The sequence below is a fragment of the Xenopus laevis genome, chromosome 4L (genome assembly GCF_017654675.1).
Source record: "Xenopus laevis strain J_2021 chromosome 4L, Xenopus_laevis_v10.1, whole genome shotgun sequence".
In the NCBI taxonomy this organism is placed as follows: domain Eukaryota; kingdom Metazoa; phylum Chordata; class Amphibia; order Anura; family Pipidae; genus Xenopus; species Xenopus laevis.
In genome coordinates this window covers 3,643,798-3,904,453 of record NC_054377.1, presented here as the reverse complement: position 1 = coordinate 3,904,453, position 260,656 = coordinate 3,643,798, and the positions used below count along the sequence as shown (strand labels likewise).

The 260,656-nt window shown below is 43.0% G+C and overlaps 6 protein-coding genes, 2 long non-coding RNA genes and 2 other non-coding genes across 16 annotated transcripts; 7 read left to right on the top strand and 3 right to left on the bottom strand.

The window, feature by feature from the left end:
* Positions 1 to 27,337: 27,337 nt before the first annotated feature.
* LOC121402831 lies at positions 27,338 to 27,906 on the bottom strand. The gene is made up of 2 exons (XR_005966799.1): positions 27,601 to 27,906; positions 27,338 to 27,534 (listed from the first exon to the last, which is right to left on the bottom strand). It is a non-coding gene; the product is annotated as an uncharacterized LOC121402831 (long non-coding RNA).
* A 52,681-nt stretch (positions 27,907 to 80,587) lies between these two features.
* Positions 80,588 to 98,830, top strand: nat1 (eIF4G-related protein NAT1). The gene is given in 22 exon segments (NM_001095550.1): positions 80,588 to 80,725; positions 83,545 to 83,664; positions 84,230 to 84,292; positions 86,365 to 86,523; positions 86,688 to 86,790; positions 87,711 to 87,842; positions 87,986 to 88,052; positions 88,138 to 88,289; positions 89,427 to 89,537; positions 90,398 to 90,481; positions 90,567 to 90,665; positions 90,756 to 90,897; positions 91,073 to 91,233; positions 92,029 to 92,133; positions 92,417 to 92,527; positions 93,207 to 93,311; positions 93,658 to 93,873; positions 94,906 to 95,164; positions 95,248 to 95,452; positions 96,137 to 96,345; positions 96,732 to 96,853; positions 97,972 to 98,830. Coding segments are annotated over 21 exon segments (2,712 nt in total). The 5' UTR covers positions 80,588 to 80,725; positions 83,545 to 83,623; the 3' UTR covers positions 98,038 to 98,830.
* Positions 89,185 to 89,350, top strand: LOC121403564. Its single transcript, XR_005967415.1, has one exon. It is a non-coding gene; the product is annotated as a small nucleolar RNA SNORD97 (small nucleolar RNA).
* LOC121403563 lies at positions 92,168 to 92,342 on the top strand. The gene has a single exon (XR_005967414.1). It is a non-coding gene; the product is annotated as a small nucleolar RNA SNORD97 (small nucleolar RNA).
* A 4,595-nt stretch (positions 98,831 to 103,425) lies between the features above and the next one.
* ctr9.L (CTR9 homolog, Paf1/RNA polymerase II complex component L homeolog) lies at positions 103,426 to 126,225 on the bottom strand. Its single transcript, XM_018257275.2, has 25 exons — positions 126,087 to 126,225; positions 123,933 to 124,031; positions 123,595 to 123,834; positions 123,378 to 123,495; positions 122,560 to 122,649; positions 121,421 to 121,569; positions 120,904 to 121,011; positions 120,718 to 120,825; positions 120,051 to 120,287; positions 119,330 to 119,419; positions 119,121 to 119,249; positions 118,859 to 119,042; positions 118,683 to 118,771; positions 118,415 to 118,600; positions 117,617 to 117,704; positions 117,019 to 117,167; positions 114,046 to 114,162; positions 113,688 to 113,833; positions 113,513 to 113,584; positions 113,280 to 113,415; positions 113,002 to 113,154; positions 111,837 to 112,003; positions 111,622 to 111,706; positions 104,608 to 104,720; positions 103,426 to 104,490 (listed from the first exon to the last, which is right to left on the bottom strand). The coding sequence occupies exons 1-25, from the start codon at positions 126,129 to 126,131 to the stop codon at positions 104,094 to 104,096; spliced, it is 3,495 nt and encodes a 1,164-aa protein (XP_018112764.1). The 5' UTR covers positions 126,132 to 126,225; the 3' UTR covers positions 103,426 to 104,093.
* A 27-nt stretch (positions 126,226 to 126,252) lies between these two features.
* irag1.L (inositol 1,4,5-triphosphate receptor associated 1 L homeolog) lies at positions 126,253 to 177,639 on the top strand. Of its 3 annotated transcripts, XM_018257276.2 has the most exons (21): positions 126,253 to 126,389; positions 138,803 to 138,971; positions 154,227 to 154,379; positions 160,192 to 160,298; positions 160,846 to 160,922; positions 161,771 to 161,944; positions 162,899 to 162,973; positions 164,768 to 164,820; positions 166,629 to 167,183; positions 169,608 to 169,686; positions 171,153 to 171,279; positions 171,559 to 171,589; positions 172,754 to 172,894; positions 173,224 to 173,355; positions 173,456 to 173,597; positions 173,679 to 173,728; positions 174,029 to 174,136; positions 174,630 to 174,694; positions 175,746 to 175,865; positions 176,495 to 176,620; positions 176,959 to 177,639. In XM_018257276.2, the coding sequence occupies exons 3-21, from the start codon at positions 154,317 to 154,319 to the stop codon at positions 177,197 to 177,199; spliced, it is 2,466 nt and encodes an 821-aa protein (XP_018112765.1). In that variant the 5' UTR covers positions 126,253 to 126,389; positions 138,803 to 138,971; positions 154,227 to 154,316; the 3' UTR covers positions 177,200 to 177,639. The 3 variants fall into 3 exon arrangements, with proteins under 3 accessions (XP_018112765.1, XP_041445654.1, XP_018112766.1); XM_041589720.1 differs by lacking the exon at positions 162,899 to 162,973; XM_018257277.2 differs by lacking the exon at positions 138,803 to 138,971 and having other exon boundaries at positions 126,276 to 126,389.
* Positions 177,640 to 184,712: 7,073 nt separating this feature from the next.
* Positions 184,713 to 191,123, top strand: lyve1.L (lymphatic vessel endothelial hyaluronan receptor 1 L homeolog). Its single transcript, XM_018257274.2, has 6 exons — positions 184,713 to 185,137; positions 186,412 to 186,583; positions 186,814 to 186,956; positions 188,057 to 188,395; positions 189,067 to 189,145; positions 190,100 to 191,123. The coding sequence occupies exons 1-6, from the start codon at positions 185,053 to 185,055 to the stop codon at positions 190,275 to 190,277; spliced, it is 996 nt and encodes a 331-aa protein (XP_018112763.1). The 5' UTR covers positions 184,713 to 185,052; the 3' UTR covers positions 190,278 to 191,123.
* A 3,395-nt stretch (positions 191,124 to 194,518) lies between these two features.
* On the top strand, positions 194,519 to 195,198 carry LOC121402830. Its single transcript, XR_005966798.1, has 2 exons — positions 194,519 to 194,680; positions 194,948 to 195,198. It is a non-coding gene; the product is annotated as an uncharacterized LOC121402830 (long non-coding RNA).
* A 4,260-nt stretch (positions 195,199 to 199,458) lies between these two features.
* Positions 199,459 to 209,213, top strand: rnf141.L (ring finger protein 141 L homeolog). Of its 2 annotated transcripts, XM_041589394.1 has the most exons (6): positions 199,459 to 199,567; positions 200,878 to 201,080; positions 202,471 to 202,579; positions 204,471 to 204,673; positions 205,893 to 206,000; positions 209,044 to 209,213. In XM_041589394.1, the coding sequence occupies exons 2-6, from the start codon at positions 200,893 to 200,895 to the stop codon at positions 209,198 to 209,200; spliced, it is 765 nt and encodes a 254-aa protein (XP_041445328.1). In that variant the 5' UTR covers positions 199,459 to 199,567; positions 200,878 to 200,892; the 3' UTR covers positions 209,201 to 209,213.
* A 4,841-nt stretch (positions 209,214 to 214,054) lies between these two features.
* Positions 214,055 to 238,580, bottom strand: ampd3.L (adenosine monophosphate deaminase 3 L homeolog). 4 transcript variants are annotated; one of them, XM_041589718.1, is made up of 15 exons: positions 237,954 to 238,580; positions 231,156 to 231,381; positions 228,481 to 228,685; positions 227,497 to 227,665; positions 227,078 to 227,297; positions 225,697 to 225,826; positions 225,336 to 225,530; positions 225,119 to 225,250; positions 224,332 to 224,495; positions 221,902 to 222,028; positions 221,203 to 221,366; positions 220,871 to 220,991; positions 220,539 to 220,712; positions 216,779 to 216,889; positions 214,055 to 215,605 (listed from the first exon to the last, which is right to left on the bottom strand). In XM_041589718.1, exons 2-15 carry the CDS (start codon positions 231,374 to 231,376, stop codon positions 215,429 to 215,431), a joined length of 2,310 nt encoding a protein of 769 aa, XP_041445652.1. In that variant the 5' UTR covers positions 231,377 to 231,381; positions 237,954 to 238,580; the 3' UTR covers positions 214,055 to 215,428. The 4 variants fall into 4 exon arrangements, with proteins under 4 accessions (XP_041445652.1, XP_041445653.1, XP_041445649.1 ...); XM_041589719.1 differs by having other exon boundaries at positions 231,156 to 231,378; XM_041589715.1 differs by lacking the exon at positions 237,954 to 238,580 and adding an exon at positions 236,870 to 237,026.
* Positions 238,581 to 260,656: the final 22,076 nt, after the last annotated feature.

The window sequence follows — 260,656 nt, the reverse complement described above, 5'->3', positions numbered from 1 at the left end:
GCATTTTCTCTTTTTTCATCCAAAATGGAGCGCTGATCCTTAAACTCACTAAAAGTTTTGAGAACGCTGTTTTGCAAGAACATGTATAATGTATAAGTTCAATAGAGTTTTCGGCAGTAAAGCGCCGACTGCACAGCCCATAAAATCCCTCGGCTTGAACCATAAATCTGCCGGTGTCCTTGCCGTTTGCCTAAAGACTGACTGCACCCGGCGCTTGCGACTCACAAAACAACAGTCATGTTTTCTTCTACCGACAAGAAGTCCTGGGAAATGGAAGATTTATTCAGCCCCCAGAGAAATAAATAGCTGTTAGATATTAAATGAATTGACGGAAGGAATATTGAGCCCAAGAAAAAAAAAAAAAAAAAGCAGAACGGCACCAAATCAAATTAAAGTGACATTTATAGAGAGCGAGTGGAGAAAGTCTCATGTCAGCCAATGGGAAGGTTACGGTCAGCCCAGGCCCAAATTTTATAGGAAATTTACTGACACAATAAACTGCAGAATGGCTCTAATTATAGTGAGTGTGTGATAATGTTATATGGGAGCAATGGGGAACAGTGACCTTCACTGAGACACAGAATCAGCAAATATCTGAATATCCTCTCTCTGCCATAAAGCAGGACAGGACTGCTGCTTACAATTGGGATGAGATAGGATCTGTGCAGCCACTGGGACAGAATGTTCTGTTATACAGATAGCTAGAATCTCAGCTGCCATAAAGCAGGACAGGACTGCTGCTTACAATGGGGATCAGATAGGATCTGTGCAGCCACTGGGACAGAATGTTCTGTTATACAGATAGCTAGAATCTCAGCTGCCATAAAGCAGGACAGGACTGCTGCTTACAATGGGGATCAGATAAGATCTGTGCAGCCACTGGGACAGAATGTTCTGTTATACAGAGAGCTAGAATCTCAGCTGCCATAAAGCAGGACAGGACTGCTGCTTACAATGGGGATCAGATAGGATCTGTGCAGCCACTGGGACAGAATGTTCTGTTATACAGATAGCTAGAATCTCAGCTGCCATAAAGCAGGACAGGACTGCTGCTTACAATGGGGATCAGATAGGATCTGTGCAGCCACTGGGACAGAATGTTCTGTTATACAGATAGCTAGAATCTCAGCTGCCATAAAGCAGGACAGGACTGCTGCTTACAATGGGGATCAGATAGGATCTGTGCAGCCACTGGGACAGAATGTTCTGTTATACAGATAGCTAGAATCTCAGCTGCCATAAAGCAGGACAGGACTGCTGCTTACAATGGGGATCAGATAGGATCTGTGCAGCCACTGGGACAGAAAGTAATTTATGGTGAACTGAACTCTGAAATAACAAATCTTGTTTGTCAGAGATGTTATTTTCCCTCACTGGATGGGAAATAACAGGTACAAAGCCGACACATTTCCCCATCACCAGCAGTTGATACAAAATAACAGCAGAGATCAGAGAGGAAAGTGAGACTGAAGTACAAGATGAAATGTGCAGTCACTTTCCCCGGAATCTTATCCCGTTCCATGGAACACTCAGCGCGTAGTCACAACCCCTCCAACATAAGTTATTCTGCATCACGGAACCCATTGCACCCAGGTCTCCTTGTGCTGAGAAGGCTTGGCTGGCAGCTGATACACAAATCTATTCATTGTACGGAAATCTGTCCGTTTCTAGCAGTTATTGGGATTCTCTATCTGTTTGATACCAGAGATATCGGCCAATCATCAGATTTGTTTAATTAGGGGGTTGCAAGGACTTTGTCTCCTCCACGAGTCTCATTGGGCCTCTGAATCAGGTCTGAGCCCCTTAAGGCACCCTATAAATTTTATTATGGGTTCAAAAATGTCAGATGGAATAGTTTCTATTTATATTGCAATAAGAGTTCCCTTTAATCCCTGCACATAAAACAGATGGCTTTTAGAAGTCACCAAGGAGTTGCATGACCATATAAAGGCGCAAGGTTACAGGTCATGGGACCTGTATAAAAGACTGTACAGTATAATATCCTTATATTCTACACCAAGGGGACGGGATACAATATTATTTTTACAAGGACACTGGGATTGAGCAGACCTAACCCTTATTTGTATGTAAAACACAAGAAGGTACTTTTATGACTACAAATCACCATGGTTTTTACCCACAATTAGGGATGCACCGAATCCACTATTTGAGATTTGGCCGAATCCCCAAATCCTTTGTGAAAGATTCGGCCGAATACTGAACCGAATCCTAATTTGCATATGCAAATGAGGGCCGGGAAAGGAAAAAGTGTGAACATTTTTTTCCCTTCCTTGTTTTGTGAGAAATAGTAACGTGATTTCCCTCCCTGCCCCTAATTTACATATGCAAATTAGGATTCGGATTCAGTTCGGCCTGCTATACAGATAGCTAGAATCTCAGCTGCCATAAAGCAGGACAGGACTGCTGCTTACAATGGGGATCAGATAGGATCTGTGCAGTCACTGGGACAGAATGTTCTGTTATACAGATAGCTAGAATCTCAGCTGCCATAAAGCAGGACAGGACTGCTGCTTACAATGGGGATCAGATAGGATCTGTGCAGCCACTGGGACAGAATGTTCTGTTATACAGATAGCTAGAATCTCAGCTGCCATAAAGCAGGACAGGACTGCTGCTTACAATGGGGATCAGATAGGATCTGTGCAGCCACTGGGACAGAATGTTCTGTTATACAGATAGCTAGAATCTCAGCTGCCATAAAGCAGGACAGGACTGCTGCTTACAATGGGGATCAGATAGGATCTGTGCAGCCCCTGGGACAGAATGTTCTGTTATACAGATAGAATCTCAGCTGCCATAAAGCAGTACAGGACTGCTGCCTATAATGGGGATCAGATAGGATCTGTGCAGCCACTGGGACAGAATGTTCTGTTATACAGATAGCTAGAATCTCAGCTGCCATAAAGCAGGACAGGACTGCTGCTTACAATGGGGATCAGATAGGATCTGTGCAGCCACTGGGATAGAATGCTCTGTTATACAGATAGCTAGAATCTCAGCTGCCATAAAGCAGGGCAGGACTGCTGCTTACAATGGGGATCAGATAGGATCTGTGCAGCCACTGGGACAGAATGTTCTGTTATACAGATAGCTAGAATCTCAGCTGCCATAAAGCAGGACAGGACTGCTGCTTACAATGGGGATCAGATAGGATCTGTGCAGCCACTGGGACAGAATGCTCTGTTATACAGATAGCTAGAATCTCAGCTGCCATAAAGCAGGACAGGACTGCTGCTTACAATGGGGATCAGATAGGATCTGTGCAGCCACTGGGACAGAATGCTCTGTTATCACCATGGTTTTTACCCACAATTAGGGATGCACCGAATCCCTGAATCCTTTGTGAAAGATTCGGCCAAATACCAAACCGAATCCTAATTTACATATGCAAATAAGGGTCGGGAAAGGAAAAAGTGTGAACAATTTTTCACTTCCTTGTTTTGTAATAAAACAGTGATTTCCCTCCCTGTCCCTAATTTACATATGCAAATTAGGATTCAGATTCCGTTCGGCCTGTTATACAGATAGCTAGAATCTCAAGGATTCGGCCAAATCCGAATCCTGCTGAAAAAGGCTGAATCCCGAACCAAACCCACAATGCAGCATGTCTCTAGAATTCCAGTGTTGTGGCTGCATGGGATGTCACACCCACTGTGACTGCAGGCAATGCATCAAAATGAACGCAATTGTGTGCGCGATCTCTTCTCTGGTTCCGACTCTTGAAACGATGTTCCATAGCAGACGTCACTTCTTTAGCAGGATTGCAACACCAGGCAATAAAAAATGCTCTTTGTGTATTTGGCAATTTTTTCATTACATAAATAGATGATCACTTACAGGATTTTACAAAAATGTATATTTCTTTGGTGTTACTTGCCCTTTAAAGCTTGCGAGCATTCGGAATTCAGAGCTGAATGGGAAATGAAGAGAAAAGCTGAAACCCAAACAGCCTATTTACGGGCTCCAATAGTTTCCAGATATTTTTTCATTTTATCACTTCTCTATGGAAGCAATTGCCCCCCGGACAGACGGCTGCTGAGGAGAGATCCGTATATTTCCCCGAATTGATCCCCGGGGGCTCCCGTTGTCAGTAGGATACACTTATAGGTATTTATCCGTCCTTTGGTGCCTAATTCCGTGCCAGCAATGGGTGGAAAATATAACTCCGCTCTTGCTTCCTCCGGTATAAATAAATCCCACTGTAAACGCAGACACGGGAAATCGATTAAAGGGAAAGTAAACCTTAAAGGGTTGGTTAACCTTCACAAATCTGTTGTCTTTAAATAGTGTACCTTCAGTATTGATTTTGAACTTCAGTTGCAATTTCCTTCAAGCTATTTGATAAAATTTGCAATGAATTTCAGCAACCAGATTTATTGATGACACTAGGAAACATGATAAGGGGAAATACACATTAAACTGGCTTCTTCCTTCCCACTTCCTTAATGTGGGCTGCTCTCCTTCCCTTGTTCAGTGGAGGGGGTGGGGCTTATCTATGTTTGCACATTGAAATTGTAAGATAATGCTTCCTCTACTGGCTAAACACCGGAACTGCAGAATTCAAGCAGTAGTTCCCCTTTAAAATATTGTTTGGTGAATTCTTTGCATTTTAAGCTGGGCGCGTGTAATACGAGAGTTTGTCGTTGCTGAAGGCGCAGAATGGAGATGAAAGCAGCGAGACGTCTCCTCGAACCTCCTTTTGATCGTTGTTGTCGGGATAATGAGGAATCAGTAAGGGGATGGGGAGAAGATAACAGCAGATAATTGCAGTCGCACAAGTGCCACTCAGAGACGACATTGGGTACAAGGTGGGGGTGGTGGATAAAAAGCTGGAACTGATAAAGGATCATGTAGTGAAGGAAGGTCCTATCTGAGCTGATGAAAGTGCTGCTTGAAACCCAATGTGCAGCTGTTTGGGTTCTTAGAATTAAAAGTTTGACCCCACTCTGAGACAGCAAGTACCCCTGCATCCATCAGACTGAGAAATGAGGCTTTATTTATAAAAGTTATTCAATTTACTAGTCACAATTAAAGTCCCTGATATAATGGCCTCCTCCTTATCTGTAAGCCTGAACAAGAGTATTCCCTTGTACTTAGCACAATTCAGCAGGAGCAGTCCCCTAAATTTGCTCATAGTCTGTACAGAGAGATCCCATAAAACTATGGCAGCATAGGTATTCTCTGTACTAAGCACAATTCAGCAGGAACAGTCCCTAAGTTTGCTCATAGTCTGTACAGAGAGATCCCATAAAACTATGGCAGCATAGGTATTCCCTGTACTAAGCACAATTCAGCAGGAACAGTCCCCTAAGTTTGCTCATAGTCTGTACAGAGAGATCCCATAAAACTATGGCAGCATAGGTATTCCCTGTACTAAGCACAATTCAGCAGGAACAGTCCCTAAATTTGCTCATAGTCTGTACAGAGAGATCCCATAAAACTATGGCAGCATAGGTATTCCCTGTACTAAGCACAATTCAGCAGGAACAGTCCCCTAAGTTTGCTCATAGGGGTAAATTTATTAAAGAGTGAAGTTCTGCCACTAGAGTGAAATTCCGCAGCTCTCCATTCATTTCTATGGGGTTTTGAAAGGCGTATTTATCAATGGGTGAAAGTGAAATTTCACCATTTGATAAATACGCCTTTAAAAACCCCATAAAAATGAATGGGAAGTGGCGGAATTTCACTCTAGTGGCGGAACTTCACTATTAACTTCACTCTTTGATAAATATACCCCATAGTCTGTACAGAGAGATCCCATAAAACTATGGCAGCATAGGTATCCCCTGTACTAAGCACAATTCAGCAGGAACAGCCCCTAAGTTTGCTCATAGTCTGTACAGAGAGATCCCATAAAACTATGGCAGCATAGGTATCCCCTGTACTAAGCACAATTCAGCAGGAACAGTCCCCTAAGTTTGCTCATAGTCTGTACAGAGAGATCCCATAAAACTATGGCAGTATAGGTATTCCCTGTACTAAGCACAATTCAGCAGGAACAGTCCCCTAAGTTTGCTCATAGTCTGTACAGAGAGATCCCATAAAACTATGGCAGCATAGGTATTCCCTGTACTAAGCAAAAATTCAGCAGGAACAGTCCCTAAGTTTGCTCATAGTCTGTACAGAGAGATCCCATAAAACTATGGCAGCATAGGTATTCCCTGTACTAAGCACAATTCAGCAGGAACAGTCCCTAAGTTTGCTCATAGTCTGTACAGAGAGATCCCATAAAACTATGGCAGCATAGGTATTCCCTGTACTAAGCACAATTCAGCAGGAACAGTCCCTAAATTTGCTCATAGTCTGTACAGAGAGATCCCATAAAACTATGGCAGCATAGGTATTCCCTGTACTAAGCACAATTCAGCAGGAACAGTCCCTAAGTTTGCTCATAGTCTGTACAGAGAGATCCTATAAAACTATGGCAGCATAGGTATTCCCTGTACTAAGCACAATTCAGCAGGAACAGTCCCTAAATTTGCTCATAGTCTGTACAGAGAGATCCCATAAAACTATGGCAGCATAGGTATTCCCTGTACTAAGCACAATAAATAGTGAATAAAGTACCCCATCTTGTAAAATATAAGGATATTATAAGTTACCGAGGAGTTTCATGACCATATAAAAGTACGAGACCGAAGGAACTCCGAGGTGACTTCTAATATCCTCATATTTTGCAACTGGGGGTACTTTATTTATTATAATACACAAATTTCAGTGAGTCATGTGACAGAAATGACATCAGAACTCACCGTTTATAACTGATGACATCAGAACTCACCATTTATAAGGATATAATTTACAAGATATTCATAGCTGTTGTGTATAATATATATATATATACACACACAAACACATATACACATATATCTACAATGAAGGAAGACTTTGGCTTATAATGACTATTTAAAAGATTTATTTTTTGAATGTTACAAAAAATGTTCTTTCCAGTCTCTTGTAATTTCCTAAATGGGCAGGGAGAGGCTTTCAGTTTGGTTCTATGAGACCCGGAACAACGGACTCTCACTAACAAGAGTAACATTGTAGCAAATCTCTCTGTGCTTGTTGTAAGTCAGAATCAATGGATCAGTACAGCAGTCCCTTCCAGCTGTTTCTTTTCCCTACACAGCACCAGCCAAGAGAAATTGTGTACAATAAAAAAAAAAACGTGAAAAGGAAAAGAACTAAACATTTAATAACACGAAGGGAAATGTGTCCTATTCACAAAACGTACATTGGGCTCATATTGTGATGGTGCAAAAATATAAACCACCATGTTATTCATTAATCAGCTCCCATGAGGAATTACACTGTCCTTTTAAATCTGTCAGCTGGATTTCTCCCAGGCTGTAAAGAAGGAAAGACAAAGTAGATACTCGAATCTGCCATCGTATGTCCAGAAACATCATTTTGGCATAAAGCACTTGAATCAGGGTTCTCCTCCTCCCAAGTGATTGATGGTTCTGTATATTAAGGTGCCACAGACATCAGATGAGAGAGGCACAGTAAAATGTTTTCAGGCTTTAATGTACTAGGGAATGAGTATTTTGTGTTCCTGCCAGGAGATGTGTATAGAGGCAGAAAAGATAGGATTGAAAGTATATTGAACCCTGGAACAAACGCATTTACACACAGGGAGAATATAAATACTGCTCATTCTGTGCAGCCACTGGGACAGAATGTTCTGTTATACAGATAGCTAGAATCTCAGCTGCCATAAAGCAGGACAGGACTGCTGCTTACAATGGGGATCAGATAGGATCTGTGCAGCCACTGGGACAGAATGCTCTGTTATACAGATAGCTAGAATCTCAGCTGCCATAAAGCAGGACAGGACTGTTGCTTACAATGGGGATCAGATAGAATCTGTGCAGCCACTGGGACAGAATGTTCTGTTATACAGATAGCTAGAATCTCAGCTGCCATAAAGCAGGACAGGACTGTTGCTTACAATGGGGATCAGATAGAATCTGTGCAGCCACTGGGACAGAATGTTCTGTTATACAGATAGCTAGAATCTCAGCTGCCATAAAGCAGGACAGGACTGCTGCTTACAATGGGGATCAGATAGGATCTGTGCAGCCACTGGGACAGAATGCTCTGTTATACAGATAGCTAGAATCTCAGCTGCCATAAAGCAGGACAGGACTGTTGCTTACAATGGGGATCAGATAGAATCTGTGCAGCCACTGGGACAGAATGTTCTGTTATACAGATAGCTAGAATCTCAGCTGCCATAAAGCAGGACAGGACTGCTGCTTACAATGGGGATCAGATAGAATCTGTGCAGCCACTGGGACAGAATGTTCTGTTATACAGATAGCTAGAATCTCAGCTGCCATAAAGCAGGACAGGACTGCTGCTTACAATGGGGATCAGATAGGATCTGTGCAGCCACTGGGAAAGAATGCTCTGTTATACAGATAGCTAGAATCTCAGCTGCCATAAAGCAGGACAGGACTGCTGCTTACAATGGGGATCAGATAGGATCTGTGCAGCCACTGGGACAGAATGCTCTGTTATACAGATAGCTAGAATCTCAGCTGCCATAAAGCAGGACAGGACTGTTGCTTACAATGGGGATCAGATAGAATCTGTGCAGCCACTGGGACAGAATGTTCTGTTATACAGATAGCTAGAATCTCAGCTGCCATAAAGCAGGACAGGACTGTTGCTTACAATGGGGATCAGATGGGATCTGTGCAGCCACTGGGACAGAATGTTCTGTTATACAGATAGCTAGAATCTCAGCTGCCATAAAGCAGGACAGGGCTCTCTGCCTTCTCCTTGAAGCCCACCCAGTTTGCTTTTCATATTGAATTATTTTTTTTCAAGCTGTTAATTGATCTGCTTGTTACCATGACTTCAGAAATAAAATTGTCTTTAGACTCCTCGAGTGCTCTGCTTGGTCTCCAAGGCAAGATTATTTCAAATATCGAGTTGTTTTCTTCTGCAATGAGAACTTGAATAAATATCAAAGCCTGGGCAATTTCTGGCTTATTCCTAAATGAAAAATTACTATGGTGGCACTTTGATGGGAACTGCTGTACTACTGAGATATGTGAGAAATTAAATTCTCCCTATATTTACGGGAATATAGGTAAAAACACCATGTTCTCTGACATTTCTTTCTTTATTTGGTCTGAGTCCTGAATGCTGATAAAGAAATCAAAGTCCCCCTTATCATTTTATTGAGATTCTAGCTATCTGTATAACAGAACATTCTGTCCCAGTGGCTGCACAGATCCTATCTGATCCCCATTGTAAGCAGCAGTCCTGTCCTGCTTTATGGCAGCTGAGATTCTATCTGTATAACAGAACATTCTGTCCCAGTGGCTGCACAGATCTTATCTGATCCCCATTGTAAGCAGCAGTCCTGTCCTGCTTTATGGCAGCTGAGATTCTATCTGTATAACAGAACATTCTGTCTCAGTGGCTGCACAGATCCTATCTGATCCCCATTGTAAGCAGCAGTCCTGTCCTGCTTTATGGCAGCTGAGATTCTAGCTATCTGTATAACAGAACATTCTGTCCCAGTGGCTGCACAGATCCTATCTGATCCCCATTGTAAGCAGCAGTCCTGTCCTGCTTTATGGCAGCTGAGATTCTAGCTATCTGTATAACAGAACATTCTGTCCCAGTGGCTGCACAGATCCTATCTGATCCCCATTGTAAGCAACAGTCCTGTCCTGCTTTATGGCAGCTGAGATTCTAGCTATCTGTATAACAGAACATTCTGTCCCAGTGGCTGCACAGATCCTATCTGATCCCCATTGTAAGCAACAGTCCTGTCCTGCTTTATGGCAGCTGAGATTCTATCCTCAGTGGAAGCAGCAGTCCTGAACTAGAAGTTAGTGGACCCCAAAACATTGCTAAGGTGACCAATTATACAGAAATAGATTAAAATTGCTCTTTAATTAGGGTCTTAATGGGCCCCCATACAACCCCAGGGTCTGCTTTCTCTGTAATTACACCTGGGGTTCTGCTCTTTAATCACTTTAAACAGCTCATTCCTTTATATAAAGTGCCTTATTGCAGTGATGTGTAAGAATAGGAATATTGCCAGTTATTTAGGGGAATCTCATTTCCATATAAAACGAGTTGATGGTCCCCCCCTGTCAGGAGTCTGGAAGAGACTGGGATGAGACAGCCGGGCATCTCCCCGTGCACCAGAATTAGCCGTTTGATATCCGAGACTGACAAATGCACAGTGACAGCTCTGGGTTCTATGAAACAGATCACGGTCTCTTCTGGATATTAAACCAAATGTTATTACCCGTCGTACCCAGATCTCCCGGCGGCAATACAGGGGGGTCAGTGGGGCCATATAGACCGTTTCTATAGAGAATGCCTGAGCTCTGTCCAACTAACCTGCAAGTAATTGCTAATTAGAGCTTGTGATTTAATCGTGTTTAATAAGAGACAGGTGCTAAATATAATGAGTCAGAATTGATTGCGTTGGGACAGAGAAAAGAAAACTCCCTTTAGGGGTTAAAATGCAGCAGAAACTGAAGAACCGAAGGCTTTCCCTTCAGAATCGACTGAAATATTTCCCTCTGACTTTAACTCTAACATCGGAAATAATCATCTTAAATCGACCAGTTCCGTTTAACTATTTACTATGAGCGCAGACGTGAGTGACCCATGCATCCCCCCATGATCAGGAACTGACAAACTGAGCATGTGCAGAACAATCATTTGGAGAATATGCAAAATGAATGTGAATATGAGGATAGTCTGGGAATATTACTGTCTATTGGCAGCTTCATGAGTGTCTCAAGTCTTTCTTATTAGGGTAAGGGCACACGGGAAAATGAAGCACCGCTGCAGTTCGGGGGAGATTTTCGCCCCGAAGAAAAGGCGATTTGTCGCCGGGGCAACTGATCTCCCCGAATCTGCTCGTGTGTCCTTACCCTCAATCTTCCATTTATAATCCCACAGTCCCCCTGTTGCGTTACTATCCTTTACATTAGAGTATTAACTTGTGTAATGTATGTCCTAATGTTGTTTGATGCAGTTGTAACATAGACAGTGGTAATTAAATGTAAGCAGAAATACCATAAGTAAGAAATAATTCAGCAGGAACAGCCCCTAAGTTTGCTCATAGTCTGTACAAAGAGATCCCATAAAACTATGGCAGCATAGGTATTCCCTGTACTAAGCACAATTCAGCAGGAACAGCCCCTAAGTTTGCTCATAGTCTGTACAGAGAGATCCCATAAAACTATGGCAGCATAGGTATTCCCTGTACTAAGCACAATTCAGCAGGAACAGGCTCTAAGTTTGCTCATAGTCTGTACAGAGAGATCCCATAAAACTATGGCAGCATAGGTATTCCTCTGTACTAAGCACAATTCAGCAGGAACAGTCCCTAAGTTTGCTCATAGTCTGTACAGAGAGATCCCATAAAACTATGGCAGCATAGGTATTCCCTGTACTAAGCACAATTCAGCAGGAACAGTCCCCTAAGTTTGCTCATAGTCTGTACAGAGAGATCCCATAAAACTATGGCAGCATAGGTATTCCTTTACAAAGCACAATTCAGCAGGAACAGTCCCTAAGTTTGCTCATAGTCTGTACAGAGAGATCCCATAAAACTATGGCAGCATAGGCAGGGCCGCCATCAGGGGGGGACAGGGGGGACAAGCGTACCGGGCCCGGGCATGAAGGGGGGCCCGGCAGCGCTGCATTTTTTTGAAGATCCGGGCCCCCCTTACGAGCGCCCGAGCCGTACGTCTTGCCTCTTCAGTGCCGAATGCGGAAGTGCCGAAAAGCCGAAGCGACGAAAAGACCCGAAGTCACGGAAAAAGCCGAAGTCCCGAAGTCACGAAGCGCCGAAAAGACCCGAAGTCACGAAAACAGCCGAAGCCGAAGTCCTGAAGCGGTGAAAAGACCCGAAGTCACGAAAGGAGGCGAAGTTGAAGTACTGAAGCCATGAGTTCAATTCTACTGAACACCAGTTTGTGTTTTTTTTTTTTTTAATCCCCTGGCCACCAATGTATTATTTTAATATTCTATAGGCCCCTGCCACCAATCTTTTTTTTAAAACTTTTGTTTTTGGGGCCCCAATTTTTTTTTTAACTCGTAAGGGGCCCCTTGCCACCATTGTTTTTTTTTGGGTTTTTTTTTTAAAAAAAAAATTAATTTTCTTTTTGGTGGCCCCAAATTTTTTTAACTTGTAAGGGGGCCCCTGCCACCAGTTTTTTTTTTTTTTCAAAAAAAAAATTTTTTTTGTAAATTTTTTTTGGGGCCCCAATTTGTTTTTAACTTGTAAGGGGGCCCCTGCCACCATTTTTTTTTTTTTCAAAAAAAATTTTTTTTCTCCAAATTTTTTTTTTGGGGCCCCAATTTGTTTTTAACTTATAAGGGGGCCCCTGCCGCCAATGTTTTTTTTTTTTTTCAAAAAAAAATTAATTTTTTTTCAAATTTTTTTTTGGGGCCCCAATTTGTTTTTAACTTATAAGGGGGCCCCTGCCACCAATGTTTGTTTATTTTTTAGTTTTTTTTACATTTTTTTTTGTTGGGGCCCCAAGTTTTTTTTAACAGGGGGCCCCTGCCACCAATGTTTTTAAAAAAAAAAAAAAATTAAATTTTTTTTTTTTTGGGGCCCCAATTTTTTTTATAAGGGGGCCCTGACCATCAATAGCTTTTTACAACTTGTGTGGGGGGGGGGTTACTTTTTTAGCGCTGATGTCTGTGTGGTCTTTTAACTGCGATGTGGGCGGGATATGGGGCGGAGCTTGGTCGTCAGTGTGGGCGGGGCCCAGGGGGCCCCAAAAATTTTGTTGTACGGGGCCCCGTGATTTCTAATGGCGGCCCTGAGCATAGGTATTCCCTTGTACTAAGGACAATTCAGCAGGAACAGCCCCTAAGTTTGCTCATAGTCTTTACAGAGAGATCCCATAAAACTATGGCAGCATAGGTATTCCCTTGTACTAAGGACAATTCAGCAGGAACAGCCCCTAAGTTTGCTCATAGTCTGTACAGAGAGATCCCATAAAACTATGGCAGCATAGGTATTCCCTGTACTAAGCACAATTCAGCAGGAACAGTCACTAAGTTTGCTCATAGTCTGTACAGAGTGATACCATAAAACTATAGCAGCATAGGCAGGCCTGGACTGGGAGTCAAAATAGGCCCTGCCATTCCAAGTACACAGAGGCCCAAACAGTCCCCTACCAGCCCACTATATGGTAATTTTCTATGGAACCATATAGCAGCCCCTCTGGCATTTGCCAGAACCCACAGATTGCCAGTCCGGGCCTGAGCATAGGTATTCCCTGTACTAAGCACAATTCAGCAGGAACAGTCCCCTAAGTTTGCTCATAGTCTGTACAGAGAGATCCCATAAAACTATGGCAGCATAGGTATTCCCTGTACTAAGCACAATTCAGCAGGAACAGTCCCTAAGTTTGCTCATAGTCTGTACAGAGAGATCCCATAAAACTATGGCAGCATAGGTATTCCCTGTACTAAGCACAATTCAGCAGGAACAGTCCCTAAGTTTGCTCATAGTCTGTACAGAGAGATCCCATAAAACTATGACACATAGGTATTCCCTGTACTAAGCACAATTCAGCAGGAACAGTCCCCTAAGTTTGCTCATAGTCTGTACAGAGAGATCCCATAAAACTATGGCAGCATAGGTATTCCCTTGTACTAAGGACAATTCAGCAGGAACAGCCCCTAAGTTTGCTCATAGTCTGTACAGAGAGATCCCATAAAACTATGGCAGCATAGGTATTCCCTGTACTAAGCACAATTCAGCAGGAACAGTCCCTAAGTTTGCTCATAGTCTGTACAGAGTGATACCATAAAACTATAGCAGCATAGGTATTCCCTGTACTAAGCACAATTCAGCAGGAACAGTCCCCTAAGTTTGCTCATAGTCTGTACAGAGAGATCCCATAAAACTATGGCAGCATAGGTATTCCCTGTACTAAGCACAATTCAGCAGGAACAGTCCCTAAGTTTGCTCATAGTCTGTACAGAGAGATCCCATAAAACTATGGCAGCATAGGTATTCCCTGTACTAAGCACAATTCAGCAGGAACAGCCCCCTAAGTTTGCTTAAAGTCCATGTAGACTAGAGAGATACATGATTGGTTGCTGTGGGTTACTAGACCCGAGGATAACGTTATCCCTGTAACTACAATGGACAGCTGATGCCTTCAATCCAATGTCTAGTCACCCAGGGTTAAATTGAACCTTATTTTCCTTGTGTAATTGCTTTGCCTTTGTTTCAGCTCAGAGCTTGACGGCGGCGCAGGTTCTCATAGAGGTGAATTTAATTTAAAAGGTGATTTTGATGTCAGCGCCTGCAGTTCCTTGTCTTCTCTTTAGTTTCTGATTGATTCCAAGCAACGGGGCAGTGAGAGGAGCAGTTCCACACAGTCCCAGTGATTTCCTTGCCTTGTCTGTAAATAATGCTTCATTGTCTTCCAGTCTCTTATTCAAATCAGTGCATGGTTGCAAGGGTTAGGTGGACCCCAGCAACCGGATTACTGAAATTGCAAACTGGAGAGCTGCTGAATAAAAAGCGAAATAACTCAAATACTAAATAATGAAAAAACAATTGCAAAATCTACAGCATTCTAAAAGTTTATATAAAGGTGAGCAACTCCTTTAATTTTTAGTAGAGTCGGGTATTTGTTGGTTTCCGATGCAGAAAGTTTAGGTTCTTGGAAGAGTAAGACCCAGCTGTCATTCCAGGCAGGTGCTGTGGAAGTTGGTTTCCGTCTTCCAGAAGAAAGGGGAAAATTCCAATGTTCTTTGTATAATATATATATATTTATATATATATTTCTTTTTTTCTTTTTTTCAAAACAATTGATGGCAACAAACTCAACGTACAACTTCATTCCACTGAGCTGGATCTGGAAATCTTGCCTGTACATAAACAGCTCACATGCAAAACCGCGGCAGAACGTTTAATTCCGTTACACATTTCTAGTTGCTGTTTCTCATTTTAGCACGGTTATGATTTGGGTTTATTCCTGGCAGTTCCTGGGCGAACTTTATATCCCGGCCCCCCCGTCTGCGGAGTCGGTAAAGCATAAATAATAGGGGCAATTAACCTTGCCTGTAACTACTCTTGTTTATTCAGCCATTAACACTTACAAGGATGCGAAACGCGGAATAAACCAAAGGGAATCGTGTTTACAGCTGTTCGATAAATACCAGGAGGATTGGAACTTTATTTACTCATCTCCCCAGTCGTTACTTTTAATTTTCTCCATTATGGGAAGCTAAATCCTTGTCCGGAGCAGGAAAATGTACAAAGATGAATCTATAATGAAGGGGAACTATAACACCTCTATGTTTTGTCAATGACTTCTCTGACAACTGTTTCAATGACCTTCACAGCCTTGGCTTATACAGGACTTCGGCGGGAGAACTTGCACTTTGGTTCCTCACATTGTGGTGGGAATGACACGGATAAACAAGAACATAAAAATTCTCTTTGTTATGTTTTAAATATTGAATATTAAAATGTCATTATAAGGTATCGGTTTACCTTTAAAGGAGAACTAAAGCCTCTAGAGAGCCCTCCCCACCATAACCTTTCCAATTTGCCCCCCTAAATTTGCTCCTTTTACCTGTAAAGAACAATCAGAGAAGTGCAGTAGAGCTGAAGGGCACCATATTACTCCACCAAATCTTCAGATTTCAGACAAGGGACATGGGCAGCTGAAGCCAAGTCTGGATTGTCTTCAACTGCTCATGCTCAGTGTTGGCAATCTCATACAAGACAAGATTTGGTAGCACTAGATAGCTTCCTTGAATCCTGCTGAGATACTCTAAGAGGAAAACAGAGCAGATTTTGGTGGTAGGGAGGACTCTCCAGAAGTTTTTATCCAAGGCTTTAGTCCTTCTTTAAGAGGAATCTAAAGGCAAATTTAAAAATGTGTCCACAACTGTCAAAAGTCATGTGCATAACTCGAGGAACCGCATTCCAGTGGCACCGAAGACCCAGAAATTAGCCTAAAGCCCATCTGTCTTCATGCAGAGTCTTCCTTGTTCTTCAAGCTCTTCTTGGAGGAACCCCTGTGCATAGGTCCCATCTCTGGATGTTGGGGACCTTTCCTAACCAAAAACGTCCTTGTCTCTGCAATCTCTTACAAGAGAAGATTTGGTAGCACGAGATAGCTTCCTTCAATCCTGCTGGGATACTGTTCAACTGGCGGCTTGGGTGTGCCATTCTCTGCTTGCCCAGTGCTGCTTGTGTGTGCCATTCTCTGCACATGACTAAAATTTTTCACATATGAGTGATGAGGGATTTCCCTGCGGTGAGCACCAAACATTTGGTTTTTTGGTGTGCTACCAACGTTAATGTGGATATGAGCTTAAAAGTTCTTGCGGTAATATGGCTGTGGTTTCAGTGGGTGTGGTTTAAAAGGGGGAGTGGCCAACAATGACTTCCATTATCGGCCCTCCACCACATAGGCCAGTAAAATTCTGGCCCTCGGTACCACAGAAGTTGGACAGCAGGAAAAACAGAGCAGATTTTGGTGGAGTTCTGTGGATGAAGAGAGGACTCTACAGAAATACATATCTAAGGTTTTAGTTCTCTTGTAAGAGGAATCTAAAGGCACATTTAAAAATGTGTCCACAACTGTCGAAAGTCAAGTGCATAACTGGAGTAACAGCAGTCCAGCGGCACTGAATACCCACAAATTACCCTGAAGCTCATCTGTCTTCATGCAGAGTCTTTGAGCTCTACTGGGAGGAACCATTGTGCATTGGTTCCATCTCTGGATGTTGGGGACCTTTACTGACCAAAACGTCATTGGTTTTGCATGAGTTAGCAATCTCTTACAAGAGAAGATTTGGAGGCACAAGATAGAGTCCATCAATCCTGCTGAGATACTCTAAGAGGATAACAGAGCAGATTTTGGTGGAGTTCGGGCGGACTCTGTAGAAAGGACTCTACAGAACATATCTAAGTCTTTAGTTATCTAAAGACCTAGTTATCTGAAGACCTGCAAATTACATTGAAGCTCATCTGTCCTGCAGAGTCTTTCTTGGTCTTCAAGCTCTTCTAGGAGGAACCCTTGTGCATTGGGAGTCACATCTCTGGATGTTGGGGACCTTTAATGACCAAAATGTAATTGGCTCTGCATGAGTTGCTGATAATATAGATCTCACTGATATATTGTAGAGAGAGGGGCCCTTGATTAAGTATCAAGAGGCGAGGCATATCACTACTACGAGCATCACTCACCCAGTGTCATTTTACTCTTATTTTTTTAATAAAACTTTCAGGGTGAAACATTAAATAAGACAGTTAATACCATTGTTATCTGTTAATTGCAATGAATATTATTACATTTATATAGGTACCTGCCATCTCTCTCTCTGTGGTTCAAACGAATCAGGATAATGAGTTCCTTTGGCTGATCTCTCAACACGTTTGGGCAGCCTTTTTGTCAGCAGAATTCCTGGAATGATATTCATTATTACAGCTCTTTACAACTGCCTTTAAATATGAAAGCATGGAAGTTTTTCAAGGAGTCGTGCAGGAAAAATCACCGGATGCTTCTCTGCCTTCCCCACAAGGGCCATTTAATGGACATTATAGACACGTGCTCAATAGACTGTAGTAAACAACAGAGATTGAGTAGTATTTTTTTTTCTCAATTTTGGATAAATAACGAACCTAATGTGGCCATACACACTTAAGGCCTGGATTTGGGGGGTCTCCTAAAAGCCTCGTTAGGCCCGAAACAAGAGAATATGTCCATGTTTGATCAACTTGTGACGGTGGTTCTTCAGAGCAATTGTTATTTAATCACATTCTCCCTCCCAGTGAAACCCTGTGTATAATCAGGGCCTTATGATCTATAAGATTAAATTCAAGAAACAAGGATTTACGGTAATTAGGGCTCAAACCAATCTCTCCTCTGGGGATGGAAACGAGTAGGAGGTGAAAACAAAACCCCATTACAACCACCCTTCATAAAATACTGTACATACAGTATTTTATATACTATATATATATATATATATATATATATATATATATATATATATATATATATATATACTCTTGAATTCCTGTGATATTGTAATTAAATGACTCCTGTGGTTTGTCATAGGCATTACAGGATTTCCTGTGAGTCGGTTCTTTAGTTCAGCTTAAAAATAGATCAGCGCTGGATTAATATTTAAAGAAGAATTTATATGAACAGCGGCCGGGAGATTATGCAGAACTGCGTTGTTCAGGGAGATGTACTAGAAGGTGACAAGCTGGTAACCTGTGTATTCAGTCCTGTCACTAGAAATCTATCATAGACGGCTCCTTCTGTGCAGTAAAGTGTAACGCAGGTAAATAATAAACAAAATCCATTTATAATGCTAAACTTGAAACAAGGAAATACTTGGCTCAAAATAAGGGGAAAGTGTTGGAAGGGTTACTGTCTGCTCTCTCTCATTTCCCTACAGAAATAGGGATTGGTAGCACTAGATAGGTACCTAATATATAGAGACAAGAGGAAAGTGTTGGAAGGGTTACTGTCTGCTCTCTCTCATTTCCCTACAGAAATAGGGATTGGTAACACTAGATAGGTACCTAATATATAGAGACAAGAGGAAAGTGTTGGAAGGGTTACTGTCTGCTCTCTCTCATTTCCCTACAGAAATAGGGATTGGTAGCACTAGATAGGTACCTAATATATAGAGACAAGAGGAAAGTGTTGGAAGAGTTACTGTCTGCTCTCTCTCATTTCCCTACAGAAATAGGGATTGGTAGCACTAGATAGGTACCTAATATATAGAGACAAGAGGAGAGTGTTGGAAGGGTTACTACCTGCTCTCTCTCATTTCCCTACAGAAATAGGGATTGGTAACACTAGATAGGTACCTAATATATAGAGAGACAAGAGGAAAGTGTTGGAAGGGTTACTGTCTGCTCTCTCTCATTTCCCTACAGAAATAGGGATTGGTAACACTAGATAGGTACCTAATATATAGAGACAAGAGGAAAGTGTTGGAAGGGTTACTGTCTGCTCTCTCTCATTTCCCTACAGAAATAGGGATTGGTAACACTAGATAGGTACCTAATATATAGAGACAAGAGGAAAGTGTTGGAAGGGTTACTGTCTGCTCTCTCTCATTTCCCTACAGAAATAGGGATTGGTAACACTAGATAGGTACCTAATATATAGAGACAAGAGGAAAGTGTTGGAAGGGTTACTGTCTGCTCTCTCTCATTTCCCTACAGAAATAGGGATTGGTAGTACTAGATACTGATAAACATGTTACTTGCAGGCTGGAAATAAACTTAAAACATCTATACACAATAAGTCATTGTACTTAAATATATCCTACTGAACCCTCTTATAAAGGCAACACAATGTTTATATAACAAGATGCTGCCTGCTGCCTTTTCTCTTCCTAGTTTGACTCATGAAAGATTCCGGAACCCTTATGTGCCAGTCTTGCTGTCCAGCGAGTCCATTAGGAAGCCACGTGAGTGCCCTTTCGATGCAAATTGACAGAAATGACCAGAGGAGTAAGTGCCTTTGAATTTTTATAAACCTTTTAAGTATTTGCTAATGGAAATGGGAGAGGTAAGTGTTCCTTAAATGATCCCTTTCACTGTGCCGTCCTTAGGGCACAATATATAATTAGCTTGTGTTGCTTTAGCTCTCGATGGACACGTTTACTGGCAATGTAGAACTGCTGCCAGAAGTCTGAGTGAAGAAGATGAGATTTCTTTGCAAAAATAATATAGAATTCAAACCCCCTCCTCTACATTGTACAAACCTTTGTGTAAAATTTGCAAACATCAGGACATCAGCATCCTGCTTTTGCAGGGAAAGGTACATTCTATGAGCAATTTAGGGGCCTGTTCCTGCTGAATTGTGCTTAGTACAGGGAATACCTATGCTGCCATAGTTTTATGGGATCTCTCTGTACAGACTATGAGTAAACTTAGGGGACTGTTCCTGCTGAATTGTGCTTAGTACAGGGGATACCTATACTGCCATAGTTTTATGGGATCTCTCTGTACAGACTATGAGCAAACTTAGGGACTGTTCCTGCTGAATTGTGCTTAGTACAGGGAATACCTATGCTGCCATAGTTTTATGGGATCTCTCTGTACAGACTACAAGCAAACTTAGGGGCTGTTCCTGCTGAATTGTGCTTAGTACAGGGGATACCTATACTGCCATAGTTTTATGGGATCTCTCTGTACAGACTATGACCAAACTTAGGGACTGTTCCTGCTGAATTGTGCTTAGTACAGGGGATACCTATACTGCCATAGTTTTATGGGATCTCTCTGTACAGACTATGAGCAAACTTAGGGGACTGTTCCTGCTGAATTGTGCTTAGTACAGGGAATACCTATGCTGCCATAGTTTTATGGGATCTCTCTGTACAGACTATGAGCAAACTTAGGGACTGTTCCTGCTGAATTGTGCTTAGTACAGGGAATACCTATGCTGCCATAGTTTTATGGGATCTCTCTGTACAGACTATGAGCAAACTTAGGGATTTTTCCTGCTGAATTGTGCTTAGTACAGGGAATACCTATGCTGTCATAGTTTTATGGGATCTTTCTGTACAGACTATGAGCAAACTTAGGGACTGTTCCTGCTGAATTGTGCTTAGTACAGGGGATACCTATGCTGTCATAGTTTTATGGGATCTCTCTGTACAGACTATGAGCAAACTTAGGGGACTGTTCCTGCTGAATTGTGCTTAGTACAGGGAATACCTATGTTTTCTACAGTGATTTTACTGGAATGTCTGGGATTAATGTAATGCTCTGAATCTGTTTTCTACAGTGATCTTACTGGAATAGCACTGTCATTATGCCTAAAATCTGTGTAAAATCTGGTGCTGTTATGCACATTTGCCTTAGACCCCATCATTTGCTATTATTTTTGTTTTGGGCTACTTAAGAACAGGAGGGCAACCTCATTCTATCCATTGCCTGCAGCTGAGTTTTATTAAGATAAAATGAGAGCATAAAATGTATTTCATGGATAAAAATGTTAATTATCTGCATCACCTAATGATCATGCGGACAGCAACTAAGTGAGACACTCCTTTAGCTGCGGCTGACAGCCTGGGCCAGATAGTCATTTGGAAAAGAGCCTTGGCACTGCCAGCGTGAGCGAAATAGAGATTATGAGCTACAGCCTTAAAACAACAGATGTCAGGTGAAATCTCCAAGTGAATCTGTGAGAGGAACCCTAGAGATTTGGGGAATTGGCTTTCAACACACACACTCCAAATAACTGTACCTGATTGGCTTTCACTTACCATATCAGTTCTGTAAAGCCTACCTAGCAATCTGTCCAGACTCCCTATCAATCAGTCTGTGGCATCTGTGGGGTGGCAGTTAATGGCAGTGATCTCAAAATCATTGGAAAAATAGCGCACCCCTAAAATGCCAGCAATTTTGCAGACCAAGTAGGTGGGTTTTGGGGCGGATTCGAGTAACTTAAAGGGGTTATTCACCTTTAAATTAACTTTCAGGGGGTTATTTATCAAAGTCCGAATTTATCTCAATATTTTCTGCTACAAACTCCGGGTTTTTTTTACGCTTATTTATTATTAAATTTTCCCGAAACTTTGCTTTGCGGGAAAAAACATGATTTTCATGATTTTTTTTTCAGATTTATCACCCGAAAACTTCAGGGTATTGCACGAAACCCAGCGCGCATCAAAAAATCATTAGGACTTCTTCCATTAACTTATATGCAACCTCGACAGGTCTGAGATGACGAATTTTCTGATTCAGACTTCTCCATCCTCAGGGTTTAATAAATTCTGAAAAATTTGTGATTTTTTAAAAATCAGATTTTATAAAATAAAATTTTTTCGTGATTTTTGCATTCAGAGTTTAGTAAATAACCCCCTTAGTATGATGTAGAGCATGATATTCTGAGACAATTTGCAATAGTATTTGTGTTTTTTTGAGTTATTTAGCTTTTTTTTCAGCAGCTCTCCAGTTTGCAGTTTGACATCCGGTTGCTAGGGCCCAAATTACCCTAGCAACCATGCACTGATTTGAATATGAATAGGAGAGGCCGGAATAGAAAGATGAGTTATAAAAAGCAGCAATAACAATACATGTGTAGCCTTACAGAGCATTTGTTTTTTAGATGGGGTCAGTGACCCCTATTTGAAAGCTGGAAAGAATCAGAAGGCGGCAAATAATTCAAACACTATGAAAAATAAATAATGAAGACCAATTGAAAAGTTGGCCATTGTATAAGATACTAAAAGCTAACTTGAAGGTGAACCACCTCTTTGATTAGGCAGCTGCATGACCATCTGGGTTTAATACTGTTTGCTCTATTCTTATTTATTTACTTTGCTTTTCTTTGGGAGTGGATTGGGCCGGGCAGATGATTATCATTGGTCAGAGGGGTAGAAGATTTCTTTTAATTAAACATAAGCCAATCCGTGTTCATTATACAGCACAGACCTCCAATGTATCTCTAGAGGCCAGTTCAGTTCCATCTGCAGCCTCTCCTGTACTTTATGCCTATTATGTTAGCGAATGGCAAACAAACAGCTAATTATAGAAAAAGAGGAGATTAAAAATAGATCATGTCGATATAATGAGATGTTGGTTTGTTTCCAATGCCCTGAGCATCTGCTGTGATTTCACAATAATAATCCCTCTCTCAGCTAAAAAGGCCCTTTGTGTTAGATTTGGGGTGAGTGTTTATTTGTACCCTGGGTACCCCTGGAACTATAGCAGGGTGACACCCCAAAGTTTCTATATATCTGTAACCTTGTTATGAGCTAAGGGGGCCCAGTCTGAAGGTCAGTTAGGGGGAGATTTGGGGTGAGTGTTTATTTGTACCCTGGGTACCCCTGGAACTATAGCAGGATGACACCCCAATGTTTCTATATATCTGTAACCTTGTTATGAGCTAAGGGGGCCCAGTCTGAAGGTCAGTTAGGGGGAGATTTGGGGTGAGTGTTTATTTGTACCCTGGGTACCCCTGGAACTATAGCAGGGTGACTGTTACCCCAATGTTTCTATATACCTGTAACCTTGTTATGTGCTAAGGGGGCCCAGTCTGAAGGTCAGTTAGGGGGAGATTTGGGGTGAGTGCTTATTTGTACCCTGGGTACCCCTGGAACTATAGCAGGGTGACACCCCAATGTTTCTATATATCTGTAACCTTGTTATGAGCTAAGGGGGCCCAGTCTGAAGGCCAGTTAGGGGGAGATTTGGGGTGAGTGTTTATTTGTACCCTGGGTACCCCTGGAACTATAGCAGGGTGACTGTTACCCCAATGTTTCTATATATCTGTAACCTTGTTATGAGCTAAGGGGGCCCAGTCTGAAGGCCAGTTAGGGGGAGATTTGGGGTGAGGGTTTATTTGTACCCTGGGTACCCCTGGAACTATAGCAGGGTGACACCCCAATGTTTCTATATATCTGTAATCTTGTTATGAGCTAAGGGGCCCAGTCTGAAGGTCAGTTAGTGGGAGATTTGGGGTGAGTGTTTATTTGTACCCTGGGTACCCCTGGAACTATAGCAGGGTGACACCCCAATGTTTCTATATATCTGTAACCTTGTTATGAGCTAAGGGGGCCCAGTCTGAAGGTCAGTTAGGGGGAGATTTGGGGTGAGTGTTTATTTGTACCCTGGGTACCCCTGGAGCCCAGAATGAATGAAGAGCTTTGCTTGTATCTCTGGTTACTCTGATCTGATTAAAGCACTCTAATAAAAGGCACAGGGGCAGTAACCCATAGCAACCAATCTGCAGATAGCATTTACTGGTCACCTGTTTAACTGGTTGCTATGGGTTTCTGCTTCTGCCTTTCATCACATATGGGGATAGGGTTCAGCGATAGAATGTTCGGTTATTACAGAATATTCTCGCTGAACACTATTATTTTATTTATCCTGTTTCAATTTCCTCAATTCAACAAATTGCTGTGGATCTGGGTACGTTATATAATTCTATAATTTGTAGTATCTTCTGTATAAACACAGTTTCATGGCACAGCGATAGTGAAAACAAAAAGAATTTTTTTCCTTTGCACCAGAGAAATTCCGCTCCATTACTTAGGGAAAATAAGAAGGGAATTTGCATGGCGCTACAGGAGAATCGGCGGCGGCTGAGCGAGCATATGGCAGCTTTGCTGATCACTCAGCATTACTTTCTATCAGGCGCCGAGATGATTTGTTCTACATTTCCATAATGCCTTTTATATTGCCCGAAAGATGAATTCCCTCCGTGGAAGCTTTACCAGCCGTCAGCTGCAAGTGACCTTAGAGCATCTTTGAGCCCGTTTAATCCACGAATGACAGATTGTTCATTAATAATTAAAGTGGGAAATATTGTGGGCAACAATGGCAGGTTTATAGGGGAGGGGCAGGAAAAAAGACTTTACTTACACAGCTGCAGGATTTATTTCCCCTTTATACAGAATAAAGAACTTTTTTACATAATATATTCTGTCCAATCACTCTCAGCTCTTAACCTTCTTCATAGGGCCCCGAGCTCCTCTCTGCATCTGTATGTTAATTCATACATGCCTGACAGTTCTGCATGGTTCTCTGCCTTTAAATTAATGAATGTCTGAAAATATAAACACAGTCATTTATCTCCCTTCTATGGTTTTACCTCTCTTATACCCATCAGCCACATTGTATTCCTTCTGTTTTAGAAATGGCCCACTTGTACACAATGCAGCAGGAACAGCCCCTAAATTTGTTCATAGTCTGTACAGAGAGATCCCATAAAACTATGGCAGCATAGGTATTCCCTGTACTAAGCACAATTCAGCAGGAACAGTCCCTAAATTTGCTCATAGTCTGTACAGAGAGATCCCATAAAACTATGGCAGCATAGGTATTCCCTGTACTAAGCACAATTCAGCAGGAACAGTCCCCTAAGTTTGCTCATAGTCTGTACAGAGAGATCCCATAAAACTATGGCACATAGGTATTCCCTGTACTAAGCACAATTCAGCAGGAACAGTCCCCTAAGTTTGCTCATAGTCTGTACAGAGAGATCCCATAAAACTATAGCAGTATAGGTATTCCCTGTACTAAGCACAATTCAGCAGGAACAGTCCCCTAAGTTTGCTCATAGTCTGTACATAGAGATACAATAAAACTATGGCAGCATAGGTATTCCCTGTACTAAGCACAATTCAGCAGGAACAGTCCCTAAATTTGCTCATAATCTGTACAGAGAGATCCCATAAAACTATGGCAGCATAGGTATTCCTCTGTACTAAGCACAATTCAGCAGGAACAGTCCCTAAATTTGCTCATAGTCTGTACAGAGAGATACAATAAAACTATGGCAGCATAGGTATTCCCTGTACTAAGCACAATTCAGCAGGAACAGTCCCCTAAGTTTGCTCATAGTCTGTACAGAGAGATCCCATAAAACTATGGCAGCATAGGTATTCCTCTGTACTAAGCACAATTCAGCAGGAACAGTCCCTAAATTTGCTCATAGTCTGTACAGAGAGATCCCATAAAACTATGGCACATAGGTATTCCCTGTACTAAGCACAATTCAGTAGGAACAGCCTACCTCAGCTGAACTCCTGGGGCCTGAGTCTGCTTCACCAAACATCTATTTTTCAGAAAGGATCATTTTTTGTTTATGATTACATTTTTGGGCTAATAAGCCGGTGCCAGTCAGGACTCTGCTGCAGAGAGTTGCAATGCAGTGAACGTACAAATCAAACTCTGTGCCTCGGTGATGCTCCCAGGATGAATAAACACTTTCCGCATACGAATTTATGAACGCAATCAACCAGTAAAACTTTAACGGCAGGATTTACATAGAAAGGCTGTTATTTATAAATGTTCCATTATATTTCTGTAATACTGAATAATAAGCTGTTTGCCTCCCTAGCACCCCCAATAACAAGGAAACATATACATTAAATCCTTTTATTCCCCAATTGAATGATTTTTGCTAACTACATTGGATACAGAGGTCGTCTTTCTCCAGATTTATCTGTTACCAGCGACATTCTGCAGCCGTTCAGCCTCATGTAATGGCCTAATAAACGGAAACCCATCCCAGGGAATTATTACAGTGATAAACAAATGGTTCTTTTAACCCTGCACAATTTTCTGCACTCGCCCCTCATGCCATCACTTCTGTCATACACTGGCATTTATTTTAAATTGTCACCCTATAATTTATAACCCAGGAAAGTGTTTATTCTGTAATTAGCTCATGTTATACCCCATAATCACACAGCACCCAGCTCTTCCCTCACAGCCAGGGATTCTGGGTAATATCCCATTTTACCCCATAATCACACAGCACCCAGCTCTTCCCTCACAGCCAGGGATTCTGGGTAATATTCCATTTTACCTCATAATCACACAGCACCCAGCTCTTCCCTCACAGCCAGGGATTCTGGGTAATATCCCATTTTACCCCATAATCACACAGCACCAGCTCTTCCCTCACAGCCAGGGATTCTGGGTAATATCCCATTTTACCTCATAATCACACGGCACCAGCTCTTCCCTCACAGCCAGGGATTCTGGGTAATATCCCATTTTACCCCATAATCACACAGCACCCAGCTCTTCCCTCACAGCCAGGGATTCTGGGTAATATCCCATTTTACCCCATAATCACACAGCACCAGCTCTTCCCTCACAGCCAGGGATTCTGGGTAATATCCCATTTTACCCCATAATCACACAGCACCCAGCTCTTCCCTCACAGCCAGGGATTCTGGGTAATATCCCATTTTACCTCATAATCACACGGGACCCAGCTCTTCCCTCACAGCCAGGGATTCTGGGTAATATCCCATTTTACCCCATAATCACACAGCACCCAGCTCTTCCCTCACAGCCAGGGATTCTGGGTAATATCCCATTTTACCTCATAATCACACGGGACCCAGCTCTTCCCTCACAGCCAGGGATTCTGGGTAATATCCCATTTTACCTCATAATCACACAGCACCAGCTCTTCCCTCACAGCCAGGGATTCTGGGTAATATCCCATTTTACCTCATAATCACACGACACCAGCTCTTCCCTCACAGCCAGGGATTCTGGGTAATATCCCATTTTACCTCATAATCACACGACACCAGCTCTTCCCTCACAGCCAGGGATTCTGGGTAATATCCCATTTTACCCCATAATCACACGGCACCCAGCTCTTCCCTCACAGCCAGGGATTCTGGGTAATATCCCATTTTACCTCATAATCACACGGCACCCAGCACTTCCCTCACAGCCAGGGATTCTGGGTAATATCCCATTTTACCTCATAATCACACGGCACCAGCACTTCCCTCACAGCCAGGGATTCTGGGTAATATCCCATTTTACCCCATAATCACACGGCACCCAGCTCTTCCCTCACAGCCAGGGATTCTGGGTAATATCCCATTTTACCTCATAATCACACGGCACCCAGCTCTTCCCTCACAGCCAGGGATTCTGGGTAATATCCCATTTTACCTCATAATCACACGGCACCAGCTCTTCCCTCACAGCCAGGGATTCTGGGTAATATCCCATTTTACCTCATAATCACACAACACCCAGCACTTCCCTCACAGCCAGGGATTCTGGGTAATATCCCATTTTACCTCATAATCACACGGCACCAGCTCTTCCCTCACAGCCAGGGATTCTGGGTAATATCCCCAGTCCAATGCTGCACTATTTTGCCCTATTGTTGCCATGTTCTCCTAAGATATTTGCTAGACTTGTGTTTTATTCAGTCTCAAATTGGCTCTAAACTGTGTACATCTCCGGCTCCTGTACGTAATCGCCCCAGTGAGAAAGTGAGAAAGAATCTAATCATTCCGACATTCTATCATCAAAGCGCAGCCAAAGAACAGATCACAGTTTTGCTGCCTCGTTGCTAATCAAATAATTCCCATAGAATTCTGCCGTCGGTTTCTGGAATCTCATGCGAGAGCTGCGGTTGCACATCGGCTGGCAGGGTGCCCGAGCCATTCCCGCCTGTGTCTGGTGATGATCGGGTACAATGGCGCTTCCAAGTGCACAAAGCAATTACAGCTTGAATTAGTCTGACGATGCACTAAATATATGTTTCTGTCGACAGCCTCCAAAACTGTTCGAAAGCAAATAGAAAAGAGAATTATATTTGAGTAGGTTTCCATGGTGCGGATTGATCTGCATTTTCATTTTCCATTACTTAAAGGGACACTGTCCTTCTAAACTTTCCATTTTAAAAAGAGGATTTTTATTTTTTAATGCATTCATTTTTAGTATTTGGCAGTTGCCTGCCACTGAACTATTGAGGTGCTGTTTCCTCAGCCTTACTAAGCTTCCTTCTCTCCATCACATTAATCATGATAATGCCTCACACCTCTGCAGTGAAAACAATGCTCTCAAGATAGGATCTGTGACAAATAGTTCTAGTATAATATAGAACTAGTATAGTATAGCTAGAATCTCAGCTGCCATAAAGCAGGACAGGACTGCTGCTTACAATGGGGATCAGATAGGATCTGTGCAGCCACTGCGACACAATGTTCTGTTATACAGATAGCTAGAATCTCAGCTGCCATAAAGCAGGACAGGACTGTTGCTTACAATGGGGATCAGATAGGATCTGTGCAGCCACTGGGACAGAATGTTCTGTTATACAGATAGCTAGAATCTCAGCTGCCATAAAGCAGGACAGGACTGCTGCTTACAATGGGGATCAGATAGGATCTGTGCAGCCACTGCGACACAATGTTCTGTTATACAGATAGCTAGAATCTCAGCTGCCATAAAGCAGGACAGGACTGTTGCTTACAATGGGGATCAGATAGGATCTGTGCAGCCACTGGGACAGAATGTTCTGTTATACAGATAGCTAGAATCTCAGCTGCCATAAAGCAGGACAGGACTGTTGCTTACAATGGGGATCAGATAGGATCTGTGCAGCCACTGAGACAGAATGCTCTGTTATACAGATAGCTAGAATCTCAGCTGCCATAAAGCAGGACAGGACTGCTGCTTACAATGGGGATCAGATAGGATCTGTGCAGCCACTGGGACAGAATGTTCTGTTATACAGATAGCTAGAATCTCAGCTGCCATAAAGCAGGACAGGACTGCTGCTTACAATGGGGATCAGATAGGATCTGTGCAGCCACTGGGACAGAATGTTCTGTTATACAGATAGCTAGAATCTCAGCTGCCATAAAGCAGGACAGGACTGCTGCTTACAATGGGGATCAGATAGGATCTGTGCAGCCACTGGGACAGAATGCTCTGTTATACAGATAGCTAGAATCTCAGCTGCCATAAAGCAGGACAGGACTGCTGCTTACAATGGGGATCAGATAGGATCTGTGCAGCCACTGGGACAGAATGCTCTGTTATACAGATAGCTAGAATCTCTCCATTGTCCAACCTCTGTCCATACTGACATCCTCCCCTCCCTATAAGAAAGGACAGGACTGTTGCTTACAATGGAATATCATTTCCTCTGGCCTTATCCAGTTACCATGTATTGGGGCCCCTTAGCTAATTGCAGCTCTCATTATAGAGAAGATTATGTAAGGTGCTTTCAGCCTCTCTAGCGTATGGCTGCACAGTTACATGATGCAGAGTATGAGGGGAGATAAGGGAGAGATAGCAGGACAGCAGGACTCGTTGGCAGTGATTATACAGAGCCTTGGGGTGGCATTTCAGTGATGCTCTTGACTGAGACGCACCGGCCATGTTTAATGAGTAGTAAAATCATAATAAATCTATCTGGCCCTGCAGCTCTTCAGAGCCTCCAAGCAATATCCCAGCCACCGCGGAGCAGAACCCCGAGCCTCTGCTCCTCTGTTCTCCACATCAAAACACTGAGGGGTTGTTGTCCGTATAACCTGCAAGGATCAGACGATGGGTGGTGGGTGTAGGTGAGTGGGTGTAAGTGTGAGGGTGGGTCAGGGTGGTAAGAGGTGCATGAAATCCCACCAAGCCAACCAATAAGATCTGCTCAGACTGTAAGATCTGCACTCTTAGTTATCACATGGCATTGTGTAGTGCAGTGGTTCCCAACCAGTAGCTCGTGAGCAACATGTTGCTCTCCAACCCCTTGGATGTTGCTCCCAGTGGCCTCACAGCAGATGCTTATATTTTAATTCCAGGCTTGGAGGCAAGTTTTGGTTTCATAAAAACCAGGTGTACTGCCAAACAGAGTCTCAATGTAGGTTGACAAGCCACATAGGGGCTGCCAAATGACCAATCACAGCCCTTATTTGGCACCCCGAGAACATTATTCATGCTTGTGTTGCTCCCCAACTCCTTTTACTTCTGAATGTTGCTCACGGCTTCAAAAGGTTGGGGATCCCTGGTGTAGTGCAACACTCAATAGGCCAGCACAGAGGTTTGGAGCATGGTGATCTGAGAAGTAGAGGGAAGAGTCAGACAAGGTTCTGAACTGACAGGGTTAATGAGCCACCAATAGAGATAGTAAAGGGGGATCAGGTGAGTATTAGTGAGGGTCAGTTTGAGGTGGTGTCAGTTCCCTAAGCCGGTGCAGAGCTGGGGATGAGTAAGAGCTGGAGTAAGCTTAGAGTTGGGGTGACCAAAAGGCAGATGGGGAACAACCAGTAGACCTTTAGCTGGTAGATCTCAATACACTATCCACAAACAGCTTGTCTAAATCTCCCTCCTGTTTTATTCTTTTAATCCAGATATTTAGTATGTTAAGGTTACAAGGTCAAATGGGGTTTGGAGGAGGTAGGGAGGAGGAAAAAGTGTTAGTGGGGTCCCATTTCTGAGGATATAGTACTAGTCTTATTTGGCCTTTGCACGGGCAGAGTTAGGGCACAATGGGTGGAATTTATAAAGGATAAAGTTACATTTCTCTCCAGACTGGCAGCTATTTCTCATCATTATTTAACATTTTCTCTGGGGCATTAGGCAGTGAGACAGACTGAAACACAGCCCCCCATTCCCCAGTACTAATCCCTGAGATGTTGGGGTGGCACAACTAGCTGATCCCTGTCCTTACAGCAGAGGGAGACCCAGAGGTCTAATACACGGGGTGCAAGGCAGGGGATTACTGGCGGATACTGGAAATGAAGGGCAATTTCTCATTAATAACCAGGGGCTCCTTTGATCTCAGCAACGCATTTTGCCCATTTTCCTTATCAGGCGCTTTCATGCGCTCCCTAATTATGCGGCTTAGCGTTCTGAGTGCTCAGAATGAGCGGAAACATTAATATTCGCTTTTCCTTCTCGTGTCACTCATCTCTAACCGCAGGCGCAGATAATGGGGCTCATTTAATTAAGACTGAAACCAAGGTCCAGGAGACACTGATTACAAGTAACGCTACTATGCAGAGGTACAAGCCTTTTTATACTATGACTAGAGGTAAACAAGTTAGGGACCACCGTGTGGGGTTTATCTTGACTTTATGATCATAACTTTGTAACAAAACACATGCACTTGTATATACACGGAATTACTTATGAGATAGAGGACCAGCAGGGCCGGATTTACATAGTGGGCGCTCCTAGGCCCACTGCCGTTCCTCGCCCCTATTCTCTCCCCTTTATTGTTCAAATTTTCATTATCAATTGGGATTGGCGCATGGGAAATTTAAAAAATGATTGTATCTCATGCCGCCCGCCCTAAAATCCTGCCGCCCTAGGTGGCCTTTCCACAAATCCGGGCCTGAGGACCAGGGAATGTGCATTGATTAATTTACCAAATCAGTAGTACTTCCATTGTACTTAAACATATTTGAGTGCTCCCACAACCCCCCTTTTCTGTATATCTCATTTAATTAAGGGACACATCCCAAATATTTTAAAAAAATTCCCGTAACTCAACATTATTAAAAATCCACAATTTATTTTGTATATTAAAAAACATTTCAGCATACGGACCCCATGATCCTTCACCTTGCGAGTTTGGTACCCTCCAGTACTTACTCATAGGTACCGGAGGGTAGGAAACGCGTAAGGTGGAGGATCATGGGGTCAGTATGCTGAAATGTTTTTTAATATACATAATAAATTGTGGATTTTTAAAAATATTGAGTTACGGGTAATTGGTCCTTTTGGACTGACCGTTAAATTACCCAGAGTACTAGGATTGTTCATTTGATTAAGGGGGCCAGAGGGGGGCATTTATCATATTGGTACACTTCCACCCCTAAATGTCAGTGTGCCTGCCCCTAATGTCATTGACCTCCCCCCCCCATGTAATTTCCCCACCCCAGTCATCATCAACTCACACCCATTACCTGGGTTTAACCTCCAGCAAATATGGAAAGTTTATTAGGGATGCACCGAATTCTGTTCGGGATTTGGCCAGGATTTAGCCTTTTTCAGCAGGATTTGGATTCGGCTGAATCCTTGTGCCTGGCCGCAGGGCCTGAACTAGAGGTAGGCAAAAGATGGAACTGCCTAGGGCGCAACGAAAGTGGGGCGCTGGGCAGGTACCTGACATATTTCCTACCCCTATTCCATGTTCGCTGCTCCTGCCACTCCTCCGGCGCTCCTCCCCGCCTCCCTCCCCTCAAGCGCTTTACCCCGTCTCCCTCCCCTCCGTCGCTTTCCTCTGCCTCCCTGCCCTCCAGCGCTGTAACACCCTCCCCATCGGCGTTCTTCGCATGTGTGCCCACAATGTGTTCAGGATCATGCACGTCCGCGCGAGCGAGTAGGGGAGCACGGAGGAGAGTGCGGTGGCCGCCCGGGTCGCCTAGGGTGCCCGGTCGGCTTGGCCTGCCACTGCCTGGCCGAACCGAACTGAATCCTAATTTGCATATGCAAAATAGGGGTGGTAAGGGAAATCATGTAACTTATCGTCACAAATTTTTATACCAATTTTCCCTTTCCTGCCCCTAATTTGCATATCACTCAAACTACAAATAATAAAAAATTAAAACCAGTTTAAAATTGTCTCAGAATATCCCTCTCTACATCATACTAAAAGTCAACTCAAAGGTTACTTTAAACCCCTTTTAAATAAAGACCAATGGCAATGTTGAAAAGGGTAGGACATTCTATTTAATATTGATCATTTAGACTGCAAGCTCTTTTGGGGAGAGCCATCTTTGCCTGTCGTATCCGCGATTGGTCGCTAGGTATGTTCTATGTATAAACCCATTTATGGTACAGCGCTGCAGAATATGTTAGAGCTTTAAAAATACACTCTATTAATAATAAATTATTATTATAATAATAATTAATAAAAATAACTTAAAGGTCATTTGTAATGCCAGTCCTGTTCTTGGCTGGGCCAGATGGAAACACCTAGTCGCAAAGGCAAAAAGAATACGTGGAATTCTGGGAAAAAACATGGAGGCACGGTACCATAAAAACAGCAATGGTTATAGGGAGAGATTTATCAAACGTCAGAAACTTTTCTCACCCTCCTTCGCTTTAGGGGGTCGTTTACTTTAACCGGAGACAAGAACGCCAAGGGGCAGCCCTGTCCTTGTTGCCTTCCATAGGGCAATTATTTACTCCTGCCCCTTTAAAACGTACATTTTCCCTTTATTTCTGCCTCGCTGCTCTGTTTAACTGTATTACACTGGTCCCTTGGAATGTTAATTTATACCCAACTATATCCCTTAGCCTCTCTTAGTTGATCCAGGCCTCCAGCTGTGATATTCATGGAGTTTGTGAACAAGAAACAGGAAGCCTGCGGCGCTTACTGTTATAGAACTATAATTCCCAGCATCCCCTACTGGCCAGGGGCTGCCCTAAAGCCTCACACATCTCCCTCTTTCAGGCAAACAAAAAATAAATCACCTGCGGAGAGACAGGCCGCTCATTAGAGATGCTCAGTGAAATATTTAGTTGCTAAAATCAAAGTCCTGCGTCCCACCTGCACTTTGTCTTGTTCTCCGGCTGTCACAAGGAATTTATTATCCCATCCCTAAGGAAGGAATTACGGCTCCGGGGCACAGACAAAAGGTACTTAGGAATCCGGTTTGATTAACTCAGATTGGACTGGATGTGAAACACTTTCCGACACGAAGGAGAAACAAAAGAGCGGCTGCTAAATATTTCATTGTTGTTATTACCCCCTCGTGCAACTGCGACAATGACACTTTGTATCTGCGGATAGAATACAAATAATTCCACGTTTTATACATAGTGATAGAATATAGGACGTGTGCAACAGAAGCTCTGGATATATCAGGGGAAAGTGTTGGAAGGGTTACTGTCTGCTCTCTCTCATTTCCCTACAGAAATAGGGATTGGTAACACTAGATAGGTACCTAATATATAGAGACAAGAGGAAAGTGTTGGAAGGGTTACTGTCTGCTCTCTCTCATTTCCCTACAGAAATAGGGATTGGTAGCACTAGATAGGTACCTAATATATAGAGACAAGAGGAAAGTGTTGGAAGGGTTACTGTCTGCTCTCTCTCATTTCCCTACAGAAATAGGGATTGGTAACACTAGATAGGTACCTAATATATAGAGACAAGAGGAAAGTGTTGGAAGGGTTACTGTCTGCTCTCTCTCATTTCCCTACAGAAATAGGGATTGGTAACACTAGATAGGTACCTAATATATAGAGACAAGAGGAAAGTGTTGGAAGGGTTACTGTCTGCTCTCTCTCATTTCCCTACAGAAATAGGGATTGGTAACACTAGATAGGTACCTAATATATAGAGACAAGAGGAAAGTGTTGGAAGGGTTACTGTCTGCTCTCTCTCATTATACAAAAAATAAGGATTGGTAGCCCTTCATTAAGCTCATCTCCAGTTAATTGTCAGGTGTTGATAAATGGCACCAAGCAAATTAGAACTGCCGATTCCAACAGCCATTTCTCCTGCTGTCAGGTGGCATCTGTCTCTGCGCACCCTGTGCCGTTCCTTCACTTACTTGACTCCCAAGGGCAAAAGAGCCAGAAGGAAGGGGTTAATGATTGTATCTGTTTAGGAATGGGCAGTTTCTGCTTCTTTTCCCTAATTGTACTGAAGAAGGACCAGACCAACCTGTGACCAATCAGAACATCAATCCTCCATATGGAGGACCATTGACTTTGTAATTCTATACTTTGACACTAAACTTGGCCTCCGCTGTTTCAAAGCAGAAAACTGACTCCAACTAGAGAAAGTTGGATAAAATCTTTTAAGTCACTTCAGGTTCCTCCTTGTTGTTTATAAAAATTGCCTCCATAACATATGGTCTGGCAGGAACGTTCCTCCGAAAGTAAATCTGTTCATTAGCTCATTGGCAAACAGGAACGTCTGCTGTGATTATGCTGCGAAGGTTATGAGCTTTATCAACAGCCAAACTCAAAATAACTGCAACACAACTTGTGATGAGCGGCTCCATGTGACACTTGTTTGTTGGACTGACGGCTGTGCCCAGAACCGGAACTTAGCAAACCTGGCACAGAACATACATTATATCCTTCATATGACTTTACTACTGTAGTATCTGTGGTCTTATTAAAGGGACAATGTCATTATTATCCCACTGTTACTATAGGCACCATCTCTCCCTACTATACCTGTTATCCCACAGTCACACTCCCTTCCCAGAGACTATTATCCACTGTTACTATAGACACATCTCTCCCTACTATACCTGCTATCCCACAGTCACACTCCCTTCCCAGAGACTATTATCCACTGTTACTATAGACACCATCTCTCCCTACTATACCTGCTATCCCACAGTCACACTCCCTTCCCAGAGACTATTATCCACTGTTACTATAGACACCATCTCCCCCTACTATACCTACTATCCCACAGTCACACTCCCTTCCCAGAGACTATTATCCACTGTTACTATAGGCACCATCTCTCCCTACTATACCTGCTATCCCACAGTCACACTCCCTTCCCAGAGACTATTATCCACTGTTACTATAGACACCATCTCTCCCTACTATACCTGCTATCCCACAGTCACACTCCCTTCCCAGAGACTATTATCCACTGTTACTATAGACACCATCTCTCCCTACTATACCTGCTATCCCACAGTCACACTCCCTTCCCAGAGACTATTATCCACTGTTACTATAGGCACCATCTCTCCCTACTATACCTGCTATCCCACAGTCACTCTCCCTTCCCAGAGACTATTATCCACTGTTACTATAGACACCATCTCCCCCTACTATACCTACTATCCCACAGTCACACTCCCTTCCCAGAGACTATTATCCACTGTTACTATAGACACCATCTCTCCCTACTATACCTGCTATCCCACAGTCACACTCCCTTCCCAGAGACTATTATCCACTGTTACTATAGACACCATCTCTCCCTACTATACCTGCTATCTCACAGTCACACTCCCTTCCCAGAGACTATTATCCACTGTTACTATAGGTACCATCTCTCCCTACTATACCTGCTATCCCACAGTCACACTCCCTTCCCAGAGACTATTATCCACTGTTACTATAGACACCATCTCTCCCTACTATACCTGCTATCCCACAGTCACACTCCCTTCCCAGAGACTATTAGCCACTGTTACTATAGACACATCTCTCCCTACTATACCTACTATCCCACAGTCACACTCCCTTCCCAGAGACTATTATCCACTGTTACTATAGACACATCTCTCCCTACTATACCTGCTATCCCACAGTCACACTCCCTTCCCAGATACTATTATCCACTGTTACTATAGACACATCTCTCCCTACTATACCTGCTATCCCACAGTCACACTCCCTTCCCAGAGACTATTATCCACTGTTACTATAGGCACCATCTCTCCCTACTATACCTGCTATCCCACAGTCACACTCCCTTCCCAGAGACTATTATCCCACTGTTACTATAGACACCATCTCTCCCTACTATACCTGCTATCCCACAGTCACACTCCCTTCCCAGAGACTATTATCCACTGTTACTATAGACACCATCTCTCCCTACTATACCTGCTATCCCACAGTCACACTCCCTTCCCAGAGACTATTATCCACTGTTACTATAGACACCATCTCTCTCTACTATACCTGCTATCCCACAGTCACACTCCCTTCCCAGAGACTATTAGCCACTGTTACTATAGGCACCATCTCTCCCTACTATACCTGCTATCCCACAGTCACACTCCCTTCCCAGAGACTATTATCCACTGTTACTATAGACACATCTCTCCCTACTATACCTACTATCCCACAGTCACACTCCCTTCCCAGAGACTATTATCCACTGTTACTATAGGCACCATCTCTCCCTACTATACCTGCTATCCCACAGTCACACTCCCTTCCCAGAGACTATTATCCACTGTTACTATAGACACCATCTCTCCCTACTATACCTGCTATCCCACAGTCACACTCCCTTCCCAGAGACTATTATCCACTGTTACTATAGACACATCTCTCCCTACTATACCTGCTATCCCACAGTCACACTCCCTTCCCAGAGACTATTATCCCACTGTTACTATAGACACCATCTCTCCCTACTATACCTGCTATCCCACAGTCACACTCCCTTCCCAGAGACTATTATCCACTGTTACTATAGGCACCATCTCTCCCTACTATACCTGCTATCCCACAGTCACACTCCCTTCCCAGAGACTATTATTCCACTGCTTCTACTTAAAAGAGAACATTTTATAAAGAGGTTAATCCAGGAGAACCCTGTGATCCACCCCATCATTCAGTTATATTTGCAGAGTTCTGGGGGTGAGTGTAAGCTCTTGTCCCGAGGGGAAGCGATGACATCTGGACACAATTAATGGAGCCAGCGACAAAGACAAATGTGTTTGTGGTGCTTAAAAACATGTTGTGACTTTCTTGGCGGAAAACCATTAAAACTTGCAGCCGACACTTTCCTTGTTTAGCCGAATGTTTCTGACTCAGATCTGATTTTCCGACAGATGGAACGTTTGCCAAAAAAACGATATTATCAAGTTTCAGTGTCGGATTTAAGAAGATGTTCAGTAACTGCTGTGTGTGGGGGTGGAATAGTCGCAGCTTGTGACAGTCGAGTCTGCGTTTGGTTTCAGAACATTCTGTAATAAACCTCCCGGCGGCTGCAGGAAAATGTTTCCATAAAGGAATATTCATCACTGACTCCTGCTGAGATGGGCCGACGTGATAATGTGTTTGTCTTGTGTTTGGGCCACTTCCAATTAACAAATATTCATAGAAATTCACCTGCCTCAACTTATCTGGGGATAGAGATACGGACAGAGGTTTCCTCTTGTTCAACACACGGGTCACTGGTTCTGTTTCACTGCCCAGAACCCCCTACTGTAAATGATAAGGATATTAGAAGTCACTGAGGGGTTGTTCTGTGACCATATAAAGGCACAAGGCTGCAGGCTGAGTTATACAGGGAACTCTGAGTATCACTCATGTATTATAAGGGATAATGTACCCCCTACTGTAAATGATAAGGATATTAGAAGTCACTGAGGGGTTGTTCTGTGACCATATAAAGGCACAAGGCTGCAGGCTGAGTTATACAGGGAACTCTGAGTATCACTCATGTATTATAAGGGATAATGTACCCCCTACTGTAAATGATAAGGATATTAGAAGTCACTGAGGGGTTGTTCTGTGACCATATAAAGGCACAAGGCTGCAGGCTGAGTTATACAGGGAACTCGGAGTATCACTCATGTATTATAAGGGATAATGTACCCCCTACTGTAAATGATAAGGATATTAGAAGTCACTGAGGGGTTGTTCTGTGACCATATAAAGGCACAAGGCTGCAGGCTGAGTTATACAGGGAACTCTGAGTATCACTCATGTATTATAAGGGATAATGTACCCCCTACTGTAAATGATAAGGATATTAGAAGTCCCTGAGGGGTTGTTCTGTGACCATATAAAGGCACAAGGCTGCAGGCTGAGTTATACAGGGAACTCTGAGTATCACTCATGTATTATAAGGGATAATGTACCCCCTACTGTAAATGATAAGGATATTAGAAGTCACTGAGCGGTTGTTCTGTGACCATATAAAGGCACAAGGCTGCAGGCTGAGTTATACAGGGAACTCTGAGTATCACTCATGTATTATAAGGGATAATGTACCCCCTACTGTAAATGATAAGGATATTAGAAGTCACTGAGGGGTTGTTCTGTGACCATATAAAGGCACAAGGCTGCAGGCTGAGTTATACAGGGAACTCTGAGTATCACTCATGTATTATAAGGGATAATGTACCCCCTACTGTAAATGATAAGGATATTAGAAGTCACTGAGGGGTTGTTCTGTGACCATATAAAGGCACAAGGCTGCAGGCTGAGTTATAGAGGGAACTCTGAGTATCACTCATGTATTATAAGGGATAATGTACCCCCTACTGTAAATGATAAGGATAATATTTAATGACTCTTGTTCCATCTGCACTGGCATCAAAATCTCCCCACTTTAAAATCATGTCTCATTAACTTAAGATGCGTTTGATGGACCCTAATTAATTGTACCTGGCAGTGATGTCACAATGGAGTCGTTAGAAAAGTAAACTCCATGTGCCGCTCATACAGAGGATTTAAGTGCAGATTTTTGGCTCTGTTCAGAAGACAATATGGCCAATTCTGTTCAGACAGTTGGAACCCACAGTGCCATTACCCTGGAATTACATCCAGAAATCCGGTCTCCCTCTGAAACTGCTGCTAATTCTCTGACGTCCCCGTGGGGCCCTGCCTGTTCCAATGGCATCGCTTTAAGTAGAAAGTGTCAGCTCTTTCGGTTGAAAAGCCAAATGGTCGGAGGCATTGCAGCATATTGTCTGGGCCACATTTATACGGCACGGGCTGTTCCTGTAGATAAACGAGGCACAGTAATTCCCAGGCTCCAATGAGAGAAGCTCAGTTATCACATCCACTTATATTTCCTAATTATTTTGGTAAAGTTAGTGTTTTACTTCTCCTTTTTCATCCCATGTCTCATTAAAGGGTTTGTTCACCTTTAAATGAACTGTTAGTAAGATGTAGAGAGGGATATTCTGAGACAATTTGCTATGGGTCTTCATTTTTTATTATTTGTGTTTTTTTTACTTATTTAGCTTTTTATTCAGCAGCTCTCCAGTTTGTAATTTCAGCCATCTGGTTGCTAGGGTCCAAATTCCCTTAGCAACCATGCACCGATTTGCATAAGAGACTGGAATATGAATAGGAGAAGCCTGAATAGAAAGAAGAGGAATAAAAAGTAGCAATAACAATAAATGTGTAGCCTTACAGAGCATTTGTTTTTTAGATGGGGTCAGTGACCCCCATTTGAAAGCTGGAAAATGGCAAATAACGATAAAATATAAATAATGAAGACCAACTGCAAAGTTGCTAGGATCTGGACATTCTATATCATACTGAACTTTATCAATTTAATACAAGCTACTAAGCACCCTGCACCCTTGTGCATGAGAAACACTAATCATCGCCACGGCAACAGCAAAAAAATCACTAAATGCTTAAATAGGAAATGAAAGGGGAAGTGTTACTTGTTACATTTCTTCTTGTTTCTATGACAGCAACAGAACAGCGCCACCCCCTGTTGCCAATAGGTAGATGCAATTATATCAATATAGAGAGAGAGAAATGTACACATTGGGCTCAATGACAGCACCCAGCCCAGACACAGTGTTAGGTGCTATTAGGGTGCACTGGGGGGTGCCATCACTAAGTGGAAGTGACATCTTGTTGCAATTTGCAATTGGTCTTCATTATTTATTGGTGATTTCGCTTTTTATTCAGCAGCTCTTCGGTTTGCGATTTCAGCAATGTGGTTTCTAGGGTCCAAATTCCCCTAGCAACCATTTGGATGAGAGACTGGAATACGAATAGGAGAGGCCTGAATAGAAAGATAAGGAATAAAAAGCAGTAATAACAATTAATGTGTAGCCTTACAGAGCATTTGTTTTTTTTAGATGGGGTCGGTGACCTTCATTTGAAAGCTGGAAAGAATCAGAAGAAGATGGCAAATAATTTAAAAACTATAAAAAATAAAGACCAATTGCTTAGAATTAGCTATTGTATAACCACCCCTTTAAAGGAGAAGGAAAGGCTAAAAGTAAGTAAGCTTTATCAGAAAGGTCTATATAAATACACCAGTAACCCCTCAAAGTAATGCTGCTCTGAGTCCTCTGTCAAAAGAAACATCACATTTCTTTCCTTCTATTGTGTACTCATGGGCTTCTGTATCAGACTAACTGTTTTCAGCTTAAACCTCCAGGGCTAGGGCTTGAGCATGCTCAGTTTGCTCCTCTCTCCTCCCCTCCCTGCTGTAATCTGAGCCCAGAGCTATGAGTGAGCAGGGAGAGACTCAGGCAGGAAGTGATGTCACACCAAGCTAATATGGCAGCTGCTATCCTAAACAAACAGAGACGGTGTCTAGAGCTGTTTACTCAGGTATGGTAAAGCATTCTGCAGAATAAATATAGTTTTATAGCTTGCACTATTGTGGCTAATCTATTGGCAATAAACTGCTTCAGTAGCTTTCCTTCTCCTTTAAAGCTGCAACATTTTCAGTTGCGCCCCCTGCGTCCTTACAGGAACCCACAGATACAGAAACCCATAGACAACGGAGACCGACGAGACTTTCTCCCACAGTATTGATTGCGCTGGGGGTTAAGAAGCAATTTGAAGGGAAAATTGTATTAAAAGCAGCAGAAAATGTTTTGGTGCATTATGTACTTAGTCACATAATTGCCTGAGCAGCGGCGGTGGCTTTGGAGGTTTATTGAAACATGCGCTGAAGGTTCAGGGGCCCGACCTCCTCACTCGGCTGAAACGCCGGCACAAGAGCAGCCGTGCCCCCCGCACTCATTATTTAAATTACCCTCGCCGCCCAAACTGCACAATGTTCCCTTCAGATATTGATTGTGCACATTAACCTCGACAGGAGAATTGTCTGTTATTAATAAGAAGTGTTTCTGGGTGTAGTAACCCCCAGCTGTGTATAGTCTGGCTGATTCCTGCCTCAGCTCTCCAACAGGGGGCAGAATGGAGCTCTGAATGGGGGAACATGCAATTTAAAGAGGAATTTGGCTACATCTTATTCTCTGGGTTTCAGTACCAGCCCAAGGCAACCCCAGCCCTTTAGCAGTAAAGATCTGTGTCTCCAAAGATGCCCCAGTAGCTCCCCATCTTCTTTTCTGCTGATTCACTGATTCACATGCTCTGTGCTGCTGTCACTTACTGAGCTTAGGGAGCCACTCACAATATACAGTACACATAGAATAGAAATGTCACAATATAAGGCTGATTAGTAATTAATACACATAATTACTACATGGCAGCACAGAAACCAGTGCAATTAGCATCAGAATTGAATAATCAGCAAACCTGTAGCATCAGCTTATATTACAGCCAGGGAAGCTCATTTTCTGCTGGATAATTAGTGACGAGCCCTAAGCTTAGCTTCTCAACAGCCAATCAGAGCCCACTGAGCATGTGAGTGTCACAGACACTTTCCAAGATGGTGACCCCCTGTGACAAGTTTGAAGTCCTGGATCATTGCTGCTATTGACAAGCTCAAACTTTAGCCTCGTGCAATAAGTTCACTATAGAAAATATGGTATTTTTAGCCCATTCATTTTTAGGGTTAAGTTCTCCTTTAATAGAAAGGCATTTCGATACTCTGGGTTGGACTGGGCAGGACGGACCCTGGGAAAAAACCCAATGGGCCTAGTAGGTCCAGAATCTCTCCCTGCCCCAGTCCGACTACCAACCTCCCTCTCTTTGCCGGCGAAAAATCCACTGCGTCAAAAAAATTGCGGCGTGCGTCAGAATAGTCATGCGCATAAGAATTGGAATTTGTCAAAATTATTCGGCCGCCCATCGACTTTAATGCATTTGGACAAAATAGGCGGATATAAAAATTGTCGCAGGTGCCGAAATTGACGCGCGACAAAATAATTTTGACTTCAATGTGTTTCGCAAATTTTTTCGCAGTTTTGCAGGAATAATTTTCAGGGAGAATTTTTCGGTGAATCGTATCACTACCGGTCGCACCAAAAACCAGGTAGGTGCACACACGCGTTTAAGGGGAGGGGGATAAAGGTAGGTTGTGGCTGGGGGAGGGGGGACCCTGAGTCATATTCATTGATGGGGTTAAATGTAGGTTAATAGTAGAGGCCAATATCCTATGAAATATATATTGATTGATAGAAATGTAAGAGGGAAATTCACTGTATCAGGGACATGAAGCCTAATTAACAGCACCAGCACCAATTTCTGCTACAATTTCCCCCCCTCTCAGACCCATCCCGGCTCCCCCAAAACCCAAACGTTCCCTTCTCTGTAAATATCCAGATGATCTGGCGGCGGCCGGTTGCCGACATACTTCTCCCTAACGACGTCTGTGACAGGCGCCTTCATTATAAAAAGCCATTGGGGACGTCGCCAATCAGCTTGTCAATTAAATTCTATTGGCTGAACATTTCTTGCCTCTCCGAACAGCCGAACAACCTCAGCAACAAATTTTGGCTCCCCGAGGGGGACACGGAAAACTGCGTCCTATAAATTATTCACAATTCAAGGTTTTTTAAAGACCAGGGAGATTGGTTTCGTTTCTGTATTTCTGCACTTGGATTTCCATGAGTCGGCAATGAGTAGGTGGGGGACCTTGAGGCTTGAAGGTAAATCAGGGGGGCTTTATGCTATTTGTAAGGGGCAACAAGGAACCCTATATAGATGGTAAATGGAACAGAAGGTCCACTGAGGTCTGGTGCTCAACAAGGAGGTCCTGGTGGCACTAAGTTAAGTTGGGAAAGAGTTGAGTTCCAGGTCGGACTGGGCCAGCGGGACACCGGGGAAAAACCTGGTGGGCTCAGGCTCTTATGTGCCCGGCCGGCCCAGACCTGCTCCTGCACTCCCTCGTCTGCCGGAAAATTTACCAATGTGCACGCGGAGGGGATGTAACTATGTAACTATGCAGGAGGTTTCGGCAGCCCAGAATAGTTTACAGCTGGGGAACTGTGTGGTGGGCCCCTGAGGCTGCAGGCCCCCCAGTCCGACAGTGGTTGGGTTCCAGGTAGTAATGGAGGCAGGTCTAGACTGGGAGTCAAAACAGGCCCTGGCATTCCAAATACACAGAGGCCCAAACTGCCTCCAGCAGCCAACTAAATAGTGACTTTATATGGCATCTTACAGCAGCCCCTCTGGCATTTGCCAGAACCCACAGATTGCCAGTCCATGCCTAGACCCAAGGCAATACCATCCGGAGCCCTGACTAAACCCCCACCCAACCTGTACACTACATCGCTGCATGAAGATGCCGCATTCTGAGCAAAGTACCTGGGCTGGTCCATGAGTCAAAGGTTGGTCACCAGTGTTTTTGGCTTTACTTGCCCTTTAAATTAAAAAAAAAACCTTAAAACAGGAACAAAAAAATTTAAATGAACTATAACTATAAAAAAAGGAGGATCGATGGAGCTGAAGTCTATTATTTAGTCAGGGTCAGAGAATATATGGCGGCCGGGGGATGGAAGGAGGGTTGGCAGATCATTATTCCAGGAAATACGGCCAGCAGGATTTATTCTTCTTCCAAATCAATTCCCATGATAGGGCCGGTCCATATAAATAACGGGAAGCAGAATTAGGCCGCGTCAGCCTGTTTCCTAAATAGGGAGAGTGATTTTGCTCTTCTCTTTCCCATCCCGTGGGGAGCGGGGACCGGGGCAGAGAAATAGGTAAATCCTGCAGTGGAGGAACTATCAGGGGTGGAGAGGGTGCGATCACACCAGGGGCCACACACCCCTCAGGCCCCCGGTGGTTCGTGCGAATGTGAATATTCCGAAAACATCTCTCCCGGAAGTAGGATTACCACCTGTCAGGTTTTGTCCTGGACTGCCCATTTTTTTGAAGGGCTGCCCAGGTAGGGTTGCCACCTTGTAGTTCTGGCCCTATCAGTTGGTGACATAGAAGGTGGGGGCGGGGCAGGGATGTGACATTTCAGGGGTGGGGTTGTGACATTCAGGGGTGTGCATGTGACATTCAGGGTAATAACCTCCAGGTCGCAACCCTATGTCCAGGTCAAAACTGCCAGCCTGGTTTTCCAAATAAGGAAAGCCGGGCAGGATTAAAATGATTGACGTGGCGATCGGCCAATTGCTGATCACCACGTCATAGCTCCACCCCTGATGTCGTGACCCACCCATACTGGTGTCACAGACCTGCTACCATTATATCACAGACCCGCCCCCCAATATATCGGCCTTCCTATATATTTACCTTTTTTCCCTATTAAAGGGGAACTAAAGTCTAAAATAGACTAAGACTAGAAATGCTGTATTTTGTATACTAAACATAAACATGAAACTACTGCACCAGAAGCCTAATCAAACAAATGATTAATGCTTTCAAAGTTGGCCGCAGGGGGCTGTCATCTTGGAACTTTCTTAATAGGGATACACCAAATACACTATTTTGGATTTGGCCGAACCCCCCAATCCTTTGTGAAAGATTGGGCCGAATACCGAACTGAATCCGAATCATAATTTGCATATGCAAATTAGGGGTGGGAAGGGGAAAACATTTTTACTTTTTTCTTTTGTGGCAAAAAGTCACACGATTTCCCTCCCTGTCCCTAATTTGCATATGCAAATCAGGATTCGGATTTGGTTTGGCCGGGCAAAAGGATTCAGCCAAATCCTGCTGAAAAAGGCCGAATCCCAAACCAAATCCTGGATTCAGTGCATCCCTATTTGTTAAACATCTTTACAAGACCAAGACTACACACATGCTCAGTCTGGTCTGGGCTTCAGTTGGGAGGTTAAGCTTAGGGATCGCCATAGAAGCAGATACAGCAAGAATAATAATCAGAATATACAGACTGCACTGGTTCTGCAAATACGAATCTCGACACAGTTGCTCGCTGCTTTATAGGGAAACAAACAAAGCTGCTCGAGGTCAGGGAAGTAAGGCGGGGGCTCCCCCTGCTGTTTGAAAGTATGATTGTTTCCCTGCAGAGCAGTTAGGGACCATCTGAAGTGTCCTATCCACAGCAGCCAGAGCAAGTAAAACGAAGGGGGAATTTTACTGCATACAGTCAGGTTTCTTATAAAAACGGTACACATTTTTTAATTGAAGTATATTGGAAATAGTTTTTTTTTTCATTAAAGAAACTAAAAATGGATTTTATTTTTTGGCCTTTACATCCCCTTTAATAACATTCGGATCAACCATCATAACAGAACAAGATACAGTAGGGTCAAGGTAAGGGGCAGTTATTGGGATCCTGATTTCTGTCCGGAGTCTTTGTAAATGAACCCTAATATTAATGCCCCGGGGTGCACAGTGCCACTCAAACGCTCCATTTTTTTTCCGCATAAACAAGACAAGGAACGGAGCCTCGGAAATATTATGCAAAAATGTTCCGATTGCACGTGAAATATGCACATATTCTAAAACTCATAAAACCCTAAAATATCACCAGTTTCAAGTCGTAGGACGTATTTAGAATTGTAAATTGAGATTCTCCCAATGACAAGAAGAAGATGCTTTCTGTATCCTATTATATCAGCAGTAGATATATGCACGGCTCGCTCGCTTTCTATTGGCTCACAGAATTTAATATACATATATATATATACACACACACACACATATATATATATATATATATATATAATTATCAAAATAAATATGAAAAATGGGATTTATCGTCATCTCTGCGCAGAAGAGCAGCAATTGTCACCCCCCGTCCATTAATCTGTGTCCTCCCCACTAGAATATAAATCCCCTCCCTGTAATAATGTTGTTCCCTACCCGGGGCTTCACTCCCGCTAATGTTCTACAGCAAATAAGCCTCGTCCTAACGGATTGCACCAGAGCCGCCATTAATCTCCCCGGAATGTTTGGGCCAAAGCGACATTTTCAGAATGTTCCGGAGTAAATATCCAGCCGAGCAGATAACGTGCGATTTACTGATCTCTCTTCTCTTTTTGCAGATTTATATTCCGGCCATTTGTAGACAGGAGGCGGCGGGAATAAAAAAAGAAAAAAAAATTATTTGATTCAGAAATTTCTTATTTTCTTCCAATTCAATCACTGGTAAAATGGCAATTTATCTCTCAGTAATGGAAGGGGAAAACTTATTTAAAATATGAATTAGATTTGCTGGACTATTTCTGTATGAGCAGAGATATTCTGGGATCAACATTTACTGACTCTTTACACTCTGACTATACATAAAGAATATATCCAACCAGAGGCCTTCCTACTATCAACTCTCTCCTCATATCCCCACAGAGAAAGTAGCCCAGTATAGGGCGTAGAGGGACAAATGGGGGAGAGAATAATTATAGAAGGAAAGAGAAGAGGGAGGATGGGGGAGAGTAAAGCCAAACAGTTGGGGGAGAAAAGGAAAGGAGAGGGGATGAGAGACAGAAGGAGAGAAGGGAAAGGGGTTTAGGGAGTAGAGAGACAAATCGGGGAGAGGAGAAATATAGAAGGGGAGAGAAGAGGGAGGGTGGGGGAGAGTAAGGCCAAACAGTTGGGAGAGAAAATAAGAGGAGAGGGGATGAGAGACAGAAGGAGAGAAGGGAAAGGGGGTTAGGGAGTAGAGAGACAAATGGGGGAGAGGAAAAATATAGAAGGGGAGAGAAGAAGGAGGATGGGGGAGAGTAAGGCCAAACAGTTGGGGGAGAAAAGGAAAGGAGAGGGGATGAGAGACAGAAGGAGAGAAGGGAAAGGGGGTTAGGGAGTAGAGAGACAAATGGGGGAGAGGAGAAATATAGAAGGGGAGAGAAGAGGGAGGATGGGGGAGAGTAAGGCCAAACAGTTGGGAGAGAAAATGAGAGGAGAGGGGATGAGAGACAGAAGGAGAGAAGGGAAATGGGGTTAGGGAGTAGAGAGACAAATGGGGGAGAGGAGAAATATAGAAGGGGAGAGAAGAGGGAGGATGGGGGAGAGTAAGGCCAAACAGTTGGGGGAGAAAAGGAAAGGAGAGGGGATGAGAGACAGAAGGAGAGAAGGGAAAGGGGGTTAGGGAGCAGAGAGACAAATGGGGGAGAGGAGAAATATAGAAGGGGAGAGAAGAGGGAGGATGGGGGAGAGTAAGGCCAAACAGTTGGGGGGAGAAAAGGAAAGGAGAGGGGATGAGAGACAGAAGGAGAGAAGGGAAAGGGGGTTAGGGAGCAGAGAGACAAATGGGGGAGAGGAGAAATATAGAAGGGGAGAGAAGAGGGAGGATGGGGGAGAGTAAGGCCAAACAGTTGGGAGAGAAAATGAGAGGAGAGGGGATGAGAGACAGAAGGAGAGAAGGGAAAGGGGGTTAGGGAGTAGAGAGACAAATGGGGGAGAGGAGAAATATAGAAGGGGAGAAAAGAGGGAGGATGGGGGAGAGTAAGGCCAAACAGTTGGGGAGAAAAGGAAAGGAGAGGGGATGAGAGACAAAAGGAGAGAAGGGAAAGGGGGTTAGGGAGTAGAGAGACAAATGGGGGAGAGGAGAAATATAGAAGGGGAGAGAAGAGGGGGGGAGAGTAAGGCCAAACAGTTGGGGAGAAAAGGAGAGGAGAGGGGATGAGAGACAGAAGGAGAGAAGGGAAAGGGGGTTAGGGAGTAGAGAGACAAATGGGGGAGAGGAGAAATATAGAAGGGTTGAGAAGAGGGAGGATGGGGGAGAGTAAGGCCAAACAGTTGGGGGGCAACATAGAAATGGGGAAAAGGAGAAATATAAAAAGAAGGAGGGAGCAGAGAGGAGAGAAACACCAGAGCACCTTTTGGTATTGACCCCCCACTCCCAGGTTAATAAACCTCTGGGGGCAAGTGAAAGATTCATGTTTTGTTGCTGATTTTCTATCACAGAATTGCAAAACCCACTTTGTTTCCCTCTCAGCACATTTCGGGGGCCGGTGGAGTCAGCGCAATACGTCCCCCCGGCCCAATACATCAGCCCCTGTCAATGAGCGGAATGCTCTGGGCTCGACATGTACAGAAATAATCAAAGGTCGTATATTTAATATATAGCCCCAATGAGAATCAGCCTCCCTGACTCTGCGGGCATCACTCCGGCCTATTAATATCGGAGTGGGGGGGTGAATAATAAATAAACAGCGATGGCATTTCACATTTCACATTTCACATTTCACACTTCGCATTTTTATTGACTTAATTTCCAAAGCAGAAATGCAAATTCCAGCAATCTGTGCGCAATTTATGACCCTTAAGAAGACGATTGCAAACAGATTTATCCCCGGAGGAAAATTATGTCAGATTTCACTTTAAATGTGATGAGATTGATGCGCAAAGGGAAAGCGATTCCTCCCAATTACCCCTCCCTGACGCATAAACAAGTCATTAAAGAGACAGTATCACGGTGCAATTCCCCTTCACGGTGCAATTTCCCCACTGCAGGGCCATTTACTTGCAGTTTTGGACTCCTAAACTGTCAGCCATGTTGGACATGGCCTGAACTGCCTGTTACTAAGTGCCCATTACTCATTACTGACTATTGGATTAGAGATAAAGAAGTCATTATCTCTCTCTCTCTCTGTGTATGAGTTGCTTTACTTGCCCTTTGCTCCCCCATGTGATGCAGTGAGATTATTCCATTCTCTGAGAAGGGGGCGCCTGGGTGACTGGATTTGTACATTTGCAGGAGTTGCAGTAATAAGGGGTCAGCGTGAGGCCCAGACGCATTAGCCTCTCATTTGTAAGCCAGGAGCGGAACAGACACGGCGGTTGAGATGTAATTAAGATCTCGGGGAGATTTAATGGGGGGCTATGGAGCTGCTGATGCAAATGCAGATGAAGCACTAGCCGGCTTTTGCTTAGGGAGCCATAGAAAACGAGGAAATTCAAGCTTGAATTTGACAAATCTGCACTGCTGCTGGCAAAACAAGATAAATTAGGTTTCACTTGCCTAAAGTTCAGGCTTTTCCATCTTCCAGGTGAGGAAAGTGACATTTGGGATTGGGGGAAACTACCAATAGAAGGCAACATCATTCTGAGGGCCCCAAAAAGAATATCTACAACTTGTCAGTTACTTGTGGGGAGGCTGATGCCCTACTTATGTCCTGTCCAGGTAGATAATTCCTCACCATATTGTCTTCTTTTCTCCATTTTGTCCCACTGTCCCCATGTTGCCCTACTGTTCCCATCTTAGAATACTGTATTCACCATAAATCACCATACATCACCATCTTGCCCAACTGTCTTCTTGTCCTACTGTCTCCATGTTGCACTACTGTCTCCATGTTGCCCTACTGTCTCCATCTTGTCTTACTGTCTCCATCTTGACCTACTGTCTCCATCTTGTCCTAATGTTTCCATCTTGCCCTAATGTCTCCATCTTGTCCTACTGTCTCCATCTTGTCCTAATGTTTCCATCTTGTCCTACTGTTTCCATCTTGCCCTACTGTCTCCATCTTGTCCTACTGTCTCCATCTTGTCCTACTGTCTCCATCTTGTCATAAGGTCTCCATCTTGTCCTACTGTCTTCATCTTGCCCTACTGTCTCCATCTTGTCCTACTGTCTCCATCTTGTGCTACTGTCTCCATGTTGCCCTACTGTCTCCATCTTGTCCTACTGTCTCCATCTTGTCCTACTGTCTCCATCTTACTCTACTGACTCCATCTTGTCCTACTGTCTCCATCTTGTCATACGGTCTCCATCTTGTTCTACTGTCTTCCTCCTGTCATACTGTCTCCATCTTGCCCTACTGTCTCCATCTTGTCCTACTGTCTCCATCTTGTGCTACTGGCTCCCTCTTGCCCTACTGTCTCCATCTTGCCCTACTGTCTCCCTCTTGCCCTACTGTCTCCATCTTGCCCTACTGTCTCCATCTTGTCCTACTGTCTCTATCTTGCCCTACTGTCTCCATCTTGTGCTACTGTCTCCATCTTGTGCTACTGTCTCCCTCTTGCCCTACTGTCTCCATCTTGCCCTACTGTCTCCATCTTGTCCTACTGTCTCCATCATGTCTTACTGTCTCCATCTTGTCCTATTGTCTCCATCTTACTCTACTGACTCGATCATGTCTTACTGTCTCCATCTTGTCCTATTGTCTGCCTCATGTCCTGATCCCCATCATGTATTCATCCTGTTGCCCTCTTGCTCTACTTTACATACAATTCCCAATCTTGCTATCTACATCTGTCCTCCTATGAGGAACAGGGCAAATACCCAAATTCTCCTCCCCCTTTTCCATTTCTAACAGCCTCTTGACATAATAAAAATACTATGTTTCCTCTAGACAGTGGATTGCATGAGATACAATATTGCTGTATGAATCAATTCCTGGAAGAAGGAGACACCTACTGGCTACTTCTAGAATATGGGTAGGTACTTCATGCTCCGGTGGTTTAGCTCAACAACCAAAAAAACCTGAAATCATTTGAAATGTCCCATGCATGTGTCGGGGCAATGGCACACAAGGAGATTGCAAGCAATTGAGTGCAATTTCCAGCTTGAAGGTCTCTAGAAGGGCTTCTCAGTCTTCTCTTGCACCATTACCCCAACAGCTTCAGAACATTAATGTTACCCACCCGGCACAAATAACCCAAAATGCTTTCCCGCTGAGTCCTTGGCCGCGGTGCCATGGAACTTGACAAGGAATATGATGGATCAAGAACAAAGAAACATCAATCTTTCCCTTCTCTTCTGTCGGGTTTCTGCTGATGTAGTGCCGGTGTCGGAGAAACAAGAGGAATGGGACCGATGTTACTCCACCAGCATTTCAAACAAAAACGAGCCTTCAACCTCTTCCCCTCGACCCAACAAGGCAAAGCATAAAACACGGGTGAGAGGGAGTCCAACAAATCACTGGTTCCTGTATAAAGGGAGCAACGGGCTGAGGCACCAGAAGAGGCACTTAGAGTTTAAATTAATGGCAAATAATTCCCATTCCGCCATATTTATCATGATCACAACTGAGGGGAAAAACTAAACTCATTCATCAAGTTCAAACTTCTGGATCTCCAACTGAACTGAAATACTATGATACGTCTATAGACCTTACCTATGTGTTAGTGCACATCCTGGTCACCCCTACTCTCTCCCCGTGCTTCAACTCCCAAATGTCTGTAGCATATCCAGATCCGGAATTTCAGATGATAGACAGCACCAATCGCAGATGTCTTTTCTTAAAAAGAGGAGAAATGTAAGAAAGTTACTCATAACTTACAATGCAAAGTATCCACAGGCTGATAATGAAAGAAAAATAAGCAGCACCAACCATTTGATTGACACATGTTGTAAAACTCATTACTTTTATATATCAAGAAAATATAGCTTATTGTGTGCCCAGAACATTCCTTCTCTGTATATTTGTATTTATACATATGGGAGGAGGAGGTGCCATATTGATTCCCTTAGACAGTACAGTATGAGGGTATAGCTTATTGTGTGCCCAGAACATTCCTTCTCTGTATATTTGTATTTATACATATGGGAGGAGGAGGTGCCATATTGATTCCCTTAGACAGTACAGTATGAGGGTATAGCTTATTGTGTGCCCAGAACATTCCTTCTCTGTATATTTGTATTTATACACATGGGAAGAGGAGGTGCCATATTGATTCCCTTAGACAGTACAGTATGAGGGTATAGCTTATTGTGTGCCCAGAACATTCCTTCTCTGTATATTTGTATTTATACATATGGGAGGAGGAGGTGCCATATTGATTCCCTTAGACAGTACAGTATGAGGGTATAGCTTATTGTGTGCCCAGAACATTCCTTCTCTGTATATTTGTATTTATACATATGGGAGGAGGTGCCATATTGATTCCCTTAGACAGTACAGTATGAGGGTATAGCTTATTGTGTGCGCAGAACATTCCTTCTCTGTATATTTGTATTTATACATATGGGAGGAGGAGGTTCCATATTGATTCCCTTAGACAGTACAGTATAAGGGTATAGCTTATTGTGTGCGCAGAACATTCCTTCTCTGTATATTTGTATTTATACATATGGGAGGAGGAGGTGCCATATTGATTCCCTTAGACAGTACAGTATGAGGGTATAGCTTATTGTGTGCCCAGAACATTCCTTCTCTGTATATTTGTATTTATACACATGGGAAGAGGAGGTGCCATATTGATTCCCTTAGACAGTACAGTATGAGGGTATAGCTTATTGTGTGCCCAGAACATTCCTTCTCTGTATATTTGTATTTATACACATGGGAGGAGGGAGGTGCCATATTGATTCCCTTAGACAGTACAGTATGAGGTATAGCTTATTGTGTGCCCAGAACATTCCTTCTCTGTATATTTGTATTTATACATATGGGAGGAGCTGCCATATTATTTCCCTTAGACAGTACAGAAATATAAAAAGTTATTTTCACTCTTTTCCCAGTTCGTGGAACACACAGGTATCAGCTGTCAGTTGGCAGATCAGTATTGGTGACTCAGCGACAGCTCGTACAAACATGAAATAAAATTATATTTTTAATACTGTTTTTTCCCCTTACAGGTGGCGCTTTGTGTGATAAATCTGCTGATAGAATCTGTCATTTCCAATGTGTCCTGCAGTCTCCAAAGAGCTGACGCTTCAAACACATTGGCCGGCACTGCTGTCACCAGCCTGGACACATTCTATTTCTGCTGGTTCTGATCAAAGGGAGGAATGGAACAAAGATCCGCACATTAGTCGTTAGGATCCGATTCAGTGAAAAGAAAAATTAGTTTCTGGACAGAGAATTTGGCATTGCGGGGGGTGTTACTTACCACATTGCTATTTTAGGAATCCCTCACAAAAACAATTATTTTCTATTATATATTTATCCTTTCTGCTCCTTCATTAATTTCATTGCCTCAGCACTGTACTTTGGGAGTAGAAGAGACGGTTGTGATTGGATGTGCTCTATGTGTATTTAGAGTGAGGCTTCTCTGTGCCCCAAGTTTATGTGATGTTGCACCAGTTTGAGGGGAGGGGGTTGTATTCTTATCTATTCTGTATATTACTCCGGGGATCTCAGCGCTGGGAACATGGCAGGCGCCCGGCCACTCGAACACATTAATTGCCTATAGGAAACGTTATTGCTCTTCTGACAGATACGACTCTCCGTTGGCCTGTTTGCCGCTCGCTTGGTGGATTCTCACTTTAAACACCAATTACACTTCCCGCTGCCAAATCAAGTTTATTGCAACTAATTAGCGAGCGCGGAGACTTCGAAAGGTGAGTTATACCCACGCTGAGACCCCATAATACTATGGCAGCATAGGTATTCCCTGTACTAAGCACAATTCAGCAGGAACAGTCCCTAAGTTTGCTCATAGTCTGTACAGAGAGATCCCATAATACTATGGCAGCATAGGTATTCCCTGTACTAAGCACAATTCAGCAGGAACAGTCCCTAAGTTTGCTCATAGTCTGTACAGAGAGATCCCATAAAACTATAGCAGCATAGGTATTCCCTGTACTAAGCACAATTCAGCAGGAACAGTCCCCTAAGTTTGCTCATAGTCTGAACAGAAAGATCCCATAAAACTATGGCACATAGGTATTCCCTGTACTAAGCACAATTCAGCAGGAACAGCCCCCTAAGTTTGCTCATAGTCTGTACAGAGAGATCCCATAAAACTATGGCACATAGGTATTCCCCTGTACTAAGCACAATTCAGCAGGAACAGCCCCTAAGTTTGCTCATAGTCTGTACAGAGAGATCCCATAAAACTATGGCAGCATAGGTATTCCTATTCCTGAACCAGCAAGTGTATTTAGTTGTAATATTGGTGTGTAGGTGCATCTCAGGTCATTTTGTCTGGTCATGTGATTTCAGAAAGAGCCAGCACTTTAGGATGGAACTGCTTTCTGGCAGGCTGTTGTTTCTCCTACTCAATGTAACTGAATGTGTCTCAGTGGGACCTGGATTTTACCATTGAGTGTTGTTCTTAGATCTACCAGGCAGCTGTTATCTTGTGTTAGGGAGCTGCTATCTGGTTACCTTCCCATTGTTCTGTTGTTAGGCTGCTGGGGGGGGGGAAAGGGAGGGGGTGATATCACTCCAACTTGCAGTACAGCAGTAAAGAGTGTCTGAAGTTTATCAGAGCACAAGTCACATGACTGGGGGCAGCTGGGAAATTGACAATATGACTAGCCCCATGTCAGATTTCAAAAATAAAGATAAAAAAAATCTGTTTGCGCTTTTGAGAAATGGATTTCAATGCAGAATTCTGCGGGAGCAGCACTATTAACTGATGCGTTTTGAAAAAAACATTTTTCCCATGACAGTAAATTTTTAAGAGAAACTGATTGCCTAAAGCCGGTACCAATGTTACATAACAGCCTATAAAAGTCCCATTGGGTCATTGTATCTGCAGTACCATCATTGGCCCGGTCCTTATATTAATTCATTTTCAACAAAGAAAAAAATGTTAGAAAAAAAAGATTTTTTTAAAAAATCCTTATTGTAACAATGTGATATATGAGATGAGAAGTTTCCGTTTAGCCCCCCATCCTTCCCATTCAGCAGCAACTACTAAACTGCCGACTGGAACCGACTTTGCTCGGAGCAGCCGCACTAATGAGCCACCGGTGACTTGTTATAGAGACGAGTTGGCCCCTTCCGAGGGTAAGTGGATGGTGGAGCAGCCAATCTACCCCACTCTCAAACACCTTCCCTTTCTGCTCTCAGCGCATCTTGTACCTGCAACTGTCAGCTCTCTGGCGCCACAGCCACCAATAAGCCGTAAATCACCAGGAACAAGGAAAAAAAGAACCTGAGTTTCTCTGCGGATTAAAACCGAGTCACGAGGAGTGATAAATGCGAAATTTTTGTAAAATATAATCCTGAATCGGAGGAAAATGTCACCCAAACTGAGGAATATAAATCTTGTTTAGAAAACAAAGTTCCAATGAGGGCGGCGGCAGCACCGGATTAATGATTATCGGTGATTAATACACAGATATTGCAATATGGGAGAAAACAATGTTACCAACATACTTGATTCTGAGCTTTAATTGTACTGCGCTGTGGAATATGCTGTCGCTTTATAAGTACAGAATTATAGTAATGCAGTACTGCTATGAGAACCCAGGGGGCAATGTCAACTGATTGTCATGGATCAGACTGAAGATCTCACCAGCCCATTCCCTTCATATTTCCAACCTGGTCTTTCATAAAGCAGTCACCTCTTTAACTTCTTCTCTCTTCTTATGTCTCTCATCCCCTCTCCTTTTCTCCCCCAACTCTTTGACCTTACTCTCCCCCATCCTCCCTCTTCTCTCCCCTTCTATATTTCTCCTCTCCCCCATTTGTCTCTCTACTCCCTAACCCCCTTTCCCTTCTGTCTCTCATCCCCTCTCCTCTCCTTTCCTCCCCCAACTCTTTGGCCTTACTCTCCCCCATCCTCCCTCTTCTCTCCCCTTCTATATTTCTCCTCTCCCCCATTTGTCTCTCTACTCCCTAACCCCCTTTCCCTTCTCTCCTTCTGTCTCTCATCCCCTCTCCTTTCCTTTTCTCCCCCAACTCTTTGGCCTTACTCTCCCCCATCCTCCCTCTTCTCTCCCCTTCTATATTTCTCCTCTCCCCCATTTGTCTCTCTACTCCCTAACCCCCTTTCCTTTCTCTCCTTCTGTCTCTCATCCCCTCTCCTTTCCTTTTCTCCCCCAACTGTTTGGCCTTATTCTCCCCCATCCTCCCTCTTCTCTCTCCTTCTATATTTCTCCTCTCCCCCATTTGTCTCTCTACTCCCTAACCCCCTTTCTCTTCTCTCCTTCTGTCTCTCATCCCCTCTCCTTTCCTTTTCTCCCCCAACTGTTTGGCCTTACTCTCCCCCATCCTCCCTCTTCTCTCCCCTTCTATATTTCTCCTCTCCCCCATTTGTCTCTCTACTCCCTAACCCCCTTTCCCTTCTTTCCTTCTGTCTCTCATCCCCTCTCCTTTCCTTTTCTCCCCCAACTGTTTGGCCTTACTCTCCCCCATCCTCCCTCTTCTCTCCCCTTCTATATTTCTCCTCTCCCCCATTTGTCTCTCTACTCCCTAACCCCCTTTCCCTTCTTTCCTTCTGTCTCTCATCCCCTCTCCTTTCCTTTTCTCCCCCAACTGTTTGGCCTTACTCTCCCCCATCCTCCCTCTTCTCTCCCCTTCTATATTTCTCCTCTCCCCCATTTGTCTCTCTACTCCCTAACCCCCTTTCCCTTCTCTCCTTCTGTCTCTCATCCCCTCTCCTTTCCTTTTCTCCCCCAACTCTTTGGCCTTACTCTCCCCCATCCTCCCTCTTCTCTCCCCTTCTATATTTCTCCTCTCCCCCATTTGTCTCTCTACTCCCTAACCCCCTTTCCTTTCTCTCCTTCTGTCTCTCATCCCCTTTCCTTTTCTCCCCCAACTGTTTGGCCTTATTCTCCCCCATCCTCCCTCTTCTCTCCCCTTCTATATTTCTCCTCTCCCCCATTTGTCTCTCTACTCCCTAACCCCCTTTCCCTTCTTTCCTTCTGTCTCTCATCCCCTCTCCTTTCCTTTTCTCCCCCAACTGTTTGGCCTTACTCTCCCCCATCCTCCCTCTTCTCTCCCCTTCTATATTTCTCCTCTCCCCCATTTGTCTCTCTACTCCCTAACCCCCTTTCCCTTCTCTCCTTCTGTCTCTCATCCCCTCTCCTTTCCTTTTCTCCCCCCACTGTTTCACCTTACTCTCCCCCATCCTCCCTCTTCTCTCCCCTTCTATATTTCTCCTCTCCCCCATTTGTCTCTCTACTCCCTAACCCCCTTTCCCTTCTCTCCTTCTGTCTCTCATCCCCTCTCCTTTCCTTTTCTCCCCCAACTGTTTGGCCTTACTCTCCCCCATCCTCCCTCTTCTCTCCCCTTCTATATTCCTCATTTCTTCATTCTTTTCATTTTGCCATCATTTTGCCATAGTGGTGGTCCCTACTCACCAGTGTTTTGAGCATTTCCCTGGATACCAGATAACAGGCCCAATATCTGTATATTTCTATTGCCCTTCAAAACATGGAGCTTTCAATCTTCTACAAACCAAGGGACCAGACACATTGCATTTGCTGTCTCCCAGCTTGGAACTTGAATCAATAATTATGTTTAAATGAGGCTTTTTTGCCCAGTTCCCAATCATCTATCATCTCCTTGGAGAGGCCCCTCCCTCTCGCCGCCGTCCTGTGTTGTACAGAATCTGTTTCTCAATGTCCTTTGGAAACCAAGACTTAGGTGACAGCGCAGCAAATGATGCATCGTCGCATGATTTATCTATTTAAAGGGATGCGGCAGCGGCAATACAAAGGTTTTATGCAACTAATTAAAATCCTGAGGTTGGATAACGGCGTCATGTACAGAGACAGAGATGAATGGATCTACACATGAAAAGATACACATCCCACACACACAGCACAGACGATAAATAACTGATATTTAATCACTGCTCAGAACAAGACAAACATCCCAAAGTGCAGAAAAAGCTTTACAATCTGTTAGACTCTGTGTATGTGTTTTACTACAGAGCTAGCACTCTATTCCAGCACTTCTTTCTCTGCAATAGATGCCCAAACAAACCCCACAAATCATAGTTTCATATGAAGTTGCCCCTCCCTTTGCTGCTATAACTGCCCCTTCTCTTCTGGGAAGGTTCCCACTAGATGTTGGAACATTGTTGCTGGGAGTTGTTACTGGGAGTTGCTTCAATTCAGGCACAAGAGCATTAGTGAGGTTGGACACTGATGTTGGGGATCAGGCTCACAGTCGGGGTTCTAATTCATCCCACAGGGGTTCAGTTGGGTTGCCCCTCCCTTTGCTGCTATAACAGCCCTGGTGCTTCTGTGAAGGTTCCCATGAGATGTTGGAACATTGTTGCTGGGAGTTGTTGCTGGGAATTGTTGCTGGGAGTTGTTGCTGGGAGTTGCTTCAATTCAGGAACAAGAACATTATTGAGGTTGGACACTGATGTTGGGGATCAGGCTCACAGAAGGGGTTCCAATTCATCCCACAGGGGATCAGTTGGGTTGAGGTTAGTGATGGGCGAATTTGCGCCGTTTTGCTTCGCCGAAAAATTCGAGAAACTGTGAAAATTTCGTGAAACGGCGCCTCGTTTTTGACGCCGGCGCCCGTTTTTGACGCCGGCGTCCGGTATTTCGAAAAAAATTTTTGACGCCGGCGAATTTTGCGAATTTATTCACTGGAGGCGAAACGCGCAAATTCGCCGCAAATTCGCACCTGGCGAATAAATTCGCCCATCACTAGTTGAGGTCTATCTATCTATTTATATCATCTATCCATCAGTCTATCTATCGTCTATGTATGTATTTATCATCAGTAAGTGAAGGTTGAAAAAACACACAATCATCAAGTTCAACCTTAAGTCTATATATAACCTGCCTAACTGCCAGTTGATCCAGAGGAAGGCGAAAAAAACCCATCTGAAGCCTCTGCAATTTGCCTCAGAGGGGGATAAATCCTTCCTGACTCCAAGATGCAATGGGACCAGTCCCTGGATCAACTTGTACTATGAGCTCTCTCCCATATCCCTGTATTCCCTCACTTGCTAAACACCTGGTTCCAAACTGTATAATTATGGGAATTAATTTGCCGCTGTCACTCCGACCCTCACAGATTCTATTTCCAAAGCAAATGATTCGGTTCGTTCCGTGGGTGCGGAGCTTGTGTTGTGCCGGCGCTGCCAATAAGTGGAGGTGATTATATATTTATGAGGATAATGTCTGTCTCTGTTGCTGCTGCTGCGGAATCTGATTGGATCCAAACATTCCCTAAATCTCCCTTTCAGGCGTCGGTTTTACCGTATTCATCGCTCACAGCAGAAAGTGAAAGAGCGATAGTCTCGCCCGTGTCATTTGTTTCATCTCGTTTGTACATAAGACTTCCAGGAGACACGGGAAATCATCTGCCTGACTTTGCTGCTTTTCTCCTGCAGCGTTCTCTGAATATTCTACAGTTTTCCTTCGTTTCCTGCATGTTTAATATCCATTATTGTATGCAGTCAGGTCTGTGTATATATATATATATATAATACACAAAAGCCATGAATATCTTGTAAAGTATATCCTTATAAACGGTGAGTTCTGATGTCATCAGTTATAAACGGTGAGTTCTGATGTCATTTCTGTCACATGACTCTCTCAAACTTGTGTATTATAATAAATAAAGTACCCCCAATTGTAAAATATGAGGATATTAGAAGTTACCTTGGAGTTCCATGACCTGTATAAAAACACCTGGCCTTCAGCCTCGTACTTTTATATGGTCATGAAACTCCTCGGTAACTTATAATATCCTTATATTTTACAAGAGGGGGTACTTTATTCACTATATATTACACAAAAGCCATGAATATCCTGTAAATTATATCCTTATAAACAGTGAGCTCTGATCATCAGTTATAAACGGTGAGTTCTGATGTCATCAGTTATAAACGGTGAGTTCTGGTGTCATTTCTGTCACATGACTCACTGAAACTTGTGTATTATAATAAATAAAGTACCCCCAGTTGCAAAATATGAGGATATTAGAAGTTACCTCAGCCTCGTTCTCAGTGGCGTAACTAGATGTTACTGGGCCCCACAGCAAATTAATTTTAGGGCCCCAAACATATCCAGAGGTTGTCCTGTTTTACCAAAATGTATTGAAATTGTATATGAATTTGAGCCTCATGGGGCCCCCTAAACCTCCTGGGCCCCCTGCAGCCACAGGGTCTGCTTCCTCTATAGTTACGCCCCTGCTCGTTCTTTTATATGGTCATGAAACTCCTCGGTGACTTATAATATCCTTATATTTTACAAGAGGGGGTACTTTATTCAATATATTATATATAGATAGGCACCCATAGGCGGATTCCCAGGACGGAAGGTGGGAAGTGCCATATGGGATCCTATATGTAACCATGAACCAATAGTAGCTCTGTACATTGCCCTATATAGTGTATTTATCAAATAACTGACTTTATTTTCTGGTCTTTTTTTGTGCTTGAGTACTTTACTTCCTTTCTGGCCATAACAGCAGCCCAAGCTTGCTTTATGGCACAGATTCTAAATACACCCACTAGCTAAGTGCCATAATCAGTTGCACTTCATGAGGCTCAAAGACGTATACAAAATGTAAAAGTCTAACTGATGTAACAAGGAGAATGAGATAAGAATGTTCAGCTGGGGCAGGACAGACAAAACCACCCAGCTACTCAACTACATCAATACATGAAATCAGAACCTGGAAACGGGTTAAAAATAAACCAAACATGAATTAGAATAAAAGAAACCCTACTTAATAATTACAGAAAGAACGTGCAAGGCATTGTGGGTATTGAGTCTTTGGCAGGTGGAGAGCTGACAATTGATACAATGTTGCAATGGTGGGAGGGAATTGTCTGGTAATGAAAGAACGTGCAAGGCATTGTGGGAAGTGGAGTCTTGGCAGGTGGAGAGCTGATAAAATGTTGCAATAGGGAAATCAGAGGCGGGAACTGTAAGAGAGACAGAGACACTTCCGGTTACCATTCAATTCACTAATAAGTTCTGAAAGCAGTGAAAATTTTTAATTCATGTAAATTGGAAAGTTGCTCAGAATTATATTTTCTTTCACTGTACAAAAAACTGCATTTGGGTGTAGTTGCCCTTTAAGTGGGTTAAAAGAAACGGAAGGTTTAGAGCATTTTCTTTTGATAACATGAAATAATATCACTGCGAAAGTCTCAGAAACATTACAAAATCTATCCCTGTGGCTTAGAAATGGCCGGAACATTTGGCACCGGCACTTTAGATTGAGCATGGAGATGTCTCTGCTGAAACGTCAGCTCTTGACCAATTCAAGGTTTTATTCCCATGACAGGTTGGACTGCCGACGCACGCAGAACATGATGCTTGTACTCAGCCGCCATTAAATTGTTTAGGTGAAGTTGATCCCAGTGCTAATCGCAGCTCCAGTTCCGGTGGTGTCCCAGAGGGGCTCAACTTGAAGATTCAGTCCATCCATCAAGAATAATAATAATAATATGTCTCAGTGACATTTCACTGGCGCAGGGACACAAGGGGGTGGGGAGAAACTTCTCGTTTTCAAGAAATCACATGACGGGGGGAAAGAAGGGAATAAATATATACAAATTGTCACTGAACTGTGAAAAATAGTCAAATAAAGAAACATCTCTCTGGGACTGTCACAATCAAAGTCTCCTGGAGAAATAGCTACACACACACGGCTTTATGAATGCCATTTTCTGCTGTCGCTTGTGACATCATTAACCACATCAGCAGTGCAGACTTCACGTATGATGTATGTTGGCTGAGGAATTGGGACCTTGAAGACAATAGGGCAAGATGGAGGCAGTAGGACAAGATGGAGACAGTAGGACAAGATGGAGACATTAGGACAAGATGGAGACAGTAGGACAAGATGGAGACAGTAGGACAGGATGGAGACAGTAGGGCAATATGGAGACAGTAGGACAAGATGGAGGCAGTAGGGCAAGATGGAGACAGTAGGACAAGGTAGAGACAGTAGGGCAAGATGGAGACAGTAGGGCAAGATGGAGACAGTAGGACAAGATGGAGACAGTAGGACAGGATGGAGACAGTAGGGCAATATGGAGACAGTAGGACAAGATGGAGACAGTAGGACAAGATGGAGGCAGTAGGACAAGATGGAGGCAGTAGGACAAGATGGAGACAGTAGGGAAAGATGGAGACAGTAGGACAAGATGGAGACAGTAGGACAAGATAGAGACAGTAGGGAAAGATGGAGACAGTAGGACAATATGGAGACAGTAGGACAAGATGAAGACAGTAGGGCAAGATGTAGACAGTAGGGCAAGATGGAGACAGTAGGGCAAGATGGAGACAGTAGGGCAAGATGGAGACAGTAGGGCAAGATGGAGACAGTAGGGCAAGATGGAGACAGTAGGACAAAATGGAGACAGTAGGACAAAATGGAGACAGTAGGGCAAGATGGAGACAGTAGGAAAAGATGGAGACAGTAGGAGAAGATGGAGACTGTAGGACAAGATGGAGACAGTAGGACATAATGGAGACAGTAGGTCAAGATGAAGACAGTTGGACAAGATGGAGACGGTAGGATAAGATGGAGACGGTAGGGCAATATGGAGACAGTAGGGCAAGATGGAGACAGTAGGACAAGATGGAGACAGTAGGACAAGATGGTGACAGTAGGAAAAGATGAAGACAGTAGGACAAGATGGAGACAGTAGGGAAAGATGGAGACAGTAGGACAAGATGGAGACAGTAAGGAAAGCTCCCCCTGCTGTTTTCAAGACAGAACAGCAAATTGTCTCAGAATATCCCTCTCTACATCATACTAACAGTTCATTTAAAGGTGAACAACCCCTTTAAGTGATAGAAATGAGTGAAGAAGCATCAGGAGGCTCATCAGTATCATAAGATTCCAGCATTCTGTCCTGCCAACAGCAGGGGGAGCTCTTAGGATTTAATCTGAATAAATTCTGGAATTTGGTACTTCCCTAACAGACACCAACTAATTATCGAAGCACTGTGTATATTTAAGAAGCAACACAGTTGATAAATGCTGAGCAGACATGCCACAATGGGGGAGCAAATGAGCCCAACTTTATTTCATTTATATGTGCCCCACATACACCTTACACACTGTACTTTATCAAATATTTTCTAGAAAAAACTGACAGGTCCCCTGCTTATAGCAAATGAGCCCAATAATATTCTTCTTCTTCTCTTACAATGAACTGGACTACAGAGTGTAGCAAATGAAAAACTATGGGCAGATTTTGGACTAGATATATATAGAGCCATACAACCCAAAATGTAAATTTGGAACTAAAGAACCAACAGCTTCATATTATGTTACACCTTCACCAACAATGACATCTACTGGCAGAAAAGAGAATTATTTCTATTGTACCACTCATCTCAATCCCCCTACTGTACCCTGCATAGCAAATTGTATATCCACCACTCTGAGTATCACTCATGTATTATAAGGGATAATGTACCCCCTACTGTAAATGATAAGGATATTAGAAGTCACTGAGGGGTTGTTCTGTGACCATATAAAGGCACAAGGCTGCAGGCTGAGTTATACAGGGAACTCTGAGTATCACTCATGTATTATAAGGGATAATGTACCCCCTACTGTAAATGATAAGGATATTAGAAGTCACTGAGGGGTTGTTCTGTGACCATATAAAGGCACAAGGCTGCAGGCTGAGTTATACAGGGAACTCTGAGTATCACTCATGTATTATAAGGGATAATGTACCCCCTACTGTAAATGATAAGGATATTAGAAGTCACTGAGGGGTTGTTCTGTGACCATATAAAGACACAAGGCTGCAGGCTGAGTTATACAGGGAACTCTGAGTATCACTCATGTATTATAAGGGATAATGTACCCCCTACTGTAAATGATAAGGATATTAGAAGTCACTGAGGGGTTGTTCTGTGACCATATAAAGGCACAAGGCTGCAGGCTGAGTTATACAGGGAACTCTGAGTATCACTCATGTATTATAAGGGATAATGTACCCCCTACTGTAAATGATAAGGATATTAGAAGTCACTGAGGGGTTGTTCTGTGACCATATAAAGGCACAAGGCTGCAGGCTGAGTTATACAGGGAACTCTGAGTATCACTCATGTATTATAAGGGATAATGTACCCCCTACTGTAAATGATAAGGATATTAGAAGTCACTGAGGGGTTGTTCTGTGACCATATAAAGGCACAAGGCTGCAGGCTGAGTTATACAGGGAACTCTGAGTATCACTCATGTATTATAAGGGATAATGTACCCCCTACTGTAAATGATAAGGATATTAGAAGTCACTGAGGGGTTGTTCTGTGACCATATAAAGACACAAGGCTGCAGGCTGAGTTATACAGGGAACTCTGAGTATCACTCATGTATTATAAAAGATAATGTACCCCTACTTTAATTGTAATTATATTTATTTTATTACTGTGTTTGACTGTGATAAACAGATGATTCTCCTAAGGTTTGGGGGTGCAGGAGTATAGAGAGACAGTGGGGTTCCTGACTGATGTACAATATCAATATTTGTGTGAGATACAGATCATTATCTCAAGGTTTGGGGGTGCAGGAGTATAGAGGGACAGTGGGGTTCCTGACTGATGTACAATATCAATATATATGTGAGATACAGATCATTATCCCAAGGTTTGGGGGTGCAGGAGTATAGAGGGGACAGTGGGGTTCCTGACTGATGTACAATATCAATATATGTGTGAGATACAGATCATTATCCCAAGGTTTGGGGGTGCAGGAGTATAGAGGGACAGTGGGGTTCCTGACTGATGTACAATATCAATATATGTGTGAGATACAGATCATTATCCCAAGGTTTGGGGGTGCAGGAGTATAGAGGAACAGTGGGGTTCCTGACTGATGTACAATATCAATATATGTGTGAGATACAGATCATTATCCCAAGGTTTGGGGGTGCAGGAGTATAGAGAGGACAGTGGGGTTCCTGACTGATGTACAATATCAATATATGTGTGAGATACAGATCATTATCCCAAGGTTTGGGGGTGCAGGAGTATAGAGGGACAGTGGGGTTCCTGACTGATGTACAATATCAATATATGTGTGAGATACAGATCATATCCCAAGGTTTGGGGGTGCAGGAGTATAGAGGGGACAGTGGGGTTCCTGACTGATGTACAATATTGGAGACAGTGTGTAAGGAATGTCTAGGTGGGACATTACAATCAGATACAATGGGAAGGATAACAGAGACCAGGAACAATAGATGGAGACACCTAGAAATGTTCCAGACAACAAATATTTTTCCATTTCTCTATAATGTACTTAGGGATGTAGAGACAATAGTGTCACTGTACTCCCCAATACACCACAATGAACATCACATGGATTGTTTTGTCATGAGAGATATTGAGAATTGTGTGATTAATGGGCACGGTGTCCGTGTATGTAGGGGACATGGGCTTCAGTTCAGCAGTACAGATATTTTCATTTATTTCCCATAAAAGAGTAATTTCCTGCTTTTCACTCCAGATAAAAAAAAAATCACATCTCATATGTACAAACTCCCATAAGATTAGTTGGGTTATTCTAAAGCCCCGGTTAAAGTTTGATTTACATTATTCATATCTAAGAGGTCACCAGTGTCTCCGGCCAAAGTCACTTGTGCACAATTGTCTATTGGAGAAGGAAAGGGGAGAAAATGGTGGACGTCACTGGGCTCTGAAAAATAGTGGGACCTCTTAAAGCAGCGACTCTAGGCAGGGAGTATGGGGGATAAGTGGAAGAAGATGAAGAGAGAAAGGCAAGAAGGTGTTAGTGGGGTAACATGGAGAGTAGGTTGGATAGAGGAGAGCAAGAAGGAATCATTAGTGAAAGATGGTGTAAGACGGAAACACAAGGACTATATAGAGACAGTAGAGTTCGAGGCAGCAGTACAAGAAGGCATCAGCAGGGCAACAAAGTTATAACAGATTAACAGACAAAAGTAAGTCAAAATAATGACAGCAGGACAACATGGACACAGTATAGTAAGATTGAGACATAAGGCTTCAGATCACAAGATAGTAGGACAAGATCAGGGTAGCACTGGGCCCAAACCTGCTCCTGCTAGTCTGGCACCATAAAAAAGACTAATTGTGGGCCAGCGCACGGGGGCCTCGGAAGTTTCAAACCTGGTCGGGCCCCAATGGTCTAGTCCGACCTTGGACAAGATGGGCTGTGCAGAATAAGATGGTGACAGTGGGGCAAGACAGATATTACAGTAAGACAAAGAGATTAAGTGTCAGTAGAGTAACATGAGGGCAGTATAGCTGGATGGAGAGAGTAGAGCAAGATGGCTTCATTTGGGAAAGATGGTGTAAGATACCAAAACAAGGCAATATAAAGACAGTAGAGCAAGATAACGATAGCAAGATGGACATTGTAGAGTTTGATGGACCCAGTAGGACAATGTGTAGGCAGTTGGGTAAGAAGGTATCAGTAGGGAAACAGATTAAGGTGGCAACATTAGTAATGTAGTAGTAGTTATGATAGTAGGGCAACATGGAAACAGCTAAAGACAACAGAGCAAAATAATGGCAGGAAACATGGACACAGTAGCTTAAGATGGAGACAGTAGAGTAAGATGGAACAGTAGAGTAAGATGGAGACAGTTCAGTAAGGTGGAAACAGTAGAGTAAAATGCAGACAGTAGAGTAAGATGGCAGCAGTATGGTAAGATGGAGACAGCAGATAAAGATGCAGACAGTAGAGTAAGATGGAGACAGTAAGGCAAGATGAACACAGCAGAGTAAGATGGAGACAGTAGAGTAAAATGGACACAAAGTAGGATAAGATGCAGACAATAGAGTAAGATGGAGACAGTAGGGCAAGATGGAGACAGTAGGACAAGATGGAGACAGTAGAGTAAGATGGGGACAACAGAGTAAAATGGAGACAGTAGAGTAAGATGGAGATAGTAGAGTAAAATGGACACAAAGTAGGATAAGATGCAGACATTAGAGTAAGATGGAGACAGTAGGGCAAGATGGAGACAGTACAGCAAACTGGAGACAGTAGAGTAAGATGGAGACAATGCAGTAAGATGGAGACTGTAACAATTTATATTGTTATGGTGTTGTGGAACATTCAACACCACTTCCAGGAGACAGGGAGTTAGTAGGGTTGTGACTGGATTGGGCAGATCTGTGAGGGATTGTGTAGACCAGAAGGTGGTGCAGTTTGACACCACTAATCCCTCGTTGGCGCTCAACTGTAGCTTCATTATTGGTAAAAAAAAAAAAAGCAACTCATCTATAAACCAAAAACTTTCCTTCTGTTCAGCGGGAAGAAAATGTTCCCGGGTCCCCAATCCATTCCATGTTGAGAGGCCTTTCATCTTGCCTTTTGTACGTTTCAGCGACTTGATGTGAAAAGAGTAATTGAGTGACTTCAGCCCAGGTAAATTGTATATTTCATTGTTCCAAATGCGTCGGGTCCTTACTCACTCGCTCCTTTTCCTTTGTGCTCCCCTGAAATGAAATAAAGCCCCCGCACTGCTCAATAACTGTCATTTTCTCTACCTTTCCTGTATACGTTTGTCAGAGATTTCCATTACCGTCGACTTTTATTTATGCTTTGCTATTTGCTCTTTAATACTTACTCCTGTTAAAGGGTAAGTCGACCAGCGGAATGTTTATTCTTTGGCTCTGTCGCCATTCGTCTTCCATATCACAATGTTTTCATAGGGCTGATTATGGGGTAATGTGCTACATTTATACGGATACATACTACACGTTTAATTCTGCTGTTTCCCTTATTGCCATCGTTTGGGCTCTTGCTTTATTATTTACCATTGATAGCTCAGGAAAAGTGTATTACCTTGTGTGTAGAGGGGTACATAATGTTTATTTCCTATAAAGAGATAAAGAAATGTCTTTCTGGAAAGTAAATTTGCCTGTCAGGTATTATGGCTTCATTATTTATTATTATAAGGGATAATGTACCCCCTACTGTAAATGATAAGGATATTAGAAGTCACTGAGGGGTTGTTCTGTGACCATATAAAGGCACAAGGCTGCAGGCTGAGTTATACAGGGAACTCTGAGTATCACTCATGTATTATAAGGGATAATGTACCCCCTACTGTAAATGATAAGGATATTAGAAGTCACTGAGGGGTTGTTCTGTGACCATATAAAGGCACAAGGCTGCAGGCTGAGTTATACAGGGAACTCTGAGTATCACTCATGTATTATAAGGGATAATGTACCCCCTACTGTAAATGATAAGGATATTAGAAGTCACTTAGGGGTTGTTCTGTGACCATATAAAGGCACAAGGCTGCAGGTCAGGGAATTGCCTTCATAAAAAAGAACTATAATTTCTGTAAAAGGATTTTCCATGAATTTAATCCCATTTCACTTGAAGCGCATGCTGATTTGTTTCAGTGACAAAGGTGATGTGGTTTACGCATTTGTTGCTATCAGGAAATTCTAATTTACATCCCAAAAGCGAATTGTTTGTCTTGAAATTTGCATATCAGTCTCCGGCGCTGAACAATTTGTCTTGAAAATTCCTCCTCCCGAGCGCGTCTGACAGCGAGACAATATTGGGGAACGCAGTAATGACAGTCATCAATTAATCTGCATGAAATCACTTTCACCGGTGCATCGGGCTCATTGAGGGGCGGCATGAAATGGAAGACCTGCTGCGTTTCGCACTTACAAATAAAGTCAACGTATTAATTTGGCGAGTAAGCAGCCGCTTAATGGCCCTGAGCCTCCTATTCGCTTTCTCGCGTCTAATAAGGAAACATTACAGTTTAGGGAAATTAACATAATGGCCCTTTAATGTTATTTTTGGGAAATTTGGCATAAGCTTTCATTTTGCATTAAAAAATGGTAGAAAATCTTTCTTTGCACTGAATGTTGCTGCTATGCTATAGAATTGCTAATTCTAATCAACTTCTTAATTGGTCTTCATTATCTATTTTTGAATTATTTGCCTTCTATTCTGATTCTTTCCAGCTTTCCAATGGGGGGTCACTGACCCCATCTAAAAAACAAATACTCTGTAAGGCTACAAATGTATTATTATCGCTACTTTTTATTACTCATCCTTCTATTCAGTCCCTCCACTATTCATATTCCAGTCTCTTATTCAAATCAATGCATGGTTGCTACTGTAATTTGGACCCTAGCAACCAGACTGCTGAAATGCAAACTGGAGAGCTGCTGAATAAAAAGCTAATTAACTCAAAAACCACAAATAATAAAAAAGGAAAACCAATTGCAAATGGTCTCACAATATCCCTCTCTACATCAGACTAAACGGTAATTTAAAGGAGAACAACCCCTTAAAAAAATTTGCTCTACATTCAGACTGCAGACTAAACTGATTTCTATGCAGTCTTGGATCCCATTCATTCTCCTGCCCCCAGGTAGCTTTAGAATCAGAGGTGAGACTTTATTATCTCTTTTTTATTTTTTATTACTATTATAGTATTTTCTGCTTCTTCTGTACTGTGAGGACACCCAGTGGTTAAAGGAAAAAAATGCAAAGGTCCCTATAAAAGTGTCAGGACAGAAAAAGCCTCATAAAGAAAAATGGTAATTGGGACCGTAGCAACCAGATGGCTGAAATTACAAACTGGAGAGCTGCTGAATAAAAAGCTAAATAACCGAAAAAAACCACAAATAATAAAAAATTAAAACCATTTGCAAATTGTCTCAGAATATCACTCGCTACATCATACTGACAGTTCATTTAAAGGTGAACAACCCATTTAAGGACGACTGATAACTACCTGAGGCTAATCACAACCAGCTTGTAGCACCTCACTCTACTACAGTCCTGTAAATATATTGTGTGTTAAAGGGAATTATCCCTTATAATACATGAGTGATACTCAGAGTTCCCTGTATAACTCAGCCTGCAGCCTTGTGCCTTTATATGATCAGAGAACAACCCCTCAGTGACTTCTAATATCCTTATCATTTACAGTAGGGGGTACATTATCCCTTATAATACATGAGTGATACTCAGAGTTCCCTGTATAACCAGGGTCGGACTGGGGGGCCCGGGGCCCACCGGGACTCCAGTCCAGGGCCCCCCTACAGGCCCCCGTCCCCCTGCTGCAACGCGCCGTGCGGCGCCCTTCAGTGTGCATGCGCACACGGTGGCACCCTCTGTGTGTACGCGCGCACGGCGCTGCGTCTGCACGCATGCGCACACTGCGCATCGACGAAGATTTTTTTTTTTATTTCAAAAAACAAGATATCTGTTGAGGGGGCCTGGCCCGGCGGGGGCCCACGAGGGTCGGGGCCCACCGGGTTTTTTCCCGGTGTCCCGCCGGGCCAGTCCGACACTGTGTATAACTCAGCCTGCAGCCTTGTGCCTTTATATGGTCACAGAACAACCCCTCAGTGACTTCTAATATCCTTATCATTTACAGTAGGGGGTACACCATTATGCCTTATAATACATGAGTGATACTCAGAGTTCCCTGTATAACTCAGCCTGCAGCCTTGTGTCTTTATATGGTCACAGAACAACCCCTCAGTGACTTCTAATATCCTTATCATTTACAGTAGGGGGTACATTATCCCTTATAATACATGAGTGATACTCAGAGTTCCCTGTATAACTCAGCCTGCAGCCTTGTACCTTTATATGGTCACAGAACAACCCCTCAGTGACTTCTAATATCCTTATCATTTACAGCAGGGGGTACATTATCCCTTATAATACATGAGTGATACTCAGAGTTCCCTGTATAACTCAGCCTGCAGCCTTGTGTCTTTATATGGTCACAGAACAACCCCTCAGTGACTTCTAATATCCTTATCATTTACAGTAGGGGGTACATTATCTCTTATAATACATGAGTGATACTCAGAGTTCCCTGTATAACTCAGCCTGCAGCCTTGTGCCTTTATATGGTCACAGAACAACCCCTCAGTGACTTCTAATATCCTTATCATTTACAGTAGGGGGTACATTATCCCTTATAATACATGAGTGATACTCAGAGTTCCCTGTATAACTCAGCCTGCAGCCTTGTGTCTTTATATGGTCACAGAACAACCCCTCAGTGACTTCTAATATCCTTATCATTTACAGTAGGGGGTACATTATCCCTTATAATACATGAGTGATACTCAAAGTTCCCTGTATAACTCAGCCTGCAGCCTTGTGCCTTTATATGGTCAAAGAACAACCCCTCAGTGACTTCTAATATCCTTATCATTTACAGTAGGGGGTACATTATCCCTTATAATACATGAGTGATACTCAAAGTTCCCTGTATAACTCAGCCTGCAGCCTTGTGCCTTTATATGGTCACAGAACAACCCCTCAGTGACTTCTAATATCCTTATCATTTACAGTAGGGGGTACATTGTCCCTTATAATAATAAATAATGAAGCCATAATACCTGACAGGCAAATTTACTTTCCAGAAAGACATTTCTTTATCTCTTTATAGGAAATAAACATTATGTAACCCTCTACACACAAGGCTGAGAATAGAGTAATAGCAATAATGCTCATATCACATCTACCCCAATAAATTATTAATAATGCTAATAATGGACTATTTACTAACAAGTGCCGATGCACTCACTTTTGTTGTTCAGTATAATTCTGAATGAAAGAAACATATATATATATATAATATACAGTCAACAAGGCTGAATTGCCGCTGTATAATAAATCAGACGTTGTGACGAGTGCCTGGAAGTTTTATGGGAAATAAATCGAGATTATTAATACATTTTTCCGAAGTCGATCCCCAAGTGGAAAGGCAGTTACAATTCATAATGAATGTTCCTTTATTGTTATCTGCTTTACTGCTGCCACTTGGGGTCAGGCAGATACATGAACCCTTATGAAGCAGTGCAGCCTGGGAATTCTGCTTGACTCCTCCCTGCCTCGATCAGGTGTTGAAGGAAAACTAAAACCCATCAATGAATCTGGCTGAAAATGCTGTATTTAATATACAGAACTTACAGTATCAGCCCAGAGGTGCAACAGCCCTATAACAGTCATGATCAAAGCCTTTCAGAGTTGCCCCCAGCAGTTCCCCATCTTGGATCTTGTTCGGCATCTTCTGTGAGTCAGTGGCACTGCACATGCTCAGTGGGCTGCTGTTGGGAAGCTGAGCTTAGGGAGCGTGGGGAATCATCAAACCATTAGCAGAAAGTGAGGTTCATCTGATGCTACAGGGCTGAATAGAAATAAATTCTGATGCGGACTGCACTGGATTCTATGCTGCCATGTAATGTGATTCTGAATTGTGGACCTGTCCTGTGTCGCTTTGCCGAAAAGTTCACAAACTCCGAAAAGGTGAAAAATTTGCAAAACGTATTGAAGTCAACGGGCGTCAAAATAATCTTGACGTGCCACAAGCGCATTACATTTTTCAGCAGTTTTGCAAAACAATTTGCAGGTTGCGAAAGGTGTAAATTCGCCGCAAATCCTTGCCTGGCGATTCACCCATCACTAACCATCACCAACTGGCCCCTGGACTGCCAAATAGCAGGGTTCTGGTGGATCTGCTGTGCCTTTAAGCTTCCAGCTTTATACAGTGTATATGCCTATTGCACTGGCTGACGGCTTGCAGATCCCTCCCATTCACAGACTTGTTACTTTAAAGGGGTTGTTCATCTTTAAATTAACTGTTAGTATGATGTAGAGAGGGATATTCTGAGACAATTAGCAATAGGTTTTCATTTTTTATTATTTGTGGTTTTTGACTTATTTAGCTTTTTATTCAGCAGCTCTCCAGTTTGCAATTTCAGCAGTCTGGTTGCTAGGGTCCAAATTCCCCTAGCAACCATGCACTGATATGAATAAAAGACTGGAATATGAATAGGAGAGGCCTGATTAAAAAGATGAGGAATAAAAAGCGGCAATAACAATAAATATGTAACTTCTCAGAGCATATGTTTTTTAGATGGGGTCAGTGACCCCCGTTTGAAAGCTGGAACAAGTCAGAAGAAGAAGGCAAATCATTCAAAAAGTATAAAAAATAAATGAAGACCAATTGAAAAGTTGTTTAGACTTGGCCATTGTATAACAGACTAAAAGTTAACTTAAAGGTGAACCACCCCTATAAGTGCTCTTGCCATGTACCTTGTAAAATGTGTCCCCTTTTATTTCAGCCTGTGCTTGGGGGTCTCTGTGTTTACTGGAATCCAGGGGCAAACTATTTATTTCCCAGGGTGCGGAACATTCCGGCTGCTTTAGACACTCAGGCACGTGCTGACCCCAGGAATCTGCCACATTCTACGCAGTCTGAGCGACCCAGAATGAACAGCACAAGGGAGCGGCTGAAATTAAAGGGCAACTACAACTGAACTGAAACTTCTAGCAGTGTCGGTGAATAAGAGAAAGAACCAGTTTTCCTTAGAAACCCGATACTGAGTTAATGACAAGTGGTGATCTCTCCCCACAGTGACCTTTCATCAGATGCACAGCCAATCACAAAGCTGGATTTGCAGGAGGCCACAGAACATTCAGACCAACTGCAGGAAGGCAGGAGAGAAGAAGGAGGCACATGGGTGGGATGCCATTCAGCTATTTAGTATTATTTAGTGAATATTAACCTAGGAAGGTTACACTTCTCACTACCCCTCCTGTTATCCCTTGTATATAATGTGACTAGAGTTTGGGGGTGTAACTATAGTTTGGGGATCACATACATGGCCAATAAGTGCTCCATCATGCAGTGTGACTGCTGCCTATGAGCACATCATTAACCCTAGACATGCCTGTACGATCACTGCACAAATGGCTTATGAGCACTCCATTAACCCGTGACTTGCCATAAGATCACTGCACAAATGGGCAGTGAGCACTCCATTAACCCAAGATGTGACAGTACAATCACTGCAGAAATGATCTGAGAACTCCATTAACCCCAGACATGCCAGTACAATCACTGCAAAAATGGCCAATGAACACTCCATTAACCCAAACGTGCCCAGTACAATCACTGCAAAAATTACAAACGAGCACTATTAACCCCAGACATGCCAGGACAATCACTGCAATAATAACAAATGCGCACTATTAACCCCAGACATGCCAGGACAATCACTGCAATAATAACAAATGTGCACTATTAACCCCAGACATGCCAGGACAATCACTGCAATAACAAATGAGCACTCTATTAACCCCAGACATACCACTACAATCACTGCAAAAATGGCCAATGAGCACTCCATTAACCCTAGACATGCCAGTAAGATCACTGCAGAAATTACTTATGAGAACTCTATTAACCCAAGACTTGCCAGTAAGATCACTGCAGAAATGACCTATGAGAACTCTATTAACCCAAGACTTGCCAGTAAGATCACTGCAGAAATGACCTATGAGCACTCCATTAACTCTAGACTTGCCATAAGATAACAGCAAAAATAGGCAAAGAGCACTCCATTAACCTCAGATATGCCAGTAAGATCACTGCAGAAAGAGTTAACGAGCACTATATTAACCCCAGACATGCAAGAAACTTTAATGGCCAGTGACTTGCCTCAAGTTACAGAGTAACATTGGGCACAGAAGAAGCCTAAAGTAACTTCATTTGGCACAGTATTATAATAATATTCTGCCCCTGTGACTAGGCTGGTACCCCTTGATTTGATAATTCCACTTAAAACAGCCCCCGCCCCATATACAGGTAATATGTGGGTTCCTCGGTATGAACAGTGACGCCTGAAAAGTGTCTCTACGGTTCTGTCCCCTGCTCATTACCGGCTATTGTTCTGCATTAAATCTGTATTTAGAGAAAAAACATTGTGATTGTGTTTATTCCATGAGATTTTGTGAATTATTTCAGTAAATGAGTCAGTGCCGAGGTCCACAATTACCCCTTATTGTTACTGGAAACGGAATCCTGACGAAATGTTTTCTAATGAGAATTCTGGGGGATGAGCTGGTTCCTCTGTGTCTCTGGTTCTGATAATTATCTACACTTTGCTCTGTCTGACGACCATCTTGGGTATTTTCTCTGAGAGTCAAATGCATTTTTGTACCTGTATTAAATGTGTATTATACCCCTCTGTACAGACTATGAGCAAACTTAGGGACTGTTCCTGCTGAATTGTGCTTAGTACAGGGAATACCTATGCTGCCATAGTTTTATGGGATCTCTCTGTACAGACTATGAGCAAACTTAGGGACTGTTCCTGCTGAATTGTGCTTAGTACAGGGGAATACCTATGCTGCCATAGTTTTATGGGATCTCTCTGTACAGACTATGAGCAAACTTAGGGGACTGTTCCTGCTGAATTGTGCTTAGTACAGGGGAATACCTATGCTGCCATAGTTTTATGAGATCTCTCTGTACAGACTATGAGCAAACTTAGGGACTGTTCCTGCTGAATTGTGCTTAGTACAGAGAATACTAAGTTTTATGGTCTCTCTTTACAGACTATGAGCAAACTTAGAGGCTGTTCCTGCTGAATTGTGCTTAGTACAGGGAATACCTATGCTGCCATAGTTTTATGGGATCTCTCTGTACAGACTATGAGCAAACTTAGGAGCTGTTCCTGCTGAATTGTGCTTAGTACAGGGAATACTAAGTTTTATGGTCTCTCTTTACAGACTATGAGCAAACTTAGAGGCTGTTCCTGCTGAATTGTGCTTAGTACAGGGGAATACCTATGCTGCCATAGTTTTATGGGATCTCTCTGTACAGACTATGAGCAAACTTAGGGGACTGTTCCTGCTGAATTGTGCTTAGTACAGGGAATACCTATGCTGCCATAGTTTTATGGGATCTCTCTGTACAGACTATGAGCAAACTTAGGGACTGTTCCTGCTGAATTGTGCTTAGTACAGGGGAATACCTATGCTGCCATAGTTTTATGAGATCTCTCTGTACAGACTATGAGCAAACTTAGGGACTGTTCCTGCTGAATTGTGCTTAGTACAGAGAATACTAAGTTTTATGGTCTCTCTTTACAGACTATGAGCAAACTTAGAGGCTGTTCCTGCTGAATTGTGCTTAGTACAGGGGAATACCTATGCTGCCATAGTTTTATGGGATCTCTCTGTACAGACTATGAGCAAACTTAGGAGCTGTTCCTGCTGAATTGTGCTTAGTACAGGGAATACTAAGTTTTATGGTCTCTCTTTACAGACTATGAGCAAACTTAGAGGCTGTTCCTGCTGAATTGTGCTTAGTACAGGGGAATACCTATGCTGCCATAGTTTTATGGGATCTCTCTGTACAGACTATGAGCAAACTTAGGGGACTGTTCCTGCTGAATTGTGCTTAGTACAGAGGAATACCTATGCTGCCATAGTTTTATGGGATCTCTCTGTACAGACTATGAACAAACTTAGGGACTGTTCCTGCTGAATTGTGCTTAGTACAGGGGAACATCTATGGTGCTATGCAAGGCTGAAACTTTAATACTTCAGAAAAAAGTATTACTCCCAGTCCCCTCCTGCCATTAAAACTGCACATCACTCCCAGTTCATGGGTCTGAGGATTGTGGCTAATGAACACCACACAAAGCCAGGCAACCTAGAAAATGAGATAGAATATGAAATTGTTGAATTTGTTTTTTGACAATTTCTTTCTCTCTCTCCCTTCGTCCTTCTGTTTCTTTATTGTAAAGTCAGCGTTGGAAGGGTTACTGTCTGCTCTCCGGTTCTGACACTTGAAACAATGTTTCAATTACTTCCATTTCCCAACTCCCGTTTGCTACATTGTTTCAGACTATTCGCTGAATACATATTGGAAACTTAGATACAAATGACAAAGATTTAGGCCCCACGTGGTCACAGCTGTTACAGGTTATTAACCCCGCGTGGCCGGAGGAGTACAGAGCCGGGCGGTTGAGGCGGATATACCAGTGAATAAGTCGCTGCTGTTACACCACTAATTCCTGTGCGCTGGAGCTGGGGGTCAGGTGAGGACACAGACAAGGTGCAATGCTGCTCTCTGTACAGTCTGGGAGGAACATAATCATTGGAACAAATGGATCTTTCTTTTTAAATCAATTCTGCCTAAAGAGGAAAGGAAGGGTAATGTCCATATATATATATATATATAATACACAAAAGCCATGAATATCCTGTAAATTATATCCTTATAAACGGTGAGTAGTGATGTCATCAGTTATAAACGGTGAGTAGTGATGTCATTTCTGTCACATGACTCACTAAATTTTGTGTATTATAATAAATAAAGTACCCCCAGTTGTAAAATATGAGGATATTAGAAGTTACCTCGGAGTTCCATGACCTGTATAAAAACACTCGGCCTTCGGCCTCGTACTTTTATATTGTCATGAAACTCCTCGGTAACTTATAATATCCTTATATTTTACAAGAGGGGGTACTTTATTCACTATATATATATATACAGAGAGCAGTGACCCTATAACGAGGTGAAGTATCTGCTGTGTTTCAATAAGAGAAATCCTAAAGGATTGTTTTCATTCTAAGGGGGCCCAGTCTGAAGGTCAGTTAGGGGGAGATTTGGGGTGAGTGCTTATTTGTACCCTGGGTACCCCTGGAACTATAGCAGGGTGACACCCCAATGTTTCTATATATCTGTAACCTTGTTATGAGCTAAGGGGGCCCAGTCTGAAGGTCAGTTAGGGGGAGATTTGGGGTGAGTGCTTATTTGTACCCTGGGTACCCCTGGAACTATAGCAGGGTGACACCCCAATGTTTCTATATATCTGTAACCTTGTTATGAGCTAAGGGGGCCCAGTCTGAAGGCCAGTTAGGGGGAGATTTGGGGTGAGTGCTTATTTGTACCCTGGGTACCCCTGGAACTATAGCAGGGTGACACCCCAATGTTTCTATATATCTGTAACCTTGTTATGAGCTAAGGGGGTCCAGTCTGAAGGTCAGTTGGGGAGAGATTTGGGGTGAGTGCTTATTTGTACCCTGGGTACCCCTGGAACTATAGCAGGGTGACTGTTTCCCTAATGTTTCTAAATATCTGTAACCTTGTTATGAGCTAAGGGGCCCAGTCTGAAGGTCAGTTAGGGGGAGATTTGGGGTGAGTGTTTATTTGTGTCCTGGGTACCCCTGGAACTATAGCAGGGTGACCCCCAATGTTTCTATATATCTGTAACCTTGTTATGAGCTAAGGGGGCCCAGTCTGAAGGCCAGTTAGGGGGAGATTTGGGGTGACAGCTAATTTGCAAGGTACTGTTTACTATTTATATTTAGTAGTATTGCACACACAGAATTTAAAGGAGCAGAAAATAGAATATTGCTCTTGCACCAACAATACATTTTGGATAACACAGTAGATTACATAGTTAACTTGGGAGGAAAAACGTCTACCAATATAACCTTCGAAATGAGGGTCTGGATCTGTTTGGGAAACAACGGACATTTTTACCAGTTTCATGCAAGTGGAAGGAGTCTGTTTATGGAGAACATAAGGACAGACAGAAGGAAGGAGAACGTGATTAACACATTGGGCAATGCACACAGCGCTACTGTTTGTGTTTGTGCTACAGCCAGTGTGACATTTTTTACATTATTTCTAGAACACAGAGCAACATTCACGCCATGAACTGGGGTTTATTTGTCCCACACACAATGGTGTGAAACTGACACAACAGGAGACACAATCGTTCCATGTAAGACACAGACACACTATGAATAATATTATGAATAATAATATGAATAATAATATGAATAATAATATGAATAATAATATGAATAATAATGCAGAGATTCACAGAGGAGCACTTTATGGACATGGAATTGTACAGGAGGACTGACACACACACATGGCAGCTTCTAAGCACTGAGCTCAGGGACAGACACTTTCTTTATTGGAATTCTACAACAATTGCCCTGTAAACCCTCAGTGGGGCAGTATCCCAGGCTTCTTATACAATAACCCACTTCTCAGTGCTCTATAGTGGGGCTGTTATATTCTAACCCCTCAGCGGGGCAGTATATTTGGGATATTCCATTCTAACCCCTCAGGGGGTCATAATATTTAGGATATAACATTCTAACTCCTCAGGGGGCATTATATTTGGGATATACCATACTAACCTCGGGCAGTATATTTAGGATATACCATTCCAACCCCACAGGGGGCCTTATATTCAGGATATACCATTCTAACCCCTCAGGGGGCATTATATTTGGGACATACCATTCTAACCCCTCAGTGAGGCAGTATATTTGGGATATTCCATTCTAACCCCTCAATGAGGCATTATTTTTGGGATATTCCATTCTAACCCCTCAGCAGGGCAGTATATTTGGGATATACCATTTTAACCCCTCAGGTGGCACTATATTTAGGATATACCATACTAACCCCTCAGTGAAGCATTATATTTAGGATATGCCATTCTAACCCCTCAGGGGGGATTATATTTAGGATATACCATACTAACCCCTCAGTGAAGCATTATATTTAGGATATGCCATTCTAACCCCTCAGGGGGGATTATATTTAGGATATACCATTCTAACCCCTCAGGGGGCATTATATTTAGGATATACCATACTAACCCCTCAGCAAGGCATTATATTTAGGATATTCCATACTAACCCCTCAGTGAGGCATTATATTTAGGATATACCATACTAACCCCTCATTGGGTCATTATATTTGGGATATACCATTCTAACCCCTCAGCGGGGCAGTATATTGGGCTGTCACCCTTCAGCTCCTCGGAGAGTTAATGGAGCCCTGAGTGGGGCATTATCATTAGGGCGTTGTATTATAGCCTGAGGCAGCTCATCCAAGGCCCATCATTAAACAAAGGAGAAAAGGAATGGCGTCCACTTGCACTTCCCTTTGTTTTGTAGCAACTCACCCAAAACTGTGACTTATGACGCCTCGACGCCCTACCCCACAGCCGCCTATAGAGCTTTGGGAACACAAAGAAGGGATAAGCCGGTACACAGAACGTCAGTGAACCGTTTAGCATTTACCGGTCTCTGCATATCCGTTACGCAAACTCCGCTTCAGCAGCCTGATACACAGTCACTCACATATTCCCTCACGCCTAACTGCTTCTGCGAATAGCGTTGGTGCACTGCGGCTCTGCTACTCTCCAACTCAACTCACTCCCACAGCCCCGCCCTCTATCTGCTTGTATTGGCTTCCCAGCTGAAGCCTTACCGGTCAATCACACAAAGCCGAGCGCTGATTGGTCCTTTCCCTCCTGTTTACTCTGTTACAACGCCCACACTGGCGCTAGCAAGGTGCGGTGTCGCCGGGTATAAGGCTGTGGCTGGATGCATTCATTCCAGTTGTTGAGAGCGAGCTCGGAGGAGGAAGGAGTGCGGCTTTTTGTGTCTTCTTCAGCGGAGTTCCTCACACCAGGGTCCGGCCGCTCTCCGCCTCATTCCCTCCGCGGGTTTTTTATTTTTTCCCCTCTTCATTTCTCTCTGATCCGGGCACCCAAACACCGACAAAACTGACGGGCCTTTAGGGAAGGTGAGGATCTGCCGCAGCTCTCGCTGCTTAAAATGGCCGCCGCCTCTGGGCTGTGAGAAAATGGCGGCGGTTTGGGGAAAAGGGGGGTTGGGGGGCGCAATTGGAATAAAGGGACATTACTGGGGCCTCTGACTTTATCTCTGGACTTGGGGTGTTGGGTAATTAGGAGTGGGGGGCTCGGGGGTAACTGGAGGAGAGAGGGGGGATCAAATTAATGTTTATTAATTGTACAAGTCCCTGATATTGGCCTGAGCTCTTATTATTCACTCACTGGAACTGTCCCATTAATTCCCTTGTACCCCAGTGTCTCCCCCAGACTCTTCCTTTGTCTCTGGGACACCCCATAATGTCTCCCCTCATTCAGCCTCATCTACTCCTCTTACTCCTTTATTATCCCATTATTATTCCTTTATTATCCCATTATTATTCCTTTATTATCCCATTATTATTCCTTTTATTATCCCATTATTATTCCTTTATTATCCCATTATTATTCCTTTATTATCCCATTATTATTCCTTTATTATCCCATTATTATTCCTTTATTATCCCATTATTATTCCTTTATTATCCCATTATTATTCCTTTATTATCCCATTATTATTCCTTTATTATCCCATTATTATTCCTTTATTATCCCATTATTATTCCTTTATTATCCCATTATTATTCCTTGTCTCCCAGCCCTTCATATTTCCCCTCCACCCATAATGTCTCTTCATTCCATCAAATCTCCTATCCCATAATATCCTTTCTTATCCTCCTCTCCTGTCCCTAAATTTCCTTTGTTGTTCCATTATTATTCCTGCCCCTTGTCTCCCATCCCTTAATATTTCCCCAAAATGTCTCCCCTGTCCACTGACCCCCCATCCAACCACATCTGCTCCTTCTCTGTCCCGTCATTTGCTTTGTTATCCTCCCTCATTGTCTCCCATCCATCAATATCTCCTGTACCCCATCATTCTATGTGGGACGCCCCATCCAACCAAATCTACTCCTGTCCTATAATATCCTTTGTCCTACTTATCATTGACCCCCATAATTCACCTCCTCATTCTGTAAAGGATCCCCCCCCCATCACACAAATCTACGCCTTCCCCATCATGTAATATTCTCTGTTAACCCCTACTAGCCCATAGTATTTCCAGTCTATCCCATTATATACAGTAGTGGCTCCTCCTCCTACTCGCGTGTATATTGGGCCCCTTATCTGCAGCCAATAGTCGTGGCTACTGCCCAGTCCGATCATTCAGTTTTTTCCCATGATTCTCCCCTGACCCATATTCACCTGTTTATAAAGTAACAGCAGCCTATTCCCATAGTGTTCTAGTACAATCCAAGGATTACTGTGTTTATCAGTCATTCGTACAGACGAGTACGGGGGAAAGAGGGCCCTGCTCATAATCCTCCTATTGCGCAATCCTCGGCCCATAATGTAGATCTGTCCCTCCCGCTCTCACCCGTAATTGATTGTATAGCGATTAATACCAGGAAGCGGCTGATCTACAGATATTCAGTATTGTGTTTGTGCAGTTCTAGGGCTCCTTAATGTGATACAGCACCAGTTACTGAGCTGCTTCTGGTATATGACGCAGAACTAATATCCCAGCCTATAACCTGCTCTGCCTTTACTCACTGCACATTCAATTCAGCTTTTAACCATTAATTCGCCACTGATCCATGAAACCTGCTCTGTTCATAATGACCGGGTTCCCATGGGCTAATGAGCAGCCCCAGATCAATTCATCTGAAAGTCCTCTCTCTATCCCCCCCCAACTCTGTCCCTGCCAATTTGCACCCACTCTCCTAAAATTTACTTTGTAGCCCCCCCTGCCTTTAACTTATTTGTACCTTTATCCTGTAAATCCCTTTTCAGGCTTGTGGTTCTGTCCTTTGCCCTGGTATAGTTACAAGAACACTGCCGTCCTGATTTATAGGCTCTGTCCGTTTCTATTCAGTCTGTAGCAAGTCCTATGGAGGCCTGAGTGCTTCTTTGTTACTACCTGCACCGACTGGATCCTCGGATGTCTATGTGTTAATCACAGCTCAGCCACTTATATCATCCTCTTACACTTTCTCCTTTCATTCTGGGTTGGTTTATGTTTTTATTGTGGACTCTTTGTTCTTCCTAAAAAAGTCCTTAAAGGGATACTGTCATAGGCAAATGTGTTGGTTCCCCCCCCCCCCCAAATGCATCAGTTAATAGTGCTGCTCCAGCAGAATTCCGATCCTAATTCTGTTTCTCAAGAGAGCGAACAGATTTTTTTATATTTAATTTTGAAATATGACATGGGGCTTGACATATTGTCAGTTTCCTAGCTGCCCCCAGTCATGTGGCTTGTGCTCTGATAAACTTCCCGAGGAGGATGGGAACAAAGAGCCCCATGGCCAGGCCGGCACCACCTCCATTTTGTTGTGCTGCAAGTAATTGTCTTTATTTATTGTTGCAGCTCAGCCCCTGCCTGTTATCTGAGATTCCCTGTTTAATGCCGGGCTTTTGCCAATGTGTTTTCATTGCAGACTTATCTGCCCCGTGGAGCTTGCAATCTAAGTGGCTGACCACTTGTATGAGGGGGTTTCATGCAGAACATTGTAGCTAGTGCCCTGGCTGGGACAGAACCTGGGACCCCAGTGCCCATATCAGTAATTGCAAGCTCTGTGGTTCAATCACTAAGCCCATTGTACGGCCGAAGGAACAAATCCCTCATGTGTATTGCTGGTCTTACTGTTGCCTTAGGGGAATATTGCCAAGACCTGTAGGTTATTGTTCATTGCCTTGAGCAGCTTTTCAATTAGTCGGTCTTTCTCTTGTCTTTCAGCGTTTGTCCCCCCTCCCCGCCCTGCCCAAAGGATCTTCTTTTCTTTTTTTTCCCGAACATTCTTTATCAAGCCGCCAAAGTGGAGAGTGCGATTGCAGAGGGGGGTGCTTCTCGTTTCAGGTAAGTGATCCATTATCAACCATTGCCCATTCCCAGTTTATTTATTTATTTATTTTTTCTTTCAGGGTGGGGTGACTTAATTACTGGGGCGGGGGGAGAAATTGTGCTTCTCTAATAACTGGGGAGGGGACCGCCACGCTGTGTATTTGGCTCTATTGCCATTCTAAACGTTAGTAGCCAGGATTTAAATTAACTTAGTATGATGTGTAGAGTGTTATTGTGAGACCACTTGCAATTGGCTTTCATTTCTGTTTTTTGAGTTATTTAGCGGTTTATTCAGCAGCTCTCCAGTTTATTTCATCTGGTTGCTGGGGTCCAAATTACTCTAGTAACCATGCACTGATTTAAATAATAGACTGGAGTAGGAGATGGTCTGAATAGGAAGGCGGGAGCATTTGTTTTTATATAGGGGGCTGTGACCCCAATTTTAAAGCTGGAAAGGGTCAGAAGAGGGCAGATAATAGAAAAAAAGTTAAAATAATGAAGACAAGTTACTTAGAATTACCATTCTACAACATACAAATAGTGAACTGCCCCTTTAAGACTTGTCTGTTTTCTTTTGCAGTGCTTCGTCAAGTGGAGGAGCTAGGGGTGCCTCTCAGCACTATCCCAAGACTGTCGGCAACAGGTAAGTGCCCATTTAAGAAACCCAAGTCTATTACTTTCAGGCCATAGAAACAACTCCTGGGTGAGACAGCGGTGTATGTATTGTTCACAGCAGAAGTCTGTCTTCTCTCTCATGAGATGACCCAGGCTGTCCTAGATCTTTCCCAGGCCCAGCTGTTATTTCTAAGCAGATTTCTAAGATACGTTACTAGTGTCGGTGGGTTTTTGAAGAAACAATGTAGCAGCAGACTAACAATCCTGAAGGAAAATGTTACTTGTGATACATCGTTTCTCGTCAGACCCGTTCTCCTTCGGGACTGTATCTGCTGCTACATTGTTTCTTCAAATCCCACTGACTAGTAAAGTATATTGGGAAGTTGCTTAGGTTTTCAAAGGTCAAGTCAAACCCAAAATAAGAAGAAAACATTATTCTAAGCAACTCTGCAATATACATTAATAACATTTTCTATTTTTTTTAAATATGTATTGCTATTGAAAGCAGTGTTTGTCCCTTTCTAGTCTCTGACCCGATGTTTCAGGCTGTTGATACAATGTCCTGATTAAGGCAGCTGATTAACAGACCTGTCTGTGCTGGGGAACCCAGACTTTTGCAACATTGTCTAAAATGTAACAACTGGGAGTTAAGCCAATGCTGCTTTCACTTTAAATTTTATTTTTTTTTACAAAACTTTAAAAGCACTGAATTTGTAATGAATGTATATTGGAATTTTTTTGTGGAAAGTGTAATTAAGAGGGCAAATGGATACCATGCTGCTACTCTGATTCTCTGCCGTTTCTAGTAACTGGTACTACTGTAGCGCTGTAAAATGAATGTGCTTATACAAAAAATCACATGACTTGTATAGAAGGACCTGTGCAAAAGAGAATGACACACAAGGGGCAGAAGTGGGCAAAATGCGGTTCCTAACTTTTGCACACGTGCCCCCAGACCGTGGAGAAGATAAAGGATTTTTAGTAAGGCTTGTGACACACGGGCAGTTTCTGGGAGATTTAGTCGCCTGGCGACTAGACGCCTCATCTTCTGGGCGACAATCTCCCCTCAACTGCCTTTGTGTGTCTTCCCATCCACTATAATGGCTGCGCTTCGTTTTCCGACGTTGCTTCGCCGACCATGTAAACGGTTCTAAATGAATACATTCAGTTCTTATCTTTGTCCCTGCTGAGCAGAATCCCTGAGTTTCATTAGTCAGCTGTTAGATTTGATACAATAGTTGCTAATATTCCAAAGATACAGCTGAGAAATGTATCAACTAATTGTAGCAATTAAACGTAGCATATTGTAACAGTGAGTCACAGCTAAGTAATTTAGGTGCAGACTATAAACACCAGAGGCAGGGACTTTAAACTTAAATTCTTAAAAAAACAAAACAAAACCATAAACACTACTGGAATGTAATTGGCAGCCCACAGGCTTACCCTGCATTAAACTTATAGGAAAGTAGAACATGATGCTTTGTATCTATTCCCACAGCCCTTGAATTCAAAGGCTCTTTAGGTGCTACATTAAAAAATATAAACTTGTAAAATATATCAATAAAACGGAGTGCTTCTCTCTTATAAAAAGCAAGCCAACACAATAAATGAAACCAAAATAGAAAAACTTTTCTCACTGTACATGCAACTATACGTCTCAGATGTATGCTGCTAACTATAGACCGGTGGTGTACACAGTCAGTTAGTAACTCCCCCTAGTTTCTCTGTAGCAATGATGTAGTAAAAGTAACTCCCCCTAGTTTTTCTGTAGCAATGATGTAGTAAAAGTAATCCTTATTGTAATAAAAACTCTCACTTATGAATAGGAGAGGCACTGACTTGAAAGATGAGTAACAAATGTGCAGCCTTACAGAGCATTTGTTTTTAGATGGGGATAAATGACCCCGTTTGAAAGCTAAACAGAAGAAAAAGACAGACTATAAAAGGTAATGAAGACCAATCGAAAAGTTGCTTAGAATTGGCCGTTCTATAACCTACTAAAAGCGAACGTAAAGGCGAACCACCCCTTTAATGGCAATGTATAATACGATTGTCTATTGAAGCAGCCACTTGACTATCTCTCCTTCTTGTCCCTTACAGCGAGTACCTGGGGAAAACCCCAGGGCCTGGCGTTCAAAGATGGGTTCCTTCACGAAGCACTAAACGAGATGTCAACTCCACAAACAACTCCGCAAATACTGCGCTCAGCTCCTCAAGCGAGAAAGAACGGCACGATGCAATCTTTAGGAAAGTGAGAGGGTGAGTGCTGGCATAGCAAGGGGAATTGCGGCTGCCTCTTTAGCTGGTGGGTGTAAAGCGCCTGGATAATGAAGTTTAAGATTAGCTGCTAGTTGCAATTGCTTTTGCAGTTTGAGATTCAGTTCTGAAATACAACTTTTAATAATTTTTTTCTTCCTTTTTAGCATCTTAAACAAGCTTGCTCCTGAGAAGTTTGACAAGCTATGCCTTGAGCTCCTCAATGTGGGTGTAGATTCCAAACTCATCCTTAAAGGAGTCATACTGCTTGTAAGTACTGGTTCCATTCATATTGCCCCAAACGTAAAAAAAAATGTTTGTTTTAATACGGGTTTTTATAAAGTCAAGTTTTTTTGGGTGTTTTTTTTTTTTAATCTCTACCTTGGGAAAAAATAAAATCAAAGGTGGAAGTAAGCCTTGCCTATTAGCTGCTTTGGCAATTAAGCATTAAAAAAATGTGGTGTTACTCTACCTTAATTGGGCATGTGGTTGCCTGGGTCTCCTGAACTTAATACTAAAATATTCTCTTGTAGATATTTGAATCTTAATCCTACTTCAAGGGGCATATTTATCAAGGGTCTAATTTCGAATCGAAAACTTTGAAATTCAAAAAGACCAAACGAAATTCAGTTGAGGGTTTTTTTTTTTTTGGCCAAATAGGTCCAATTTTGATCGTATTGGTCCATATTCGGCAGAACTTTTTCATATTGAAATTGAATTTGGACTATTCCCTAGTCGAAGTAAACAAAAAATAGCTCGAAATTTGAACTTTTTCATTCAAAACTTCCTCAACCCTTGATAAATCTGCACCCAACTGTTCTTCAGTGCTAAACTTCCTTGTGAAAATGGGTTGAATTATGGGAATATTGCTGACTAGTATTAAGTCTGGCTGATCTCTGCTGAGTCTCTGAAGCTTCCAGTGACCAGGGTATATATGTATATTATGTTGGCTTTTTGCTGATAACTGTAGACTGCAGCACCAGAATAGTCACTAGGTCTGCTCCTGTTAGGATCATATACTATGTGGGAAACACATGTTGACTTAGGAAAACTGACGGTTACACTTGCAACCACCTTTCATGTGATGACGTCTCTAGGCCCTTCACACAACCTTTAAACCACATTGGTCTCATTGTTGTTACAGTGGCTGCACTACTATTGTGACTGTAGCTTTTCTTTTTTTATTTCAGATTGTAGACAAAGCCCTTGAAGAGCCAAAGTACAGCTCACTCTATGCTCAGCTATGTCTGCGATTAGCAGAAGATGCACCAAACTTTGACGGTCCGTCAGCTGACGGTCCCCCAGGGCAGAAGCAAAGCACAGTAAGTCTATTCCTCTGGTTTGGCCGCACTTTGTGGCATCACCGTTCCATGCTGAAAAATGAGTGGAGGGGGGGATAGATGGGTGGCTTGCAAATCGGTTATCCATACATGGGCAGGTATTTACTGGGAGTTGTATCTTTCAGACGTTTAGACGCCTCCTAATATCAAAGCTTCAAGATGAATTTGAGAACCGATCCAGAAATGTTGAAGGTAATCTCCCCTTCCCTGTCTGATTCTTAACATTAAAACACCCTGCCACCTGCATGAACACAAACTCTTTGCCCTGTCTTTGCAGTATATGACAAGCGGGACAGCCCACTCCTTCCTGAGGAAGAGGAGCAGAGAGCGATCGCTAAGATTAAGATGCTGGGAAACATCAAATTTATTGGAGAGCTTGGCAAGCTTGACCTCATACATGAATCTATCCTTCATAGGTGCATCAAAGCAGTAAGTGCCAGATATTTGGCTAACACAAATATGGTTCTGATGGATCCTTTCTAGTCCGGCACTTGAGTTAAATGAGTCGTTTACCTTTTAAGATAATTTAATATTTTGAATGGACAATTTTAAGCAACTTTTAAATTGGTGTTTTATCACTTTTTTTATTTTTTATAGTTTTTAAATAATTAGCCTTCTGACTCGAAAAACAAGTGCTCTAAGGCTACAAATGTGGTGTTGTTGTTGTTACTTTTTTATTCATCTTACTATTCGGCTCCTCTTATTTATATTCCAGTCTGGTTGCTAGGGAAACTTGAATCCTAGCAACCAGACTGCTAAAATTGCAAACTGCAGAGCTGCTAAATAACTCGAAAGCCAGAAATGCAAAAAAAAATCAATTGCAAATTCTCAGAATCACTCTACATCATACTAATTTGAAGGTGAACAACTCCTTTAAGGATCTTTTTGTTTACTTTTACTGCTTGGCTGAACTTTAATTTGCGTATTAATACTAGGGATGCACCGAATCCACTATTTTGGATTCGGCCAAATCCTTTGTGAAAGGAGACAACTTGCAATTTTTGTTTTGTGGATTTTGAGTTGAGCTTTTATTCAGCAGTCTGGTTGCTAGTATCCAAATTCTTTAGCAACCATACACTGATTTGAATAGGAGAGGCCTGAATAGAAAGATGAGTAATAAAAAGTAACAAACTTGTAGCCCTTCCAGAGCTTTTATTTTTAGATTGGGTCAGTGACCCCCATTTCAAAGCTGCAAATAATTCAAAAACTATCAAAGGCCAATTGAAAAGTTGCTTAGAATTGTCCATTCTATAGTATACTAAAAGTTAACTTGAATGTGAACCACCCCTTTAAATCTTTATGGCCTGCACATGAGCAGCAGCTGTGGCCCTGTGATTATAAACTGACAACACGAGGACAAATGCTGAAGACCTGCTTTCTCTTTTCTCAATTTCTTTCTTTCCTCCACCTCTCTTCTCTCTCCCAACCCCCACTCTTCCTTGTGGGTCTCCAGTGTCCAATGAGAGTCTGATTATGAGATATGAGGGCTTCAATTCAGGGAGTTGGGCTGCTTTTAAATTGGTCTGTAGCTACATTTGCCAGGATGTAATGAAATTTCTCTTGCAGCTTTTGGAAAAGAAGAAGAGAGTACAACTTAAGGATATGGGGGAAGATTTGGAGTGTCTCTGTCAGATAATGAGGACTGTGGGTCCAAGATTAGACCATGAAAAAGCCAAGGTATGTTACACTGGCAAAAAGCTTCTGAATGTGTAATGCTTGTGGAATCCATTATCCAGAAACCGGTTATCCAAGAAGTTCTGAATTATGGAAAGGCCATCTCCCATAGACTACATTTTATCCAAATAAGCCAAATTTTTAAAAATGATTTCCTTTTTCTGTGTAATAAACACAACTGTAGCTTGTACTTGATCCCAACTAAGATATAATTAATCCTTATTGGAAGCAAAACCAGCCTATTGGCTTTATTTCATGTTTACATGATTTTCTAGCAGACTTAAAGGGGTTGGTCACCTCTCAACCCGTGTTTTTAGTTTGGTGGTTTTCAGATTCTTCATCATAAACAAAACCTTTTTTATTTCCCAAAATTGGAAGCTTAAAGTTTAATGATTGTGCTACGTGTTTTTCAGTGTGTCGGCTCCGTAATCCTGCAGCATCCAACCTGTTACAATTTGCTACATTTAGTTGATATATTTCACAACTTCTGGGATCAATTCTAACAGCTGTCTTTAGTTAATCTCTGATTCTGCTCAGCAGGAACAAATAACAAATGTATCAATTTGGAACAGTTAATCTGTGCACCAACCCCCCCCCCCCCCCCGAGCTGCTTCTATATTAGAAAAACAGTCACAAATAGAAGTCTTTCTGGTGAACAATCTGAAACCAACTGAACAAAACAAGGTTTGAAGGTGAACCCCTTTAACATATGAAGATCCAAATTACCTAAAGATCTGTTATCTGGAAACCCCAGGTCCTGAGCATTCTGGATAACCAGTCACATACCTGTATATCTAGCGCTACTTAAAGGGCTGTTATTGTGGCCTGAAACTAATTTGTGTTTTGTTTTGTTTTTTCTATAGTCCTTGATGGATCAGTACTTTGCCCGTATGTGCGCTTTGAAGGCAAATAAGGAGTTGCCAGCAAGGATTCGTTTCCTGCTGCAAGTAAGTCTGTTTTTGCCTCTTATTTTATTCAGCAATGCTTCATGCTCGGAGGAAATTTAAAATTGTGTATTCTCTTTTTAATAAGGATACTATGGAGTTGCGAGCAAACAATTGGGCTCCTCGCACCGCTTTCAATGACAATGGACCAAAGACCATCACTCAAATCCGCCATGATGCAGTAAAAGTAAGTAATTTGGACTTTTTCTATCACCTTTGCAATCGGCCCTAATCTCCGCCCTATTGTCTGATAACACTTTTTTTTTTTTATTTTAAGGATCTAGGAGTTTTTATTCCTGCTTCTATGTCTCAAGGAATGAGAAATGACTTCTTTTTGGATGGACCGTTTATGCCACCAAGAATGAAGCTGGACAGGGACCCACTAGGAGGACTTGCTGATATGTTCAGGCAAATGCCAGGTATGGGTTGACCCTCCCTCTGTTACTGCCTTGCAAAATGTGGCCTATTAAAGGGCATATTAGACTGACTATGGAACCTTTTTTCATTGTTGGGCAGGTTGTGAGCTGTTGCCATGTGGGTAGCTTGGCTGTTCAGATCTGGTTTATTTATACCAATTTTATGTTCTAACCATAGGTAGCGGTATTGGTACTGGTCCAGGTGTTATACAAGACAGGTTTTCGCCAACAATGGGACGTCATCGTTCGAGCCAGCTATTCAATGGTCATGGAGGCCACATACTACCTCCTACACAATCCCAGTTTGAGATTGGAAGCAAACCCTTCATGAAGAGTCAGGTAATTTCCAGCATTTCTTTGACCTATCTCCATCTGATGATTCATAATCTCAATTCATCCTTAAGGGGAGGATTAGTAAAAGTCTTACTTTTTAAAGGGAAACTATTGCAAAAATGTTTTTAATAAGCTTCCTCCTACTGACTTAAAACTTCAGCATTGTTTCTGAAATAATAGCTTATATTCACTACTCTTATCCTTACACCCACTTTAATGTCCGGAGGCACCAATCACATTGTATTTGCTGAAATAAAACTCATTAGATGGTTACATGGATTTCCTTCGGAAGCCTGAATTCTGTTATGTTTATAGTTGTTCAGGTTTTCTTAGTGCTCAATGGCCCACTTGTGTATAGCTGGAAACAGGTTGTATAGAATCTTGCAGCTTTTGAACATCACTGGAGACGACCGAGATTAAATCTCATTCTTGCCGTTTCCTACACACCTGCAGGATGAAATGCCCTATTTTAGGATGGTCTTTATTTTAGGATGGTCTTTATTTTAGTGGCATCTGATCTCCTCCCCCCTCCCCTTTAAGAACTAAAGATAATTGTTTCACTGCAGAATTTCCCCCCATATGTAATAAGTCACTTAGTTTGCCCAGGAGCAGTAACCCATAGCAACCAATAAGAGATCCACATTTAAACAGGTGACCAGTAAATGTTACCTGCTGATTGGTTGCTGCTCTGGGGCAGACTTGGTGACTTATTTCATAACCCCCTTTGTGTTTGAAGATGCTCCCTGGCTTTACCAAGTCACTCCTTGCAAACATTAACCGCTTTATTTCTGGTTTTCCTAGGGGCAAAGCCAACTTTACCAGAGCCAAGGTCTCCTCTCACAGCAAGGACAGTCTAAGGATATGCCGCCTAGGTTTATCAAGAAAGGACAACTAAATGCAGATGAGGTAAATCCTAAATCTGCTAAACATGTGTTGCTGTGTGCCCTGTGATTACTAAAAGACGCGTTATTACGAGGACAAATGCTGGCTACTCGCCCCCCCTCCCTACATCCACACCCATTCTTGCCCCAATTCTTCCCTTCTATTTCTCTACTCTCTCCCCTCTTTCTGAGTAACCAGTGTCCACTGAGCACGATTATGAGATCTGAGGGCTTAGCTTTTGTTCTTATTAAAACCTCATGTGGACTTGGTTATCTCCCTTCTAACATAAGCGTTTTTGTTTCTTCAGATCAGTCTGAGACCTGCTCAGTCTTTCCTAATGAATAAAAGCCAAGTGCCAAAGCTCCAGCCTCAGACAATGATGATTCCGCCTCGTACTCAAACCCCACCCATGGGGCAGGTGAGAAATTGAAATACCCCTGATGTATCTTTCATGGTAGATGTTAAAGGACTTCGGTCTTGATTTTTATGGTGTAGTTTTATTTCTCAATGACACTGTTTACACTGCAAATAATTCACTCTACAATATAAAATGTCATTCCCGAACCAGCAAGTGTATTTTTAGTTGTAATATTGGTGTGTAGGTGCATCTCAGGTCATTTTGCCTGGTCATGTGATTTCAGAAAGAGCCAGCACTTTAGGATGGAACTGCTTTCTGGCAGCCTATTGTTTCTCCTACTCAATGTAACTGAATGTGTCTCAGTGGTACCTGGATTTTACTATTGAGTGTTGTTCTTAGATCTACCAGGCAGCTGTTATCTTGTGTTAGGGAGCTGCTATCTGGTTACCTTCTCATTGTTCTGTTAGGCTGCTGGGGGGGGGGGTGATATCACTCCAACTTGTAGTAAAGAGTGACTGAAATCAGAGCACAAGTCACATGACTGGGGGCAGCTGGGAAACTGATATGTCTAGCCCCATGTCAGATTTCAAAATTAAATATAAAAATAGTCTGCTCTTTTGAGAAACTAATTTCAGTGCAGAATTCTTCTGGAACAGCACTAGTAACTGATGCATCTTGGGTGGGGTTGACATGTTTCCCCATGGCAGTATCCCTTTAACTGGCCTGTCTTCCTTCCCAGACTCCTCAACTTGGGCTGAAAACCAACCCGCCGCCAATTCAAGAAAAACCTGCAAAGAGTATTAAAAAGCCGCCTCCTTCTAAGGAAGAACTAATTAAACTCACTGTGAGTACCTGCCATTGTGTGTGTGTTCCCCCTATTTAAACTTGTATAGACCTGTAAGATGAGAGGAACTAAACTAAAGTCATTAACTGTACAATCCAAAGGCTGAAATACCAAACGTTTGCCGTTATTAGCAGAACTGCAACTCACTGTTGGCTGCATCATTCCCTTGCTGTGATTAGTGTGCAAGAAGTTAACTCGTGGCCCTGCAACCATTAAAACAATAACTGATCAGCCCTGCTGCATTTAGTAGCAAGCAGTGCATGCTGTACTTGTATGGGTTAAATTCCAGTGAACCAGGTGATTGACTTTCCAGTAAAAAAAACACACTCTTGATTGATCTTCGCAGGAAGCATTTGTCACAGAATACTTGAATAACGGAAACGCAGCCGATGCCATAAACAGTGTGAAAGAAATGAGGGCTCCCAAGCATTTCATTCCTGAAATGATCAGCAAAATAATCCTCCAATCACTCGACAGATCTGATGAGGATAAGGAAAGGGCCAGTGAGCTGGTTGGTGTTCTGCGCCAGGAGGGCGTGGCCACCAGTGATAACTTCATGCAGGTGAGTGTCTTCTTTATATGGAAGAGTGAGAAATACTCCGGCACACGGATACTAGTAACAGGCAAGCCCTTGCTGATTCAGTAATGCAACATTTCGGGGAGAACCCCTTTGTCAAGCATACAGATCAAACGTGCACAACTTTTAAAGGATTGGCCATTAACACAATTAGTGGGAGTACAAGCAAGTGCACATCCTAGGTTAATTCGAATTACACCTATTATAAAGGACCAGTAGGAATCCACATCTAATCTTTTTAGAATCCGCAGAGAAATGTCCAGCTTCAAACACTAAAGAATCGGTCCTAAGTGTCAAACTCTCCCATCAAAGTATCAAAAATGAGCGTCCAATAGTGATGTGCAGGCCGGCCCGATACTAGCAGGTTTGGGCCGACCTCGCACTCCTCTTTGCGGGTGTGGGTTGAGCTCTTCTCCTGCTCTCGTCACCTTCAAATGCTGACTTCCGGCCATGCGCCTGCACGCCCTGCCCCTTTTGTGATGTCATCGGCGGGATGCGTCTATAAATGGAACCTGGAAGTTGAATACGGGCGTGCTGAGGGTGGTGGGTCGGGTATAATTTTTTTTTTTTTTGTGTCCAAAAGTATTCCAGTAAAGTAACAAACCTAAAAGTTAAACTATAATTAAAGAAATAAAAAAACAATTGCAGCAATATTGTTATAAAAAGCAAATTCTTCATTTAACCCTTTTGGGTATCATGACTTCAAAAGCCAAATCCAGTAATATTCTGAAATAGTAGTTTTTTTTTTTTTTGTCTTTTTTTTTAATTTAATACCAGGTCTAAGTCACCTTTTCGTGGATCTGCCATCTGTTAATACATGATCGTGGGTAAAAGTGCTAATTTCACTTTTACTTTATCACTTTTTTTAAAGCGTGCATATGCCCGTTTGATAGCAAATCCCAGTCCCATCCTCTTGTAATTCAGAGCATGCCCATATCTACTGCAATCCTTTATACACATTCACTGGACTTGCTGCTAAATCTGTTCATCTAATTGGTCATTGTGCTGTTCTTCCAGGCTTTCTTGACTATATTGGACCAGTGCCCGAAGCTTGAGGTGGACATCCCTCTTGTGAAATCCTACCTGGCGCAGTTTGCGGCTCGTGCCATAATTGCTGAGCTGGTGAGCCTTTCTGAGCTGGCTCAGCCTCTTGAGAACGGTACCCTCTTCCCTCTCTTCCTGCTCTGCCTTCAGCAATTGGCCAAGCTTCAAGATCGGGAATGGCTAACAGAACTCTTCCAGCAGAGCAAGATCAACATGCAGAAGATGTTGCCAGGTAATGATCTCACTGTTGTATAAATGTATAAAACTCATCTCGTAAGCTTTGCTGGAGGCTCACGGCTCCTTCCCTCTATCTAGAAATCGACCAGAACAAAGACCGGATGTTGGAGATCTTGGAAGGAAAAGGACTGAGTTTCTTGTTTCCACTTATGAAGCTGGAGAAGGAGCTGCTGAAACAGATCCAAATGGATCCCTCTCCTCAGACCATTTATAAGTGGATCAAGGATAACATCTCTCCGAAACTTCATTTAGATAAAGGATTTGTGAATATTTTAATAACCAGGTATGTTTTTAAACGGGAGACCCTGCACAATGGATTTTCACTAAACTAATCTGACCCTTTTTTTAAAGAAACCTTTCAGTGTAAAAATAAACTGGGTAATGGGCTGTGCAAATGAAGTGTTTCTAATACAGTTAGTTAGCCATAAATGTAATGTATAAAGGCTGGAGTGACTGGATGTCTAACAAAACAACTGCTTTTCAGCTCTCTAACTCTGAGTTAGTCAGTGACTATAAGGGGGGCCACATGGGACATAATTGTTCAGTGAGTTTGCAATTGATTCTCCAGATTCAAAAGCAACCGTTATGGCCCATGTGCCCCCACAAGTCACTTGATTGGTTATTGCCTGGTAACCAATCAGGAAACAAAGAGCTGAAAAGCAGGAAGTAGTGTTCTGGCTATTATGTTACACATCCAGTCACTCCAGCCTTTATACATTACATTTTTTGCCTAACTATTAGAAACCTTATTATGCCCACAGCCTATCCATTTACCCAGTTTTTACACTGAACAATGCCATACCAACCTTCTGGGTCCTATGAGCCCCCAATGCTCACACACACATAGGGTTACACCTGACACCCAATACCTAGAGGTGGCTTTTACTACCAGTCATTACAGGGCCCAGCCAAATCTGCTGCTAACTGCTCCTTAATTGCTGTGTGCTGACTGGGGATCTTTATTCAGCTTTTTACAGTATATTTCGAACGATGCATGCCTAGAGGAAGAATCTGACCTGTCTTCTGCTCCGGCCAAAGAGCAGTTGGATCAGGAGAAGCAGCTGTTGCTTGCGTTCAAGCCAGTAATGCAGAAGTTTCTACACGACCATGTGGATCTGCAAGTCAGCGCCCTGTATGCACTCCAGGTGCACTGCTGTAGCAAAAACTATCCGAAAGGTGAGCTCCACCTGTCTGTCACTTGTATCTCTGGCCTTACTGCCCCTCTCTGCTCTCTTTGGCAGTATACAAGCCTACTCTCTAGGGCTCTCCTTGGCCTGCTGTGCTGACATGTTTTTAGCTTAATACAGAGCTATAGATATGTAACCCAATGATACCAGGGCTGCAGTATCTAGAGTCCTGCTGATTGGTTCCTAACTGAAATCTGCCAAACTAACCAATGACAAGGGAGGAAACTTGCACGGAGAAGCCCCTGCTGCCTTTGTTTCCCTTCCAGTGTTTCATGGCAGGAGTAGCCTGGCACCTTAAGCTTGTGCCCATTAAACTAGGGTCCCTTGATTGACTTTTGTTTCCCTCACTAAACTGCTCGTGTGTTTGCATTGTAGGCATGTTACTGCGGTTCTTTGTCCATTTCTATGACATGGAGATCATCGAGGAGGAAGCCTTTTTGGCATGGAAGGAAGATATTACACAAGAGTTTCCAGGGAAAGGAAAAGCTTTATTCCAGGTATGAGATCCCTTTCTTTCTTGCACATCCGCCCTGTCCGTGTTGCGCAAAATGTGTTTTTTAAATGAACTGTTTGTATGATGTAGAGCAGGGATCCCCAACCTTCTGAACCCATGAGCAACATTCAGAAGTAAAAGGAGTTGGGGAGCAACACAAGCATGAATAATGTTCTTGGGGTGCCAAATAAAGGCTGTGATTGGTCATTTGGCAGCACCTATGTGGCTTGTCAACCTACATTGAGACTCTGTTTGGCAGTGCACCTGGTTTTTATGAAACCAAAACTTGCCTCCAAGCCTGGAATTCAAATATAAGCATCTGCTGTGAGGCCACTGGGAGCAACATCCAAGGGGTCGGAGAGCAACGTGTTGCTCACGAGCTACTGGTTGGGGACCACTGATGTAGAGAGACCATTTGTAATTGGGTTTTATATTTTACGTTTTTGAGTTATTTAACTTTTTATTCAGCAGCTCTCCAGTTTGCACTTTCAGCCATCTGGTTGCTAGAGATAAATTACCCTAGCAACCATGCATTGGTTTGAATAGAAAGATGAGCAATAAGTTCATATGACCAATTGAAAAGTTTCTTTGGATAAGCCATTCTATAACCTTCTAAAATAACGCAAAATGTGAACTTTAAGGGAGAACTAAAGCCTAAAAAAGAGGGAGGTTGGTAGTCGGAACAACAAACTGGAGCAGGGAGAGGGTCTAGGCCTACTAGGCCCATAGGGTTTTTTCCCGGGGTCCGTCCTGCCCAGAGTATCGAAATGCCTTTCTATTAAAGGAGAACTTAACCCTAAAAATGAATGGGCTAAAAATACCATATTTTATTGAGTGAACTTATTGCACAAGGCTAAAGTTTGAGCTTGTCAATAGCAGCAATGATCCAGGACTTCAAACTTGTCACAGGGGGTCACCATCTTGGAAAGTGTCTGTGACACTCACATGCTCAGTGGGCTCTGATTGGCTGTTGAGAAGCTAAGCTTAGGGCTCGTCACTAATTATCCAGCAGAAAATGACCTTCCCTGGCTGTAATATAAGATGATGCTACAGGTTTGCTGATTATTCAATTCTAAAATATCCACTAGACTGGCTCCATTTTGACGAAACGTCTTGTTGCAGGTGAACCAATGGCTGACCTGGTTGGAAACTGCCGAGGAGGAAGAATCTGAGGAAGAAGCAGACTAAAAAGAACCCCCTAAATGAAGCCTTAAAATTGTGCAAACACTGTTGCTGCGATGTAACTGCATTCTATACGATTTTTGTTTTTTCTCGCCTAACCACTGCGAAAATTCATTCCGCTGTAACATTTTCGCAATATTCAACGCAGAGGGGCGTCTGTAGGATTTCTTCTGCATAAGGTTTTAGTGTCATAGTCGTTCATCTTGATATTTTAGCGCTTTTTTTTTTTTTTTCACATTTAGACCAGTATAATAGCAGCATGCAATAGTGACATCATACGTCCTGGAATGGGAGTGGCCTATTGCAAGGACTGACCTGGCTGCCGCTTTCCTTAAGACGACAAAAAATAAAAACTAAAGTGGGAAATCTAGCAACACTGAATACTGTAGAGATGCACTTTGGTGTAATACTTGAGTGGTTGTTACAGACTCCTTTAACTGTAAGTGATGGTTGTCGCCGTAATCGTATATTTGCCTGTATTTCTACCTCTAGTCATGGGCTTTTGTGCTAGATTTTAATATCTGGGATCCTGGGGCGAGTGCACAAGTCTTTTCAAAAAGTAACATAAAAAACAAAACAAACATGGTTTACTTGCACAAAAAAAACCCTAAAAAAAATCGAGCAATTGATGCCCTGAAACGACGTGGTATTGTGGGTGTGAAACTTTAAACAAATGGTGAGAAATCAAATTGGTCCTCCTTTATTATAGTATTGGAATTAAGTCTACTTAATTTATCGAGTCATGTTCATGCCCTGGTTTTATATACTTGTATCTATCAATAAACATTGTGATACTTGATCCTGTCTGGTTCCTGAGCTGCTACTGGTTGTGTATTTTTATTTTAAATCTTATAAAACTGCCCGTTGTGTAATGGAGAAGAGAATTATCTATGTTGGTGGGGGGGCTGCTGATCCAACCAATCATCTACTATGGATAGCGGGGAGGGGTTTTAAGTAGACTTGAGATGTGATGATGCATTGACAGATGAATGACTGTCCCTTGCTTTGCACAAACCAGAAGGAACAATAGAAGGGTGGCCTCTCCTGTAGGCTGTCTCCATTGATCTCAGCCAGAAAACAAACCATGTCATGGTCTCCTAGGGTCTGGGAGAATTTGATGGCTTGGGTGAAATATTCCTCCATTCCTTCCCGCCATGACCTTTCCTCAAGCACCAATGGGAGTCTCCGCTAGTCAGTGAGTCCACCAGAGTTGATGTTGGCTGCTGTTCCAACAGATAGTGATTTTAAGGGCATACTTATGGTAATGGTGGTCTGTTTTCACCTTTTTGAGAAGTGAATCTATGCCTAAAGTAGTCAATGGGGACCAAAGAAGAGTTGGTTCCACTAGTAGGTGCTATAGAAAAGAGCTTGATGGGAGTGGTCAACCACAAGTCTTAGGGAAAGTGTTGTTTATTTACCCGTAAATCAAGCTGACATACACCTCTACAGTTATGGTGACCTGCTCTGGCAAAGAGTTGGAGATACTACCCAGTTGGCCTGTGTGTGCTCAATATGACTTCCTGGCTGGTCTTCCACTTTACCTGTCCTTTCAGGCCTGGCCCCTCCCCAGGATCTAGCTAAGCCAGGTGAACTATGCAGCCAGGAATATGCCCCTTTCCACAAGCTACTCAACGCTGTTTCCACAGAAAAAAGTTTTCTGTCCCACCTTGTGGATGTTCTAATGTCAATTACTTTCTCCTCCCATGCATTCTCATGAATATATAAAATCTGCTCAGCTTCTAGATTTCACTGTGCGCCCCCCCCCCCCAGAGCCATCCAAAACTGGTTTGACTGTGTCCTATATCCTGCCTGTCTAACTTGCCAGATCTATGAAGCTAATGGATTGGAGGCATATTGAGCTAAGGCCCAGGTCACCAGCACTGGTGGTTCTGTTCCTTCTGACGTCTACCTATGGTTGGCAGATCTTATGTTAAAAAAATGGTGTTTGTTAGTTTGAGGGCTAACTACAATATGACCTTTTCCCAGAAACATTAAGTCCACCTGGCATTTGATGTCCCTGGTTTCTGTTGGAGTCTGATCAGTTTGGGGCTCCATGTTCCCAGGCAAACTCCTATATGCTTTGGACAACAGTAATCTTTGTCTCTTGTCAATACTTGTGTTCTGAGACAAATATTTCTCACCGAATGTCTGCCCATGGTCTTCATGAGAAGATTCCACCCGGGATCTGGAAATAACTTTCTTTGTATCAGGAGCCGCCGACTCCATGAAAGTTCTTCATGAGATGGGCTGCACAATAAGCCATGTAACATCTCTCCTTATGAGCAGTCGCAGGTCCATCATTTTGGAAGAGAAATTCAGAGGTACATCATCCCTCGGGACAAGAACACGTTTCCACTCTGTCTAATCCCGCTTCTCTTCTTTTCAAATGTTTTTCTAACAAGTAGAAGATGAAATGCAGAAGTTTCGGTTTCTTCCATGAAGCCTCAACAGAAGGAACAACTCCTTAACTTGACTTAATGCCTGAGTCACCGTGTCAACTGTCTGCCTTGGTGTCCCCTGCAATTGTCTCAAATGAAGTTCAAGCCTTGGGTAGAAGCTTCACTTTTTACACCCTAACACTCACCCTAGTTGTGCTCTAACACCTCTGATGAACAGAGCTCCTGGACTACTCGCACACAAGCCAATGGGAAGCTTCCATCTGGACAGGGTAATTACATTGAACTGTATTCTCACTCAACTGACCAGGAGAAACTATTGCATTTTTCAAAAAGGGAATGTAGTTACAGCCTGGGAATATTAGATCTTTGGATAAACATGGGGGGTATTGCTGAGATTATAGATACAGATTTGATGGACAGAACCTAGATCAGCAGTGGGTTAAGCAGTTTCACCGTCCCTTTCATCCTACTGGAGTTGGCATACAAAGTAATAGAATTTTCTCTAGAACGGCCCTTCCCCTCCATCAGTGCAGACACCCTGGGTTAAGTATCCACCTCCATAGGCAGGACAGAAAAAAAAGAATCTCAGCCCCACCCTCTTCATATAAGTCCTTGCGGGGAATCCAAGGGCACCCCGAACAACTTGACTACCAGATCTAACACCATGAAGATAGTAGGATAGATCCGCATCATATGGGGGAGTCCCATTAAGCTGATTGATAACAACAGAGGGGCAGTGATACCTCGCCCGGTGAATTATTATCACAGGAGGTAAGAGCACCTTCTTGAGTTCTTGAGAACTCTCAAACAGACCATACAATAGGCCACTGTTTGTGTATCACAATCAAGTGGGGACTCCAAGAAGGGCAGACCGGCCTGTTCAAATCAACCAAGAAAGACCAAAAAGCCGGGTCCCCCAAAATCCAGTTCAGCCTGACTCACACAGACTATGGACAGGACATATGAGACAATTGGGTACTCTCCATAATCATCGAAGGGTACAGAGTTCCATCCGACAGCCTACCTCCTCGACAAAAAGGAGAGCTCTACTAGCCATCATCATCATCAACAACCTGCACAGCAACAACGTCATTACACTAGTTCCCTCTCAAGAACGCTACAAAGGATTATACCCAAATCTTTTCCTGGTAGCAAAGAAAGGAGGCACTGTCAGACTGGTGCTAAATTTGAAGTCCCTAAACCCATTCGTGTCCAAACAAGGGTTCTGCATGAAATCAATTGGATCGGTGTTAATGTCAATGACACAACGATGTTACATGACAAAGGCAGACCTTCAGGATCAATACTTACATGTCCCCATCAGAAAGGAATCCCAACAGTGGTTCACAGTTCTCAAGGAACATCATCAATTCAGAGAACTCCCTTTTGGCCTCTGCACAGCACCCAGTGTATTCACAAAGATACTCAGTCCCCTCATTGCACATTTCAGGTGCCTAGGGATCTTAATCATTCCTCTGGCTTGGAAAGTTGTTCTGGAGCCTTCAACTCCTCCTGTATTATGTTCAGTAGCTGTTCATGTGACGGGAAACAACTCATGGATTTTTGTTGTCAAACCTTCACCGTGCTTCCCTTTAATGATTCCATCAACGTCATGTTGGGTATCTCGATCCCTATTCTCCCCCTGACCACCTGATTGGGAGGACGCCTGGTCAGCAGATGACCCATCAGATGGAGTAAAGATAGTGGTGTCACCCTTAAGCTGGCCATAGACTCAAAGATCTCATCGTATGAATTCCATTTTCGGAACGTGTGTGGAGAGTCCCGACATTTTTCGTCCGATGGAGATCGGTCGTTTGGTCGATCGGACAGGGTAATATCTCAAAAGATCCGATCGTATGATTTTCAGTGGGAGACTGTCACTATTTTATCTATCGTACGATTACTGTCAGGGGCAGAACATCGGCTGATCTGTTCTTTAACTACTTTATTTGGTCGGAATGGTAAGACTTTGATCTGAATGGTTAGTGGCAGGTCGGGAGATGGGAAAGTCCAATCATACATTGATTCGTACAATCGGATCTTTGCGTCTATGGCCAACTTTAGAGTTGTCTGACCATGTCTGTTTGCCGCGTGTCTTGTGGCTGAGCTTTGCTAATGCCTTTCCTAAATTGTTGGCGATGGCTGGCAATCCTTGCAATGATGCTAAGGAATGTGATAGTTGAATTGAATTGCCCAGAGAGGAGCCGGGAGGTCCTAGGAAGTGCCCTCCAGAGAAGAGCTTCCTGTCTGTGCTGCTGTCAAGTTGGGGTTGCCCCCTGGGCTAGGCATTTCCACTGCACCGCTGAACAGGAATGGCCCCCTGGTAGCTTGGACTGGCAAAATGAGTGACCTGTGCAGTTGAGGATACTCTCCCCGCTGCCCTGGTGAATAACCCCCCATGCCGTCCTACTGCCATCGGGACAGCCTGGTTGGCAAGTAGGTGTGAGAGCTTGAGCCAATTACGGAGTATTGGTAGCGGCTGGTGCAATTACAGGCAGTTCTGATAGGTGTGTACTGCCTCCTCTTGCTGTTTAGGGTAATGTGCCCAGCTGCAGAACGGACTGGCAACTCTCCTGTTCCGTAAATTGCCAAAATGGCAACTGTCATGCGCGGCTAAATGGGTGCCCCTCCCCTTCTCTAGCCTGGCCTTCCTTCCCTATATGCCCCTCCCCTTCTCTAGCCTGGCCTTCCTTCCCTATATGCCCCTCCCCTTCTCTAGCCTGGCCTTCCTTCCCTATATGCCCCTCCCCTTCTCTAGCCTGGCCTTCCTTCCCTATATGCCCCTCCCCTTCTCTAGCCTGGCCTTCCTTCCTTCTGCTGCACAGGACTCCTGTATCAATATTTGTACCTATAGAAACCTTTGTGCCAATCAGCTCTGTGGACGAGCCGTTTCCAGCAGTCACAGCGGCAGCAGAGTAGGGGCCAGTGTAGAAGGGGCTTCTGGGACTCACACAATTAAAGTTCCACAAACAAAAGAGACCGATGAAAACAGAAGGAAAAGTCACATTTTATTTGAAACACAAAAAAATTCAAATTGAAAAAGTCACCCCATCCCCCCCCATCTCCAGGGTGAATAAACGAAATGTGGGAGCGGAGTCTCTACAGCCGGGGGCCATCATCAGGGGGTTCAGAAGCAGTCGGGGGGGCCAATATGGAAAATCTCAGGTCACATGTGAGGCTTTTGGTTTAATTGATTGGGGCAGATCAGGCTCCCTTTATCATCATCACATCTGACACGTCCCATTTATATCCACTGAGTGTCCTGGGGGTCCTGTACCTAAGGGTCCTGTTCTCAATTGATCATTCCCCCCTCCCCCCATATGGAATAGAACCAATCACTGCCGCCTGAAAAGGTCAACTGAGCCTGCAGAGCTTACAAGATAGGCCTTTTATCCATTAGAGATGAGCAGAGATAGAAATCATTATAACTGAACATTCTTTGGACTGCGCTGCGACCTCTGTATGATCTGACCCCCCCCTCCCCAGTATCACATGATTCCTTTTAGGTTAAGAAGTAAAAATGTAACTTTGCCTTGAAAATCTGAAAGCGCAGAAAAAGCAACGTATTCTCTTGCGTCACAGTTTTACGTCTGTTCCAATTCGACTCGTACATAAAGGGAAAATAAATATTTGCAGTAAGAAGTACATGGGGCGGGGCCACATTTAATCGCTATCATCTGAGCCTCGGTCCGACTTCTCGTTATTGGACGCCTCTTGTTCCGATTCGTTGCCGGAGGCTCTCGCCGAGCCCTCGTTGTCAGAACCGCGGTCCGATTCTCTCTCCGACTCTGCACTGTGGGACGCGGCTCGAGATTCATTGTCAGAACCGCCCGAGCTTCTCCGGGATTTGGCCGAATCGTTGTCGGAACCAGAATCCTGCCGTCGCCTCTTTCTCGCCCAGGTGTTGTTATCGGAGTCGTCGTCAGACCGCTGAGACTTCTGGGGGCTCCCGGCGTCGCTGCCCGACTTGTTCCTGTTGTCGGATTCGCTGTCGGACATGATTCGCTTTTTGGGTTTCCCGCCGCCGTTGTCGGAGTCGCTGTTGCTCTCCCTGACGTGGCTGGAGTCAAGAAAAGGACAATTGGACGTGGGAATGTGTCAATCACAAGGGGTTGCTATGGCAACCAATAACAGTTTTTTTTGCATGTTTTGCGCCGTTGCATGAACCAACACTTACCCCTCGTCTGCGATCTTCAGTTTATCTTCATCCGAGTCTTCGCTGGAGGATATAATGGCCTTCGATTTGATTTTCCCCTTCATGGAAGGCGGGGTGCGCTCCAGTTTGCCCAGCTGAAAAGAACCAGAAATAAATCAGTTGCCCACGGAAATGCCTTTAAATGGGCGGTTTACCTTTACATTTATTTTTAGCATGTAAAACAATGGCTAATTCTGGGCAGCTTTTCAACTGGTCTTTTTTTCAGTTATTGAATTATTTGCCTTCTGACTCTTTCCAGCTTTCAATTGGGGGGTCACTGACCCCATCTAAAAAAACAAATACTCTGTAAAGCTACAAATGTATTGTTATTGTTACTTTTTATTACTCCTCTTTCTATTCAGGACTCTCCTATTCATATTCCAGTCTCTTATTCAAATTAGTTGGTTGCTAGGGGAATTTGGACCCTAGAAACCAGACGGCTGAAGTTACAAACTGGAGAGCTGATGAATAAAAAGCTAAATAACTCAAAAACCACAAATAATAAAAGAATTAAAACCAATTGCAAATCTCAGAATATAATTTAAAGGTGAACAACTCCTTTAAAGGGGTTGTTCACCTTTGAGTAAAGTTTTAGTATGATGTAGGGAGCGATATTCAGAGACAATTTGCTATTGGTTTTCATTTTTTATTATTTGTTATTTAGCAGCTCTCCAGTTTGCAGCGTCAGCAATCTGGTTGCTAGGGTCCAAAGTACCTTAGCAACCATGCACAGATTTGAATGCGAATATGAAATATTAATAGGGGAAGGTCGGAACAGAAACATGAGGAATAAAAAGTAGTGATAACAATAAATGCGTAGCTTTACAGGGCATTTGTTTTTTAGATGGGGTCAGTGACCCCCTATTTAAAAGCTGGAAGAAGAAGGCAAAGAGAGATTTTTGTACTTACCGTTAAATCTTTTTCTCTTGTCCTATATTGGGGGACACAGGCACCGTGGGGATGAAGATCCTGCAGCTGGAGATGGACACTAACATGTTAAACTTGACTCCTCCTCCTGCTCTGGGCTTCATCCCCTGCCTCCTCCTACTATCTCCAGTTTCGACCGAAGAAGGAGCAGAAAAAACCCATAAGAAGGAAGAGTCTTAACCCTCTCAAAACATATAGAATTTAGAAAAAATACTCCCAACACGGAGAATTAACAGATTAGAATTAGAAAAAACAGTGTCATACAGGGAGGGAAAGCCTGTGTCCCCCAATATAGGACAAGAGAAAAAGATTTAACGGTAAGTACAAAAATCTCTCTTTCTCTTGCCTAATTGGGGGACACAGGCACCGTGGGGATGTCCCAAAGCAACCCATGAGGGCGGGACACTGACGCTATAAGGTGTTTAACTGATAACAGCCTGTAACACCTTCCTCCCAAAGACGGCTTCGGCCGAGGCCCGTGTGTGTAGCCTGTAGAAGCGTGTGAAGGTGTGAAGGGACGCCCAGGTGGCCGCTCTACAAACTTGTTCCGCTGATGCTTGGTGTCGAACAGCCCACGAAGTGCTAAGTGAGCGAGTAGAGTGTGCTTTCACCTTGAGTGGAGGCTGTAGTCCTCGAACTGCATAGGCTCTAGTGATGGTAGCCCTAATCCACTTCGCTACCGTGGTCTTAGCCGCTTTGGACCCGCGTTTGGGGCCATCCGGAATGATGAAGAGAGAATCTGACTTACGTACCTCCTTGGTAGCTCGTAGATAGTGTTCAATAGCTCGTACGACATCCAAGTTGTGCAGTTTCCTCTCCCCAGGATTTTTGGGATCTGGACATAACGAAGGCACAACTATATCCTGATTGAGGTGGAATTCGGATACAACCTTAGGTAAAAAGTCCGGAGTAGGTCGAAGCACCACCTTGTCCTTGTGTATGATGGTGAAGGGTGATTTGCAGGAGAGTGCGGCTAGTTCCGAAACCCTGCGAGCAGAGGTGATGGCCAAGAGAAAGACAACCTTTTCCGTCAATGTAGACAGAGGAATCACGTCGATTGGCTCATAGGGATCCTCCTGAAGTACGGAGAGCACCAAGTTAAGGTCCCAGGGCGGGACTGGGCAGCGATACGGAGGTATTAAACGGGTCGCCCCTTGGAGGAAAGTTCTGATATTACTCCGGAGCGCCAGCTTCTCCTGCAACAGGATGGATAATGCTGATACCTGCACCTTCAGAGAGCTCAGTGCCAACCCCTTCTGCAAACCATCTTGAAGGAAGGAAAGGATATCCTTCTCCTTAGCCCTCTGCGGGTCTGTGTCCCGGCGTTCGCACCAGGAGATGAAGGTTTTCCAGACTCTGTGATACGCCTTGGAGGAAACAGGCTTGCGAGCCCTAAGCATAGTGGGTAAAGCATCTGCGGGTGCTCCAGCTCTCTTCAGCACTAGGGCCTCAAGAGCCATGCCGTTAAAGCCCACTGACGAGAATGCGGATGGGCGATGGGGCCTTGAGTAAGAAGGTCCTGTCTGAGTGGCAGGTGGAAGGGGTCGTCCTTTGCCAGCGCCACTATGTCTGCAAACCACGACCTCCTGGGCCAGTATGGGGCTATCAAAATTGTTGTGGTGCTTTCCCGTTTGATCTTCTTGACGACCTTCGGCAGAAGTGCCAGAGGTGGGAAGATGTACGTCAGAGAGAACTGCCAAGGGATCACCAGAGCGTCCACTGCATGCGCTAACGGGTCTAGACTTCTTGAAACGAACCGAGGAACCTTGCAATTGCTTCTTGAAGCCATCAGATCGATGTCTGGTAGCCCCCATCTTTCCACCAGCAGTTGAAAGACCTCGTGATGCAGACTCCACTCTCCCTGGTCTAGCGTTTCCCTGCTGAGGTAGTCTGCTATCCAGTTGTCTACCCCTGGTATGTGTACCGCAGAGAGCGCCGGAACGTTGTTCTCTGCCCACTGAAGGATTTCGTTTGCTTCCTGCAGTGCTGCGGGGCTTCTGGTGCCGCCCTGATGATTTATGTAAGCCACCGCGGTGACATTGTCGGATTGGATCCGTATTGCTCGGCCCTGGAGTAGGTGTGTTAAGCTTTGTAGTGAGTAGCGAATCGCCCTCAGTTCCAGGAGATTGATGGGGAGGGAGGTCTCCTCCTGGTCCCAGAGCCCTTGGACTGTGGTCTGGTCCAAGACACCTCCCCATCCCCGTAAGCTGGCATCCGTCGTGAGGACCGTCCAATGTAGGGGAGGGAATGGTCTCCCCCCTGTTGTCCGGTGTGGCTGTATCCACCAGTCGAGAGAGTGTAGCACCCGGGTTGGAAGGTGTATCAGGCGGTCTAGATCGTGTCGATCTTTGCGTTGGTGTGACAGAATTGCCTGTTGCAGAGGCCTGGTGTGGAATTGAGCATAAGGGATTGCTGGAAAGGATGCCACCATCGTACCGAGGGTTTGCATGGCAATCCTGAGAGAGATCCTGTGGGAACACTGGAGTTTCCGAATCCTGTTCTGTAGTGTATGGGTCTTGTCCGGAGGAAGAAATGCTCTCCCTCTTCTGGAGTCCAAAATCAGACCTAAGTATTCGATAGTCTGAGACGGAATGAGGTGTGACTTGTTGAAATTGATCATCCACCCGAGGTCTGTCAAAGTTTTTAGGGTCACAAGGGTATGGTGAAGGGCTGTCGTTTTGGACTGCCCCTTCACGAGTAAGTCGTCCAGGTATGGGATGACAGGTATTCCCTGAAGTCTTAGTTCCTCTAGAGCTGCTGCCATCACCTTGGTGAAGGTGCGGGGGGCAGAGGAAAGACCAAATGGCAGAGCCACGAACTGCCAGTGTTGACCGTTGACGAAGAATCTGAGGAACCGGTGGTGAGCAGGGTGAATGGGGATGTGCAGATAGGCCTCTTTGATATCTATGACCGTCATAAACTCCCCGTCTTCCATGGACGCCAAAACGGACTGGATTGATTCCATTTTGAAGTGACACCTTTTCACAAAGGGATTGAGATCTTTCAGGTCTAAGACTGGTCTCAGGGAGCCGTCCTTTTTGGGGACCATGAAAAGGTTTGAGTAGTATCCCCTTCCCCTGTCTGGTTGAGGGACAGGTTGAATGGTTCCTGCCGTGACTAGGTCTTGGATGACCTTGAGGAACAAAGTTCTGTTGTGAGGTTGTCTGGGCAGCCTGGATATGAAAAATCTGTGGGGAGGAGATTGAGTAAAGTCTATCAGTAGTCCTTGAGAAACTACACGAAGGACCCAGTGGTCCTGGATTCTTTGATCCCACACCTCCCGAAAGGATTGAAGCCGGCCTCCTAAGGGGACCCTTTCGGGGGTGGGCACCCCTTCATGCTGAGTTGGACTTGTCGTGGGAAGGCTTGGTTGGAGCTGGTTTGGAAGACCACCCGGACTTCTGTTTGGCTGGGTAGCGTGAGCGGAAGGTGGTGTTGGGTTTGTCGTTCTGTGCCTTTGAACTTTGGCCTTGCCGAAAGGGACGAAAAAAGGGTCGTCTCTTGAAGGGTGGTCTCTTAGTTCTGGCTTGAGGAAGTAGGGTGCTTTTGCCGCCCGTTGCCTGTGAGATTATTTTGTCGAGCTCGGAACCGAAGAGGAGTTTTCCTTGGAAGGGGAGGCTGACTAGAGAACGTTTGGATGTTAAGTCAGCTGACCAAGTCTTTAGCCAGAGAAACCTACGAGCCGCCACCGACTGTGCTGAGGCTCGTGCTACCATTTTTGCTGCATCGATTGCGGCATCCCCAACATAGTTGGTAGCATCAGCTATCTGTGACAGAAGATTGTCGGTAGTTGGATCCTCGGACCCGATCAGTTGTGCTACTTGTTCGATCCAGACCTCCATGGCCTTTGCAACCCAAGCAATTGCAAATATAGGTCTAAACGCTGAACCTGACGCCGTGAAGGATGACTTGCAGAATCCTTCTAGACGTTTGTCAATGGGGTCCTTGAATGCCGCTGCGTCTGCAACCGGAATAGTGGTATTCCTGGAAAGCCTGGAAACCGGAGGATCAACCGCTGGGGGTGACGCCCAGAGATCCGTGCACTCAGACGGAAAGGGATATGTTTGGGAGAATCGCCTGGAAATCTGTACCCTGTGATCAGGGTGCTTCCATTGGGCTTTAATTAAGTCATCAAGTTGTTCGTATGCTGGGAAAACGCAAGAACTTTTCTTTTGTCTCTTGAATATGTTTTTAGCAGGTTCAACCGTTGATATGGATTCTTCGATGTTAAGGGTAGTAAGCACTGCTTGAATAAGACCTTCAACCTCTTTTTGGGTTCTAGGTGTGTCAATGTCTGGATCTGTGTGCTCTTGATCAGAACCATCCTCTGTAGTGACCTGGCCTTCCTCATCGGAGGGAGAATACGGTTCCCTTGGGGAACTGGGAGGTGAATGTGCTGGGCGTTTAGAGACTGGGAGTTCAGCAGGCCTAGCAGGTTGTGATAAGCGCTCGAGTACCTTGTCTAAAGTCTCGGGTATGCGGGCCAGGTTTTGGATGCCTGCAAGTGAGAGGGAGAGTGCCCTAATTAAATCAGACTCAGATGTGCTAGCCGTGGGAGTTGGCGAGGGATCTGAAGTTCTGCAGGCCATACACACGGAATCAGCCGAGGCCGAGTGAAATTTGGCTTTACAATTTGCGCAGGCCAGGAAGGATATTTGAGTATTAGGGTGAGGGTGAGCGGAGGACTTGGATGTCCTGGCTTCCTCTAATTTGTCTGCCATGATGCTGCCCTCCTTGTATATGGTAGGGTACAAGGGTAGGGAGAATATAGTATTTATTTATATATTTATTTATAGTGAAGGAGGCAGGGGAATCCAGCCTACGAGCAGGGTAGATGGCAGAAGAATGCTCCTTGTTTTCTGTAGATACAGAAGAGGGACAGAGTGAAGGGTAAGAAACCCCAAAAAAAATTTATGCAGAAGGTAAAGAACAGGAAGAGCGGAGACTTGCCTGTGCGTGCTGAAGAAGGGAGTTTTCCCTGTGCAGTTGTGGAGGTCGCTGTGTGCCTAGGGGAGGATGTGGCGTGGACCGCAAGTTCCAGGCAGCAGGTTCCAGTAGGGCGCGAGGTAGTGTGCGCACAGTCAGATGCGCAGGGGACCCGTGCAGGAATGAGAGGTTCCGTGTTGGCGCCAAGAGTGAGCGCTAGGTTTTCGCGTACGGCGGAAGCGGAAGTGCGTTCCAGCGTGGAACGCAAGTATGGCGCAGAAAGACGAAAAAGGGCGCGGAGAACAGCGACAGGCAAGGAACGAATTCAGGGAGAAGGGGGGCCTATGAGAGAATGCTGAGAGAGGGGTGTAGTTTGAAAGATGGTAGTACTCACCAATGTGCCAGCTTCTTTATGCCCTGCATATAGAACTTCTCCCAGTACTACACAAATAGCCATATATGTGCAGATGAATCCCCACATATATGTATATCTGCATAGGTGTACACGCCTGGTGGGTGTATAGCGCTGCTGCAGTCCTCCGGGGAGCGGGAAGACAGCGCGGGGAGAGAGGAGCGAGCCTGCAGACCTCCGTAGAGCGGGAAGGCTATAGGGCAGAGTAGGAATCAGCTGGAAGGGCTCTTGAAAGGATCAGTGGCCCCTTTTTTGTGTGGCATGATCTTAACCTGGAGTCCTGATCATATGCTCCAGCCACGAAAAGTTGTGTCTTCTCCTTCTGAGGACACTAAACGAAACTGGGTATAGTAGGAGGAGGCAGGGGATGAAGCCCAGAGCAGGAGGAGGAGTCAAGTTTAACATGTTAGTGTCCATCTCCAGCTGCAGGATCTTCATCCCCACGGTGCCTGTGTCCCCCAATTAGGCAAGAGAAATAATTCATAAACTATAAAAAATAAATAAGAAAGACCAATTGAAAAGTTGCTAAGAATTGGCCATTCTATAACATACTTAGAGTTAACCTGAAGGCCACCCCTTCAAGTATTGCTAACAGCAACAACCAATAGCCTTTGCCCCTCCCCGGCCCACTTCCACTGAGCATGCTGGGTAATAAATATATTTCCAGGGGGACAATTGGCCTCAGCCTGGCACCAGCTTTGCAGAAACGAACGTGAAACACAAACAAGTACCTTTTCTTTCTTTTTCTGCTGCCGTTTTCTAGGCTGCGGAGCTTGCTCTTCATCATCATCTGATCCTTCGGCTGCTTTTTGAGGCCTGAGGGGAAAGGTAACAGATCGTGATGGTGACAAAGTAAAACGACAGGATATTTTCTCGCTTCATTCACAGGGAAACGGTCTAATAATTAACTCTTTCTATGCTACAGTGGTATAAACAATAGAAATACCTCTTCCTCCTCTTCTTTTTCTTCTTCTCTCCTCCTTCTCCTTCTTCCCCTTGTTCCCCTCCACTGCTGCTGGCTCCTCCCTTCTTCCTCTTCTTCTTCCTGGGTGCCAGTTCCTCGTCAGAGTCGTCGTTAACAAACTCCTCAAACTCCCCGTTCTTTTTGGATCTCTGTAACAGAACAAGTAGAGATTTTCCTATCAGAGCTGGGGCCACAGAATCAGACCCATTTCAATGCATTCGCTTCTTATTCGTTATTCTTATTCACTTGGGAGTTTTTGGGGATCATTTGATAGTATTTTCCCCCAGACCCCCGAGACTCCAGCAAGTCAAGTGACCAATAAAAACAATGACACCAGGACCTGACTGAAGTCTAAGTGAGTCTGCACAGCTTGTTGGATAGGCCGACAGCACTCTGTGACAGATTCACTAAGTATAGTTTTTTTATTAAAGGATAAGTACACCTTTAAAATAAGTGAATGTAAATTTGATGAGGGGGCTATTCTAAGCACTTTTGTCATTTATATTCATTATTTATTTATTTTTATTCCAAGATATTAAGGGATACATGTGCTGTTAATATGAATGAATTTTGTTACAACAGCGCCACCTGCTGGTCAGTTTCCCACCAGTCTGACCAGCAAGTAGTCAAGGAAGTTGTCAGGAGAAAGAAAGAGGCTGATGTTCTTCTGCTTAGGAATAAAATTAGAAACCTTTCTCACATCTTTCCTAAGCAGAAGAACATCAGCCTCTTTCTTTCTCCTGACAACTTCCTTGACTACTTGCTGGTCAGACTGGTGGGAAACTGACCAGCAGGTGGCGCTGTTGTAACACAATTCATTCATATTAACAGCACATGTATCCCTTAATATCTTGGAGTAAAAACAAAATAAATAATGAATGTACAAAGTGCTTAGAATAGATTTTACATTGACTTGTTTTAAAGGTTTACTTATCCTTTAAACAAAGGATGGGGTTAAAATGTAGGGTAATAAATAATAATAATATCCCTGTCCATAACTTATGGGATGGGCCATTGTTTACACTCGACAGAGGGGAACCATCCACTAACTCCCAGCACCCCAACACCGGAGTAGTTCAGTAGATTCAAATAAGGATCCACCCCCCCCCATGGTATTTTTAGGGTAATAACATGGACAGTCCCATACCCTTCCGCCTCCACCACCTCCCCGTTGTTTCTTCTCTTTGGGAGTTTCCATCTCTCCAGTGAAGGACAACAAGTTCCTGGTCTTCTCCACGTACTGAGCTCTCTGCTCCAGCAGCTTCTTCTGCTCCTCGATTTCTCTGTGTCGCTTCTCTTCCTGAGGGACAGACGAGAATCAGGGGTGAATAGACATGAGATGCCCAGATCATTCCCTCCATGATGATATTGATACCAGCAGCCCCCCATGCTCTGGGCATTAGAGAGAAGGTCCCATTCACCCACCTGGTCCTTTAGAAGCTTCTGCCGTAAAACTTCCTTTTCCTGTTCCTGTTTGGTGCGAAGCTCTTTCTCCTCCTCGTCCTGTTTCCGGGCCCGGGCCACGTGGTATTGGGCCTGGCTCAGCAAATCAGAACACTGCCTGGGGGGAGACAGAGCAGCTGCAGAGCATCAAGTACTTACCAACGACTATGGATCAGTCCATCAGGGGTTAGAACAAAAGGAAAGGTAAGTCTCACCTGGCTTCCGACACTGCAAGGGCCAAATCGAACCTCATCTTGTCCCCCACTTTGCTCAGGTAGTTAAAATATCTATAAAAATGACATTATGTCTAAATAAAGAACATCAGATCTGAGCTCATACACTATAAGAGGGGATTGCAAGTGCCACATCCCAACTGCCGCCTCCTCTCACCTGTGCGCCAGCTCCAATTCCTTCACGGCATTCAGTACGGCCTTCAGGTTGCTCTTCTCGTCCTTTAAGACTAAAGTGGCGAGTCTCTGGAGCACCAGCGCAACGTTGAACATCAGAACGCTGTCGTTGGGGGCCACGTGCCGAGCCTACAAGGACATACGGGGGACGTAAGTGACCCCACAAAGTCTCACGCCAAACCAAGTGTCAGTAGATAGATCATTTACAGCAGTGCTGTCCAATTTATTACATAAAACGGGCCAATTCTAATTGAATTAAAATGATGATGTCATACAGTGAAGTCTTGGAGGGCCACATCCGGCCCGCCAGTTGCTCAGCCCTGATTTATAGGATCCATTACCTTGAGCAGAATCTGTTTACACTCCTGCAACTTCCCACATTTAAACAGAGCCCGGGCCAAGTACAGCAGCACCTCCGTGTTCTGATGTTTGTAGAACTTCCGCAGACAATTCTCGTACTGAGGGAAAAGAACAGGAACGGAAAGGATTAGCTGCAAGGATTCTGGGTAATATCCCACCTAACCCCAAGATACTAGTTCTCCCCTTACATCCAGGGATTCTGGGTAATATCCCACCTAACCCCAAATTTCTAGTGTTCCCCTTACAGCCAGGGATTCTGGGTAATATCCCACCTAACCCCAAGCTTCTAGTTCTCCCTTACAGCCAGGGATTCTGGGTAATATCCCACCTAACCCCAAACTTCTAGTTCTCCCTTACAGCCAGGGATTCTGGGTAATATCCCACCTAACCCCAAGCTTTTAGTTCTCCCCTTACAGCCAGGGATTCTGGGTAATATCCCACCTAACCCCAAGCTTCTAGTTCTCGCTTACAGCCAGGGATTCTGGGTAATATCCCACCTAACCCCAAGCTTCTAGTTCTCCCTTACAGCCAGGGATTCTGGGTAATATCCCACCTAACCCCAAACTTCTAGTTCTCCCTTACAGCCAGGGATTCTGGGTAATATCCCACCTAACCCCAAGCTTTTAGTTCTCCCCTTACAGCCAGGGATTCTGGGTAATATCCCACCTAACCCCAAACTTCTAGTTCTCCCTTACAGCCAGGGATTCTGGGTAATATCCCACCTAACCCCAAGCTTTTAGTTCTCCCCTTACAGCCAGGGATTCTGGGTAATATCCCACCTAACCCCAAGCTTTTAGTTCTCCCTTACAGCCAGGGATTCTGGGTAATATCCCACCTAACCCCAAGATACTAGTTCTCCCCTTACAGCCAGGGATTCTGGGTAATATCCCACCTAACCCCAAACTTCTAGTTCTCCCTTACAGCCAGGGATTCTGGGTAATATCCCACCTAACCCCAAACTTCTAGTTCTCCCTTACAGCCAGGGATTCTGGGTAATATCCCACCTAACCCCAAGCTTTTAGTTCTCCCTTACAGCCAGGGATTCTGGGTAATATCCCACCTAACCCCAAGATACTAGTTCTCCCCTTACAGTCAGGGATTCTGGGTAATATCCCACCTAACCCCAAACTTCTAGTTCTCCCTTACAGCCAGGGATTCTGGGTAATATCCACCTAACCCCAAGCTTTTAGTTCTCCCTTACAGTCAGGGATTCTGGGTAATATCCACCTAACCCCAAACTTCTAGTTCTCCTTACAGCCAGGGATTCTGGGTAATATCCCACCTAACCCAAGCTTTTAGTTCTCCCCTTACAGCCAGGGATTCTGGGTAATATCCCACCTAACCCCAAACTTCTAGTTCTCCCTTACAGCCAGGGATTCTGGGTAATATCCCACCTAACCCCAAACTTCTAGTTCTCCCTTATAGCCAGGGATTCTGGGTAATATCCACCTAACCCAAACTTCTAGTTCTCCCTTACAGCCAGGGATTCTGGGTAATATCCCACCTAACCCCAAGCTACTAGTTCTCCCTTAAACCAGGGATTCTGGTAATTCCCACCTAACCAACTCTAGTTCTCCTTACAGCCAGGGATTCTGGGTAATATCCCACCTAACCCAAACTTCTAGTTCTCCACTTACAGCCAGGGATTCTGGGTAATATCCACCTAACCCAAAGCTTTTAGTTCTCCCCTTACAGCCAGGGATTCTGGTAATATCCACCTAACCCAAGCTTTTAGTTCTCCCTTACAGCCAGGGATTCTGGGTAATATCCCACTAACCAAGATACTATTCTCCCCTTACAGCCAGGGATTCTGGGTAATATCCACCTAACCCAAGCTTTTAGTTCTCCCTTACAGCCAGGGATTCTGGGTAATATCCCACCTAACCCAAGCTTTTAGTTCTCCCCTTACAGCCAGGGATTCTGGTAATATCCCACCTAACCCCAAACTTCTAGTTCTCCCTTACAGCCAGGGATTCTGGTAATATCCCACCTAACCACAAACTTCTAGTTTCCCTTACAGCCAGGGATTCTGGGTAATATCCCACCTAACCCCAAGCTTTTAGTTCTCCCTTACAGCCAGGGATTCTGGGTAATATCCCACCTAACCCCAAGATACTAGTTCTCCCCTTACAGTCAGGGATTCTGGGTAATATCCCACCTAACCCCAAACTTCTAGTTCTCCCTTACAGCCAGGGATTCTGGGTAATATCCCACCTAACCCCAAGCTTTTAGTTCTCCCCTTACAGTCAGGGATTCTGGGTAATATCCCACCTAACCCCAAACTTCTAGTTCTCCCTTACAGCCAGGGATTCTGGGTAATATCCCACCTAACCCCAAGCTTTTAGTTCTCCCCTTACAGCCAGGGATTCTGGGTAATATCCCACCTAACCCCAAACTTCTAGTTCTCCCTTACAGCCAGGGATTCTGGGTAATATCCCACCTAACCCCAAACTTCTAGTTCTCCCTTATAGCCAGGGATTCTGGGTAATATCCCACCTAACCCCAAACTTCTAGTTCTCCCCTTACAGCCAGGGATTCTGGGTAATATCCCACCTAACCCCAAGCTACTAGTTCTCCCCTTACAACCAGGGATTCTGGGTAATATCCCACCTAACCCCAAACTTCTAGTTCTCCCTTACAGCCAGGGATTCTGGGTAATATCCCACCTAACCCCAAACTTCTAGTTCTCCCCTTACAGCCAGGGATTCTGGGTAATATCCCACCTAACCCCAAACTTCTAGTTCTCCCTTACAGCCAGGGATTCTGGGTAATATCCCACCTAACCCCAAACTTCTAGTTCTCCACTTACAGCCAGGGATTCTGGGTAATATCCCACCTAACCCCAAGCTTTTAGTTCTCCACTTACAGCCAGGGATTCTGGGTAATATCCCACCTAACCCCAAACTTCTAGTTCTCCACTTACAGCCAGGGATTCTGGGTAATATCCCACCTACCATTTGCACGGCACTGATATACTGTTTCTGCTCCACGTAGATATGCGCCAGGTTCAGCCAAACGTCGCTGATATCGGCAGTGGCTTCTCTCACTTGGGCAAATACATCGCGGGCTTCTCGGACGTACCCCTTGTGAGCCAGGACAGCCCCTTAAATAAAGGAAGTCACTGTGAGTTTGAGTCCAGTTTGATAAAGGAAAACATGCGGCAGGATGTGGTTGCACGACTGCAGCTGCAACAGTGATGCATTCTGGGGTAGGATTTTTTTTATTTATAAAAGGACCCCAAACTGAAAGTCTAATGTAACAAAACCAGTGCCATTAATTATGAATTGTGCAGTAGCCAATATAGTAGCCCAGGCATATGCAGGGACAGGGCGGGAGTCAAAAAGAACAAGGGATCCCATGAATTTATCATCAAACCTCTGTATTTAGCGAAACTTTGGAGTTTGTACAATGTCAATGTTGTTTCCTTTAACCCCCCGCAGTAACAGCACCGGCCACCGGGGGTCCTCGCATTAACCTGTCCAGCCTGCGGGTAACAATGTGCTGAAACCTACAAGATACATTTGCTACTTCCCAGCTGTACCGCGCTCTTACCGATGCCGTTAGCCGCATACAGGTTCTTGGAGTCGTTTCTCAGCACTTGTTTATAAATGGCCAACGCTCTGTCCTGGTGACGCTTCTCCTGCGGGACAAACAGACAGTCACAAGGCAGTCTATGAATTCCTGAACTATCCCTCCCAACCTGGTCTATTCCACAGCACCACCAGCGCTCTCCGTTACCAGCGCTCTCGCACCAGTTACTGGCGCTCTCGCACGAGTTTAAGCAGCAGAGAGGTCCGACTCACTAAGAAATAGATCAGGCTCCAGTTGGCGAGATACTTAAAGAGGTGGTTTACGTTAACATTTGGTATGTTATAGAATGGCCAATTCTAAGCAACTATTCAATTGGCCTTTTTTTTTTATATATAGTTTTTGAATTATTTGCCTTCTTCTTCTGACTCTCTCCATCTTTCAAATGGGGGTTACTGACCCCATCTAAAAAACAAATGTTTTTTAAGGCTGCACATTTGCTACTTTTTATTCCTCATCTTTCTTTTCCGGCCTTTCCTATTCATTCATTTGGACCCTAGCAACTAGGCAGCTAAAATTGCAAGCTGGAGAGCTGCTGAATAAAAAGCTAAATAAGTCAAAAACCACAAATAATAGAAAATGAAGACCAATTGCAAATTGTCTCAGAATATCCCTCTCTACATCATACTAACAGTTAATTTAAAGGTGAACAACCCCTTTCAAAGCCTGAGGGATACAGCAGATTCTTTTTCCTTTATGCCTATGGGAGCAAATATTCCCCGCACTCCCAAGAACGTAAGACCCAAGTTGCGATGTCCGTACCTTCTCCCGGTCTCGGGTGGGCTGGTGTAGAGTCTGCAGCCACACATTGCCGAGAGCCAACATGGAGTAGGTATCGTTCTGAGTCGACGGCTGCTTTAGAATTCGCTCAAACTTCTTCTGCCCCGGCCCCCACTCCTGCTTTGCCAAGTGAAGGTTCCCGATCAAGGACCAGGCGTCCGGATGATCCTAAAGTAACAAAAAAAAAAACATGGTTAACCCCTTTATATACCCAAACCCACATTTAAAAATCTAAGCGGAGAGGTCTCACTTGATTAATCTGCAGAGCTTCTTTAAACCAATCAGAAGCCTCATAGAAATTCCCTTTGTCTCTGGCCATGGCTCCCAGGCGCAAGTAACCTAAAAGAAAAAAAAAAAAACCACAAGTGGAGCACAAGGGAGACTGGGGGGGGGGTTTGCTCAATGCCTATTGGTCGGGGGGCTTACAATCCACGTAGTTGGGGTGCTCTCGCAGGATATTCTTGTACAACTTCTCCGACTCGTGAAACTCACAAAGACCCTCGTAGAGCCGGGCCAGGTTATAGGAGGTGGTGACGGAGATGGAGTTGTAGTAATGTTCGTCGTGTTCGGCCTCTGCCTTCGCCCGATCCAGCGAAGCCAAAAAGTATTTCTACCAATGAAAAACCACTGGTTATCTACGGGGTCACATGTCCTGTTTCTACACTTTCATCAACCCCCACCCGCTTACCTTTGCCTCTCCCAGATTCCCCAGGCGGAAGTGGAGGGCACCCACGTTATTCAGGATCTCCGGTGGGACGTCGGCTTGGACTTTCTCCTGCAGGATCCGCGTGGCCGTTCCATAAGCCGACAGGGCGTTCTGTAAGGAGGAAACGCAAACCTCGTTGGTTTCTGGAGAACGGCGACTATTTGAGATTCCAACGCAAGGAACACGGGTACCTGAATGTCCGTCTGTTCCAAGATCTGAGCCAATTCGATCCAGGCTTCCACATCATCTGGGTACTGCTCCGTAACCTTCTTCAGGTGACTCTGTAACAAAGCAGGAGCATTAGTTTCAGATACACGATTGTCTACTATCGATTTTTTATTTCTAAATGACACTGTTTACACTGCAAATAATTCACTGTACAATATAAAATGTCATTCCTGAAGCAGCAAGTGTATTTAGTTGTAATATTGGTGTGTAGGTGCATCTCAGGTCATTTTGCCTGGTCATGTGATTTCAGAAAGAGCCAGCACTTTAGGATGGAACTGCTTTCTGGCAGGCTGTTGTTTCTCCTACTCAATGTAACTGAATGTGTCTCAGTGGGACCTGGATTTTACTATAAAGTGCTGTTCTTAGATCTACCAGGCAGCTCTTATCTTGTGTTAGGGAGCTGCTATCTGGTTACCTTCCCATTGTTCTTTTGTTTTCGCTTCAACTTGCAGTACAGCAGTAAAGATTGACTTAAGTTAATCAGAGTACAAGTCACATGACTGAGGGCAGCTGGGAAACTGACAATAGCTCTAGCCCCATGTCAGATTCTGCAAAAAAATCTGTTTGCTCTTTTGAAAAACAGATTTCAGTGCAGAATTCTGCTGGAGCAGCACTATTAACTGATGCGTTTGAAATTTTTTTTCCCATGACAGTATCCCTTTAATGTCCCTGCAGAATCCTCACCTTGGCGATATCCCGCTTCTCCTGGTCGTCAGAGGCTGCATAGAGCGACCCCAGGATCTTCATCGTCTCGTAGTTGTTGGGGTAAGCCTTGAGGACCTTCTCGAAGCACTGGGACGCATTCTCCTTGTCTCCTCTGTAAATGTACATTTGCCCCAAGCCGAAAAAAGGCAGCACGAAGGAGGCCGCGGCGAACTGCGTGGCCTGGTAGTAATACTGGAAGGCCTGGTCGTAGTCCTCCTGGTTAGGGGTAGAAACATCGTTCAGGTTCCAGGGGTCTCGGGAGATCCTAATAAAGGGCTATTCCCAAATGTACAATGGAGCAGGCACTCAAAATGAAATGAATCTTCCACCAGGCAGCTGAAGCAAAGAAAAAAAAGTGAACTAAATCCTTAGCCTTACGCGTTTCGTGTTACATAGGGGATTACTAAGTGAAACGCGTAAGGCTGAGGACATCAAAAAAAAGTTTCCTTTGCTTCAGCTGCCTGGTGGAAGATTTAATTTTGAGTGCCTGCTCCATTGTATTTTCGGTTTATCCGCCCCCCCCCCCCCCGTGCTCAGGGCCTCTTCCTTTATGTGGTGAGTAACAACTTTACTATTCAGAGACTCTATTATGTTATTCCCAAATGATCTGGTTACCACTGTTGATCCCTAGACCACAAGAACTCACCTGCACATGGAACGACCTGGCCAGCTGGTAACAGCTCTCCGCCTGCATGGCTTCCACCTCCGTGTTGTGAAACGCGTGGAGAGCCAAGTGCTGCACTTTACTGTAATCCTGCGGGAGAAACGCCATTAGCACACGCACGGGTATCTACACGCCAGCCGGAAGCTTTTTCCTCCTTCAGTTTCTCACCTTCTTGAAGAAAAAGTGGTTGGCCAAATGATTGAGGACCATGGGGTTGCTGGGGTCGATGGTGTAAGCCTTGGAGAGCAACTGGACTCCATTTTTGATGGAATCAGCCTATGGGGAAATCCAAACAATAATCCTATCAGGCATTTCTACACGGGGGATACGATAAGAAGCTGTGCTTGAACCCCCAAGTGAGGGAGAAAATCTGCAAAACTCATTAAAGGGGAAGTAAACCCATGCACAAAGAAACGTGTATTGGGTGTGTCCGACATGACCCCAGTCGCCTTCTCTTGGTTTTTTTTTTTTTTTAAGCTTTGTTGCAGCCAATCACAGTGTCAATATTACAACGTCAGTTACTGCTGGGACTCCACGACTGAGGAGTATATATACATAGGAGCTGCCATGCTAATTGGCTTGATATAGACATATTTAACTACAAAGGCAGAACGTCTGACATTCCTGCAGTTTCGGGTCAGTTCACTTCTGCTTTGCGACGGAGGTTCGGGACATTCCCAATTACCTCTTTGTTGTTGAGTTCCAGTACAGCTAAACCGACCAAGGCCCCGACACACGTTGGGTTCAGATCCAGCGCCCGTCCAAACGCCAGGCGGGCTTTATCCAGCTTGTTGAGCTTCACAAAACAATGGCCCATACCAAGTCGCACGCCAGCTACATGTAACGGGAGGGAACGTTAACAGGTGAGTCCATTTGTCACAACAAACACCCCCCTGATCAGGAATAACTTGCAGGAACCCCATTAGGTTCCATAGGGAAGGCTCAGGCTCCACCTCCCGGAATAAAAACAAATTATTTACTGGAGAAATTACATTAAAGGGGTTGTTCACCTTTAAATTAACTGTTAGTATGATATAGAGAGGGATATTCTGAGACAATTTGCAATTGGTTTTCATTTTTTATTATTTGTGGTTTTTGAGTTATTTAGCTTTTTATTCAGCAGCTCTCCAGTTTGTAATTTCAGCCATCTGGTTGCTAGGGTCCAAATTCCCCTAGCAACCATGCATTTTTTTTAATAAAAGACAGGAATATGAATAGGAGAGGCCTGAACTGAAAGAGGAGTAATAAAAAGTAGCAATAACAATACATTTGTAGCCTTACAGAGTATTTGTTTCTTTAGAAGGGGTCAGTGACCCCCATTTGAAAGCTGCAAAGAGTCAGAAGAAAAAGGCAAATAACTATAAAACTGTAAAAAATAAATAATGAAAACCAATTGAAAATTGGCCATTCTATAACATACTTAAAGTTACCTTAAAGGTGAACCATCCCTTTAAGCAATCTGGTAACTAGGGTCCAATGTCCCCTAGCAACCATGCATTGATTTGAATAAGAGACTGGAATATGAATAGGAGAGGCCTGAATAGAAAGATGAGGAATATAAAAGTAGCAATAACAATACATTTGTAGCCTTACAGAGCATTTGTTTTTAGATGGGGTCAGTGACCCCCATTTGAAAGCTGCAAATGGTCAGAAGAAAAAGACAAATAACTATAAAAAAAATAAATAATGAAAACCAATAGAAAAGTTGCTTAGAATTGGCCGTTCTATAACATACTAAAAGTTACCTTAAAGGTGAAGCACCCCTTTAAACACCCAAGGCAATCAAATGCCCCCATAATGCATCAGTGCTAAATACATACGCACCAGGGCAGCCCGGGTTGGTCCTAAGGGCTTTCTTATAGTAGGCGAGGGCCCCCCTGTAGTCTTTCTTGTTGAACGAGATGCAGGCTTTGCCTATAGAAACACAACAATATTAACATTACAGTGCAGGGGGCAGGGCTAAAGTACAGGCCACGCCTCCCCTTGTTTTCTTCTATTGCACTTAGATGTTATTTTCAAATTTGAACTTAAATCCATTTCCCATGAAACAAAGATACTGATTACTTTGATCCCGGTCACTTCGAAAAACAGCTTTAATCATTGGCTAAAAAAGGAATCTCCTTTAATAACAGACGTCATGTCATATCTTAAAGGAACAGTGGCATCAAAAATTTTTTTTAGTATACATAAAAAAAAAAAAAAAACCCCAAGACAAATTAAACTTTAAAATCGCAAAGTCTTTATTAAGAAATAACATACCGAAAGTTGAAGAAAAGGCGACAATCCATCGTGCGGTGCTCGATTTCTCCTCCCTGGATATCTCCTATAAGGAAAGCAGGGAGGAGAAATCGAGCGCCGTACGATGGATCGCCTTTTCTGAAGAGGAGCGCAAGCGGAGTCTCTGGGAGTTATTTCTAAATAAAGACTTCGCAATTTTAACGTTTAATTTGTCTTGGTGTTTTTTTTTCCGATGTATATTAACGAATTTTTTACGTGTGCGTTACGCGTGTTACTTGTGCGTTACGTGCGTGTTACTTTTGAGTCTGCAGATAAGTAGCGGTCGTGTTATTATCCTATTTATTTATTGTGAGACCTCCAATAAAACACTTGAAACACAGGCCACGCCTCCTGCGCTACTTTACCGAGTAGAGCCGGGATGTTATTCGGAGACTGGTTCAACACAAAGTGAAACTGGGCGTCGGCCTGATCCATCTTGTCTCCCTCCAGGAGGCAGAAACAGGCTCTTCCCAACAGGTGGTTCTACAGAGACAGAAGAGCAATAACAACACTGGGATCCTGGACACGTTGTGGTTGGCAAAGCATGCTGGGATTTGTAGTAGAAGAGGGGCGGGTTTATACCTGGTCGTACATGATGATTTTATCAGCCATTGTATAGAGGAGGGTGGCCTGGGTGATCAGCTCCTTCTTGTTGTCCTTGTTCTTCTCCTTCCTCGCCTGCTGCACATAATACGCGGCCAACGTATCCAGGCAAGTCATCTGGTCTTTCTCGTGGTCCCGGTAGTCTAAGTTGCCATCGATCCGAGCCGCTTCCAGCAGCTTCACAAAATCTTCCTTCTTTCCCTGCTTGTAATACTCCAGCTGCAGGCGGGACAGTCACACACAATAAATCTATATCCACTAACCAGACAACTGCTGCTGCCACTAAATAAAGTGACAGGCCGGTCACATGTACTTACCGCTAGTGCAATCCATATGTGCAGCTGCGTGTGCTCCTGCTTCAATATACTGATCACTTCATCCCCCTCCGGTAACTGATCAAAGTCAAGTTCAATGACCTGAAAAAAAAACACAAGTACAGTCCGTTAGTTCTGGGTCGGCACAGGGAAGGGTTAACTGGGGGGCAGGGGGAACTTCAGCCTGGTGGCACAGGAGCTTAGAGGGGTTGTTCCCCTTTAAATTAACTGTCAGTAGAGAGGGATAATCTCATACAATTTGTAATTGGTTTTCATTTTTTATTATTTGTAGTTTTTGACTTATTTAGCTTTTTTTATTTCGTTAGTTTTTGACTTATTTGGCTTTTTTAATTAAATTTTTTTATTATTTGTGGGTTTTGAGTTATTAAGAGCTTTGATTTTTATTAGTTTTTACATTATTTAGCTTTTTTTATTTCCATTTTTTTGTATTTGTGGTTTTTCACGTAATTAGCTTTTTATTTTCATTAGTTTTTGAGTTATTTAGCATTTTTTATTTTCATTTTTTAGTATTTGTGTTTTTTTCAGTTATTTAGCTTTTTGATTTTAATTTTTTTATTATTGGTGTTGTTTTTTTTAGTTATTTAACTTTTTTTTATTTATTTTTTATTATTTGTATTTTTTTGAGTTATTTAGCTTCTTTTATTTTTACATTTTTTTATATTTATGTTTTTTGAGTTATTTAGCTATTCAGCTATCTGGTTGCTAGGGTCCCAATTACCCTAGCAACCATACATTGATTGAATAATGAATAGGAGAGGATTGAATAGAAAGACGAGGAATAAAAAGTAGCAATAACAATACATTTGTAGCCTTACAGAGCATTTGTTTTTTAGATGGGGTCAGTGACCCCCATTTCAAAGCTGGAAAGAGTCAGGAGAAGAATGTAATACTTCAAAAACGATGAAAATTGAAAAGTAGCTTAGAATTAGCTGTTCTATAACACACTGAATATTAACTTAAAGGGCAACACCCCTTTAATATCCCTAAGGAAGTATAGGAAGCAGGAGTAACAGAGATACAGAAGCAGAATGGGAGCGGACAGCCCTGTGAGACCCAAAGTGAAGGATCTTGGAGGGTTAAAGTGGTGGTTCACATTCAGGTTAACTTTTAGTATGTTCAAGAATGGTCAATTCTAAGCAACTTTTCAATTGGTCTTCATTATTTTTATAGTTCATGAATTATTTGCCTTGTTCTTCTGACTTTTTCTACCTTTCAAACCCCCTCTAAAAACAAACCCTCTTTAAAGGAATTATTAAGTGTAAAAATAAAAACTGGGTAAATAGATAGGCAGTGTAAAATGAAAATATATCTAATATAGTTAATTATGCAAAAATGTAATGTATAAAGGCTGGAGTGACTGGATGTCTAACATAATAGCCAGAACACTACTTCCTGCTTTTCAGCTCTCTTGCTTTCCACTGATTGGTTACCAGGCAGTAACAAATCTTGAGTGGAGGTCACATGAGTCATAACTGTTTCCCATGTGACTGACTAACTCAGAGTTATAGAGCTGCAAAGCAGGAAGTAGTGTTCTGGCTATTATGTTACACATCCAGTCACTCCAGCCTTTATACATTACATTTTTGCCTAACTAACTATATTAGATACATTTTTTATTTTGCACAGACTATTTATTTACCCAGTTTTTTTTCTCACACTGAACTGTTCCTTTAAAGCTACACATTTATTATTATTGCTACTTTTTATTACACGTCTTTCTGTTCCGACCCTGCCCTATTAATACTCCATATTCTCTTTCAACTCAGTGCATGGTTGCTAGGGGAATCTGGACCCTAGCAACCAGACTGCTAAAACAACAAACTGGAGAGCTGCTGAATAAAAAGCTAAATAAGTCAAAAACCACAAATAATAAAAAATGAAAACCAATTGCAAATGGTCTCAGAATATCCCTCTCTACATCAGACTAACAGTTAATTTAAAGGTGAGGGGGCCCTTTAAGAGAGTGAGACAAGGGGTAGAAGAAACAACACAAAAGTTAGAGGAGGAGGAGAGACACAGGGAAGGGACTGATCTGACCATTATTATTATTATTATTATTATAATTACACGTCACAGATAAAGAGGCTCATGGGAAGTTGAGGGCAGGAGTCACGTGACGGATCCGACCCCACTCACCTCATCGGTGTCCCGGAGAGGGATCTCTATTGAGCCGCGCGACATCCTTCCACCACCGAGACCTGCGAGTGTGCAGCAGTGAACAACGGAGCCTCGGCAGGGTCAATCCTCTCGCAGCCCGGAAACTAGTCTCGCGTCGTCACGTCCGCACTGGCAGGCTTCCTTTCCTAAACCATCAACCCGGAAATTTCGCCTATAAAGGGGCAGCGGCGCCATTCCTTTGGTGGGCAGGGGAAGATCCTCGCCATTCGGTCCCAGTGTTACAATTAAATCAATACAAATGAGATGGTTACGTTTATGAATGTAAGTTGTATCCATTTACTGACATATATATTGTTTTATTATATCACCTTCATTCACTGACCCAAAACTGTTCTCTGGGCCCAGTTGGTGGGTTTACTGGTGTTATTAAAGGGGAGATTCACCTTTATATGTTATAGACTGGCCTATTCTAAGCACCTTTACAATTGGTCTTCATTATTTATTTTTTATCGTTTTTTTTTAATTATGTACCTTTTCTTCTGATACTTTCCAGCTTTCAAAAGGGGGTCACTGACCCCATCTAAAAAAACAAATGTTCTTTAAGGTTGCACATTTGTTGCTTTTTATTCCTCATCGTTCTATTCAGGCCTCTCCTATTCATATTCCAGTCTCTTATTCAAATCAATGCATGGTCGCTATGGTGATTGGGACCCCAGCAACAAGATGGCTGAATTGCAAACTGGAGAGCTGCTGATTAAAAAGCTAAATAACTCAAAAATCAAAAATATAAAATGAAAACCAATTGCCACTATAGGTTCCATCATGATCCAAAGTCCTCCTGGCACCTCTTTTAGCTCAAGCCCAGACTGGCAATCTGTAGATTCTGGCAAATGCTTGAAGAATATCGGTGAAAATAATAATACAATTATAGTTTCTTTATAGACTTAATAGACTGACTATTGAGATATCCAAGTCCAGGATCTGGTTCATTACAGGCAGCAGGGGGTTCTGGCTTGAGCTGAGCACAATTCAACACTAGGGGGCAGTGTGACACTGCAGTAAATGGAGAAGCTGTACTGAGAGAGCAGGGTGAGACCCTTTGTATGGGAGACAGTGAAACCCCCCTAATTTATTGTTTATTATTATTAAGTGTAATGTGTGAATTTCCCTTTTATTAGAAGTCAGCGTATGTTGCCAGCTTGGTGTTCATATCAACATATCACTATACAGGATAAATTCCCTGCACAGGAACTTAAACACATTCGTTTGAATCTGTAGTTCATATAAAGGGACAGAATAAGGCGAAAATTATTGACCATTATTGTGTAAACTGTAAAGATTTTCCCAACAATTTGTCAAAATCTGATTTTGAAAAGGTAACTTTAAATATATATGCGATAATGTACCCCCTACCGTAAATGATAAGGATATTAGAAGTCACTGAGGGGTTGTTCTGTGACCATATAAAGACACAAGGTTGCAGGCTGAGTTATACAGGGAACTCTGAGTATCACTCATGTATTATAAGGGGTAATGTACCCCCTACTGTAAATGATAAGGATATTAGAAGTCACTGAGGGGTTGTTCTGTGACCATATAAAGACACAAGGCTGCGGGCTGAGTTATACAGGGAACTCTGAGTATCACTCATGTATTATAAGCGATAATGTACCCCCCTACCGTAAATGATAAGGATATTAGAAGTCACTGAGGGGTTGTTCTGTGACCATATAAAGGTACAAGGCTGCAGGCTGAGTTATACAGGGAACTCTGAGTATCACTCATGTATTATAAGGGATAATGTACCCCCTACTGTAAATGATAAGGATATTAGAAGTCACTGAGGGGTTGTTCTGTGACCATATAAAGGCACAAGGCTGCAGGCTGAGTTATACAGCGAACTCTGAGTATCACTCATGTATTATAAGGGATAATGTACCCCCTACTGTAAATGATAAGGATATTAGAAGTCACTGTTCTGTGACCATATAAAGGCACAAGGCTGCAGGCTGAGTTATACAGGGAACTCTGAGTATCTCTCATGTATTATAAGGGATAATGTACCCCCTACTGTAAATGATAAGGATATTAGAAGTCACTGAGGGGTTGTTCTGTGACCATATAAAGGCACAAGGCTGCAGGCTGAGTTATACAGGGAACTCTGAGTATCACTCATGTATTATAAGGGATAATGTACCCCCTACTGTAAATGATAAGGATATTAGAAGTCACTGAGGGGTTGTTCTGTGACCATATAAAGGCACAAGGCTGCAGGCTGAGTTATACAGGGAACTCTGAGTATCTCTCATGTATTATAAGGGATAATGTACCCCCTACTGTAAATGATAAGGATATTAGAAGTCACTGAGGGGTTGTTCTGTGACCATATAAAGGCACAAGGCTGCAGGCTGAGTTATACAGGGAACTCTGAGTATCTCTCATGTATTATAAGGGATAATGTACCCCCTACTGTAAATGATAAGGATATTAGAAGTCACTGAGGGGTTGTATCTCTGTGTATTCAGTATATGATATGAATTAATCCATTGGGTTTCTGATCGTATGTACTAATAACTGAGCCCTTCACGTCCCCAGACAAATCAATTTCAGTCCATCACACAGAGTTCAGGAGCTTTCCCTCTCTCTCTCTTACAGATCCTCATGGATTTTCAGTTACGGGGAAGAGTTACTCATAATAATCCGTTTATAAAGAGAACAAATATAAATGATCTATGGGAAGACGGGGGAGGCACATTTCTAGGGAAGTGGATAATTTATATTTATTTATTGACTCCCTCCCACCCTCTCAAGGACACTGTCTGATTGAACCTGAGTTCTCTAATAGACATTATCCAGGGGCCCCTTCATCTCTAATCCAGGCCCATTCCTGTGCTCATTTGGCCAATCTGTACTTTGAATTGAATGCACGGAGCACTTGATAAATAAGACTGTATTTCCCGTTGAGGCTGATTCAGTCCAAGATGGTTTAGACCAGAGACTTCTCACTCTATAGCTGAATCCAAACATTGCTCTAGTGGGAGTCACGGTGAGATGTAAGCAGGGTCGGGGGCACGGGGTATAAACAAACGAGAGACTTTGAAGCTTCCTTTCCTGGAAGAGCAAAGTAAAGAGGAACGTGGGTATTTTATTGGGAATCAGATAGTAAAATCTGGGACAACATGAACCAGACTCTTGTAAAGGTTCAGCCATGTGATGTACTGAGAAGGTCTGATCATTGGTGCCAGGAATGGGGCAATAAAACCAGGGGCCAGGCTATAACTCAGCACAATATATACAGTCAAAGAAGATTTGTATAAAGCTCCCCATGCACCTAAAGATCCTCTACTTTGATATAGAAAAACCAAACAAGACTCTATTTGTCTCCACCAAAAGGGTCATAAGAAGTCTTCATAAGGGAGGTGCATCAACAGCCCCAGAGGGGATTTTAAGTCTACCTGATCCGGCCAAACAGGCACTCATTTTGGCCATAGACATCTTGGAAGCCCACTTGTCAGCCCCCCAAATAAAACACACAGCAGGTATTTGGAAGCACCACTGGGGCCAACATATTGTTCATGAAGCAGGATGATACTTCTAGTCTATTGTCTCTCTTTAGGATCCATGTCAGTAAGGCTAATTGGAAGAGATCTAGTTGATACACATGAGATCTGCTGAATCCCAATAGGATTAGTTTCTGCTTTACCTCCCTATAAGCACAGAGAACCTTCTGAGCAATAAAGTTATTTGCTTTTTTGGATCATCTACAAAACTCTATCCACCATTGCAAAGGGGGAAGAGTTATAACAAAGACCTCTGCTTCAGTTCTTGTCCACTGGGTTGGGCCTCTACCTTGAAAGGCTATAGTTGAATCCTCAAGTTTGGGTGCACCCAAAGAGAAATCAGCTATCTAAATAGTGACTTGTCCAGGGACCAACCCCCTGAAAGAATAGTCCTCCTGCTCCAAAAATCTGATTGATTTTCACTACTTGAAGATATCAACTTCAGCCCAGGAGACGCTGTTGTTGACTTTTATAACTTTCACGGCTCCTCCTATTTTCACGGTGAGCCAAAATCCGACCTTCAAACCACCTCTTGTAGGACTTTTAGGTCCAAAATGGCCAATCTTGTCTCCTACCAATAGAATAAAGATGGCTGATCTCACTCCTTTCAAGTGTTTTTTTCACACACCTGAACTGGGCTGAACTTTTGGGCCCCAAATTATTGATAAGGAAACAACCTGTGTCTCCTCTTCCACTGGAACGGGGACATCAATTTAGGATTCCTTGAACTCTGAGATGCCTTTGAATGTACCTTCTGTTTGGACTCATTTTAATGGTTCATTTTTCTTGTAGACCAGAAAAAATGGGCACGTTATAAAACCTTCTAGCCACTTGCTCTCTGTGAATACGCCGCCTGTTGCATCGGCCATCTTTCCCTCATGTATGACAGCTGGGAATGTAATAACAAATGCCAGTTTGGAATGAAGGGGATAATCTAGAGAGCGCTAGGCAAAGGTGTTTGAACGCAGACGTCTCCTTCACATCAACATACACTCGGCAGTGTGTTTATGTGCGGTGCACTAGTTCCGAGCCTGTAGGGTTACTCTCATATGAATATTCAGTTGCCAGCAACTGAAACACATCCGAGCCAATAGTCTCTTATCTTCCCAAATCCAAAATAACTTCACGTTGTCTGCAAGTACCCATTCCCCAAATTCCCCTGTGTCCTTCTCTCTCAGTCTCGTCTCCATCTTGTCCAACACCACAATCACCATGTCAGTCTCATCCAAATCCCACCCTTTCTTTAAAGGCTTGCTCTTGCTGGACTGCAGAAAAGTGGGGTAATTGTATCTAAAAAAACCACCTCTGATTGGTCAACTAGGGTAAAGATGGCCAAACATGGGACGATCAAAGCTGATATGGTCACTTCAGAGAATCTACAGCTAACTGTCCTGTACAAAGAGGGTACAATGACCCACCTAAAATCAGCCAATTATCTATCAGGCTGTCTAGAAAGTCCTGTTGGGTAAGGACCTCATGACCTCTCTGATGCAGTTCTACCCAACATGTCACACAAGTCAACTCTATGATCTCATTGTTGGCCCTGGGATCAGATGATCAAGAAGAACCTGATTTGGCTGGGCAAATTGGGCCAACACTAGCATATATTTATGTGAATGGCTAGGTTTAGACTAATGAAAGCAAATTTCTGATTGGTTGCTCTTGGTAACCACTACTAAAAAACAATACAACCCCCCATCTACATTCTCACAACCTATTAATCCCCAACATTAAAACTGTGTCTTGACACCCCATCCTAACATTCTCAGCCTTCACAAAGACCATCATTATGCAACATCGCACAACAGGATATTTTTTTTCTCCATTTACTGGCAGAACCGTATCCAGCAAATCACATGTATAGGCATGAAAATTGTCTTGTGTTTCTTGACTGTTATGTTGGTTCCAAAAACAATTATGTATTATTCCCTTGCATGTTCCTCTACGATTACAAGAGTCTTTTCAGAATTTGTTTCTTGCGGGAGAATTGTTGCTCTGTTAAAATGTTTCCTGTGTCATTTAGCTGTGAGACAAACTACAAGCCTGGGGACATCTAAACATCAAAAGCTTGGTATGACTCTGGGGACATTTAACCATTAGAAGCTTGGTTTGACTCTGAGGACATCTAAAACATTAGGAACTTGGTCTGATCTGGGGACATCTAAAACATCAGAAACTTTGTCTGGCTCTTGGGACATCTTGGCCTCCAGAGTTTTGGTCAGGCATGTGGGATGACAAGACAATCAGAACATTGTCTGGCTCTGGTTACATCTGAACAATCAGAAACTTGGTCTGGCTGTGGGGATTTCTAGAACCTGAGAACCATGGTCTTGCTCTGGGGACATCTAGACCATCAATACCTTGGTCTGTCTCTGGTGACATCTAAACCATCAGAACCTTGGTCTGGCTCTGTAGTCATCTAAACCATCAGAACCTTGGTCTGTCTCTGGTGACATCTAAACCATCAGAACCTTGGTCTGGCTCTGGAGTCATCTAAACCAACAGAACAATGATCTGATGGACATCTCTAGGGACATCTAAACCATCAGAACCTTGGTCTGTCTCTGGTGACATCTAAACCATCAGAACCTTGGTGTGGCTTTGGAGACAGCTACACCATCAGAAACCAGGTCTGGTTCTGGGGACATCTAAACCATCTGAAACTGGGTCTGGCTCTGGTGACATATAAACCATCAAAACATCAATTGGGCTCTGAGGACATTTAGACATCAGAAACTTGGTTTGGCTCTGGGGCCATATAGTGAGACAATCAAAACCTTGATCTAGCTCTGGTGATGAAACTTAGCCTGTCTCTGAGACCATTAGATACTTGGTCTCTGGAGTCATCTAGACCATTGGAACGATGTCTAGCTTTGGGGATATCTAAATCATCAGAACTGGTTTGAATGTGGGGGGCATCTAAAGTATCAAAACAGGTCTGGCTTTGTGACATCTATACCTTGTACTGGCTCTAGTGATGTCTAGATGACTAGAACCTTTGTCTAGCTCTTTCAGGACCTTGTCTTCCTAAGGGAGCAACGAGCTTGACTAACAAAATCTGCAGATCAGGGCAATGATTATTTTTCAAGTGGGTTTTATTTACTAGTTTAACAGCAAGAAGACTATAAATTAGATCAGGTTTCTTAGCAGGGACTGGGCCTTGGGGTTTTTTGAGGTAGATAACAATATTAAGTAACATGTAGAAGACCAATCAATAACAAATGTAACATCCAAAGACACGGAGGAAGCAGATGGAGCAATGAACACATACGTGTTAGCAGGGAGGGCAGCTTGTAATCAGCAGCAATAGGCAATGTGTTGGAGGTGGAAAGGGCAGTATATGAATATTTGTGATCCATAGTGTAGTCTTGACTGTGTTTTAGTTCCCCTTGGAACTTACATGATAAGATTCTTACAGGCGGCCGTCGTGTTTCTGGAGCTCACATCTGGGCTTGGAGGGGATGTCACACAATTAGAGTCTATCCTAAATTTGTAACGGTGACCCCTGACATCACACGGCTGCTTGAAATGGGATGTTCCGTGCTTGTAATGGGACAATCCTCGCTGGGGCATTTGTATCCCATGCATGGGAGTCTCTGTTGTTTAAATGGTTACGGGCGGTTTCGTGCGATCTCGCCTGATTTAGAACATTTGTTGAGAGAAAGGAAAACAGGCCAGAACCATAAAACAAACGCTCGTTAATCAGCGTATAGAAATAGAAGAAGAACAATAACATTGTGAGGGAGATACTAGAGCTCGTTTACTACAACCAGGGAGGATGCAATGCGCTAAAAACCGGTACAATCTACTGGAATTATGGGAAAATGCTGCATTGTAGGTGCAAAAAAAAACACCCTGGGGCAACTGAGGGACCTTCAGAGGAGTGCGCCTGTGTTCTGGGGCAATGTGGATACCTCTTGAGAAGCCATGCACCCCGAGGCAACTGAATTGTTTATTCATTTCCTGGTATTTATAATGGTCAGAGCCTGGTAGAGATTATATATCATTCACATTGGTCCCTGCCCTAGAAGAGCTTACAATCTAAGGCCCCTATCGCATTCACGCACAGTACGGTCAGTTTTATCAGGAAGCTGTCTGTATGTATGTGGAGCATCTGAGAAAACTGGGGTACCCCTAGGAACCTCATACAGACACAGAGAAATCATACACATTCCATACAGATAGTGTCTAACTGAGACAACAGAGATACCACCTAAGAAGCTATTGCACCTTGGTGCAACTGAAATACCTCCTGAGAAGCTCCTGCACTCTGGGGTAACTGAGATATCTCCTAAGAAGCTTCTGCACCCAGAGCAACTGAGATACCTCCTGAGAAGCTCCTGCACTCTGGGGTAACTGAGATATCTCCTAAGAAGCTTCTGCACCCAGAGCAACTGAGATACCACCTAAGACGCTTCTGCACTCTGGGACAACTGAGATACCTCCAAAAGAGCTACTGCACCCTGAGACAACTAAGATACCACCTAAGAAGCTATTGAACCTCGTGGCAACTGAGATACCTCCTGAGAAGCTCCTTCACACTGGGGTAACTGAGATATCTCCTAAGAAGCTTCTGAATCCAGAGCAACTGAGATACCACCTAAGAAGCTCCTGCACTCTGGGGTAACTGAGATACCTCGGAAGAAGCTCTTGCACCCCAGGGCAACTAAGATACCTCCTAAGAAGCTCTTGCCCCCTTTTGTAACCAAGATATAGTATCTGTCAGTTTTTGTACAATTAGGAGCAATACCGTGTACAATTTGTAATAAGGGACACTAATTGTGTGGGAGATAAATTAACTTGACCTTTACAGGAGAATTCTAGCTAATTTTTTTGGCATCTTCCTCCTCATTAAGGTATAATAAGCATCACAACTATTTCTCTGGGAAACCTGATTTGATCTTTCTCTGTAGCCAAAAATGTCATTTCAAGGAAACAATATCATTGTATTAAACAGTTTTAAATATTCCTAAAGGGGAACTCCGCCAAAAAATGTTTTTTAATCTTTATATTTCCGTCAAGCACATAAAAAAGGGAATAAAAGTTTTAGTGGCCCTTTAACCAAGCCGTGCCATTCAATGTTTAGAACAACGGGGAAATGAAGAGAAATATGGAAGAATGTAGCGAGAGACGGTTTCCCGTACATTGTGGCGGTGATGGTGCTCGTACAGTACAAGTGAGATCTTAAAACAATACGAGGATATAAAAGGAATCATTGCTGTGATTGCTTATCTAAATCCTCCTTGTAAAAGCTCTAATTGCCCCTGTCCTTCCCCCTCGGAGCAGGGAGTCGTTCCAGCAGAACTCGGGGAGATGGGCTGTAAGGGAACAGATTGTTTGGAGATGTTTCTCGGGATATTGCGGAGTTTATGATCCTTCTGTGAGAGACGAGGGATCGTTTGTAACAAACAGACTGCAATTAAATAAGCAGAAGATATAACTGAGAGAGAGAAAGTTATTATGGGTTATAAGTCCCAGAACCAGAGCCAGAATCATCTCCTGCACTCAGACTTTTAATTACCAGTCACAATATAACTGCAATATACACCCCACTGAGTATCAACTGCCCAGCAGGACTGTATTCATTAGGGTATTACTTATTATAATCCTTTATATATATAGCACTAACATATTCCACAGCGCTGTACAGAGAGAAATTATAAATCATTCCCATCAGACAAGATGGAAACAGTAGGACAAGATGGAGACAGTAGGACAAGATGGCAACAGTAGGCCAAGATGGAGACAGTAGGACAAGATGGAGACAGTAGGACAAGAAGGAGACAGTAGAGTAAGATGTAGACAGTAGAGTAAGATGGAGACAGTAGGACAAGTTAGAGACAGTAGGGCAAGATGGAGACAGTAGGGCAAGATGGAGATGTTAGGGAAAGATGGAGATGTTAGGGAAAGATGGAGACAGTAGGACAAGGTGAAGCCAATAAGGCAAGAAGGAGACTGTAGGACAGTATGGAGGCAGTATGACAAGATGGAGACAGTAGGACAAGTGGAGACAATAGGATAAAGTGAAGACAATAGGGAAAGATGGAGACAGTAGGACAAGGTGAAGACAATAGGGCAAGAAGGAGACTGTAAGACAAGATAGAAGCAGTAGGGCAAGATGGAGACAGTAGAACAAGATGGAGACAGTAGGGCAAGATGGAGACTTTAGGACAAGATGAAGACAATAGGAAAAGGTGAAGACAGTAGGGCAAGAAGGAGACAGTAGGACAAGATGGAGACAGTAGGACAAGATGGAGACAGTAGGGCATGATGGAGACAGTAGGACAAGATGGAGAAAGAAGGACAAGATGGAGACAGTAGGACAAGTTGGAGACTATAGGATAAGGTGAAGACAACAGGGCAAGAAGGAGACTGTAGGACAAGATAGAGGCAGTAGGGCAAGATGGAGACTTTAGAACAAGATGAAGACAATAGAAAAAGGTGAAGACAATAGGGCAAGAAGGAGACAGTAGGACAAGATGGAGACAGTAGGACAAGATGGAGACAGTAGGACAATATGGAGAGTGTAGGGCAAGATGGAGACAATAGGGCAAGATGGAGACAGTAGGGCAAGATGGAGACAGTAGGGCAAGATGGAGACAGTAGGGAAAGATGGAGATAGAAGGACAAGATGGAGTTGTCTTTGCCCCAGGTTTTCCCACCAATAAAGATGCCTGTATTTGCTACACTTATGTTTCTAACCCACTGGACACACTTATTAAACAGTTCAGACAATGAAGTGGCCTTGGATAAGGACTGGGCCATGTCCTTGTCACCGACTGGGATGAGTTTTTCACGCTGTTCAAGATGAATGGTTTATGACATTTACCAAACAGGAACAGTCACACAGCGTTGCCATAAATAGAGCAGCTCTCCAGGATATTAATCCATGAGACTTCATGTCAAATGGGTCTGAAATAAGATAAGGAGACACATTTGGAGCAGAGGGGAGGGTGGGATTAAAAAGGGGGAAGTGGAGCCAAAACATGGGGAAGGGATTAAAAGATACTGATGCGCAAGTTGGGGGGTAGGAGGGGCCTATGTGGTTAATGAATACACCGTATAAAACTTCCAATATTCGGGCAACTAGAAAAACGGTTAATGTAAGTTGCAAAGGTGCTCAGAAGAGCAATTCTCTATCAGTGTTATTTCCCAGCAGTCTGTTCTCAGAGAAGGGGCCCGGGGCCCTATTGCTCCCTTGCACCGTATCCCATTGCCGTTCCCCAGGCTGCTCTCAGCCCACACATTACAGAGGATTTGGGAAAATTTGAAAGGCTCAGACCAAACCCTGACGACTTTTTCTCTCTTCGAATATAAACAAGAAGATCCGCATGAGCCTGATATAAACTGGAGCCGTCTGCCCCACTGACCCCCAGCACTTCATTAAACCCGGGCCCCATGTAAACAGGGACACATTGATATTTATGTACGGAGAAAGACGCGGCTCGGGATCTGATCGGCGCTGGAATAAGCCAAATGCTATAAATATTCCTATTGCCCGGAATCCACCAAATTTTTAAAGGAGAACTAAAACCTGACTAAAGAAGTAGCTAGAAATGTTGTACATGAAGTTTTGTGCTTCTGTACCAGCCCAAGGCAACCACAGCCCTTTAGCAGTAAAGATCTGTGTCTCCAAAGATGCCCCAGTAGCTCCCCATCTTCTTTTCTGCTGATTCACTGCACATGCTCTGTGCTGCTGTCACTTACTGAGCTTAGGGAGCCACTCACAATATACAGTACACATAGAATAGAAATGTCACAATATAAGGCTGATTAGTAATTAATACACATAATTACTACATGGCAGCACAGAAACCAGTGCAATTAGCATCAGAATTGAATAATCAGCAAACCTGTAGCATCAGCTTCTATTACAGCCAGGGAAGCTCATTTTCTGCTGGATAATTAGTGACGAGCCCTAAGCTTAGCTTCTCAACAGCCAATCAGAGCCCACTGAGCATGTGAGTGTCACAGACACTTTCCAAGATGGTGACCCCCTGTGACAAGTTTGAAGTCCTGGATCATTGCTGCTATTGACAAGCTCAAACTTTAGCCTCGTGCAATAAGTTCACTATATAAAATATACAATTTTTAGCCACATTCATTTTTGTGATTTACTTCTCCTTTAAAAGGATACTGTCATGGAATTCTGCACTGAATTCCATTTCTCAAAAGAGCAAACAGATTTTTTTATATTCAATTTTGAAATCTGACATGGGGCTAGACATATTGTCAATTTCCCAGCTGCCCCAAGTCATGTGACTTGTGCTCTGATAAACTTCAATCACTCTTTACTGCTGTACTGCAAGTTGGAGTGATATCATCCCCCTCCCTTTTCCCCCCAGCAGCCAAACAAAAGAACAATGGGAAGGTAACCAGATAGCAGCTCCCTAACACAAGATAACAGCTGCCTGGTAGATCTAAGAACAACTCTCAATAGTAATATCCAGGTCCCACTGAGACACATTCAGTTACATTGAGAAGGAAAAACAGCAGCCTGCCAGAAAGCATTTCTCTCCTAAAGTGCAGGCACAAGTCACATGACCAGGGGCAGCTGGGAAATTGACAATATGTCTAGCCCCATGTCAGATTTCATAATTGAATATTAAAAAATCTGTTTGCTCTTTTGAGAAATGGATTTCAGTGCTGAATTCTGCTGGAGCAGCGCTATTAACTGATTCGTTTTGAAAAAAAAATTTTTTCCCATGACAGTATCCCTTTAAGTTTTCATTGCTGCCCTAATGTGTTGTGAGTAATGTAATGTGAGTGTTGTGTCTACATGAGAACTTTAACACTATGAAAGTCTCTCCCTGAAATGCCGGTAATGGCAGATACAGGAGACAGCTTTAAGGAAGGGTCGGATGCTCAGTAGCATTGGGTCAGCCTGAGTTACTATGAATGTATTGTGATGCAATCGGGCTCAATAGAGACGGATGGTGTCGGCCCGGCAGCCCCAGATGCAGCGCTGCTCCCTGTAGAGAAGGGAATGAGGAGAAGTTTATGTTGCGAGGAGTCAGTCGCAGGATACAAGAGGCTTTGGGAGCAGATGTAACATTGACCTTAAATGGTAAAAGCTCCCCAGAGTAAAAGGGAGGGAGGCCTCTTCGGGGGGAAAGAATACTTTTAGCTTTTTGGTTGGGAATTTGCATAACTAAGAATAAACTGAATTTCCAGGCACAGACGTTACTTTTAATCTGGGCATAAAGATGGAGTGAATCAGAGCCGGAAGAGTTTCCCCCCGGATCCATCGCTGCGTATAAATCAATGCACCAAACGGATCCCCTGGAATCGGCTGCAGCACATGGAGGGGGGGCCCTTTGCCGCATTCAGGGATGAGAAACAGGTAAGGGACAAATGTTTCCTGACCCAAAGAGCTTTCACTCTAGTTTGCATGCATTTGTGCAGTAGCCTATAATATATTAATATAGATAGTATCTGGGCGAGGGTCGGATGTGGGTATTTTATCAGCCTCGGCGACTACGTTACTGTATATATTGCAACTGTCACAATTTGATCTACTGACAGTGAGTCAGGCAGAGTCTGAGGGACCAGCGGATGGTGTCGCTTAGTGGGACCCATTGATACTTCATATCAGTTATATTATAGCACTAAGAGGTTCCGCAGCAGCTGCAGCCAAGGGGCGAGGGGAAACTCATTTGCAATTAGAGAGGTGATAGTTTGCTGGGGTCCCAAATTGTTGTTCTATATTAGTGACAGTGGGAGGGGAGCCCCATTATTTATATCAGGGGTTTTATTTCCTCCTTTTCCAATACCAGGTGGCTTTAGGTTAATGGGGATATCATTTTGGGTGATTTGGAGCCACCTCCTGAGCTACTTAAAATGATGGCTGTCAAAGTAGCCAAGTTATGTGCCATTGCCCCTAGAGGGAACATCCCTGCACATAAGCCTCATACTGTACTGTCTAAGGGAATCAATATGGCACCTCCTCCTCCCATATGTATAAATACAAATATACAGAGAAGGAATGTTCTGGGCACACAATAAGCTATACCCTCATACTGTACTGTCTAAGGGAATCAATATGGCACCTCCTCCTCCCATATGTATAAATACAAATATACAGGGAAGGAATGTTCTGGGCACACAATAAGCTATACCCTCATACTGTACTGTCTAAGGGAATCAATATGGCACCTCCTCCTCCCACATGTATAAATACAAATATACAGGGAAGGAATGTTCTGGGCACACAATAAGCTATACCCTCATACTGTACTGTCTAAGGGAATCAATATGGCACCTCCTCCTCCCATATGTATAAATACAAATATACAGAGAAGGAATGTTCTGGGCACACAATAAGCTATACCCTCATACTGTACTGTCTAAGGGAATCAATATGGCACCTCCTCCTCCCACATGTATAAATACAAATATACAGGGAAGGAATGTTCTGGGCACACAATAAGCTATACCCTCATACTGTACTGTCTAAGGGAATCAATATGGCACCTCCTCCTCCCATATGTATAAATACAAATATACAGGGAAGGAATGTTCTGGGCACACAATAAGCTATACCCTCATACTGTACTGTCTAAGGGAATCAATATGGCACCTCCTCCTCCCACATGTATAAATACAAATATATAGGGAAGGAATGTTCTGGGCACACAATAAGCTATACCCTCATACTGTACTGTCTAAGGGAATCAATATGGCACCTCCTCCTCCCACATGTATAAATACAAATATACAGGGAAGGAATGTTCTGGGCACACAATAAGCTATACCCTCATACTGTACTGTCTAAGGGAATCAATATGGCACCTCCTCCTCCCATATGTATAAATACAAATATACAGGGAAGGAATGTTCTGGGCACACAATAAGCTATACCCTCATACTGTACTGTCTAAGGGAATCAATATGGCACCTCCTCCTCCCACATGTATAAATACAAATATACAGGGAAGGAATGTTCTGGCACACAATAAGCTATACCCTCATACTGTACTGTCTAAGGGAATCAATATGGCACCTCCTCCTCCCATATGTATAAATACAAATATACAGAGAAGGAATGTTCTGGGCACACAATAAGCTATACCCTCATACTGTACTGTCTAAGGGAATCAATATGGCACCTCCTCCTCCCACATGTATAAATACAAATATACAGGGAAGGAATGTTCTGGGCACACAATAAGCTATACCCTCATACTGTACTGTCTAAGGGAATCAATATGGCACCTCCTCCTCCCATATGTATAAATACAAATATACAGGGAAGGAATGTTCTGGGCACACAATAAGCTATACCCTCATACTGTACTGTCTAAGGGAATCAATATGGCACCTCCTCCTCCCACATGTATAAATACAAATATATAGGGAAGGAATGTTCTGGGCACACAATAAGCTATACCCTCATACTGTACTGTCTAAGGGAATCAATATGGCACCTCCTCCTCCCATATGTATAAATACAAATATACAGAGAAGGAATGTTCTGGGCACACAATAAGCTATACCCTCATACTGTACTGTCTAAGGGAATCAATATGGCACCTCCTCCTCCCATATGTATAAATACAAATATTCCTTTGAATGATTGAACTGTTTTGGGTAAGTGAATTATTTTGGATATATGAATTACAGACACTTGGATATATGAACTGTTTTGGATATATGATTTTCTATTATTTTTATAAATTCTCTGCATACATGAACTCTCAGGTATTTGAGTTGTTTTGAATATATGAATTAAGTTGGGAAACACTTGGATAAATGAATTGTTTTGGATATATGAATTAATTTGAGTATTCAAACACTTGGATGTATGAACTCTTTTGGGTATACGAATTATTGTACATGAACTCTTTTGGGTATATAACTTCTTTGGATACATGAACTCTCAGGTATATGAATTGTTTTGGATATATACATTATTATGAGTATAGGAACACTTATGAAATCTTTTGGGTATATGAATTATTATACATGAACTCTTTTGGGAATATAAATCCTTTTTGATACATGAACTGTTTTGGGTATATGAATTGTTTTGGGAAACACTTGGAAACACTTTTGGATATATCAGTTCTTTTTGGATATATAAACTCTTTTGGGTACTTGGATATATGAACTCTTTGGGGTATACACATTCTTTTGGATATATGAACTATTATGGCTTTATGAATTAATTTGGATATAGGAATATTAGGGGTACATTAATTCTTTCTACATACATGTATTTGTTTGGGTATATGATCTTTTTTGGTTGTAAGCATTTTTTCGGATATATTGACTCCTTTCAGCATATGAACTATTTTGGGTACATGTGGGGGCCGATTCACAAAGGGTCGAATATCGAGGGTTAATTAACCCTCGATATTCGACTGGGAATTAAAATCCTTTGACTTCGAACATCGAAGTCGAAGGATTTTAGCTCAAATAGTGCGATCGAACGATAAAATCCTTTGAAACGAACGATTCGAAGGATTTTAATCCAACGATCGAAGGAATATCCTTCCCCATAGGCTAACATTGAGTTCGGTAGCTTTTAGATGGCGAACTAGGGGGCCAAAGTTTTTTCTTAAAGAGACAGTACTTCGACTATCGAATGGTCAAATAGTCGAACGATTTTTAGTTCGAATCCTTTGATTCGAAGTCGTAGTCGAAGGTCGTAGTAGCCCATTCGATGGTCGAAGTAGCCCAAAAAACACTTCGAAATTCGAAGTTTTTTTACTTCGAATCCTTCACTCAAAATTAGTGAATTGGCCCCTAACTCTTTTATTTATATACAGTATGAACTCTTTTGGGTTGCAAACGCCAAAAGAGTTTGATATATGTGAACGTTTGTAAGGCAAATAAAAAACTTTTAGGAATTTTAGGATATAATTTGGGATTGGTAGAATTCCATCTGTGAATGAGCCCCTCACTATAACCAAAGTTAGTGCCTTTTTATATAATAGAAAGCAATTATAGCCAAGTGACGAAATCTTCCTCTAGAATTTCAGTCTGAGCCATCGTTCCCAAGACGTGACGTTTCCTGTTACTGTTTTGTCGGTATAATATCAAGTCGTGATCCCATGGTCTATATACAAAGTTGACGTATAACCATAACACAAACGTGAAGGATCTGAGCCCCAAGGACATTTGCACTTTGTATACTTTAGTATTTCCCCCCTTAGGAATCTATCCAAAAATCACATTTTGGGAAGATAAATGATTTAGCAATAGGCTTGTGCCCTTTCCTTTCCGCAGGTGAGATCTGTATTAGATCTAAAAGTTATGTGCGGCTTAAAGGGTAAGTTAACTTTACAATGAAGTGTGTTGCATAATATAGACTCTGAGATCTTACAGTCTGTCTGTATTTTATTTTTTATAGATTTATTTGAATAGTTTTTTTTTAAAGAAATATTCTAAGTTGGCATTTAAACTGCAGTCTAGATGTTGGATCATTCACAATAGCATCCTGGCACCAGTTAGGATAAGAGCCTGAAAAATAAATAGGAGATGGTTTGTTCTAGAATTTGCCCCCTCCATTCAAAGTAATACTGGAACTATAGCAGGGTGACTGTTACCCCAATGTGACACCCCAATGTTTCTATATATCTGTAACCTTGTTATGAGCTAAGGGGGCCCAGTCTGAAGGTCAGTTAGGGGGAGATTTGGGGTGAGTGCTTATTTGTACCCTGGGTACCCCTGGAACTATAGCAGGGTGATACCCCAATGTTTCTATATATCTGTAACCTTGTTATGAGCTAAGGGGGGCCAGTCTGAAGGCCAGTTAGGGGGAGATTTGGGGTGAGTGTTTATTTGTACCCTGGGTACCCCTGGAACTATAGCAGGGTGACTGTTACCCCAATGTTTCTATATATCTGTAACCTTGTTATGAGCTAAGGGGGCCCAGTCTGAAGGTCAGTTAGGAGGAGATTTGGGGTGAGTGCTTATTTGTACCCTGGGTACCCCTGGAACTATAGCAGGGTGACACCCCAATGTTTCTATATATCTGTAACCTTGTTATGAGCTAAGGGGCCCAGTCTGAAGGTCAGTTAGGGGGAGATTTGGGGTGAGTGCTTATTTGTGCCCTGGGTACCCCTGGAACTATAGCAGGGTGACACCCCAATGTTTCTATATATCTGTAACCTTGTTATGAGCTAAGGGGCCCAGTCTGAAGGTCAGTTAGGGGGAGATTTGGGGTGAGTGTTATTTGTACCCTGGGAACCCCTGGAACTATAGCAGGGTGACACCCCAATGTTTCTATATATCTGTAACCTTGTTATGAGCTAAGGGGGCCCAGTCTGAAGGTCAGTTAGGGGGAGATTTGGGGTGAGTGCTTATTTGTGTCCTGGGTACCCCTGGAACTATAGCAGGGTGACACCCCAATGTTTCTATATATCTGTAACCTTGTTATGAGCTAAGGGGGCCCAGTCTGAAGGTCAGTTAGGGGGAGATTTGGGGTGAGTGTATATTTGTACCCTGGGTACCCCTGGAACTATAACAGGGTGACACCCCAATGTTTCTATATATCTGTAACCTTGTTATGAATTTGCTATAAAAACACTTTCCTAGTTCAGCTTTATATATCAGAATGTGCATTGACCATTAGGTAATTCCTCTATCTATTACATAACAGATTCTGATTTAAGGCTTCTGCGTGAATGACTGTTTGGGTCGGACCCCTCAAAGGTCTCACTCAGAAGATTAGAAATTCCTCATAATCCATGCAGAAAATGATTGACGGGTGCAGCAGTAAGTTGATGCCGTTACTATAGGGACGCAAAAAAACATCATCAGGATTAGTGATCTGGACCCAAAAATAGATTTTGGTCCTGGAAAAAAATGCGCTTCCTAAATTTAGAAATATATTTAACTGAGTCCGACACGCAAAACCCGGATGTGTCTGTGGCCCCACGGAAGCGAGGGATTGTGGGAATGTACAATAACCCCCATGCTATTAGTAGCTGCCCTTACTTGGGGGCTTATTGCTATTTCTATTTAGAGTTGTGTTCCATTTATTTATTCAGCCTCTGCAGATACTAATGAAATATCACGTGTCAGAGAGTTCAGAAGTTAATGCAGGTGATTAGGGGGACTGTTCCTTTAAGCAGAGGATTTTCAGAGCCCGGAAGCTGTCGGTGGGGAGTCAGATCTGTATCTGGTGGGAGAGATGAATGTTATTCTATTATAACTCTGTATCATTAATCTTCTCTACCCAGAGACCAACATGTGTGTATGTGAATTAAATAGCATTATCATTTGATGACTTGCCCTTTACTGGCTCTTGCTTTGTTCCCATCCAGCCACTATCCCAGGGGCAATATCCACTTATATATTATATTCAGCATTATCCCATTGAACATTCTGCCTATTGTTAATATTATAAATATACAGCGTTCTTTATATACTGTCTGCTTGATCCCATCTATTTTATTCATAATTATGGGAGGAGGAAATGTATTTAATCAGATTTTCCCCTTACAGTTAAACCTCCTGTATAATAAGTCTGTAACTTTATTTGTTACTGGAGACACATTTTGGAAAGATTGGGGAAGTGTTAGTAAGTCTGTGACTCAAGCAGTGGGTGGGACTACAACACTCCAAAGCAGAGAGTTTAGAGGGGGAGGGGTCTGTGACTCAAGCAGTGGGTGGGACTATAACATTGCAAGCTTACAAGGGGAGGGGACAGGGAGTCTGTAACGCAAGCAGTGGGTGGGAATAGAACACTCTCATTACAGCTTAGAGGGGGAGGGGTCTGTGACTCAAGCAGTGGGTGGGACTATAACATTGCAAGCTTACAAGGGGAGGGGACAAGGAGTCATGCAAGTAGTGGGTGGGACTAGGACACTCTCACGGAAGCTAAGAGGGGGAGGGGCATGCAGTCTGTAACTCAAACAGTGGGTTGAATTAGAACACACTCATAGAACACTCTTATAAAAGCTTACAGGGGGAGGAGCAGACAGTCTCTGACTCAAGCAGTGAGTGGGACTAAAACACTCTGATGGCAGCTTGTAGATGGAGGGGCTGAGAGTCTGTGACTCAGACAGTGGGTGGGGTTAGAACACTGATGGAAGATTACCGAGGGAGGGACGGGGTGTCTGTGACTCAAGCAGTGGGAGGGACTAGAATGCTGTGATGGCAGCTTACAGGGGGCTGGGAAAGATTCAACTAATGAATCCTTCTATAAAAGTCTGACGGCAGTCGTGGCTCTCTTGGGCTATGGACAGGAGAGCATTTAGGGTTGGCAAACACTTTCCCATGTCACAGACACATTTGCAGTCCTTGTTTGGCTCTGGCACGGAGAAGAGAGTAATGCACAGGAGATTAAATATTATCATGTATAGTTTATATTATGCCACACTTACCATAACACACGGGATTAAAGGGACCCATATATCTCCATTAGCTACTCCCTACTACCCCTGGGACTCTGGAGTCGTAATGTCAAAATGTTCCCTGGGAGGCTGAAATATTTTGGGAGTTCTCCGCAACAGATATTCTGAGTTCTAGAGGCAATCGCATAGGGCCACAACTCCCTGAAATGGGCTACTACTCCCAGCACCCCTTACAGTCTTCCAGACCTGTGGCTCCACATAGAGATAATGGACAGAGGATCAGAACCATGTAAAGGGGTGGTTCAACCGATAACTATGTTTTAGGGTTAGTCCACACGAGGAGATTCTGGGAGATTTAATCGCCTGGCGACTTAACGCCTCTTCTTCTGGGCTACAATCTCCCTGAACTGCCTTACAGAGCATTCGTTCTTAGATGGGGTCAGTGACCCCCCATTTGAAAGCTGGAAAGAGTCAGAAGAAAAAGGCAAATCATTCAAAGACTATAAAAGAAAAGAAATAATTAAGACCAATTGAAAAGTTGCTCATAATTAGCCATTCTGTGGGTTAGTCCACACAAGGAGATTCGGGGAGATTTAGTCGTCTGGCGACTAAACGCCTCTTCTTCTCTGGGCGACAATCTCCCCGAATTGCCTTTGCGTGTCTTCCCATCCGCTATAATGAAAAATCGCCTGCACTAAAGCACACGCAGCGATTCGTTTTCCGAAGTTGCCTCACAAGGCAACTTCGGGCGACTTTGGAAAACAAAGCGCCGCGTGTGCTTTAGCGCAGGCGATTTTTCATTATACACGCAAAGGCAGTTCGGGGAGATTGTCGCCCAGAAGAAGAGGCGTTTAGTCGCCAGGCGATTAAACCTCCCTGAATCTCCTCCTGTGAACTAACCCACAGAATGGCTAATTATGAACAACTTTTCAATTGCTCTTAATTATTTCTTTTTTATAGTTTTTGAATGATTTGCCTTTTTCGTCTGACTCTTTCCAGCTTTCAAATGAGGGTCACTGACCCCATCTAAAAACAAATGCTCTGTAAGGCTACAAATGTATTATTATTGCTACTTTTTATTCCTCATCTTTCTATTCAGGCCTCTCCTATTCATATTCCAGTCTCTTATTCAAATCAGTGCATGGTTGCTAGGGGAATTTGGTCCCTAGAGTCATAGACAGCTGCCCCAGCCAAATAACCATAGAGACAGCTGCCCCAGTGGAATAACCATAGAGACAGCTAGGTCAGCCAAAGGAGCATTGATGCAGCAGTCTATGGAGCTCATGGGAACGTCTCACATTATAAGTCAAACTCATGGCTCCGGAGCTGATAGAAAGTCAACTGCAGAGAGTAGGAAGTAACAGATATACAGATATATATATATATATTACTGGGAGCAGCCAGGCAATATAAACACTGGGCTCACTGGGAGACAAAACTAAACAGACTCACCAGCACATCAGGGAAACTCACTGAGGGCTCCAACGAATTTATCCATCTGGCCTGAATTAAAGGAACAGTATCTCCAGGAACCTTATAATAAACCGGCCACCTCGGCCCATATAGTGGCCAAACCAATGGCTTCTGCACCCAATATATATTAAAACTTCTCCCATGGCCGTTCCTTTTTTCATAAATATTTATGGCGCTCACTTGCTCCAGGACGGCGTAAGGCTTCCGTACACACTGCTTCACAATACGCGGATTAAAGGGCAAGGAACACTGGGTGCTGTTGCTTTCAATGTCCTGACGTTTCCCTGAAACATAAAACATCTTTGTGGCAGGTCGAGCCGTATCCCAGAAATAGTAAATGTGCTTTTCCTTCTTGTGCTTGCCCAAACTGCTTGCAATCTGTCCTATGCCTGGGACTTGTATCCTGCCCCCTATATTGCACGACTATTTGCCTACCTTCTTATTATCTCTGCTGCTCGACCCCTCAAAAAATAAAATGAGGCACCCCCAGCCTCCAAACCTTGAGGAAGATCTGATTTATATTGGTGCCACCTGGGCTGCTATTATTTACTATTATTATTATTACTATTATTATAATTAATAACATGTATTTTTAGAGCACCAACATATTGTGCAGTGGTGTAAAATAAATGGGCTTATACAAAGAAATGACATGAATTGCATACATAGAACATTCAGAGTTACATACATAATGGCCAGTACCGGTAGAAAAGGGGAGAAAGGCCCTGTGCAAAAAAGCTTACAATCTAAAACAAAGTGAAGGAAGGCCATCACAGGGAACTGGGGATACTGTAGTCTGGAGCCCCGTGGACCCAGATGGAAAAGAGTAATTTGTGGGTCACAACAAGTAAAGGGCTTATAAGGAATTGGCAGAGCTTTTGTCGGTGGAGTTTTGACATTGTTGGGTCAACACTGGGGTGTTCGGGGGCCCACCAGGTTGTCACCCAAAGGCCCACATCTCCTCCATAGAGGCCTCCTCCCCATTGCAAACTCCTCCCAGACCCATCAAGGTACCACTTGCACCTGTCTCCAGATCCAGTCAGGCAGGACTAAGAGTGGGGGGACCCATGAAGTCTGGGGCCCAACAAGATTTTCCCTGGGGTCCAGGTGACCAGCTAGATAATAATTGGGGCTCCTGGAGGGAGGGCCCTGCTATATGAATAGTATAGGCCCTGTGTTAACTGATGGTGGCCCTATATACCAGCTCCACACAGATTTTTGCCAATTCCTAATCAACATTTCTACCCTCAGCAGGGTAAAGTTCTACACACCAGGAGGAGGATAAATTTGCACAAAAAAATGACTATTCTTGATGTATAATGTTTAATTATTCCAGCAGATCTTTGGATGAAATTTAGATGAGATTTTCTATGCAATTTGTTCCCCTCTCCAGGCTTGGCAGAAAACTGTATTTCTTATGGGTGACTGATGAATTGATCTCTTTATTTTAGTCAAGGTTAGAAAAATAACAATCAAATGTTCCCTATTGGCTAAAAATATTCTAAATATGACAGGGTCCTAGTTAACTTTGATTCTTTCACAGTTGGATTGTGGATAGAAAGAACGAGGTTATTTGTGTCTGAATTTAGCACTCGAGTTGTCCCCCTGATGTACCAATGCTGAGATCCTACTGTACATCAGATCTGAATCGCCCTAAATGTTCAGCTCACCCAGTGCATGTCTAATAATTATCTGTACGACACTGCTGGACAAAGGCCAAGCAAAACTGCAAAATCCCAACACTCAGGGGCACATTTACTAAGGGTCGAATATATCCGACCATCAAAGTAAAATCCTTCAACTTTGAATATCGTCGAAGGATTTACCGCAAATACTTTGATCGATCGATCGAAGGAAAAATCGTTCGATCGAACGATTAAATCCTTCGAATCAAAGATTCGAAGGATTTTAATCCATCGATCAAAGGATTTTCCTTCGATCAGAAAAAGCTTAGAAACCTTATGCGCAAGGTCCCCATAGGCTCGGTAGGTTTAAAGTGGCGAAGTAGGTAGTCAAAGTTTTTTTTAAAGAGACAGTACTTCGAATATCGAATGGTCGAATAGTCGAACGATTTTTAGTTCAAATCGATCGATTCAAAGTCGAAGTCATAGTCGATGGTCAAAGTACCAAAAAAAAATCTTCGAAATTCAAAGTTTTTTTACTTCGAATCCTTCACTCGAGCTTAGTAAATGTGCCCCTGAGTGTCAGCGAAAGACCTCGTATTTTTTTTTCACAATAAATATGATTGGGGTGCAACATTGTTTTTCCATAATTAATTTAATTTTTCAGAGTAGTCACAGATGCAACATTTCCAGAAAATTCCTATGATGAAGTCGGTCCATTGGAGTTAAATTTTAAAAAATTTAATGAGCAATAAAATATACTATATAAAATTCCTTTCCCAATTAGATCAGGAGAGAAGAGGGAGGATGGGGAAGAGTAAGGCCAAACAGTTGGGGGAGAAAAGGAAAGGAGAGGGGATGAGAGACAGAAGGAGAGAAGGGAAAGGGGGTTAGGGAGTAGAGAGACAAATGGGGGAGAGGAGAAATATAGAAGGGGAGAGAAGAGGGAGGATGGGGGAGAGTAAGGCCAAACTGTTGGGGGAGAAAAGGAAAGGAGAGGGGATGAGAGACAGAAGGAGAGAAGGGAAAGGGGGTTAGGGAGTAGAGAGACAAATGGGGGAGAGGAGAAATATAGAAGGGGAGAGAAGAGGGAGGATGGGGAAGAGTAAGGCCAAACTGTTGGGAGAGAACAGGAAAGGAGAGGGGATGAGAAACAGAAGGAGAGAAGGGAAAGGGGGTTAGGGAGTAGAGAGACAAATGGGGGAGAGGAGAAATATAGAAGGGGAGAGAAGAGGGAGGATGGGGGAGAGTAAGGCCAAACTGTTGGGGGAGAAAAGGAAAGGAGAGGGGATGAGAGACAGAAGGAGAGAAGGGAAAGGGGGTTAGGGAGTAGAGAGACAAATGGGGGAGAGGAGAAATATAGAAGGGGAGAGAAGAGGGAGGATGGGGGAGAGTAAGGCCAAACAGTTGGGGGAGAAAAGGAAAGGGGAGGGGATGAGAGACAGAAGGAGAGAAGGGAAAGGGGGTTAGGGAGTAGAGAGACAAATGGGGGAGAGGAGAAATATAGAAGGGGAGAGAAGAGGGAGGATGGGGGAGAGTAAGGCCAAACAGTTGGGGGAGAAAAGGAAAGGGGAGGGGATGAGAGACAGAAGGAGAGAAGGGAAAGGGGGTTAGGGAGTAGAGACACAAATGGGGGAGAGGAGAAATATAGAAGGGGAGAGAAGAGGGAGGATGGAGGAGAGTAAGGCCAAACAGTTGGGGGAGAAAAGGAAAGGGGAGGGGATGAGAGACAGAAGGAGAGAAGGGAAAGGGGTTAGGGAGTAGAGAGACAAATGGGGGAGAGGAGAAATATAGAAGGGGAGAGAAGAGGGAGGATGGGGGAGAGTAAGGCCAAACTGTTGGGGGAGAAAAGGAAAGGAGAGGGGATGAGAGACAGAAGGAGAGAAGGGAAAGGGGGTTAGGGAGTAGAGAGACAAATGGGGGAGAGGAGAAATATAGAAGGGGAGAGAAGAGGGAGGATGGGGGAGAGTCAAACAGTTGAGGGAGAAAAGGAAAGGAATGGGAGAGAAGAAGGGGCAGACAAGGGAAGAGAGAAGAGGAATGAAGGGGAAACAGAGGAGAATGGTTAGTAGGTTTTCTCATGGGCCCATAATCAGTGGGATTTTCTGCCTTTTTTCGCAAGGGCAACAACTTCTCCCAAGCAAAACAAATCTGATTCTCCAATGACACTTCCAGCATTTGATGAATTGGCAGCGAGTGACCGGGCAGAGCAAGAGATCGGCCTCAATCCCATTTTTCTAGAATAATAAAGAATGATAAATTAGTAGTAGAGATCGGGATGGACTGGGAACGTTTCCCTTTATTCTGCCCTTTTAGCAATTTGTCTTTTTCTTTTTTTTAGCAACTTTGCAATTCCAGAACTGAGGCAGCTCAGCACCATCACAATCCTCCCCGGCCTTCAAGTGATTGAATGGAATGAATGAGCCCCTCCCCCTCCAATGCTAAAAATGTCTTCTCATCAAATGTTGATTTTGGGTGTTATTCAGGGATTTTGTTTATTTTTACTGGTTTGTCTCATTTAAAGAGGAAGTGGAGCTGAAAATGAATCAGTGGGTCGGTGCTTGTGCGCAGCTGGGAACAATCGAAACGACTAAACACGGGATATTATTTTAATTATTAGTTTTATGTTTTTTTTATTTTGTTCTGAATCTCTCACAGTAACACCAGGGACCATAAAGGCAGATTAAATATTGGGGGTCAGTGTTCAGGCTCTTATTCATCTGCCAACTATTCTGCCTGACTGTTGGGGTCAATGATCCACAGGCCAAATGACTCCATCACAAGGGTGTTCTCCTATACCCTCATACTGTACTGTCTATGGGAATCAATATGGCACCTCCTCCTCCCATATGTATAAATACAAATATACAGAGAAGGAATGTTCTGGGCACACAATAAGCTATACCCTCATACTGTACTGTCTATGGGAATCAATATGGCACCTCCTCCTCCCATATGTATAAATACAAATATACAGAGAAGGAATGTTCTGGGCACACAATAAGCTATACCCTCATACTGTACTGTCTATGGGAATCAATATGGCACCTCCTCCCATATGTATAAATACAAATATACAGAGAAGGAATGTTCTGGGCACACAATAAGCTATACCCTCATACTGTACTGTCTAAGGGAATCAATATGGCACCTCCTCCTCCCATATGTATAAATACAAATATACAGAGAAGGAATGTTCTGGGCACACAATAAGTTATATCCTCACACTGTACTGTCTAAGGGAATTAGTATGGCACCTCCTCCCATATGTATAAATACAAATATGTCTAAGGGGAAACAACATAGAAGCTCCTGTATAAAGGCAGATATACAGAGATAGAATGGAGTACCTGTTCCCTTTAATGTGTATTTTGCAGCAAACATTTCCAAATACTTTTTCCATTTATGGGTCGCCGGTCACTGATCCACATTGGCTCGGGAACTAGAGAGATTTAACACTAACAAGTGCCCTTTATCCACATTAACATCAGCCTGAAGACCCCGGCCGGGGGGTTGGCTATTATCTTGCTAATTTAAGCTGAGTTTATAATAACAACCTCCAACAAAACATTATAAGACTTGTTCGTACTTTGCGTTGGCAAGCGTGGGAAACCCATGTCACATCTAAGCTTTGTTTTTCTTTTCCTGGAGGGAGTTCAGTGTTTAGCTGCGGTGTATGGGGATTAATGAATCCTCTCATTATTATTATTATTATTATTATTATTATTAATACAAGCACATTATGCAGGAGGGTTGGAAAAGAACCTGCTTTGAAGTGTCGTGTACAATTGTGATGTTGCTTTGCATTCAATATGTTCTACTTCTCATGCTACAGTAAATCTCTATAAAAGGAGACTCTGGGTTGTTTGGTTTAAATTTACTCTTCTACAGGCTCTTGTAATGTCAAAGTCACTCCAAGCAGGGAACCTTCAACATTGGGTCCACTAACTAATGTCCTTTTCCTCTCTTTCTTTTAATAAAATTGTCTTCCCTGGTCTCCTCTTATGTTTTTCCTCTTCTCCATTCCACTTTTTTCTTAACTTTTTGTATTCCTCTCCCACTCTCCAACTGTTTGGCCTTACTCTCCCCCATCCTCCCTCTTCTCTCCCCTTCTATATTTCTCCTCTCCCCCATTTGTCTCTCTCTACTCCCTAACCCCCTTTCCCTTCTCTCCTTCTGTCTCTCATCCCTCTCCTTTCCTTTTCTCCCCAACTGTTTGGCCTTACTCTCCCCCATCTTCCCTCTTCTCTCCCCTTCTATATTTCTCCTCTCCCCCATTTGTCTCTCTACTCCCTAACCCCCCTTTCCCTTCTCTCCTTCTGTCTCTCATCCCCTCTCCTTTCCTTTTCTCCTCCAACTGTTTGGCCTTACTCTCCCCCATCCTCCCTCTTCTCTCCCCTTCTATATTTCTCCTCTCCCCCATTTGTCTCTCTACTCCCTAACCCCCTTTCCCTTCTCTCCTTCTGTCTCTCATCCCCTCTCCTTTCCTTTTCTCCCCCAACTGTTTGGCCTTACTCTCCCCCATCCTCCCTCTTCTCTCCCCTTCTATATTTCTCCTCTCCCCCATTTGTCTCTCTACTCCCTAACCCCCCTTTCCCTTCTCTCCTTCTGTCTCTCATCCCCTCTCCTTTCCTTTTCTCCTCCAACTGTTTGGCCTTACTCTCCCCCATCCTCCCTCTTCTCTCCCCTTCTATATTTCTCCTCTCCCCCATTTGTCTCTCTACTCCCTAACCCCCTTTCCCTTCTCTCCTTCTGTCTCTCATCCCCTCTCCTTTCCTTTTCTCCCCAACTGTTTGGCCTTACTCTCCCCCATCTTCCCTCTTCTCTCCCCTTCTATATTTCTCCTCTCCCCCATTTGTCTCTCTCTACTCCCTAACCCCCTTTCCCTTCTCTCCTTCTGTCTCTCATCCCCTCTCCTTTCCTTTTCTCCCCCAACTGTTTGGCCTTACTCTCCCCCATCCTCCTGCTTCTCTCCTCCTATGTCCTACACAAACATACAAACAATTACATACACACACAGGCATACATGACTCACATCAACTCCCGCTGGTTACATAACAATTTACACAATTCCCACTATGTATTAAAACATACCAGAATAATTTTTTCCCAGAAAAGCATAATCTTCTCTCTTCTCCTCAACTCATCCGGATGTTGGACGGTGCATTTTCAGTGAATGTGATTTGTGTTTGTTGGTAGGACTAGCAGATGATAGCCTTTGGACTACGGTGCCAACCTGCTGGGGCTCATGGTCAGTGACAGAGGCCATTGTGTTTCCCATCACTCATCATGCCCGGAGACACAAAGAATCCAGCAGATGCCCAAGCGCCATCTTACCCTGGGCTGGTGACGGTCAGTATCACATTCCTAAAGAAACCCTTGTGTGCCTTTGGGTACTAGGTCATGGCCTTGGTATATACTTTTTATGGGATGGTTGTGGCCTTACAAATTATGTACATGTATTTGCCTGTGTATGTGGACTTAGCAGAGCAGCATCTAGAAATAGTTCACAAATCAACGAAGAGGTAGAGTGATTCTCAAGAGTAATTGATAATCAATTCAAGGTTTGAAGAGAACACCCTTTTTTCCACAAATAAAATCTGGCACCAGTTGGTGATGTAGATGATCAAAGCGTTCTTCAAGTTCTCATCTATATATATATATATATATATATACTATATATATATATACTATATATATATATACGTTCATGCTGGGATTTGGGGAGTAGCAGACCACTGTGAGCAAAAAAGCAACTCAACCCCATCCCTAAGCTTACTAGGAGCCGGACAGGACAGGTTGTCAGAAGATGGCCAGTTGAAGTTGAATCTGCTCCTCAACTTGCTTGAATCAGTCAAAGCTGCATATATTATAGTCCAGAAGATGAAGAAGAAGGGGTTTGAGGAGAAGCATAGAAAATATCCCTTGAAAATGAGATCTCTCAGACTTTTTTTAGAAAGCAGCCATTTTGAATTGATAGAAGTTCTTCAAGTGACCCAACTCTAACCAGATTATCTTCTAAATGCCCAGATCGGCCAAAACGATAGCGATGTCTAAGGACAGGCTCATTTGAGCAAGTCCCCCCAAACTACATTTAAAGTTCTGTAGAATCATCCTCAGCTGGGCGCCCTCCTTGGACCAGAAATTAGATGGCAGCCTCCAAAATGGTAGGCCTGGTGGGTTATCATAAAGAAAGGCCATGCCTTGAAAGAAAGTCTCAATGTCCTTTAGTACACGGCTATTCTGTTCTAGAAATTCGCAGAATGGCGTAATGCGGAAATTCACCCCAAATCCATGCCTGGAGAATAAATTTGCCCATCACTGTTATAATAACATAATATTTACAGATTTCAAGGTAGAATTGGTTTCCAACACAACCCGAAAGGTTTATGTTTTCCAATAGTTTTCTATAAACATTTCGGTGGGAATAAGAAATATTTCGGGAACAAACCGCGTGCGGCTTTAACATGGGAATCTGTAAATATTATAGAGTTTATCCTCAAATCTGGATTTAATATATCTGTAAGGAGACTGAGCTTCCATTCCTCTGCTCCTCTCCACTTAACGGAACTGGAAATTCCATTTGGATCCCTTTCACTCTGAGGCCGAGCCGGACGCAGGGGTTGCACTTCACAGCTCATAACATCCCATTCTTTTCCTGGTGCAGCGCCGGGAAAGTGCCAGCGCCAATGCCAGATATGTACCGTCACGTACTCCATCTCTCAGGGCCGCCATGTGATAATGGTTCTCTTCCTGACATGATATAAACAGCACCGCCAGCTTGGGGGGTAAGGGAATTAGGATATTTAACTACATTCTTCCACATTTGGATCAGTGTATGGCTTTGTCTGAAAGGATCACGCAGGGTTAAATATGAAGGACGTGAGCTGCCCTATGTAATATCATCTCCACAGGAAGGGCAGCCGAAAGCATCCGAGAATTCCACTTCCCAATTACTGGTAATGATAAATAATTACTCGCAATTGTATTTATGAGCTTCATCAAATACATGTAATAAAGTGTCTGTACAGGGACTGAGTTGATATATATATATATATATTTATATCTTGTCTACTGCACATATTTGTCTATTACTCAGTTGTCTTTAGTAATAACCGAGACTATATTGGATTTGCAATGTCCTTTTAAAGTAGTCAATAACTATTCCACACTCCCTTCCCAGAGACTATTATCCACTGTTACTATAGGCACCATCTCTCCCTACTATACCTGCTATCCCACAGTCACACTCCCTTCCCAGAGACTATTATCCACTGTTACTATAGACACCATCTCTCCCTACTATACCTGCTATCCCACAGTCACACTCCCTTCCCAGAGACTATTATCCCACTGTTACTATAGGCACCATCTCTCCCTACTATACCTGCTATCCCACAGTCACACTCCCTTCCCAGAGACTATTATCCCCTGTTACTATAGGCACCATCTCTCCCTACTATACCTGCTATCCCACAGTCACACTCCCTTCCCAGAGACTATTATCCCACTGTTACTATAGACACCATCTCTCCCTACTATACCTGCTATCCCACAGTCACACTCCCTTCCCAGAGACTATTATCCCACTGTTACTATAGACACCATCTCTCCCTACTATACCTGCTATCCCACAGTCACACTCCCTTCCCAGAGACTATTATCCACTGTTACTATAGACACATCTCTCCCTACTATACCTGCTATCCCACAGTCACACTCCCTTCCCAGAGATTATTATCCACTGTTACTATAGACACCATCTCTCCCTACTATACCTGCTATCCCACAGTCACACTCCCTTCCCAGAGACTATTATCCCACTGTTACTATAGACACCATCTCTCCCTACTATACCTGCTATCCCACAGTCACACTCCCTTCCCAGAGACTATTATCCCACTGTTACTATAGACACCATCTCTCCCTACTATACCTGCTATCCCACAGTCACACTCCCTTCCCAGAGACTATTATCCACTGTTACTATAGACACATCTCTCCCTACTATACCTGCTATCCCACAGTCACACTCCCTTCCCAGAGATTATTATCCACTGTTACTATAGACACCATCTCTCCCTACTATACCTGCTATTCCCACAGTCACAATCCCTTCCCAGACATTATTATCCACTGTTACTTATAACACCCATCTCTCCCTACTATACCTGCTATCCCACAGTCACACTCCTTCCCAGAGACCTATTATCCACTGTTACTATAGACAACCATCTCTCCCTACTATACCTGCCTATCCCACAGTCACACTCCCTTCCCAGAGACTATTATCCACTGTTTACTATAGACACCATCTCTCCCTACTATACCGCTATCCCACAGTTACACTTCCTTCCCAGAGACCTATTATCCACTGTTCTATAGCACACTCCTCCCTACTAACCTGCTATCCCACAGTCACACTCCCTTCCCAGAGACCTATTTCCACTGTTACTATAGGCAACCCATCTCTCCCTACTATACCTGCTCCCACAGTTACCCCCTTCCCAGAGACTAATATCCCTGTTACTATAGACACATCTCTCCCTACTATACCTGCTATCCCACCAGTCACACGTCCCGTTCCCAGAGACTATTATCCCACTGTTAATATAGGCTACCACTCTCCCCATACTATACCTCTATCCCAGTTACCCCTCCCATTCCCAGAGACCTGCTATCCCACAGTCACACTCCCTTCCCAGAGACTATTATCCACTGTTACTATAGGCACCATCTCTCCCTACTATACCTGCTATCCCACAGTCACACTCCCTTCCCAGAGACTATTATCCCACTGTTTACTATAGGCACCATCTCTCCCTACTATACCTGCTATCCCACAGTCACACTCCCTTCCCAGGACTATTATCCCACTGTTACTATAGGCACCATCTCTCCCTACTATACCTGCTATCCCACAGTCACACTCCCTTCCCAGAGACTATTATCCACTGTTACTATAGGCCACCATCTCTCCCTACTATACCTGCTATCCCACAGTCACACTCCCTTCCCAGAGACTATTATCCACTGTTACTATAGACCACCATCTCTCCCTACTATACCTGCTATCCCACAGTCACACTCCCTTCCCAGAGATTATTATCCACTGTTACTATAGACACCATCTCTCCCTACTATACCTGCTATCCCACAGTCACACTCCCTTCCCAGAGATTATTATCCACATGCTTACATAGACACCATCTCTCCCTACTATACCTGCTATCCACAGTCACACTCCTTCCCAGAGACTATTATCCACTGTTACTATAGACACCATCTCTCCTACTATACCTGCTATCCGCACAGTCACACTCCTTCCCAGAGACTATTATCCACTGTTACTATAGACACCATCTCTCCCTACTATACCTGCTATCCCACAGTTACACTCCCTTCCCAGAGACTATTATTCCACTGTTACTATAGACACATCTCTCCCTATATACCTGCTATCCCACAGTCACACTCCCCTTCCCAGAGACTATTATCCCACTGTTACTATAGGCACCATCTCTCCCTACTATACCTGCTATCCACAGTTACACTCCCTTCCACGAGACTATTATCCACTGTTACTATAGACACATCTCTCCCTACTATACCTGCTATCCCACAGTCACACTCCCTTCCCAGAGACTATTATCCCACTGTTACTATAGGCACCATCTCTCCCTACTATACCTGCTTATCCCACAGTTACATCTCCCTCCCAGGAGACTATTATCCAACTGCTACTATAACTACATCTTTCCCTACTATACCTGCTTAGTCCCACAGTCACACTCCCTTCCCAGAGACTATTATCCACTGTTACTATAGGCACCATCTCTCCCTACTATACCTGCTATCCCACAGTCACACTCCTTCCCAGAGACTTTATCCACTGTTACTATAGGCACCATCTCTCCCTACTATACCTGCTATCCCACAGTCACACTCCCGTCCCAGAGACTATTATCCCACTGTTACTATAGGCACCATCTCTCCCTACTATACCTGCTATCCCACAGTCACACTCCCCTTCCCAGAGACTATTATCCCACTGTTACTATAGGCACCATTCTCTCCCTACTATACCTGCTATCCACAGTCACACTCCCTTCCGCAGAGACTATTATCCCACTGTTACTATAGGACACCATCTCTCCCTACTATACCTGCTATCCCACAGTCACACTCCCTTCCCAGAGACTATTTCCACTGTTACTATAGACACCATCTCTCCCTACTATACCTGCTATCCACAGTTACACTCCTTCCCAGAGACTATATCCATGTTACTATAGGCACCATCTCTCCCTACTATACCTGCTATCCCACAGTCACACTCCCTTCCCAGAGACTATTATCCACTGTTACTATAGGCACCATCTCTCCCTACTATACCTGCTATCCCACAGTCACACTCCCTTCCCAGAGACTATTATCCACTGTTACTATAGGCACCATCTCTCCCTACTATACCTGCTATGCCCACAGTCACACTCCCTTCCCAGAGACTATTATCCACTGTTACTATAGGCACCATCTCTCCCTACTATACCTGCTATCCCACAGTCACACTCCCTTCCCAGAGACTATTATCCACTGTTACTATAGGCACCATCTCTCCCTACTATACCCTGCTATCTCACAGTCACACTCCCTTCCCAGAGACTATTATCCACTGTTTACTATAGGCACCATCTCTCCCTACTATACCTGCTATCCCACAGTCCACACTCCCTTCCCAGAGGACTATTATCCACTGTTACTATAGACACCATCTCTCCCTACTATACCTGCTATCCCACAGTCCCCCAGACTATTATCCACTGTTACTATAGACACATCTCTCCCTACTATACCTGCTATCCCACAGTCACACTCCCTTCCCAGAGACTATTATCCACTGTTACTATAGACACCACCTCTGCCTTTATAAAAAGAGGGATATGTGTAGGTATGTGCCCCTGCTTGGACCCCCTATATACAACAATGGTTACAGCTCTTGCCCATAAGATCTCATGTGTGTAAGTCTTGTGCTTGAGTCTGTTTGTTGGTATCTAGAGATTAAATGGCAGACTGATGCCGGTGCAGATTATCAGATGTTCTGCAGTTCTCACACTCCTCTAACTGTACAGACACATGATATTTATGTTATTATGGTAATTAGGGCACATCTACGGCTGACAGATCACGCATTACCCCTGCCATTATTGTGCCGCAGTCTGAAAACCCTTTCGATGAAACGCAAGAGAAGAATTGCCTCGACAGACACAGGTACGTGGCAGTCACATATCTGCTTTCCAGTCATTGTGAGCTGGAATTAACCCCTCGTCTGCTGCTTTTAATCAGAAAACCTATGGAGCCAGCAGTCAAGGACCCGGCCTTAGCTTAAAAGGGCTAGTACTGTAGATCCATCAGTTTTTGGGTTTCTCCTTGATTGATACTGCTTACCGACAACACTCACAAAGAATCTGTCACGGATGGGGTTAAACCAAGGGCCCATGTTTGAAATCGAAATGTCTGTTTAACCCTTTACATCAGGATGCTCTTTGTTGTTGCAGCATGGGGGAAGGCTTTAGACTGCCGGGCGTTTACTCATGGAGTAGTTATATTGCAGCCAATATTTAAGCCTTTACCTCTCCTATATCTTTATTTAATGTCATGTTCCACTGAGCCCAGTAGACTGGGTGGAGAACTAGAGCCAATAGCAATATCTTCTTCTTAAAGTTTAGGGGGACCCAGTAACTATCCTGAATTACTCTGTACCAAAAGCAAATATTTTTTCAGTTATTCCTTTAACCGAGATATTCTTTCTCTTTAGTCCCCACAGCCCCTCAGGGAGATCAAGTCGCCAGTCAAGATCCTCCACTTCTTCCAACAACAATTTAATTTCTGTGGGTAAGAACTGCCTTCTTGTTAGTGGAATACTCAAGGAATATCCTATATGTGGCCTCCTATATACTATTTCCCCTTTAACCTCTCCTTTATTCATTGCTTTATTACTCTGCTCCACCAACTACCCAAGAGCCGCAGCCACCGGCTAAAGATACGGTTGGGTTTTGCCATTACTCACCGATACGAAAGTCGGTTTGATCCGATTAAACTCGCCAAGAAGTTCCCTGATCATATAATACATTAAGTCCTATTACTCAGGCCACGGAACTCCACGGGAATGTACAATGTTCTTATATTGTAAAGGACAAGGAAAATGTAAAACTCCAGTCAAGTCAATGAGACTTCTACAATGATGGGCTCCACTTAGGCTGAATATAGAGATTCAGAGGGCAATATAATAAAGGAAACAAGGTTTGCTCCATCTCTAGCAATCACCAATCAGCGCTGAGTGTTCTCCTATACAAATACCCGTAACTCTGTATTAGAATCAGAATGAGCGCATCTTCACTCCAGTCCTGCAGCCATTCCAGTGGAGTCGCTGATGATAAATAGAGGCTGCACAATCCAAAACTATTTGGCTTTGGATCGAGATAGAAAACACTTCAGGTTGTTTATGGAGCAGGATCTTAGTCTCCAAGACAGAGGGGGCTGTTGTTTAAAGAGCAGATATTCCTAGTGCTCCACGGGGCAGTGTCAATCTGCAACAAACTGTGGGCGCAAAACGCGTGGTGAGAAATCGGTGAATAATTTGGCATTTATCAAGGGCACCCAACTCATTGCTCCAACCTTAAATACCATCCCCCAGTCCTATCGAGTACAACAAGCCCATAACACTGTTATTTCTCCTTCAGATAATAAAGGGCATGTGATCGACCTGGTACATGATAACTTGCCTGACCTCAGGATCTCAGAAGAAGACAAAAGGAAGAACCTGGAGTTGTTGGAAGAAGCAAAGAAAGCCAGTGAGCGATTCCTGACGCGGAGAGGAAGAAAGTCCCGATGCAGCATCTCCGACTCTCCAACAGGTACTTGCTCTTACTTACATTACTCTCCAATAGGTACTTGCTCTTACTTACATTATTCTCCGACAGGTACTTGCTCTTACTTACATTACTCTCCAATAGGTACTTGCTCTTACTTACATTACTCTCCAATAGGTTCTTGCTCTTACTTACATTACTCTCCAACAGGTACTTGCTCTTACTTACATTACTCTCCGATAGGTACTTGCTCTTACTTACATTACTCTCCAACAGGTTCTTGCTCTTACTTACATTACTCTCCGATAGGTACTTGCTCTTACTTACATTACTCTCCAACAGGTTCTTGCTCTTACTTACATTACTCTCCAACAGGTTCTTGCTCTTACTTACATTACTCTCCGACATGTACTTGCTCTTACTTACATTACTCTCCAATAGGTACTTGCTCTTACTTACATTACTCTCCAACAGGTACTTGCTCTTACTTACATTACTCTCCAATAGGTTCTTGCTCTTAATTACATTACTCTCCAACAGGTACTTGCTCTTACTTACATTACTCTCCGATAGGTACTTGCTCTTACTTACATTACTCTCCGATAGGTACTTGCTCTTACTTACATTACTCTCCGGCAGGTACTTGCTCTTACTTACATTACTCTCCGGCAGGTACTTGCTCTTACTTACATTACTCTCTGGCAGGTACTTGCTCTTACTTACATTACTCTCCGGCAGGTACTTGCTCTTACTTACATTACTCTCTGGCAGGTACTCATTCTATCATATGAGTCAGTACCATCCAACTCATCAAGCTCTATCACTATGCCAGTTCTCAGGTTACAGATACATTGGTCTAACCACACGGACATTTCAATTCCCTGCTTGGCTTCAGGCTGGTCTCACCTGTATTTATCTAATTCATGTGTTCCCAAAGCTAAATACAGGATTAGGAATTGAATGTTGTGATTCTAAACTCTGTTTTAAACTTTCTCTTAGCACTTTCTCCATCCCCAAGCCCGAAGGTTTCCCCCGTGCCACAGAATCATTTATTCACTTTTCCGCTGCCTCCAGGTATTCTTCTTACTTAATATCAGTTTTATCTCTACTGTGTGTGTCAGAAGATGTTGGGTACCCACCAGCTCCAGTATTCCTCCTCTCTTCATTCTCTGAAATTTCTGATTTGCTTCATACTTCTCTTCCATGCTGTCCTTCACTCTTCTTAACCTTTTTGGATTTCCCTCCGTCTTGTTCTTTTGTATTCTCCACAATTGGCCTTTCTTTTATCTCTATTCTCTCCACTTCTTTGTTTCTAATTTTCTCCCCATTTGTCTCTCAACTCCCTATCCCCTTATCCTATCTCCTCCTGTCTCTCATCTCCTCTCCTTTCCTATTCTAACACAAATTAAAGTTTGGCCTTACTCTCCCCCATCCTCCCTCTTCTCTCCCCTTCTATATTTCTCCTCTCCCCCATTTGTCTCTCTACTCCCTAACCCCCTTTCCCTTCTCTCCTTCTGTCTCTCATCCCCTCTCCTTTCCTTTTCTCCCCCAACTGTTTGGCCTTACTCTCCCCCATCCTCCCTCTTCTCTCCCCTTCTATAGTTCTCCTCTCCCCCATTTGTCTCTCTACTCCCTAACCCCCTTTCCCTTCTCTCCTTCTGTCTCTCACCCCCTCTCCTTTCCTTATTCAGCACTTCCTTCTCTTATTATTTTTACTTTATGTTTCCTTAGACATTTTCCCTATGTGCCCATCTCCCTTAGTTTCTCCCTTAAGTGCCTGCTTGGCTTCCTCAGGAGAAGAGCATCTATAAGCTGGCTAGTAATGTAGATCGTACCATCGTTATGCTGAGGGTGACAGTTGTGATTGGACAGTTACATGCCACAGTGATACAGGACAGTATGAGCAGCATTAAGACTCCTACAATGGCCCAGGATAAGGTTGGAGAGACATGGTGCTGGCAGGTTGGTTAGACTATAGGAGAAAAAACAAGACTATAGTAATATTGCAGATGAAGCCATGATTTTTGGGCTGAAAATTCACATTTGAGTATTAACTATAACAGCACATGGCAATGACAGGCGGCACAGAGCGGTGTCAGGCTTTATTGGCTGAAACTTGCAGATGCAGGAGCACCAAGTGTGCCATTCCCCTAAACAAATATAATCCATCTGATTGTTGTTGAGGAACTGAAGTACAAGGGCCTTGTCTACAAGAAGACCATATGGATCTTGCACCTTCCTGATGCTCAGAGATCTGTTTGTGTATTTTGCAAGTTACCATAGAAACGGTTCTGTATACACGGCCCTTCATCCCGTGATTTGCCGAAATTCTCAACTAAATATAGTTCAGATAAAATAATACATTGTTCTTGATGTGGAATTTGCCGGGGCAAAACGCTGCCATACACGGATTTCTTTTTCCGCATAATTGTGCAGAATTACAGTCCGGTCCAGAGCCAAAAAAAATTAAAGGCAGACAACTGTGACTATATTAGGTATCCAGCCCGGCCAGGCGAGGTGCTGAGTTACATGGAGAGGAGGGAACCAGAACTTAAGAGATGTGGAATTACCCAAACAGAGGATGATGTTTCATTTCAACTGCAGGAAAAGATAAAACTGTGACCACCTGTATGGTCTCTAGATGTTTATTATAGAACCAGTAACACAAACACACAATGATAATGATCCATCTGATCACTAATTTGTATCCCTTATAAGTACAAACAAGATTATTTTAAAGAGGTGGTTCACCTTTAAGTCAGTGTTCAGTATGTTATAGAATATCACGTCATACTATTAAAGGAGGTAAAGCTTTGTTTGGAACAAATGGGATTTCCAGCAGGGCTAAAATGTATGTTATTTCTACAGGTTCCCCTGAAGCTTACCCTCCTGTATTTGCTGGGCCTGCGGCTATAGTACAGGTACGTTTTCTTAAAAAACAAACCAAACCAATTTAAATAATGAATAAAGTAGGGATGCACCAAATCCACTTTATCGGATTCGGCCGAACCCCTGAATCCTTCGTGAAAGATTCAGCCAAATACCGAACCGAATCGGAACCCTAATTTGCACATGCAAATCAGCGAGGGGGAGGGAAAAATAGCGCCCGGCTAAAAAAATTTTAACTTCCATGTTTTGTGATGAAGAGTCACATGATTTTAAGGATTCGGATTCGGTTCGGCCAGGCTCAAGGATTCGGCCGAATCCGAATCCTGCTGAAAATGGCCGAATCCCAAACCGAATCCTGGATTCGGTGCATCCCTAGAATACCGTAGAACCCCTATTTTACATTTTTCAGGGGACCAGAAAAAAATGATGTAAAATCCAGGAAAATGTAAAATCGGGGAAAATGTATTATACATAATATATAGTGGGACAACAACAATGTAAAATGAGGCAAAACTTAAAATCAGGAGATGTAGATGAGTTCACTGTATTTGGTGCTTAAAATTACATTTTCTTTCATTAAGGAACATTTTATTTTTGGGGTTCATATCCCATTTAAAGGGGATCTAGCACGAAAATGTAATATAATCGTCTCGCTGAAATAAGAAACTTTCAATTAAACATTGTCTACTGTGTATGTATGAAGTTACTCTTCCACCTCTCAGCAACCTGTTTCCCTTCATTCTCTCTTCGTGAAGGAGGTGGAGTCCGTTTTTGATTGGCAGTTAGGTCTACTAGATCCTTTGGAGGGATTGTACCCTTTGCCTAGAAGATGCATCAGAGCTCACTATTCCAAAATAACCGTCTCTGACGGAAATCCCGCTTCTCTGCATGCAGGGAATGCGCCGGAGTCAGTTATTTTGTTAGCTTTAGTCCAGTGTCAGACTGGGATGCCAAGGGCCCACCAGAAAAGCTTAAACTGTGGGCCCACTTTCTAAACTATTATTCCTCCTCTCCTCACTCAACCTCTTTATTCTCCTAGTCTTTTATCTCTACATACTATACTCTATTCTTCCATTATCAAGCCCCTTAAAGGAATAGGGAATGACCATGAAATAGGCCAAATGGTTAGAAGCAAGAGGCCCTCTGACAACTGGGTCCACCCAGGAGTTTTCCTGGTATCCCGGTGAGCCAATCAGAAACTGCTTTAGTTTGAGCCAGAGTCGGTTATTTGAGTTAGCTCTAAAACATCTGCTAGGAAAGGAAGCCGCCCTAAAAAATGTATTAGGCCTAGCTGTCAATCAAAATCTGACCCAGACTCTGCATGAAGAATGCTAGGTTGCTGGGAGGGAGATACTGAAGAATAACTTATTTCAAAAATGGAACAGAATTTTGAATTGATTATATTCAGAAAGTGTCTTATTCCAATGAGATGAGGCAGTGTTGGACTGGGACACCAAGGGCCCACCAAAAAAACCAGGGCCTCATCCTCAGTACAATGTTCTTCCTCTCCTCACTCAACCTCTATTCTCCTAGTCTCTTTTCTTGACAAACTATAATCTATTATTCTATCTATTTAACCTCTTTGTTCTCATAGAAATAGGGAATATCCATGAAATAGGCCAAATGTTTAGCAGCATGAGGGTTCACTGACTCCTGGGTCCACCAGGAGTTTTCCTGGTCTCCCGGTGGGCCAGTCCGACACCGAGATAAGGCTTATATAAAATTTTCTTTTTTGTGAGTCCTGAGTGTTGATAGCCAATGAGCAGATTGCTCTTATGACTTCACACCTGAGATGTTGTATAGTTCTTTGATGTCACCATGATGTTCTTGGCTGTTCCAGAGCGACCCCAAGGGACTGGCCGATTGGAAGCAGAATGAGCAGAGGAAGATTTCCCAAGGAAGGCTCTCGCCACGTTCCCCAGCTACGAAAGAAACTCTCTCCGAACACAAGGAGAACTTCGACCCTCTGAAGCACGTGTCCGGCGTGCAAAAAAACTGTGGAACTGACGGATGTAAACCGTCCCTTTGTAACAACGAGTATGAGCCTGGGAAATCCATTCTAAAGAAACCCAAAGAGATGGACTCCTTGGGGAATGTGGTGCAAGGCCCCGGGGCCACTAAACCAGGGATAAACATTAAGGGATTATCAGCAGATCAGCCAGACCCTAAATTTCTTTCTAGACCAGAGCCAGGAGACCCCGGCAGTCGCCCTCCTCTCTTGAGGGCACTTTCTTGGGACAGTTTAGCACCGGCACAGATTGACAAAACACACACGGAAATTCCAGAGAATGAAAGACTGCACGACAAATGCAACAACAAACTGCCCAAATTTGTGGGTTTAAAAGACTTTCAAGTGCAGCCGGTTCGACTGCAGAAGCTGACCAAGCTGAGAGAAGTGAGTGCCAGTATTATACCTGGGGTATATTGCCTCAGTGGGGTGCATAGTAGAGCTGCTGTTTTTGGTCAGTATTGATGGTTCATCTTCCGTGTGACACATAACGGATATCTTACTAAATTGCACCGGTGCAGTTGCCCATAGCAACAATTCAGATCTTTACTAGTTCTAAAAGGAAAGCTTAAATCATGCAGCACTAAATGCTTAATTCACTAGTGACACCCAGTGGTTAGTGAAACCAGGGACTCATCATTTTCAATGCCCTGATAAGACATCGCTTGATTCAGTAAAAAAGTGGGGAGGAACATGCGTAGGCTTCTGGCGCTCAATGCAAAGAGCCGCAACTCCAGGGGAGCTGTGTTGAGCACCAAGGGGCCCCCTTCTGCACTTGCACCCCTGGGGGTTGTAAATAACCCCTTCTGTTTATCTACCTGGAAAATTTTTAATTTATTTGCCTTTATTTTTGGGTCAGCAGGTCTGCTTCGGCATTATAAGTGTCATCTGGTTCCTAGGCTCACTGACTGTGGCACCCAAGTAGTGGTTTGAATGACAGACGGCAAGAAGGTTGGGAGGAAAAGCTAGAAAAAAACCCAGTAATTACAAAACTAGTCAGCACAAGTTAGCGTGGCCCTTTAAGGGAGAGATGTTTGTCAGATGTACTATGAAATGAGGAGCTTAGGGGGTACATGCTTGTGTAAACAGGAACACACAAATTAACCGATGTGACAGATTCCACGGCAAATAGAATGTCAGGAGAATCTCTGGCTCCTGAAACTTTTCCTTCCTGAGCTGATAATAACAAGCCCAGGTGATTGATTGCACAGATTCCACAATCCCAACCAACAGACAGAGCAAGACAGTGCTGGGAGAGCATGTGCGGGAATATGAGCAGCCTTTCAAAATATCGCAGAAGAAATTCAGAATCAACAAAAAAATATTTTTTAATTGTACATATGATCCATAAGTCTGGGATAGAAGAGCAATCTGCATGCATCCATAGGGTTGGGATAGAAGAGCAGTCTGTATGGATCTATAGGGTTGGCATAGTAGAGCAGTGTGTAAGGATCCATATTTTTGGGATAGAAGAGCAGTCTCCATACATACATAGGGTTGGGATAGAAGAGCATTCTGCATACATCCATAGGGTTGGGATAGAACAGCAGTCTGCACGCATATATAGGGTTGGGATAGAACAGCAGTCTGTATGGATCCATAGGGTTGGCATAGTAGAGCAGTGTGTAAGGATCCATAGGTTTGGGATAGAAGAGCAGTCTGTAAGGATCCATAGCGTTGGGATAGAAGAGCATTATGTATGGATCCACAGGGTTGGGATAGAAGAGTAGTCTGTATGGATGCATAGGGTTGGGATAGAAGAGTCATCTGTATGGATACATGGGGTTTGGATAGAAGAGCAGTCTGTATAGGTTTATAGGGTAGGGAAGAAGAGCAGTCTGCATACATCCATAGGGTTGGGATAGAAGAGCAGTCTGTATGGATCCATGGAGTTTGGATATAAGAGCTGTCTGCATACATCCATAGGGTTGGGATAGAGGAGCATTTTGCATGCATTCATAGGGTTGTGATAGAAGAGCAGTCTGTATGGATCCATAGGGTTGGCATAGTAGAGTAGTGTGTAAGGATCCATAGGTTTGAGATAAAAGAGCAGTCTGTATGGATCTATAGGGTTTGGATAGAGAGCAGTCTGTACGGATCCATAGGTTTGGGATAAAAGAGCAGTATGTAAGGATCCATAGGTTTTGGATAGAAGAGCTGTCTGTATATATCCATAGGGTTGGGATAAAAGAGCATTATGTATGGATCCATAGGGTTTAGATAGAAGAGCAGTCTTTATGGATCTATAGGGTTGGGAAGAAAGCAGTCTGTAAGGATCCATAGTGTTGGCATAGAAGAGCATTCCGTAAAAATCCATAAAGAGAGCACTCCAGTAGTATCCGTATCCTTGGAATTGGGGAGCTTAGTGCTGGTATAGATGAGTATTCAGGTATGAGAATTATGATACCCGAACTGTATAAGGAACAAACAGAGAAAGGGCCCAGCTTGCCTTAAATACTTCCTACCCAATATTGCAAGGCCTCACTTCCTATCTACTCTTCTCAAAGGATTTAATCTTCCATCTGGGGATTTCAGAAACAGTTTTGGACCCACTGAGAGGCAGAAGTTGCACAGATATTCTGTATATTATTTACCCCAACGGCTGATCTTTCACGCCAGAAATATCCTTGAGACCTTTAGATGAGCCACTGAGAACTTGAATTAAGGACCAGTTATACATTTTTAGAACTTATTCTATTTCTCCATCTAAGTACAATATGTCACTTGGAAGTTCCTAGTGGTTTTACATACAAGCATACAGTACACACATAAAGGAATGGCTGAGTCATTTACATTTCCTCTCCTTCGCAGGAACACAAGTTAATGAGGAGTCAGAATCTGACGGGACAGAAACTCCCGGATCTGAGCGAGGCGGCCGAACAGGAAAGAGGTGCAGTACGGAAGGTGCCACATATGTTGTTAGGGTTCAGCTATAGGAAGGGTGGGATCTTTCGTCTGTTATTTCTGTGAATGGAATAACTTGTGTCAGGACAGTTTGTCCGCTCCATGAGTGTCAACCTGAAGGGGAAGAACAACATGGCAGCACCACCCAAACAGATGCACAGGCACCATATGAGTTCCCAAAAATGGGACAAATTAAACTGAATGAAATCATGCACATCCAATTCCAATCGGATCAGCCCAATAATGAACCCTTTAAAATCTTCATCTCCACTTGTGTGATTCCAGCCATTTATTGTATGAATATTAAAACAATATGGGGCAAATTCACTAACGCGCCAAATTCGCTAGCGTTGGGCATTTTCGCTACTGCGCAAATTCACTAACGAACGCTGGCGTAGTTTCGCTAGTGTTACTTCGCAACCTTACGCCAGGTGAATCTTCGCCAGCGACGAAACTACGCAAATTCACTAACTTGCGCAGTGTAGCGAACGCTTTCTTTTACGCTAGACTTCCTTCGCCACCTCAGACCTGGCGAAGCGCAATAGAGTAGATAGGGATTGTTTCAAAAAAAGTCAAAATTTTTTCTAAGTCCCAAAAAACGCTGGCGTGTTTTCTAATTGATGGGTGATAGGCTGAAAAAGATCAAAAAATTTTTGGGGCTCCCCTCCTTCCCCCCTACATTTCCTGACTCGTGGCAACTTACCTAGACAGTGGGCACATGTGTAGGGCAAAATAACATTTTTATTTCCAGATTTGAAGGTTTTCTAGGCATTTGTAGAGCAGATACATGTTCCTCCATTGAAATTTGAATTTCGCGCTGTATGCAAATTAGCCTTCGCTAGCGCAACTTCGCTTTATATAGCGAAACAACGCTAGCGCAACTCCGCAACCTTACGCTACCCCTGTGCGCAACTTTCGGATTTTAGTGAATTTGCGAAGCGCTGGCGAAACTACGCCTGGCGAAGTGCGGCGAAGTGCGGCGAAGTTGCGCCTGGTGAATTTGCCCCTATATTTCCATTCCCCCTTTCCTTATACTGCGTGGCCCTAGTTACGTATTATAGGTCTGTGCCGGGTGATAAGTGCCCTATAGACTCCCGGCTTGGGTTATTCTAGTCTGGTGGTTACTCATGTCCTGCTGTGGTTGCTTTATCTCCAGCAGAGCAGACAAGTACTGAGCCCAACAGTTCTCTCCCTTATTCTCCTGAGATGGACTTGCTGGATACACCAGGTTCTGCATTCATTTCTCAATTCAATTTAAGGGGCAACCACAGACTCTTGAGCCCCGTTTTGTTATATAGGAGTGTGGGAAGCTTACAGTTTTTAATCGGTTTGGAAGGTTTTCTAAGGAAGGAATCAGGTTTTGTCAAGCAGGAACATTTAGGTTGATTAAAGGGATCATCGTACCTCTCATCTAAAAATAATAATTTTGATTATATATTTTTTTTTACCAAGGTCCCTCTCCAGTTCCTTCCCTGCCGGATGATGGAGAAGAAGAAGCCAAGGGGGAGTCGGATGTTATGCCCAGTATCCCAGATATTCTCTTACGGAAGTTGCGTGTGAATCGATGTTTATCCAACAGGTACAGACTGAGGGTTTTCCAGGTGGCATTTCTTATTGTGGTGGGGACCGCTTTGGACCTGGCAGCAGCATATATGTTACATTTTGCTTCTCCTTTAAGCTCACTCTCCACCCTCTCCCATAAACCCTCGGCTGCTATTCTAGGTTTAAGAGCAGATTACCCAGCCTTCCAGGGACCCCCCAATCACTGCTCACATGGATATGACTAAGCACTAACGTTTCCTTACCTTATGTTACTTCTAGTTCTCTGTAACGACTCTCAAACTGTTCTTCGTTGCAGTGCCCCACCGCTGACTGAAAAGGAAATAGAGGTGAGACATGCAAATACGCACAATCATACGCACTCGCAAGTAAATACACAAACACACTGACGTCAACACAAGTTGTAACTACCAAACTAAAGGAAACCAATGAGTAAATTAGGGAAACACAAGTGTATAGAAAGCAGGTGGCTATGCTATGCATGGTGCTATTGCGTTCCGGGCTTCTTACTGGGTATTTGGTGCTGAATGCCACACTCGGGCATGTCTCAGAAATCAATAGTAGGGGGGGCAGATAAGGATTCCATGAAAATAAAAAAAGTTCACCTGGGGAATTTTCTTCAGCCAAATATGCCCCGCAGCTGCCTCCCACTGAATTCAATGAGATGTCTCTTGGCTAAAAACCACACAGTAGAGCATTTTCAGACTTCAAACCACTTCTGCTAGCTGTGCCAGTCTGTGAGTTCAACAAGAGTTGGCAGGCACAGTTTTGGGCACTTCTCCACGAACTGAATTATGCTTAATTGTTCTGGAATCAACCATATCAATACTTCAGCCAGAGGAGGAGCGTGGGGCAGAAACAGGTGCCGTCTGGGTAGAAGGGGACAAAAATAACCCAAAGTCTAATTAAGTTGACATTTTTAAGGCACGCATGTCTACAAAACACTACCAGCTGCGTCCCAATGAGTTTTCTCTTGGCCAAAAAACACACAGTAGAATATTTTCAAACTTCCCACCACCTCTACTACCTTTGCTAAGCAGTGAAGTCAAAAGGAGGTGACAGGCACAGTTTTGGGCACTTCTCCACCAACTGCGGAGCAGAGGGTGTGGTGAGAACCAGGTGTGGCCTGGTTAGAAGAGCATTGTCCAAACATCATCCAAGTCTAGTGAGGTTGGCGACGTCGTCTCTTTGGCACTCCTGCCTAGATAACACTCTATGTACCGTAGCTCTCAACAGAAAATTTCAAGGATCTTCATTGTATCCTATATGTTAAGGCTGTACGGCATTAGGTTTTCCCCCCCATTCTAGCAACATCCTTGGAGACTATCCATGGGTAGGTGGCTGAGGGTTCAATACTGAGGCTTATCTGACTATTACTATTGTAGTATATGTTGTAGGTCCAATTCCCTTTGCAAAGATATGGATAATGGGGGGGGGAATATGCCATTGGGGCGGTTACTATTTAAAGATCATTTTGATGTGTCACTTTCCAGAATGTATTTGTTCAGCTCTCACTGGCGTTTCGGAATGACAGCTACACCCTCGAATCCAGGTTGAACCAATCCGAGAGGGAGCGTAACCTGACTGAGGAAAACAATGAGAAGGAAATAGAGAACTTTAAAGCAACTATCACGGTGAGATAAGCTAATGGGTGGCCAAATAAAAATTTGGGCCTTGTTAATGAGTTAGGACTTTGGCTTACCATTTAATCACTGGTTTGGTCTTTCAGAATGCCATACTAAATCCCCCTTCTGGTGGCCATTCAATTTGTTAAGTACAGTAGAAACACCAAGAGTCCATTGAACATGAGTTTTTAAAGGCATCAGCCTAGAAGGTTACATTTTAAAAATGAAACATTTACAACTTTGTGGCTTGCTGTAGCTTTGAATGGTCTAGAGGCGATAGGGTGTGTTTGTCCCTCTAAGATGACTGCCTATCTGTCTGACTTGATGTTTCTATTCAGTCTTCAGTCTCCATCTGGCAAAACAGTGAGCATAGGGAGGCCTACCAGAAGCTGCTGGAAGACATTGCAGTCCTTCACCGCTTGATCAACAGGCTGTCAAGTAGGGCAGAAATGGTGGGAGCGGTTCGGCAAGTGAGTGCTCTTCTAGGTCTTCAGTATCTTTGGTAGTTGCACATATGTATAGCCAACACATGCCATGTGTATCCTCCCACAATCCCACTTCTTCCTGCAGGAGAAACGCATGTCGAAGGCCACAGAAGTCATGATGCAATATGTGGACAACCTAAAGAGGACGTACGAGAAAGATCATGCAGAACTGATGGAATACAAAAAACTGGCCAATCAGAATTCCAGTAGGAATTATAGCGGCTCCGGTAAAGATACTTTTTGGTATACTTGTCCATATATATGTCTATATACTGTTGTCATGGTCACTCATGATGTATATATTACAGATGATGGGGTGCCTCGTTCATCAAGATCCATGTCACTAACGATTGGCAAGGTATGTTGTCTTACCCTATGGTATACCACACCAGGATCATTCATTATTTACTACAGAAATTCACTTGGAAAAGAAAATTGTTGTACGCAGCTTTTTCAATACAAGACAAGAAGGTTGAACTTGACGGATGTGTTTGTTGGTCGATGATCTTCCACCTTCCTGCTTGAGGTCTTTGGCCAAAAGCATTTTCTGTCCTATAGGTTCAGGCATTGATTGTTAAATACAAATAAGCTCGAACTGGCCAATTGTATTGCTGTTGTATCTCTTTCGCTAATCTTCGGTACTTTTTGTGTGTCCTAGAACATGCCACGTAGAAGAGTCAGTGTGGCTGTGGTCCCCAAATTCAATTTACTGAATATCCCCGGGCAGTCGCCGAACACATCTCCTTTAACAATGTTGCCAGCCCTTGTGAGTAACCATGTTATCGAAACCATGTTTATTCCTTTAGCTGCCCTTCAACCGTGAATAACCTCATAGACATGGGTATGGGTCAATGTGCCATAACTTTGATCTCTCCTACCCCACGAGAAAGGGAGTTTTCCATCCTTAGTACAAAGTGTATAGAAAAGATCCCTCATATCACCCCATGCATAGTATTCGAAAAGGCAAAGAAAAGCATGACCACCTTTTCTTTCTATTCTTCTTCTATTTTGGTCTGACATGGGTTGGGAAAAAAGTACTGTATTTCTGGGGCTAGAAATAGTCTAGCTTGCATGGGTGCGGGAGGACCATAGAGGTATTACTGCTTGGGCCCTAGGGTTCCCACCAACATCCGATCTGTTACCCCCTTATAGCTGCCCTAGTTGCCCTTGTCAACATTAACGGTGGACTTCTCAACAGTCATTTCCCAGGAGTTTGAACAAAAATGTCTTTAACTTAATAACACATTCCTTTTTTACAGACAGAGTCGCCCAGTGGGAGAAGCAGTTCACCCGTCCCACCTTTGCAGTCTCCTCTGGTAGAAAAGTAAGTTTTCTTGCGGTATTCTTGCATATGCACCACAAAGTTGACCCGCCAATGGCCTGAATTTTAAAAGAAAAGAGGATAGGATCCTGGAATGCCAATGCCCTATATAGTTGACAAAGCGAGGCAAGAGAATACCAAGTTTTCTGTTTGGTCAAGCCAACTAACATCCAAATAGATCTCGGCTCACACTGCAGGCCCATAGATCAACCAGAGGTCAGGCAGTAAGGCCAAATCCAACTTGATCATAGTATTGTTATATGTTGAGCTGATTTTACTTTAGATGTGATGTATACCTCTGACATTGGTGCTACTCTGACCTGATACCCACATTAAGTTTTATTGGGGCCAGACTTATATTTATGACAGGGAGTTGAGATGATTGGATCTAAGGAAGCATGTTCAACAGGGTGTTTTTTCCCTTAATGGAAAGAAAAAAAGAACTCCACCCATCATTCAATAACAGGCTCTGATGAATATTTCCATGGGGACACAGCTTGTCGATCGCACTGGAAATAAACTTGGCTCACCCACTTCCATATACTGTACTGGGTCCTGCTCTTAAAGCTTCAATTATCTTTCCAGGAAATTCTATTTACTTTGAGGGAACCAACTTGCTGACCTAACAGAATAACAGGGAACTTGTAAAAAGGATGTGATAAACTAAGGACACAACCAAGCACAGGCCGTTTTTGCTGTCAGGCTTGAATGGGGTATTGAATTCTAAGCAGTAAATCATTCAGCAGATCTAGAGGTCATCAGTATTAAGGTTAGAGAAGTCAGTCGGCTAAAAGAAGGACGTCTAATTCTTATGGAATTCCACATATTTCGATTCTGTCATCACGGAAACATGCTCATTTCAGCTGAAATCCAAAGAGTGCCATTGAAAAAAATTGGGGTCTCATCTGCAAATCTGGTATAGAGTCAAAAAACACCGGAGGCATCGTCAGCCTCAAAGTGATTGGTAGCAAGGTTTTGGAGTTGCATCTCAAATATATCTTGGCTGGTTCCTTTGCACATTGTGTTTAACACCACTTTCTTTCCACTTGAATAGTACAAAGACAAGCACAGAGACAGAATGTGAGACACCAGTGGGGGTTCCAGTTCGGATCGAACAGGAGGAAATCAGCTCAGAAATGAAGGCAAAGATTGAAGAAGAGGCTTATAACAAGGGGTACAAATGCTGGTGGAGGGGGGCATTTCAGAATGGGCTACAGGCTGCTTGATTATTCCATCAGAGTTTGTGTTCTCTCTTCATTGTGTTGGGTGCTGGCTGGCACTAGGTGGATGTTCTTGATAGTAGATTCTTTCCTCATAGTGGAGGAATCCAAATGAGGTTTCCGTGGATATCGGATCCTCAGCTTGTATGTAGAGGTATATTCAAGTAATTCTAAGACCTCTGTAAAAGCCCCACAAGTTGCTTTGGCTTTCTGAAGTCTGGCCAAGGTTTCCTTGTTGAGGAATCTTTGGCCAACTTCGGAAAATTGAAGAGATGCATAGGTTTTCCCACCAGCGTTTAACATTATTGTTGTTGGGAAGCATTTGCAGAAGATGAATCACCCGCAGAAGAAGAGCTCTAGTGTGCCATCAGCCTTATAGTTTTAAAAGATATACATTTTAGCAAGACTAAATAATGCCATGATTTCAAGCCACTTAACATGCCCATGGAGGTTTCCACTGGACTCATCTTCTCTATGTAATAATAGGGGCCATTAGGACATATGGTTTTGCATCTATGGAATGGAGAAACTGAACTGAAGAAGAACAGGCCTTGACATGTTGGTTATTTGATTCTTCCTAAAGGTATCAAGAAGGTTTAAAAAAGATCCAAGGAATTTCTTTATTTAAGGAGGAAGAAGAGGAGAAAGCTAGTGAGGTCACAGCTGAGTGTGAAGATGAAGTGAATGAGGAAATAAAGCTCAAAAGCAGGTGAGCATTGATGGCATCTAAAGAGTAGACATTATGGGGTGCTGTCTGGAATGAAGGGCCATGGTGTACAAGTGTTCACCAACATTACTTAGTCCTAGTACATGGGAATAAATCTTAACAGGGAAAAAAGTCTCAACTAGGCATGGATCCAGCAGTTATTTTCTCCTATCTAGTAACCCAAAATATATTAAAAGAATGAGGCCATAGCCAATGGTTTACGGGTTTCCCTGGGTTACTAGACTGATTTTTCCATATAGTTTCACACAATGACCTCGGAAGTCTACTAGTGTATACATACAACTATATATATACAACTGATTTCTGATTTTCATTTGCAGTAAAATTGAAGAATGCCTTGATTATATACAAATGTTGTACCCCAAGTTACTGACTCATTGGAATGTCCTCTCCATTGTGGCTGCTGGGATAGTCTTCCTCGCTGTCTTGTTAAGCATCTACAACTCCTTCACTTCCTGCTCCGAGTTGCCAGCTGGCCACCATGGGAAAGCATCATGTTCGGCCTCACAGAGATATTCCTGGTGGACTTCCGGACTATCCCATAAGCAGCGGCGGCAGTGAAAGTTGGCGGAAGTGGGATGGGAAATTGCGTATACACTGAATTGTGCAGGGAATACTACACAGTACAAGTGCATCCAGTCAAGTCGAGGATTCCTCGTGCTTCACATGGACTGGATCATTGCCCAGAGAGCAACCAAGAGCAGATGTTTGGAGAGTATTATGGGCAAAGACCAAAACAGAGGTTGACAGTCTCCACTTTAATGTATTTTTTTTTTTATAGAATAAACATTCCATCCAAACGCCAATTCCATTCATTCACTGACATTCAGCATCCAATTGGAAAATACATTCCAATCATGTCTGAGATATATCTTTCTCCTGATATGTGAATTCTCTGATTATTTGCTGATGGCTGTCCATTCAAGATGGTACAAGGTACAAGGCTGCAGGCTGAGTTATACAGGGAACTCTGAGTATCACTCATGTATTATAAGGGATAATGTACCCCCTACTGTAAATGATAAGGATATGAGAAGTCACTGAGGGGTTGTTCTGTGACCATATAAAGGCACAAGGCTGCAGGCTGAGTTATACAGGGAACTCTGAGTATCACTCATGTATTATAAGGGATAATGTACCCCCTACTGTAAATGATAAGGATATTAGAAGTCACTGAGGGGTTGTTCTGTGACCATATAAAGGCACAAGGCTGCAGGCTGAGTTATACAGGGAACTCTGAGTATCACTCATGTATTATAAGGGATAATGTACCCCCTACTGTAAATGATAAGGATATTAGAAGTCACTGAGGGGTTGTTCTGTGACCATATAAAGGCACAAGGCTGCAGGCTGAGTTATACAGGGAACTCTGAGTATCACTCATGTATTATAAGGGATAATGTACCCCCTACTGTAAATGATAAGGATATTAGAAGTCACTGAGAGGTTGTTCTGTGACCATATAAAGGCACAAGGCTGCAGGCTGAGTTATACAGGGAACTCTGAGTATCACTCATGTATTATAAGGGATAATGTACCCCCTACTGTAAATGATAAGGATATTAGAAGTCACTGAGGGGTTGTTCTGTGACCATATAAAGGCACAAGGCTGCAGGCTGAGTTATACAGGGAACTCTGAGTATCACTCATGTATTATAAGGGATAATGTACCCCCTACTGTAAATGATAAGGATATTAGAAGTCACTGAGGGGTTGTTCTGTGACCATATAAAGACACAAGGCTGCAGGCTGAGTTATACAGGGAACTCTGAGTATCACTCATGTATTATAAGGGATAATGTTTTGTTTTTGACAAAGTGGTTTCTCAATGTCAACACTAATGTATGATTAATATCCTCCCATGGTGGGATACAAGTATGTGTGTGTGGGTACAGAGCATTTAGAGGGCCAAGTGTAAGTGCAGTGTTAAGCTTGACATGTGAGGTGTAATGCTGTGAGGCTGGTAAAGCTTTGTCTTGGTTGAGGGCTACACAAGTTCACAAGAAATCCTTCACCCAAGGACATTAGTAGATATCAGGTAGTTTTAAGTTGAATCTTAAATGCAAGCTCCACCTTTGTACAGTTGACTGAAAGCAATGAATTCCGTTCCACCCTTTCATTTTACACTGGAGAAATTCTTTCACCAACTGATAAGGGAAATCTTTACTACTAGATAATCCACTTTGCACCAGTGTCTCTGTTCCCCTTTATCGTATTGCACTAGTGGTACAGCTGTTTCCCATCTACATTTCACACAAACTAAGATTCGGAGCTCAGTCTACCCAGACTGGGAATTTAATCAGCCCCATTTCTCTACATTACCAACTAATTTCACTAAAATTCCTTCTTATCGGCTTCTTGTTCCTGTTTTGGGGGAACCAAACAACCGAAGGACCTATTTCCATTCCCACCATGAGAAGATTAGGAAGGACCGGTCTGTAATGTAATTGTAATTCACCTTCCACTGGAATATGGTTAGGAAATCACCCTAATATAAAGAATGATCAATCATTCAATAATTACGATTAAAGTCCAATGGCGAAGCTGCTTAGATCCAGTCCATCTTCGAGATACTCATAGTAACACTTAGATTTCACTTTGTGATATTTATATTGAAATGCAATGCATAAGGATTATGAAGTTACATGAGAAAAGTCTGCCTAAGATTAATCATTAACAAACAATAGATTTAAATAGGTAAAACATGATCAAAAATAGTGTCAACATCTCGTCCAACTATCTACATCTTCTCCTACAGTCTCTTGTGATACTCTCTCCTTCTTTATTCTTGTCGTCTTTTTCTACTATCACTATACTCCTTACTACTTGTCCTACCGTCACTATATTGATCTATTATCTTCACCCTACCCTACTATCTCCATCTCCTCCTACTGTCTTCATCTTACCTGACAATTTCAATCTTGCTCTACTGTCCTCTCTCTTTGCCCGTCTCCATCGTTTCAGAATGTCTTCATCTTGCCAATATTGTTCTACCTTTATCATCTTGCTCTACTCTACTCTCATTTCCAACTGTTGCCTTCTTGACCCACCATCTTCTTGCTCAACTGTCACCATCCTGTCTTACAACACAATCTTATTCATCCTTTACCACCTTTCCCTACTGTCACCATCTTGCCCTACTTCTCCATCTTGCCCTTCTGTCTCCATGTTGTCCTATTGTCTCCATCTTGTCCTACTGTCTCCATTTTGCCCTACTTTCTCCATCTTGCCGTACTGTCTCCATCTTGCCCTACCATCTCCATCTAGACCTTCCATCTCCATCTTGTCCTACCATCTCCATCTTGTCCTACCATATCCATCTTGTTCAACTGTCTCCATTTTGTCCTATTTGTTTTCATCTCACCCTATTGTCTCCATCTTGTCCTACCATCTCCATCTTGTTTGACTGTCTTCATCTTGCCCTACTGTCTCCATCTTGTCCTACTGTCTCCATATTGCCCTACTGTCTCCATCTTGCCCTACTGTCTCCATCTTGTCCTACTGTCTCCATCTTGTCCTACTGTCTCCATCTTGTCCTACTCTCTCCATCTTGCCCTACTGTCTCCATCTTGTCCTACTGTCTCCATCTTGTCCTACTGTCTCCATCTTGTCCTACTCTCTCCATCTTGTCTCCATCATTTGTCACTGTACCTGCTATCCCCCTCATCCTTCCTTTCTACAACCTTTGCATTGTGGTGCCTAACAATTTATATAAACTTAGTAATGCACAAATGATGGTCCATTAGCTGTCCAACTACAACTCCCAGTACTGACATTAACATAACTGCATCAAGTCTGCATTGTCTATTTATATTCCTGTTTGGAATTGTTTAAGTTATTTCAGTGATTCTAGCAACCAGATAATGTTTTAGATTTCAGATCCAAAATCTGCAAAATGAACAGAAAAATAAAGAGTAAAAGAGTATTGCAAAGTTCTGTGGATTATCCAGTTACGTTGCCCAACTCTTTGCAACATCAGAGAAAGTCATATATTTCCTACATATGGTTAGGTAGATTTTTTTTTTTAGATCTGTATTTTTTACTAAATGAATGTCACTTTAAGATAGTTTAAATTGGTTTTCGGAAGAAAATAGATCTGTGATATAAAATATTTATTGTATTTTTCAGCGATACACTGATCAGTTTAGTTTTTTTTTTTGCACTGCACTGACATGTTTAATTTGTGAAAGTCACTTATATTTCTTGAAAATTCTTAGATATGTTAAAAATTCGCACAGCCAGTGCTTGTCTTGTACTGTACAATACCACTTACTTGACTACAAGAATAAATAGACTCTGTTTTATGTCATGTGACCTTCGGTGATTTATAGGATTGGTTAATACAGGGTTGGACCTGCCCGTTACACTGCCAGGGGATGGGCCCAAATATCCACAATTTAAAAAACTTCAGTCAGCCTCCTGTTTTTCTAAAACCACATGTTACTGATACAGGTATGGGATCTGTTATCCAGAATGCTTTGGACCTGGGGTGTACTGGGATTTGGATCTCCATATCTCAAATCTGCTAAAAAAAATTATTTAAAGATGAAATAAACCCAATAGGCTGGTTTTGCCTCCAAAGGAGTAATTATACTGTCTGTGATATCCAGTACAAGGCACTGTTTTATTATTACAGAGAGAAAGGAAATCACTTTTAAAAATGTAAAGATAGCCTTCCTGTAATTCAGAGCTTTCTGGATAAGAGGTTTCCGGGTAACGGATCCCACACCTGTACAACTGATATGTTTACCAGCATAGGTAGCAACCCATACCTATTGGAAAGTTTTTAATTTGCTCTTTGGATGTTTGTGACCCTCTATTTCCCAATGATGAGGACCCTTGTATACATCTAACATACCCACTTAGCCGGTGAATTTCATATACAAGCTTTCTGGATAAGGGGTTTATAGATAGCAGATCCTAGACCTGTGATTGGAATGATAATTCCTTTTTTTTTATTTTTTAGAATGAGTACTATTTGCAATTGCAAGGGTTTGCTATGGGTGCTAACATGGCCCCGGCAAATGCAAATATGGAACATTATGGAACACTTTTTTTTATGAATGAAGAATTCAATGGTCATAACAAACATGGATGGTAGATTCTACTGGAATGTAGAAAGTAAAACTAGGGGATTTCTTAAATGATCTAAGTAGTATTGATACAAATGTGGGATCTCTCATCCAGAAACCCAAGCTCCAAATTATGGGAAGGACATCCCCAATAAGACTATCATACAAAACATTTACACTACACAAGAGCAATACGTACATGAGCCATTACTGAGGGCGGACACATTTGCTATTAAAGGATAAGTAAACCTGTAAAATAAGTGAATGAATTTATAAAATTGATGAGGGGGCTATTCTAAGCCCTTTTGTCATTTACATTCATTATTTATTTTCTTTTGATTCCAAGATATTTAGGGATACATGTGCTGTTAATATGAATGAATTTTGTTACAACAGCGCCACCTGCTGGTCATTTTCCCACCAGTCTGACCACCAAGTAGTCAAGGAAGTTGTCAGGAGAAAGAAAGAGGCTGCTCTGATGTTCTTCTGCTTAGGAAAGATGTGAGAAAGGTTTCTAATGATTTTCCTAAGCAGAAGAACATCAGCCTCTTTCTTTCTCCTGACAACTTCCTTGACTATTTGGTGGTCATACTGGTGGGAAACTGACCAGCAGGTGGCGCTGTTGGAACAAAATTCATTCATATTAACAGCACATGTATCCCTTAATATCTTGGAATCAAAAGAAAATAAATAATGAATGTAAATGACAAAAGGGCTTAGAATAACCCCCTCATCAATTTTACATTCACTTATTTTAAAGGTTTACTTATCCTTTAAGGGTAATGAATAGGAAACATGGTGAATCATTAGTTCAGAAATAGGAAATAGAAGTGAGTTGTTGAGCAGGAGAAAAAAACAGGAACCTTTCATTTCCTCTTATGGCACCAACACGAAAGTGATTAAGAAAGCAATTCTTAAACACATGATTGTATTAAATTTTACCCAAAGTCTGGGAAATGGTTTCCTCTTCCCCAATTTTTTCATGGAGGAAAGAGAAGGACTGCAGCAGATCTTGTAAAATTTAAAACCATTAGATAACACCAGGAATATACCTGTGTCATCCGGTAATGTAGTAATGTGGTTGGACATCCCCAAAAAGGTAAAAAGCAGGATATCCAATGTATCAGCAAGGGGTGATATATTGCAATAGTCCTTATGGTCTAGAGAAGGTCTAGGTCCTTTACTAGAAGGAATTCTGAGGCCCCACAGCTTCCTAGACAGCAGAGATCTGGCAGTCGCGTTTCCCTCAATCCGCACCCCACCCTAACCCGACCCCTCCCAACCCAATCGTTCCATCCCCTCTGTTTATAGATCCGCACCTGCCCCGCCCTGTGGTGACAGAATGAAAGGGGCAGGACCAGTAACGTAACTAGAGGGGGGCGGGCCCTGGTGCGTGACGCGCAGCCGGGCCCCCGCCCCCCTCTCCGTACGGCCCGCGGGCTGCCGGGGGGCCCTGAGGGGGTGCAGGCCCTGGCCCGCTCGCACCCCCTGCCCCCCCCAGAAGTACCGCCACTGGGTGGGACAGGTGCGAGTTTATAAATTCAGGGGGGCAGATTAACTAACCGGCAAAAACTCGCCGTAATCTATGTACTTCATTGCACTTCATCTGGTCTGAGCTGGCGAAGGCAAGTCTGGCGAAAGAAGCAAAGTCTGCATGTTTCAGAGTAAAGTCCATTCGCCAGAGTGAATTGTCGCCTGACGATATAGTGCGTATGACCGCTAGCACCTATCTCTTTCTCTAGCGAACTGGCGCCTACGCCCGTTAGTAAATTTGCGAAGTCCCTGCGGGCGTTTGCCACTTTGCCTTTTAGTAAATCTGCCCCAGGGAGTGGAAGCGGGCGGTGTGAGGTTGCCACCCGAAGATTTTTTTTGCGGTAGCCGGTCCGAAGGGTCCTGCGGGTTTTGGGCTGACCCACATAGTAGGGAAGGGAAGGAATAGAATGAGGAAGACAGAGATAAGAAAAGGTAGAAAAAATTTAGAAAAAAAAAGATAATCATTCTACTCCTTCCCCTTTTCAGAAATGGGTGGCACCTACCTCCAACCAAATGATATTGGAATACCCCACTGCGCCCATGTAAATATGATTCAAGTTTTCCATTATTTCCTGGTGATACCAGAACACTGTGTTGTTTTACTTGACAATTCTACTGGTTCATGAAAACACATACTGTATATAAAATCAGCCATGACTTCCATTCTTACTCTCAAACCCCAACTTTGGGGTTACATTCTCAGGTATGTGTGAGTACAGGTATGGGACCTTTTATCCAGAATGCTCAGGACCTGGCGCTTCCTGGATAAGGGATCTTTCTGTCATTTCTCTGTAGTTTCGTCTACTTAAAAATCATGTAGACAATAAAGCCAATAGGCTGGTTTCGATTCCAATAAGGATTAATTATATCTTAGTCGGCATCAAGTTTTATTGTTACAGAGAAAAAGGAAACATTTTTAAAAATTTGGATTATTTGGATAAAACGGAACCTTTGGGAGATGGCCTTCCCGTAACTCAGAACTTTCTGGATAACGGGTTTCTGGATAATGGATCCCATACCAGTACTACTGAGCAAAAGTGACAGCAATATGTAATTATGGTAGCTAGCTGCTTTGGTGGCAAAACTGGTGTGGATTCTGAAGCTTATCTTAGACTCCCAGCTGCCTATGTACAAGTTGGATTGTATCGAGCTCCTCACGCTCATTAATACACAGTACAGTGCCACATAGAGATGAGACCACAGAGAATGAAAGTAAAAATACACTGTTGTTCACAGACTCCCCCCAAACTCAAAACCCAGTGGGTATCTGCACGTTTGTTCTTGAAAACATTTTCCTCTTTCTGTGAGACCATAAAATAGTATCTACTCTTTGCCCTACTCTTGACATCTTCTGTCTTCATCTTGCCCAACTATGTCTTCTGCCCCAGCTCTCCCTGCCTACAGCTACAGTTCACTGTTACCCCACTGTGTGCTGAGCTATGGAAGTGTCCCCATTTGACACCCCTAGAGACCACTCTGACCCACCAACGAGGAAGGAAACCAACCGACCATGAGCTGGTGGTGTACAAGTTCCAGAACTGAACAAGCCGTTATCTTGTTTCCTAACTTGTTGCTGTCTGAATCTGCATGAGTTGCAATTTTCCAGTCAACCTTCCACCTTCTGAAGCAAAACCCATCGCACTTTGTACGTCAGTGACTTCCACCCATTGTCCTTCCATCTACAGGACCAGAGAGAGAAATTTATTTGTGACTCGCTAACTGTACGTCTCAGTTACTGTTGGAGAGGCTGAAGGTGGCAGAGGTTCTGGATCTGTTCTGGATTACCAGGATTCTTAACTGAGTAGAAAAATGATTTCCCTCACCGGACCTTTTGTGGTGTTGCTACCAATTCTTCTGGCACATTCTGTGGCTCAAGGTGTCATTACTAGCAAAGGTATGTACAAACACTGAATTGTTTTTATTCAAACATATACCCTACTTTTTAAAAAAAAAAGTAAAAAAAAAGTAAAATACAGGTATGGGATCCATTTTCTGGAAACCCGTTATCCAGAAAACTCTGAATTACAGAAAGGCAGTCTCCCATAGATTACATTTTAATATAATAATAACCATTTTAAAAAATGATTTCTGCTATAAGAAAACAGTCCCTTGTACCAGGTATGGGAACCCTTTTCCCGGAAACGAATTATCCAGAATGCTTCGAATTACACAAAGGCCTCCCATAGACTCATTATAATAAAATAATCCGAATTTTTAAAAATGATTTACCTTTTCTCTGTAATAATAAAACAGTAACTGGTACTTGAGCCCAACTAAGATGTAATTAATCATTATTGGAGGCAAAACCAACCTATTGGGTTTATTTAATGTTTACATGATTTTCTAGTAGAGTTAAGATATTTCCATCCGGAAAATCCCAGGTCCCGAGCATTCTGGATAACAGGTCGCATACCTGTACTTGATCCCAACTAAGATATAATGATTTCTTATTGGAGGCCAAACAGACCTATTGGGTTTAAATAATGTTTAAATGATTTTTTAGCAAACAGGTACAGAGATCCAAATAAAGTAAAGACCCCCCTTATCCGGAAAACCCCAGGTCCCGAGCATTCTGGATAACAGGTCCCATACCTGTATATGAAATTAGATATTTGGGGGGCACTTTTATGAAAGAATGAAGAATTAAAAATCTTCAAAGACAATCAATATAAATGTTGCATTTTGAGGCATTTTTATATTTACCATTATTCCAATGAACTCTGCATTTACTATTCATGTTATAATTAAAAAAAAAACTATGTGATGTCAATTTAGAAATAAAAATGCTTTTAAAATGCTACTTTTTAAGATATTTAATGCTTTAAATGCCTTTTGAAGACTAATCTAATTTCAGGCAGAGGGAAGCAGTTACAAGACATAAAGGTATCAGTAGAACTTTGCCATCTTCTCAGTTAAAAAACATTGAAAATAAAAATTGCAGTTGACTAACAAGAACTGGCTTTGGCCAAACCAAAACCTTTATCCGTGAACAGCGTTCACAATTGGTTAAATCAACTAGAAGTTGAACGAACAGAAACCAAATAGAAATAGAGCTAGAAACCAGAATCTGAGCTTTACAGTGTAGAAATGATATTGAACTTTAAATGTTTGAAGAAAGATGGATGAAACGACTGTCTCTCACGTGAGAACCATCTTTCCTTGTTATAGATATTGCTCACTTACCGTGCCGAATTGCCGGGGTGCTCCTGGCCAAGTCTTCTGATCACAAGCATATATTCAACTTCACCGCAGCAGAAAGCGTGTGCCATGTCCTGGGCTTACAGTTGGCCAGCAAGGACCAAGTAGAGAAAGCAAATAAATATGGGTTTGAAACATGCAGGTATGGGTTCAAGGCAATTACATTTACGTATCACTTTAAAATGAATGGATCTGCATTTTCTAATCTAACTTGACCTTAAGCTGGAGACATCATGGTGTGACTGTTCTCTTGTACAGCAACACATTGTGCTCATTCCCATTGGTTCCTTGGGTTTTTCTGCAACATACCCTAATAGAACATTTATGTGAATCGGTAAAACCCTATTCCTAATGAATGTTTTCTACCTGCAGCTTTGGATGGGTGTCAGAGCAATTTGCGGTTATTTCTCGTATCCAGCCTAATGAGAAATGCGGGCAAAACAAAACAGGACTTCTATCATGGATGTCTGTAAACCCTGCCAAGGTCTTTCATGCTTACTGCTTCAATGCTTCAGGTATGTAAACAGGACTGAGTGTTCCAAAGTGATCTCCAACTGACAGCTCCAGGTCCTGCCATAACCATAAAGCAGGACAGGACTGTTGCTTACAATGGGGATCAGATAGGATCTGTGCAGCCACTGGGACAGAATGTTCTGTTATACAGATAGCTAGAATCTCAGCTGCCATAAAGCAGGACAGGACTGCTGCTTACAATGGGGATCAGATAGGATCTGTGCAGCCACTGGGACAGAATGTTCTGTTATACAGATAGCTAGAATCTCAGCTGCCATAAAGCAGGACAGGACTGCTGCTTACAATGGGGATCAGATAGGATCTGTGCAGCCACTGGGACAGAATGTTCTGTTATACAGATAGCTAGAATCTCAGCTGCCATAAAGCAGGACAGGACTGCTGCTTACAATGGGGATCAGATAGGATCTGTGCAGCCACTGGGACAGAATGTTCTGTTATACAGATAGCTAGAATCTCAGCTGCCATAAAGCAGGGCAGGACTACTGCTTCCAATGGGGATTGTAATCAGTGGGTAAAATGATTCATAGTCCTTGCACGTAATAGAATTAGTTGTGTGATCAAACTGCGAAAGCAGAACAGGTTTCACTGCAGAGCAGGAAAGAAGAAGGTTCCAGATAAAGATTTTATTATTACAGAAGGGCTTTTGGCCGTAGTTGGCAGCGCAGAGGAAATAGAGACAGCAGATTTATGGCTGATAAATTGGTCTCTTGTGGAACATAAAATGAGTCGTTCTTTGATGGAAATTATTAATGGGAAATATCGGAATTTCGGAAACACAAGTGCAGGTCCAGGAGCTTCAGCAACACTCTAAACAGGGGATAAAAAGTCATTTCCTATTGACACATTTATTACAATGGTTGTTGGACTTTTTTTGGTCTAAGACCCTTTTTGGAGGAGCCGTCTATGTACATGCGCCCCCCACATCTCAATATCAATGGTGTATTAGACATTCAGTATTCATTTTCTCTACAGGTGTTCACCCCAAAACTCACCTCACCTTCTAGTTGGTCTTTTAGGGTATATATGAGAGCAAATCACCATCAAGAGTTCTGTTTTTTAACATTTATTTGATCACTTCCAGATACCTGGAAGAATTCCTGCAAACCGGACCCGCTGACGACTACACTTCCCGACACGTCCATGGCGCCTTCTACGTCCGTGGTGCCTTCTACAGCCATGGCACCTTCTACTTCCGTTGCGCCTTCTATTACTGCTGAGTCGGCACAATCCAGCACTGATGATACAACCCTTAAAACAATATCTATTCTGAACACAAGCATGTCGACTCAGGGATATATGAAAACCACCACGTTTCGGCCACCGTTCACAACAACACAACTAACCTCCACGTTTGCAAATGATCCGGTGGAAGAGTCTACAAACAAGCCAGCGGCCGTCAATGCTAAAGAGAGTTTTGGAGGTAAAAGAAATATATTATTAGATTATATATTATACACATTGTATGTATAGCAATATAGGACTTATAGGCCATGCCTTACTCCTGTTGGTGCTCCTGGAAGCTTCAGTGGGAATCATCTCAGTCTTTAATCCTACTGTCATTGTCTTTCTAGTAGTGGTACTCCAGTTGGGGGCCCAGCAGCAGAGGGGGCTCCATGACATGATGGGTGGGTTGTCAATGGTGCGGGGCTTGTGAGTGGAAGTGGTTGGGTAATGAGCAAGATTTAGGCATAATGGGACAGATCAGGGACGTGAATAAACTAGAAAGGGACCCATGAAAATTGATGGTAGTCTATATAAAAAATATAATAAAGCCTAGGGATGTTTAGCTATCAAGCCCTAGTACCTAATTAGGTTGGGCTAGTGGTGGGGCCTATCTTCCCATATCCATCTTTAAATTCCCTTTAAAGCAGTGGCTGCTCTGGATTACTGTCCTGGGCTGACTGGTACCAGAATCCCAGAACCCCAACATTAAACCAGCTCATTGGGGGTGGGGCTATGTAACAATTCTTATTGTCAATATATACAATAGAGATGTCCAACATGCAGATCCATACTATGTACAAGACTTTCCCATTTCTTGGTGTTTCTGGCTGTGTAAATATTTGAATGCTACCCCCCTTTTTCTTCTAGGTTTACCAGCTACCCTACTAACGCTGGCGCTGATATTTTTCATTGCATCGGTGGTGTTGGCTGTTTGCTACATCAAGCAGTGAGTATCTTGGCTAACTGGTTTATTTTCTTTGTCTCTGAAACGGAAAAGTTGGGGGATATACAGCTGAGAAACAAGTAACAGCCAATCAGCTCTAGCTGCCCAGGAAAACCTGCTTGGTTGCTATGGGTTATTAGACCTGAGCTAATGTTGATGCTTATGATTAAGGGGCCCATTCACTAAGTTCGAGTGAAGGAATAGAGGAAAAAAAGTTTGAATTTCAAATGGTCGAATATGGCTACTTCGACCATCGAATGGGCAACTTCGACCTTCGACTACGACCTTCGAATCGAACGATTCAAACTAAAAATCGTTCGACTATTCGATAATCGAAGTACTGTCTCTTTAAAAATTTCTTCGACCCCCTGGTTCGCCAGCTAAAACCTAATGAGGCCAATGTTAGCCTATGGGGAAGGTCCCCATAGGCTTGCTAACAATTTTTTGATCGAAGGATAATCCTTAGATCGATGGATTTAATCATTCCATCGAACGATTATTCCTTTGATCGTTCGATCGAACGAATTGCGCAAAATACTTCGATATTCGAAGTTGAAGGATTTTAATGCGGCAGTCGAATATCGAGGGTTAATTAACCCTCGATATTCGACCCTTACTACATCTGCCCCTAAGGGATCGTGTCCCGAAACTCGTAAAGTGTATCTTCTTTCCAGGATACTGCAATAAATCTGCCTTCCGTTTACCGGAGTCCTTTTTGGCCTGGGCTAATGTTGGCCTTGTTGTTTCATAATGTTGCTTCTCTACTATAGGGTTAGTTACAAGGTATTTGCCATGGTCCACCAGCATTACAAGGGTCCTCTACCTCTAGATGTTACTCTTGGAGAGTGATTCTGAATTTTCAATAAATTTTAAGTAGGGTTGGGCTTAAAATAGCCAACATTAACCAAAGTGATTGTGGCCCTCAAGAAAGCAATAATTATTTTTCCCCTTCTTCAGGTACAAGACAAATTGGCTTTTCACAAACAAAGAGGAAAAAGAATCCGTAGAAACCAAAGTGTTTAAAGAAAACACGAACACAGAACAAGAGAGTCCCAAGGAGGACGGCCAAGCGGCAAATGGCAAATCCGAGATTCCGCAAACTTATACAGGGAATTCCATGGAGGCAGAAGTGTAGCGCCTTCCACAATCTGTTTATCACTGGACTAAGAGAAAGGGCAGTTCGGTGCAAGGATATGTAACATCATGGCTGGGTTTGCATCGCCTCTGCAGTTTTGCCTGGGCTACAATATTGGATTGTGGGGGTAAAATTTTACCATGGGAACCTCTTCGATTATGATTCAGTGCAGAAATACCCCAAAAATAAATGGTTTTCGCCCCAGACTTTTTAAAAAAGAGCCTTTTTCAGATTGGAAATTGCATAATGGAAACTGAAAAGGCAGCCACATGGAATATACACTATATGGCCCAAAGTATTTGGATACATTTGACGTCCTCAAACAGCGACTGACGAGTTCCAAGCTATCTCTAGAAGCAATAGAGAATCAGTAGGGAGCATGAGGTTTGTATGGGTGATAAGAGACAAACAAACCTAACAATGTGCAATGCCAAAGAGCTGCAGTGGTGTAAAAGGCACTGACATTGGGCTGTGGAGCAGTGAGAATGGATCCACAAGGACTGATAAATGGCATTTCACTGGCAGTCTGATGGAAAAATGTGGGTTTTGAAGATGCCAGGAGAACACTACCTGCCTAAATACAGTGCATTCTGGTGGAAGAGAAACAATGGCCTGGTTCCTTAAGGCTACAGTCACAGTCCTGACAATTCTGTGGAACAGTTTGAGGAAGGCTCTTTCCTGTTCCAGCACAATAATGTCCCCATGCACAGAGTCAGGTCCCTACAGAATGGGTTTACTGAGATGGGAACAGTCTGACTGCAGAGTGGTAACCCAACTGAACCCCTGTGGAATTGGAACCCAAACTACTGTGAGCCTGATCCCCAACATCAGTGCCCAACTTCACTAATGCTCTTGTGGCTGAATGGAAACAACTCCCAACAACAATGTTCCAACATCTAGTGGGAACCTTCCCAGAAGAGTAGAGGCAGTTATTGCAGCAAAAAAAGGGGCAACCCAACTGAGCTCCTTTGAGATGAATCGGAACCCCGACTGTGACCCTGATCCCCAACATCAGTGTCCAACCTCACTAATGCTCTTGTGGCTGAATGGAAACAACTCCCAACAACAATGTTCCAACATCTAGTGGGACCTTCCCAGAAGAGTAGAGGCAGTTATTGCAGCAAAAAAAGGGGCAACCCAACTGAGCTCCTTTGAGATGAATCGGAACCCTGACTGTGACCCTGATCCCCAACATCAGTGTCCAACCTCACTAATGCTCTTGTGGCTGAATGGAAACAACTCCCAACAACAATGTTCCAACATCTAGTGGGACCTTCCCAGAAGAGTAGAGGCAGTTATTGCAGCAAAAAAAGGGGCAACCCAACTGAGCTCCTTTGAGATGAATTGGAACCCAGACTGTGACCCTGATCCCCAACATCAGTGTCCAACCTCACTAATGCTCTTGTGGCTGAATGGAAACAACTCCCAGCAACAATGTTCCAACATCTGGTGGCAACCTTCCCAGAAGAGTAAGGGCAGTTATGGCAGCAGCAAAGGGAGGGGCAACTTCATATTAACCCCCTTGGGAACGACTCAAATACTTTTGGCCATACAGTGTATGATCCTAGGATATGAAAATAGTATATCCTAATAGCCTGGAACTAGTTTCCCAGCCATGCATTACTATTAAAATAAGAAATGTATTTAAACTGTAGGACATGTTTTTTGGAAATGTTCCACCATTAGCATATCTCCTATTGGTCTGGCTTTGAGGTTAGCACTACTCAGAGGCACAACCAAACCCCCTCATGCAACAGCACCCTGCAGTATTAATCATTTAGTGATGAGTGACTGCACAGTCCTGCTTCTGCTGAACTACACATTCCATGGAATAAGCTTCAGGCAAACAACACAATACTGTAGATAGTATGTATCCAAACTGCAGCTCACCCACTACCATTGAACTACAACTGTCAGTATCTAAGGACAACATCAAGGCAACAGCAGGTCTATGGCGATTAATACTATTTACAGTTCTGCATGTGATAACGCAAAACAGGGAACATTCACAAAAAAACAAAAAATGCACAATATTTATCAAAGCAAGACATGCATGTAAAGGGTCGAAATAATTATATTTTTGTCTTGGTAAATCTTTGCTCTGTTTTATTTATGCTACATTTTTATACTTCAAGGATATGGATATACCTTATATTTAAAACAGGTTTATTTTATCAAAACCATACAGTGCAGTAGAGAGAGTATAGTTTATTCCTTGAGCTGGACTATCCTTTAGTATATTTGTATTTATACATATGGGAGGAGGAGGTGCCATATTGATTCCCTTAGACAGTACAGTATGAGGGTATAGCTTATTGTGTGCCCAGAACATTCCTTCTCTGTATATTTGTATTTATACATATGGGAGGAGGAGGTGCCATATTGATTCCCTTAGACAGTACAGTATGAGGGTATAGCTTATTGTGTGCCCAGAACATTCCTTCTCTGTATATTTGTATTTATACATATGGGAGGAGGAGGTGCCATATTGATTCCCTTAGACAGTACAGTATGAGGCTATAGCTTATTGTGTGCCCAGAACATTCCTTCTCTGTATATTTGTATTTATACATATGGGAGGAGGTGCCATATTGATTCCCTTAGACAGTACAGTATGAGGGTATAGCTTATTGTGTGCCCAGAACATTCCTTCTCTGTATATTTGTATTTATACATATGGGAGGAGGAGGTGCCATATTGATTCCCTTAGACAGTACAGTATGAGGGTACAGTTTATTGTGTGCCCAGAACATTCCTTCTCTGTATATTTGTATTTATACATATGGGAGGAGGGAGGTGCCATATTGATTCCCTTAGACAGTACAGTATGAGGGTATAGCTTATTGTGTGCCCAGAACATTCCTTCTCTGTATATTTGTATTTATACATATGGGAGGAGGGAGGTGCCATATTGATTCCCTTAGACAGTACAGTATGAGTGTATAGCTTATTGTGTGCCCAGAACATTCCATCTCTGTATATTTGTATTTATACATATGGGAGGAGGAGGTGCCATATTGATTCCCTTAGACAGTACAGTATGAGTGTATAGCTTATTGTGTGCCCAGAACATTCCATCTCTGTATAGTCATTTTGGATGATTAGACTGAATTACGATTGTCTAGACCAGGACTGCCCATAACTTTACTAATGCGAGGTCTACGTTTAGTGATGTTGTCCCATTATGATCTACATCCATAATAGCATTGTTAGCATTCTCTTCCATAGAAAATATAACAAATATTGATTTATAAGAAAGTTTATATCGCTATATTTATAAAAAAATAACTATTTCTTCTGTCATCTAAATATCTGAATGAAAAACATGAAATAGGAGGGTGATTTAGTCAGTGGCGTAACTAGTTGTTACTGGGCCCCATAGCAAATTCAATTTAGGGCCCCAAAATATTTATAAATTGGCCTATTTTACCAAGATATATTAAAATTGCTAATTAATTAGGGTCTCACTGGGCCCCCTACACTCCTGGGCCCCCCTGCAACCGCAGGGTCTGCTTCCTCTATAGTTACGCCCCTGCATTTAGTCAAGCCGTTTGTTGACTGAGTCTTGAGATCTACTGATCACCTGCTAAAGGTCTACGGGTAGATCCCAATCTACCTTTTGGGCACCCCTGGTCTAGACTGTAGAGGCCCCCCACACATGGACACATGTGATCAACAAATACAGTAAGTGCCCAACCTGACCCACTGATTGCCCTGTATTAGAGTCCTGCAGTGGGTCGGGAACCTGCAAAAACCTGCGGTACCCTGCGGGTTGAAGTTCCAGGTGCGGGTATAGACAGGGCCGGATTTACATAGCGGGCGCCCCTAGGCCCACTGCTGTCCGTCACCCGTGCCCCCCCCCCTTTATTCATGCAAATTTACATAATCGGGACCCGAGCAATGTGGATTGGGCACGGGAAATTTACAAATTGATTGTATCTTCTGTGCATCCCCAGTGTTTTTGAACCAATGTGGGTGTGGTTGGGTAGCATGCCGCCCCCCTAAAATCCTGCCACCCTAGGCCCGGGCCTAGGTGGCCTTTCCAGAAATCCGGGCCTGGGTATAGACGCGGGTCGGCGGTTCTGCGGGTCGGGCCACGGGTCTTCTCAATAGTGATTTTTACTCCTTTTTTCGGATCACGCCTACTTCCAATGATGTCACTTCTGGTTTACAATGACAGCACTTCCTGATTCTTGATTTCCAGCAGGTTGCGGGTCGGGTAGCGGGTCCAAACGGGCAAAAATGCGGATTGCAGGTTGCGGGTACGTGTCGGGTACGGGTTCCATAAAATGGACCCGCGCAGGACTCTACCCTGTATTTATAGTCCTGCGTCATCACGCTGGTCTATAATGAAGCAGGCGACTATAAAACCAGCCTGGCGGGGCGGAATTGCTCATAGTTAGGTTCAGGCCCGGATTTGCGGCAAGGCCGCATAGGCCCGGGCCTAGGGCGGCAAAAAAATAGGGGCGGCATGCCGCCCAGCCCCACTATGGGGACGCGTGCGTCCCCATTCATTTACAGCAGCTGCGCCGGCGTTTTTTCGCCGGCGCGCTGGGAAAGTGAGGTGAGGTGGGCGCTAGGACCGTGCGGCCGCCTGGTCGGACCGTGCGGCCGCCTGGTCGGACCGCGCGGCCTAGGGGCGCGCCTCAGTGAAATCCGGCGCTGGTTAGGTTGTAGGTGGGGTGGGCTGAAGGAAAAGTGCCGTCTGAGCTGTTGGAACGTTGGATTTTAGACCGACCTGCACATCAGTAATGCTCAGCCAGATATAAACCAAATGTTTGCATAGAAATGGGCACACAATCCCCTCCACAATTTTTTTTAAAAGAACTTTATAGAGATTCTGTTTTTAGGACAAACGTTGTAAAAAAAAATATTGTGCAATTTTAGCGTAACATGAAAAAATAAAATTACATTACCTTGATTTTTTTTCGAAAACATTATACTTTGTTTTTGTGCCTGTGTCTCGACTTCCTTTCTTGCAAAAATACAGCAGCCCAGTCTTGCTTCATGGCAGATATTCTAGCTATACACAAAGAAGAATCAATTACCCTTCACTACGTTGCTGCCTAGAGATACATCAATCTAAATGAGATCTATGGCTCATATATTCCTCCACTCACCGGCATCCCCTCTATAGAAGTGCTACCCCTGCAGCCAATTAAAGAAACAATTACTTAGGATGTAACATTATTAAGAAAAGGACAAAGTTATCATTGCAGGACAGGGACTTATATAGGTATAAGACCTATATACAATAATCACAATTTGTGCTTCTCTCCTGTATTACCCACCAGCTGGCACTAAATTAGGGAGTCTCTCTCCAGCATAGTCTGCAGTTAGATAGATAGTTAGATAAATCTCCTATCCTAAACCTGCTTTCCACTTATTGGGTCATTTTAAAGATTATAGTGGAAGATAAACAGATGAAAACATATAGATCAATAGTTTAATTATGAATTGCCCAGCATAATAATAATACAGGTATAGGACCTGTTATCCAGAATGCTTGGGACCTGGGGTTTTCTGGATAATGGATCTTTCTGTAATTTGGATCTTCATACCTTAAAGGAACAGTAACGTCAAAATATAAAAGTGTTTTAAAGTAATCAAAATATAATGCAGTGTTGCCCTGCACTGGTAAAACTGCTGTGTTTGCTTAAGAAACACTACTATTGTTTATATAAAGAAGCTGCTGTGTAGCAATGGGGGCAGCCATTCAAAGGAGAAAAGGCTCAGGTTACACAGCAGATAGCATATAAGCTCTGTCTGTCTAATTGTGTTATCTGTTATCCATTAGTTTACCTGTGCCATATAGCCGTTTTTCAATTTCCGCCATTGCTCCACAGCAGCTTGTTTATATGAACTATAGTAGTGTTTCTGAAGCAAACAGATCAGTTTTACCAGTGCAGGGCAACAGTAAATGATATTTTAATTACTTTAAAAAAATTTTGGTGTTACTGTTCCTTTAAGTCTACTAGAAAATCATATAAACATGAAATAAAGCCAATAGGCTGGTTTTGCCTCCAATAAGGATTAATTATATCTTAGTTGGGATCAAGTACAAGCGACTGTTTTATTATTACACAGAAAAAGGATATCACTTTTGGATTATTTGGATGAAATGGAGTCTAATGGAGATGGACTTCTCGTTATTTGGAGCTTTCTGGATAACGGATCCCAAACCTTTTTTAGCAGGGCATAACCATATTTTAGACTAGGTTTGAAGCCAAAAAACATCGGAGAACTTTTCTTTGCCTTTTCTTTCGCTTTAAAGGGCATGGAAAAGGCATAAAAATAAAATCCCACTTTTACTTTAATAAAAAAGAAACCTAGCTCCAATATCCGTTAATTTAAAAATGTGTACTGTTTTGATCAGAAACCTGACTGTATGCAGTGAAATTCTCCCTTCATTTACTGCTGTGGATAGGAATTGTCAGACAGTCCCTAACTGCTGTGCAGGGAAACAATCATACTTATGAACAGCAGGGGGAGCCCCCATCTTACTTCCCAGCCATGCAGAACTCGAGCAGATTTGTTTGTTTCCCTGTTTTGATAATTTATGACGATCCCTAAGCAGCCCAGATCACACTGAGCATGTGCACAGTCTTGGTCTTGAAAAGATGTATAACAAAGTTACGAGATGGTGACCCCCCCGTGGCCAACTTTGAAAGCATAAATCATTTGTTTGATTAGGCTTGTGTTGAAGTAAGTTCATGTTTATGTTTAGTATACAAAATACAGCATTTCTAACCTTATTCTATTTTAGACTTTACTAGTCCTTTAAGTGTGGGCGCTGATAGGCAGGGCAGCCCTGAGTTTCACAGAAGGAACGGACCGGATGTTAATCTTGCTGGGTGAGAATGGGAACGCTCCCAATCTTTGCTTTTTCCAGCCGGGTGGCATGTGTCTGTGTTGTGTAATGCGGAATGGCTGGGAGTAAAAATAATATTTCCTTCCCAGACGCGCTGAGACATTACAGAGGGGTCTCTCCTAATGCCGCCCCATCCTGGAGGCCAATTTCCACCATTTCAGATAACGCAGAAAATGTCTCCTAAAAATAACTGCTGGAAAAGTCTTTAAAACAGAAAAAACTTTAATTGGGCACTGACTATTTATATATACTGTACCTCTCCAGGTTAGTAGGAAATAAAATGAAACAGCCGTCAAGTCCTGTCTATGAACCGTTGATACAATGCAGCTCTCCCCCAGCCAAAACTCCAGTTCCCACAGTGCCTTGCGTTCCCTGTGATTAAAAGGACCGGTAAAAAAAGAGACATTAATGGGTTTATATGCATTTAAAGCTCTGTCAGCTGCCATTTCATTGGGTGTTGAATAGGCCAATAAGGGTTCGAATTAAGTGTTAGGCTGAATCTTTTGGGGGGGATTCAATATTCCGCTAAATCCAAAAATTCTAAGTTTGGTGCAGGGCATTATGGGAAATGGAGACTTGGCTGCTACACTGTTTTAATGGGACATACGGTGAGGACCAGCAATGTAGCAAAAAGAAAAGGACAGATTCATATTGCCTTCTATAACAATAAAAATTCCTATATACTTTTAGGTGATCCACACAAAGATATATGTAAATGATGGAGACTTGAAAAAGGATGAAGTACAAAGGGAACATCTGGGTTGCGGTACCTTTATACGGGATCCGTTAACTGGAACCCCTTTATCCAGAAAGCTCCGAATTATTGTAAGGCTGTCGCCCATAGACTCCATTTTATCCAAATAATTTGAATTTTTTAAAATGTAATAATAAAACAGCAGCCTTGTACTTGATCCCAACTAAAATATAATTAATCCTTATTGGAGGGAAAAAAACAGCCTATTGGTTTTAATTAATGTTTAGGTGTTTTTTTAGTAGACAATGAAGATCCAAATTACAGAAAGATCTGTTATCTGGAAAACCCCAGGTGCTGAGCCTTTTGCATAACAGGTCCCATACCTGTATTTCATTTGATGGACAACTACATATAATGTTTTTTACTGTCTTCCTAGTGCCTCGTTATAGTAAATTATATCAACTGCCCTGAGAGCAACCTCAGTTATAATACATTACATAGCCTCATAATATACCCAATTACATTAACCAGCCCTCACGGTGCCCCATTATAACCCTCACGGTGCCCCATTACAGTGCCTTCACAAGCCCTAACAGGCCACCTAAAAGTGCTCCATTACAACACATATATCAGCCCTCACAATACCCCGTTTATTACCCTTCCCTCATGGGACCCACTTATAACCCAACAGAGCCCCATTATAGTAGATTACCCAGCCTCCCCACCATAACCCCTCACAGTTAGGTTTGCAAACTTTTCTGGAAACAAATACTTCCTGAATATTTATCTTTTTTCCCTATTAATAACATTGCAATCAACCATCATTTTTTACTGGCCAGGCCAGTAAAATACCCGCCAGGTGGCAACCCTACTCACAGAGCCCCATTATAGTACATTACCCAGTTCTCAGGACATACCTCCCAACTGTCCCATTTTCGGAGGGATAGTCCCTCTTTTGACAGCTCAACCCGCAGTCCCTCATTTGTACTGGAAAGTCCCTCTTTTCTCTGCACTGCACAGCCAGAAAAAGAAACAAAGTTTCTCACTTAATTGGCTTTTAGCAGAGAGCCCAGAACATTTCACAATTTTGAAACACAAAAACACAGTTTAGATAAGGAGAAATATTTTCAAACTTACATAACCTGCCAAATTTTGTAAAACCAACATGGTAATTAGGGGGTGTGGCACAGAAAGGGGTGTGGTCAAAAAAATGTTGTCCCTCTTTTTACTTCCAAAATGCTGGGAGATATGTCAGGGCCCATTTATAACCCCACTGTGCCCAAGTATAACTTTACATTATTCAGTCCTCACAGGGCCCAGTTATAACTCCTCACAGACAGAGCCAATTTATTACTTTACATTACCCAGCCCCCTCAGAAGGCCCATTTACAACCCCTCAGTCACAGACCCCATTACAGTACATTACACAGCCCTCACAATATCCCAGTATAACCCCTCACAGACCCCATTACAGTACATTACACAGCCCTCACACATTGCTCGGTACTGCCTACACTACAGCACATAAACTGAAGTCTGGGCAAAGAATTCCCAAACCAAACATGGCGGCCGCCGCTCACACAGGTTTCACGTCACTCACAGCGAGTCACTGGTGGGGCGGCGCTTCCTGATGATGCTGAGTGTGACAGGACTGGATGTTGTGGCGCTGGGCGAACTGACAGGGGCAACAATGATGGACAGAACGTTGGACCAGCAGAGCAGCGTGTATGTAGCCTCCCCCCGGCTCTTCTGTGTCTGCCATTAACTCCCAGCATCCTCTGACAGCCTGTGTGCGCGGGGAGCTGTAGTTCGTCACTTTGGAGAACAACAAACTCCTTCTGTACCGCGTTGTGTCTGTACTTATCAATATGTCCCTTGTCTGTCTGTCTGTCTGTGTCACTCACACTATCAGCTGCTTTACCTTTAACTGAACTTCCAGTCTGTTATACATTGGCTCATTCTAAGCTGCTTTTCAATTGGTCTTCATTTTTTCTTTATTTTTTATAGTTATTGAATTATTTGCCTTCTTCTGACTCTTTCCAGCTTTCCAATGGGGGTCACTGACCCCATCTAAAAAACAAATACCCTGTAAGGCTACAATGTATTGTTATTGCTACTTTTTATTCCTCATAGACCTCTCATATTCATATTCCAGTCTCTTATTCAAATCAATGCATGGTTGCTAGGGGCATTTGGGCCCTAGCAACCAGATTGCTTAAACCGGAGAGCCGCTGAATATAAAGCTAAATAACCACAAATAATATAAAAAGAAAACCAATTGCAAATTGTCTCAGAATATCACTTTCTACATCCTACTAACCGTTAATTTAAAGGGGAACAACCCCTTTAAAGGGATCCTGTCATCTGAAAACATGTTTTTTTTTCAAAAAGCATCAGTTAATAGTGCTGCTCCAGCAGAATTCTGCACTGAAATCCATTTCTCAAAAGAGCAAACAGATTTTTTTATATTCAATTTTGAAATCTGACACGGGGCTAGACATATTGTCAATTTCCCAGCTGCCCCTGGTCATGTGACTTGTGCCTGCACTTTAGGAGAGAAATGCTTTCTGGCAGGCTGCTGTTTTTCCTTCTCAATGTAACTGAATGTGTCTGAGTGGGACCTGGATTTTACTATTGAGAGTTGTTCTTAGATCTACCAGGCAGCTGTTATCTTGTGTTAGGGAGCTGCTATCTGGTTACCTTCCCATTGTTCTTTTGTTAGGCTGCTGGGGGGGGGGGTGATATCACTCAGTACAGCAGTACAGCAGTAAAGAGAGACTGACGTTTATCAGAGCACAAGCCACATGACTAGAGGCACCTGGGAAACTGACAATATGTCTAGCCCCATGTCAGATTTCAAAATTGAATATAAAAAAATCTGTTTGCTCTTTTGAGAAATGGATTTTAGTGCAGAATTCTGCTGGAGCAGCACTATTAACGGATTCATTTTGAAAAAAAAACATTTTTCCCATGACAGTATCCCTTTAAGCTTGGGTTAAAGGGCAGAAACATTCACATGGGTTTCCTTTAAACAGGAGCTGTGCAACTCAATGAAACCTTATTCTCAGAGAGCGATATCTCCTGTGTTCGGAATCATGGGGCAGCAGATCTCCAGCCAGACGCAGACGGTTATCAACAAACTGCCCGAGAAGCTGGTGAAGCACATGACGCTGGTCCGAGACAGCGGGGTCCTGACGTACGAGGAATTCCTGGGCCGGGTCGCTGAGCTTAATGATCTGTAGGAATCTTCTTCTTTATTTTTAAAATTCAATCAAATTTTTTTTAATGAAAGTGTATGGGTTTTAACAACGCTACTATATATGTCTGTCGGATACTCCGCTTAACACTTGAAGGAGAATTAAAGCTAAAATAGAATTTGTCTGGAAAATAGGGATGCACCGAATCCAGCCTTTTTCAGCAGGATTCGGCTGAATCCTAAATTGTATATGCAAATTAGGGGCGGGCAGGGAAGCCACGTGACTTTTTGTCACAAAACAAGGAAATAAAAATGTTTTCCCCTTCCCATCCCCAATTTGCATATGCAAATTAGGATTGGGATTCGATTCAGTATTCGGCCGAATCTTTTACAAAGGATTAGGGGTTTGGCTGAATCTAAAATAGTGGATTCGGTGCATCCCTACTGGAATGTTAATATTTATATATGGAACTAACTGTACCTTCTCAGAGATTGGGATTCGGTTCAGTATTCGGCCGAATATTTCACAAAAGGATTCAGGGGTTTGGCCGAATCCAAAATAGTGGATTCGGTGCATCCCTACTGGAATGTTAATATTTATATATGGAACTAACTGTACCTTCTCAGAGATTGGGATTCGGTTCAGTATTCAGCCGAATCTTTCGCAAAAGGATTCACGGGTTCGGCCGAATCCAAAATAGTAAATAGTAAAATGTTAATATTTATATGCATAACTAACTGTACCTTCCCAGAGGTTCAGCAGCCCTATAACAGTAATGATCCAGTTTCCCCATCTTGTTAGGCATCTTTTGTGAGTCAGTGGCACTGCACATGCTCAGTGGGCTGCTGTTGGGCAGCTGAGCTTAGGGAGCGTGGGGAAATCATCATTATAGAAGCGGTTTCTACAGGGCTGAAGTTGATTCAGTTTAACTGGTTTCTATGCTGCCATGTAATGTGAATCTGAATTAAAGGGCAAGTCAACCCCAAAATAAAAATGTGCCTAATAAAAGAAAACATAATTCTAAGCAACTTTCACAGCAACTAATTACTGTGACTGTTATTTTGTGTATGTATATATATATATTTATATATATATTAGGGATGCACCGAATCCAGGATTCGGTTCAGGATTCGGCCAGGATTCGGCCTTTTTCAGCAGGATTCTGATTCGGCCGAATCCTTCTGCCAGGCCGAACCGATTCGGGGGTTTGGCCGCATCCAAAATAGTGGATTCGGTGCATCCCTAATATATATATATATATATATATACATACAGTATATTGTGAGTGGGTCCCTAAGCTCAGGTAGCCCAGAGCATGTGCGTTTGAGTAACTGTCGGCTTCAGCTGTCGGCCCTTATGTAAGTACTAAGGGGGGAAGACAGGAAAGTGATCTGTTAAAGTCAATTCCATTGTATTTATATTTTCTTTCAGAACGGCTAAATTGGCTTCGGGGCAGGAAAAACATCTCCTGTTTGAAGTGCAGCCAGGATCCGATGCCTCTGCGCTGTGGAAAGTTGTCGTACGCGTTGTGTGCACCAAGGTAGGTCGTGCTAACGCCAGCGATGGAGCGGCGCCTATAACAACATGCCTCCCTGGATGTTTAATTGCGAGATAAGCTGCGTATTTCTGTCTGGGAACAGCACATTGACACACTTGTTTTCTCTGTCCCGGGAGCATCTTGTGTAACTCATCAAACTCCACCGTAACGTGCAATAATAATGCCATTATTTTAGAGTAGATAAGAGCTGGCAGTTTAGCTCCGTGATATTTTAGCGGATATTTTTGTGGCTACAGGGATACCGGATCCACCGTCACTGGTAGAGGCTACTTGTGTTTGCAGGGAGCAGAAAGTAACACCTTGTGACTCCTGCTGTTTGGGGGGACACCATGGGGCTGACTGTTACTGGGGTTAAAAGTTACACTGGATAATTGGGGCAATTGATGTGTCTTCCCTAAGCCCTTACACAAGCAATTTCGAAAAATTGCACACCCTCAAAGAAATCAGCCCGGTGCACAATATTAGAGGATCAGCAACCTCACAATTGGTAATGGAAGAAGGATATCGGCACACGAGGCAACTAACGTTGCAGGGAACAACCTGTTCGTTTATTCTGCGGTGATGCAACGTTTCAGGGACACTCCCCTTTGTCAAGCATCAAAGGGGAGTGTCCCTGAAATGTTGCATCACCGCAGAATAAACGAACAGGTTGTTCCCTGCAACGTTAGTTGCCTCGTGTGCCGATATCCTTCTTCCATCTGCCCCCCAGTCGTTTGCCCAGGGGCCAATCCCAGTTTGGTGCAGCAGAAGTGGCGCTAGACATGCCACCAGGGTGCATCCCAGATAGACTTAGTATCACCCAAAATGTGCATTGTAAGAATTTATAATGAATTTTCATATGATCAGATAACTGTCCAGCTTATACCCCTCCCATTCCAAGCACAGACATTGGCCACCTTAAATCCCACCCATTCCATGCACAGGCATTGGCCACCTTAAATCCCACCCATTCCATGCACAGGCATTGGCCAGCTTATACCCCTCCCATTCCATGCAAAGGCATTGGCCACATTAAATCCCGCCCATTCCATGCACAGGCATTGGCCAGCTTATACCCCTCCCATTCCATGCACAGACATTGGCCACCTTAAATCCCACCCATTCCATGCACAGGCATTGGCCAGCTTATACCCCACCCATTCCATGCACAGGCATTTGGCAGCTTATACCCCACCCATTCCATGCACAGGCATTGGCCACCTTAAATCCCACCCGTTTCATGCACAGGCATTGGCCATCTTAAACCCCATCCATTCGATGTGCAGGCGTTGGCCGGCCATGCACAAGCAATTGCCAGTTTATACCCCACCCATTCCATGCACAGGCATTGGACAGCTTAAACCCCACCCATTTCATGTGCAGGATGTGGCTATCTTAAGCCCCAGCAAATGCATCTAAGGGTAATTAGAGCAGTTCTGGATATTTTGTTGCCCCAGCTCCGGCACCTCTGTACAAAACAGTCAGAATCATCCCCTATTAATGAGAGTCCTCTGACCTGCAGGTTAACTTCTGGACCAGGAGATTGTTGCTCAAAAATGTGTATTCAGCTGACCCATAAGAGCCACTGTAGGTCCAGGTGACAATTAATGGGGACAGTTACCAAGCTGGTCAGGGAACCAGAACTCTCTGATGTAATAATAGGTGCAGAGTTTGCTGAAGGGCTGCTAACTCATAACAACCTATGAGGGCATTGCATATAGTCTTTTGTTGTTCATGTGTCATAAATCTCCAGTTAATCTCCCTGTACTACATCTGAGTATCCTTTGCTATAGGCCTGTGCCCCAGGGATATTCAGAACCTCTCGGATCTGATCTAGTTCACTCCGAATCTGATTCTTTGCCCAAAAACCAGCGCTTGCCTTTTATTTCCACAGATCAACAAGACGAGCGGTATCGTGGAAGTCTCTCGGATCATGAACCTGTACCAGTTTATGCAGCTGTACAAAGACATCACCAGTCACGCCGCCGGAGTTTTCACCCAAAGCAGCACCGGTGATGGTGGCGGTGATGCAGCTGAGGAGAACATGGAGGCCTTGTCTTCTCTCTCCTCCTGCCAAGCAAGCTTTTTAATGGGCAAGTAAGTCATTGTTTTGTGTAGCTTGCTCAATCGAGGGGCTGCATGGCTGTAAAGCGATGCCACTGTACCTGTTGCCCACCGTTAAAGGAGAAGGAAAGGCTCAAAGTAAGTAAGCTTTATCAGAAAGGTCTATAAATACACCAGTAACCCCTCAAAGTAATGCTGCTCTGAGTCCTCTGTCAAAAGAAACAGCACATTTCTTTCCTTCTATTGTGTACTCATGGGCTTCTGTATCAGACTTCCTGTTTCAGCTTAAACCTCCAGGGCTAGGGCTTGAGCATGCTCAGTTTGTTCCTCTCCCTCCTCCCTGCTGTAATCTGAGCCCAGAGCTATGAGTGAGCAGGGAGAGACTCAGGCAGGAAGTGATGTCACACCAAGCTAATATGGCAGCTGTTATACTAAACAAACAGAGACAGTGTCTAGAGCTGGTTACTCAGGTATGGTTACACATTCTGCAGAATAAATATAGTGTTATAGCTTGTACTATTGTGGCTAATCTATTGGCAATAAACTGCTTCGGTAGCTTTCCTTCTCCTTTAACTGTTTCTCTCTGGGGCCCGGATCATCTCCACTATTTTGAACAGCGCTGGAGACTGAATGTTCTCAGGCATCGTGTCAGTGAGAGGCTGATGTAGCAGCTGAGTAAAATATGATTTCACCATGATGGGAATCATATAAAAACAGGTGGAAATAATTCTGCTTTTTCCTGAGTACAGAGAACGTTGTGTTGGTGTGTTGGGCCCGAGATAAGGTGGATAACATAAGGTTGTCTGTGGGTCAGAGCAGTGCAATATAATAGCCTGCCAACAACTTGCGTCTGGCACAAGTACACCTTTAGGGACGACTCGCCAACGGGGAAATGAAATCAGCTTCTCTGGTGGATGTACACAGAGCACCGGGCCAGCGGTTCTGTTTTTACTGCCTTTTCCTCTTATAATACACTGGGCTGTATCTGTATCCACCTGCAGTCACTGGAAACAATCCCAGATGATCCCACAAATATTCATTCGGAACAACAGTACACTTTGTTTTGTTACTGCAATACCTGCTGCTGAAGTGCTGCTGGAAACCAGAAAGTGAATGAAGGGGGGTTTGTAGCTTCAGATGATATTGAGGTGCCCCTAGCCTGAGGCAGCTTAGCTGTAAGACGTCGGTGTGCGTCACTTGTGTTCTTTATGTCTCAGCATTTGTTTCTCCATTACATTTTCCATTGTTTCAGGGTTAAGCAGCTGACAGACGAGGAAGAGTGCTGCATCTGCATGGACGGACGGGCTGACCTGATCCTGCCTTGTGCTCACAGCTTCTGTCAGAAGTGCATTGACAAATGGTGAGCAGCTTGAGTGATTGCAGCCTGTTTGGATTAAACAATATATATATATATTTACCTGCCTGTCCAACATCTCGTTACCAAACTAAGGAGGTTAATGTGAAGTTGCCCCTTCTTTTGCTGCTATAACTGCCCCTTCTGGGAAGGTTCCCACTATATTTTGGAACATTGTTGCTGGGAGTTGCTTCCATTCAGCCAGAAGAGCATTAGTGTGGTTGGGCAATGATGTTGGGAATCAGGCTCACAGTCGGGGTTCCAATTCATCCCACAGGGGTTCAGTTGGGTTGCCCCTCCCTGGTTTGCTATAACTCTTCTGGGAAGGTTCTCACTAGATGTTGGGACATTGTTGCTGGGAGTTGTTGCTGGGAGTTGCTTCCATTCAGCCTCAAGAGCATTAGTGAGGTTGGGCACTGATGTTGGGGATCAGGCTCACAGTCGGGGTTCCAATTCATCCCACAGGGGTTCAGTTGGGTTGCCCCTCCCTGGTTTGCTATAACTCTTCTGGGAAGGTTCTCACTAGATGTTGGGACATTGTTGCTGGGAGTTGTTGCTGGGAGTTGCTTCCATTCAGCCTCAAGAGCATTAGTGAGGTTGGGCACTGATGTTGGGGATCAGGCTCACAGTCGGGGTTCCAATTCATCCAAAAGAGGTTCAGTTGGGTTGCCCCCCCTTTGCTGCTACAACTGCCCCTACTCTTCTGGGAAGGTTCCCACTAGATGTTGGAACATTGTTGCTGGGAGTTGTTTCCATTCAGGCACCAGAGCATTAGTGAGGTTGGACACTGATGTTGGGGATCAGGCTCACAGTTGGGGTTCTAATTCATCCTACAGGGGTTCAGTTGGGTTGAGGTCAGGTTCTTCTCATCTCAGCAAACCTATTCTGTATGGACCTGGCTCTGTGCATGAGGCTTAATTGTGCTGGAACAGGAAAGTCATTGTACCCTGTAGCCTTAAGGTTTGCTTTCCATAGACCGTGCGGCCCAAACCATTACGCCTCCTCCTCCGCCAAACTTTACCATTGACTTTATCACTGACCTGTGCTCAGGTCTAATATAGGCTAATATAATATAAAAAGAGAGAAGCAACCTTATTTGTATATTGTGATTTCAATCACTTTATAAAGGTGCTTTGCTGTGATGTTCCCATTTATTTGGATACACCACACTAGTTCCTCTACCTCTCCGTCCTAATGTTTAATCAGAACCTCTGCTTTTATCTGTGTGATGTCAGAAAAGACTGGCTGGGGGTAAGACTGATGTAGCCGCAGGCAAGGAAACTGCTTGTTGATCTCTGATCCCAATGAGGCCGTTTAAAACATATTCTACCCAGAGCGTTTCCTTTTTGGCTCAGGATTATCTCTCCGTTCCCCACTGCAGGTTTGTTTGGATAAACGCTGCAAAGTGCTCCGTGCTGATATAAACATTCCTTTTTATACGGCCGCAGATGGGAAAATCTGTATATGTGTGTGAGTAACTGTGCAGCTAGGATTCCTCTGTATCCTCTTCTTGCCTCGTACAGGGAGACTCCCTAAAATGCCTTGGTTCCCAAAACTGTACCCCAAAAATCGAATCAGTACTTTGTTCCAAGCCGTATAACCTATTCACAATCTAGCCTGCTGTTTACTGCAGATCTAATAGCCAGCAGCAGCCAATCCATGATACTATGAACTCGCCTATTAAAGGAGAACTAATCCCTAAAAAGGAATATGGCCAGAAATGTCCTATTTTATGTAGTGAACTTATTGCACGAGGCTAAAGTTTGAGCTTGTCAATAGCAGCAATGATCCAGGACTTCAAACTTGTCACAGGGGGTCACCATCTTGGAAAGTGTCTGTGACACTCACATGCTCAGTGGGCTCTGATTGGCTGTTGAGAAGCTAAGCTTAGGGCTCGTCACTAATTATCCAGCAGAAAATGAGCTTCCCTGGCTGTAATATAAGCTGATGCTACAGGTTTGCTGATTATTCAATTCTGATGCTAATTGCACTGGTTTCTGTGCTGCCATGTAGTAATTATGTGTATTAATTACTAATCAGCCTTATATTGTGACATTTCTATTCTATGTGTACTGTATATTGTGAGTGGCTCCCTAAGCTCAGTAAGTGACAGCAGCACAGAGCATGTGCAGTGAATCAGCAGAAAAGAAGATGGGGAGCTACTGGGGCATCTTTGGAGACACAGATCTTTACTGCTAAAGGGCTGTGGTTGCCTTGGGCTGGTACAGAAGCACAAACATCATGTACAACATTTCTACCTACTTCTTTAGTTAGGCTTTAGTTCTCCTTTAAAGGGGTTGTTCACCTTTAAATTAGTATGGTGTAGAGAGGGATAAAGAGACAATTTGCAATAGGTTCTCCTTTGTTATTATTTGAGGTTTTTGAGTTATTTAGCTTTTTATTCAGCAGCTCTCCAGTTTGTAATTTCAGCAGTCTGGTTACTAGGGTTTCATTGAGTTGCACAGCTCCTGTTTAAAGGAAACCCATGTGAATATTTCTACCCTTTAACCCAAGCTTAAAGGGTTGTTGCCCTTTAAATGAACTGTTAGTATGATGTAGAGAGGGATATTCTGAGACCATTTGTAATTGGTTTTCATTTTTTGTTATTTGTGGTTTTTGAGTTATTTAGCTTTTTATTCAGCGGCTCTCCGGTTTCAGCCATCTGGTTGCTAGGGTCCAAATTCCCCTAGCGACCTGTTTTTAATAAGAGACTGGAATATGAATAGGAGAGGCCTATGAGTAATAAAAAGTAACAATAACAATACATTTGTAGCCTTACAGAGCATTTGTTTTTTTAGATTGGGTCAGTGACCCCCATTTGAAAGCTGGAAAGAGTCAGAAGAAGAAGGGAAATAATTCAAAAACTATGAAAAATAAACAATGAAGACCAATTGAAATATTGCTTCTAATTGCCCATTTTATAACATACTAAAAGGGAACTTGAAGGTGAACCTCCCCTTTAAGTGTAACCCATAATGGGAAGGATTAACACACACACTCCTGCTGCTGTTTCCATCCTCTCTCCTGTATATTTTTTATTTTTGCACAGGAGCGATCGGAACCGCAATTGTCCAATTTGCCGCCTCCAGGTAACAGGGGCGAACGACTCGTGGGTCGTATCCGACGCCCCCACGGACGAAGACATGGCCAGTTACATTCTCAACATGGCCGACGAGGTGGGGCAACCCCACGACACTTTCTTCTGATCCCATCGCTGTGATATTGTCTCCGCTCTCCTAAATGTAACATTTAACCCCCAAACTCTCCACCTACTGACGTTAGTATAATCATGGTAGAAGAAGTCGTGTATTGGGGTTAGGGATGCACTCAATCCACTATTTTGGATTAGGCCGAACCCCAGAATCCTTTGCGAAAGATTCGGCCGAATACCGAACGGAATCCGAATCCGAATATATGCAAATTAGGGGTGGGAAGTGAAAAACATGTTTTACTTCCTTGTTTTGTGACAAAAACTCATGTGATTTTGTATATGCAAATTAGGATTCAGATTCAGTTTGGCCGGGCAGAAGGATTCAGCCGAATCCTGCTGAAAAAGGCCGAATCCCGAACCAAATCCTGGATTCAGTGCATCCCTAATTGGGGTGCTGGGGTTCACTGAAAACTGGCGTTGTGTCTCCACGTGGAGGAAGAAGCCATTTTCGTTCTCCGTTTTGCTGTGAAAATACTTTTACCCTCAATGTAAGGGGCAGATTTATCAAGGGTCGAAGTGGAAATTCAAAATTCTAATTCAAATTTCAAATTCTTGAGTTTTTTTTATGGCTAAAACGGTGAAATTTGAGTAGGATATTGTTAAAATTTGATTTTCGAGATTTATCACGCACTGGCCCTTTAAAGGGGTGGTTCACCTTTAGGTTAACTTTTAGTATGTCATAGAGTGGCCAGTTTTAAGCAACTTTAACTTCGGTCTTTATTTTTTTTTAATTATTACATTTATTATTTTTCAGACTCTTTCCAGCTTTCAAATAGGGGGTCACTGACCCCATCTAAAAAAACAAATGCTCTGTAAGGCTACAGATGTATTGTTATTGCTACTTTTTATTACTTATAGGCCTCTCCTATTCATATTCCAGTCTATTCAAATCAAAGCATGGTTGCTAGGGGAATTTGGACCCTAGCAACCAGATGGCTGAAATTGCAAACTGGAGAGCTGCTGAATAAAAAGCTAAATAACTCAAAAACCACAAATTGAAAACCAATTGCAAATTGTCTCAGAATATCCCTCTCTACATCATACAAAACATTTAATTTAAAGGTGAACAACCCCTTTAATTCCCCCATTTATTTTTCTATCATTTTTCTACTCTGGCGCCCTCTGCTGCTATTAATATGTATTGTCTACTGATAAGAGAATGGGAAGGAATGTTAAGGGCTTCGAAAGACCATCATAGCTGAGAAGGAGTCATGTGACAGAGCATGCAAGGCATTGTGGGAATTAGAGTCTTGGCTGGAGGAGAGCTGGCTTCTGCTACATTGTTGTAAGAGTCAGAACCAGCATTGCAGAAAGGCACAGACAGATGGGTCATGTCTGAAAGGTGCTGCATTCAAATTTCAAAAAGATCCAAGCTGGTGGCGCTGTTCTGCTGCAGCCCCTTGGAAACAGCCATAGTGGTGAAACGTGGTACTGCAAGTGACTGTCGTGAACTATAGGTGTCTGTCTGGAGGTGCATCACAATTATCCTGTGTGTTGTGAGTGTGTAATGTGTCACTGACTCACCTTGTGTTCCTTCATCTTCTCAAATGCACTTGTATTTGTAGCCAAAACTCTGGCTCAGTAGCACTTTGTTATTATATAGATTGTGAGCAGGAGAACTAAAGTCTAATAAAGAATCTAGCTAGAAATGCTTATGTTCTATACACTGAATTTACTGTACCAGCCCAGAAGTGCAGCAGCCCTAGAACTAATAATTTAGCCCTTCAGCAGCTTGTTAGGCATCTTTTGTGAGTCAGGGGCACTGCACATGCTCAGTGGGATCTGGGAAGCTGAGTTTAGGGAGCGTGGGAAATTATCAAACCACTAGCAGAAAGGGAGGTCACACCTGTCTACAGGGCTGATTATTAATCAGTAGGGATGCACCGAATCCAGGATTAGGTTCGGGATTTCGACTTGTTAAACAGAATTCTGGATTCGGCCGAACCCCCGAATCCTTTGAGAAAGATTCGTCCGAATACTGAATCCGAATCATAATTTACATATGCAAATTAGGGGTGGGAAAATACTTATTTTGTGACAAAAAGTCGAGCGATTTCCCTCCCCGTCCATAATTTGCATATGCAAATTAGGATTCGGTTCGGCTGGGCAGAAGGATTCGGCTTAGGGAGCGTGGGAAATGATTGAACCATTAGCAGAAAGGGAGGTCACATCTGTCTACAGGGCTGATTATTACAGAATGCACTATCCTTAGCGAAAGATTCGGCCAAATACAGAACTGAATCCTAATTTACATTAGGGGTGGGGAGGGGGAAAACATTTTTTACTTCCTAGTTTTGTGACATAAAGTCACAAAATTTCTCTCCCCGCCCCTAATTTGAATATGCAAATGAGGATTTGGTTCGGCTGGGCAGAAGGATTCGGCTTAGGGAGCGTGGGAAGTGATTTAGCAGAAAGGGAGGTCTATCCTGAATTCGGTGCATCCCTACTGATTATTAATCGATTCTAATGCAGACTGCACTGGTTCATATACTGCCATGTAATGTGAATCTGAATTATTGTATTGGAACTTATATATTCACAGTATATTGTGAGTGGGCCCCTAAGCTCAGGTAAGTGACAAGAGCCCCCAGCAGGTGCTGGGAATCAGCAGAATAGATGAAGGGGAGCTACTGGGGTGTCACAGAGCTTTCCTGCTAAAGCTCTAAAACATCATTAGTTGTAACCACTTTTTGCTGAATTCTTTGTTGGGCTTAGTTCTCATTTAAATATGGGATTTGACTTCCTTTTATGATGATTGGAGGGAAATAACTGTGATGATATTGATGACGATTGTTGATGATGATGATGGAAGGGTTTGCACAGTAACAAAGTTATATGAGGTGCAGTCCTACAGATCATGGAGGAGGGGAAAAAACACTTGATGTATTTTGAATTGACTGGTAATAAATAAAATATTTTGAATCAGAAGTCCGGTTCCTTTTTTATAATGTGAGATATAACGTTGCAACATGTAGCAAAAGGCAGAATGAGAGAAACTTACCGGGCCACCATCAGAACCCGATTCTCCTCTTGGGCCACAAAACGTATTCTAGTAGTGTCAACGCCCACTGCTCTAAGGCTGAGCTGAGACCTAGAGCTGGGACTAGCATCAGACCAAATGTAGTTGAACTGTAACTCTTCACATTTTAGATCAACCACATCCAGGTGTCCGTGCCTGAACTAGTAGCTAATAATACCCTCTAAGGGTATTGGAGGAACTAAAAGGAAGTCAACTTCGAGATCACGGCAAAAAAGTTTTGATATAAATGACAGAAAAGCGGGAGACTGGGCTGATGAGAAGTATTAACTACGGGTTATTGTCCAAGGCTATGGAACCATACATAAGAGTCAAGACCAAGATAAGGAGAAGCATTGAGTCCAAAACAATAATAAAAGCAAGTAAAGTTCAGGACCATGAGTGAATCAAGGCCAGAATTCGAAGGGGTTTAGTTAGGCTTGAGTGTGTCCTGTACAATATGAAGGTGAGTAAAGTTCAGGACCATGATTAGAATTGTGCAACAATACCCAAGGTGGAGTCAAGACCAAAATTAGGAAGAGTTGGCATGAGTGCAGAACAATACAAAGATGAGTCAAGTTTAAAAACATGGGTGAAATTATGCGACAATACACAATACTGAGTTGAGACCTAGATTAGGAGGAGCTTAGTAAAGCCTGAGTCAAGTAGAATAGAAAAGCAAGTCAAGTTCAGGACCATGACTGGAATAATGGCAGAGACTAGAGAAGATGGCAACTTTTTATAATATTGAATGGGTCTTGCCTACTCTCAGAAGCTTGACTTACTGAATCCATTTTGTCCGAAACTGAGATGTAGTGTAACGTTACACAAGTCTGAGTCAAGACCAACATTAGGAGGAGCTTAGTTGGCCTTGAGTCCCCAACGATAGAAAGGCGAATCAAGTTCAGGACCATGGCTAAAACTGATCAACGATACACAACGCTGACTTGAGATCAAACTTATGAGGTGAGCCCAAAATTAGATGGACTCAAGACCAGAACAGTTGAAAGGTGATTCAAGTTTGGGGGGATATCATATGTATAATATAATTCTCATGGAAACAAGACTTATTGAATCCATATTGTCCAAGGCTGATAGAAGATGTAGTGCAACAATATACAACACTAACTCAAGACCAAAATTAGGAGGAGCTTAAGTAGACTTGAGTCCAAAACAGCTTCTGAACCATGACTAGAATAATGGTAGAGACAGGAGGATGACTGCAACTTTTTACAATATTAAATGGGTCTTGCTTGCTTTTGGAATAAAGACCTACTGAATCCATATTGTCCAAGACTGGTACAAGACAGTAGAGCAATATTACACAAGGCTGAGTCAAGACCAAGACTAGGAGAAGCTTCTGTTATTCTTCAGTCCAACACATCAGAAAGTAGAGTCAACTATTGGATCATGGCTACATAAAGAAGAGGATGGCAACATATTATGACTAGATCTTGCCTGCTCTCTCAAGCAATAAACTCAATTAATATTGTCCAATACTGGCACAAGATCTACTGGGAGGAACTTAACGGATTAAGACCAAGGCAGAAGAATGGGTTTAAGACTGAAGCAGGTGGAGATAAAGTTCAAGTGAAGACCAGCATTGATCATGGAGAATTAGCAGGCATGGGATTAGGGATGCCCAACCACCAATGACGTTGCTTCCAGGGATTAATATTGGGTTGAAGAAGGGCACTAATAACCCATATATTAAAAATTATATTATCATAAAAACATGGTTCTGAATGTGTGGTGTATTTGGTCACATGACTCATTCATTAAGCGTCTCTTTGTTGTAGACGTTCATAGAACTTAGAAGGAAAGGACCAGGTAGAAGATGTGTCACCAGCTTTATTAAATGATTCAAACGTATAGATTACAAAAAAAATATATATATATATATATATATCATATTGACTTATAGTACAACTGTAAACATAACGCATAAATAAAACAGGCTGTTCCTGCTTAATCCCACCCCCTTGTGTTTAACAGGGAAAGGAACATCGAAAGTGCATGGGAAACACTGGCGGTGAATACATTTGCGTACATTGAAATCGGCATAGGATTGGCAGGAGTAGCATGTTGGGGTGAAGGTAGATCCTAAATAGCTACACGGGGTTTAAGCTTTCCATCCCCCCACCCACCACCAACGCAGCTTGGAAATAGCCGCAGTCCTGGGGGAATGTCTGTAAATACACCAAGCACCTGATGCTAAAGATCCTGGGAAACTTCTCCTTCCCGATTGTGTCCTCACAGTTTATAGAATTTACGAGGCAGGATACTATGTCCCATCTGTTCCGACTACGAAGATACTCATGCATATGGCCTCGCTGCTGCACGCCTTATTTATTTACAGACAGAATATATCCAATTGATTGGTGGGGATTATGTTCCCAGCTACGGTAATTGTGAGCACAGAACAGATCTTCGCTGTACATATGGACAGGAGCTGCCATATTGCTGTACCGTCTGAGGGTTTAGCTCTGCTAAGTGCAACAACTAAGCTGTGCATATAGCAATTCACTCTTAGAGTATTAGAGACAAACACACACACACACACACACATCTATATTAAATTCCAACTTGGGAGTCAAGTTGGCCTGGAAAAAACAAAATCAGGTTTTTTTTTAACAGTACTTAAAATGCGCGTGTATTAACTCAATATTGTAGTACATGTGGCTGAACTTAACATCTTAACATTTGCCAGTTTTTAAATTAAAAATCCTAGACCTTGTGGCATGTTATTGAACCTTGTCATCGAGCTCCTTAACAATCTACTGTCCTCCATGTTATGCTGTTTAGAATCACAGGAAGTGGGAGTTTCAAAATGGCTGCCCCCATGAGCAAAGCCTTATCACATTTATTTTTAGTTCTGTTAAGCAGCCGATATGGTTACATCGATAACTATGAACGTTACTAGGGACTCTTTCATTTAAAGCATTGTGTGTCTTGGAATTGGCTTTCCCTCTAAGTGTTGCAGAACTGCAGCTGTATGCTGGGAGCTGTAGTTCTTCAACAGATGGAGAGTGGCTTTCTGTGGGTTATACCAGTATTCTGCACATCAAGCAGATAATAAAATGTCAAACGAGTCTTGTCAGGCAGCATTGTTACAAGAACATTGAGATACGTAAATGGGTGGACCCACGATGGAGGTTTGAGAGGCACAGGATTTCAGAGGAGGCTGAAGATTTTATTTGTCCTCCATTACGGTTTAGCACCAGCGAGGTGTGGTGAATTCATAGCGTCCGCCAAGAAGCTCAGCTCGTTACATAGAGTCTCGTATCTGTAGGCCATACGGATCTGCGCCACGTTGGTTCTGCTGATGTCGTTCCCCTCGGGGCCTTCTTTCAAGTAACCGACCCCCAAGAAATGTTTCTTTTCCTGTGAGTAAAGTAAAAACAAAATCAGAATTCGTTATCAATGTCTGTTACTCATCAAACTGGAAGAGAAGAGGTGGGATGTCCATGGTCAGAAGACTTGTTGCAGTGATATTGGGAGGTTTTGCAGGTTTTGCAGCAATGCCATATTCCAAGGACTTTTGTAGAGCAGTTTCTCAACATGCTCTACCTAGTGGCTGATTATGATGAAATATAGAAGCAGTACAGGTAATGGGATCTGTTATACGGAATGCTTAGGGACTGGGGTTTAAAACTGAAAGCTCTGATGGGTCTGGCTACTCCTCTACCCCCGTACCTTGTCATGGAGGATGCTGGGAGTTGTATGCAGTTCCTTTGGAGGTCTGCAAATGGAATACTGGGTAGGGGACTGGACACTAGAAATACACTGAAACCTTTATTGTAGGATTCGGCCGAAACCCGATCCTTTGGGAAAGATTCGGCCAAATACCGAATCCAAGCTGTAATTTGTATATGTATATTAGGGAAGGATGGGGAAAAGGGATCCGCTTGCCAGGTGCGTGGATTAAAATTTTGTTACTTCCTTGATTATGTGACGAAAAGTCATGATTTTTTGTGTTTGGTTTGGCCAGGCACTTGGATTTGCCCAAATCCTGTTGGAAAAATCAGAATCCTGGACATGTTCGGAATTATGAAAACCTGGTGGACAGAGGCGCCACCTGGTGGTCTGACAGCAGAATACATTTGGGGTCAGGAAGAAAAAAAAGCAAGGCCGGGATTGGATGAGAGGGGGCAATTTAGCCAAGGGACAGGAGCAAATGAGTGACCTGTCAATCAAGTACCCGAATCACTGAAAGTAGAGTAAAACTATAGTGCAAAACACATGAAAAATGGGGGAACGATGTAAGTGATTATTTTACTTGGACGGGCAACCCTTTAGAAATCAAAAATAACAAAAAGCTGGTATGAAGGTGATGCCTTTATTGGCTAACTACAATAATCATAGCAAGTTGCAGAACATTTTAGTTCCTTTTTCAAGCAAAATAGTGAGTCTCAGAATAACGGTGCCCCTAGTGCCATAGAACCAAACTGCAGCTCAAAAGCAGCATTCAGTATGGCAGCTCTCTGTATTAGTATTCACTATTCCTATGGGAATCAACTCAGTTTTTGCCCAATTGCGTGTCGGGTGATATCTTACCTTGTCGGAGAGGCCGCTCTGCAGCACACTGTTCCTTGCGATCTCACACAGGTCACATGTACTGAGTTTCCAAACTTGCGCTGCTATGGCATATTCTTCCATCAGTGCCTCCTGCATAAGAGAAGATCCATTATGTACATGTGGGAATAAGGTGCCATATTGATTCCCTTAGACAGTACAGTATGAGGGTATAGCTTATTGTGTGCCCAGAACATTCCTTCTCTGTATATTTGTATTTATACATATGGGAGGAGGAGGTGCCATATTGATTCCCTTAGACAGTACAGTATGAGGGTTTAGCTTATTGAGTGCCCAGAACATTCCTTCTCTGTATATTTGTATTTATACATATGGGAGGAGGTGCCATATTGATTTCCTTAGACAGTACAGTATGAGGGTATAGCTTATTGTGTGCCCAGAACATTCCTTCTCTGTATATTTGTATTTATACATATGGGAGGAGGGAGGTGCCATATTGATTCCCTTAGACAGTACAGTATGAGGGTATAGCTTATTGTGTGCCCAGAACATTCCTTCTCTATATTTGTATTTATACATATGGGAGGAGGAGGTGCCATATTGATTCCCTTAGACAGTACAGTATGAGGGTATAGCTTATTGTGTGCCCAGAACATTCCTTCTCTGTATATTTGTATTTATACATATGGGAGGAGGAGGTGCCATATTGATTCACTTAGACAGTACAGTATGAGGGTATAGCTTATTGTGTGCCCAGAACATTCCTTCTCTGTATATTTGTATTTATACATATGGGAGGAGGAGGTGCCATATTGATTCCCTTAGACAGTACAGTATGAGGGTATAGCTTATTGTATGCCCAGAACATTCCTTCTCTGTATATTTGTATTTATACATATGGGAGGGGGGAGGTGCCATATTGATTCCCTTAGACAGTACAGTATGAGGGTATAGCTTATTGTGTGCCCAGAACATTCCTTCTCTGTATATTTGTATTTATACATATGGGAGGAGGTGCCATATTGATTCCCTTAGACAGTACAGTATGAGGGTATAGCTTATTGTGTGCCCAGAACATTCCTTCTCTGTATATTTGTATTTATACATATTGGAGGAGGAGGTGCCATATTGATTCCCTTAGACAGTACAGTATGAGGGGATAGCTTATTGTGTGCCCAGAACATTCCTTCTCTGTATATTTGTATTTATACATATGGGAGGAGGAGGTGCCATATTGATTCCCTTAGACAGTACAGTATGAGGGTTTAGCTTATTGTGTGCCCAGAACATTCCTTCTCTGTATATTTGTATTTATACATATGGGAGGAGGTGCCATATTGATTTCCTTAGACAGTACAGTATGAGGGTATAGCTTATTGTGTGCCCAGAACATTCCTTCTCTGTATATTTGTATTTATACATATGGGAGGAGGGAGGTGCCATATTGATTCCCTTAGACAGTACAGTATGAGGGTATAGCTTATTGTGTGCCCAGAACATTCCTTCTCTATATTTGTATTTATACATATGGGAGGAGGAGGTGCCATATTGATTCCCTTAGACAGTACAGTATGAGGGTATAGCTTATTGTGTGCCCAGAACATTCCTTCTCTGTATATTTGTATTTATACATATGGGAGGAGGAGGTGCCATATTGATTCACTTAGACAGTACAGTATGAGGGTATAGCTTATTGTGTGCACAGAACATTCCTTCTCTGTATATTTGTATTTATACATATGGGAGGAGGAGGTGCCATATTGATTCCCTTAGACAGTACAGTATGAGGGTATAGCTTATTGTGTGCCCAGAACATTCCTTCTCTGTATATTTGTATTTATACATATGGGGGGAGGTGCCATATTGATTCCCTTAGACAGTACAGTATGAGGGTATAGCTTATTGTGTGCTCAGAACATTCCTTCTCTGTATATTTGTATTTATACATATGGGAGGAGGTGCCATATTGATTCCCTTAGACAGTACAGTATGAGGGTATAGCTTATTGTGTGCCCAGAACATTCCTTCTCTGTATATTTGTATTTATACATATGGGAGGAGGGAGGTGCCATATTGATTCCCTTAGACAGTACAGTATGAGGGTATAGCTTATTGTGTGCCCAGAACATTCCTTCTCTGTATATTTGTATTTATACATATGGGGGGAGGTGCCATATTGATTCCCTTAGACAGTACAGTATGAGGGTATAGCTTATTGTGTGCCCAGAACATTCCTTCTCTGTATATTTGTATTTATACATATGGGAGGAGGTGCCATATTGATTCCCTTAGACAGTACAGTATGAGGGTATAGCTTATTGTGTGCCCAGAACATTCCTTCTCTGTATATTTGTATTTATACATATGGGAGGAGGGAGGTGCCATATTGATTCCCTTAGACAGTACAGTATGAGGGTATAGCTTATTGTGTGCCCAGAACATTCCTTCTCTGTATATTTGTATTTATACATATGGGAGGAGGTGCCATATTGATTCCCTTAGACAGTACAGTATGAGGGTATAGTTTATTGTGTGCCCAGAACATTCCTTCTCTGTATATTTGTATTTATACATATGGGAGGAGGGAGGTGCCATATTGATTCCCTTAGACAGTACAGTATGAGGGTATAGCTTATTGTGTGCCCAGAACATTCCTTCTCTGTATATTTGTATTTATACATATGGGAGGAGGTGCCATATTGATTCCCTTAGACAGTACAGTATGAGGGTATAGCTTATTATGTGCCCAGAACATTCCTTCTCTGTATATTTGTATTTATACATATGGGAGGAGGTGCCATATTGATTCCCTTAGACAGTACAGTATGAGGGTATAGCTTATTGTGTGCCCAGAACATTCCTTCTCTGTATATTTGTATTTATATATATGGGAGGAGGAGGTGCCATATTGATTCCCTTAGACAGTACAGTATGAGGGTATAGTTTATTGTGTGCCCAGAACATTCCTTCTCTGTATATTTGTATTTATTCATATGGGAGGAGGAGGTGCCATATTGATTCCCTTAGACAGTACAGTATGAGGGTATAGCTTATTGTGTGCCCAGAACATTCCTTCTCTGTATATTTGTATTTATACATATGGGAGGAGGAGGTGCCATATTGATTCACTTAGACAGTACAGTATGAGGGTATAGCTTATTGTGTGCCCAGAACATTCCTTCTCTGTATATTTGTATTTATACATATGGGAGGAGGAGGTGCCATATTGATTCCCTTAGACAGTACAGTATGAGGGTATAGCTTATTGTGTGCCCAGAACATTCCTTCTCTGTATATTAGTATTTATACATATGGGAGGAGGAGGTGCCATATTGATTCCCTTAGACAGTACAGTATGAGGGTATAGCTTATTGTGTGCCCAGAACATTCCTTCTCTGTATATTTGTATTTATACATATGGGAGGAGGGAGGTGCCATATTGATTCCCTTAGACAGTACAGTATGAGGGTATAGCTTATTGTGTGCCCAGAACATTCCTTCTCTGTATATTTGTATTTATACATATGGGAGGAGGTGCCATATTGATTCCCTTAGACAGTACAGTATGAGGGTATAGCTTATTGTGTGCCCAGAGCATTCCTTCTCTGTATATTTGTATTTATACATATGGGAGGAGGAGGTGCCATATTGATTCCCTTAGACAGTACAGTATGAGGGTATAGCTTATTGTGTGCCCAGAACATTCCTTCTCTGTATATTTGTATTTATACATATGGGTGTGGGTTCTGTTGGTTCTGTACCGAGTGGGGAGCCCGCATACCTTGGTGTAGTGGAACTGCATTGGATCATCAGTGGACAGAGACACCACAAGTCCTTTATGTAGAAATTCCCGCAGTGGATTCTTGGAATATTCCAGGAAGAGGCTGTTGTTGCTAAGTGGGGACATGGCAATGGGAATCTGGGCCAGATAATACAGATACTGCAGAACTGGACTCTGAAACACAGAAATTGCACAAGAACCTTTTTAGACATTGTCTCAACCTGACCTCTAGTGGCCGAAACGTGCTACTGCCAATATAAGAGAGACGTCATTTTCTTAATCTAAAATTCCACCAATTCATGTGACTAAATGCAGATTCTCCCAACCCTCACTTGTTTAAGGTTGAGCCCATGAGAAATGTTGTCGGCTGTGATGAACGCTGAGACGAGGTGAGTGATGGAGCCGGCCTCCCCACAGTGGGGTCTGAACAGGAACGTGCTCATCCCTCTCTCCCTAGAGAACAGAGGACATGGGAAAATCTTTAGATTATTGTATGGTGACTGCTTGTGGGCTGAACCCCACCCACACACTGATTAGTAATGCAATGAGATCTGTATCAGCTTATGTATAAATGCCGATATACAGAGAATGAATGTTTTAGGCAAATCCTCAGCCAGAACTGTGGATTAAAGGGTAACTAAGTGTAAGACTGGGAGTCACTTACTTGCGCAGGTTGTTGAGCAGCATGATGTTGGCGTACATAAAGTACAAATAGTAACTATACGGGGGGTTCTGCTCGTGGCACCATTCATCCGGGTTTGGGCTCTTGTACGTGAACATGTGATCGCTGTGTTTGGATTCGTCGTCAACACTGTCGAAGCCCGTCACCTGAAACAATGACCCAGGGCATTAAAGGGCTGGTTCACCTTTAAGAAACCTTTTAGTATACTATAGAATGGCCAATTTTAAGCAACTTTTCAATTGGTTCAATTCAATTATTTATTTTTTGTAGTTTTTGAATTATTCGCCTTCTTCTTCTGATGCCTTCCAGCTTTCAAATGGGGGGTCACCGACCCCGTCTAAACACAAATGTTCTGTAAAGCCACACATTTATTGTTATTGCTACTTTTTATAACTCATCTTTCTATTCAGCCGTCTCCTATTCATATCCCTGTCTCTTATTTTAATCAGTGCATGGTTGCTAGGGTAAATTGGACCCTAGCAACAAAATTGCTGAAACTGCTGAATAAAAAGCTAAATAAGTAAAAAAAATCAGAAATAATAGAAAATGAAAACCAATTGCAAATTGTCTCGGAATATCACTCTCTATATCATACTGACAGTTAATTTAAAGGTGAACAACCCCTTTAATATCTCAAGTTCTGCCCCCTAGGGGTGAGTCGCTTAAGTGCAGCCAACTTACATAGTTCATGAAGAGGTAGAGCTCCTTGTGATCCGAGGGGTTAATTGTGGCCTCGAACAGGGGCAGGAAAATGTTTTCCAGCATTTTGCCAAAATCCGGAAGGATTTTCTTTGATTTAAAAATGTCGCTGAAATGATAATAAAAAAATAATAGGAAACTGATACATTTTATTTCTTGGTAACAATGGGCAGATACTATCCAATAAGACACCCAAATAATTGTGCTCTTCCCATTGCAGAAGCTTCTGTATTCATATACACGTATGAGACCTGTTATCCAGAATGCTCGGGACCTGAGGGTTTCCAGTTAACGGATCTTTCCTTAATTTGGATCTTCATACATAAGTCTACTAGAAATTAATATAAACATTAAATAAAGCCAATAGGCTGGTTTTGCTTCCAATAAGGATTAATTATATCTTAGTTGGGATCAAGTACAAGGTACAGGTATGGGAACCTTTTATCCAGAATGCGCTGGACCTGGGGTTTTCCAGATAAGCGATCTTTCTGTAATATGGATCTTCATACCTTAAGTCTAGTAGAAAATCATATAAATATTAAATAAACCCAATAGGCTGGTTTTGCTTCCAATTAGGATTAATTATATCTTAGTTGGGATCAAGTACAGGCGACTGTTGTATTATTTCAGAGAAAAAGGAAATCATTTTTAATTATTTGGATAAAAGTCTATGGGAGACAGCCATTACGTAAATTGTAGCTTTCTGGATAATGGGTTTCCGGATAACGGATCCCATACCTGTACTTTACTATTTCCCCCCAGCTTCTGCAGAACATCTTGGCACATATCAGGCACCTACACTGTATTTCTCCCACAATGTCAGAATATCAGGGTCCCAGCCATAAGATCTAGCAAAGTGTTGGTGCCGTCAGCTCTCATGGGGTTAATTATCAGTCCCCCCTGTAATTCTGCTTTCCCATTACATTGCCCCGTTGTTAGCATTTAGAACCTCGTTTCCACAGAAAAGCACAGAAAAACGGGATGAGAAACTTCCTCTTTGTCATTATTATGATACTTTGCATCACACGAGGAAGAAACATTTTCCTCATTCTCTTATTTCCTAATGTTTCATGAGAGGTTTGGATGCACAGAACGGGGGCAACCCGGGGGCTCATGCAGTTTCTCCCTGGCCCTTAAAGGTCATGTTAAGGCAAAAAAATAAAATCCCATTTTTACTTTCTTTAATGAACAAGAAACCTATTTCCAATATACTTTAATTAAAAAATGTGTATTGTTTTTATAATTAACCTGACTGTATGCAGTGAAATTCCCCCTTCATTTACTGCTGTGGATAGGAATTGTCAGACGGTCCCTAACTGCTCTGCAGGGAAACAATCCTACTTATGAACAGCAGGGGGAGCCCCCGCCTTACTTCCCAGCCATGCAGAACTCAAGCAGCTTTGTTTGTTTCCCTGTAGAGCAGTCGGCGACTGTGTAGAGATTTGTATTGGATTTTATTTTTGCCTTTACATCCCCTTTACTGTTTCCAACTCCAGCTGCAGGGACAAAGATCATGGAGCCAGATTTAAACAGATAAACTGGGATTCTATTTGGAGGATTATTTTGCTGCAGCCACTGGTTCTGCAGAGTTGGAGAAAGTTTATATTAAACAATACAAAAACTATAAAATCCACATTAGATGACATGACAACACAGGACCCAGTGCAGTCTGTATATTCTGATTATTAATCAGTCTTGTGTATCGGCTTCTGGCAGATATTATTTGACTTGTGCTGTTTTTATCATTTATGACGATCCCTAAGCAGCCCAGATCACACTGAGCATGTGCACAGTCTTGGTCTTGCAAAGATGTATAACAAAGTTACAAGATGGTGACCCCCTGTGGCCAACTTTGAAAGCATAAATCATTTGTTTGATTAGACTTGTGGTGCAGTAAGTTCATGTTTATGTTTAGTCTACAAAATACACCATTTCTAACCTTATTCTATTTAAGACTTTACTTCCCCTTTAACATGAGTCAGTCGGGTTTTCCCATCACTCTCAGGGATAGTCGACATGAGCAATTGGATGGAAACCATAGAGTTAAAGAGGAATATAATATAAATCATTTGCTTTTATGGATATTCTGTTCAGAGATACAAGGCCAGGGATTAGGAGACCTCAGGCTACTCAGATATTATCTAATTACACTTCCTGACAATCTGGAACAATAAGTTTCCAGTTTCCTTGCCAGTCGCCTCCAGTATCATTTGATATTGTTTCCTCTGAGCTCACGTATCCATTAATATTTGAATGTTTAATATTATCCTCTCTGTCACAGTATTATTGTACAGAACTCTAATCCCAGGTTACAGACTCCCTGCCTGTCCTCCTGTGAGCTGCCATTAGAGTGTGCTGGCTCCACCCACTGCTTGAGTCTCTGACCTTTAACTCACATTATCAGTTACTTACAATATTCGGGGGACTTGGATGATCCAGCGCATGTTGGGTGAATACAGTTTGTGCTTGATGAACCATTTTGCTAAACTGTCCCATTCTTCTGGCACTCGGCCATATATAGATAAGCGCGGCTCTGTGTATTGGTATTTACTCTCTTCCAGCTCTTGTGCAACCTCCTGCATGGACAACAAACGGAAAGGGTTACTGGTGCCGGGGATAGATAGACGACAGATAGATCAATAAATAGATGGCAGATACATAGATGACAAATAGATTGATAGAGAGATGACAGATTGATAGAGTCTCAGCCATAAAGCAGGACAGGACTGCTGCTTCCAATGGGGATCAGATATGATCTGTGCAGCCACTGGGACAGAATGTTCTGTTATACAGATAGCTAGAATCTCAGCTGCCATAAAGCAGGACAGGACTGCTGCTTACAATGGGGATCAGATAGGATCTGTGCAGCCACTGGGACAGAATGTTCTGTTATACAGATAGCTAGAATCTCAGCTGCCATAAAGCAGGACAGGACTGCTGCTTACAATGGGGATCAGATAGGATCTGTGCAGCCAATGGGACAGAATGTTCTGTTATACAGATAGCTAGAATCTCAGCTGCCATAAAGCAGGACAGGATTGTTGCTTACAATGGGGATCAGATAGGATCTGTGCAGCCACTGGGACAGAATGTTCTGTTATACAGATAGCTAGAATCTCAGCTGCCATAAAGCAGGACAGGACTGCTGCTTACAATGGGGATCAGATAGGATCTGTTGCACTGGTTCAGTGTAATTTACCTTGATAATACGAGCAAAATATTCTCCTCCGATGTAATTCTCAGTCTTTAGGTAGAGGTCTCGGAGCTCGCTGGCACCCACCGGATTGTATTTGGCATTGAATTTGTCGAATCGATGGAACGTTTGTCTCCCCTGTAACAGAGTCAGAGTGTTAATATCACTGGACACACAGTAAAGGCTTCACATTCCTCTGTGTATGAGGCTCCAATAGACTCACAGCGTGAACATCCAAAGAGTCGACAGTCAGATCGTAGGGGTCCATGTGGAGACCCTCAAACAGCTCTTTTAGGGTGATCTTCTGGCCGTTTTTCTCTGCCACCACCCTGTCTGGCTCGGTGCGGTAGGTGTGTTTGATAAATCTCAGTAAGTGCTTCTGGTTCATGCAGGCGGCCGCGTGGATGTGAGTGTCCACCTAACGCACCAACGAAATTTAGTCTCATTAGTTTTTTCTGACCATGTGACTGCATGACATTATCAACTTGGGGTAATGTCGTAAATATAACCCCCCAGCAGCCAATCAGAAGGTACTTAGTTTGCCCAGGAGCTGTAACCCATACACCCAAACATGGCGGCCGTACCTTCCTGACGTTATAGAAGTCGCGATGCGGCACGCTCTTCAGCTCCTTCAGTTCTGCCATCTCATTCAGCATGTCGTGGAGATTAAACTTGGAGCCCAGGAAATTCAATCTCCGGTGACAATAGGTTTTCCTGGAGAAGAAAATAAAACTTTGTTCTCAAAGGGGTTGTTCACCTTTAAATGAACAGAGAGGGATATTCGGAGACAATTTGCAATTGGTTTTCATTTTTTATTATTTGTAGTTTTTGAGTTATTTAGCTTTTTATTCAGCAGCTCTCCAGTTTGCAGTTTCAGCAGTCTGGTTGCTAGGGTTCAAATTCCCCTAGCAACCATGCATTACTTTGAATAACAGACTGGAATATGAATAGGAGAGGCCTGAATAGAAAGAGGAGGAATAAAAAGTAGCAATAACAATACATTTGTAGCCTTACAGAGCATGTGTTTCTTAGATGGGGGTCAGTGACCCCCATTTGAAAGCTGGAAAGAGTCAGAAGAAAAAGTCAAATAATTATAAAACTATAAAAAAAGTCAAATAATTATAAAACTATAAAAAAAGAAAAAATGAAGGCCAATTGAAAAGATGATCAGCCATTCTATAGCATACTAAAGGTTAACTTAAAGGTGAAAGACCCGTTTAAGGTTTGAACGTGTAGGAAGCCATGACATAAACAAAGGACCGCCCATGTATCTGTAAGCCCCTCCCCTCCAGGGTTTGTGATTTAGGACTGCGACTGGATCAGGCAAGGGCTGAAATGGCAGCACAAGGGTTCCTTGAGGCAAAGAAAATAAATAAAAAGAACATTATGTTTCATTATAGGGGGATGCCCAACCTGTGGCCCTGTTTCAACTCCCAGCGTCACACCAACGGGGCCCCAGAGTCAGACGGAAACCTGCCAAACGTCGCGCTGCTTAGAACTGACCAGAGAAAAGTCACATGACTTTCCCCTTCTTTCTAACTGAATTTTCTGCTGACTGAGGTGGCTAAAATGAACAGCAGCGGATGCCATTGCGTAGTACTTATAATAAATGCAAAATCTGCATTCATGTGATGCCAGGGATTGCATTCCAGACATGTACAGCGACGCGTGACTGTGCATAAAATGTAGTGATTAAAGGGGAAATTATGCGATGACAGTCTCTAATAATGAGCGACGGAGACACGCCCAGTCATTAACTTCAAGCATGCGGCAATTATGTGATGTAACAGGGACTGATTGTTTCTGTTTCTGGTAACTCATTAGTCACATTTACATATGCAAATAATATTTTATAGGGAATGTTGGACCCTGTTCTGTACAGTTTGTATCCACTGAGCTAATGTTTGTTGTGATAGGGGGGTGAGAGTGGAGAGAGAAGGGGCTCATTCCATAAAACAGACTTACGTGGGGCCGTCGGCTATGAGCGCCAGAATGTGGCTCATGTCCAGCGTATACGTCTCCATGTCGGGATAAGGGAAACTGCGCGGCTCGTTGGCCTCCATCTTGGCTTTGTTGTCGTACACATAAGGGATCCCCCCTTTCATGCTCACCACGTAGTGAAGGTTTGAGGGAACGTTCTCTAGATTACAGGGGTCCTCTTTATCGTCAGGAGGAGGGTTAAACTCTGTTTAAAGGGGGAAAAAACCCAGTAATATCGTAATAGGCTTGTTTCTATCCCCTGCACTGCTGTTACTCACTCTGAAACAATGTAGCAGGAGCCAGATAACAGACCTGGAGGAAAACAATGTCTGCTGCTTTTTTTCTGCTACGTTGTTTCAAGAGTTGGAAAAGCATCAAGACAGATACGCAGGTGAGACTGTTACCTGGATAGACTTCATCTTCCATTTTCCAGCTTTCCTTGCCATTCATCGTGCACAGGTACTGGGACGTGGTCCGGGGGAAGCGATGGTAAGCCAGCCGAGAATATTTCTCCCGGATCAGCAGGGCTTTAGCAAGGCTGGTGGCTGCCTGTTCATAGTCATCTACTGTCACCTGTCATCATATACAGAAACCAATCAGCATTACTACATAGTTATCCCCTGTACAATTCAGCAGGAACAGTCCCCTAAGTTTGCTCATAGTCTGTACAGAGAGATCCCATAAAACTATGGCAGCATAGGTATTCCCTGTACTAAGCACAATTCAGCAGGAACAGTCCCTAAGTTTGCTCATAGTCTGTACAGAGAGATCCCATAAAACTATGGCAGCATAGGTATTCCCTGTACTAAGCACAATTCAGCAGGAACAGTCCCCTAAGTTTGCTCATAGTCTGTACAGAGAGATCCCATAAAACTATGGCAGCATAGGTATTCCCCTGTACTAAGCACAATTCAGCAGGAACAGTCCCCTAAGTTTGCTCATAGTCTGTACAGAGAGATCCCATAAAACTATGACAGCATAGGTATTCCCTGTACTAAGCACAATTCAGCAGGAACAGCCCCTAAATTTGCTCATAATCTGTACAGAGAGATCCCATAAAACTATGACAGCATAGGTATCCCCTGTACTAAGCACAATTCAGCAGGAACAGTCCCTAAGTTTGCTCATAGTCTGTACAGAGAGATCCCATAAAACTATGGCAGCATAGGTATTCCCTGTACTAAGCACAATTCAGCAGGAACAGTCCCTAAGTTTGCTCATAGTCTGTACAGAGAGATCCCATAAAACTATGGCAGCATAGGTATTCCCTGTACTAAGCACAATTCAGCAGGAACAGTCCCTAAGTTTGCTCATAGTCTGTACAGAGAGATCCCATAAAACTATGGTAATATAAATATATAGTTAATCTAGTCTGTAACAAGAATTACCCCAGCACAGTAATCTCCACATATTGTGACTCTCTGAAATTCTGGCCCATCATATGGGATTGGGGCGTCCGGCTCCGGTCCCCGAAAAGCCGATGCTTCTGGTTCCACTGGGGATATCACGGCAGAGACCGTGGGGATCTTCCAGTCGTGGATCGGGATTTGCAGGGACATTGACTGGGATCGGATCATCTTAAAGCTTTTCTTCCTGTGAAATAAAAAGATGCTCTTTAAAACAGTCCTCATAACACTCACCAAAATACTGGGGGGATGCCAACTTTTTAGGGACCCCCTTTTTATCTTGGGCTGCTCCAGTACCAAGCCAGCAAACACTTTGGGCCTGATTGTTTTATAAAGAAGAGGGGCACCAGCCTGAGCCATTATTTATTTGGGGGGTGTCAGTGTAATAAATACATATAGAATATCCCATTTACTGCCTGGTACCGACAGCCACCAATCAGCAGTCAGCTTTTAACTATGTACTACAGATATCTGTATATAAGCTATTCTGCTATGGGTTCACTTTAGTAATAGAGAGATACGGTTTCTGCACTGCTGGCCTGACTACATACACACACACACATATATATATATACAGTATATTTAACAGGCTAATTTCGCTATGAATAAAAAAGACAGTGCAGTACCTCGGCCAGACCCAATCTTCTCTCATGGTGGATAAATGATAGAGAGTATAAAGGCCTAACATAACCGGGATGAGAGCGACATACAGATTGCCTGCCGCCGGCTGCAACGAAGTGACGAAGGAATATCCACAAGAGAGAGAGGATTGGAAAACCTTGGAATAATCCTATTAAATCAGATTAAGGTTTATCTCTGCTACAATGTATCACTCAGGGTTACAAGTTGTTCAACGGTGCAGTAACGCAAAAGCAAGGGGTGCTGGCATTTCAAGGGTTAAATCTCATGGAAGTAATGCATTGAAGGGTAAACAGCACTTGTCATGTGATGTCAGTCTCATTAAAAGAATGTTCATTCACTAACGAAGGTACAGGGAACATTTGCATTGGGACAGTAACCCCAAGCAGCCTATCAGCAATTTAAATGCTAGGGCAGGTAATGAAAGCAGAACTCTGATTGGTTGCCGGGGGGAACTGTGCTGCTGCTAATTTGCTCTTTGGTTAATCAGTAAATAAATGGGGATAATATGCAAAGTCGGGTTCACAGTTGGGACTTATTAAGTCAGAGGTTCCTTTCCAACAGCACCTAAATATCTGGATGTTTGTCATAGACACATAAACACTCTCTGGCCTTCTCTGCGCCACTGACACTCCTTTATCCTGGACTCAATCCATCCTGACACCTCCTTTCACCACCTCTAATTTTGGCCCCAGCGATTCTCCCTTATGGGATATAAAAGCCCAGGCAACACATGAGCCCTTTGCAGAACTGACTGTCAACAAAATTCCCAAATTCCTTTTGCCTTGGATTACTTTGTGTTTACAAGGAGGGGAACTAAAATGACATGTTTGTCCCTGATTTATTGCTCCTATTACACTTTTATTGAGCAGTTCCCCTTTAAGATTGATGTCGCAATTGTAACAGTATTACATGTCACAGTGACATCACTCACTTATAAAGAATATTTATTAGTTACTGAAATTGTGTCAATGTTTAACTGACATCCTCTGATTATATTTCCAATGTTTCTATATATCTGTAACCTTGTTATGAGCTAAGGGGGCCCAGTCTGAAGGTCAGTTAGGGGGAGATTTGGGGTGAGTGTTTATTTGTGCCCTGGGTACCCCTGGAACTATAGCAGGGTGACACCCCAATGTTTCTATATATCTGTAACCTTGTTATGAGCTAAGGGGGCCCAGTCTGAAGGTCAGTTAGGGGGAGATTTGGGGTGAGTGTTTATTTGTACCCTGGGTACCCCTGGAACTATAGCAGGGTGACACCCCAATGTTTCTATATATCTGTAACCTTGTTATGAGCTAAGGGGGCCCAGTCTGAAGGTCAGTTAGGGGGAGATTTGGGGTGAGTGCTTATCTGTGCCCTGGGTACCCCTGGAACTATAGCAGGGTGATACCCCAATGTTTCTATATATCTGTAACCTTGTTATGAGCTAAGGGGGCCCAGTCTGAAGGCCAGTTAGGGGGAGATTTGGGAACAGTAGGGCTGCTACCTTGTTGGTATTTTACCAGCTTGGTTGGTAAACATGTTGCTTATTGCAAATTCTATTAATAGGGAAGACAGATAAAGATACAGAAAGGACGGTATTTTTTTTCCACAAAAAGTTGCAACCCTAGGGGAGAGTGATTTTCCATACTGCACAGAACAGGCTGGGGAGTAAGTCTCAATGTGCAAGAAGAAGGAAACTCTACTTCCCCTTTGATGCAGATCAGTGATATTTCCATACAACGCTGAATTTGCCTTTCACTGTTCATCCATAAATGGAAGTTTGAACATTTCATGTGACGTCACAATGGAGACCTGTTTGTGGGTCTGAATGCCACTTGTCTCAATACTCTGAACTTGTTGTGTCAGTGGTTATACAGACATGTCCTATTCTTGGAGCCTGTTCCTACTCATGCTATTCGGCCTTGACAAGCATGATAAGAAACAGGACAGTGCACATACAAAATAGTATTTGAAACATAACACACAGCGAGGGTATTGGGAAGTGCTGTATGGAATGAATAGTATGATCCAACCTTTTAACAGTCTCCGCCGACTTCTGCTCTGCGAGCTCCTTCTCCAACTCCCTTTCCTTGGCTTCCTTCTGGCCAATGGGACAGTCCTCAGGGACGGTGAACAAGGCGAAGGCATCTTTGCTGTCCTCTTCCTGGAGAACTTTGGCAAATACTTTCTCGGCCAAGAGCCGCACTTGTTCGTCCACCTCATTGATGTTCAGGCGTGGGAAGTGGCGAGGCATCTCTGCTGCAAAACAGAAAGAATTTGATAGACTTTATTTCATTTACATCTTATATTAAGGACAGATGTACTTACACTAAATAAAGTGTGTGTGTTTAATGACCAAGATCAATGGGCAAGGTTTGGGGGTGCAGGAGTATAGAGGGACAGTGGGGTTCCTGACTGATGTACAATATAAATATGTGTGAGATACAGATCATTATACCAAGGTTTGGGGGTGCAGGAGTATAGAGGGACAGTGGGGTTCCTGACTGATGTACAATATCAATATATGTGTGAGATACAGATCATTATCCCAAGGTTTGGGGGTGTAGGAGTATAGAGGGACAGTGGGGTTCCTGACTGATGTACAATATAAATATGTGTGTGAGATACAGATCATTATCCCAAGGTTTGGGGGTGCAGGAGTATAGAGGGACAGTGGGGTTCCTGACTGATGTACAATATAAATATGTGTGTGAGATACAGATCATTATCCCAAGGTTTGGGGGTGCAGGAGTATAGAGGGATAGTGGGGTACCTGACTGATGTACAATAATAATATATGTGTGAGATACAGATCATTATCCCAAGGTTTGGGGGTGCAGGAGTATAGAGGGGACAGTGGGGTTCCTGACTGATGTACAATATCAATATATGTGTGAGATACAGATCATTATCCCAAGGTTTGGGGGTACAGGAGTATAGAGGGACAGTGGGGTTCCTGACTGATGTACAATATCAATATATGTGTGAGATACAGATCATTATCCCAAGGTTTGGGGGTGCAGGAGTATAGGGGGACAGTGGGGTTCCTGACTAATGTACAATATCAATATATGTGTGAGATACAGATCATTATCCCAAGGTTTGGGGGTAAAGGAGTATAGAGGGACAGTGGGGTTCCTGACTGATGTACAATATCAATATATGTGTGAGATACAGATCATTATCCCAAGGTTTGGGGGTGCAGGAGTATAGAGGGACAGTGGGGTTCCTGACTGATGTACAATATCAATATATGTGTGAGATACAGATCATTATCCCAAGGTTTGGGGGTGCAGGAGTATAGAGGGGACAGTGGGGTTCCTGACTGATGTACAATATATGTGTGAGATACTGATCATTATCCCAAGGTTTGGGGGTGCAGGAGTATAGAGGGACAGTGGGGTTCCTGACTGATGTACAATATCAATATATGTGTGAGATACAGATCATTATCCCAAGGTTTGGGGGTGCAGGAGTATAGAGGGGACAGTGGGGTTCCTGACTGATGTACAATATATGTGTGAGATACTGATCATTATCCCAAGGTTTGGGGGTGCAGGAGTATAGAGGGACAGTGGGGTTCCTGACTGATGTACAATATCAATATATGTGTGAGATACAGATCATTATCCCAAGGTTTGGGGGTGCAGGAGTATAGATGGACAGTGGGGTTCCTGACTGATGTACAATATCAATATATGTGTGAGATACAGATCATTATCCCAAGGTTTGGGGGTGCAGGAGTATAGAGGGACAGTGGGGTTCCTGACTGATGTACAATATCAATATATGTGTGAGATACAGATCATTATCCCAAGGTTTGGGGGTGCAGGAGTATAGATGGACAGTGGGGTTCCTGACTGATGTACAATATCAATATATGTGTGAGATACAGATCATTATCCCAAGGTTTGGGGGTGCAGGAGTATAGAGGGACAGTGGGGTTCCTGACTGATGTACAATATCAATATATGTGTGAGATACAGATCATTATCCCAAGGTTTGGGGGTGCAGGAGTATATTAATATTTCTGTGAGAAAAAGTTCCCAACTAACTAGCTTTAAGGTGATGAGACTTATGGTTAAAGGCCTTATTGGTCCTCCAAGCATCTCTGTGGTATCTACTTCCTGTTCCCATTTGTGACCGACTGTCCACTTCCTGTAGCTGGGCTGTACATAGGCAGTAACCATGACCACCAACGTGATGTAATGAGAGTATAATTTGCATATATTCAGCATATAATTAGCAGAGCACAAGACTCCAATGTCAGGTGGGTTGAATTTACTGGAAATGGTGAAAGAGCAGCTCCCGGTTAATTGTTAATTAATTACAAACAATGTCCCCTGCCGAGTATCACAGGCCTGTTCTGCTCAATTCACCGCTCGTAGGCTTCTTATTTATTCATGGGGAAACTTACCTTTAGATTTACATTTATTATAGATGGAACTTTTCTAAGCAACCTTTCAGTTGGTCTTCATTCTTTGTTTTTTATTTGTTTTGAATTCTTTCCAACCTGCAACTGAAAATGCTGTCTGGTGGTAAGGGGGGTCATTGACCCCGGCCAACAAAAAACACCCCAAAATATATTTGAGGTTTCAGTTTTATGGGTATATGTATTTATGATCTCTCTCTTCTCAGGCCCTCTCCCATTAATCTTTAATACTGACTCCCAAACTGATGCTACAGAAAGTTAACAAAAAATTAACTATTAACTATTTTAACTATTAATAGAAATTAACGTTTTTTTTTAACCTTACAATTACTGATGTCTATATGAGACTAAAAGTAAGTTTACTAAATTTTTAAGAAAAAGGAATGCTCTGGGCACACAATAAGCTATACCCTCATACTGTACTGTCTAAGGGAATCAATATGGCACCTCCTCCTCCCATATGTATAAATACAAATATACAGAGAAGGAATGTTCTGGGCACACAATAAGCTATACCCTCATACTGTACTGTCTAAGGGAATCAATATGGCACCTCCTCCTCCCATATGTATAAATACAAATATACAGAGAAGGAATGTTCTGGGCACACAATAAGCTATACCCTCATACTGTACTGTCTAAGGGAATCAATATGTCACCTCCCTCCTCCCATATGTATAAATACAAATATACAGAGAAGGAATGTTCTGGGCACACAATAAGCTATACCCTCATACTGTACTGTCTAAGGGAATCAATATGGCACCTCCTCCTCCCATATGTATAAATACAAATATACAGAGAAGGAATGTTCTGGGCACACAATAAGCTATACCCTCATACTGTACTGTCTAAGGGAATCAATATGGCACCTCCTCCTCCCATATGTATAAATACAAATATACAAAGCAGGAATGTTCTGGGCCCACAATAAGCTATACCCTCATACTGTACTGTCTAAGGGAATCAATATGGCACCTCCTCCTCCCATATGTATAAATACAAATATACAGAGAAGGAATGTTCTGGGCACACAATAAGCTATACTCTCATACTGTACTGTCTAAGGGAATCAATATGGCACCTCCTCCTCCCATATGTATAAATACAAATATACAGAGAAGGAATGTTCTGGGCACACAATAAGTTATACCCTCATACTGTACTGTCTAAGGGAATCAATATGGCACCTCCTCCTCCCATATGTATAAATACAAATATACAGAGAAGGAATGTTCTGGGCACACAATAAGCTATACCCTCATACTGTACTGTCTAAGGGAATCAATATGGCACCTCCTCCTCCCATATGTATAAATACAAATATACAGAGAAGGAATGTTCTGGGCACACAATAAGCTATACCCTCATACTGTACTGTCTAAGGGAATCAATATGGCACCTCCTCCTCCCATATGTATAAATACAAATATACAGAGAAGGAATGTTCTGGGCACACAATAAGCTATTCCCTCATACTGTACTGTCTAAGGGAATCAATATGGCACCTCCTCCTCCCATATGTATAAATACAAATATACAGAGAAGGAATGTTCTGGGCACACAATAAGCTATACCCTCATACTGTACTGTCTAAGGGAATCAATATGGCACCTCCTCCTCCCATATGTATAAATACAAATATACAGAGAAGGAATGTTCTGGGCACACAATAAGCTATACCCTCATACTGTACTGTCTAAGGGAATCAATATGGCACCTCCCTCCTCCCATATGTATAAATACAAATATACAGAGAAGGAATGTTCTGGGCACACAATAAGTTATACCCTCATACTGTACTGTCTAAGGGAATCAATATGGCACCTCCTCCTCCCATATGTATAAATACAAATATACAGAGAAGGAATGTTCTGGGCACACAATAAGCTATACCCTCATACTGTACTGTCTAAGGGAATCAATATGGCACCTCCTCCTCCCATATGTATAAATACAAATATACAGAGAAGGAATGTTCTGGGCACACAATAAGCTATACCCTCATACTGTACTGTCTAAGGGAATCAATATGGCACCTCCTCCTCCCATATGTATAAATACAAATATACAGAGAAGGAATGTTCTGGGCACACAATAAGCTATACCCTCATACTGTACTGTCTAAAGGAATCAATATGGTACCTCCCTCCTCCCATATGTATAAATACAAATATACAGAGAAGGAATGTTCTGGGCACACAATAAGCTATACCCTCATACTGTACTGTCTATGGGAATTAATATGGCACCTCCCTCCTCCCATATGTATAAATACAAATATACAGAGAAGGAATGTTCTGGGCAAACAATAAGCTATACCCTCATACTGTACTGTCTAAGGGAATCAATATGGCACCTCCCATATGTATAAATACAAATATACAGAGAAGGAATGTTCTGGGCACACAATAAGATATACCCTCATACTGTACTGTCTAAGGGAATCAATATGGCACCTCCCATATGTATAAATACAAATATACAGAGAAGGAATGTTCTGGGCACACAATAAGCTATACCCTCATACTGTACTGTCTAAGGGAATCAATATGGCACCTCTCATATGTATAAATACAAATATACAGAGAAGGAATGTTCTGGGCACACAATAAGCTATACTCTCATACTGTACTGTCTAAGGGAATCAATATGGCACCTCCCTCCTCCCATATGTATAAATACAAATATACAGAGAAGGAATGTTCTGGGCACACAATAAGCTATACCCTCATACTGTACTGTCTAAGGGAATCAATATGGCACCTCCCTCCTCCCATATGTATAAATACAAATATACAGAGAAGGAATGTTCTGGGCACACAATAAGCTATACCCTCATACTGTATAATTCACTTTTGATTAAAGATAAATGTATAAAAAAACAAAAATTTCAAATGGCAGTAATTTCAAGGAGGAAATAAATGAAACCTCCAATTGTCAAATCTTTAAAAACAATATATATATATATATTAAACCTACTGTCATAAGGAGCAAATACATAACAATAATCATCAGAGAGGGAGCACAAGGGTTAACACTTCCTCTTTTTTCCAGTTAACCCACTAGTTGCAAGTATCAGTGGATTCTGTACGTACAATATACATAGAGATGCTTCTGTACAATAATGAGTTTAAAAGCTGTGGTTTCGCCGCCTGGGGTTATTATTCGCAGAGAGGAGCTGAGGCAGATCCAGTTACAGCCGAGGAATTCACGGTCGCCCCACAGGTATCTCGGACCCCGACAATTGTGTTTTGGAAATAGACAAACAATTCTTATTCCCTCCCTTCCTGTAAGTAGTGTGTGTGCCCTTACCTAGAGCTGCTGGCAGTGCCATCCCTTCTGCTTGCTGGGGCACAGGTAGAAAGAATCCAGTGGGGGAGCGTCTCTGTGCTTCTGTCTCTCACCTTCCCAAGTTCTGCTCTGTCACTGAGCTGAGTGCACACCTTATAGGGGACCAGTCATGCAATCTGAATGGCAGCACCGCAGCCCAGAGAAAGTGGGAGGGCGGCAGTTGCTGCTGCGGCTGATTCACAACTTGTGCATCTCAAGAAGGGAAGTATTTATAGAACAGATTAGTGCCCGGCTCTCTATACCGGCCATTGTTCTCCCGGCACCTGCTTGTTCTCTGTCACCTGTAGGGTCACATGGCCAAACTGACAGTTGCATTGTACAGCGGATCGGGGGGTCACATGGCCAAACAGGTAAATAGATAAGCGATAGGTGAATCAGCCAGTTCTGTATAAGAGAAATAGGTGACCAAGACTGGACGATCAGCTGTAGCTGTGATGGACTGCAACTCCCAGCATCCTGTGCGCTTTGGAAATCCCTAAGATATATACATCTCTGTCTAGTCTGATTGACCGAGGCCGACTGTATTACATGGGTAACCCTGACCTTGAACTGCAACTGTCAGCAACAGCGTTCAGAGCGGTGTCAGTTGCAGTTCAACAACATCCCTAGTGGCGTAATGGTCATCGCTATTGGGGAGCCTTGGGGAGCTGTGGGTGCCCTTCATGTTCCTTAAAGTGACGCTAAACTAAAAACAAAAAGCCAGGGATTCGATCCCGGAGACCCAGTACAGATCTGGGAGAAATTCAGCTTTATTTATAAAGATTGCTGGGGAGGGGCACCCAGTGGGTGACGGAAGCGATACAAATAATATAACGTCAACTAGTGAAATTGTTTTTTTCTTTTTTTAATCAAATTTCTCTCAACTGGTTTATTCTTGTTCTTATTCGGGTTATTACGACTCCCTTCCCTGGCTCTGACCTTGATAGGGACACGGGGTGTAGGGACTGGGGCTTCGCTCTGACTGGGTGCCAATACAAGGCAAGACCCACAACAACTCCCATGCCCCCTCCAAGTGATGGCACATTCATAAAATCCAGAGAATTACCTTGAAGCTGGAACAGGACGGTGCTGAGATTCCAGTCAGGTCAAGCCCAGAAGGTTCTGCAGTAAATCTTTGTTCCCTGGGGAGATCTCAGTCACCTGCAGCAGCTTCAACCCCCTGGTCTGATCAGTACAGGATATTTCTCTCCGTCAGTCCTTCTTCTGGAACAACTTCACACTCCCTGCACCTCGCTTTTCCCTGACCCAAAACACAGCCCCTTGGCACCCTGACAAACATCAGCCAAATAGGGCCGGCTGGGTCCGACTCATGAGCAGGGAACAATAAAGTTCAGCTTCCGCACTGCTGGGAGAATAGAGAAGAAAGAACAACAAACAGCGCAGGGATATACAAAGTATCACATGTGAAACAACAACACTCTTACATCCAATGAACAGTTAGACTTCCCCAAGAGGAAACTGACTGCTCTATATTCAAATATAATTGTACATTCTCCAATGGAAAACCCTTTTATTGGTAACCCCCCAAACTAGAGTCCTGCAGGGGGTGGGGTACCCACAAAACATTGCGGTACCCTGTGGGTTGCAGGTAGAAGTTACGGGAGTAGGTATAGATGCGAGTTTGCGGGTCGCAGTTCGGGTCGCGGGTCTTCCTAATAGCGTGTTTTACTCCTTTTTTCTGATTACGCCTACTTCTAATGATGTCACTTCTGGTTTACAATGACATCACTTCTTGTTTTACTTCTTTTTTTCTGATCACGCCTACTTCTAATGATGCCACTTCCGGTTTACAATGACAGCACTTCCTGTTTTACCCCTTTTTTCCTGATCACGCCAACTTCCGATGATGTCTCTTCCAGTTTGCAATGACAGCACTTCATGTTTTACCTCTTTTTTCTGATCACGCCTACTTCTAATGATGTCACTTCTGGTTTACAATGACATCACTTCTTGTTTTACTCCTTTTTTCTGATCATGCCTACTTCTAATGATGTCACTTCTGGTTTACAATGACAGCACTTCCTGTTTTACCCCTTTTTTCCTGATCACGCCAACTTCCAATGATGTCACTTCTGGTTTACAATGACAGCAATTTCTATTTTACCCCTTTTTTTCTGATCACGCCTACTTCCAATGATGTCACTTCTGGTTTACAATGACAGCACTTCCTGTTTTACCCCTTTTTTCTGATCACGCCTACTTCTAATGATGTCACTTCTGGTTTACAATGACAGCAATTTCTATTTTACCCCTTTTTTTCTGATCACGCCAACTTCTAATGATGTCACTTCTGGTTTACAATGACAGCACTTCCTGTTTTACTCCTTTTTTTCGGATCACGCCTACTTCTAATGATGTCCCTTTTGGTTTACAATGACAGCAATTTCTATTTTACCCCTTTTTTTGGTTTACAATGACAGCAATTTCTATTTTACCCCTTTTTGTCTGATCACGCCTACTTCCAATGACGTCACTTCCGGTTTACAATGACAGCACTTCCGGTTTTACCCCTTTTTCTGATCCCGCCTACTTCTAATGATGTCAATTCCAGTTTACAATGACAGCACTTCCTGTTTTACCCCGTTTTTTATCACGCCAACTTCCAATGATGTCACTCCAGGTTTACAATGACAGCACTTCCTGTTTCTTGATGGTTAGCGGGTTGCGGATCAGGTTGTGGATAGGGTTGCCACCTTTTCTGGAAAACAATACGGCCTTCCTATATATTAATTTTTTTCCACTATTAATAACATTGGGGTCAACTATCATTTTTACCGGCCAGGTGGCAACCCTAGTTGTGGATAAGGTACTTGTGGGGCGGGTCCAAGCGGGTAAGTATGTGGTTTGTGGGTCGGATTCGGGTTTAACAAATTGGTTCTGTGCAGGACTCTACCCCAAACTCTTTTGGAGGAGTGGGTGCTGCTAATGTAATAGTAAGGGGCTCTGTGATTCCTGATGGTGGCCCTATACGGGGACCTGATGCCATTCCAACATATGTGCAACACTTTTCCTATGGTGTGTTTGTTATTGAACTACATTTCCCAGCAGCCCCTGAAACACAGGGATAGACCACGGTTATTTTTACTTGCATTTCTCCTTCCTAGATATAGTCCCGCAGTACATAGTTACGTAGTAGCTGAGGCTGAAATAAGACTCACGCCCGTTGTGTTGAGCTGCCGTGTTACTATGTACCCTGGGACTATATTTAGCATCCAAGGGCAAATAACCAATTATTGATTTAAAAAAACAAAAGAAGTCGTGCAAGGGTAAGTTAAATATAGAGTTCTGTGTAAGGGATACATGACTACATTGGAAACCCAAGCCTTTTCCAATAGTTCTGCTGCTGTTTCATGGCAGTAAAATCCTTATAGAAGAGCGTGCAGTGTGGCAGCTCCCACTGACTCACTCAGCATTATGAATTCTCACCATTCCATAATAATAATAATAAAGCATAATACAGTAAATATGTTTGCTATTAATATTGCATGGTGAGACACTAACCACAAGGTTGCATTATCATCAGCAGAAGGCATATTAAAGGGAAACTTAACACTATTTGTTAGCACCATGTTGTCCATTCTGCAAATGGACTTTCGAAATGACCCCCCCACTAAAATGTGGTTAAGGATCAGAATTCCTTAGAGGAAGCGAGTGCTGCTGGGGGTTTCATTAGAGCAGGATTTTATAGCCGGAAGCCGCCAGCACTTAAGTGTCAGTTACTGAGAGCTGCTGCTTTTTCATATTCAGCGTATCGATCCCAGTGTTTGGCATTTGCACAATGAACTAATGGATGAGCTCAAGCTTCTAAATTATGGATCATCATAGAGATACTTACAGAGGCCCCAGGTTCCTGGCAGTACTTCTTGCAACAAAAAACAACTTGTGCTTCTTCCTGTAGTCTGAAGTTCTACATTTATGCCTTTTTCAGGGTAAAAGTCAAATTAAAGGGGAACTCCACCCCAAAAACAACTTTATTTTCTCTCACTATTAAAAAAAAAAGAAAACAGTTGGCAGAAACCCTAAGCTCAAATTGGGGTCCCAGCCTTTTTTGCATTTCTTGAGGCCCCTTCTTATTTTTTTGCTTAATAACATACATTATTTGGTCTTAAAGGGGTTGTTCATCTTTAAATTAACTGTTAGTATGAAGTAGAGTGATATTCTGAGACCATTGGCAATTTGTTTTCATTATTTATTATTTGTGGTTTTTGAATTATTTAGCTTTTTATTCAGCACCTCTCCAGTTTGGAATTTCAGCCGTCTGGTTGCTAGGGTCCAAATCACCTTAACAACCATTCATCAATTTGAATAAGAGACTGGGATATGAATAGGAGAGGGTATGAATAGAACGATATGTAATAAAAGTAACAATAACAAAAATTGTAGCCTTACAGAGCATTTGTTTTTTTTAGATGGGGTCAGTGACCCTCTTTGAAGGCTGCAAATAATTAAGAAAATATAATAAAGAAAAAATGACCAATTGAAAAGTTGCTTTCACTCACTGATCTGCATGGCAGGTTTTGTTGGGTTGCAGGGCACATTGCACCTAGCAACCAGGAAATGGTTTATTGGATAGACTGGTAGATGAGAGGAAAAAGAATTAAGCAAAGGATTCCATAAATTTTCTCAATTATCTGGAGCCACGTGTCCTGCCCATAGAACTGGAACTGTGAGTTCAGAACCGGCTGCTCCCGGTGCTCCTGTTGTACTTAGTCACATTTACCAACATTATTCATAATAACATTATTCATTATACAAACCTCCATTTACATTGATGTAATTAATGTTCATGTAAAAAGGATTATAGGTGGGGGCGTGGTTCATCAGCAGATGAGGAATTCAAGGCAACCGATGATATTTGACTATAGTCGTGCTGTATTTCATATACTGTACTTACTGCACCAGCCCCGAGATACAGCAGCCCTATAACAGTCATGATCCAGAGTCAGTGGCACTGCACATGCTCAGTGGGCTGCTGTTGGGAAGCTGAGCTTAGGGAGTGTGGGAATTCATCAAACCATTAGCAGAAATGGAGGTCACATATGTCATAGAAGCTGATGCTACAGGGCTGATTATGAATCAATTCTAATGCAGACTGCACTGGTTCCTATGCTGCCATGTAATGAGAAGCTTTGTATTGGGACTGTTAAATTGTATATAGACTGTCCCTAAGCGCAGGTAAGGGACAGCAGCTCAGAGCATGTGCAGTGAATCAGTAGAAAAGAGGGAGAGTTACTGGGGCATATTCAGGGACACATATCTTCCCTGCTAAAGGGCTGAAGTGCCCTTGGGCTGGTACAGAAAGCCCCAAACACAAGGGGGCACATTTACTAAGGGTCGAATATCGAGGGTTAATTAACCCTCGATATTCGACCCTCGAAGTAAAATCCTTTCGACTTCGAATATCGAAGTCGAAGGATTTACCGCAAATACTTTGATCGATCGAAGGAAAAATCGTTCGACCGAACGATTAAATCCTTCGAATCGAACGATTCTAAGGATTTTAATCCATCGATCAAAGGATTTTCCTTAGATCAAAAAACCCTTAGAAAAGTAATGGGGAAGGTCCCCGTAGGCTAACATTGTAGCTCGGTAGGTTTAAAGTGGCGAAGTATGTAGTCAAAGTTTTTTTTTAAAGAGACAGTACTTCGACTATCGAATGGTCGAATAGTCCAACGATTTTTAGTTTGAATCCTTTGAATCGTAGTCGTAGTCAAAGGTCGAAGTAGCCTATTTTTTTACTTCGAATCCTTCACTCGAGCTTAGTAAATGTGCAGGGTGTAGAATTTCTAGTTTAATTCTATTTTGAGGTTTAGTTCCCCTTTAAGCCATGTTATCGCCTCTAACTGATTATGTTCTGCCCCGTATCACTCACACAAATCAGGGGCAGATTATTAAGATGATCAGACATGGGGCACACAAGCTCGTGGGCACAGATCCTGCCATGATAAACGCTACTTAGGACACTCACAGCTTCAGAATTAATATATAACAGTGTTTTTATATTTCTGCAGATAACAATTCTCATGTAGTATAATAAACATAATATTATACATGCTTACTTGCCCTTCCCAATATGGCTGCCTACTACTTTGCAGTAACCCAATATGGAGGTCGGGTTGCCAGACTATAATCAGATTATCCGCTTTCTCTGTGTTCACTTATCTGGCAGCTCTCACTTTGTGACTTTCACTTTAAAGACTGAGGACTAAGTTGGTACATGCCTTTTAACTTTCCTACATTGAACTGCACATTCCCAACCCAAATTCCCACGATGCACTTGGCTTGCTATTATTACCCTGAGTTTCTGGTATGCTGCTTTCAGAGAATGCTGATAAATATATCCACTCCCCTTCCATGAAGTGCCCATGACTTTATAAATGAATACATGCATGGAAAAATCACATTGTCCCGTAGGCTTTCAGAACTGTCCCAATGACCTACAAGCAGGGCCTGTATTCTGGATACTGGTACAGGGGCACCAATCAGAAGGGGGGTGGGTTCTGACCAATCAAGATAAACTGTCAATAGGCAGAGGGTGATTTGTGATTCCTTCAGAGATTCCTAGAATAAATACAGTGGCAATTCCATATATAATACCCAGAACACACAGCAGATAAATACAGGGCCAATTCCATGTATAATACCCCAGAACACACAGCAGATAAATACAGTGCCAATTCCATGTATAATACCCCAGAACACACAGCAGGATAAATACAATGCTAATTCCATGTATAATACCCCAGAACACACAGCAGATAAATACAGTGCCAATTCCATGTATAATATCCCAGAACACACAGCAGGATAAATACAGGACCAATTCCATGTATAATACCCCAGAACACACAGCAGGATAAATACAGGGCCAATTCCATGTATAATACCCCAGAACACACAGCAGATAAATACAGTGTCAATTCCATGTATAATACCCCAGAACTCACAGCAGATAAATACAGGACCAATTCCATGTATAATACCCCAGAACACACAGCAGATAAATACAGTGTCAATTCCATGTATAATACCCCAGAACTCACAGCAGATAAATACAGGGCCAATTCCATGTATAATACCCCAGAACACAAAGCAGATAAATACAGTGTCAATTCCATGTATAATACCCCAGAACTCACAGCAGATAAATACAGTGTCAATTCCATGTATAATACCCCAGAACACAAAGCAGGATAAATACAGTGCCAATTCCATGTATAATACCCCAGAACACAAAGCAGGATAAATACAGTGCCAATTCCATGTATAATACCCCAGAACCCACAGCAGGATAAATACAGGGCCAATTCCATGTATAATACCCCAGAACACAAAGCAGGATAAATACAGTGCCAATTCCATGTATAATACCCCAGAACACACAGCAGATAAATACAGTGCCAATTCCATGTATAATACCCCAGAACACAAAGCAGGATAAATACAGTGCCAATTCCATGTATAATACCCCAGAACCCACAGCAGGATAAATACAGGGCCAATTCCATGTATAATACCCCAGAACACAAAGCAGGATAAATACAGTGCCAATTCCATGTATAATACCCCAGAACACACAGCAGATAAATACAGTGCCAATTCCATGTATAATACCCCAGAACACAAAGCAGGATAAATACAGTGCCAATTCCATGTATAATACCCCAGAACCCACAGCAGATAAATACAGTGCCAATTCCATGTATAATACCCCAGAACCCACAGCAGATAAATACAATGCCAATTCCATGTATAATACCCCAGAACATACAGCAGATAAATACAGTGCCAATTCCATGTATAATACCCCAGAACACACAGCAGGATAAATACAGGGCCAATTCCATGTATAATACCCCAGAACCCACAGCAGATAAATACAGTGCCAATTCCATGTATAATACCCCAGAACTCACAGCAGATAAATACAGGACCAATTCCATGTATAATACCCCAGAACACACAGCAGATAAATACAGTGTCAATTCCATGTATAATACCCCAGAACACACAGCAGATAAATACAGTGTCAATTCCATGTATAATACCCCAGAACACACAGCAGATAAATACAGTGTCAATTCCATGTATAATACCCCAGAACACACAGCAGATAAATACAGTGCCAATTCCATGTATAATACCCCAGAACTCACAGCAGATAAATACAGGGCCAATTCCATGTATAATACCCCAGAACACACAGCAGATAAATACAGTGTCAATTCCATGTATAATACCCCAGAACTCACAGCAGATAAATACAGGGCCAATTCCATGTATAATACCCCAGAACACACAGCAGATAAATACAGTGTCAATTCCATGTATAATACCCCAGAACTCACAGCAGATAAATACAGGGCCAATTCCATGTATAATACCCCAGAACTCACAGCAGATAAATACAGGACCAATTCCATGTATAATACCCCAGAACACACAGCAGGATAAATACAGGGCCAATTCCATGTATAATACCCCAGAACACACAGCAGATAAATACAGGGCCAATTCCATGTATAATACCCCAGAACCCACAGCAGAAAAATACAGGGCCAATTCCATGTATAATACCCAGAACACACAGCAGATAAATACAGGACCAATTCCATGTATAATACCCCAGAACACACAGCAGATAAATACAGGGCCAATTCCATGTATAATACCCCAGAACACACAGCAGATAAATACAGGGCCAATTCCATGTATAATACCCCAGAACACACAGCAGATAAATACAGGGCCAATTCCATGTATAATACCCCAGAACACACAGCAGATAAATACAGGGCCAATTCCATGTATAATACCCCAGAACACACAGCAGATAAATACAGTGCCAATTCCATGTATAATACCCCAGAACACACAGTAGGATAAATACAGTGCCAATTCCATGTATAATACCCCAGAACACACAGCAGATAAATACAGTGTCAATTCCATGTATAATACCCCAGAACACACAGCAGATAAATACAGTGTCAATTCCATGTATAATACCCCAGAACACACAGCAGGATAAATACAGTGCCAATTCCATGTATAATACCCCAGAACCCACAGCAGAAAAATACAGGGCCAATTCCATGTATAATACCCAGAACACACAGCAGATAAATACAGGACCAATTCCATGTATAATACCCCAGAACACACAGCAGATAAATACAGGGCCAATTCCATGTATAATACCCCAGAACACACAGCAGATAAATACAGTGTCAATTCCATGTATAATACCCCAGAACCCACAGCAGAAAAATACAGGGCCAATTCCATGTATAATACCCAGAACACACAGCAGATAAATACAGGACCAATTCCATGTATAATACCCCAGAACACACAGCAGATAAATACAGGGCCAATTCCATGTATAATACCCCAGAACCCACAGCAGATAAATACAGTGCCAATTCCATGTATAATACCCCAGAACACACAGCAGATAAATACAGTGCCAATTCCATGTATAATACCCCAGAACACACAGCAGATAAATACAGGACCAATTCCATGTATAATACCCCAGAACACACAGCAGATAAATACAGTGCCAATTCCATGTATAATACCCCAGAACCCACAGCAGATAAATACAGTGCCAATTCCATGTATAATACCCCAGAACACACAGCAGGATAAATACAGTGCCAATTCCATGTATAATACCCCAGAACACACAGCAGATAAATACAGTGTCAATTCCATGTATAATACCCCAGAACACACAGCAGGATAAATACAGTGCCAATTCCATGTATAATACCCCAGAACCCACAGCAGAAAAATACAGGGCCAATTCCCATGTATAATACCCAGAACCACAGCAGATAAATACAGGACCAATTCCATGTATAATACCCCAGAACACACAGCAGATAAATACAGGGCCAATTCCATGTATAATAACCCAGAACCCACAGCAGAAAAATACAGGGCCAATTCCATGTATAATACCCAGAACACACAGCAGATAAATACAGGACCAATTCCATGTATAATACCCCAGAACACACAGCAGATAAATACAGGGCCAATTCCATGTATAATACCACAGAACACACAGCAGATAAATACAGGGCCAATTCCATGTATAATACCCCAGAACACACAGCAGATAAATACAGGGCCAATTCCATGTATAATACCCAGAACACACAGCAGATAAATACAGGGCCAATTCCATGTATAATACCCAGAACACACAGCAGATAAATACAGGCCAATTCCATGTATAATACCCCAGAACACAGCAGAAAATACAGTGCCAATTCCATGTATAATACCCCAGAACACACAGCAGATAAATACAGTGGCCAATTCCATGTATAATACCCAGAACACACAGGCAGGATAAATACAGGGCCAATTCCATGTATAATACCCCAGAACCCACAGCAGATAAATACAGGCCAATTCCATGTATAATACCCAGAACCAACAGCAGATAAATACAGGACCAATTCCATGTATAATACCCCAGAACACACAGCAGATAAATACAGGGCCAATTCCATGTATAATACCCCAGAACACACAGCAGATAAATACAGTGTCAATTCCATGTATAATACCCCAGAACCCACAGCAGAAAAATACAGGGCCAATTCCATGTATAATACCCCAGAACCCACAGCAGATAAATACAATGCCAATTCCATGTATAATACCCCAGAACATACAGCAGATAAATACAGTGCCAATTCCATGTATAATACCCCAGAACACACAGCAGGATAAATACAGGGCCAATTCCATGTATAATACCCCAGAACACAAAGCAGGATAAATACAGTGCCAATTCCATGTATAATACCCCAGAACACACAGCAGATAAATACAGTGCCAATTCCATGTATAATACCCCAGAACACAAAGCAGGATAAATACAGTGCCAATTCCATGTATAATACCCCAGAACACACAGTAGGATAAATACAGTGCCAATTCCATGTATAATACCCCAGAACTCACAGCAGATAAATACAGGGCCAATTCCATGTATAATACCCAGAACACACAGCAGATAAATACAGGACCAATTCCATGTATAATACCCCAGAACACACAGCAGATAAATACAGGGCCAATTCCATGTATAATACCCCAGAACACACAGCAGATAAATACAGGGCCAATTCCATGTATAATACCCCAGAACACACAGCAGATAAATACAGGGCCAATTCCATGTATAATACCCCAGAACACACAGCAGATAAATACAGTGCCAATTCCATGTATAATACCCCAGAACACACAGCAGGATAAATACAATGCTAATTCCATGTATAATACCCCAGAACACACAGCAGATAAATACAGTGCCAATTCCATGTATAATATCCCAGAACACACAGCAGATAAATACAGGACCAATTCCATGTATAATACCCCAGAACACACAGCAGATAAATACAGTGCCAATTCCATGTATAATACCCCAGAACACACAGCAGATAAATACAGAGCCAATTCCATGTATAATACCCCAGAACACACGGTGGATAAATACAGTGATATTACAGGGGAAGTAAGGTGCAGGGATGTGGTCAGAGCAGGTTTGGGGGTGTTGCTTTGTGTCTCGGGCTGAAGGATGGATTTAACCTAAATAAATGTGACCCAATGAGCAGAGCCTTGAACAGAGATGACCCTATGACTCTGCATGATGTATCCATGTTGTTATTGACATTGGGAAATAGCTGGGTCAGTGCCAGTAGATGGAGAGGGATTCGTTACACACAGCCGAGTCAGCACCTTACATTAAACTCGTTGCTTCATCACATTTCAGCTCTGGCATTTTGTTTTCAGAACTGGAGACCATTAGGGACGGTGCCAGCTTGTGACCGGTGTAAGTTCAAGGACCTTTCAGTGTTTTGTACGTGGCAAGAACTGAAGAGACAGCAACACCCGGCGTAACTTCCAGCAGGTACATTCCTGTGTTTTATTCACTGCGAGCTTTTTACACTATTTCAGTTTTACTCTGCAAATACAATAACCAATTCAATTTTAAAGTTAATTCTTCTGAAACAGAACAGACCAATCCACTGGCTACCTTTCTGTATACTGGAACGGGACCTCTTATGCAGAATGCTCAGGACTTGGGGTTTTTCGGATAACGGATCTTTCCGTAATTTGGATCTTCATACCTTAAGTCTACTAGATATTCATATAAACATGAAATAAAGCCAATAGGCTGGTTTTGCCTCCAATAAGGATTAATTATATCTTAGTTGGGATCAAGTATTATTACACAGAAAAAGGAAATATGGGGATTATTTGGATAAAAATGGAGTCTATGGGAGATGGACTTTCCGTAATTTGGAACTTTCTGGATAATGGGTTTCCCATGCCATAGGAAACCTGTGCTTGGATAGTGCCACTATTAGTGCAAATGAATCTGGAATAATTACAGATATTTATTGTTTTATATTTACTTCTCAGCTCTTTCACCTCCTTCCTGGACAGAGGCCTCACAGTCCCTCCCCTTTCCCCCCGATGATCATTTCTTAATGCCAACATCTCTAGTGCTACTTCCAGCCGCAGTTAACACAACCCCTGTGATAGAATCCTGCACGGGTCCATTTTTTGGAACCCGTATCCCCGACACCTCCAATCTGCAACCCCGACCCGCAACCTGCATTCTTACCCACTTAGACACGTTACCCGACCCGCAAGTACTTTATCCAAAACCCGGGACCCGCTGACCATCAAGAATCAGGCAGTGATGTCATTGTAAACCGGAAGTGACGTCATCGAAAGTAGGCGTGATCCGAAAAAAGGAGTAAAAATCTCTATTCAGAAGACCAGTGGCCCGACCCACGACCCCACAGAACCGCCAACCCGCGTCTGTACCCGCACCCAGAACTTCTACCCACCACCCTCAGGGTACCGCTGTTTTTTTCAGGTAACCCGAGAGTACCCGACCTGCTGCAGGACTCTACCCTGTTATTTCCCACTTTTGCTCTGTATGAGTAATATATCTTCTCTTTAGGCTGTTCCCAGCTAGATCTGTTTATCTACATTTAACAGGGAGATTTACATGGTTTAATTTAATTTAAAGGGATCCTGTCAGAAAACATGTTTTTTTTCAAAACACATCAGTTAATAGTGCTGCTCCAGCAGAATTCTTCACTGAAATCCATTTCTCAAAAGAGCAAACAGATTTTTTTATATTCAATTTTGAAATCTGACATGGGGCTAGACATTTTGTCAATTTCCCAGCTGTCCCTGGTCATGTGACTTGTGCCTGCACTTTAGGATGGAACTGCTTTCTGGCAGGCTGCTGTTTTTCCTTCTCAATGTAACTGAATGTGTCTCAGTGGGACCTGGGTTTTACTATTGAGTGTTGTTCTTAGATCTACCAGGCAGCTGTTATCTTGTGTTAGGGAGCTGCTATCTGGTTACCTTCCCATTGTTCTTTTGTTTGGCTGCTGGGGGGAGGAAGGGGGATGATATCACTCCAACTTGCAGTACAGCCGTAAAGAGCGATTGAAGTTTATCAGAGCACAAGTCACATGACTTGGGGCAGCTGGGAAATTCACAATATGTCTAGCCCCATGTCAGATTTCAAAATGAAATAATAAATAAAAAAATCTGTTTGCTCTTTTGAGAAATGGATTTCAGTGCAGAATTCTACTGGAGCAGCACTATTAACTGATTCATTTTGAAAAAAAAAATGTTTTCCCATGACAGTATCCCTTTAATTTAATTTATATACAAATGGGCTACATTTGCTTCCTTCACAAACAACCATGTCCAGGGTGTGAGTGTGTTTAGCAGTAGGATCCCGGGAGAAGTCAAGCCTTCTCTATATATGAGTTAGGGCCCTGGGATGGATCATGGGGGCTACTGGTGCTTACAAAGCAGTAATTCACAAGCCAGCTTTCATACACTAAATAAATATATATTTAACACAAAGGCCATAACTGATGTCTGATGTCATCTTGGTGATGCCCTAGTGACATAACAACCCAGATACCACAAAGTTCTACTCATTGATTTTCTTAATCCACAAATTGCCGGGGGCCCAACCACATTGATCCATCCAGGTTTAGAAACACCGCTCATTAACCATAACTTAGAGTAGTAGTAGAGAAAGGAAAGGCCACTGATTTATTAGCAAATATACCAGATTATTGCTTTAACAGCTCTGTCAGCCTCTTCTCACTGAGAATAAACCGAGGGGCGAGATATTACATCATAGTGTTCAGGCTCCGAGACTCCCAGGCGGGTCAATAGGGAGTCGATAAATAAAAGCCAGTCTGGGCAGAGATTCCCCGCAGCCTCTGGCAATGCCATGTAAATGCTTTGTACATACAGCAACTATACAAACCCGGCATCCCAGAAATGTAGAGAAAGGTGCGGCCATGTTTGTACAAATCTCTCTTGTTCCGAATGGATTATTCTTTAACTCTGCTTTTTCTGTGCCCAGTCCCAAAATAACGTTTCCAGTTTACATGTAAATACCAGAATAAAGGAGAAGCTTAAACCAGTGAAACCACTGTACTTAATGTTACTACCTGCTCCCTGGGTATTACCTGTATGTGGCCCCAATGCTCCAATACAAGACATTTCCCCCACACTTGCCCCTAGTTAATACTGACTTGACCTCAAGCTTCCATCTCCCTTAGCCACTGTTCCTTGTGATACATCATCTCCTTCCCCTCTCTCTCAGTCATTAAAGGGCTTGTATGCCTTTAAATTTACTGTTAGTATGATTTAGGGAATTATACTCTGAGACAATTTGCAATTGGTTTTCATTTTTTATTATTTGTGGTTTTTGACTTATTTATTCAGCAGCTCTCCAGTTTGTAATTTCAGCAGTCTGGTTGCTAAGGTCCAAATTCCCCTAGCAACCACGCACTGATTTGAATAAGAGACTGGAATATGAATAGGAGAGGCCTGGATAGACAAATGAGGAATAACAATAAATGGTTAGCCTTACAAAGCATTTTTTTTTTCGATGAGGTTTTTTTTACCATTGGAAATCTGGAAAAAGTCAAAAGACGGAACATAATTAAAAAACTATAAAAAAAAGTGGTGTTTTTGCGGCGTTTTTACGTTGCGTTTTTAAAAAAGAACAGCGAGGCGTAAATACACTACTGTCAACATGCGTTTTTCATGAGTTTTTCAGCACGTACGATTATTTTCCCAAAATGCACTTCTCATTGTTCTCATTGAATTTGGACGCCATATTTAAAATACGCAGCGTATTTACGTAAAGTGTGGTTTCAAACGTGCAGATCCCATAGAGTCTATTGATTTGGTACTTTCTTGACGTATTGGCGTTTCTGCTAAAAAACACCAATACTGGCGTCCTGTGGCGGATTTCAACTTGCAAGCGCCCTGTGTGAATTGCCATAGTGCGTTTTCCATTAGTTTCAGTGGTAGTGCAGTTTACGCCTGGCTGTTCATTTTTAAAAACGCAACGTAAAAACGCTGCAAAAACGCCACGTCTGGCCTTGCCCTTAGAATGAGCCATTCTATAACATTCTAAAAGTTAACTTAAAGGTGAACCACTCCTTTAAAGGACCAGTAACATCAAATTTTTTTTTTTTTAAAAAATTCATTAGTATACATTGTAAAAAAAAAAACTACCAAGACAAATTAAACTCTTTAAAGTCTTTATTAAGAAAAACTTTCCGAAACTCCGTTTGCGCTCCTCTTCAGAAAAGGTAATCGGGCGATCCATCGTGCGACGCTCGATTTCTCCTCCCTGCCTTCCTTATAGGAGATAGCCAGGAAGGAGAAATCGAGTGCCGCATGATGGATCATTGCCGTCGCTTGTTTATTTTCGTTAGTATGCTAACTAATTTTTTTTTCAAAAAATGTAATGCTACTGGTCCTTTAAGCTCCTTAATGTTAGCAATCATCAAAAACCAGCACCCAACACCAGTTAGGGTAGTGGCACACAAGGCAACGGCGGGAGATTAGTCGCCTGGCAACAAATTGCCTCTTCTTCGGGTGACTTATCTCCCCTAAATGCCTTCCCGCCGGCTAGAATGTAAATCGCCGGCGGGATGGCAATCGGAAGGCTTCATTTTCCGAAGACGTCTGAAGTTGCCTCACAAGGAAGCCATTTAGGGGAGATTAATCACCCGAAGAAGAGGCGATTTGTCGCTGGGTGACTAATCTCCCCTAGTTGCCTCGTGTGCCACTACCCTTAGAGGGGTCCCCACCATTACTGAGCTACAGGCTTGGAAGGCTAACGGTGTTCGGGAGGGGGGCTGTTTTGGTTTAGTTTTTTTAGGGTAAGGCACACGAACAGATTCGGGGAGATTAGTTGCCCCAGCGACAAATCTCCTCTTTTTCTGGGCGACAATCTTCCTGAACTGCCTTCCCCTACCTTCCGGCCGGCTATAATGAAAAATCGCCAGTAGGGTTGCCACCTTTTTTTAAATTCTTTACCGGCTGGTGGGGGGGCGGGGACACAAAGGGGCGTGTCGTGACGTCAAAATGGCCGGACCGTGACGTCAAAGGGGGCGGGGGCGCACCATGGACGCTTAAAGAACCAAAAGAAAAGGTAAGTTCAAGGGGATTGGGGGCAGGCCGAGGGCTCTTTTTAATTGTATTACAAATTTACCGGCAGCTACATTGCCGGTAAAATTCTAATACCGGCCCCGGCCTTGGCAGGTATTTCACCGGCTGGGTGGCAACCCTAATCGCCAGTGAGATAGTACTTGCAGCGTTTTGTTTTCTGAAGTCGCCCGAAGTTTCCTCGTGAGGGCAGACACACACGTGGAGATTCAGGGAGATTAATCGCCTCTTCTTCGGGGCGACTAATCTCCCCGAAATGCCTTCCCGCTGGCTAGAATCTAAATCGCCAGCGGGATGGAACTCGGATCAATTCGTTTTCCATAGTCGACCTCAGTTTGCTCGGCCGGTGGAAAGGCATTTCGGGGAGATTAGTTGCCCGAAGAAGAGGTAGTTTGTCGATGGGCGACTAATCTCCCCGAATCTCCACGTGTGTCTCTGCCCTAAGGCGACTTCGGGCGACTTCAGAAAACGAAGTGCCGCGAGTGCCATCCCGCTGGCAATTTTCCATTCTAGCCGGCGGAAAGGCGGTTCGCGGAGATTGTCGCCCCGAAGTTGAGTTGAGATTTGTTGCCGGAGCGACTAATCTCCCCGAATCTGCCGTGTGCTTTACCCTTTTAATTGTAACAGAGGGATGTATCATGTAATAGTAAGAGGATACAAGACGAGACCACTGCAATAGGAAACCCTGTGCTGCTGATTTGGGCTGCCGGGGGAGGGGGAGAGACACACACAGAGGTGTGATCCAAATTTTTTTATTCCCCCCAACCGGCGCCTCCGTCCCTTTGCTCTCATGACTTGCTTGTGAAACGGGTTCTGTCCTGAGCAATAAACAAGTCTGGTTATAGGGGGATGGGGAGACTCAAATCTCTGTGTCTGTTGCTTTAAATGCACCGGCAAATGATTGGATCACAGTTTAACACTATTAATGGGGAAAAGCCCAGTAACCCTTCATGTGCTGCTCATTTATCACCTTCCCAGCACATTCTAGTGAATCTGCACTCATAGATTGTAAGCTCTTTGGTACAGGGGCTAATGAGTGCAACATACAATGTGCACCCCAATAAAAGTATGAGTACAGAAGAGGAACAGCTGCTGTGTGTGTGTATTAAGCATATTTGTGCTGCAGTGGGAGCTGCCATATTACTTGCCTCATCTGGGACTGCTCTCCATTGACGCCTCTAATGAACCCGCTCTGATAAAGGAACCAAAGAAAAGCGAATTATATTGTTATAAAACTACGCAGACTAGCAGACCATGAAGAATCTTCTGCTGCAGAGTCAGAACCAACAGTGCAGGAAATGACATTTTTTGTTAATTTCATTATGAAACATTTTACAGTTGGTTTATATCCCCTTCAAAATATAATTTGCTTTCTACACCCTGACCAAAAGAGTTTTTTTTTCGGGGGGGGTTGGTTTACATCTCCTTTAAGACGCAGTGAAAAACATCATAACAACTTCAGACAAAATTGCTTAGTCCCAGTTTTAACTCTGGTTCAGCAGCGCCCCCTGTCTGAAGATAGAGGAACAGAAGAACATTGTCTGAACATGTTTCTCCTGATTTAATAAACAACTGTTACCGGTCTCACCGGTCAGACGACTTGGTTACGGCACTGAGCACATAACTGTCTCGCTGGCTGCACCGTATCATTGTAATAACCTGCTGATATGGATAAATGATTTCCTTGGAAAGAGTCATAATCTGGAAAGAAAACAAAAGGGAACAGAGGGGGCAAGTCATTCCAGTTTCAAGCGAAACACAGTCCCAGTGGCTGCACAGATCCTATCTGATCCCCATTGTAAGCAGCAGTCCTGTCCTGCTTTATGGCAGCTGAGATTCTAGCTATCTGTATAACAGAACATTCTGTCCCAGTGGCTGCACAGATCCTATCTGATCCCCATTGTAAGCAGCAGTCCTGTCCTGCTTTATGGCAGCTGAGATTCTAGCTATCTGTATAACAGAACATTCTGTCCCAGTGGCTGCACAGATCCTATCTGATCCCCATTGTAAGCAGCAGTCCTGTCCTGCTTTATGGCAGCTGAGATTCTAGCTATCTGTATAACAGAACATTCTGTCCCAGTGGCTGCACAGATCCTATCTGATCCCCATTGTAAGCAGCAGTCCTGTCCTGCTTTATGGCAGCTGAGATTCTAGCTATCTGTATAACAGAACATAAGATGGCGCTTATTCTGAGTTGCAATAGTAATATACAGATATAGAATCTCAGCTGCCATAAAGCAGGACAGGACTGCTGCTTACAATGGGGATCAGATAGGATCTGTGCAGCCACTGGGACAGAATGTTCTGTTATACAGATAGCTAGAATCTCAGCTGCCATAAAGCAGGACAGGACTGCTGCTTACAATGGGGATCAGATAGGATCTGTGCAGCCACTGGGACAGAATGTTCTGTTATACAGATAGCTAGAATCTCAGCTGCCATAAAGCAGGACAGGACTGCTGCTTACAATGGGGATCAGATAGGATCTGTGCAGCCACTGGGACAGAATGTTCTGTTATACAGATAGCTAGAATCTCAGCTGCCATAAAGCAGGACAGGACTGCTGCTTACAATGGGGATCAGATAGATAGTTACACAGGAGGAAGAAGATAAAGTAAAAAAAAGAAGACAATCAATGGTAACTAAGCAGCAGACCTTGAATCTCGTGGCTTGAGGACACTCGGAAAGCTGATCCTCTGATGTCAGTACAGAATCACATGTATAAGTGGGAGGAGCCTGAGTTTTGCTGTGTCCCAATGAGGTGAAATAGAATGAAAAAGAGAAAGTAAACTTGAAATGGAAACTTTCACAACAAATGTTGCTCTTCTAGTTGTGAAGATCTTAGTCCACCAGTTGTTCCACTGCTAATGCAATGTATTGATAACAACAGCGCCACCTGCTGTTCAGTTCATTGGAACGACCACAGTCAGCAGACATTTATATTTTAGATAAGAAAAGGAACCAGGAATGACATGTGGTTTCCCATTATCTAAAACTAAAGTTACTTAAACTTAAGCACAAATAAATGCAGGCGAGAAGGATGTTTCTTTTCTTTTTTTTGTTGTCGCTGTCACCTGTGTCACGTCTCTGTTATATGATTTTTCTCCACTAGGTGGCACCAAATGCAGCAAAATTGTTCTACACCCCCTGTTTCTGCATCATGTGGCTGTGGCTGTGCTGCTAAAAGGGCGGTTCCCCTTTAAGTTCACTTTTAGTAATTCTAATTCTAAGCAGCTTTTCATTTGGCCTTCATTTTTTTTTTATAGTTTTTTAATTGTTTGCCTTTTTCTTCTCTTTCCAGCTATCAAATGGGGGTCACTGACCCCATCTAAAAAACATATACTCTGTAAGGCTACACATTTATTGTTATTGCTGCTTTTTATTACTCATCTTTCTATTCAGGCCTCTCCTATTCATAGTCCAGTCTCTTATTCAAATCAGTGCATGGTTGCTAGGGGAATTTGGACCCTAGCAACCAGACTGCTGAAATTGCAAACTGGAGAGCTGCTGAATAAAAAGCTAAATAAGTCAAAAACCACAAATAATAAAAAATGAAAACCAATTGCAAATTGTCTCAGAATGTCCCTCTCTACATTATACTAACAGTTCATTTAAAAGTGAACAACCCCTTTAAATTGTAGCATCCATGAAAGGTTATGTGGTCTAACAATCAGATGCATGCATCCAATATCCTAGCAACACATTGCTGTTGCTATGGGTTACTAGACACCTGTCACTAAATAAGTGCATTTGTGATGTTAAATTCCCATGTGGCCAGGCCTGTGTGTATTGTAGAAGCAAATGAATAAATAATATTATATATATGATATGAATATGGCTCTAGTGATAGAAGGAGCTGCAGCAAGTTTGGTTGGGGCAGATTTGTAGATCACATTTGTATCACAGGATGTGGTTTGATGAGGGCGGATCCTGCTGAACACTCTATAGATAATATACAATGAGCAGCAGGACCTGAGCCAGTAATTGGGCCTCATTCTCCTAACGACTGCCCTCGGCCCAGACCCGCAGTGAAATGAAAGACTTTGGCTTCTGCCGGGGATAAGAATAGATTGTGTCTCCCTTGTATTTGCCTTGTCTAATGATACAGCACTGAGTGTAATGTAATTACAGACCCTGCCACTAAATAACAGTCCTGCCAACCTCACACAGCTGAGTACAACTATGTACTGGTACTGCCCCATATATTGTACTGGCACAGGGCAAACCCACAGCTACACCTACACTTACTATAGTGCAAAACTTTACTATTTTAGCTCACATTGTACCTTGTCACAGAACAACTCCTCAGTAATATCCTTATCATTTACAGTAGGGGGTACATTATCCCTTATAATACATGAGTGATACTCAGAGTTCCCTGTATAACTCAGCCTGCAGCCTTGTGTCTTTATATGGTCACAGAACAACCTCTCAGTGACTTCTAATATCCTTATCATTTACAGTAGGGGGTACATTATCCCTTATAATACATGAGTGATACTCAGAGTTCCCTGTATAACTCAGCCTGCAGTCTTGTGCCTTTATATGGTCACAGAACAACCCCTCAGTGACTTCTAATATCCTTATCATTTACAGTAGGGGGTACATTATCCCTTATAATACATGAGTGATACTCAGAGTTCCCTGTATAACTCAGCCTGCAGCCTTGTGCCTTTATATGGTCACAGAACAACCCCTCAGTGACTTCTAATATCCTTATCATTTACAGTAGGGGGTACATTATTCCTTATAATACATGAGTGATACTCAGAGTTCCCTGTATAACTCAGCCTGCAGCCTTGTGCCTTTATATGGTCACAGAACCCCTCAGTGACTTCTAATATCCTTATCATTTACAGTAGGGGGTACATTATCCCTTATAATACATGAGTGATACTCAGAGTTCCCTGTATAACTCAGCCTGCAGCCTTGTGCCTTTATATGGTCACAGAACCCCTCAGTGACTTCTAATATCCTTATCATTTACAGTAGGGGGTACATTATCCCTTATAATACATGAGTGATAAATCATTAGCATAGTTATTAACTCTAATTATCTCTATCAGAGGGATTCTCCAGTTTTATCGTATCTGCTCCTCCGATGGACTTGTTACTTTGCATCCCATTGATGTCACAGCTTCTGAAGAACCTGTATAAGGATTTACCTTCCTGTCCTCCTTTCTATTAATATATCGTGAATAAAGTACCCCCTCTTGTAAAATATAAGGATATTATAAGTTACCAAGGAGTTTCATGATCATATAAAGTTACGAGTGTTTTTATACAGGTCATGGAACTCCGAGGTAACGTCTAATATCCTCATATTTTACAACTGGGGGTACTTTATTTATTATAATACACAAGTTTCAGTGAGTCATGTGACAGAAATGACATCAGACCTCACCGTTTATAACTGATGACATCAGAACTCACCGTTTATAAGGATATAATTGACAGGATATTCATGGCTCTTGTGTATTATATTCCTATTATTTACAGTTACTTTGTTTAATGTAACACATAGAGAAAACAGGGTTATAGGCAGATTCTGCATTTCACCACTAGGTGGCGCATGCATTGATTACATGCATTGATAACAAACCTAAGGGAAATCCTTGGAAACTGGCATTGCTGCAAAAAGGGAGTGATTTGCAGCAGGAAACAGATACAAGATGGATCAGTTTATAAGATCTATACAAGAAACACGATGGTTGTTGGTGAAACAAGTTCATGTTCAGTTTGTTGTGCAGTCGGGAGGGTGTTTTAGTAAAAGTTCCTCTTTAGAAGGAAGACTTTCCAGCTAATTCTTCGAATAGAGAAAGAGAATGGGTTTGGGCTGTGACATGCAGGAGTTTGGCAATGTGAGCCTGACGGGGCCCTTTCATTTCCTCTTTAGGGATATTCCGTAGCATCATGTGATCAGTTCAGCCAATCGAGGGAAGGACGTGTGTTTCCTCCCTGACACCAGTCCCGGGGGTTAAACAGAGATAATGGGCCGGAAGCAACAGGTCATTGTCAGAACTGGGATATTCTTGGAGTGGGCACCATAATAAGATCTCTACCTATTTGTCCAATGTGGCCCTCTCCTGCCCAATGGTATGGCTCTAGGATTGAAATGGACAAATGGCAGCCCTTTCCATGTTGTAGTTCAGCAACATCTATCTGCGTGTGATTGTTTGGGGGAGATGGCTGCTTCTGTCCTGGGACCAATGTGAGCAATAAAAGGGGTAAGGCTTGTGCCAGTGACTCTATATCGATATAAGAAGCCCCGCCCATGAGGAACAAGAAGCTGTACTGATCTCAGTCTCTTTAGTAGGTGGGAAGGAATTGGACCTGAAGGTTAGAAGTCTGGGCACCAACAGAACAGATTCTGGGTTCTGCCAACAAATGAAAGGCATTGGGTATTTCTGCCGGGGCCCAGTACTCCAGTGGGACGTGCAGTGGGGGGTCGTAGAGGGGTCTGGGGGCCCTGATGGGCAAACACATTGGGCTTTGGACCCCCTAGTCCTATGCTGGGTGTGGCTCCTAATTTTCTGCTCTTTACTGGAAAGCAAATAGGCAGATATTGTACAGCGCTGTGGAATATGTTGGTGCTTTATAAATACATATTAATATTAATAATAATAACTTCATAAATGCCCCTTTTTGTATTTATTATAAAAGGCCCAGTAGAGCAGAGTGTTGGTGAGTAATGGGATTGGGTGGGATCTATAGATCTGATTGTGGCCTATACAGGGGGTGATATTGGCTGCCAGATTGGTTACTCTAGATCCAGTTCTACTCACTCACGTATTGGGGTAACATCAAGGTCTCCCCAATCTCTATGTCATCAGGGCTCATTCAGATATCAATCAGGGAGTCTGGATGAATTCAATCAGTAACAGCCCAATTTAGCAGGGGGAGGTATGTAGATGACAGATCCTTATAGTATGTGAGTAGGGGGCAGCTGAAGGAGGGAGCTGATTGGCTGACATTATGTGTAGTTGTGCCCAGTAAGGAATGGGTGAGGGCAGATGGAATGGAGTCAGGGGGGTAACTACAGAACATGCAGACCCTGTGGGGGGGGCAGGAGGTATAGGGGCCCCAGGAGGCCCTAATTCATATACAATTTCAATAAATTTTGGTAAAAAAGGTGCAACCTCTAGACATTTTTGAGGCCTGAAAAATAATTTGCTGTGGGGCCCAGTAATTTATAGT

Coding starts and splice junctions, on each gene's coding strand:
- ctr9.L (XM_018257275.2), bottom strand. CDS start 126,131: ATGTCGCGCGGCTCAATAGAGATCCCTCTCCGGGACACCGATGAG. Junction 119,250..119,329: donor TGGAACAGACGGACATTCAG/GTACCCGTGTTC, acceptor TCCTCCTTACAG/AACGCCCTGTCGGCTTATGG. Junction 113,416..113,512: donor CTTGCAGTGTCGGAAGCCAG/GTGAGACTTACC, acceptor GTCTCCCCCCAG/GCAGTGTTCTGATTTGCTGA.
- irag1.L (XM_018257276.2), top strand. CDS start 154,317: ATGCCCGGAGACACAAAGAATCCAGCAGATGCCCAAGCGCCATCTTAC. Junction 160,299..160,845: donor AATTGCCTCGACAGACACAG/GTACGTGGCAGT, acceptor CTTTCTCTTTAG/TCCCCACAGCCCCTCAGGGA. Junction 171,280..171,558: donor AATCGATGTTTATCCAACAG/GTACAGACTGAG, acceptor TCTTCGTTGCAG/TGCCCCACCGCTGACTGAAA.
- lyve1.L (XM_018257274.2), top strand. CDS start 185,053: ATGATTTCCCTCACCGGACCTTTTGTGGTGTTGCTACCAATTCTTCTG. Junction 186,957..188,056: donor TTACTGCTTCAATGCTTCAG/GTATGTAAACAG, acceptor GATCACTTCCAG/ATACCTGGAAGAATTCCTGC. Junction 189,146..190,099: donor GCTGTTTGCTACATCAAGCA/GTGAGTATCTTG, acceptor CCCCTTCTTCAG/GTACAAGACAAATTGGCTTT.
- rnf141.L (XM_041589394.1), top strand. CDS start 200,893: ATGAAACCTTATTCTCAGAGAGCGATATCTCCTGTGTTCGGAATCATG. Junction 201,081..202,470: donor GTCGCTGAGCTTAATGATCT/GTAGGAATCTTC, acceptor ATTTTCTTTCAG/AACGGCTAAATTGGCTTCGG. Junction 206,001..209,043: donor CAGAAGTGCATTGACAAATG/GTGAGCAGCTTG, acceptor ATTTTTGCACAG/GAGCGATCGGAACCGCAATT.
- ampd3.L (XM_041589715.1), bottom strand. CDS start 236,891: ATGGCACTGCCAGCAGCTCTAG. Junction 227,666..228,480: donor GTGGAGATTACTGTGCTGGG/GTAATTCTTGTT, acceptor ATATGATGACAG/GTGACAGTAGATGACTATGA. Junction 222,029..224,331: donor ATCCAAGTCCCCCGAATATT/GTAAGTAACTGA, acceptor TTATCATTTCAG/CGACATTTTTAAATCAAAGA.